Source organism: Pseudopipra pipra, chromosome 2, assembly GCF_036250125.1.
Source record: "Pseudopipra pipra isolate bDixPip1 chromosome 2, bDixPip1.hap1, whole genome shotgun sequence".
Taxonomy (NCBI): Eukaryota; Metazoa; Chordata; class Aves; order Passeriformes; family Pipridae; genus Pseudopipra; species Pseudopipra pipra.
The window spans coordinates 101,009,893-101,298,250 of record NC_087550.1 but is presented as its reverse complement, the minus strand read 5'-3'; the positions used below and the strand labels follow the sequence as shown (position 1 = coordinate 101,298,250).

Sequence of the window (288,358 nt, the reverse complement as noted above, 5' to 3'; positions counted from 1 at the left end):
ACATAATCTGATCAGTGGATGTTTAGGATTGTGCGGAGACAGCATTGATGGAAGTGTTCTAGGAGACACAGGTGGTGGCGGTAGATGACCCATGATTCAGATCCATACAAGAGAGTAGACAGCACTATGGCTCTGTAAACACTGATCTTTGTACTTTTCTTCAGGTGTTTATTTCACCAAACTCTTTCATGAAGCTTTCCGAAAGCACTATATGCCTTTGCTAACCTGTTGTCTATCTCTCCGTCAATCTTACCATCTGAGGAGATGAGGCTGCCTAGGTAATTAAACTGCTGGACTGATTTGAGCTCTGATTGTCCAATGGTGATATGGGGATGATGGAGGACTTCCTGAGGTGCTGGCTGATAGAGAACTTCTGTCTTTTTTAAGCTGACTTCCAGCCCAAAGAGCTCAGCAGCGTCTGCAAAGCAGGATGTTAAACGCTGCAGAGCTACTTCTGTGTGGGCAACAAGGGCGGTGTTATCAGTATAAAGCAGCTCCTGGACAAGATGGTTTAAGATCTTGGTGTGTGCCTTCAGTCACCTTAGGTTGAACAGACTTCCATCAGTACGGTATCGAATGTAGATACCATCCTGATCATCGAGGTCTGCCGTGGCCCTTTGGAGCATCATGCTGAAAAAGACTGTGAATAGGGTTGGTGTGAGAACGCAGCCTTGTTTCACACCAGAGGAGTTGGACTAGATCACATTTAAAAGTCCCTTTCAACTCAAATTATTCTATGATTCTGTGAGAAGATAGAAATTGTCCAGCATAGATAAAAAATATTTTTATTTAGTTCCACAACTAATTTATTAAGGATCAGCTTTAGCACTGCAAGCTTTTAATATATGCAGTCTTCCCATATGTACAAAAAAAATATAGTGTTCCTAAACTGCATTTGCAAATATTTGCTTGCACATGCACAACTTTCTGGACTAATCACCATCACACTTCCTCAGAGCTAGGCTAGAAGCTTTTGTTTGAAATGTTGATGTAGTGAAGGTGAGAAAACTTATGAACTGCCTGGTAATAATGTACTGGACTATACCAATCCCAAGTTTTGTTAACAACTCACTGAAATCAATGGATTGTTGCAGTTCTTTTTTTGCCTTTAGCAAAACTCCAGCTATAGCTGAGTGAGAGGTTTCTGACTTTGCAATGTGGTGATTCCATTTCAGTGGTCATAGCAAATTAAAAATATTTTTATGAATTTTATTTAAAGGATAAAATCAATAATGAATCAGACTCTTGGCCTCTTCAGTGAATTTTCAGGATTATTTTGGAGGATTATTACATCGGCAGGAGTACTTAGCAAATCTATCAAAAATATGCACAAAGCTTTGTCACCACAATTAATTTTCTTAAGCAGATGCCAGATTTATGCTCTTATAGCCATATCCAGATGTCTAAATTTGGAAACAAAAGCTCTTTGTATCCTGCAAAAGGAAAGGGGGGGTAAGAAGTGCCTTTTTTGTCTTTTTCTTTTAAGTTGTAAAGTCAAGGCAGCCTGCTACCATCAGAAGAGATTGATTTCACCAGTAAAGTACACATATTTCTACTATTCAGAATTGTAGGATTCAAGTCCCCCTTTTAGCAACCAGTGAGTGAGTGGGCAGGTATCCTCTACATGGATCATGAGGTACCCCTATTTAAAAGAAATAAATAGCAGATGATAGCAGATGATAGGCATTTCTCTATGGCCTAGAAGGAGCTCTCCAGTTACTTTTCCATCTCCATCAAACTAGAACTTTTTTTAGGCTTACCACTAAACCTGTGATTTAGGGCTCATGGAAAAGTTTGGGAAGCAAGTATTCTATAATGTCATCAGATTAAATGTATTTACATGCCTTTTAGACAGACACTCTGCATCAGTAACAGCTTTTTTTAACTTACTAAAGATCAGAAAAGTCTAAGGAGATAAGAGCTAAAATTTCTGAAACATTCAACTAGTTGCATTCAAATGAAAAAGAAAAATAGTCCTTGTAGAAGGGAAACAAAAGCTATTTATATCTTTAAGATAAATGTATTTTCTTTCAACAATGTGGAAAAGCAGCATAGGTTAATGATGCTTGCAATTATGTAAAATATTTCTATAACACGTAATATTTGGAACTTATTATCTGAGTGAGAGAAAATTCAACTTTTTTCTCCAACAGTAAAGCTAACATATTCTTATCCAGACTGTCAGTGGTAACTTGAAGCCCTTTAGCTCACAGTTCTTTTATGATATTTCGAAGTCTATTGCAGCACTGCTAATTGTGTTTGGAAACATTGATTTTAGGAAAGAGATGGAGTGTACCACATTAGAAAGCATTTGAGTCTTGGCAAAAATATATTGCATATACAGGAAAGGAAGTAAAGATTGACTTGTGCTTGTACCCCATGGGGACAGCATAAACACTTGTTAATTACAGAGGAAGCTAACCACCAAGGTAGCTGGGGACACAAATTCATACTTCCGAACAAAGAAAACTAAACATTCACTTACAGACCCCCAGTGGAGAAAGGGCTGTGCAGATCTCTCTGCATTAAATGAGCTATCTCCCCAGGGCAAACAAACATAGACAGTAGCCCAGAGCCACTTGGAAATACCTGAATGAAAAAGGCTGACAGAGGGGAAAAGTGTAACCTTGTCTTCTCATGGCTGGCATCTCAACACCATGGTGGGGCCACACTGCCACTTCCTGGCTCTGGCAGCAGGCTCATGAGGTGCCAAGTTTCCCTGCAGCCCTTGTATCTCTTACTGTCCTCTCCAGTAAGAGGATAGTCATATGGAACTTGGGTGGGCAAGGAAAGCTTTTCAATAAGCTTTAGCCCATGGTCACAGTAGGTAACTCATTCAGTGATGCTTACCCACTGTGTACAGTGCAAAGGCCGTTGCCCCCATGTCAGCCAGGCTACTCCTTTTGGGCAGCTTGTGCTTCCAGACCTTCTTCACCCGTGAAAAGTCCTGGGGCCATTGCAAGCCCCACGGGCTATGTCCAGAGCATAGCCTTGAGCACCCACCTCATTACATTGTTAGCATGCTCGTGTGCTGTCAGAGGTTTAGCCTGCCTGCCACTCAGAGCAAGCATACAAACAACCTTCATAGGACCAAGGACCCAGCAGAGCTCATACCCACGCTGCACCCAGTAAACCACACAGATGAGGCCACTGTATCTCGTAGGACAGCAGGGTTTAGCACATGACCACATGTGGCCATTGGTCCCTGAGGCAGAAAAAGGCCCAGGGTCACCCTGCTTGCTACAACAGGCACAAGAGACGTAGCAGGCAGAATTTGAGCTCCACTTCATGAAAAGGAGCAATAGCAATAGCTTGACCTCCACCCTTGCTCATTACTTTAAAGCTGCTGAAAAAAACCCCAAAAAGTAGGCATGAATCCGTCCAAGTAAAGCAATAAAAAATGAAATCATCATTTCCAGTGCTGTCCTCTGTATGCAGTTTTTTTTCCACAGGATTTTTTCTTGTAGCAGAAAACTCATAAGAATACAAAACAGCTTGTCTGATAGCTGCTGAAATGCTGCTTTTAGTGGTAACCTATACGGCTATGTTAGAGGCAGTAGATGGGAGAGACTCTGCTATGCCTCTTTGATCATAATTGGAATATAAATAATTGTTTGCTCTACTCAGATACATTCTACATGCTGGACATAAATTAAGATCAAAAAAATAGTATGCTTTGAATGTATGAGGAACAAATGCTCAGCTGGTACTTCTATAACAGTAAAAGAAGGGATTGAAATCAAACTCTGTGACAAATTATTCTGTGTTGTTGTACAAGCTCAGTGAAAATAAGGGAAGAGGTACAGCTCTCAGGCTTAATCCACAGATGTCTTTGTATGGTTATTTGTTTTCTTATTTGTGTTATTCACAAAGGATTGTAGTGCATAAGATTAGTGCAGCTAGACAAAGCAAAGCCTTGCTGCATTAGCACATGACTTAGTGTGCTATCTGGGCTGAAACTGGAGTGAGTCTGATGAACTGAGTGAGTGAAAACCCATTGTACTGGCTTACAGTGAGGCTGGTATGGTGGAATCGGTAAACCCCACAATGCATTACCTTGACATCACACGAGGAAAACTAGATCAGTGAAATTAACATGCTCTAGTGTTTGTGTTTAGAATAAGCCAGGCTGAGCAGCTGAGTTTAGGCAACAAGAGATGTATTCCTCAGTTCCCCAATTTTATAAAAAAAAAAAAATTAATCTGTATACCAATTGTTGAAAAGGGCGTGGGAGGGAGAGGAGTACAGACAGGAGAGAGAGCAAAAGTGAATGAGGGAAATAAAGAAAGGGCAAAGACTAAAGAAAGTTTTTCAGAGCCTCATGGAGAGGATGCAAAGGTTTATTCTCAGTCCAGTTGATGAATGATACCTTGAAAGGGAAATGTAACAGGAGAGGAAAGATTATGAGTCAAAATGCAAGGGCACTGTTAATAATTCATTTCATCGCCCTGCATCTTGTTTTCAAAATTGTGAACTTTTGTCTTAAGCTTCACCTTGGCAAAATAAAGAAAACTGATTCCTTTTATCCATAAGCCTCATCTGTTAAAAAAACCAGCTCTGAATGAGACAACAAGTGAAAAGGTTCCCCATTCTTTTGAGCAGTGAGTTGAGCAGAATGAATAGGCAAACTCACAGAGGGCCTTTCATACAGCAAGCATTAGGAAAGCCTAGAAAATTGGGGCACACATTTCATACTCCTCTACAAAGGCCTGTTTTGGTCTGGGAACACTGACAGCCATACTGCCAAGATAAATCCTTTTTGGCAGATGAAAGCTAACACAGACCCAAAGAGCTGCATAATGTCTATGAACCCCGGAATTAAACACTCTCAATATCCATCAGAAACAGAATTCTGAACTACAGCCAGATAAATCTGAGCAAATCCCAGTTAACTGAAAATATCTGCAGGAAAAAAAAGGCTACAAATCACCCATCCAGTTTGTTTCAACTATCACCAGTATCATACCAGTTTCCCACCATTATTTCTTGTGCGAACATTACCTTTCAAACCACAATTGACTGCTTGCTAAGGGCACAGAGCATGCTTCTTAATAAAAGAATTCTATATAAATAAGTAACGAGGTGTAAGTGAAGGAAGAATTGTGATGTGCTCTACTGACATTAAGGAGAAGCTTGTATGGACAGTATCACCTTTTCAGTACAGCATATCTGAAGTATCCAGTAAGATTCTCAAATGAACTTGATGTATAGGGTTTACTGAAAAGGTGTTGATAGTAAGGGGTGGGGAGAAAAAAACAGGAGCTGCACCTGTGTCCCAGACAGCTGCAAGATGGACCCAGACACAGCTGAGCCAAACAGAAATACTAATGGGGTCTCTGTGATAACATGTTTAAGAAAGGGTAAAAAATTACGCACAGCAGCTGTGAGAATGAGGACTGAATAAAAATGGGGCAGAAAGAACTTCAAAGACATTAAGGTTGGGGAGAAGATGCTCCAGGGAACCCCCTGTAGCCTATGGAGATGACCACAATGAAGCAGATTGTCACCCTGCAGCTCATAGAGGTTGACAGTGGAGTAGACATGCACCTGCAGCCCACAGAGGACCCAACACCAGAGCAAGTGAACGCGCTCTGAAGGAAGCTGCAGCCTGTGGAGACCCCATACTGGAGCAGGTTTTCTGGCAAGACCTGAGGTCCGTGTGGGAGCTCACACTTGAGCAGTCTATTTCTGAAGGACTGCACTCCATGGAAAGGACCCACTCTGGAGCAGTTCATGAATGGAGCAGCAGAATACCACGAAGGGGAAGGAGTGGCAGAGATAAGGTGCTACCAACTGACTACAGCCTCCCATTCCCCTGCACTGCTATGAGGGGAAGGAGGCAGAAGAATTGGAACTAAAGCAGTGAAGTTGAGACTGGGAAGATGCGTGAGGAAGGGTTTTCAGTTTTATTTTTGTTTCTCATTATTCTACTCACTGTCCATTTTTAGCTGTCAATAAATTAAACTAAACTTCCCCAAGTCTAGTCTGTTTTGTTGTGACAGTAATTGGTAAGTGATTTCCCTGTCCTTACTGAAATCCATGAGCTTTTTCATCTTAATTTGTCTCCTGTCCTGCTGAGGAGGGGAAGTGAGAGAGTTGCTGGGTGGGTATCTCACAGCCAGCCAGGGTTGAATTCTACCACATATTTCTAATCAAAGAACAGATAAGAAAAATAGAGATTTTTGAAAAATATTGACTAAGTCATAATTTAAAATCTGCTACCAGTAGGGAAAACTGCATGACTTGTATTACAATACAACGGTGACTTGGTTCTCCTAGTTCATTCTGACTGTGCTCTTTAGACAGGCCAGTAGAGTCATTCATTCTTTGGGATATCGCACAGGGAAATGAGTTTGGGATTAGATTAAGGACCCACCAGAAGTCACTGCTGTTGCACAAAAATAAAACTAAAAATTTATTCTCTTGATTCTAGAAATGACTTAATGGTAAAACTTCAGAAATTGCAGCTGGGGGCAATTTCCCTTCTCCATTACAGCAATCATGAGAGTGCTACAAAAGCTGGGAGCTTTGCCCAGAGGAAGGACTTTGCTTTCAAGTGAACTTCATAGGTTCAGGGAATTTGAACTGAGTATAACATTTGATGCATTAATTGCAGCACTTGTCAAATGTAACATTTTTAGTGCATGATGATGTCTTCATTAATCATGATGATAGTATGTGTATGAAAGCCAAAACAGAGAGAAAAGCTGAAGAGACCAAATTGCAATTACTTCAAACACCCCACAGGAGGGAAGAACTGCAGCTTTAGGGCCATGTCCTAATTTTAGATGTGCTTTTTGAGTTCCCACTACCATTGTCTTTGGCAAGAATGCTTCCAAAGTTACATTGTTCACCTCTGCCTACTTATTCATACTTGGTAGCAATACAGACAGCAATTGAGTTAAAATTAATTTGAGTTTTTAAACAGAAGAGAGCCTGTCTTTTCTTCCTACGGCAGAAATATGATTAAGTTTTTCTATTTCTCTTTGTCCTACAAACAGGAGATATCCATAAATTATAGCAGCATAAAGGCTTGGCCTTTTCACATCCTGATAAAGCAGCTGTTTGAAGAATGTTTTTCATTTCTTCAGTCCATTGAAGATATGCTCTGCTTTTCCCAATGGGTTCTTTGACTCTTCAAACTCACTCTTTCAGTTTAGTTGCTTACCTAATATGACATTGATGTTTTCATTTATCTCATTTGTGGTAAGTGAAAGGTCTTGTCAATAGGGATTTGGTGCATCTTAAAGTTTCAGTAAGAATTCTTTTCCTTTTAATGAAATAATTTCCTAATACTCAGTCTTTTTAGAGTGTCACGTTGAGCTGACAAGAAATTGTTTCTTTTCAAGGTTCCAGAGACTTTTCCCAAGGTAGCTACAACTCAATCAACATAGAAAATGGTCTTACAAAATGTTTTTGTAATTTCAAAGGCCTAGAGGTCTCAGTAGTTCCTTGCTATGATGTGAAGAGGTGTCTCAGAACCTATAGCTGGAGTGTGCCAGATTTAATTATAAAAGAACTCAATGCAGGTCAGAAAAAGGTTAGCTTGTTCCAATATGCTTTGTATGAAGTATAGCAGCAGAAACATTACATCTTCAAAATGCTTGAGAAGGAAGTTGTCTGCAGGAAGTAAGCAGGAACTGTGTTACTTACAGAATGACAGATGCTGTTGTAGGACCGGGGAGGTGATTAGCCTGTGTGTTCAGCATCATCATGGGAAGGGTCACCAACTGGTGCTCTTTGGCAGTCCCGTGGGAGGGAACACCTGCATGGAAGGTACTGATGAGTTACTGGAAGCAATGGAGCTCTGTGCATGATCACCTTGGGCACAGATGCAATGATTTGTGACTTTCCGGAGAAGGACCAAGTCATCTCCATCTACACTTAACAGATGGGCTGCCCCAAGGCAAAGATCAGGGGGGATCAAAGAGCCAGGAAAACCAGGGTGCTCTGATGAGCACCCCAGGTAAAGGGTGGCTTCCTCCCATACCTCAAATTTTCTTGTCGTGTCATGCACTATGACCCTAAATACATTGTCAACAAACAGTGTCAGTGTAGCTGAAAAGGTTTACTAAAAGATTTGATAATCTATTTAAGATTATATTCTCACAGAAAACACCTGGTTTTCATCCTTCTTCAAAATACTTTGTTGTACTTTACTGAATAATAAGGTGTGGAAGAGCACTTGCCTCAATTGCACAGGCATCAAATTGAGGCATAGGAAGACCTAACCACCTCAAACAGAGGTATCTATTTAGGATCTTACATACTTCATGTGCCAATGCTCTGATGTATGTCCTATTCTTCCAGCCACACTGGAACCATTTCCCTGTATATGAGCAGAAGCAGTTTTGCCTCTGTTCTTTGTAGGAATTTAATTCTAGAGCCAGACACAAAAGAGACTGAGAAGCCTAGGGGATAATTAATTTGTATAACTTTATGGCCCTAACAAGATGCTTCATCAGGCATAAGTTATTGCAGCATGCAATTCTAGACTTCATTTACAGAGTATGAATGTAGTGATGATTTTAGCACGTTTTACCAGTCCAGCTCTCATTCAGGACTCCTCTTCTGCTAGGAAAAACTCTTAGGGAGAAAAATTTTCAGCATCTTATGACATAAATTATGTTTCTCCTGGAAGCAAAAGGAGAAGAAAATTAAAATATTTTGACATTTTTGTAACTACATAGTCATCAACAAAATAAAGTAAACTCAGACTATGGGACTCAAGAGGGGAAATAATCTTGGGTCTGAAAATCAGATGTGAAAAAAATGCAGGAAATAATTCAGCAGTACCTTTGAACGCTTGGTGTTATATGTCAGAAGCTGATAACCCACCATATCCCAAACAGTACTAGAAACTACTGGGAAGGTTGGTGACTTTGTTCTCATGAGCTCTGAGTTCTCATCACAGAAAGGAAACGTGAGTCTCAAAATGAGAATGTTTGAGACACCTACTTTTTTTCTGAGGGATGATGAGGAAGCTGAAAAGTGAGGGGTGGTATTTCTTTCTTATTTTTGTTGTTGGTAGTGGTGATGGTGATGATAGTGGGTTTGTTGTTTGTATTTTTTTACTGGGGAAAAAGATAAAAATTGTTCTGGCACCTGTGAGGCAGCAGTTAGACAAAAATGATAGACCAAATCAGCATTTTTTGTCCCCATTTTTTTTAAGATGAAACAGAAACTATCAGATCTTTACTGTGATATAAACACATGCCTCTTAACTGATCTGACAGATGGTACTACCTCAGCATAGTAGCTAAACTGGCTCTGCTCATACAAATAGTCAGACATGGCAAATGGTCTTTTGCATTCTTACGCACACACAGACTGCTTCTTCTTTGATAAACTCATATGCTAAAATAAAATATATGTCAGTTTGCTGTCTGGATTTTCCATCTAATTAAATTTGGAAATAATGGCAAGTTCTTTTCCACTAAAGATAACCCAAATACCTTCATCCGCTCTATGCAACAGCTCACAGAACTAGACCAGATTATTTCTGAGAGATGTTTGTTCATGTTCTGAGAAAATGGCTTGGTGACACATTCAGCAAATTGAAATACTTTGTACATGTTGGTACAGAGTCAGTGAGGAGAACAGGAACAATCTGTTTCACTATGTCCCTACATTCTCATTAGTGGCCAGATGCTTCCCAGAGATGTAACCAGGCGGTTCTAATTGAAACTAACAGGGACTGCCTGTATCCAGGGGTAGGTGATCTTCCATTTAAGGAACAGTAGACCAAGGGAGAAGGAGCCATATCTGAGTTTATCAAGCCTTGTGTGGGAAGAGTCCTAGTCCAAGTCCTGTTAATTCAAAGGCACAGAATTAGACAGAGTTGCCTAATTAGTTCTGGCTTTGCTTGAATGCTAGGAATGTCTCAAAGAGATACATGTGCTCCTTATGCATATGTCCCCAAAATGGTTGGCTGCTTTCATCAATATTTGATCAAACCAAACCAAACAACAAACAAACAAACAAACAAACAAACCCATCAAATCGGGAAAAAAGTTACATCCCATCTGTTTGGGTGCAGAGCAGGCAATGTTGCTACTTTTCATGTGTATTCTTACCCCTTTCCATCTAAGATGCAAAAATAAAAGAGAAAGGAAGAAAAGAAAGAGAGGCATTTGTGTGGAGTCACCATTGGGCAAGATTGGCTCCCTGAGCATCCCAATAGTTTCAGCTCAGTCTTTTTTCAAGCAGTGAAATTTTCTCACTCCTCTTTTAACACTTTCTGCAATCTCTTAAGACTTATGCAGCAGAGGTAGGATTTAATAAAACAAATCCACTCACTCATTTGTCTTTCACAGAGGGATTATTTCCCAGGTATTTCCCTCTTTCTTGCCACAGGCTTTCCTGCTCCCAGATGTGACACCATGGTTACCTGCCCTTTCCCTAAGACTGCATGGCTTTCTGAGGTCACTTGACTTGTATGTTCAGATGATTTTTGGCTATTTTCCCTGACAACGTGAAGTATCTTTTTTCAGTAGAGATCAATAAATAACAGACCCACTTGAAGATCTGCATGGATACTTAATCTTTCCTAAAAAGCCACCCTCCTCCTTTTAAGTACTTTAAGCTAACCTGAAAATAGATGGATAATCAAAACCTAGCAGTATTTTTATTTCTCGGTCCTGTAAAATGCTGCTTTGTGATCGTCCTGGAGTCAAGACAGAAGTTCTAATTAGGTTTTGCTCTGTGAGAGAACATAGGAGGCCAAGAAAAGTTAAAAGGAAGAGGGCAAGCCCTGAATAGCAGGCAGATTCAGACCATCTGGTTAGCAGGAGTCACTACTCCGTGCAGATAAAATCTTTTGAATACTGATATGGCAAAAGTGCTTACAAGCTGCAAGGCATCACTTCCTACTTTTGAAGAACCATGGGGTTATCCATTATATCAAGATGCAGCCTAAGGAATGGCCACTAAAGAAATTAGAGGGAAAACAAAAGAACTGGAATACCCCTCTAGAAATCACACTAGGAATGTAAATGTCAGAGGTGATGTTTGTTCAACATGATTCTTCCAGACAATATATGTTTATGGTAAGCATTCTCAAGATAATGTTTCTATTTTATTTCTTTGTATCAAGTCATTTAGCAAACATTTCTGTGTTCTCTGTAAAGCCATTTGTTACACTAGCCATAAATGTTTGAATGTGGTATGCTCTGTGATGTTTTACTTCCTTCAGTACTTTACAACATCTACATCTGATTCTGTCTAATTTTTCTGGGAAACAAGAAAAATATTTAAAAGTTCTGTTTCTATGATACAAGATAGAATTATTTGTAAAGAAATACACAAGCAGCTGCAGGGAATATATTTCAATAAACCTGTTGCACAACAACCAGAGGCTACCATCGGAAGCAGAGCACTGGGTAGTGGAGAACTTGGACTGCCCAGCCATAGTAAGGTATCTCCTTAAAGCCTTTTCAAAACATGGCAGGAATATAAACCTCAGCATGACAGCAGGAAGGTGAGGAGGAATTTAAAAGAAGGAGATGACTCATCTTGATGTCTTTGGAATTATAATAAATGTAATCTGTCTTCCAAACCTGAATACAATAGTCAGCTTATAAAACCTAGAGGCCTTTTGTGAATGTGAGATCTGTCGGCCATCAGATACAGCTCTCAACAGATGATGCCAAATGAAATCCAACATGTCATTTCCTAAAGGAATGAGAAATAATGCCATCTTTTGCAAACTAATATAAAGCAATACACTGGAAAAAATACCAAAGAGGCAGGGAGATGGTGTCCTTCGCTACAAGTTCTAGAAAAATCTCATGTACTATGCAGGATGAAAAACCTATTTCTGATAGCTCGTCTTTATTAAATACATTCACATCTTGTCTCCAGACTTTCCTCCCAAAGGCCTGGCACTACATCTCTTAATCATGAGTATGGGGTAGCAAAATTCCTGGAGTAATATAACGCAAGCAGCCCTTTTTTAGTGGGATGACTCATCGCTAACAAATGTATTTCAGGCAAACTGCTACAATCAAATATCAGTTCTCACTGGAGGTGAGAGAAAATAAGAAGAGAGAATACAGCCACGTGTTTTATGTGAATATGTCCATATTCCAACAACGCCGTTATTTTACATTACTGAAAGGGTGCCTGGGCTCAGCAGGTTATGAAGTGCATCCCTTCCTTTGCTTGTGGCTGTACATCAGAGGAAAAACAATGCTATATTTCTTCTGTTTGAATAGAAGTTCTTAGAGTGACCAGGTAGCTCTCTGTTCAGTGTGAAACTAGGTGCTTTGCTGCAATGTCAAGAGTCTAAGTATTAATGCTGCCACAAGCACTAGTAGCTTCATTGGACTTTATTTATAATAGCAAAAAATTCAGTGTAAGGGAGCATTGAACACAAAAATAGATGGAGATAATTTACCTTAGTACAAAGAGGAAGAGAAAAGGGAGGCATGGGTGTGAAGAGCAGTTCCCTCTGGCAGGTTCAGAACATGCCCCTGCTGTAAGACACTACAGCTCTAAAGCACCTGGGAGGTAACCAGACTTCTCTCTTCCTGCTTGCCAGGTCTGCATCCTTGAAACTGTTCCAATGGGGATCTTCTGAGCCAGAAAAACACTCATTAAGGACTGTTTCACAAATTTAAAAGACCAGGAGATTAAACAAATGCATTTTAGTTAAAATGTTGAAGCTATTTTGATAAGAAATGCTACTAAAATAGTCCATAGAGTTGTCACAGACTGAGAAGCGATTAACATACTTGTCCTAAAAGAAAGGTAAGCTTTCAGTAATTCCCTGTTTATTATTATAGCTGAGTGCCACTTGTACTGGAATTAAAAGTGCACTCATTCTTCCTCATCAACTGATCTAAGTGCTATAAAAATTATATGGATATGTGGTTGGTATCACTGTTCCAGATTTGGGAGTATTTGAACATGGCAGATTTGATAAGCATAATTCTGGAGAAATATGTAACAAAAAGTGAATGAAAACAAAACAAAAAAACAGTTTTTCTTGAAACTGACAAGTTTCACTCACTTGTTTTAGTTGCCCTTGGGATTAACTCGTAGCTCTCATTGTCACCCAAGTATGTCAGCTACATAGAGGGCACACAGCTGGAGGGAAAAGTGAGTGCAATTCTCACCAGTGCTCACTAAGGGAAGGGATCACACTTTACAAGCACACTGTAAAGATGAAAGGTCATTCAAACTTTTAAGTCTGAGGTCTTTAATATGAGCTGGGTAGTATGTGAGTCAGATCAATATTCACTGCAGCTGCCTCTCATTCTCCCATCATCAATTCACTCAACCTCTTAATGCTGAAGGAAGAAAGACAAATGTTTTGATGCAATCTTCTCCAGCAAGGGATTTGGGAAAAAGGCTTTGAGCTCTATTATTAAGAAAAAAAAAAAGAAAAAAAATTCAGAAGGAGCTCCAATTCTTCTAAAGAAGAAATTGGATAATACCAGTGAATATGTACTGCAAGGGACTGAGTGTTCAAGAATTCTGCAGCAGTGGGAAGGAGAAAAAAGATAACAAGGAAGGAAGCAGAGTCTGGGGAGGCACAAAGGTATTAGAGGCCATTTATCTCTGGCATCACTCAGCCAGAGTTCTTACAGCCCTTCTGTGTGGGGGCTCCTCCAAACTCCTTCAACTCTTTCTCAACAAGTGCTTCACCTCCACCCCACATGATGCAATACCTCAAATCATGCCAGACACATCCTCAGTTTCATACTGAAAAAATATCCCTCCAATACACTGCAACACAGACTTCAGACTATATTTCAGACATTTTGAAGTCAATCACCTCCCCAGGCACAAAAGGCAAATTATATCTCAGGTGCACTATCTGTGCCCCAAAGGAAACCCAGGGTAGGTATGATTACAGACAGTTCATTCCATTAGGGAAAAACTCCAAGCCATATGAATGTAAGGCAGTTTATGCCACATGGCACTGGCATCAGGAATAGCTCTTTGCCTCCTTTATTTATCAGCATTAATAGAACCACTGAGCTCCCCTCCCTGTCCCCAGGGTTCATTGCCTTCTGGAGAGGTCCTGCCCTTCACATGCTGGACCCAGAGCAGGTATGAAAGCTTTCCCCAGTGAAGAAGTAGAGCTAAAACCGTAGCAACGTAAACTCCAGCCAAACAACCAGGACTGACTCAGAGGGGCTGACTCGGAAAGAGAAGAGAGGTAGCTTCTATAATTCCCTTATCTGTGATCAAAGCTGAGCTGGAGGTAATCTCATCCCCTTCAGTAGAACTATTAGAAACGGTCTTGGCCCTTCAGCTGGTTCCTAAACTGCCTCCAGCAAGTTGGCACCTCTCTATTGGATATGCCCCTTTCCTTCTCCCTGCACCATCTTCTTGCCAGACACTCACTATCAGACAAGTGCAGGAACACATCTCTGCTCAGTACCAGAGTCAAGCAGTAGGATGCAGTTAGTGCCTCTGCACATTAGGACATTGTGCCCTGTGAGCATTTGAAGCTTTTTTATATCTCAAGAAAGACTAACGGGAAGGGGGTGCAAAGATGGAGCAAACAAGGTCCAAAAGGAGGACAAATTTGGAGGATAAAAAAAAAGATAAAAAGATGAAGAAAAAGAAAGATTTGTCCCACATTGGTGCTCAGAAAAGGATGCTTACCTTAAAATTTGCCTTTCAGCTACACCTGCTAAGGTGCACTCCCTGAACAAGGACTACACATTACATCCTTCCTGTAATCTCATGTGCTTACCAAACAGGGAAACACGTCTAAGCCCTGATGCACATGGTGCTCTAAGGCCTTCATCCAAAACTATTCCTCTGAACATAGATAGACAGAATTCCCTGTGACTAAAGCCCTGGTTTTTGAGGCTGGTTCTAGCGTAAGTTTATTAGAAAAAAATAGAGTCTGCATTAATTTAATCATGGAGACTTAAACTGCTTGATATTCATCTTGTCTAAAAAAATACAAGACAATAAAGGGAGGCAGAAACCAAAGTGCAAATCAAAACCTAAACTGGACAAGCACAGGGTTAGGTAACAAAGATGTTCTGCATTATAATAAACACTTCAAATTACAAGAAATTCCCACTTGTTGATTTGAAAACCAGTGTATGTATTTTTAATAACAGCATCAGTTGCTGACAATAAAACACAAAAGATTGGTTGATTAATTTTGCTCTGTTTTAGTTGACTATGGAGAATTAAAAGGTATGGTACATGCTTGTTGTCTACTGACTGCATGACCTATAAAGTGAATTCCTCCGTGTGTAGAGTCTGTAGAGACGTAATAACTGAAAGAAAAACTTATTGTTGGCAGCATGCATTAAACTCCAAGATTTTGAAGAGTCTAGAAAAGAAATGTTGCCTTGTGCAACTGATGGTATGAAGTTGTTATTGCTTTACTCATCTATAACTATCACATAGAGTCCAGGAACATTAGAGAGGTGTATCTCTGACAGAGTCACAGCACTCCAGTTGTAACAAATAATGGAACTGATTTTGGCACTACATACCTACCTCCACTTGTGATTTTCAGTGACTGGCATTGCTAAACTATTCCCCATAAAATTTCATATTTTCCCAAGCTAAGTGAGTGGAGACTTTTGTGTCAAGGATTTTCCTGACTGTGAAGGCACTTGCATCTTCTCTTATAAAGGACATGCAAGTGCCTTCTGAATGCATGTTCAGTGTGCTATTGCCATGCTTTTCTGAGACAAATCAATTCACCTTCCTTTCCCTACTCCTGTATAGGGTATCATTTCTAGCTGCAATGTGAGCTTGTAAACTCACCACACTACTTTATATAGAAGGCAGGAGGGCAGTTTTACAGACAGGTTCTTTCTTAGGGTTAAAAGGTTATGAGTTGGCTTTCCGTTTTTTCAGATGAAGGGTTAGAGGAAGGGATGAGTGAATTGCTTTAGAGTTCAGTGTTAGATAGCTGAAAACAGGTTTATATGACTGAAAAATAAACTCACCCCCTCTCCTCCCCTCCCCTCCCCTCCTTTCCTCTTCTCTCCTCTCCTCCTTTCCTTTCCCTCATACAAGATTTGCATTATCTCTTCACATAAAGAGTATATTACAGTATGTGACCCTGTAGCTTCATATTTGGGGCACCAAACAGATACTAAACATTGAGAAATATTATTGCAAATGATTGTTCTGTTCTTTTTTACAAATTCCTTGCAAGTTCTTCAGTGTTCCCATTCAAGAAGTAAGAGAGCTTCATTGCTAGCACGTCATGTAGGAAACAGCCCTCAATTTCAAACAAATACATCATGGGTTAAGCAGAACAGTTGCACCAGCATGATATTCATAGCATCCAATGCCATATAACTATCTGTCTTACAGAAGAAACTACAGCCCGGTGTTTTAAATGCTAGGCTTTGTTTTGTGAAGGGGCTTTTTGCAGTTATTTAAGCAGAAACTCAAGATACCTGACAAATGATACTAACCATCTGGCTTTTAGATCCACTGATTTCCCAAAAGACTGCTAGGAAAGTAACTTAACTACATCTCATGTTTCAAAATACGCAGAGCAGGACATCTGCCGTGCCTCTTTTGTATCTGACATTGCAGCCATGTACATAAGAAGTTCATGGAGCTTGTAATAACAAGAGTAATAATGAGACTTCAGTAGGCCATGTTTTGTTGCTTGAATTTTGGTGTAAAAAATCATTATAGAACAAGAAAGTTCTCTTTCATTAACTACTTTGTTGTGCTTCTCCAAAGTTGACTTTATTAAACTAATCCAATAATATACAACCGAAACACCTCAGCTTTATAATTACCAAGTTACTAGTAATAAAATGGGTATGAAGGATTTGTAATCAAACTATTGACTGAACAGGGTTCTGAAGAAGTTACATGAATATTATTTTTGTTAACATTACTTGGGAATTTTGCAGCTGAACTGAAATGGGTATGGACTTATTTAACAAAATGTCTAAAAGCATTAGGGTCATATAAAGGGGCATATAAAGCCTAAGAATGGAATTTTACACTTGTGGATACACTGGTGGAAAACATGATAGCATGAATCAATAAAAATAGACTAGGTTTCACCTGCACGACAGCCTGACTGATTGTCTACCTAAAGATGAAGGCTTGAGTAATTATTGTTTTAAGCTTGTTTTAAGTTGCAGGCATGAATTGGAAAAATTTAAACCTATTTCTGTACTTCAGAAAGGAATAGAATAGTTAGCCATGTTCCTCAGCCCTTCAGAGCCCTTCAGTGTAGGACAAGGGAAGTCCCCTGGCTAAGACTTATTTTAGTGCTGTGCTAGGGGACTTTTACACAAAAGCTCAAGGTGAAAATAGAAAACAATGCCTTTAAAGGCTAGAAAATCACTAACACAGAGTAACATGCTTTCTCTCATATATATTATTGCACTGAGATTACTGAAACAAACAGTCTCTAGCTCAAAGAAGTCAGAAAGGTCAGACAGACCACAACTACAGCTGAGCTGATCTTCTTAACTAGTCTATACACCTTGCTCAAAAGTTCCTTATTCACAAAAATTGTCATTGCAGAGAAAAACACTTTACTGACACTGATGTCAGAGTGCAGCAAGAACATGGTATGTCTGAGAAAGGGTTAGTAGGACTGGGCTTCAAGGAAGTTGCACTGGCTGTGTTCCTATTGCCAACCAAAAAAAAAAGTTGAGGAGCAATCCCTGGCACCAAGACCAAGGGGCAGTGTCAAGCTCATAGCCACACTGCCAACACCTACATAAATTTGGTCTTAGAAAGAGACAGCTGGAGAGGTCCAAAGCAGAGCTAGAGTGAGAGGTAACAGTCACAGAGGGATACATCACTGAGGGTCACTCCTTTTGCCACTGTAATTTAACTGTATGGTCATAGCCATCACCATAATATTCCGTAGTGCAATATCTGGCTAAACAATATGTGTTATTTGTTTTACAGGCCTTGAAGATGGCCCTTTAGACAACCAGTTCACAAGCTGTAATGTACATCACACATCATTATCCCTCTTCAAAGAGAGGAGACTTCACTTATTACTGAAGTCTGATCTGAAAGCTTTTTTTCTTCTTAAGTCTGATGTTCCCGTCCAACCGAATGTTACATGGTACTTATGAAGTGATGACATAAATTAATAATACCGTTCTGCCCAGGCCATAATCTGACTCCCAGCACACCATTTCCCCAGATACTGTTATGTAAAAGCATTTTGTTATTTATAGTTAGGCAACTTCATCCACTTCTACCATTTGAATTAAGAATGGTCTAAATAATTAGACCATTACTGTTCCCCTAATGATCTAATCTGTTTCAAGTGTAAACACAAGAGAAAGAAAGCAGGTCAGTCTTGCTTTCATTGATTTTTAATGAAAAAAACATTAAATATCCCCTAACCTAGTTTGTCCTTTCCTTTTTGAGATCAATAAGAAATCAGTAATAGCTTTGCTTTTAGCAAACAGGGATTGTGTTCATTAAAACATTTTGCTGCTCAAACCTTGATCTTACTGAATACATTAAGAAGTAGGTCACTTGACAGGTCTTTTCTTTTTCCTTTTAATTGAAATCAATGAAGCTGACCCTGGCAGGTAAAACTAATTAGATCATTAAAGAAGTAGCAATATTTTTAATTATGAGATATCTTCTATTGAACTTGGAGTCCTTTTTAAAGGAAATGAGTTTGAAGCCAATATATGGGAGAAGTTGTTCCTGAGGAAATTTCTATGAACTTTGAGGAAGGACTTGAAATTCAGCCTTTCATAGTCATTAACATTGCAAGAAAGCTGAATATGACTCTAGCACATCTCCACTCATGTAAGCAAAGGCAAATCCACAAACACAAGCAGATATTCCACCTTCTGTATTTGGGGATTAAACCTCTTGTGACTGAAGTTAACAGTGTCACATCTCTGGACTGGGCAATCTGTCAGCTCTGGTGTCCTTGAAAATGTCTTCTCAGGTCCCATGAAAAAAGCTCAACTTCTGCATGACCTTTAGATTGAGTGAATCAACAGGTACTGTACAAAGCTGACCATCGTAGTGGCAATGTCTTGTTTTATATGCCAACAAAAACAGTCCAACCAATACTTGCCCATCAATAAAAATTGTGTCAGTCACCTGAATAATCATTTAGATATGGAGAAGATAATCACGTATATGAAAATTGTAACTAGGAGGTTAGTTCCCAGATCTTGAGGCAATACATTAAAATCTCTCAGATCATGAGACACTAGAAAAAATTCAGCCATAAAAAAAAACTACCTCCATGTCCTCAGGAAAATTTTCTGAGATAAGTGACATTATCCTTATTCAGAAAACTTTTAAGCAGTTCTGTACAACAACTGAAATGAACTGTGATGTTACCTTATATCGCTGAATAACTGCAATAGCTTTCTGTCCATTTTGATGCCCTGACGGAATAAATGCATATAACTCAATTCAATTTTATGCATAAAATGTAAGTGATCAACATCATCTAACACGTTATTGAAAGTGAAGGGATTTTCACTATTTTTGAAAAGAGTCTGTAATTACACACTCAGTTATGCAAAATTAGCTCATCTTTCAGGAGAGTGGTTATTAGTGGAATGAAAAGCATCATGCTAAGTAAACAGCTATAATAACATTGGCACAAAACCCAAACACATTTCAAAAATAAATAGTTATATAAAAAAAATAAAATAAAGGTAGCTTATGGCTAATTTTGGAAGTATATTCCTGTTATTAATTACAAAACAAATAGTTGCAATGTAGATAAAGCAAAGGAAAACACATACAGAGACAAAAGGCAGGAATGTGTTCAATATAAATATATTATTAAAAATAACTCAGAAGAAAAACTGTAGAAAATCAGTAATAAGGTATTTATTATGAAAAGGTTGCAAATATAGGGTACATATTTTCTGTATTGAGTGAAAGAACTGTATTGAAGAAGAGCATGTCTCTCAAGGACCTATTTTCCTAGAGCAACGTAATTAATATGGGGTTTAACAGCAGAATTCAGGCATCTGAATGCAGATACTGAGTGACACAAAACCAAAGGCTGGGTAATATAGAATAGGACCTCTGAGAGTCCATCACTTTTCTGGAGTGGCCTCTAGGTGCCAGTTGGGGTCCCCAAAGGCATTTCAAATGGCACCTTACACCTGTGTGTGGGCAAATGAAACCAGTGCTGAAAGGTGTGAACACTTTGGGTGAAATTTGGCTTGGAGTGTGTGGTTTCTAAATATGAACTGGGTGTCTAAGCTCCCGTTTCAGTCCACGGTGACTGAATCAATCAAGGTAACTGGGGGGCTCAAGAGTAGTTCACCTCTCCCTAAAGCAGACACCTGCATCTGGATAGCTGAGTGTCTCCCAGACTGCACAGACTGTACTTGCCATATAAATTAGTGGATAGTGTGAAAAAAAAGCGATTGCATGTAAGGATTTGAAACTCTCTACTGCACTGGAAGTTTGTTACCTGATATTGTTGTCAAGTTTGTTTAGGAAAGCAAGATGTGGGGACCTGTATCTTTAAAAAGTTAGACCTAGCCCAGGTGGAAATATTTGCAGTATCCAGAAGCTCATTAGCTCTCATCAGAGCAACCCATCATGCCACAAAAGGACCCAAACATCCAGCTGAATCACAGCCCAAAGCTTTCTCTGAAGCTTCTCTGAAGCATCAATCCCAGATTGATGCTAGCATGGAACTAATTCAAAGCCTATGAAAGTACATCAGCGTTAGTAATCCAGGAGGAGAAAGGGAAATAAATCTCTAAATACTACACTTTAAATACCAGGCAGAGTTATAGCTCCCCATTAATATTTAACAAAAAGCATCAATAATAAATGCCTCTTCATTTCTACTCACATCTGAATCCGTAAAGTTTTATTTTGAAAAATTAAATCTACCTATTCCGTGAAGGTGGATTGCTCCCTGGTGATCAGCGAATGAACTTGGCAGGCAGTGGTCACCAGGGCACACCAGGGCTTGGAATGCTCTCTGATGTGTGAATCCTCTTATTTTGACAAGAAAGAAGTGCCTAAAATGTCAGAAGACATATTACATAGCATGTCTAAGTCTTTCCTAGGGATCAAGAATGAAATTCCCACTGAAGTCAGAGTTGTATGTGTATTTGACCATCCAGGGGTTGAATGTAGTCCAAGACTCTCCATAAGTTTTAACCAATGGTTATAAGAGACCATATGCTTCTTATGCTTCAGAGTATAAAAGTCAGTGCCTTAAACTTCTTCAAACTAGAGGTAGCTGCTATACATTTAACCTGAAGGCTGGTCCCCAGAAATAGAGCCATTCATTTCCATACAGCATTTCCTCCTGCATCTGACTTGCCTATCACTTTAGGTGATATCCTTGATATGCAAGCGCTTCAACATCTCTCTTAGGCTCCAAAGTGTGGGTTTAGGCAATTCTAGGATTTGAATTCTGAATGTATGAGGCTAATGTGATGCTCTTTATTCAGAAATATTCTCTGCTTTCAAAATTATTCAGAGTATATCACGCAGTTCAATTTCAGATTCCCAATTTTAAATACAAAAAAAGTATTTAGACTACAACGTTGCCTATTATTTGTATTAAAATTTAATATTTATTTAAGGAAGCCATAGAAGACAAAACAAGGTAAAAGGTTCTTTATTCTAACACAAGACATTCATTTTTCTGTTCTTCAAGATGTATTTTTGTTTTGTTTTTTTATTTAAGGAATAGTGGGAAACCAATTTCTCAGTCTATGCCAACAGGAAATTATATGTTCCAGTTTATGAGGTATCCCCAGCTTGTTTTTTGTTTATGTTACTGTGTCATGGTTTAGGAATGGTATTCTCTGGTTTAGTGCTCTCATTAAAACCATGCTCATTCACTCCTCACTCCTCTCTCTGCCTTCCCCTTCAGGAGAGGAGAATTGGAGGCACAAAAGGTGAAGATCACGGATTGAGATAAGAAGAATTTACTGGAAACAGCAATGAGATAAGACAACAAAACAAACAGCAACACTATTAATAACAACAGTGTACGAGAGAGAGGTTGGTGATTCACATGCAAAATGCTCAGAACCAGGGTTACCTAACCACTCCCTCAACCACCCTCACTCCACCTGAAGAAACCCTCCTCCTCAGAAGAGACTCCCTTCTCCCCACCCCCAGCACTGACCTGAGATGGCAGAGAATAACATCTGGGTCCTGGCCATGCCCCCTCCTGGCCACAATCATGGTGGCCAGGAGTGACATGGTGACAGGCACTGCAAGAAGTATTAAAACTCTGGAAATGACAATGAGAGTTCTGCAACTGCCTTTGTGCTGCAAGATCCTTACCTACCTCCTTCCCCAAGAATACTCATGTAACAACCTGTAATGAACCATTCTCCACTTCCTTTCAGCAAGCAGTTACTTTAAGATCTCTGTGATATGCAACATTATTAAAGACATTGCCTGAAAGCATGATCCTCATTAATCACCAACAGTTCTGATATGCCCAAAGAAAAAAAAAATATATCCAAAGACCTTTTTCACAGCTAGATAAAAGAACTACCTTGTCCTCTTATAGGCCAAAGTGCCTTTAATCTAACTAGAGAAACAGCAAAAAAATAGGAGTTGCATCTGAATCACTCCTTTTCACATGACCAGCTAATTTGGTTTTGACATAGAGATGATAAAAGACAAAGTTTTTATTCAATGTAATTAAAAAAGAAACTTTGTTCATATTTCAGCCTGCTGCAATATTGATCCTACAGGTTTGGGCGTGAAGATGCTAATATGCATTTCTAGGCATACATTTTTTGTTACTTCATATCAGTGTGTGTTGTACTGCAAAGCTACAGAGTCCTTTAATTTGTCAACTGAGTAAGATACATCATCTCTCAGATGTGCTCATGTATTTTTCGTCCTTACCAGTACCTCACGCTTTTACCATCGGCTTTACCTTTTGGTAAGCGCAGTAGAACCAGACACCCTGCCCATAATGATTACACACGTTAAATAAGCTCTGCCATGCACTGTGTATACACCCCATCTCCACTCTACTGCAGAGGATTTTGATATGTGAAGACTGATGCATTTTTTAACCTTAAACATGTGTTTCAGTCACCACAAAATCAGGTCAAAAGCCTTATTCTGAACTAGCACTAGAGTTCAGTGGTGTAGATAAGCACCCATTTCAGAAGAAATTTGAAGCCACCAACTTCATTCCAAATGTTCAACCAGGAAAATTATCAGATGGAAAGCAGTTCATGATGCCATTGAATATAACTTTGCTTACATTAAACAGCACCTCAGACTTTCACAGAATGACAGAATATTCTCAGTTGGAAAGGACCCACAAGGATCATCAAGTCCAACCCCTAGCCCTGCAGAGGACCATCCCCAAGAGTCACACCGGAGAGTCACCCTCTGACTGAGAGTATCGTCCAAATGCTTCTTGAACTCTGTCGTTCTTGGTGATGTGACCACTTCCCTGGAGAGTGTGTTCCAGTACTCAACCACCCACTGGGTAAAGAACCTTTTCCTAATATTCAAGCTAAACTTCCCCCGACACAACTTCAGGCCATTCCCTTGGGTCCTGTCACTGGTTACCATAGATAAGAGAACAGTGCCTGCCCCTCCTCTTCCCCAGACAAGGAACTTGTAGACTGCAGAGTCTGCATCCTGAAAAGGGTAGGAGACTTTTCCAGGCAAATTGACTCTCAGGTACCAGATTTGGCACAGCTGCTATGGCAAAAACAAACAGTAAAGCAGAGCACAAGAGTGACACATTTTCAGTTTTGTCACAAGTTGTACCTTTAAACACCTGGTAGGATTTCTGGACCTGCTACTCCCAGTTAAAAATTAAACCAATGGAAGCTGAGCCTGGCAGATTCCATCACTGTATTCCTTTGTTTCCATACTAGTTGCTGCAGTAGACTGGGACATTGTCTCACAGTCTCACCATCTTCTCCTGGCCTCACAAAAATGCTCACCAAAGACCCAGCTTCCCCAGTTCCTCCTGAAAGAAGGTTCATATAGTGCCCCAGTACTTGGGCATTCATATACAAGCAGACATGACTGAACCCTTGCTGTCTTCAAGTTTAACTGCATACACATGAAACTGTATTTCAACATTTGCCTCAGAGATACAGCATCAGTTCATTGACTAACTGAAGGGCACTTGCAATCTGAGACTGCCATAAAAACAGGCTGGTTTTGTATACATTTAGAGTCATGGCACACTGGCACTGGTGATGTTCTTAATAGAACAGAGCCTAGAGGAATAAAAATAAGTAGCTTTTGATTCTGAGAGATTTAATAGAAACAGACACGTCTGATTTGAAACATTCAAAGGTTGAAAATTTGTTTTGAAATCCTAGCCCCATGGAAATCTACATTTTCCATTAGCTTGAATAAAGTCTCTGTTTTGTTTCTAGAAGTCAGCTGCAGTTCTCCTTGGATCACCCAGAGGTATTTCCTCATCAGAGATGTCCACACTTCCTATGATACAACTAGCGCTTTATCCCTGGGCAAAACCAGGGCCCCTCTTTCTCCTTGTCCTGCATAGCCACTGTTGGTTGCTGTCAAAGGCAGAGTACAGGACTAGACAGCCCTTTTGTCTGAAAGAAATGTTCCTGTGTTCTTAGAAGACAAAAATGCTGCGTGTTATTTAACATGCCATTAACTCACAGGAATATTTATCTTGCATCAGCACAGATGGATTACCCTTGTCCAACTGACTTTAATCACACTACAAAGTCACAATCCATTTAATGGGTCTTTTCTGTTACTCTGCTTGTGGATGTTATCTTTTAAGCCTGCAGACATCTCCTGTGGTTCTTGATGCTACATTATGCTGAGCTGCTCTGATCTTTCACTGAAGATGGCTTGGGAACTTGTTCATCTTTCCAGACTTTTAGGACTGCATTAGTGGACCATTAGCTCTTGAGAGTGACTTAGCCAATGTAAATGGAAGTGGCATCTGAGCTTAACTGGACAGAATAATTAATCTAAATATGAAACAGCAGCAGGCTTAGATGAGAGGAGGTTAGCACCCAAAACTTAAAATTGCACTGGATGCTCATAAGGCACTAACAGTTCGAAAACATGGGAGTAGAAGGGAATCTGTTTTCTCCCCCAAACAGAAAATGTAGCACTGAAAGGAAATGCATGAGTGATGAAACCCTCAAACATCCCAGGCACCCACACCATCCAATCCTTTTCCTGCTCTGTCCTACCTAAAAAGTAATTTACTCTCTCCCATCATTTCTTCAGGAAGGCTGTTACAGAACCTCATTGCTTCTGATTTCCAGCCTACATTTATTCACAGCCCCTAAATACCTGGGAATTAAAATGTCAGTGATGAGAGTTGTGACTACTAGCACTTGGAAACAAAAGGTCTTTTACTGGTATCTGGGGATCCATTGTCAGATCCACATCATCATCTGTGAGCAAAACACAGATGGCACAACAGCATGGATGACAAAGTCAGTGACATACCTGGTGCCTGATTTCCAGAGACCTATGTCTGTCTCCTTATGTCCCAGGCTTCTGAGCAAGCTCAAGCCTCCAGACATGGGTGCCACAAGACCCTGAACCCATCCAAATGTGTTGTAGTGCCCAGCAGTGGGGCAAAGGGAGTGACCATGCTGAGTTTACACTCTCTAAAACTCAAAACACAACCTATCTTTTCTTCTCCAAAGCAAGAGGGCTCCCAGGAAAATAAAACCAGACTTGAGCCTAGCAGAGAGGCAGAGTTGCACTCACACTGGGACAAAGCCATGGGCTCCACAGGGACCTGGTGACACATTGGGGTGTAGCCCTGGGGGCATGAGACCTTCAAAGGCTGTTGAGTTTTCTACCTTTTCAGAAGGCACAAGGTGGTTTGTTCATTTCTTACCCTCTACACTTAATTCACCTGAATGGTCCTAACTGTTCAGTTTGGGAAAAAATTAAAAGCTCAAACCAAGCATTTACCTTATGCTGCCATTTGATGTGATATAATGTGACATATGGTGCCAGCTGCAGTCATAACCTATATCCTAAAATAACTTAATGTAATATGTCATGACATGAAATAATAGGAAATTATGCATGACAAATTAATACCTAAAAAAGCAGTAGCAGCTGGATGTGCAAACCCTTCTTCAACAGTTCTTATTGCATGCTTGTTGGAACAGTCTCCCATCTTAACATTAAGATACACTGCACACCAACTCCCTTTGCAGTACACCAAATCATGGCAAATCCCTTAGTTTTGCATCACAAATCCTTGGCTACTGGAGCTTTAACTTTTAAATTGGTAGGATGCAGTGTGAGCCTCTTACTGAGCATTTGCACAGTTCACCACATGTGGTTGACAGCAACAACGCACCAGCTTTGATTTTGGTTTGGACATTTCAAAGGCCATCATGCTCAGAGGCTCTGCTTGATTTCAAGGAGTTAGTGTGAAGAGTTGTCAATGCATTCCCTAGCCCAAGGCATGTTTCAGGAGTACTTGAAATGTCTGCACAGAAAGATTAGGTTCTGCTTAGCTTTTTTTTTTTCAGTCTGTTTAGACTTGGTATATGTAGGGTACTTTTTAGAAGTTGTAATGTTTTAAAGGGTATATAATACAAGTAAAGGATCTTTCATGACACTGACATTTCCCATCTCACACATTTCACCTGAGTCAGCTGGACAGCATGGAAGGCTGCAAAGAGCATAGGATTATGCTTACCATACAGTGAAACGTGCTGCTGTTAGATTTAGGGAGGAAGATAAAAAGCTTTATATGTGCAACAATCCAATAACCAATTCCATAAACAAACGGTTTTTTTCAAGCAAAAGAAACCTTTGTACAGTTGCAGAAGTGAACCCACTGTTTCAAACATTAATGGATCAACTGACTGCTAATGCAGTAGTGATAATGGACCATGTTGCAGCAAACTCTGTTCTTAAGGTATTTATTTTGGTTTATCAAAATGATAAACTATATGTATTTTTTTCTAGCTGAACCACCCCACATTAGTTGTTTAAACTTAAGAGGTCAAAAATGTGTTATTAATTACAAGCTACTATAATAAAGAACCATATTAGGTTGAGTTATTAATATAAATATGTGTAAATATATACATATTCTATTGAATAAATATGAAAGATAAAAAAATTTCTGCAGATGCATTGTGGAAATTTGTTTTTCAATCACATTTTTTTTCCATCATGTGTTTCAGATGATCTGGAGTGCAGTCATGTACTCTCTGTCATCAGAGGGCTTTGAAAGTTTCCTATCAATAATCACATTGGTTGACGAGAAGGAATGCATCCAGGCTTCAGAGTGATGTTTATTTCCCACAAGGCCTTTAATCTCCTTAATAAGAATTTGAATCTCTCTGATATTTAGAGAACCGGAAAAGTCATTTAACTTAGATTGCATTCATTTTTATTGACTACCTTAGCTTTCTCACATACTGATTATTTCCTAGCATTACTTTGTGGACTCACAGGTATTTTTCATACTGGCACTACAAACATTATAGTCTTATATAATTGTCCTATGTCTGCCATATTTGCATAAGAACCCTATGTCCAGAAGTGCCATCTGTTTGAGTTATGGGTAGGGAACTTGGTCTCTGGAGTTCAGGGCAATAAACATTCCCATGTGCTATGAAACACCAATATCCAAGTCAATACTGCTACGACACACCGTGACTTTAAACCATATATGCAAACATATGCATATATACACTTAGCAAGTTAACCTTGAAGAGGAAGGAGAAAAAGAAACTGCCATTTCATTCCACAGAATGAACAAGGTTTGTGGCAAACAGATCAGTCATTTTAAGCCTTCACACTCTAAGCATTTTTCTACATAAAAGCCTTTCTCTAAACAGGAAAATCATAGAACCTGCCCAATGCTTTTATGGAATTTTACCTGGAGTTTCAGGAACAGAACCACAGATTCTGGATATTTTTCTACAGCACTTAAGAGCGACTATGTTTATAAAATTGAGAACAGAACAAAACTTAATGACAATTAAACATAATAGCGGAGTTGAATAATGCTAGAAATAGAAAATTCTCAATCCACTGTTCATCATGTGACACTCAAACAGGCTTCATCCACCAAGGGTCAGGCCAAAATACTAAGAAATAAAATGTTATCTTAAACCATCTTCAGAGTTATGAAGACAAATTGGGAATTGGTGTCTTTGTCAAATACTTCAGAAAAATGCTATTAACTGATGTATTGAACTTTTGATTTCCTATCTTCAGGAATAATAAATAGTCTGTCACATTAGCATCTGCAATATCATTAGCATTAATAGCTACATTAATACACAAAGTAAGAAATTATTTTAAAAATGTGATGGATGCAAGTATAGTTTCTTAACAATAGCAACCTATATTTCCTATACAAAACCACGGCAATTCATCTGGAATGACTCATGTAATATTACTTCTACTCTTCAACCAGTATAGGATGCTGATTCAACCCCAACAATGCTTTTGCTTTCACAGAAATAAAATCCTCAGAGGCAATTTTCCAAAACAAATATTCTTAATCCTCCTTATAACGTGAAACGGAATGACAATAAAAGAACGTAAAAAGTTTGAAATGTATGGATTTAATTCTCAGTCTGTGGAAAATTTTGGTCTCTGCACTTTTTGCTTCATAAATATAAATGTTTGTGACAACCTTGGGAAATCAACTTTCCTTTGGGAATTATAGTTGACTTCTAGCCTACATGTCTTGACACAGATGCTAAATAAGGTTTTAAAATCATACAACAATTCAGCAAAAGTATAGCCTTTCTTTTTTGGTTACAAATTTAGAAATATTTGCATTGCATTTTCTGGTGGCTTCAAGCTTAGCTCTCAAAGAAAAAAAAATAAATTGGTTATGCTGCATCCAAAAGTAATCAGTTTTTAGCAACATGAAAGAGATACTGATAATAAAGTTTAAAGACATAATAGAATATTTTTGCAATTTTCAGAATTGTTGGACAACATGATCTGCAATGTATACAGATATAACTGGTCTAAAGCACAAACCCCATGGAACAAATAATTTCATGTTGAGAAAATAGCAAAAATTCCATTTGTAATATGTACACACAGGGCAGAAATGTCTTAGTTGCACTTTTGTTTGAGAAGGATCAATTAGAATAAAAACTAACCATGGAAAGGAACAGTGAAATACTGTTACTATCAAATATTAATCTGTCATGATGTTTAAGCAAGCAGTATACATAAACTATGATGGAAGAAAGGAGTGATTAACTGGAATAGTAAATTTATCCTTTTAACAGGGTAGAGAATCTCTGTGCGCATTCATTCAGTAACCTAGTAAGCTCTTTAGAGACATATTCTGTGAGTTCAAATAGTCAGAACCTCACAAGACTTCAAATTGTATGGTTGCTTCATTGAATTATAAACTAAAGAATACATAAAAACTTCTGCAACAAACCTACAATAAAAATAAAATGCAGGAACCTCTGTTTTTCCATTAGGTGGATACCTGGTGTCTCAATAACGCTGGAAGAACAGCAGTAGCTTAAGATACTCTTATTCTGTTTATTTGTCTTATTCTGGTTTTTTTTTCTCTAACTGGTGGGTATAAAAATCTGCACGGACCAGAGGGTGCTGGGTGGTTAACAGTTTTGGGTTTTTTCCATGCCTTTTACTTAGTGGTTTACATATTTTTCCACTTCTTTTGAATTATTTCCTATCATATTTAGAATTATTTCTTTATATAATTATTATATAATTAATCTAAAATATTTCACATATTCCTGTGAAGGTAAGTGCAAAAAATGTGCTTATAGAATTATGTCTAACACATTCAAGGAAAAAGAATGGAGGTAAGTATAGTGTAATCTTTCTGATAATAATCCTCTTATTCCCCAGACTCCTTGTGTTTGAGTAACCAAAGACAAGATTTTGAACAGCCTGTCACACACAAAATGTTACAATAGAGAATCAAAAGAGAGAGAATTTAATCGTTTTATTACCATGGAAAAACCTGCTGATGCTCCCAAAGAGGCTGTGCAATGAATGAGGAAACAATCATCAGAGGGTCATAGAAACATAGAATCATTAAGGTTGGAAAAGACCTCTAAGATCATTGAGTCCAACTGCTAACCCAGCACTGCCAAGTTACCACTAAACTACATGTTTTTCTACATGTTTTTCTAACACTTGCAGGGACAGTGATTCCACCATTTCCCTGGGCATCCTGTTCCAATGCTTGACCACCCTTTTCAGTGAAAAATTTTTTCCTAATATTCAATCTAAACCTCCCCTGGAGTATCCTTTTTATGTCCATCCTTTCCACTGTGCCAGAACACACCAGACTTGAACCTTGAAGACAACAGGGTTACCTCAGGAACAAATCATAGAATCATAGAATCAGGCGGGTTGGAAAGGACCTCTGAGATCATCAAGTCCAACCCTTGATCCACTACCACCACAGTTGCTAGACCATGGCACTAAGTGCCACATCCAGCCTCATCTTAAAAACCTCCAGGGACAGAGAATCCACCACTTCCCTGGGCAGCCCATTCCAATGGCTGATTACCCTCTCTGTAAAAAATTTCTTTCTAATATCTAACCTAAACCTCCCCTGGCGCAGCTTAAGGCCATGGTGACCTTTGTCTTCCAATAGTCACTGGTGTTGTATGAACATTGTTTGCATTTCTCTCAAAGCACGCTGCTGAACATGCTTTGAGTACTGTAACCTCCAAGACCTCAGTGAAACATTTTGGAAAGCTGTACTGCAACAGTGCAGGTCACGTTTGCAATGACCTACTCCATGTGCCCTTGGTAAGGCCACAGACGTGTCAGGTGATTGTGCTGAGATAGCCCTACACGGAAAGTAAGGCTTGATTCTCTTTTATGGGTGTTTGACTGCAGGATTAAAAACTATGTAGCTATAAAGTCACTACAGTTCTCCCTCCTGCAGAAGTGTATGCCCATGAGTATCTATGCTGACATGACAGGTTTCGTAGGAACTCGTGATTGTGCTGAGCTAACATGCTCTAAAAATAAGATGGGTTTATTATCTTGGATGCTGTACAAAAACTTTATAAAAATTTTAATTTCTAAATATTCTGAACTCTATGATTCCTGTAGTTTTTAGTGTCTCAGACCATATGCTTTTTTGCTAGGTATATCACTGTAGTGTGTATCTTTGTTCACAACTGCAGAGCATTGCTGGCTCACGTTCAGTAAGTGCATCACTAGATTCCAATACAGTTTTCCCTATCTTGCCTTTATTTGGTCCAGCATCTTGCTCTACCTTGCATTTGTTCCTACCAAAATATGGAACAATTTCTTTGAGGTTTAGAAGCATTGCAGTTTGTACACTCATCTTCCCCATATATTTTCCGAGACTTTTCCCTAGTTTCTCAAGGTAGCTTGGATTTCTAAATTCTATCCTTCTGTGTGATTTCTATACCTGCAAGGTAGGCTCTTATTCTTTCATTTGTAATGAAAATACTGAACAGCACCACACCATTGAAAAATCTTACCCTGCACAGTCCCCCCATGTGACAGTGAATGACCTATCAGCTTTCTCTCTCTGTCATGCTCTGCAGTTCTCTTTTCCCTTCACAGTGGTTTCAGCTAATTCAGATTTCCGTAGTTTCTTTGTGATACTATTAAGTGAACATGATATGGCAGCATCAGAGATCTTCCTAAAGTCATGATAATGTTCTGTTTACTGCTTATTGCCAACAACAAAGTTAAGCTGTCTGGCCTGCTCTTACGTTGTTTGAAGACAGACGTCATGTTTGTTCATCTGTCAGAGCTTGCCCAGCCTCCAGGAGCTCTCAGAAAAAGCTACTACGGATCTCTGGTTGCCTGAGCCAAATTTTCTGCTTCTGTGATCCTATTATCTTTTAATGAGATGTTGAGTGCTCTCCATGAAACAAAAGATGTTGCACATTTCCTGGCTTTAAACAATCTGTCCATAGTCAGACAAGAAGCAGTCAGCAGAGCTACAGACTATCCACCCTCACACCGAGAGAGGTCTCTTCTGTAACTTCCTAGATTAATGAATCATGCAGTTCACCACTTCATCTGCCAATTGGTAGTAGCCTTGCTACTTTGAACAGCCTAAAGCACACAACAGAAACCTCTGAAAACTTTAGATTTGGCAACGTTAGAGCTCAGACTGCAGTAACAGTCAACTTGTGCAGTTCACTTCTCAAGTTATTTGCAAGAATAAAACTTAGAAATTTTGAAATTTCCTGCTGAATGGCTATCTTGGGGAGAAACAAATCAGAAGAATTAAAAAAGCTTTTTCTTTTAATTTTTTTCTTCTCAATTGAGACAAATCATTATTCCAGGAAGCTATTTCTGTGGAGATACAGGCAGACCAGGAATTTTCCACCATAGACTGGGTAGCCTGGAAGTCCAAAGACACTGAAATCAGAAACTCTGACCCTAGAGCTTCCATGGTACTTCAAGGATGGTAGTTTTTCAGCTTTTCAGATTCTCATCTGCAAGTACTAAACCACCCACTTAAAATCCTAATCATGAACACTTTCTCAGCTACTGGATGACTTAAACTACCCTTTACATACAGTTAATGACAAAATATTGCAAAGAAAATTACTGAATGTTTCTCCTGTGACTTCCACTGCAATTCATTGCACTAGTCAAGAACAAGGTGTTTTGGTAGGTTTTTTTTCAGAGACAGCAATGGTCAAAACTTACATTAAAAAAAAAAAGACAAGACAATTTAGCTAGAATAAAATCAGTGGAGGAAGGAACGTGTCAATTAAAAAACATGATTACAAAAAGCACGTAAATTAATTTCAATAATTTCAATTATCCACTAATTTTTTGTGGTAGAGCATATTGTTTCAAATATGATTAAGATTATGCTTGCTTTGTGTGAGTCGCTTTGCTTAGCTATAGAAAATATGCAAACTACCATTCTATTTTGTTACAATTATAAAACATATTTTACATTATAATATCTTGATGTTATCTCAATAAAACAATTACATGGTTCTGAATAATTTTTCTCATTCTGTGGGAAGCTGATAGATGATATTTTTTGTCTGATTGTCAATTAAGATAAATTTGAAAAAGTCAAGATTTTCCACAAGCTAAATTCACAATCTTACCAGCTTCAAGGAGAGGAAAGGAGAAGAATGTGCAAGTCTGGGTATTTATAAAATAAGTATAAATGATGGTATTTCCATCCAGTTGAAAGGCTTATTTATTCAACACAGGTGAACCAAAACCATAAATATCACTCCAACTTTTGTTTACATTCTTTCAATAGCTATTTATATGGCTGGAGAGCAGCTGCTTACATGTGTATACACATTTCCTACCTATACTTCTTTTTATAATTTCCTATAAAGTTTGCAATTCCTGTATTATAAATATATTTTCCATGCTTTGTTCTACCTTTCATGCAAGTACATGACATCTGCAAACATACAGAGGCTTCCAGGTAAAAGCAACTACCCTGGTTTTAGACCTAGGGCTAAATTCTGGGCTTCTCTCTTCTATCCAAAAAAACAGCAGTATAGGTCTGTGAAAAGAGTAAACAATATTGTTCTGTTAATTTTAGGAGATCTTGAAGATCTAAAGTTCCACAGTTCATATAGAATATAAGATGGGACAAACTCAGTGTCATTATTACACGAGGGAGAATTTGAAAACTATGAAATAATCAGCTTGGCTTTAGCAATATTTCAATTTTTCAAAATAAGACAAATCACCACAATAGAATGAAATAGATCATCTAATATATAATTATAAGCACTGTTATTCAATACTGATATTTATTCCTTGGCTGTGGAAGATTAGAGCCTTCTCTCAAACACTTGTGATGGTAATTCCCCTTGTACAGAGAAATGGCCTCTTACAACATAACCTTAAGAGGAAAAGAAGGAAGGAATATATTTAAGCATCATCTTGAGATGAAACCAGGACACTACCCACATATGTATCCATACATTAACAGAGAAGCACTCCCCAGTTCTCACCATTTAGTGCAGCCTGACTGCTCAAAAAGTAAATAAATAAATATAACCTCTAAGTACAGTGGAGAGTCAATTGCTCAGATGTGTTAAAAATAGCCTCCTGGCATTTCTCTTGTCAGAGCAGATTTGTTTATAAGGACGTGAGACTCAAGCATGCAACGAAACACAATCTAGATAGTCCATTTATTTGTATAGGCAATTATTTGAACAGCCTGAATGAATGATACTAATATAGAGAGATTCCTGAAAGGACTGTTTCCAAGTGATCAGTGGATAAAAGGATACCTACTGTTACAGTACCCTTTAAAGAAGGTTAGAGGGACCTTAACCTTGGCAGGAAAATCAGGTACCAGTGGCACCCCTGAAGATAAAGAAGACTTATCTAAAAATAATTATACTTTACTAATTCCTTCCTTCACTCTTCTTCATGGAACAGGGTGTGCCATGTGATAGGATATCTCTAAATGACAGACAAAGAGAACAAAAAGCTGATGATAAAATTACCATAAATGAATTCTGGCTCTTCTCGCATATATTCCACCCAACTTACCAATAGTAATTAACAATGAAAATTAAGTAAATGAGATCATAGGCAATGTGTTTGCTGACTGCCTCTGTACAGTTAGAGGTATTAGAGGACCTAATGAGTGTCAGTGGACTTGAGTCTAGAGTTCTCTATATAAAAATTTTTATCAGGATTTCTATTTTGCTGAGGTCTCAACAATAAAACCAACAGCTGAATACTTTAAAGTCTGATTAAAAACTGAAACACTACAGCACTGTCAGTGTATCTATTCTGCTTTAATAACAGATGCTGATTTATGATTCTGATGATAAAGTAGAGCAAATACACAGTACCCTTCTTCTCCTGATAAGAATACAGAAATATCAATATGTGATTTTGTAAACAGATAACTTTTAAAGAGTTTTTACCTAGAGCTGGTAAACAATATCTGGCACCAAAAGCACAAAAAGAAATATATAGAAAGGCTTTTAAAAAAGAAAAGAAAACTCAGAAGAATATAAATACTTAATTAACATCAGTCCTCTCCATATTTGTGATGGCCATGAGCTAAAACAGATAGTCACATGTCTAATTAGTTATTTTCACACTCCTTTAACTAAATATTGGGTTTCAACAAATATGCACATTACTTGTGCTGCAATCTGCATCCTAATACAAGAGTCCCTGTGTTCAGGATAATATACACTATTCTCATCCATGTTAAATGCCTTCCAGTAGTTTCTACAAATAAGTATTCTTAATTCATGAGAGTGAAAATATTTGAAATTATAAACATTTGTCCCCAGTCCTCCTATGCAATATAAGTATTTCATTCTCACAAAAGTAAAGGCTACGTTCCCTTTCCCAGTATTCTGAATCCCTCGATTCAAGCAACATTTCAGCATATGGTTCAATGCACCCTTAACAGAGGGCAATACCTTAAGAACAGTAGTTCAGGCTAACATCTGCAGTTGTGCTCTGGTTACAGCTTCTTCAGACAGGAACCCACCACACGCACACATAGAGATCTCACATAGTTTCTGGATGCCAATTATTTCTTTGTCAGAAATAATCTAATTGGTAAATACCAAGTAGCAGAACAGTTGTTCAGATGGTAACTAGAGCAGTTGCCCCTATTGCAGACCCTTCTTCTATTGCCACCTTCAAGAAGGTCTCATGCTCAAGAAACCCTGTTCAGCTCTGACAGCTCATCTAGCACAGTGTGCTGTCTCTACCTACAATATTTTTCCTACCTGTATCCCTTCACAGCTGGATACTGCAAACATTTCCTAGGAAATCATGAACATGCCCTTTGCAGAGCATATGCAACAGACCAAAAGCTTTGGGAATATGTCTATTCCACCCTATAGATGGTCTATGCAGGCATACTGAACCTGTGCTTTAGGAACATGGGGATTTAAGCTCCAACAGCTCACACTTTACACCCAGAGGCTCTCTGATGTTCACTGCAAGTTTTAGCTTTACTGTCCTTACAGAGCACAGACATCCAACATGTGTGCTAAAGATGTGTCCAGAGCTTGCCAGATATATGCCAGTCTGGACATATATGCAAATTCTTCCAAATTCCTTCCTGAAAAAAAGGATAGGTCTTCAGTGTTCACAATGGGAGTGTTGACTCTGAGGCTTGCTGTGAGTTTTCCGTGGGTGTTTAAGAAAGAAACAAACACAAGTGTCTTTGGTTCATCCAGCTAGCCCCAGAGAGCCAAGGGGATGACCAGCTCATCCAATCTGGACAGGATCATACTCAAGAGGGACACAGGGACAGGGTAAAGTAAAACAGACCTCAGCATTTGTCAGTCCATGTCTGGGTCCACACTGAAATATGACTTCCCAGTTTCAACCCTCTAAACCGAAGTAGCCCTTCTAGAAAACAGAGAGGTTGCAGCTATTCACAGACAGAGCCAGGAGCAATAAAGACACTTGAAGACCCTGAGAAGCCTGTTTCCTCTGGTCAGTTTTAGGTTAAAACAGCTTCCCTGACTCCTCTAGAGAAGAGGATCACCGCACTGGGCCAGTAAGGTAATGTGCATCATGAGATGGTGACAGGAGATGAACTCTGCTGTCCAAGAGGCAGTTTTGTCCAAAAACAAGTTCTCTACTTTTCCAGTCTCAATATTCAAGGCAGAAAAAAAGCATCTAGAGGCAAGAGGCTATTCAGCTGGTCCCTGAGCAGAGACAAGATGCTCACTCACAGGGTGGTGGCAGGCTGAAAGCAAGAGGCAGCCACCTAAGCCACAGGCCATGCAGAAACCTACTATTAGCATTTAGATAGCTCTCAAGTGCTTTACAAATGTATTTTATCCCTAGTTAATCTCTCTTCAGCTCCATTTCCCCATGCTTATTCAACAAGTCAGTGGCTGAGCTGGAAAACTTATTTCTTGCCGGCTTCAGACTTTGCCAGGAACACAGGTGCTACTTTAGTAGCTCCCTGTAGATGCTCTTCATGCCTAGCGACAATAAACTGCAATTTTTTTTTTAAAGCAGCTTAATTTTAGGGAACTGTAAGTAACAGAAAAGGCAAGTGCAAAGTTCCTAGCTTCAATTTTAAGGCAGAAGTATAATCCATGCTCATCAGCATTTTCTCTTCCCTGCCATCAGTACCAGTTTATTACCTACTGCCCCTTCAGCTAAAGATGTAAGAGTTCAGCTTCGTTTACTCAGCCACCCTGAGGAATACATTTCTACCAGCAGTATTCAGATAAACCCTGTTCAAAACATATAAAATCAGTGGGGCTCCTTCATACTCCACCCAGACAGAATTTGGTTCAACTTCTTCCTTTCCTCTAGTGATTCTGATGCCCTTTTCACCAAGCAGTGTTATGCATAAGAAGTACTTGTCTGAAAGGCTCTGACATAACATGGGCATTTAGGCTGTGTCCTGCAGGGAAGAGCCACATAGTGTTTTTGACAATTTCCATAACAATTTGTGAGTGTTACATTTTCAGTCAACTTTGCCTCAAAATATCATTTTTGTAGGAACCATGGATGGTGAATCCAAAGAAGACAGAATTGTGATTTGGTCTGGGCAAAGTTTACATAGAGGGTGAAGGAAATGAACCCTATGTGCAGAGAGGAAAAGTATCAACATCTTCTGGATGGCTTTACAGCACTGCACTAGCAGGCACCAGAGCTGCACAGAGATTTACCTTAGGTAAAATGAAACTACCTGTCTAGCCTGAGAGAAATTCAAACACTGAGCAATAGGCAATCAGTAAGAAGGAATTTATATCTGCTGAAATGCTGTTGAAGTTACTATTTAAAACATTTCCTCTAGAATACAGCCTCTCTATAAGACAGTATAAAGACAGCTGAGGTGATATGATCTCACATAACTCCAGACATTAACATTAGTTAAACCTGGGGATCTTCATCATTTATTTTAGATACTTCCTTCACCTGAATTCCCCTTCAGCTGTCAAGGGGCAGTTTTTAACCTGGCACTAGCTTTTCAAACTAAACAAACACTGTTTTTCCTTCTGCAGTGAGGAGAAATCAGTCTTCAACCAACTGAGCTAATCCATTCTTTTTACCCTTTTTGCCATGGATGGAGTAAGAGGTAGCATGTTTCTGAGTCAAGAGTAGAAAAGAGTCGTGAAACAATGCAAGGAAGAAAAGAGGAAAGGGGAGAAAGCACCTGAGTGCAGAGAGGGAACCAATGCAGTTGAGGAAGCAAGAGGGAATTCAGAGAAACAGAACAGAAAGGACCAAAATAGGGTGGGAGGGTACAGTAATGAAAGTACAGAAGTAACAAGTACATGTTATTCATGAAATATGATTTTAAGAATATCTTGAGGAGTGCCAGAAAATGTTTTAAGATGGATGTTCACTGAGATGAGATGAGATCAAATTCAATTCTGTTACATTGAAGGCTATGAAAGACCAGGAGGACTACAAAAAAGACAAATTGTTTAAAGAGGGTATAGAGAATGTGGCAAAAAAATCCAAGAAAAATATGAGGAGAAATTTGCCTGAAGCTGACATCTGGTAGGCTAAGTCTCCCAAAATGGAAAGAGCTTGGCTTGAGCTTCATGGGGCTTTACTTCATGAAAAGAGTTTCACTTAGGCTTGTTAAATACCAATAAAGCACTAAATATTTTTTCAAAACAAAGAAAGTCTTGCTGTGGAAAGTATTTATATTTCTGTATTGTAGTTCTAACTTCTTCATGATTTTATATGTAGCTTAGTCTTTGGCAAATTGCATTAAAAAAATGTTGACAAGAACATTTTCATTGAATGAAAAAGATTTTAGATTTATTCAGAATGTAAAGGCATATATTCCAGCCTGTGTATCTATAGACTTAAATACAATGGCCTGGTTTTAAATTGTGCAAAATTCCTGTGTTTTCCATCAGATTCAGTGAGGACAATACAAAAGACAGAATAAAGATTAAATGAAAAATCGCCCTATGGGTTTGTCTCCCATGATATATAAGGCAGTCTGTACTGTGTTCTCCTTGTCTGCCAAATTTTGGCAGCTGTACAAAAGGTGTCTGCACTAACTAGGACAACGTCAAATGAAGGTGTTTTGGAAATTACTCCTGCGATTACTGCCCAGGCCTGTGCCCAGCAGCAGGGACTACAGGAGGGTGAGATACCCCCAAACAAGATACTGTAGTTACTCTAAACAGACTGTCTGTGCCAGGGAACATGCAGATCACAGGGAGATACCCAGCCTATTGCAGGATTTGGATAGGGACAGGGTGGTGTAGGCAGGGCTCTGCCTGAACGCACACAGAAACCTGGCTTTGATGGGTGGTCTGTGTCAGGTTCCACGTTGCTCAAGATACTTCACTGAATGCCTGTTTGTAGACCACAGAAGGACTGAACAGACCAGAAGAGCTGAGATGAGTTCCATCTGTTCAGCCCCTCAGTAACCTTTCTGTATGAAGGAAAGGAACCAGTGAAAGAGAAGGACAGGGATGCAAAGTGGGGGTGAGAAATGGCAGAGAGTAAAGGGTTGAAAAACTAAGAAAAAACTTCAGCCCAATGTTTACATTTGACAAAAAAGGTTGAAAGCTGAAGAGATGAAGTGGATCTGTTTCTGTCTCTCTAACACAATCCAGTACTGTGTACTGGATTCCTGCTTTTGACACCCCACTTCACCTTGCATTAGATATGGTTAATAATCCCAAACCACAGCTCTCCTGATCCCAAGTTTAACAACCCTCTGGGGTTAAATGGGGTTGGCACAGCTTGGTGAGACTGAGCTGGGCTGCTTGTTCAGTTTATGTCAGCTCTCTATCCTAAGGGTATTCTTCATCAGAGCATCTCATTTTCCATAAACTGTTCTTTTAAATGCCTGAGTGATCATTCGAAGTTGGTCAGATGACCAATCATGCGCAACAGCTACACGAAAAGTCCAGGGAACAGAGCACTCATTCTCTGGCATCTTTACAAATATAAAAAGGCATGGGCTTTTTCACAGCCAGGGTGGGTTTTTTACTTTCTAATCAAAGGTGGACTCTGTACAAGAGAAAATTGAAGCAAGTGCAATTCATCCAACAGACCTTGGACATTTCGCAGTGTGCACTTTTAATCTGATCCAATTTGGCTTGTTTCCTCCATCCATCATCAAAGGCACTTAAACATGTAGGTCAAGTTTACATTTCAGATACTGAAGGTTAATAGTCTCAAAAAGTCACTGCCCAAAATTTTACAGCTAATCAGGCTGCATAAACAGCCCTACAGAATAACTGCTGGTAATGGCCACAGCCCTTTCCAGACCTCCTTTTCTCCTGGAAACCCAAAGGAATCTGTCCCCCATCAGCTCTGCCCCCACGACAGTGATTCTCAGCAAATTACCAAAACCAGGCTTTACCCCTTTAGGAGCCACTCAGTGGAAACTAGGCTCAAGTTGCATTGTTTGGCTGCTGAGACATTGGATTAAAAGTGAAATTGTGGGAATAAATTAGTTGTGACAATTGACTGGGAAGATTAGATTCCCAGAGTCTGACTATAGAATTTGCAGACCATGAAAGTGATACCCTGATGAGGAGAGGAGGGACTTCTGGATCATTTATTGCTCCTTTCTCCTCCTAAGCAGAAACTCAGTCAAATTTCCTCAGCTTCCTACTGTTTTTCTAATCATTATAAATACTTTCTAGCAGTAACATTACCATTTTTTCTCCCTGAGACTTCATCTGGAAAGTGGAAATACATCCTGTTTTCTTCTTATCTCATTTGGAGACTGTTTTGCTGATTTTTCTGGAGCATTTTGTGCATCAGTTCAGCCTATGTGGGTTTGAATGAGTGGGCAGGGTCTAGAGAAAGGCTTTCAGGACACATATGTTTTTGCAGTTCCTTTGTCTGGCACTTGATGGAAATCTGGGGCCTTGACTGGGTGCACACACTGAGCGCAAAGGACAAGAGGAAATTTTCATGGAATTAAAACACATATACAGAGACTACCAAGACAATTGAAAATTAAAATTCCCCAGGATATGGTATTGGGAAGACTGTCAGAGTGAATACAGCTCTGAGGAGCAGCAAAGATTCTCTCCAAGGAGGAATCAGATAAAACAGTTTAGCATGAAAAGTATTCACAAAGGCATTCCTGATCACGACAGTCATTGCACAGGAGAGGGATCAAATCCATGCTATAACCAAAGTAAAAGCTGCAGAGGGAGCTCAGAAATTTCTCAGCATCGGGGTATCTTCCCTAAGGAGGAACTTTGCATAATCAGCCTTTGTAGAGGAGGTGGAGATGCTGCCCAAGACAGCATAAACAAATTCACCTGTGAGATGCTGTATAAATATTTGAAATGGAAGAAAAGCTTAACATAAGAAGTGTCTCAGCCATAAAGTAATATGCCTGGCTCCCCTGGCCAGGCACCAGGAGAGGTCACAGATCTGTAGTGAAATCAAAACAAGTGCCCATGCAGGAGAGACACCAATCAACGACCTGTGAGAGATGAAAAGACATCCAAAACCCATCTTCACTAAATCACAGACCCCACAGTGAGACGATGAACACCTCAGAAGGATAGCCTTTCTGATGGGGACTGTTCTGTTGGAAACAGAGAACCCATATAGGAGAGAGACTTAGGAAACGAGTCATATGGGAAAAACCCTGTCCCCTAGGGGAGTCCTTGCAGGAGAGAGGCCTAGTTGAACAAAAAGATGATTTCTTCTTTGCTCCTACACCAGGAACAAGGTGTTTGAGTTCACATGTAAGTACCTGAGGAAGCTTCCTGAGCACTTTCCAGTTGGAGAGACAGGGACTGAGGAAATGAGAGAAGGATGAGGAGCAAGATGGGCACTGAAAAGTGTTGTGACACCAGTGAAAAGGAGGCAGGTGTCTCGAATCTGTGTTTCAGTTCATCCTAGATGACTGTTGGAATAAGGAGCCCAAGAGAAAGTCAGTTGTCAGTAATATGGAAGCATGTTGGAGAGTGCATCCAGTTTGGCCAGTGGTTGGATCAGGAAGAGAGGGGGTGAGCAGGGAAGTGCAGGCTGTTTTACAGAGGTGGGACAACACTGCCTTACTAATACAAGGAATTTAAAATGCTACATTCCTATTTTTTCTCAACATCTTCTCATATCCTGCTCCTAGGAAATTCCAAAAATTGCTTCTTTGGAAACTGCATGTCTTGTATGCAGTACATTTTCATTTTCAGAGGACGCATTTAAATACTCTCTGTCCTGTGCTAGGGCAAAGGGTTAATATCACTCCAGCCCTTGTGAAACCTGGTTGCTGTTCATATTGCAATGAATTAAGTTTAATTAAAGAAAAATAATTAATAAATAATCAAAATTAATTAATGCAATCTGGCCCATGATAGACATTTTATATTGAGGTTCAAGTCATCAGAACTACCTACAGCACACAGTTTTGAAAACCTGATAAAACTTTCCCTGACTGGAGCAGTCTACAGAAGTAGGGTGACTCCCAGAAGAGGGGTGCATGGCTCCACCAGGCACTTGCACACTGGTCGTGGGTGCTGACCCAAGCAGTGCAGGCAACCTGATCATAGCTGTAGCATTTGCACAATGAGGTATAAAGGGGAAAAAGCATTTCTGAGCTTACTATGGCTCAGAAAGATGGAAACGTGGGTTTCTCTGGCAGTCTGTGAGGAATGGGAATTTGTTCTGCCACTTGAGACTTTCAGAGTACTAAGAAGAAAATGTCACATCAGTCTGAGAAGTCCCCTGGACCATTTTTTTTTTTTAAATACAAAAAATCAAAGCCAGATCCTGGGTAGCAGGAGCCAGAGAGTCTCAGTAGTGTCCACCACAAGCGTGGCCAATTCAGGGAGGAAAATATTTCTGTAAAAATCATTGAATGAGGCACAAACACATATCAAGTCATGGAACGCATTGTGTTGATGATGTTAAAGGTCAAAGGGAAGAAGAAGATGGTTACAGGAAATGAAATCTGATTTACCAACATGTTTCATTTCAGCTTCCTTTGGTTTCAAAATATTCCCACCTACAGTTCAAATCCATGTATGTATATGTATATAATTTCTGTTCGAGCTGAAATTATATACCAGAAAGGTACAATCAAGCATTTCACAGGTAAATATAGTTCTATTATGCAAAGGGACAGTTTTCTGTCTCCTCACAAGAAAAGAACATCCTTGTGCTTCAAAAACAAAGGTAGATGGGTTTTGATTAAAAAAATCTACAGCACTCTATCTTCTGCTATCACAGAAGACTTCCACTCATGTTCCAAAACAGTGCTGATGGTGTACCCCTTATCTTCAGAGGTAATCAGTCGCATCTTGTGTCTGATATAAAGAAAACCATATGTTGTTTCCAGCTGGTCATTCTGCCTTAGAATAACTGATACACTTATTATTAAAAACAAAACAAGCCAAAAAAACCCCAACCCTTCCTCTCCCCAAAAAAACCCCACAAAACAAAATCCACAACCAGAAAAAGCTATTAAATTCAATCACTGTGCATTTCCCATCAAAGGCTCCACAAATCCTGCAGAATAACTCCCACTCCTCTGCAGCTCTGTGCATTCAGCATGTGAAGGATTCAGAAGCACTGTACGAGTCAGCTACCTGGCACTCTGTTGGCTACAACAGCCTGAAGGAAGAAGCATTTTGTTTCAGGTTTCCCGGAATTTAAACCTACAAGTAGTCATGAAGGGTATACATTGAAACAGACTGCAGGGCTTCCTTTTTTATTTTGGCCTTGCTTGTAGACTGAAGGATTTGTTTGTCATAACTTTAAATGCTTAAAGGAAGAAATCAGGACTGCCCTTCAGACTGGTGATCTCCGGCAAACTGAGGGGGGCAGCTCTGCCTTCAAGGTAAATAACCTGGTCCTGCTCTTCCAAAGACATTTAGAAATTATGGTTTTACCAATTCTATGGGCAAAGATGATACCTAATACTGAATTTTTGGTAAATTTACAAAACTAGAGGAATACCATTTATAAATTCAAACCCATATTCAAACTCAATTTCACTGATGAGAATATTCTGAGTTTATGAGACACAGATTTCATTTTTATCAACATTGATCCTTCATGATCCATGTCATCCCCTTATCTGTGCCACAGTATACTAATGTTCATAAAAACTTCCAAGGTTAATAAACATACTATTTTTTTTAATTTTGTACACTTTTTACCGATTTATGTTCACCAGTCAAGTGTAACTGGAATCTGCTTCTATTAAGAATCTTTCTTTCATTTTAGTTTTACATGGACATAAGATATAAATGACTTTCTACATCAAAGGGAAATTCAACACACACTTCTGACTTCTGACTTGAGATTTTTGTCCGCACAAGTACCATTTATCCCTGAAAGTTTTATACATATATTTCACCCTCATAAAAATGTCAAAACAGCATAAGTCCCCAGCTTTAGAATTGCAATAACACCCAAAATGATGGTGTCATCCACCTCCTCTCTGGTCATCCTGTTTCAGTGCCTCACCACCTTCACAGTAATGAATTTCTTCCTAATATCTAATCTAAACATACCCTGGTTCAGTTTAAAGCCATTACTCTTTGTTCTATCACTACATGCCCTGCTAAAAAGTCCCTCTCCATCCTGCTAAAAAGTCCCTCTTCATCTCTTTTGTAGCCCCCCTTTAGGTACTGGAAGGTGCTCTCAGGTCTCCCTGGAGTCTTCTCTTCTCTAGACTGAACAGGCGGCCCCAGCTCTCTCAGCCCGTCTGTAAGGAGAGGTGCCCCGGAGATTTTTCAGCCCTCAACCATCTTCAGGGCCATCACACAGGTTCATGTCTTGCCTAAGCTGTGGAGTCCACAGCTGGGTGCAGTACTCCTTGTGTTCAGACATATCTCTACTCGTCCTAGAGATACAGGTCTTGTCAGCATGCAAAGTGAAGACTTTCCAGCAAGCAATTACCCTAAAAATGTATTTAGTAGGAACTTTTAGTTTTATTGTCTTCAAAGATGGGGAAATTTCCTTCTCTGAGGCTGTTTTCTTCTTTGTAAGCTTATTAATTCTAGATGTGTCTGATTTTACCAGAAGTGTACCACTACCTTATTACAAATTAGTCCAAAACTCATGCCAAATTAAATGTTGACATGTGTTTTCTTTCCTTCCAAAAAGATAAGACAGTTGAAAAATTATTTTTTACCCATATCTAAACAAAATACATTTACAAAACAAATACAGAATGCTTGACATGGGTCTTTAGACAGAAAGCCCACTATTGTAAACAACTCTAAAGGCTCTCAAGCATTTTACTTTTCACATAATCCAAAGAAAACATTTTGTGGTTTGGGTTTTTTTTCGCCTGATTTTCCACTGCATCTATTTAAACTTTATGAAAATTTATGCTACCAAAAAAAGAAAAAAATTAACAATACAAGTTAGGCAATTATATCATCAATGTGCCTGCTGTCTGAAGTGCAGTACTAAAAGCATTACTCATTACAAAAACCTATTCTGAAAGCATTTACCAGCTCTGAGTGAACCACAGAAAGCTTCTGCTCTTCAGCAATTAGAAAAATAAGCCTATAAAAAGAACATGAACCTTAAGGCCTAAGGCAGCATATTAAAACAGAAACATTTATACACATACAAGTAGTCATAAAAATTAGATAGGCTTGTTTCCAAATCTGTAGAAGCAGACACCTTTCTGTCAGGAGGTTGTGGTTTAAGATGCAGAGAAATCGATGTACTTAAAGCTGCAAGTTTTACAGTTTTTAATGGGATACTGAGGCCTAAGTGCTACCTGTATCTCAAGAAACAATATCGCATTCTTGAAATTAGGATCAGACAAATATTTTATGCACCTAAGAGGAGTGTGTTGTTCCAGCAGTGGTCTACTTATGGCACGCAGCAAGAAAAACATTTTTCTTTGTAAAATAAACCCATCAATTTTGCCTGCTAATAGCAAATTAATTACTAAAACCCTGTGAATTTCAAGTCCCTCCTCTGAGTCCTTCTCTCTGAGCCTGCACACTGAGTGCAGGCTGGTCTGCTACCATGAGAAGTAAACCCTTTATGCTTTATAATGGGAAATCAAAAAGGGATTTCAAGAAAGAGGGGGGGGGAAATGTTAGAAATGTGAAAAATTACCCTTTCCCTGCAGAAATTGATCTCAGTCATCTCCAGAGACTTTCCACATGCTCCAAAGCAACAAACAGACTCATACTTCTTTCCTCTTCCTGGTATTAATGTGAATTTAAATCTTTAAAGTTTTACCTTTCCAGTAGCTGTTTTTTAAACTTGATATATCCAGGTGGGGGTAAAACAATGTCTACTCCACTTGCCAGAGACAAAAATCCTCTGGACTCCTGACTTTAAGAAAATGAATATAGAAGAAAGAGATGAAATATTGCATTTACTGTACTTATGACTCTTTAAAGGACACTTGGGTTTTAAAATATATGTTCCAGTACTCTACTGAAAGAAATTTATACTTATTGTATGCCAGAAATACACACAACATTATATTATGTCAGTTTAAGTATAAAGGAGGTTTATGCCATATACTGGGACAAAATAAGCATTATTTAGATGATAAAATTGACTGTGTTTCTTATTGTTGTATTTTTTAAAATATATTTTATAAAACATTTTATCCTTTACATTATAATTGACTTTCATTTTCCATTTTAAAGAATTCTCTTTCCTTGTAATGGAGAACATGATAATGTGAAGAATAGATCATCCTTCTTCTCATAGGCCTTCTTTAAAGCATACAGACATTTGAAGAATGTACTTTGCTCTTTCTCAATAAATCTGTCCTTGTTATCGTGACACAACTTACTTAAGAGTTAACAGAGAGTTACTGTATACAGGGAAGATGGTTAATCTGACAGCAGCTATGTCAAGAAAGAAAATGGGCACTCTTTTGCTAAAGCACCAGATGGTTTCTTTTCCTCATTACAAACCTGCGTGCATTCTAGCAAGGCGTGTCAAATCAATAGCAACAGTTGTTTTGACTAAGTCTTATTAGGAGCGCATTCGTATGGAATCTCCTTTTGTATTTGCTCTCAGTTTTAAACTTCAAGGCCATGAAGAATTGGCAAAGCAATAGCACTGTCCTGCTTTTGTTAATTAAAATAAAGTAGAGAAATGTGACTGGATTATGTCAACGTACATAAAAAGTTAATCAAAGTGCAATTAGAAATACCATAGACTTCTTCCAAAATATATATTTTTACCAAAAGCAAGCTTTTTAACATTATAAGGCAAGTTTTATTTCTTCAGCATCTCCTAACTACATTTTTACAGGCAGATCATTTTAAAGAGGGCCTTATCATTTCTGTTATACAACATTCATTGCACCTATGGTAACAATAAACAAATAGAGTTGGGGGTTAACATTGCTTACTGTTGTCAACATTTTACAAACAGATCTCTACTTAAAGTGTCCTGTACTATTTGTTAGTAATCATTAAAATAGTCAACTTTACCTCCTGTATCAAGTGAACATTCACCTTTTTGGTCACATCAGTTTAAAAAGTCATGTTGGTATTTTAATAATTATATTGCATTCCCGCATCAAATGTTGCAACATACACACAAAGCACTTGTCACGTGGTTTAGTACTATAATAATGTTATTATTATTGTTACTGTCAGTGTTGCTAACAATAATTCCAGTATCAATATGAATTTATTCTTTATACTGGCATCATTTCAAATCAACCACCCATGGCCACCTATGCTAAAATTCACAGTTTCAGAAAGCTCCTCTTTCAGATCATGAAAAAGCAAGGCTTTTATTATAGCTCCCAGCAAATTTTTTTCATTTAACATTCTAACTAAGGACCTGTGTTTCAACAGCTACAGGTCACTTGAAGATTGTTATACCTCCTTATCAGCCTTTCTGACCTCTTACTTGCTTGTTGTTTCTGCGCAAAAAAAAATATGTGGGCCTCTTTTCCAAATATCTGGGAGCAACAGGCAGCAGTTACCTACACACTCCATAAACACAAACAAAAGAATTAACATCTATCACTGATTGCCACGAACTTCACCTGCCTGAAACTAATGCTGGCATCTGTTTTCCTGCCCTTCACTCAGTCCCTACAGACTCGTTATATATATTGATATCACAGTTATGGACATTTGTATATATAGTCATACATATATGTATGCATATGTGTATTTATGTATTTGAGAGAGCACATGTTCCTTTACCTGTTCCTTAGCTTCAGAACACCCTCACTGGACATATCCCATACACAAATGAGTTTTCTGGGTTTGGAGCTCATGTAGCAGCAAGCTAAGGAGAGAGGGAAACAAGACACATCTGAATCCAAATACAATTAAGGAAATTTCATAATGTCTATACATCACATCTACCAAGGAGCAAAGGTGTGATTAGGTTTAATCAAGAGCTCGCTTCGTTAGACCTATCTTTTTTTAAATGCTCTAATTAGCTGCAAGGGGGGTGCAGGCTTTGATAAGGCTCTGAATGATTTATATGCCCTTTCCATACACATCCTTTGTATTTTAATTTAATTCAGTTTCAGAGAGACACCTGGACATCACTCTCTGCTGTGCCCTCTGGCAGCCCCATTCCCAGGGTGAGCACGCAGCAGACATTAAGCATGGAGGAGATCTGAAGCATTCCTGATCAGACAGGAAAGATATGAGAGAGAGGCTGTTCAACAAAAACATGCTGGGCATATAAAACTTCACTATTTAATAGGATTACTGTGTGGAAACACCCCACTCCTATCTCTCAGGTTCACAGTAGCTGCAAAAAAATGGCAATAGCAAGTACTATGTTGGAGTTACAGCCAGAGTGAAAGAATAACGAATAAGTGTGGTGTTAAACTTAAATCTGGCTCCCAGCTGGAGTTTTGCTGTAGTCTGCCAAGCACAACAGGGAAGAAGGCAACAAGGACACTAGTCTGGAGATCAGAGTGGAGGTGTCTGTAAAGAACAAAGGATATCCAAATAGTATTGTTGGCTGCAGTCAGGCAGCATTTGGAGAGAGGAAACTCACAGGAGTAGAAGAGAAAGAAAATGAAGGTGGTAGAGGAATAGAACAAAATGGTACAAAACAAAGATAATGAGAAAAAGGCAGAGTTGTAGTGTCCTTCAGCATTTAATGATGAGAAATCATTGACTGAGATTATAACTATTGATCAACAGGCAAAAAGAATTACAGAAAAAAGGAGAGACAATGCTGTTGAGCGGGGCCAGATATCCCAAGACAGGGGATTAAGGAGACTAAGAGAGTTTTGCAGACCTTTGGGACAAATATCACTGTAATGAAACACTACACTCTCTGCAGCATGACCCATAGCTATGTCTGACCAAATAGGCATGGATCACTTTATGAACTGGGTCAGAGAGTTGGTGGGAAAAGCAGGAAGAGAGGGGAAAAATTCTTCACTCATAATAGTTTTTAGAGAGAGGCATAAGGGGATGTTGCCTCTTGCACCACCTCATCTTGACCTGGACTGACTTGCCATGGGGAAAAGAAGACATGAATTTAAAAAGCCTGTAGGAATAGTAATCAGTGAGTATGAAACTAAGGACAGGGATGCTAAGCCCCACATAACACAATGAGAAGTAAAAAATATAGTTCCTGTAGAATAGTTGGCATAGAGAAAGGAGACCGTAGCCTTAAAACCATAGATTTTCCCTCAGAATAGTTTTCCTGAACTACTATGGTGTTTATATCAACTTCCACTGGGAAAATCCTCATGTTTTTTCACAAGCCTTTCACAAGTACTTGCCTCCCTTCTAGGCTTCTAATGCTTAAACATATTTAATTTATTAGCAAAATTAGTTTCAATTGCTTCAAAGTAATGAGCAAAGAAACAGTCTCTTTCTTTATCTAGCTCATTACTAGATAAATCACTGCTGCAGACACCAGCTACTGAAAGATGCAGAGAACATGTGCATGTCATGTCCTTTCATGCATCTTATCTGGTTCAGTTCAGTAGGGCAGACTTCATGCTCTATACCCACTCAAGAATACTTTTTCCCATGTCCATAGGATTCTACCAGAAGAAAGGAACCCTCTGGGAAAAATTAGGCTTCTTTGGGGAGTGGTAAGCAAAGTTACATCTTTGTGCAGAATACTGTCAACACAGAGATTTCCTCAGAAGGATTTTTCTACAGTAAGTTCCCAATAAACCCTTTCAAAGACACCAGCCTTGGGAGCAGCCAGACACATCCATCTTAAGTGATTGCCATGGACATCACACCTCAGCATATCCTCAGCCTTATTTAGATTGAGCTGGTACATACTAAATAAGGAGCCAAATCACTGGGATGTTGGCTCTCTTAGAGGTTTTTCCCAAGCCTTTCCCTATAATAAAGCTCCAAGGACTGACTTGCTCTGATGCAGAATGATACAGGTTTCCAGAAGTTCAATCAAACTGAAATTCTCCATGGTCTTGACCTATAATAAAAGCTTCCCAGCAAGGTACTGGGTAATTATATTTTCCTAGCCATGCTGGGTAGTGCTCCTTACTCTTGATTCATAAATTATTAGTGCCTCCTTGTTTTTCCTGATGCCTCCTTCAGTGGAGTATTCAGATCTGTGGTGTCAAGTAACTCACAGCTGGCTGTTCCTGACTTATACAGGCATAAGAACTTGCTCTTCAAAAGCACCATGCAAACCAAAGACACTGAGAAGAGGTTTGTTTCTGTTTTAGACTTCCCAAAAATATCAGTGAGGTCTTTCCTTTATAGTCTCTGGTCATAACCAGAAAAAGAGAAGCATTCAAATTGAAATTGAAAGCATGCAGTCTGCCTGGTTTTCAATTTCTCTTCTTTCTGGAAATCACTAGATATGTATAGTTCCATAACTACTACATTGTGAAAAGTTGTGTTCAACAAAAATATTGCAGTTGCCTGCTATAATTTAAAAAAAATATATAAAAAGTTCAATCTGCTCTGTCAGCTGGGTCCACTTCATATGAGAGCCTCATTTTCTTTTTAGTTGTTGACTCCAGGATTGGCTATCATAGATGCTCTCTTTTCATGTTCTTTGAAGTCCTCTTCACATATATTAATCTCAAGAGAAGGATGTTCAAAACAGAAATGCAGTAAGAAAGTAAAAAAGCAAGAAGCTTTCAGCATCATCTGATGGAAATGAAATTATTGTGAAGATTCACCTGTTCAGTAAACTATCTCTGCAGCATCTGCGCTTTCTAGTCAATGACAAAACTGATCTTAATATAAGCCAGGCCAATAAGCCACATGAATTACACCATGCTGTTTTGTATCTAGACCTAGAACTGCCGTATGCCATCATCAAGGAGACAGAGCACATGAAGTCACCACAGAAAACAAGTTCAGAAACTAGAATATAATTAGACTAATCTCTGCCATTTCATGAACAGATTGGCCTGGCTTTTAGAATCTCTGTTTCGAAGAGAATACTGATAATCAACAGAATCTTGTCTTTTGAGATCAAACAGTCTACTCTGCATTTTTCGGTGTATGCTGTAACATTAATAAATCACCATATTATGTGATATGTCAGACAACATGCCACTAAGACAAACTCAGGTTGTTCATTTCTTCTATCTGCTTCTCGTTGTAACCTTGTGGACCCCTGGCAGAATAAGGCCTACATTTGTGAGGGACTTTGTTGAGAGGAACAAAGACATCATCACTGTCTGGAGAATGATGTCTTCCCTTTCCTGTTTGAAACATTCAGCTGGAAAACGCTCTGTCACCTTCCCTGTGTAGATAAGATCTTCTACAAGAGTGTTGGGAAAAATGCTATAATTTTATCTGCTTGCATCCCGGCACTTTCATCAGCACATCTTATTCTGAAACATGTCAGTCTCCCAGTTCAAGGGACTTACCAGATTCAATCTTGAGTTTTTCAATATCTGACATTACAGGCATCTTATTACATCAGGATACAGCTCTTATTCAGAAAAAAATCAAGTTATTTTGTTTATTGAGAAACTAAAAAAAAAAAAAATATTGACTGTGTTCCTGAACAGTTGCTGGTGATAAAAATATCAAGAAATATAGCTAAGATATCATTATCTGCAAGCTGGTTTCATGGGCTTGGGTAATTTATTCAGGATTTTTAATCTTGGGAGATATCAATCTTATAGCTATGCTAATAAAAATCACAATGGATACTTGAAAAATACTAGGATCACATCTGTTTCTTTTAGTCATGCCCAAACAGTTGCAAGTTTAATTAAAGATATCGCTCTAAATTTGCCACTAATCCCATATAAACACATAATCATTTCTTTCCCTCCAGTCAGTAGAAACCATATAGCAAATCCTTCTATGTTTATTCCAAATTTTCTTTCTAGACTAAGCCACTAAACTATCATAATCTCTGCTCTTTAGAGCATTTTATTCTTGGTTCTTGGGTACTTCTTTAAAGGAATCATGTTTGCTAGTTTTTAGCTTTCCTTTTGCCATTCCTCTTTGCAGCTGTTGTGGATTTATTCTCCGGTATATTCCAAAAGGCCCCATCACCAGCACATCAGATACATTTGGTCTGCAAGCACCTGAGACAGACAGCACCAGCCAAATGGCCCAGGAGGCCAGATGATATAATTCTTAAGGGAGCAATATCAAAACCACATACAGCAGGAAAGCATCAATCAACTGATTTGACTGACTGTAATGTTGGGTTTGGTGATTTGCCTTGAAGAAAGTTGCCTGGCATCTTTCTCTGAAAAGTAGCGGAACTCTACTTTTGTTTCCCTGAATACAGGACTAGATCACTGTAATTCAAACTTGTATTACCAGTGGGATATGTAGCAAACACTGATTTTCAGACATGTAGTTCACTCTGCAAAAATGCAAATGATCAAAAGCCGTGAGTGCAGGCTATGTCTTGCATTGTTTTACCTCAGAGTTTTGCTAGATCATGTTTCTACTGTTTTACAGATCGTACTATGAGTACTGAGAGACAAACAAAGTCACTGTTTTGAAAAACTTTCTTCTAGTCAGAAAATAGAATGGGCTTTAACCACATCGTGTACAGTGACTACCACACTGTACTGCGAAATCACCAGTCCATCCATCAAATGCCAGATTCAGTTAAAGATTTCAGCTCCTAACTATCCACTGCCAAACTCGATTAGGAAGCTGGGAGCTTGCATGTCTTATCAAAAGTACAGGATGAACAAAAAAAGTCACAGTGCAAATGAAAACTGAGCGTGCCAGAATTCTATCCTCTTAGTGATACAGCCTCCCAGCTTGAAGGGATTATAATAAAAAAATAGAGATACTTGAAATGTTTGCATATACTCCTCAGTTTATGCATACTTGTTCTGGAACTGTAGTTGAGAATTTTTTCATACCATTGTTGTAAGATTTTCTAAGCACAAAATCCCAGAGAATACAAAGGTTCTTTTCTGTATATAGGTGTGCAAGCCCTACTTACTGGGATGACCAATGGTATTTTATTAGTTCCTTATGTTGCCTCGGTAATTTTTTGTCTAGTGCCTCTTCTTCTATACTTGGATCATAAGGCTCTTTTGAGCAAGGACTATTTTATGCATGTCTTTAAAGCATCAAGCACAATGACATCTTGGTCCTTTGCTTCATTTATGGTGTAAATAACAATCTGGATTTTAGATCTTGAATGAAAGAGGGTTTCAATCTTTTTAAAGATCTATTTAAATATTGTTATTTCTGTAAGCCCAGAAGCATAACCAAATAGAAGAAAAAAAAAAAAAAAGGAAATAAAAAGGTTGACAATGCTTTCTGCAGAAGCCTAGAAAGATTAAAGGAGAAACAGCTGCCTCATATTACCATTAATTATGTATCTGTCTACCAGGAGGTGCTTTGTCATAACAGAAATCAAAGTGGACTCAGGACAAATGACCAAACTATGATGCTCTTTTAGGCTGGAGTTATGAAAGCTGTTAAAGGCAACTGGAAATGGCCATATTATCTAAAGTTAGTAACAAAGCTGAACAAAGAATTTCAAAAGAATCAAAACAACATTAAGGTGGGCAGATTTTTCACACAGAAGAATGATATTATTTTTGAGCCATCTGCCAAAGCAAACTCAAAGACTTCTAAACCCATGTTGTAGGGTGTGGAAATACCATTGGATGCTTTATATTGGCTTGATGTAAGGCTAACTGGGTTAGTTCATTGTCTCATAGAGTCACTGGCTCTGTTATCTTGCAAATCTAAAAGAGAGAAGCTGTAAACTTTTAAAGTAAGGGTAAAGCAATGAGAAAAGCAATACATTTTCTGTTCTCTGATAATACCAGCATGATCTTTGATTTTACTTTGGACAGTAAAGTGACTCCAAGTCCCCAAAGCACCCCAGTAAGTTATTTCCGTCGATCCACAAAACATAATCACAAAGTTTTACTTTGCACATATTCTGTGTTCCTCTGAATCTTGAAACTATTTATATTATTCTAAGATGGAAATAAATTTCTCAACACCTAAGCATCGAACTCCAGTCAAACTCTTGCTGATAGGAGAAGAAACAAACAAAAAATAAAACTAACAAAAAACCCCACACCTACACCTCAAAAGGCAGATCTTGCTAGAGTTGATGATGACTCCCTTTGCCCTGGTGCACTCTGCTCCAGTTAAAGGCAAATTGGCAGCCACTGGCATAGAAATGAGTTGTTGAAGGTAAGACACTGCCACCTGGTCCACCAGGAGGGGTGAGGGTGGAGAGAAGGTGACCTTTTCCTGCAGCAGAAGAAGCAGAAAGCCCTGGTTCCCTAGCCTCTCCTCCAGGATCTCTGACTGATCGCATCCTTTCCCTCCCCAGGACACCAAGGTGTGCAGTCAGGTAAGCAGTGTGAGATGCCTGAAAGGGGGCTGAAGAGGCAGCAGGGCCCCACATGAGGTAGAGGATATATTCTGCTGCCTGACAGGTCTCAGGGGAAGTGGAAGCCCCATATCCCAGGGGGAAATAGGAGGAGGAGGAAAGAAACTTCAGACTCCTGTCCCCAACTCTGCTCTCCAAATTCCCATTCTTTCTCCAAGCCTCCCAAACTCTCTACGGCTCTCTTCAGCCTAAGTCATCCATACACTTTTTTCATGTACTCAGAGTTATCTAAACCTGTCCTATTCCCTCTTTTTTCTTCCCTTTACCTACCTGGAGCCCTCTTTGCAGATACCGAGCTTTCCATGCAGAGCTGAATGTATTTAGCCAACTCTGGCTGTAACTACAATTCAGATGAGGGCTGTACAATCTTTTTGTCATTTCCCTATTATGTGGTGGAGAGGACCTCTGCTGAAGGAGTTTTCAGAGCATCCCTCTGTTCACAATTCACTCTACTCTGATCTTTGGCTAGTCATTTTAATGAAACCTAGTGGAGAGGAAAGGGGAGAAATGGCAACTGTCCCACTGATTCTATTAAATACATTGCATTTAAGCCCTTCCATGGCCCCAAGGCTGTTAGCTCAAGACTCGATCCTTATCATTGCTCGTGTTCCCTGCAATGACCATGCTCACACTGGCTTTGTCTGAGCTGCAGCTAGGAGTCAGAAAGTGCCTGGAGCAGGTGCCTTGGAGCTCAGGAGCAGGTGCCACATGGTCACTGTCAGCTCAATCCTGACCTTATACACAGCAGGAGGTCAGAGACTTTATCACTAAAATGGTGCTTGAAAAAACATTTTTTAGACCTTGACCACCACAGGTAGACACTTGCCTACCCAAGGCCACAACATATTCACTTGGATGGATTAACTTTGGTGGGATTGAATTGGATTGGACTGGATTGGGAGCAAAAGATACAGTGCCCCACTATGCAGTGCCACTAAAATCTGCTTTTCTGCTTTTAATCTATAAGTCTAACTTCCTTTGTCCTTTAATCACTTCCAATAAACCTCAGTGATACTTTTCTTTAGTCTCTTCATTATGTTTTTCTTATAAGATAAATGGATGTCATGGATTTATATCTGCTATCAGACAGGGCTATGCCCTGATTTATTAGTGAAGACAAAATTATGCAATAACAGGTACTTTAAATATGATATAAAAAGTTTCCTTTCTCACTGTTTAAAGATTGAATTTTTTTTTTTTTTTTTGGTAAACAATGATTTTCACTAAGCCCAAATGAAGTGAATTAGTCACAGGAAGCCTATGAAGAGTCTGGAGAACTTGAGAAAGATCTCTTGTTAAATTATAAACCCATTTACTCTGTTTTTGTTTGTGAGAATAAGTGAATGTATTATATGGATTTCTAAAGACTTTAAATCAGCTAAATCCCTGATATTGTCAAACGTGATTCTTGGCTGTCCTGCACAGGATCAGGACTTGGACTTGATGTTCCTGATGAGTCCCTTCCAACTCACCATACTCTATGATACTATGATTTGGAATTTACTCTGTGATCTAACTTCATCATTTTCTTTTGAGCATGACTCCTTCCTAATCCTCTGCTCTGCCTTCTGTGTCTGTTTCTGTTTTCTCCCTTCTTCTTCTTCATCGGAGGCATAATGTTGTTTTCCACAGCATGACTCAAAATCTGAAGCCAAAATTTGTGTTTGTTTTTTGTTTCCCCGCTCCAAGCTCTTCATTCTACAACTGGCTGTTTGTTCAAATACATAGCATCATAGAATCAAAGATCTTAAACTTTTCCTTGTCTTGTTATATATTTTTCACTCTCCAGTGCACCATCAAGGAGATTCATATCTTTGCTTTTCTCTTGCAAGCTGTATGGTACCTCATTCTCAAGCTCAACATCGCTGTCAGAAGCTCTCTTTGCTTCCTGTGGCACTCCACTACTGCTATGGCCAAGAGCAGAAGCACTACAAGACGAGATCCAAGTCCATGGGGCTGAGAGTAGTTTCTGAAGGTTCTAAACATCAGTCTCATAATGAAAGTAAGATATATGATCTCATAAAAAAATAGGTAAATATCTAAAGCTAAAATTTGATGTTTAGTTCCGTCTCTGAAAAGCAATATTTCTTCCTGGTAAAATCAGAAGGCTGTTGAAAACACTTTCTGTTACCTGCTAGTGAACTCATAGAGCAAGGTGTAGATTTAAAAGCCTTTCAGGTCTCAAATGAACCCAGGAAAAATTAAGCACGTGGCCTCTTTCATCACAGCATTGTTATTTAGACCCTTGTTTCTCCTGTGGGAATGTAGCAAACTGAAACTGAGCTCATGCTTGTCTTTTAATGATTTCATTGGGCTTTTTGATATGAAGCTTTTCCTTTGGAAATATCAAGAGCATGCTGTACTGTGGCTGGAGAATATGCAGGCTCCTCTATTGTTGAATGTTTTCTAAATGTATGACCAAATAAGGATGAAACTCCTATCAAAATTTTCACAGGCCCAAAATGCTTCTGTGGCTCCAGCTGGGAGTAAGGATACAGGCAGAAATGTTTGCTCTTACTTTGTAGTTTCTGGATCAGAATACAGAAAGATATTAAGTTTGCCCAAGAAACAGTGGGTGTTAAATTTTATCAGTTTTCACAGATAATTTTAGACTTGAAACAGTAACCAAGAAAGCAAAACTTGAACATTTGGGTTGATTCAACAGAGAATAAATTAAATTCATTGTTTATAAAAAATGTCTGTGATGCAGGGAAATATGTAATCCTTTGAAAAAGAAATTAATAGAGAAATAAAAATCAGAATGAAATCCAAGAAAACCTTAAAGCTGTGACTATTTGTAAGCACATTAAGATGCTCATTGGAATATTGAGCCCATAAGAGGTTTTTTGTCTTTAAGGAAAAGTAAGTTATCAAGTATGTTATCTGTGTGTGTATGTACATATATATATAATACATATATAGGTGTATGAATACATAAGTTGCTTTTAACAGGATGTTCAGAGAGCTATTATATATGGATTTTTTACTAAGATGGAAGAAAATGCTTAAACTCTTTTTGTAAATTTAGTGCTTGCTTTTCATCCTAGAAGAGGTCCCCTAAAACATTAGGAGCAAAAGCTAATGCCTCCATGTGACTCTTAAAAACAGCATAGTAATACGAGCATCTGGAGAAAAAAAATTACTTGAACAAAGTAAATAGGCCAGATATTTCAGGAGCTAACAAAAATGAGAAAAAAACCACCCACAGTATGAGATGAATTTCTTCTTCAGGACTGGATTTTTAAGTTCATGCTGCTCTAATGGTACAAAGAACATTTGGACCCAAAAGCTATGCTTAGATTGCTGAATGCAGCTTGCCTGAAGCTGCTCCCTTACACTGAGCCCAAGTGGCATGGAACAGCCTGTATCCATACTATTAAACTCTCTTACACTATAAAATAGGGTGGCTGCAGCTACACCACACTTGGGAACGGTCCCTGGCCTAGGCTAGCTTCTGGACTGTGCCTGAAAATCATTTGGGAGAGCACTACTTGGCCAAAAGCAAGCCAAGGGGCATTTCAATAATTTAACAATATAAATAATCAAGTCCAGTGATGTGCCCTGGCACTGCTTAATTTATTAGAGCAGACACAGCTGACACAGCCAGCAGCTGATCCCTTAATAGCACAGAGAAAGAACAGATGGCCTTGGACTGCTCTCCTCTCCAAGCAGGGGTGCCGGTAGCGTGCCACAGCATATGCAGGGCTGCACCAGGGGCCAGAGGAAACCCGCTCCATGCAGAGCGAGCCAGGGCTCATGCTGGTAGCAAAGCTGCTGCTTTCCAGCACCGTTGCCTCCCTCCCCTGTGGGGCCATGCAGGAAAACAAGCTACCTTTTGCTTGGTCCCAAGTTCATGGAGGGCTGGAAGATTCTTCAGTAGGCTGCTGGGTCACTGGAGGAGGGTTGGCAGTGGTCCTCTACATGCAGTGGCCAGAGTCTATGCCCAGGGGTCAGAGGCAAAGCTCTCCATGCGTGTAGACATGCCCTGCTGTGCTGCTGGGGCTTACTCACTCCAGCATAAACAAAAGCTTTGATATCTGGCTTTTGATTTACAGAAAGGTATGAATCCTTTGCTGCTGAGAAACATAGTTCAGCCCAGGCTTGGGAGATGTGCCCCTTGCCAGGGAGCAGTGGGCAGCCAGGAGAGAACAGCCCCCAGGCAGTGGGATCCAAGGGATTTTGTACATTGACCACATTTCCAGGTGTCAAAGGCTTGCCGAGGAGCAGGGACCTTTCTGTACTGCAATAGAAACTAGAAGCAGGCTTACAGGAGGGACTGCACTGTGTACTGCAATTTACATTTCTTAGTGGTGGCTTGTTTTGCTCCTGAGTAGTAGTGTAAGTATCTGTGGTGTGCATTTTTCAAAAATTATCTACTTTTTAGTAGAGTAGTTTTGTTACTGGACTATTCTTATCGTTAATTTTAAATGAATGTTTGGAAAGATGGTAATTACTTTTTGTAGGTCACTGGATAAAACCTGACTTTGTCTTCAAGAGTCTTGTTTAAAGAATTGTAATGAACTAATCCACAAACATTTAAATGACATAAAAATTTAAAAAAAAAAAATGCAAGGCAGTCATGCATAGACTAGCTCCCAATGTGAGATTCAAGATTCAAATATTTTGTTTCTGTCCCTATGTTTTTGTCTGGAAGGAAAATAGGCAGCCCTGAGGAATTCAACAACTATTCCTCATTTGCCTCACAGCACTCTTGCTGTTAAGCCTCCGTGGATGAGGCACATGTCATGGTCCTCAACTCTTTGTCAACTGTCTGGTTAAGGTTGACACTCCAAACTCCTGGTCATCACTGAGGGCTGACCCTCATCACTAGGGTCCAGCCTCACATCTATCACAGCCTAGATAGTTCCACTCAATCTTCCTGCTAGAAGAGTCTGCCCTCCAACAGTCCCCATTGGCAGCCATCAGCTGAGATAGGAAGCATGAATGCCATGCTAAAGCATGGACATGTCCTCAGAAGCTTGTCTCGAGACAGTCTTTATCTTGCATCCATGAATGGTGGGAGAAAGATTTTGTCTGGACTTTTTCCTCATTCTCATTCATTTGCATTCACATATTTTGGCTGTTTAGGTTATAGCTTACCCTTCAGAGATCACCATACATCTACAGAAGGATTAAAAGGTTTCAGTGAGGAGGGACAACCTGACACTATGGCATGTGGTATGAGGCCTGAGGATCCACCTGGAGCCAGCATATGGAAAGTGTTTCTGAAATCAGTAACACAGGCATGACCTTAGATAATCTGTCTGCAAAATGTGAGGCTGGTCTCAGGCTGCTGACATCTGCAGACAAGTTGGCTTGCCTCAGCTGAAACAACTAGAAAATGAAACAATGCCAATGACACTTAGTGAATGAGCAACTAATTTTTTGGATCTAAGGTGCATTCAAGCCTGTGGGAGCTATAAAGGCACTGTGAACGCAGGTGTCGGTGTCCTGAGCACTGTGTGTGGAGCCTCCACAGCAAAAAACAGTGGGGTTGTTTCACCTCCCTGATGCCCCAGCCACTGGAATGGATCATCACTAAAGTAAGCCAATTGGAAAGAAGCAGAAGACCAGGCATCCAAGTGCTCAAGCCATTCTCTGGAGTTTCAGGGCAATTTCCTGGGACAGCTCCTAGGGATTTGCTAGGCGGGACACCTGCACTGACTTGAGGCAAGAGCACTGCTCTCACCCCAGCAGCTGGTTCTCAGTTTGGGACTGTGTTCCTGAAAGTGCACCAGGAAACCTCTGTCAGTTACATGGGACCACACTACCTTTTTAACCAAGCTCATTGATCACCCCAGCAGAAACACGTTACTGTAATTGCTGAAAATCTCATACCACTAAGCCTCCTGTTTACATGTGCGAGTGTCTTATAAACTGTGAAATGGGAAAAGCTAAACTCTATGAATTTCCTCTCTGCTAACCCAGTTTGCTTTTAGCAATGGTAGAAAATAAAATTATGAAAGAATAACAATATTTTTTGAGACTGGTAACATAAACAGTCTCTTGCTCCAAATGAACCTGAAAAGTGTAGCCACTGTTTTTTCATTTTTTCCTCCATACAGATAGAAATCATTCTGTTCCTGCTCTACTCAGAATTAAAAATCCTGGCAGTCCTAGTAACTGAAAGTCCAAAGCAGGCCGTAGAAAGGTCTGAGAAACATCTGAAAAGCCCGGAGCAGAGTTTAAAAGAGAAGCATTCTTCTTCATCCTTGACTACTATCTTCTTGTTGCTGAGTAAGGAGGCAAGTCTTCTAACTCTCAATATGATATCTCTGTACATTAACTAGTTAGAAAAAAGACTAAATTCAAAACTAAATTACTCAAATAGAAATTCAGGACCTAATTTACTGTAATATTAGGCCCCTGGCTCCTATTCTCTTCAGTTCATAAATGCAGATTGGCTAGAGGGACTGCAAAACACAAAGCAATAACATAAAATAAACTATTAAAGCAAAGGACACCGTGTTCCTTTGATTCTCACACACACCCACACACATACACCCACACACACTCAAAAGCTCCTTGGGAGTAAGAATTCTGAAATGTGAGAAGTCCAATACACAACAAGGCTGTAAAATAGACTTATTACTTTTTTATGTACATGCCCTCTGTCATTAAGCAGCTTTTCTTGAAAAAAGGCCATGACATCTACATGTCTTTTTTGCTGCTGGAGAGGTAATTGCTTTTTCAATAGAAGTCCTTTCGAGCCTCTTGCTATACACTGAGTGGCACACCGGACAAGTAATTTTGTGTTCCTGCAACAGTAAATTAGAAAGGCAGCAGACCAGCAGAGTAACCACAAGACAATCCTTCTCTTACCTTCTAATTATTGCACAGAAAGCACAAAAAACAGTACGATGTCCGTCTATTGATTCCACAGTGGAATGTATCTTACCCCAAACTCCTCTGCAACAGTTCATGTCCACATTGCTTTTAAAAGAATTGCAAATCTCTAGAAAGTTAAATGAGACAGTTGCTAAGGTTTGATTTTACAGTGAAGCCTTTAAAAATTAGACTGCTTTTCCATTTGGAAATATTTTCTTGATTATGTCAGAGGCTTAGTTTGCCCTTTTGAGTGTTTCTACCCTAACCATCCCTCCATTCAGGTATGCAAATCCAGTTGTGAGTCCCATTCACCAAACCCTCAACTCAAATTGGTAAAGTTACTCCTGGATAGCACCTGCCTTCTCATAGCACGTTCCAATGACAATATGCCCATGTAAATGGAGAATTATCTGCACCAGCAAAAAATGGCTTTTACCAGTATAATTATTCTTTCAATTTTTAATTTATTTTTAAATAAAAACTTAACTGTCTAGAAGCCACCGTGAATGTATTCTCACTTTTCTCTTTAAAGTGTCTGATATTTTTGGACAACTCTCCTGCCAGCCCACCTTTGCGAGCTTGTGTCTATGTTACCTTCAAAGAGAGAGGGCAGATCATCCCAGCTATACCATATGCATAAAAATAAAGACATGATTTTGTACATGGGAAGCAAAACAATGATTTTGGGACCTGAAAGGCTTGTACAGTTCCAAATAGGAAGGAAAGGATTGCAGTGCTCTTACTGAAAGGCAGGGGAAAAAGGGGTTAAGGAAGTCTGGAGCTGTCACCTCCATACTGGATGTTACAGTGCAGAACTGGATTCAGTGCTGAGCTCAGATTGCAACACTCCCCACATTTCACAGAAGATTCTTTACAGTGCTGAGAGAAAGACTGCTGAGAAGGCCAGCTGAGCTGGTTTTGACTGAGGTGATTTTCTTTACAGTGGCTGGTATGGGGCTCTGTTTTGGATTTTTGTTGAGCACAGTGTTGATAATACAGAGATGTTTTTGCTGAGCAGCGCTTACAGAGAGCCAAAGCCTTGTTTGCTTTTCATACTGCCATGATGGCAAGGAAGTTGGGGGTGCATGGAAAGCTCGGAGGAGGCATAGACAGGACAGGTGACCCAAACTGACCAAAGGGATATTCCAGACCATATGACATCATGCTCAGTATATAAAGTAGGTGGAGGAAGGGGGGGTGTTTGGAGTGATGGTGTTTGTCTTCCCAAGTTACTGTTACACGTGATGGGCCCCTGCTCTCCTGGAGATGGCTGAACACCTGCCCAACCATGGGAAGCAGGTAATCAATTCCTTGGTTTGCTTTGCTTGTGTGCATGGCTTTTGCTTTCCCTATTAAACTGTCTTTATCTCAATACACAAGTTTTCCAGCTTTTACCCATCCAATTCTCTCCCTGATCACACTGGTGGGGGAGTGAGCCAGCGGCTGCGGGGGGCTCAGTTGCTGGCTGGGGCTAAACTACAACATCAGCTAACACCAGTTTTATTCAAAAGCATGTGACTTTTCCCAAGGATTCTCCAACGCCTGGCTAAAACTGACTCAACCTTCTGAAGAAGGGAAAAGGAGTAAAAGTAGGTTTATAATTGCGTACTCCAGTTTACTTTCCTTTCTTGTCCACATCCTCCTTCCCAAAAGTGTCAAGCACACGAGAATGGATCCTTTTGAAGAAGGCAGTTTATCTTCACAACAACAATGACAGTCATAAGCGTGTAAAATGGAAAGCAAAAGGTTAATATTGAAAGCATGCAAATAAACCATTTCCAAATGCACAATTTTACAGCACAGGCAAAGAGAAGTTTCTACGGAATAAATCAAAACAATGACAATGGAAAAAGGAACATGCTGAAACCCATACTTTGGTACTTAGATAAAATACGTAAAAAATTTAAAGCAAGCTTTGCAAGCAATTCAGTGACTGGTTGTTCAGATTCCATGACTTTTCATAAATAAAATGACAAATATGTAAGGTAAACATCTCGATGCAGCATGTCAGTTTCCCCATCTCCAAATCCAAGTCCAAAACAAATTACTTCCCTTCTGTGCTTGGACTCAAAATTAGAAATAAGTAGAGCTGGTTCACTTTGTGCTCAAGGGATTGACTTTCAATTGGCTTGCTGAGTTAGGAAGTAGCAATAAGCTTCCTGTTTGTAGAATATAATCTTAAATTTGGCACTTGCTCTCCCTGCAGTCCTCTGGCACAATGGCATCTATTCAGACTGCCTGCTTTAGTTGCTGAACACGAGTTCTGAACATCTCAAAACTGGATTCCTGGCCACAGCAGGCATCATTAATAAGATAACTCAGAGTACCCAGCTTAGGGCTACTTAGCCTGTGGAAAGAGCTAGGCCTGAAAGAAGGCTCCTGAAGAGTCATTCAAAGCACTAAAGAAGATGCCAACTTCCCCCTGCAGCCTGGAAGACCCTTAACAATGAAGAAATAATCCTGAAATTTTCATTAGGTGTACTAGTGTGTAGCTGAATAGACAATTGTGTGAAGAAGAGGAGAAGGTACACTTCCAGCAGGTGTTTCTCTGAAAGTTTTGCATTAAATGTTTGTGACTGCATGCATTCAAAATGACAAGCCCTCTCCTGTGGACACAACATCACCAGTGTGTGACTGTTTGATCTTCGATCTTGTGTTGTCCTGGGGAGTGGAGCCCTTGCTCAAGATGAGCAGCCCCAAAAACAGAGTCAATGGGGAACTGAGCCCATTGCCCTCTGCCCAGAGATGTTCCATTTGTTGCCTCCCTAGAGGTCATCTAGCAGAGCCCATCTTCATGCACTCACCACAGCAGCACAGCTCATTTTCCTGAGCAATTCATTAGGTGAGTGAAGTAGACTATATTACAGCCACCCCCTGCAAGTTAGGAGCTGATGCACTGCTGGCAACACAGCGATACTTTGTTTTGATACATCCTATAACATATATGTGTCTACATCCATATATATATGCCATAAAATATGAATATACACATTCTATATATCTATAAAATTTATAAAATGTAGATGAAACATTATGTCATACATGTTACAAACAATTGCATTCATTATAAATATTTATATATTCTATATAAATAATATATATAAAATGAGATCTTATTCAGAAAAATTATAATTCAAAGTTTCTTTCAGACTTTCTGTGTCACATTTGTTAGAGCATCTGCCACTGTCAGAAACCTTGATCTTGTCCTCCAGAATGGGATCAATAAATATAATGATGGGGTTTGACAAAATATAATGCTGCAGTGAAAATCTCATCAAAAGCTGGAATGATATAAAGCAATCAGTTAAACTGAACCTCTACTTCCTCTGCTTCAATTTTTAAGCATGAATAAAAGTAACATTAATGTAGAACAACCATAATTTTTGCAGCATCTGCAATCTTGTCTTTCTAGTTTTTGATTGAATTTGTTTCATTTTGTGACTTGGTTTTCCCAGTACTGCTTTCTGATTCAATGCAACATACTGGCATTGTACATTAAAAATGTGTAAAATGTACAAATAAATTTCATTCATAGTTACAGCAAGTTGCATTAAAGCTAAGCTGCTCTGACAAATAATAGCCCGTAAATATCAAGGTGAATTGTAGTCTGTTAGTATAGGCAAATATAAAACAATTTAGCTGGAATCAGTGGATGTTCCAAGTTTATATCATCACAACCAAGTACAGAACATGAATTAGCACCTAACACTATTAAGTAAGCTTTAGCAATATTCTGCCCATTTGATGAAGTCACAAACATTTTTCAGGTTGTTGGCAGCATGACAGAAAGAAAAGACTATGAGACTTACAGCCCTTTTCTTGAAGAGTAAATTATGTGAAATGTGACATTATATTCTCTGTCCTGTGTCAGTCCTCTTATATTCACTCACTGCATCTTTTCTAGAGCTTATCTTCTTCATATTTCTATCTTCCCCTGTGTATGGGGTTTGTGTGGCCAGGTTTTTGTATCAGGGGGGCTACAGGGGTGGTTTCTGCCAGAAGCTTCCCCCATGTCCTGCAGAGCCAATGCTAGCTGGCTCCAGGACAGACCTGCCACTGCCAAGGCTGAGCCAACCAGGAATGGTAGTAATGTCTCTGTGATAACATATTTAAGAAGGAGGAAAAAGTTGTTGGGCAGAAGAAAGCAGCAGCAAGAGAAGAGCAGAGTGAGAACATGTGAACAACAATGTAGACACCAAGGTCAGTGGAGAAGGAGGGGCAGGAGGTGCTCCAGGCACCAGAGCCGAGGTTCCCCTGCAGCCCTTGGTGCAGACCATGGTGAGTCAGCTGTCCCCTGCAGCCCATGGAGGACCACCAGGGTGCAGAGACCCACCTACAGCCTGTGGAGGAGACCCAACCTGAGCAGAGGGATGCCCAAAGGAGGCTGTGACCCCATGGGAGGCCTATGAGGGAGCAGAGTCCAGCCAGGGACTTGCAGACCTGTGGGGAGAGCAGTCCACACTGGAGCAGCTTTTCCTCATAGGACTTTTGGCCCTGTGAGAGACCCACGCTGGAGCACCTCACCACGCTGAGGTGCCTGAAGGATCTCATGGAAAAACGACCCACATTCCAGCAGTTTGTGAAGAACCATTGCCTGTGGGATGGACTCAGGCCGGAGAGGTCCATCAAGGACTGTCTCCCGTGGGAGGGACCCCATGGGAGCAGGGGAAGGACTCCTCTCCCTGAGCAGCAGCAGAAACAACAACTGACTGTAACCCCCATTCCTCATCTCCCTGAACCGCTGGGTGGGAGGAGGTAGAACTTAGAAGGAGAGAGAGGTGGGGGAAGGTGTTTTTAAGATTTATTTTACTTCTCATTCTTCTGCTCTGATTCTGTTAGTAATAAATTTAATTAATATCCCCATTTTGAGTCTGTTTTGCCCCTGACAGTGATTGGTGAGTGATCTCTCCCAGTCCTTATCTCAACTCATGAACCTTTGGTTATATTTTCTGTCCTCTGTCCAGTTGCAGAGGGGAGTGAGAGAGAGATGTTAGCCAGGGTCAATCTACTACACCATGAAATAGAACTTTCTTCCCTTGTGAAGCTTTTTTTTTCAGAAAAAATATCAAAACATCTGTGTCAGTATCAAAGTTGTTTTCTAGGATTTTATGGTCTTTGGCCACAGGTTATGCTCTCTCCCAGGATGCTACTTGCTTGGCCCCAGCCTCATTAGCAAGTAAAAAAACCCCAAATGCCCTCATGGCATATGTCTGGTTGTCAAGCATAGACATACCACAGATCTGGCCATAATCATTTGTGGACTCAATGTCTTCTAGGCACCATAAATAAAATTCCCTGTATCATGGACAATAACCAGAGGTCACAAAGAAAAACTGAAATGACAAAATTTGGCTGTGCACCTGCTTAGCCAAAGCAAGCTATTGCTTTGCCCTCAAAAACTGGCAAATTATCTGCAGAGAGAAGGCTGTAACTTATAAAATCATGCCATTCAAATTACAAATGTGGTAAATAGTAAAAATTGTATCTGAACATTAAGTCATAAATGTAAGATGATTGGCATTTGCTATTTTTTCCTGCATCATTTATATGGCATCACTGATGTCCAAAACAGTGTGCAATAGCTGAGCTGAGGTAAGGTGAAGAACTGGTCATTACAGAGTCAGTTAAAATGCATGGCTCATACACTCATAAGATACAAAATATTTTGAGTTGTATTCTGGCTGTAGGTTCACTGATTGTCCTCTTCAGCCATGGCCAGCTGAGCCATGAATCACCCCATTGCTGGGGACAACATCCTCATTGGTACATACCTTGTTCCAAGAGATGTACACCCCAGTGTCAGTATCTTGTGCCTGTGATCTCTGCTTCCTCACAAGTCACCACCAAGTCCTCCAATTCCTCCACATCATGGCTGTCCCTCCCATCAAAGTTTTTAATAGGTTTATCACACAAAAACCTTGCCTAGACTAATATCAATCTTCAATACCACAGAGGTCTGAAATTTGATTGTTGTGGGAATTCCTCTGGCTTTGCGGCATTTAAATTCTCAGCCACAATCCCGTGTTAATGTAGAAGTTATTGTGTCTAGAATAGGTTTGTGCCTTCCCAGAGCAACATTAGATTAGAGCTTAACACTTCAGTATCACTCAGCTTCTTGTCGCACGGCTTTTTTTGCAAAATTAAGTCCGGCTTTATCTAGTACATACTAATGAGTCCAAGCTTCTTCTGTTTACATGTTGGGAGTTTCCTAAGGCTAATGTTACAGGTTGGAAAGTCCATTGTGTATTCTGTTCCAAGAAAAGAATAAAAAAAGCAGAGTGGAAAATTAAATCCTTAAGTTAAAAGACAAAACTAAGAAAATTCCCCAGGCCTCCGAACAAGTGCTTGCTTATTCAGACCTCGTATGTTGCCACCAGACTACACACTGATAAAACCAATTTTGGACTATTTAGGCTTGAGCAAAAATTCTGTGAGTTTAGGGAGTCAGTTTAGGGAAAATCACTGGCATAATGACAGCTCCAGCAATAAGCAAATTCAATTAAATCATTACAGAAACATAAGCACTGATGGAATTTTCACAGCTTTAATGAGGCCAGTATAGAGTTCAGGACCCTCTGTGAAAAGTGTGTTTAACGATGATGGGCTGGGCCATCGAGTGCCATTATTTTTTAAAGTCCTAAAAGGGAGCTTGTCTTGGACTGTGGATGAGTCTAATCAGCATTAAAAAATGTTAGCCTAAATAAAAGATATGTCTCTGCCTTTTTCAGCCCCCCCTTTACTAGCACCAGAAAAGAAAGAGAAAATACAAGTTTTGCAGCATTCTTATATACCGAGGACTAGGCAACTATTGGTGAATGAAGAGCAGAGTTCAACTATATTCATGGGTAATGACAATACTTTAAGGGATGTGGGGAAAGAATTATTTTCTTATATCAACAATTGCTAAGGAAGTTGTCAAAGTAGAAGGAGAACAGGTGAACTAGGATTAGGGTGTATTAGAGAAAGAGCCATGTATATGGGAAAAGAAGCAAGGTAGGAAGCTCCTGAGTTTAGAAGTAAAGTATGACCAAATAAATCCAACATGTAACTGATGATGAGTTTAACGTGGATAGCTGAATATCAGAAAGACTATGCCTATTCTTGTAAATCAAACAGATAATTTCAGATTTAACACTGCTAGTCTCCATTATTTACATCATTAAATTGTTAGTGATCCCCAGTATAGTTGAAAAGCACTTCAACTAACACTACTCAGAAGTTTCCAGTCGTGGTTCAAAAGTCATCATGGATAATCCATCGGCATGTGGCAGCTTGTATGAGAGAGGAGGATGGCTTATCAGTGTGGATGCAGGGTGTCCCATGTCATGCAGCAACAGCACCAAGCAGCACTCCCGGGCAGTTTCCATGAGTTGATGTAGATACAGCTCTGTTACTCCAGTTATAGCAGTTGTACTCATTTCTGCTCCTGAAGAAAGACAGCAAGAACTGATGAATTTCTGCCCCAAGCCACTTCTTGAGAGGGCAGGATACCGGTATTTATTGCAGTGTTGAGTTCTGGGTGTATGGTCAGAGCTTTTAGAAGAAATTAAATCCAAACCAGAAAAAATGTCAGCTGAACGTGTCATGAGATTATTTAATTTATTTCATTTGGTTGACTTGGATTTCAGAACAGCCCTTGAAAATACTAAGTATTTTGGACTCCATATGAAGTCCTCAAGTCAAAATTTTATTAAGATAAAATTGAATTCCCTCTTTAGAGAGTAGACAAAATGAAATCCAACACCAAGAAAGAGAGAGAATAACCTACTTCAGTACTCATGGGAGAAGTGAAATGCTATTAAAAAAAGGCACAGTGGGTAAACATAGCTCCACATTCTCTCTCAGATTGCATTTTAGAAATATTTTATTAGGGTTAATACTACCTTAGAGTTGTATTGCAGATCTGGAGAGAAAACACTCCTCAGCTTTCAAAGAATTGTGCTCTGCAACCTTCAGAGGATCTTTTTTGATTTTCGAACTTTCAGTGTCTCCTACTGCTCTTCCACATCCAGACAGGACCCTTGGTTGAGTGTATATTAAACAGATCTGTTTTCCTGCCACATAAATACTATTCCACTGAAATTTCCCATGATAAATAAGCCTTTCTTTGGCTGTTTAAAATTCATCATGTAATAGTGTTTGTGGAAAGGTGACAAATAAAATGAAGGACAAAAAAAAGAAATGGAGAAAAATGCTTCAGGTAAACTTTCCCATCACCTTCTTCTTACTGTAATTATCACCACAAAGCATAGCAAAAAAATGGTCCAGAGCAAAATGATTTATCTAATGTGATAAAATAAAAAAGGTCTGATTCTGATTTTCTGATATAACCAGTATTAGTAAGAAGTCAGCTCCTCAGTATTCTACACCTTTCTGATAAAATGACAACACAAGATACAAAAGACTGGGGACTTACGCATTTGGGAACATTACTTTATTTCCTCCCAGACCCTCATCCGCCTGTTTTCAATGTTCCCACTTCCAAGGAAGCGCTAAGCTGTGCTGTTTTCATCAGTCCCTGTTCTCAAATGTCTCCGTGCTGCAGGGGACAGTTTGCAGTCAAGGCATTTTGCTCAGGAGGATGCTGTATATTGTGCTGACTATGGCCTCTGCTCCCTCTTTAAAGAGCAGAAAGAAACATCTGTAGATAAGCCCTATTTTCTGAGGAGAGAGAAGTTATAGAAGTTATTACTAAGAGAAGCAAGGCAAGAATAGAGAAAAAAGTAGGATAGGTCCAGGAGGGAACATAGGAGAAAAACAAGCCCTGAGTTGCTGTGCTTTTTATAGATGTAGAGGGATTGCCTTTTAAATGTTGATGTTTGCCAAAGTAAATCAAATATTTATTAAGGAAATCGCCTGCTTGGGTGGAAAACAGGAGCTCTTCAGAACGAATGCTGTGTTTACCTGGAGCAAATAGAGATTATTTTTTTTAAATAATCACTCACTATAAACAAAAGTAAGAACCAGACTTTGACACAGCACAGTCAGAGCAATTACTCTGCACTGTAACATTTGGAAATAACCCAGATGTTCCAACATTTGATATCTAATGTAGCTCAGATTCCCACTTGCACTTCTAAATAAGCTGAAGCCACCACTATAGGTAATGCCAGTAAAACAGGTTGTGTCGCACAATATTCTGATGGGGGATGATTTCTGCTTTGTCTTTCTGCTCTGCAGCAGATTATCTTGCAAGCGTTTACTGCAATGCCTGATTATACCTGATGGAAATATATAAAAAAAAACCAGAATGTTCTTGCCAGGAGCTGTAATCATTTAATCTGATTGCTATGGGTTTTTTCAATCCATGAAAAGGACTCATGCAACTTTAGTCTGAATGCCTTTACTGGGGAGGGAAAAAGAAAAAAAAGGAAAAATAAAAAGAATACAACAACAACAACAAAACCCGAAACCACCCACAAAAATTTCTGTGACAGAAATTCCCAGTGTTTGCTTTGTTCTGCCCCAGTAACATCTCTGTTGCAGACAGCTCTTTAGAAAGCAGAAGGCAGAATCCAGAGAAAATCAAATGATAACTGCATCAATGTCTTTTTCTCTTTACCCAGACTGGAAGCTGTTCCCACAGATATTTTGTGAGAATTTTCCCTCCAGCTAGTTAGGTGCAGAATCACCTTGGGGTTTTAATCTATTTATGAGAGTCCCCAAGTTTGACACACACTGATGCACTACCCAGAAAAGGCTTGGGTTGAGAGTATTTAAACAGTAGCTATTTATCACACAGTTTTCAAGCACTTGAACAACAGGTGAAATGTAATAAGGCTTTAAAAAAGAAAGATTTTTATACAGCTGTCCTTCTCTGATGTCATCATTTCTTGTAGTTTCCAGTGCAGCTTATTTGTTATGTTTTGGAGCATGATCATGAAAGCTCTGCTGTTAATGGTCAAAGAAACAGCTGTGAACAAATGGAATATTTTATGACCATTCTTGTTGCAGGGTGATATAACGATTTATGTAAATGACCATCAGAGCTGAAAATTTTCTCTTTTCAATGTGAGTTGACAGATGCTTTGTCTTTGACCTATAATAGCCTACATAAGGACTGGGTGTTTTCAAAAAGCACAAAAAGATATTAGTGAGATGGCCAGTTTAAGGAAATTAAACCACTGAAATTCAGTTTTTGTCAAAATGTGTATCCAAAAAGATTTGATAAAACTAGAATGCCATTAATTCTACAGCTATAGCAAGAGCATTAAATAGGTGACAACCATATTTCCAAAGTTATGTAACATTTACATTAGAGTCCATTCCTCTTTTTTTGCATTAGCTTGTCTACCCTCCTGCCTCCACCTCCTTTATAAATATAATTACTTTTATTCAGCCTTATGCTTCTTCCACTCCAAACTGCAGGCTTGCTCCCAGCCCTTTGAAATGTAGCAACTATCACCTCTTTTTTTCCAAACAAATCCTTACAGTGCAAGTTATGCCAACCTTGTCCATCCCAACTCTCTGCATTCCAGTCAGCAGAAGCTCCCAGCACTTTGCCTCACCCAGGTCTCAATATCTTCTCACTTGTTAGCCAGCTCCCTCTACATCTACCCAGACCACTCAAAAAATCACTCTTTTCCAGATATCACTGGGATTTATCCCTTCCTGCTTCCATTTCTGGTGTACCCTACCAGCTACACAAACATCCCCCAAGAGAACTGTGCACCTCTGCCACCACCACCATACACTTGTACTGCCCCCCACCACCCCACTCTCGCCTGACTCGAATGTTTTAAATAGAAGTGGTATTCTCAATGATTTTAAAATGTTTCATGATTTAATATACTTTATATTATTATTTTCCAAGCTCTGTCATCAAAATTCCTGAAGTGGAAGAGGGAGAAAATGTTGACAGAAAAACTTCTGGCTGTGCACCAGCATGATCCTGCTGGATTTGTGCTTCTTCTATTTTTCTTGTTTAATGAAGTTGATGGAATGTGGCCCAGTTGCATACACACGAAAACTGTATCTCATTAGTTGATAATCCGCACAAATGTGTCAGATACTATAACTTGTATTAATGTGCTAAGGAAAGACCTCTCCAGTCATTACAAGATAATGAAGACATTGTGATCTCAGTTAAATCTATTGTAGGAAGATATAATGAGCCAAAATTCTAAACTAAAAAATTTGAAGGCTATGTGTCTTGAGAGTTTGAAAAATGTAATGCCTTATGAGCAATGCCCAGACAATGTAACACAATTAATTTTGAATAGTATTTAGATGCCAAGCAAAGGCAGAGTGCCCTACTTCAAAATGAAAAATACAAAATTACAGATTTCTGTAAAATCTAGAGCAATGAGAATAGTAATGAGATGAGAGGAAAGGAGTGAAAGCAAAAGAAATTAATCTCTTAGATCCTTGTGATACAAAGCTCTTCGTGAAGTTTTTCTTGTTTTACCTGCATTATTCTTGGACAAGAATTCTGTGAAGATGTTAGCATAACACGTACAGAACTTTTGTACCTAGAAAAGTGTGCTGTAATAAAGACTATAAGAAGACCATGCCTACAGGGAAGTCTGAGTAGCACCCTAAAAGTCTTCTGCTTTCGAAACTCACCTTTGTGATCTCCATATCCTAACCACAGGAGATGTTCTAGCAGAAGCACTGTCTCAATTGGAACAGCCTCACACAAGAAGACATGACTTTCCCTTGGCCACTTTCACATCCCACTATTTCCAGAAACAATGATCCCTTTCAGAGCAAGAAAAAGTGCTTTGAAAGCCCTTCCAGGCTGGATTGACGACCAAGGAGAGCATTACCCCTGCTCTACATGGTGAGTGTTGTATGATCGTAACAAACCCGTCCTCACTGCAGCTGCGCTGGTCTTTTGTAACAGAGTGAAAGTGTGTCAAAATTACAATCTTTCTTCCAGTCGAGTGATCAGAGGTACCCTTAGGCTACACAACCCCTGAAACCCCTGGATACAAAGGTAATGAAAGTATGTAGTGTAGGCTGTATTCTGTTAACAACCCACAGGCTGGAACTAGGCTGGTGTATCAAAAATTATTTATGTCCATCAAGCAACTGTGTGTGGTAGGACAAACTGTTCTGAGAGTCACCTCACACTCAAATAACTCAGACTTGGCACACAGCACCACCAGTTCCTGTCTCCTACAAATATGCTGTCATATTGCTGCATTTTCCTTTTGTAATGCTCACACTTGCAAGTAAACATCCTGCTCCTCTTGCTTTCCCCTGACCAATCCTCAATGCCGGCTCATCCATACACCTTCAGAAGCAATGAGAGTGTTTCCACTGAGGTCAATGGCATAAGCTCAGAGTAACTGCAGCTGCAAAGGTGTTACCTTACCTGAAGAGTAATGCAGTACTGCTAAGATTCTGTGGTAACTATCACTATCTTAGCTGTGGACAGCTTGGCCTCCATATTGTTCACAATAATAATAGGTCATGGCTGTTCTGGAAAAAGATAAAACCTAGAAATACTGTTGCATTAGTTCACAAAAGTATTTTATGAACACCTAGCTCCATTAAACCAATAGTAATAAAATAAGCCTTTATAATTCTGTACAAACTAATCCAGAAGGATTCTGAGAAGGATTTTCACTGTTTGTAGGAATAGTATTCCTAGGAATTCCTGTTCCTAGGAATAGTATTATAAATAAAAGTAAAAAATCTTTACTAAGGAGTTTCACAATGCCCCCATAAACCTGTAAAATAACAATGCAATCGCACAAGCACTTTTTTTTTTCCCAAGTGTATCACAATGCTGATGTGTTGAGTGGAATTATGTTCTCAGGAATAAACCCTGGAACCACGTCTGGGTCTATCCACTTATGTCATATTGTATCCATTACAGCAGCATTTGAACACCTTCCAACTACTTATAGTACAAATAACAATCTCTCTCCCCTCTTCCACAATAGGGTTATGTTCATATTCATAGCTGGCTTGCGTATCTGGTGTCTGTATAGTGTGTATCACAGCTTGTCCAGTGTCTCTGGGCACAACATACAGTAACTATAACAAGAAATAACAGAAGTGAACCAAGAGCTGTTTTTTCTGGTAAGATTGTGTGTTTATACAAGCCTGGGAAATTGAATGGGGAAATATTGCATTTGCTTTTGAAAGCAAGTATTATTTATCACACCAGCATGTTTCTCATTTTGTAGAGGCAGATTATCATCTCTACTGCTGAAGATTTCTTGTCACACTGGTTCAATCTCATGTGCATCTCCTTCCTTGTAAGATAAACCCTCCATGAAATACTGGTAGTGAGATTTTGATTTTCACAGTCATTTAATAAAAAGCACTTCATTATTCATTCTATAAGAGTCTCTCTGGAAATAGCAAGCTTTCTTTTAACAGGGAAATGCTTCAGCTGTAAATCATAGGATGTCAAACTCTGCAGATAAAACTTGCAAAGAACTTTTTAATTAAGAGAATGGATGAACAATTCATAATTAATTATTTGGGAATTAATGCCACCTCAATTTATCATCAAACATTTGCAAAGGCAATACATGCACTTGTATGCCTTTTACTTGTATGCCTTTATGGTCACTACTGAATGCTGACCCAATCCACTACAATATGACAGATATAGTCAGGTCATTAGTCCTTCATTGACTTATCTGCAAAAATTGTATGAAGGATGATGTGAGTAATCATTTAAATGCTCAGCTTCTTTGGGGATAAAAGAACCAGGAATTTCAAACTTTGTGCCTATTAATCACTTCTGTGTAACTGGCTGTAAGTTGTTATGCAATGATTTGTGGAATCTCTTTATGTACAATTTGAAAATAGTTCAAATTATGAATTCCCTGTGTTTAATTTGTGAAGACCAAAATTTCACTTCATATACAGAGTTTGCCTTCCCTCACCATTGGTTGCTTTATTTCCTCATTTTTTATTTTATACTGAAATTCTCAAGGATAGTCATTCACAGCTAATAGCTGAGCAGGGATGCCATCTCTCTGCCAGCACATGTCACATAACCTGTTATGGAGACATTCAGCAACTATTCACCGCAAACTTTCTCATTCATATAACCACACCTGCGGCATCTTAGGAGCATTAACAAGATCCTTCCTTTGCCATGGTCACCTAGTGTATGTACCATCACATACATCTGCACCATTATTTCAGGAGTATTTTGGGCACTCCAAGCCCAAGGACAGTTCCAGAGGATGGAGAAAACTGGAGTAAGCATATACGTGGAGACATTCTGATTCTGATTTCTTGTGAAAGGTAACAAAGAATTACCATTTCCTAGAAGAGTTGCGACTTGCATCTCCACACAGTCAGAGCTCTGAGAAAGAGTGAGCAACAGTGTGTGAGAGACAGCAAGGGGTCATTTTTGCTCCTGGCTAGTTCAGGCTTCTAGACATTAAAAACCTGTTTCTGAAAAAGATGAAGTTTTTCAAAGAGATGGAGGAAACAATACCAGAATTACTCAAGTGGTAGAAAGCTTAAAAGTACACAGGATCAACAGAAGCCAGCCCAGCAGTGTGACATGTACCCAACTTCTTTAAAAAGCTTGGTTCAAAGTTTACATTTTTTCATCCATCAGGATTCTCAGAATTCAGTTGGGACTTCAAGCCAGAATGTCTCAGCCAAATGCAACCCTAACAATGAGACCCAGAAATAGCAATTAATGAATTCTCAAAAAAAAATACATTTGCTTTCAATGTTAAAGAACCAGTTGCTGCACAAAGACATGTAATTTAGATTCACCAAAACATTTTGAGAGTTTTCAACACTGTTCTATATCAATGTTAGCCATACCTGAGGTTCTCACGCAACTTTTATTCAGATTGAGAATAGAAAGATTAAGTGAAGCCTTCAGGATTTGTGGGAATCTGCATCTCACAACTCAACAGTATCTACATGCTGCATGCAGGCCACTCCTTTGGGCTTGCATGCAGCTAGAGTGTCCTCTTTTTTCCAGTGTGGGAAATTTTGGTGAAGGAAGTCTGAAGGATATACACATTTGCCTGCAGTTTCTGGCCTGTTGTATGTGAGGAGGTTCCTGAGGTTGTGTTGTCTATGCATAATTGAACTCAACAGCACTGGCTCTAGAACTGGATAGGGCTGCTGGAGATGTGGTGTAGAACAAATCTCATATCTCCAAGCTGCCCTGTTGTTCCTATACAATTGTTCCAAGCAAATCAGCGGCATCCCCATAAACAGTAGATCCAACCTTTCTCAATAGCAGAGGTCTTTCTGTGTTTTCACAACACAATGTATAAACACATACTTCTGACATTTCCAAGACTCAGATTTCAGCTCTCCTGCCCAGAAGCAGAAATCAGCTTCCCATAGATCACCAACAGTCAGAGTGAGAGCTGAGAATATAGTGAAGGCAAGATCAACACAACTCACCTTCCTCAGACCACACACAAGCTTTCTTGAGGGAAGTTGTTTCCCTTCTTATGGCCTCATTCCTAGGGAGACCCCCACTATGGCGGGTCCTCAGGTACTTCTGCACAAGAACAAACTATTCTGAAAGAGCAACAGCAAATGTTTCAATGTAAACAACAACCTAGGAGAGCATTCTAACTGAAATAACATAATGAAGGTAATTATACAGAGGAGCTGGGTCCAAGTCATGATTACAAAAATGAAATAAAACAAACTAAAGATGCTCAAAATACCTAATAATCTACCTATTTTTTTCATTAGTCATTCCTACTGCAATAAACATGCTATTTGTTCTCCTAAATTGGTTTCTTCCTCTAAGCTGGCCAAAATATTTGTGTCTAGAGTACTGCAGTATCTCTGCCTAAGCCAGCAGAATGGCTTGCCAAATAATATCTGTGGACACATACAAAAGCTGGAATGAAAAACAAAATTTGATGCTGGCCTATAAACAGGAGTCAGGCTTTCAAGGTCAGCTAGAGGTAAGTGGTTTGTTTGTTCTCATGGGGGTAAGTATTAAGCCTGTGAGGCTTAGAAGGGAATTAAGCCCAGATGTTTCATTTTCTAAGGAAGTGATGTACTCAGCAAGCTATTCTATAATCAGCAGGGGCACATTCATCATGACTTTTCATTGCCACCTAAAAGAGAGAGATGGTGTCCTTTTTCTTCGGGAACAGCTGCAGATAAAGTTGTCTCCATGCTGCAGTTTCTTCACCTTGTTCTCACCTACCGCTAAATACACAGCAGAAGTACCTAAGCTTGTATCTATGTTTGGTCTAAGGTCAATGGGGCCAGCCAGAGAGCTTAGCTGAGATGCTACATAGGACTTTGTCTCCTGGAGATGCAGATCTTCAATGACTATACAGGATGGACAGGCACTTCAGCTGGAAACTTGATAGGAAAGTTGATAGAATAAATGCAGATACCGGTATAAAGGTTTTTCAGGTAACTCTCTGGGGCACCCAATTGCCTCTCTGAGTTGAACAGAAAACCACAGACATGGCTTTCAGCTTTGGATCCCATCTTGTGGATTAAGGACTTAAAAGTCATAAACCTATGTCTTTTACTACATGTCTTTTTTTTTTTCCTCTCCTCCCTGTTAGTTAATACCTCTGTCACATTTAGGTGTCACAGATCTAATGTTGATCCCTAAGGAACTACCCTGGAGAACCTCAGAAACCCTGATACTAAAGAGCCACATGTAGCTCCTCAGCTGCAGGAGACTTACAAGAAGTTCAGATGTCACTCTCACATTTAAGCTGCAGCTCTCAGGGCCGTGCTGGTCCCAAAGCCAGTGGGTCATTTCAATGCCTGGCTGATAGAAGAAGCTGCTGAGACTGACTTTGCTGGTTTGCAGTCCGACTGCACCTAACTTAAGAGCCATTGCCATCTCCTGCCCTTGTGTCCGGAATATTCTGTAGTGGCATAACAGGCATCTTGTCATTCTCAGTCCTGTGGACACTGAGCAACGCATTTGCAGCATCAGGCAGCTTCCCCTTATTTGAAACAGGTTAACATGAGTACACACCGAATTATATTCTTCACTACTTCTCAGTGCACTCCCAGTCTCAGTTCAAAGCACCTGTGACTAAAGCCTTTCATAGTAACAGAGGCTATAGATAACACGGAGTAAGCCTTTTGGCTCGTGAAAGACCTCCTGTAGCAGGGAAATCGGTCAGCAAGGCTGTTGTCAGTCTCAGGATCTAGGTGTAGCTATGTGTAGAATTACTACCACCCATTGTACTGAGCACAGCCATCTACAATTATGGATATTCCAAAGATCATGGAAACACCATCACTGAGGCAATCTGCAATAACAACTCAAAGTGGCTCACAAACAAGCAGCCAGCATTAATAGCTGTGGACACAACAGGTAGGTACAAGAAATAATAGAAGAAAGACAGAAGTAGAGGAAAGATGGAGGGCAATGCTAGCAAACCAAACACCTACAAGGCCTGACAAGGTATGTAGCTGAGGGATTTTAACTGATCTCAAAGTGTTATTTAGCTCTTCTGTGACTAACCTCTGGTCAATCAAAACCTGACTTTTAAGTTTATGCAGAAGTTAACACATACACAATGATGAACAAACCTGATTCCAAACCACAGGATTTCCACAAAGTCTTTCCACGCATAGATGCCTATATTTTCTTGGAATCCGCATACCCATACCTCTCAGGCAGTTCATGATATTTCAAAGATCAATAGAAGAAATAAATAGTGAACAAAGAAAACCAATAAAAAAACTATAAATTCTTTTAGGATGCCAGTTGTATCCCTAATATACCTTGTTTTTCAAAGCAGAGGGGAAAAAAAAAAAACAAGAAACCCCTGACCAATGCTTTATTAAAATGATGAATGTTATTTAGTCATTACTGATCCTAAATAATTTGCAAATTCTTACAGCACTAACATACAATTGAGTGGATTAAATATTAGTTTGGGGCATTAACTTGGATATCATGAGTTTTGTGGACTAAATTCTAATAATTAGGGGGGCTGGTATTTCAGTATGTCTATGTGCGCATTCCATATGCATTTGGGAATCTTTTGAGAGTTAGTAATGTTACAAAAACTGAAGGAGAAAGGGAATAATGAAGGCAGGCAGAGGGCCAGTTTAAGCCACATACAGTTTGATTCAACACACTGTCTTGGGGCCACATTCAGATATGAGGAGCTCATCTCAGCCACACACTTACTTTGTAGGCAGTAGCATTTAGGCCAGGAGAATTGCTGATGGGGTGGAAGCTACTCACCCTAGACAGAACAAGCACAGGATTTAGGAAGAGATCTGGTCGCATCCCTCACTGCTGTTGTTACTTCCATTTGACTACACAACCCTTACCTGATCTGATCAAGGCACAGAGTCTCTCCTTGGGCAAAGGAATCATATGGCCACATATTCTGATGTCTTTACAGTCTTCAATCTTACCATAATCTCTTCACATGTTACCTACTGACTGCCTGCATTTAAAGTGCATCTGATGTTACTAATGAGTTTTCTCAATTAAAAATAATTGATGACAAATGTGAAACAATTCAATTTTTTTCTATATAAGAGAAACATCTGTATTTTCTAGTTAAAAACTCTAAATGTTGTTGCTGTACAATAATGCCAAAATTAACAAGGATACATAAAATAAATCCAATTACTAAAGACCAACAGAATGAAATTCAAAGACAAGATGAAAATGTATCATTATAATGTTTTATTGTGTGTATATACTACACACAATTACCACATAACATTCTAATCTAAATCATCATAAACTTCTATGCCACATGTTTCAGTGTTAAGTGTCCAGGAATGGAAATTTAAGAATTAGCTGAATGTTCAGTTTTCTTTTGCTTTTCAGACTCTGGAAATCTGCATGGTTCGAGATCCTTTTGTTTGCTTTCAAGAGAAAGGGAGAATTTGTGCCATCTGAAAGGTGAGAGGAGACAGTATATTTTAGCAAGCCAGAGGTACATGAGTCAGAGCTATTTGGCAGATCTTTTACTCCTTCAGAGCAACCAGTTTAGACTCCCCCTGCACTGCTGTTTTAGGCGGAAGGTTCTGCATTACCACTTACAATGCTGCCATCTATTGACGTCCGTGGGCTTTTATCTCTTATAATCTATTTTCCCTCAGCAACTTCTTGTACTTTTATTGTTTTTCGCGATGGGATTTATCTGGCTAAACATACACAACTGCAATAAAAGCACCTTGTGAGAATTGCCTCAGGCTTCCTCAAAAATCAGTGGAAGAAAAAAGCACTTCTGGGGTGTGATTCATTTCTACCCAAAGTAGATAACCAACATCTATCAGATGAACAGCACCCAAAAAGCACTACTGTGCTTTGCCCGTGGCTATAATGGTATCTGAAGAGTGACTAACTCAGGTGTAGAGATCACTGTCAGACTGTAAGTAAGCACATAAAGACAGCAAAAGAAATGCTACCCCCTTACCTGGTGATGAAAGTTTTCAGAGATGCTGCTGATTTTTAATTCATTAACTTGTATTCATGTTCAATGTGGCCACAGGTGCTACAGAAGAGACATGCTATCTATCTACATCTAACTTTGAATAAGAGTAATGTCATTTGGTGTAGAACTCCAGCTCCACTTCTTATTTTTTTTGGCAGTAAAATCGTCTTTAAGATATTTCTACCTGTCCCCCAACTCTGCCTCTGGTAGCCTGTACCTCAGAAAGCTAGAGGTGATTAAGAGAAGTCTCACACGTAGTTTCACACACACAAACACATGCACACACTCCCTCCCTTCCACACTCCCTGCCCCAAAAGGGATATCAATCTTCTCCTGTAAATTTTATGAATTGTAGATTCAAATTATACAAGAGCTAGACTGAAGTAGGATCTGTTTTAATCCAAACATGCAACTTGCACCACGGCTGGAAATCTGCTAGAACTAATGCATAATATGATTTTGTCTTAATAAAGGACAAGAAGAGTCAATAACTGCAACACTTTGGCCAGTCAATAATTAGACCACAGTTCTAAAGGTGACTTTTCTTGGATTATATTTTGGATTATATTTAACTCAGTAGAGAACCATTCCAATAACACAGTCTTCACAAAATAATGGTCTACATACAAATTCTCATAAGTTTAAAGTTTAGCAAAAGTACATTTGTGTGTAGCAGATGCATACTTTTTGAACAGCAGTACAAGAAAAATAGGTTACTACCTACTTTCCAACTTCCTATCATTGCCCCCCTGTTCTGGAAGCTTCCACCTCTTCGTATCTGATGCCCAGAATGCTGTTTTCAGCTCATACAAGCAGTAAAGTGCATTGCAGATTTAAACTTTCTACATTTTTTTACAGAACTCCAGTCATTTAACTCATTGCTTCTTAAAGAATAAGTTAATTGAATTAATTGGCTAATTAGTGAACCAGAGTGGCTGACATGCTTTCTAAGATGTCCAGACTTGACAACTTCATATGCTGCTTCTCATGAAGAAATTTCCCTACTCTAATAGCTGGTCTAGTCTAACATTTCACTCTCTTGCCAGGAAACATTTGCAAGCAAATAATGTCCTTATTTTCAGCCTATTGGAGCAACATTGAAAGCTGTAGAGAACACAGTCATGGGAGAAAGTAGTTCCAAAGGGACATGCTGCATTATGGGACACCATTGATAAAACTGATCAGTCAAACCAAAGCTCCCCTGTCATGCATCTGGCACTCAACCTGCAAAAGAAGATCTCATGTTGGAATAAACAGGAGCTACACTTCCCTCACCAGCATTAGCTTTGAGAAATAAATTGCAGGGGTATTCACTCCATTCCAGACCCAGATTACATTTTTCATGTGTCATGGGTGTAGAAGAAAAGTATTTACTAATCAAAAATTAATGTGAGACCTTCTCTACTGTTGGGTTGTGTGTGGGCTTGCATAAGGGTGTTGTCTTTAAAAGCAAATTTTTATGCCAGGTTGCTCCTTCTCCTCTGATAAGGTAGACTTTAAACTCATTAATTATCTACGTGGATTTCCAAGGAAAACACAGCTCTTGGAGAAGCAGATATTTTGTGGAGCGAAAGATTCAGAAGTGATCAAGTGAAAGTGATCAGGTGAAACACAGAGAAAGAAATCAGTCTTCAGCAGGCAGGAAGTTCTAATCTAACTGTTCAAAAAATGTATATAATCAGAGGTTTATTTAATGTAATATTCATTTATATCTTGTAAGATAGATAACTTTTTTTTGTCGTTCCAGACAATAACTGTGCAACCACAAATATACGTAAGTAAGGCAGGTAGCAGGGAATAAGTAGGAAGCAGTGAATGAAGAGAATGTGTATTTTATAAGTAAGACTATCCTAAAATAATAGTCTTTCAAACTGAAATATTACAGAATAAGAACAGTATGATTCCATTTGCAAAATCTACATAGCGTTACTTGAAATCTTTGCTTGTGACTGATAAGGTTAATAAAACCAACACATGTGCCAAGTCTTTGTGCAGTGTGCCTTGATGCCTTTCTCCCACACAAAGTACAGCAGTTCAGCAATAATTCATGCCTTCATTTTAATATATATGTAACATAAGAATCACTTCATTGAGTCTAACCACAGGCCATGATCATGTGTTACAGTACATCCATGAGTTGTCTAGACAAGAGCACAAATGATGGGGTGGCATGGTCTGGTGAGAGTATTGTGCTATTCAGTACAGTAGAGCTGAGGGGTTTATTGACCATGAAGAAACACACAATAACATTATGGTATCTATGAGAGAACTGAGTTTGTTCAGCCTGGAAAAGAGCAGGCTTAGGGGTGACCTAATTGCAGCTTCCAGTATCTAAAGGGAACATATAGGAAAGATGGGGCAAGATTATTTACAAGAGCATGTAGTGACACAACAAAGGAGAATGGCTTCAAACTGACAGGGTAGGTTTAGACTAGATAATAGAGAAAAATTCTTTACTGTGAGTGCAGTGAGGCACTGGAACAGGTTGCTCAGAGAAGTTGTGGATGCCCCATCCCTAGAAGTGTTCAAGGCATGAAAATACTAGCACAGTACAGAACCTGAACAGAAAATTTAGAAATTAATTAGGGAAACAAATAATAACCAAAGGGTGAAGTATAACAGTGCCACGCCACCACCACCACAGCATATCCAGGTTTTGAGTAACACTTCAGCTTGTGGAGCACTCTACGTGCTCTGGGACTAGAGGCAGTAATGAGGGATTGGGGGGGGCGGGGGGGGGGCGGGCAGCAGTAGCTCACAGCTTGTCCAGAGGAGGGCAACGAAGCTGGTGAAGGGTCTGGAGCACAGATCCTATGAAGAGCAGCTGAGGGGGTTGGGGTTGTTTAGCATGGAGAAAAGGAGGCTCGGGGATGACCTTATTGGTCTCTACAACTGCTTGAAAGGAGGGTGTAGCCAGGTGAGGGTTGGCCTCTTCTCCCAGGCAACTATGACAGGACAAGAGGCCATGGTCTTAAACTGTGCCAGGGGAGATTCAGGTTGGACATTAGGAAGAATTTCTTCACAAAAAGAGTGATGAATGGACTGCCCAGGGAGGCAGTGAAATCACCATCCCTGCAGGTGTTTAAGGAAAGACTGGACGTGGCACTTGGTCTAGTTGACATGACGATGTTCGGTCATAGGTTGGACTCGATGATCTCGAGAGAGGTTTTTCCCAACCTAATTTATTCCGCGATCCTATGATTCTGTGAGCTCACAGCGCCACCTCCGTGAGGGGAAGGCGGACCCACGGGGCATGTCTCTCCCCTCAGAGGCGGCTGCGGGTCCCGGCGGCGCCTCCCCGCGCACCACGAGATGGCGCCGCGGGGCCGGGGAGCGGCCGGGCGGAAGCGGCGGGGGAAGCTGCGCTCGGCCCCGCCGGAACGGAGGGAGGGAGGGAACGCTGGAGCCGGCCCTGCTCGGTTCCATTCGCCCGCCAGAGCTTCAGGCTGCCCGGGTGGGTGCGGGGATGGCGGAGGGTGGCGGCGGGAGCGAGAGAGCCAAGGGCTCCGTGGGGAGGTGTGAGAGCCCGGGCGCCTGGCGGGGCGGAGCGGCGGTGGTTGTGGCACCAGGCGGTGGTTGTGGCACCAGGCGGTGGTTGTGGCACCAGGCGGTGGTTGTGGCACCAAGCGGTCGTTGTGGCACCTGTACGGGCGCGGGGCTTTTCCGTTCCTTTTCTCTGCAGCATGTCGGCCCCGGTCCCGGGGCGGCGGTGAGGAAGCTCGGGCGAGAGCGGTGCTCTGTGCGCTGGGGCCGGGGCACAAGGCCTATGTTCCTGTTCCATACTTCTCGGGTATAATTGTTTGCCCTGTTTGCAGAGGCGAGAGCTGCCCATCGCTTCTGTGAGCCTTAGAGTCACTGGCCAGAGTCTGGTCACGGCACGTGTGCCACCAGGAAATGAACTATGTAGTGGCGAGGTTTCATTCTTCCCCTTGTTTATAGCTAAACTGACCGGCCATACACGAAACATAAGTTTACTGGGGCTACTGATAGTTGTACAGCTTTTAGCACTTTGCTTTTAACCTCTGACTTTTGGCCCAAATAGCTTTCGGGTTTATGTCCTGGACCTCAGAGAATAAAGACCCTCTTTTGGGTAGCCACAGATGATTACACTGTCTTAGCCTCTGCTCGGGCCAAAAGAGCCATAATAAATAAGCTAAAGCTTGAAAACATTACTTTGCCTTATGTGTGATTTGTATCCCTTCCATCCACAGCAATTGCTGCTGTTGTTGTAAGGAGACTCGTGTGAACATCATAGTGATAGGTGGGTCTTCACAGCGCTCCTGTTGGGATGAGAAGCAGCTGTAACTCTGCTGTAAGTGCTGGACAAGTCTTGTATTTACTGCCATTCCCAAACAAGAATGCAGTGTATAGTGTTGAGAATTTCTGCCCCTTCTTTTTTAAGGGATATAACTTTTGCTGCCAACTGTCTCAGCAATCACAGGCTTATATTTCTCCATGGCTGTAACTAGGGCGCTTCAGTATTAAAGTTAACGTCACAGACTAGCAATGCACAGTATTAATCTGAAGCACGGGATGTCAAACTGCTTTTCAGACATTTCCCTCTTCTGTTGGTAATTTTACACCAAGAATAAGCATCAGAAGTATAAAATTAAATAAGTGTTTATGGGAGGATGCACACACTTGCTGAAATCAGGAGAAATGTACCTGGAAAAGTAATTCCTGTATGCATATTCTAGTGTCACGTTTTACTGTGCATCTCTTAACTAACCTAACCATTACCAGAAGCTGGATGCTGAGTTAGGGACAGCTCTGGCCTGACTGAAGACGCCTCACAGCAGGGACAAAAGCAGCAGTGGGCTGAGGGGGTGGTCAGCTCTCTGTTGTTTGGGGCATTTCTGATTCAAACATAGTTGGTGGTTTCAGGAAAGCTTTCTGTAAATGTGTTTTTTGGAACCTGCTGAATTTAATGACATAACACCATGCAACAGGTTAATTAATTAATCTTTTGTTGATCAGTGTTTTGAATAGTTGAACCCTCGCCGATCTCACACTGAGCTGTGAGTTGTCCCTGTCACCTCCAGCGTGGCCACCGTGTGGCAGCGCTGGATCCAGCACACTGCTAGTCCCAGAGTGGTCCCAGAGTGTGACTTATTTACTAAGTTATAAACTCCAGTGTGTCGTAGTTGTGTCTCACGATATGACAGACATGGTCTCAATTTCTGTTGACTCCAAAGAAATTAAATGCTGTCATTGCTTTGATCAGATTTGTTTATTTTCACTGATGCTCACTTGCCTCAAGCTGGCAAGGGGACAGGCGTGTTTTGATGAAAGGGAGTACATCCCTGGTTAATTATCAATGGAGAAATACTTTAAAAATGTGCAAAGGAAGTAAATAATAGTAATAAAAAATTTCCATCATTAAGGAGCGGCATAGGCAAACAAATCTCCTCATTTTAAATTTTACAGTTGCTGGTGAATTTCATATGTTCAATTGCTTCAATATTTTATTTTTAAAAGTGTAAGTTATAGAAGTAGACTATCACATTTGTTTTCTGCTGCTTGTCATGTTTCTGATTTTATATAGTTTGTTTTGGAAGAGTAATTCAGCTGAAAATAAAGCAAACTCATTTTTTAATTTAGTGTCCAGGCTTGCAGCATTGTTTTTCTCTGATTTATATTTGTAGCCTAATGTTTCATAAATTATTTAGGAAAATAATTAAAGTTTCTGTATTTGGCAAAACAGGTTTTTCTTATTTGGTAAACTAATAAAGCTGGATACTTTTACCAGGGTTTTTCCCCTCCTTCCCTTTCAGAAAGCATATGTACATGTTGTGTATTAATAATAGAGTATCAGACTTCACCACTTACTGCTATAATTAAACTCGAACCTGATTTTTGTTTATGCTGAAGCTAGTTCAAAGAATTTTTTGTCATGTAGGAATTAGAGTGAACATGAAAGTTAAACATGTCCTTTTTCTGAAGTGGAAAATGAAAGAATCGGCTGCATGGGCTTAGGTTTCTAAGTATGAGAAAAAGACATTATGGCAACCTTTACAGCATCCAGATGTGCGTGGGAAAGAGACAAAAAGTATATGTGTACATCATGAGAGAGTGGAGATAAAAGTTTTGAAGAGGACTGTTGTTAGAAGGGGATGTTTGAAATGCACAGAGATGGCACAGGGATCTTTTATGCATGTGTGGATTTCAAGTCTTACAGGTAATCAAAGTGTTTTGCAGTGACCTCAGTGCTAGGTTTCCTTCTTCCTCCAAGCAGGCAGGAGAGAATAAAGTGAATTCACCTGCTTTGGTTGCCTGAATCAGAGTGCCTGGATCTTCAGCCTTTGCTGGCATGAGTTGTCCCATCAATTGCAATGGGACTGCTCATGTATGTAGAGCTTCTTGTAGTTAGGTTGGTGTTACCAGGGATTTGTGAGTTTGAGCTTAATGTGGGCTTTGGAAAGGACAGAAATTTGCCTTTGTGATCGCCACATGATTTGCATTTTGTTTGGATAAAGCCCATCCCACTGTCCTTTCACACAGTTTGACTGTGTGAGGCAAAAAGCTGCTCTTTAATCAGTATTGTTACATATGAGGCAGAATGCAACTGGTGTATGTACTGTACTCATATGCATTTTGAAAAATCATACTTTTATGCTTTTATAAATCTACAGCAGTTTTAAGTGCTGTCTTGGCAGTATTCCAGTGTTTCTGGGAAGAGTATTTGACCATTTCTTAGCCGTAGCAATAGGTACTTTAATATACTGAGTTTCTTTTACCTTTCACTGGCACTCACCTACCAAAGTTCAAGTTGGGGTGAGAGTATCAGGAGAAATATGTGGATGAAACAGCTAATGTCTTAATGTAATAAAATAATTGCCAAATAGGGAGGGGATCCAGAATATTTCTCATTGATTCCTACTGGTAAATCACAGTGAAAATGTTGGTAATTAAAAATCTCGCCTGGTGGTTGTAGATGTTATGTTCTCCCTCTTTCCTCCCTTTTTCCTTCTTTTTTGTCCCCTTCATCTGGTTGCCCCTCTCCTTTTAGCCTTTTCCTCCCATTTAAAAAATGTGGCTGCAATCTGAATTGACTTGTGTTTTCTTTATGGGAGGCAGGATCAGAGGCTGAAAAAGAAAAAAGTGAAATAGGGGAGTGTATGAAGTTTATAAGTGCACCACAGGCTTAAGCAGAAATCTATTGCTTGAGTGTGGTCAAGATGGATTGAAACATTTAATGGCAATTGCTTCTTTTGTACAAGCCCCTGTGCAGACACCGCGAAAAAGGGAGAACGGCGTGTTTCCTTGAAGTGTATAATTTTTGTTTGGTATTAATTTGGAAAATAAAGGTTGTAGAAGCATGAAGTATGGGAGAAAAATAGAAAAGAAAAAGATAATGGGAAAAGTGATCAGTCGCGGCATTTTAGGCTGCATTGTGTGGAAGGCTCCCTTTTACCTTCCTTACTGTAATGGGTAATTTTAAGAAATGGGATTTTTACTGATGTTAATCAAAATATATAAATGAGAGACTTCAACTAGCCACAACAGAGAAGGTATGTTTAATAGTTGTAGGCCATAGTACTCAAATACAACAAACTATATTCAGTGCCTGTGGCAATCTTAATACATATATTACGAATTAAAAAGCTACTGTTTTCTTTTCTAGTTCAACTTGATCATCACCAGAACAAACTCTACAGGAGATGGTAAGAGGTCTTTATGGGTTTCTGTGTTACAGCTTAGTCACATTTAAATACAAAATGCATACAAGCACTTATTGAACTGTGAATGCAGACGTGTAAAAATTAGATGTGAAAGTAGCTAAATTGCTTTGAAAATAGAATTCAGATTACAACAATGAGTGATTTGTGTACTCCTGGGAAGACTCCAGAGACATAACAGGAAAATAACAGAGGACTCTGATCATTTGCCTTAGATTTATAGCTTTTGTTTCCTTGAGGAAATCTCTTATTTCCATTTATTCCACAGCTGAAAAAGCACAGACACAGAACTGAGTTAGACTAAAAGTGTTCCTTTCCCTTTTCCACCCCAATGTGAAACATCTCTGTAATTTCTTTTTTAACAGATGTATTTTTAAAATTCAGATGTAAGAGGGATTTTCAAGGGTCGCTTCCAACAAAAAAAACCCACAAAAAGTAGTTGGACAAGCACCAGGATCACAGTTCTGTCTACATGAACTGGCTTTTTGTCTTTCTTTCCCCTAAATTAACAACTGGAACTAGTCAGCTAGACAAATCAACCAGCTGGATTCCAGAGCTTGCAGTAAGGTCATCAATGCCCTTTTTAGAAACATTGTAAAAGAACTGGAGAAGATTTTTGAGCTTTAAAAGAATGTACTGTCTTCTTTGGAGATACACAGAATGTAGGAGATACCTGCTTTTGTCAAGCTTTATGGTGTTTCAAAACTGGATTTTAAAGTATTTTAATATTTAAGGTATAAAATAGACAAAATGTTTTAAAAATAACCTGTGAATGTGTTAGATTTGATAACAGGACATTCTCATCTGTCTGCTGAAGGATGAGGAGTCAGTGTGACATTCTTAAGCAAAGGGAAACAGTAATTAAAACATAGTTCATCCTAGCTTTTAGATAATTGGATGATTAAGAATGAAGAAATTCCATATGGAAGGCAGATGCTTTTCTTGTACCCACTCATTGGGAATAAATAATCTAAACTTCATGGTCCGGTAGCTGTGTAATGTTAGACCAAGAGGAGACTAACAATGAAGTTTCAGCTCCGTGAATTCTTACTTTTCAGGAAAGATAAGTTGTATGCACTTTTAAATTATGTATCTGAGCTCCATAGCCCTTCACAAATAGGTTGTAGTTTTTGATCAAAATATCTTAAGGAACGTAAGTTTGTTGTGGTGGGTTTTCTCTATGTAGTCTGTTAGCTGAAGGTATTTTGTTTCTGAGAGCACTTAGCAATGACCTTAAAAAGAGATAGCATTTATAGATCTCTTTTGGGATAATGGACTCAATTTTGCAGAAATGTGGCAGCATGGGAGTTACAATTATTATTCCAAACTCATTTGCATTATTACCTGAGAAGCAGAAAGTGAAAACAAATGTAAGTAAGCTAAGTTAACCTTTCTTGATAGTGTTAGCATTAAACGGAAAGTATTTCTTGGGTTTGTTTTTTCTGTTTTGCTTTGGGATTTTTTTCCCAAGGAATCATTCTTTAAGACTATAGAATGGTGCCGATCAAGAGAACAGACTTAAAGATTTTTGTCTTGTATGTCCTTTAAAAAAAAAAACTTAATAAAGGACTGTAAATGTCACATTCATCTTTGAAAACCTCAGTTAATCTTGCCATAGTTTTGAGTGTTTGCCAAAATATGACTTAATTAAAATTTTCCAATTTGAAGTACAGGCTTTCCATTTTAGCCCAGATATAAGATTTTCTATGGAAATTAGGATGTGGGGGGAAGGAAAAAAAAAGATTTGCTGTTTAGTTTACTTTATGGTCTTTTAAGATCCTTTATTATTACACTTTTTGAGAGCAGGATGAGAAGGGAGATGAAATGGGTTGTATGAAGGGAGCTTAAGGCTAGAGGAACTGTGGGGCTTTGTAGTTGCTGGTGAGGTGAAATCTGAACAGCGTAAAACTGGTTTTTTTCAGGAAAACTAAGATTTACTGGAAGACAGGAGAAGGTGTGTTACAGTATGTTTCATTCTATAGAGCTGTTTTTCTCCCTGCTTTATCAGTGACACTTTATTACCTCTTTTCATGTTTTGATTGCTGATGAGCACAAAAGGGAGATTTGCTGGCAGCTTGCATTTGGCCAAATACAGTCTTGTTTTTGATCGAGGCCATGATGGATATATGAACTTGTCTGAATTGCCATTTGACCTTTTCTGAGAAACTTTGGCAGGCAGAGGCAGGAAGTATGTTACTGGATAAAATGAATGCCTTTGTTTAATATGGAGGAATTTTAATCTCTTGTGTTTTCTGTCTGCGGATTTGGAAATCAGGTGTGGGTTGTAATACCTACACCTTGGAATGATTCAGTTCTTACAACTCACGCGAGTGGCTAAGGAATTGTGGAATATATGCACACAGCACATTCCCTAAAAAGAACTGATTCCCACTGTAGTAGCACGAACACTTGGAAAATACCTTCTGGATACTACAACTCCTCTATTGCTAGTTCTTCACTGGTAGTTATGTTGATGCAAAAACAAAGTCTTGTAGGAGTAATGAAGTGTAGGAAGTAATGCATGTGCACTGTGTTGTCATTTTTCAAGTGTGCATGTTTTATCATAGGTAAAGGATTACTAGTGGTTAAAAGGCAGAATTGTGCTTGCATTTACAGTGTTTCTCCCTTAATTATTGTTTTTCTCTCTCTCTCTTTGTTTGTGGCTCTTTATTAAAAAAATAAAAGGGGGAGTTCATTTTTTTTTTTGTCTTTCCCTCTCCCCCATGTTTTGGCCACAGGAAGACACCGAGCCGTGGTATTCTCAGAAGGTGTACACGAGATACTGGAAGCACTATAACTTAGCCATGCGCTGGATGCGGAGGCACCAGAAAGCCTACAGGAAAGCCATGGAGTCCTTTTATCACCTACCATGGCATCCTCCTGCAGCCTCTCCAAGTAGCCTCTACTCAGACTGGGATGGGAATGATCTCCCACATACCCGAAACTATTCTTCCAGCTGTCGACCACATGGCGTAGCTCTGTATGGTGGGGGAGCTCAGCAGTGCTCAGGTGCTCACCGAGGGAGGGAGGATGCTGAAGAAGTCTCTGAAATGGAGGAGGATGCTGAAAGGGACTCCGAAATGGAAGAAGGCTCCGAGTCTGAAGGGGAGATAGAATATGACTTGAGTAACATGGAGATCACAGAGGAGCTTCGCCAGTTTTTTGCAGAGACAGAGAGGCACCGGGAAGAGCTGCGTAAGTCCATACTTGTTCTGTGTTTTCTGGTATTTGATGGCCATAGCACCAAGTGCTGGATGGTTTCAATTTTTACAGGTTTTGCAAGAATTCTCAGAAATAGGCACTGCAAGTGAGGAAGCCAAGCAGAATGAAGCAGGCAAAACTGATGGCTGCGCTTCAGTACCATTTATTAGAAATAAATCTGTGAAAATGCTTGAAAGTTTTTTGGTGAGGGAGAGAGAGAGAAAATTGTGACTGCAAAGAAGAGAATAACGCATTTGTTCAGAGGACAGTATTAATCTTCAGCGCTGAAGAAAAAAACCAGTGTTTTTACGGTTAAATCTAGTTAGCATGCTGTATTTCTGAGAGGGGAACCCACAGGAAATGCTTTATTACATCACTGAACCCTAGAGTAAGCCTCAGTGTATTTTATAATGTGGAGCAGCCATTTTGCTTGTTATTCTTTGGCTAACCTGACAGTAAAATTTCGTGACCCTTTTCTTCTCCCCCTGCATCCTCTTCATTCTGTACTGTACCACAAGTTTCTCTTTGTTTCGCATCTTGATCTGGACCCAGGTCCTTTAGGAGGGATTGTAAGCCAAAGACTTAAGATTTTTCTCAGGTCTTGATCCTCAGAGGTATTGGTCATCTCGTTTCTGTGAAATCCTTAAAAGAAATAAAGGATTATGCTGTACTTCATTGACACTTTACTCATATACAGATGTTGCAGGCAAATTTATCATGCTCTTTTAAGAAAGCAGAATGATGAAAATAACTCTTCGCACATGATTCCGGTAGTAAATGCCCAGAATGAATGCTTAATAGAGCTTTCTCTGAAAGAGAAAATGTTCTAGAAAGGTATAATAAAGGCAGTGATTGGGAGGGAAAGACAGAAATGGTTTTATTTTAAGTTCTTTGATTAGAAGGTATCCAGTGAGCTGAAACAATTCAGCCTAACTTCATACTTCTCATCAGTATGATGCACAGTTGATATAGTTAGCAGAGGAAGGTGAGTTAAGGAGCTCCGTTGTAGTGCCTGACATGAATCCCTTTCTCATCATGCTTTTGCAGAATCAACTTGGTGTTCTCTGGGTAAATGTTCCTTTGATGAGGTACATGATGCTTTAAGATGCTGGGCTGCTTCTGGAAATGCAGAACATTTTCTTTGGATTTATTTTGATTGTTATGGTTAGTGGTGTTTAAAGGTATGCGAGTGATTAAAGTGGTATACTGGGAACTGGGAGATCTGGGCTCAGAGATGTTCTCTGTTCCAAATATCCTGTATGACCTTGGTATAGCTATTTAATCTCTTCCTGACCCCTTGCTGGCTGCTCTTGCTAAAAATATGATTTAGTTCTTTGTGATGAGCAGGTGAATTGGGAAGAGGTTTGTGACTCAGAATACAGATTTTACTGCTTTTCCTTCCACCACAGTGGTACTTGGAGCCGTTTGGAAGGATTAGGTCTCTGCTGGGTGCTACGTAGCAACCTACTTCTGCATAAGTGTAACTGCATTCACTTCAGTGTCACTGTTGCAGATCTTCGTGCAAATGTAAGTGGGCTCTGGTCTTCAGCTACTGCATGCCTCAGTTTCTTTAGTAGCTTCCCTGACAAAATGAGGATAGTACTAAGTAATTGTCTATAATTCCTCAAAGCAGGAAAAAGTAAACAAGTACTTGATTTAATTGCAATTTAGAAGTGCCACAGAAGTCTTAGGTGAATGGTGCTATCTAAATGCTAATTTTGTGAGTAATTAAAAATACATTATAATCTTGCTCAGAAATAATTTTTTCGTGCATCGTAAGGGAAAAGGAAAATAGAATAAATTTTTTATTCTGTTGAAGTTTCTCAAAGAAAAACATAAGCACCAAGGAGCAGGGGAAAGTCATTGTTTCCCTGATGGTGTGGAAGTGAGCTTGTATGGAGTCGAAGGCAATACTACTGTACTTTAAGAGGTAGTTTTACTAATTTTCCTGGTTGCTGTTTATGAACAAAATTAAATGTAGAAGTTCATTAAGCTGTGATCCATAATGATGCTATCATGTTATATCTTTCATATTGTGCAGAAGAACAGTTGTCATTCTGTATTGATGCTTGAGAAGGTGGAGATAATGCATCCACAAAAGAAATCCATGGTTATTTCAGTATTTTCTCCTTAATGCTTTTTCCTTTTAATCCCAAACTGCATGTCCTGGGCTGCCTCCTCTACCTGAGGAGCAGATTTGTAGAGAAACTTGGGCACTGTAAACCTCAGTAGTGCCTGAAATTTAGGCCTCCATGTCTGAAAGAGGCATTTGTGATGGTGAGGTAAGAGTTTTACATATTCTTTGAAGAGAATGGAAATGTTTGAGTATGTCAAAGTGGAATACCAACAGAGATCTTGATGATCAGTTGAAGTGTAAGCCAGCCCTTAGGGAACATTAAGGGGAAGGCTGTGCCTCATGTTTTCTTCCTCTGGCATAAATAAAGGGCTCCAGGTGGAATTCATAGCCTTTGACCCCTGCTCCTTGATATTCACTTGAGAAAAGACACCCAGCTTGCTCTTCCATTAAAAGAAGAGTTTGCAAGAGTTTGATACATGTTTATCTGCAACTTACATGGGAAAAAAGCAGCAATGGGACAAATAGAAGATGGAATTTGGCACATAAGGAAGGGGATACTAATCTTTGTGAAGGATAAGTTCTGTTAGTCTGGCGTTTTTCAAGCCCTGCAAAAATTAGGAAATACTACACAGCATTAATGCAGGTGTTTTGGACACGCATAGTGAGAGTCCAGATTTTCCAAGTAAGATATAGTTGGTTCCCACACATGATCCACATCTCGTCAGCATGTAAAAGGATAATCAAATAGACTAAAATGAATACTAGCTGATGTCAGACTCTTCACTTACAATGCCTGATCTAGGGCCTGCTGGAAGTGAATGTGATCACAGACATCAGAGGATAAGATCTTGCAAACTTTAACTGTAAAAAACTTAAATAAGCCTGAGATGTAGGTGGCAATGAGATGACTCGAAGATCTTGGAGGTGTTTTCCAACCTTAGTGATTGTATGATTCTCTGGTTCTATGAAAGACCTTTGTACCTGGATAGTGACATACAAGCCTTAATGCTAACTGCAAAGAGAAAAGTTTCAGAGATAAGAAAGCGATTGTGTCAGACTAGCCAAAGAAGAAAACTTCAGGTGCATTTCATTTTTTAGTAACTGCCGCAGACTTGAAGAACAAGCAGATTCCTTACTGCAGTAAGCAATTGTTTTGTTTTCACAGTGGGCATTTGCAGTGATTGGCTGACTTGCAAAGTAAGGGCTTTGGCAAACTTGCTGCATGATTTAACACTTCTGCAGTGATATAGTTCACAAGCAACCTCTTTTAAAACAATCTCTTCTTTTTTGCCTTGAATTCATGTCAAATTCTTACTAGTTTTTATATTCATGTCATGTGTTGCAGTCAAGTTACATGTTCCTGGAATGCCCAGAAGTAATTGCGAACATAGTTTTGCTGAGGCTATATGAACGCAGACATACTAATGCACCACAAACTTATCTAGATATATGGTACATTTAGTTAAAATCCCTTACAGACAATTTTAATTCCTTTCCTCTTCGGTTGTGTCTTCATACAGAATCATAATTATACAGAATCATAATAGTGATTTTCTCTTTTTAGAGGATTTTCTTGTCAGGCTAGTCTGTTGTTCTGGTTCTTCATGTAACTGGGGATCCTAATAGACTATGCTCCTTGGGGGTATTTTTAGTTGCGTTTAAAAGTCTTCCCTCTGGCTGTCGGAGAGCATGAAGTTGTTATCCTGGGTTACCATACCTGTCAAACCTAGGCAGGGTACCAAATTCTCCAAGCATCCAGGATGTAAAGGACAGAATGCAGTAAGTTGCCTTTTATATTTGCAAGAATTGAAAGGGCAGAAACCAAGAAAGGAAGATTCACAAGCCTAACAATTCTGTAAAATGTCTAATTGCACATATTTATTACACTTTTAAATTTAGCTTTTGAAACGTAGTTTGTCCTTATGTAGTTTTTCTTTGTTCCCTTTTACATAAAAGAGAAAACACTGTAGTTGGGTGAGTACAGCACTGCGAGTACATTGAGAACCATTCTGTAGTAGTTAACAGGAAACGAGACAGTGTCCTTTATTTAAAAACAAAGAAAAGGAAGGGAAAGTACCATCATGTCAGTTCATTACTGAAGGATAATAGTCTGTCATTTGTTAATGCTCTGAATAGTTTTTTCCATTAAAGCTTCTTTTTGTATTGCCCACACATACCCTCCAGCTTCTCCCAAAAATATCGTTGTCTCAACTTAAAATTTTCATGCTAAATGGAAAACTTTTCTTTAAAAAATGAAAGGAAGTGGTGGATGAAGATGTTTCTTTCAAAACTGCAATTTGTAGGTTTTTTTTCCCTCAAGTTTCTTTTTCTCTGAAAGATCATAGTTGCCACTGCCTCTTTTGTGAAGAGGGAGTAATGGAATTTTCTGTGTTTTGAAATTTGTTTGAATTGTACCAGATTCGTGAAGCTCTTGGTTTTGTTTAAGGCCTGCATGCAGCTTTGGAAAAAAGACTTTGATTCAAGGAGTTTGCAAGTATGTTTTCCTTCTTTCCTTTGCTTTTGGTAAATATTTTTGTCCTGTTTTGTCTTTTTCTCCATCAGACTGTAGCTCAAATTCTTGAACTACAAATTCCTGGTCTCCATCATTTCTGTTTCTTCCTCCCTGCCCTAAGCTGTCCAAGCATTATGGATGGTGAACTTACAAATATCTGATCAACTTCCTTGACTTTATCAGCCTTGGCTGACAAACTTTTTGACTGCCAAAAAGCTTTGTTTGGCATGAACTTTCACCACAATCTTTAGAAGTTGAGTTGCTGAAGCTTCTGAGAAATGCCTGTGAAATAAGAGCGCTCTCTGCAATGTGTGTGGGTGCTTGAGATGCTTTTGAAACATGTTTTTATGCGAGCTGAAGAAGAAATGTGAAAATCACTCCTTTTGTACCACACTCTGATCTTGATGATTGAACCTTTTACTGTGTAGCAGCAGAATCTTGTCAAGTGCACACACTGTGTCCAGTGTAGAGGCTGTGTTATTTGGTACTGGCAGCCAAGAGCTGAGAAAGTGCCTCCTTACTAGAGAAACAAGGAACAGTCCCACAGTTTTCACTGCTTTAATATTAAAAACCTGTCAGTACTTGCAAAATTAAAGGGTCTGAATTGCAGTTGGAGAGCAACAGTTGGGCACAGTTTTATATCCATTTCATGATAGACAGTGTTTTCTTTGTAATAAGAGTATCAATTTGGGAACGCAGCCATTCTTAAAATATATGATAGTCAAGAAAATGTCCTTGGATCTTATGCTAGGGACAGCATTTGAGCTTAGGAGAATGTATAATTGCTGTGTGACCCTGTGTCTTTCCTATCAAGCCAACACATTTGCAGCAAGTGGACGTTATGCTGGACAGGTGTACTTGCTGCTGCAGGAAGCAATGGAAAAGAGACACTATAAAGCTTGAGGAAACTGCGCTTTTGGTGTCACTGGACCAAGTGCAGTGACACGTGGATATCCTCTGCTGTGTGATCTGGAGAGTTGCGTGGCAGTTTATATATATATACCTGGAAATTATATGTAAAGTCTTTCTTATTTTTATGTGCCTCAGGCTGAGACTGACAGTGTTGGCGACCAGTACAAGGCCAGGCTTCTTGTTTTGCTGCTAAGGGATGCCGCACGTTTCAGCTCCTAGTAGGTGGCATCTGGGGATGTTGTGGACTAATCTCTCGTGTGCAGTGTGGAACATTGGGTGGAGCCTGGGCCTGGAATGCCACTTCCCTATCTGCCAATGGCTGTATTGGTCTCAGTTCTCCCTAAGCATGCTGTGGAGTACTGGTATTTGAGTTACAGCAGGTTAATGCTAGGAGTGTGGGAAAATAAGCTCATGTGGTTCAGTATAACTGTAGTGTAGACATTGCTTTAAGAGGAATGCCAAGATGTCAAATGCCTTTACTTCCTCTTACATTTAAAGGAAATGAAGAATGCTGTCCTAATATGTATGTATTACACTTCAGGAGTTTGTGTCTGAAATTGTCACCCTTTGTCAGTCTGCTGTGTTCCTGTTATTATAGTGAGATGGTACATATGTTAGGTGACTTCTCGAGAGGTTCAATTTATTCATCTTTATAAGGGATTTTGAGTACCTCAGCAGGAAGTAAGCAAAAACCTCAAGTGGTAGAAGGATGAACAATATGATCTGAGAGAATTGTTCTTTACAGACTTTAACATGTTATTCCTGTGCCCAGAACGCTTCTTGTTGACATCTTTGCTGAACAAATAAAGGATTGGAGCTACCCTGTCTCCCAGAGGGCTATTATCCCGAAGTTTTTCATAAGGCAATAAGAGAAGTCTGGTAAACTTGAATTGTTGCTGTTCTTGCTAAATCAGTGCTGTGGTAAAATTCCTTCTGGCTGGACTTGTCTTGAAGATATGGGAATAAGATGTGCAGAACAGAGACAGGTCATTGCTCCTCTCAGCTGCTGTCCCCCTCACCATCCATGTGCTAGAGCTGCTTTTGATAACTGTTTCTTCATAGTTGCTGGTCACAGAAGGATCTCCTGGAAATAGGTCAGTAGCTTGCTCTGATGCATTAGCTATTGGAACTTTCTGTTTACAAAGAAAATAACATGCAGTAATTCAGTTTTAGATGAGATAAGCAGAGTGTCAGTGCCTGTTTTGTGTCCGTGGGGCTTCCAGGGTTTGAGGGTATTGCTGTGACATACCTGGCCCCTGCAAAGTTTTGGCAAAGAACCAACAGGTGGGCCCCAGGACTGAGAGGCCACGTGTGGAAGAATGAATCCGTCCCCAGTCTTATTGTAAAAGCAAAAATAGCTTTCAGAATGCTGTTTTGGAGGATTGCTTCATATGGGAACAGTTTAGTGTGGGAAGATGCAGACACTACTTACACTCGGAACTGGTCCTGGTAATTTTTTGAAGGCAGGTCTGCCTGCTTGCTTATTCCATTAGCATCTGCAGCTGCTCTGAGTGGCTCCTCTAGTCTCCCCTTCATTCTTTGTCCCTGCAGGGGAGCCTGTGAAAGCAGCTGCAGCTGCTGTGGAAAAAGAGCAGGTGAGACCATGCTGACAGACACAGCTCTAGAGAAAAGTGGCATAAAAGCATCTCTGTGCTAATCGCTTGACTAGGGCAGTCTATCTTCACAGTTTATGCACTTTTCCTTTTTCCCTAAATTTCTCAATTACTGGTTCCATCCGGGTGCCACATGCAGAATTTCTGGATCTCTAAATGATTTTACTTAGGAGAGAGCTCTGTCTCAGTTTTCTGCTAATAAATCCGAATTCATCTGCCTTTAATGTGATACGTTCAGCCTCATAAGTGAACAGTGACAGTGTGGGCTATGAATTAATACAACCTATTTTGGTATCTACCTGGGGGAACTGTTGCTGTAGAAAGAGTGTTTGAAGTTTCAGGGTGTTCAGTACTGGAGTAATTGAGAAAAGCAAATGTCAGAGACCAAGGTAGAAATGGATGTAATGATGATGTCTGCTTTCTGTGCTCATTATCTATGAAATCTGCTCAGAAGCTACAACAGAGCATGGCAGCAAAATACCTCAAGCATTACACATTTTTGGTCTCTCTGTTATAAAGCAAACCTCTTGTACAGATTTGCTTGGAGACATATAATTTACACCTGCTGATTTTAATGGAGTGTTGTTAATTCCAAAACTTCAGAGGCACTGTTTGGTTTTCAGCTTCTCTTACTGTGCCTTAGTTTTATCAGAAGCATCCAGATGGAATTCACATCCCTCATCATTAGGGAAGAGTGGGTGCTGTGATGGCAGAAACTGAGAGTCTGGAGACTTCCATCTGCCTGGGTCTTTTCAAAACTCAGTTCTCATGCTCAAAATCAAGTGAGAGAGACAGGCAGAGGCTGTTACACCACCCATCTGAGACTTGAGTGGCCTGTACAGGTTTCCCTCATGGCCTTGGATGTGCCACCTGGGGCTAGATCCACAAAGCTTTCAACATATGTGGAATTTTAGAAACTAATATCCAAAGTAATAATCTTTCTCTTCCAACCGTGCCTTCCAGGAAGAAGGAAGCTAGTCATTTATACCCAAAGGTATACCCATTTATACCCAAAGGATGATGCATCTTAAACCCAAAGATTTGAGGGAACATTGTCCCTCTTGTCTTCTCAGGGCCTGAGTTGAGCCCCTATGGCACCTTGTGATGTGATCTACTGTGAAGCCTGTTCCAAGGAATCTAAAGCACCTCCTGCTCTATGAATTTGTGTCCATTTTCTTTTTATTTGGAGGTGTGATACAGGAGTAATAGCACTTCCCTGTCACTCAGGAAAATAGAGAAGGTTGACATGGCAACATACCAAGAAACAGTTGTGCTGTGGCCCTATGAAGTACTCAGTTCATCAGTGTTACAACTGGTGCTGGCCTCCAAAGTACCCAAAGCTGTTTATGTGGATATTGGAATTTCCCCCTGATATTTTGAAGGACATGTGTCTTAAGTTGCTCTGGTACACTGAAATCATGGAGGTAATGTAAAGTGAAGGCTAAATCTTAAATGAATATTTGTACTGAAATAAATAACACGGGTGTTACACTGTTGAGTGTTATTGTTCACATTAACTGGGTAAGAATCTCTTAGGTTTAATTTCATTTGTAGTTGCTGAAGTGCTTGTTGCTCTGAAAGTCAGCTCTGTATTCAGAGAAATTGGAGGAACTTTGCCAAGGAATGTAGGTCTCCAAAGAACATGCTGGGCCTCAGCATTTTATGGTTGTTCAAATACTAACAAACCAATGCTGCTGTTCTTTCATTTCGCACAAGCCTTGCAGAGCACCTTCATTTCTCTGCAATTTCTGATGTGGTTGCCGAGCAGAGGGTTGGAGAACTCGCTTTAAAATTCATCAGTTGTCATTTCATTGGGATTTTTGGCTGCTGGTATGATGGGAAGGAGGCTGAAAAATGTTGAAGAGTCCAGACTTTGAAGACTGCATCGTGTGACATGTTGATGGAGGAAGTGTTGAGGTGGTAGATCACAGAGCAGCTGGCTGGCTTTGGAGGAGTGCAGGAAGAAGTATCTGCCTTTTTCTGATCTCTCAGTTTCTCCCTAGGTAATGCTGGTGGTTCGTAGGGAATTGCATTCCCTGCTTTTGTGTTCTTCTCTTGGCCTTAGGTACTGACCTCTGTCCTGAACAGACTGTCAGGCTAGATGGGCTTTTAGTCTGATGGCTCTCCTTGTATAAAGTCTTCTCTTCATCAAGTCACTGAAATACTTGCTTCGTGTGTGAATTATCCCACTGAAGTGACAGGAGAGGTGGAGCTCCTGAGTGCTAAGAAGTACAACTTAACTTTCTAAAGGGTGAGATGCTAGCTGCCTCTTTGAAAGCAGACAGTGCTGACTTCTGCTCCAGCACCCAACCCTGGAATTTCTTCTGAAGTCGAACATTTTCCATTTGCAGAAGGTAAAATAGACGGACATCTGCAGATTTCCTCTGGCATATTTTCCCAAGGTTTTTTGTTGTGTTTTTAACACTGGGCATAGCAGTTACCCTCATGTATTTAAGTATATTTCATTTAATTTACTAGAGTGCTGAAATGAGCAATGAGAAATGGAAAAGGTCATAGTTTCCAAAGCTGCCCCTCAGCCCTTTCTTTCACGAGTTGTGATATGCTTAACTCATTCCTTTAGGTTTGACCCTCTTTCCAGATATCTCTTTCCAAATGCAGCACACACACAGTTTACTGGCAGCATGGAGAAAATGCGTATTTACTTGCTGAAATTAATTTTCTCTGGATCAGACCTTGTTATTTAATTCTGCATGTCTGTGGTAATATTAAATTATGGATGTGCCAGTTAACTGAAAGGTCAGTTCATAGTCTACTTCCTTCCGAAAAATCAGCAACGTGGCTACAGGTTGCTCTCCAAAAAAATGTTTTTCAAATGTTTTTGATAACATAGCTTCGTCATATCAGACAATAAACCAAACTTCACTTCAGCACTGTAGTCTGTGGCTGTAGTCAAGAAAGAAATTTCTGTGTGAAGTTCAAATGTGTGAGTTTCATTTAGAAGACTAACACAGGCTGCTTCCTTTTTATTTTCCTGAGAACACCAAACTCAGTATAATTTAGCTGTCTAGCGCTCTGTGCATCGTGAAACACGTTCTTCCAAGTGCATATGCTTAATTTCTATTCAAGGTACCCATAAAAAATTATTGTGAAACTCATGTTTCTTCAGCATTCTGGTTTGCTTTTAAAGAAGCACTTTTAAATTTGAACATTTCCTTGTTCCAGCTCCTCTGACTGTGCCATACATATATGTGTAGATATAGTTATATATAGATTTAAGTAATCCTTCTGTTTACTCTAGCAGTGTTGTCTTTGTCTGGCATCAGCATTGTTGCCATCAGTGACAGATTGGAGTTGTTTTGGGGGATGGGAGTGCAGAGTCAGCTGGTCTGTATTTAGTCTTATTGCTGTAGACTTGATCCTTACTAGAGGCATCTGCCAGTGCCTGATCCTGTACTAATTTCTAAGCAGTGATCGGTCAGCAACTTCCCAGCAGTTTAATTCTGTCAGATGGCACCAGTGCAGTCTGAACACCTTGGTGCCTCTGGTGTGATACAGACTCTGATTACGCTGGGCTCACCTGTGTGTTTTCTATCCTAGATGAGCGAATGCCTGATTAGGAATTACATTAAGAGCATTCAAATTTCTAGAGCAGGCTTTCACTTGAGGATCCACTGGACTAGCTTCGTGTTCATAGGGTTTAATTGTTTCAGTTCATTTTCTGGTTGGGATAAGAATATCCCTTTTTAAGGGTTTCATTGTGAAGGTAAGAGAAGAAAATAAAAGAAAGGTGATTTGATGTTTAGCTGGGCAGTAACCATTGTAGCCTAGTGCGAGTGTAAACATGGACATGAGGGCTTATATTGTTTCCCTGTAGGATTGTTGGCAGTTTGTTTTGGAGACCACACAACAATCCTTCTCAGTTTTTAATCCTATTTCTAAAACAAAAATCGGCCTCTTTATTCTCCTGTTAGCTGTAAAACTTGCCAGTTACTTAACCCAAATAACAAAATAATATGAGGTAATTAATTCTTTAAAACATTCAGGTAAGACGGATTAATTACAGTGTGGCATGTGCTTAATTAACTTGAGAATGATACATACCACTCAGCAGCAAACCTGAAAATGGAACACCTTGGTTCTAAACTTCCTTCCTTCCTTCCTTTCTGTTCATTTTTATTTCAAAGGTAATTTTCTTGGTAAGTAATTTTGTCCTGTTTCTACAGAGCTGTCCTCTTCAAAATGTGTAGAAAAGTTGGGTTACAGTGAAAGAGAAGGTATCGGAGTACTTCAGATTTGTAAAATCTGTTTGCTGTCTGCTTAGGCAGCCTTTTGCAACTGAGTTTGTCTGAGGGAGTGCAGTCTCTCACCTGAGACTATTTCCTGCTCTTACGAATAGGTTTCAGTTGGGCTGTGCTTCAATCTCGGTGCCAAAGCCAGGTTAAGCAATTTTTCTTCTTAGACATTCGATCCTGCTCTAGTGTTGCCAGGACACTGAACTGTACCAGAACTAAATATAACTTGTTGGGATTGGATTTGGGGTTTTCTGGGGTGTTTTTTTTGTTTGGTTGGTTAGTTGGTTTTTGTTTGGGTTTGATTGTTTGTTTGTTTGGGGGGTTGGGTTGGTGGGTTTTTTTTAGGATTCATTGTGTGGCCCCTTACACAGTTGTAACGTCATCCTTGTAACGTCAGCCTGGGAGCTGGAGCATGCAGTTAAGGGAGAAGGAGAGGAGCAGAAATTGCATAAGCTGGTTTTGTAGCTGAGGAAAGGAAAATGTCCACGGAACCATGGTTTCAAACTGCCACAAGCTTGCCAAGGAATCACATCTGCTCTTACTTCAAAGCCTGCAACAGAAATTTTTTTTTTTCTTGAGCATACTGCATTGCTTGTAGATACATGTGGTGAAATATTCAGTTTCTTTTAACTTATTCCCTCCTCAACTAGCAGATGGAAATTTTGTCAGTGTAGATACTTGGGGCTTTAATACCTTCAGCATCTTTGTGGTGGTTGTGACTCTGTTGAAAGCTTAACATTACAGGCAATTACTCGCACTGGAAATAATTTTTATTCCAAATCAGTGTTTTCGAGCCAGGTACAGCATTTGATTTTTCTGTGTAGATGAGACTGCTGGCATAGCAAGATATGGCCTAACTGTCTTTGGAGATCAGACTTCTGTTAAAAATGGGAAAGGGAAAGTTACATGGTGTCATGGGGAATCCTTTCATCAATTTTTTGCAAGCACAAAGTTTTAAATTTAAGAATAAGTTTAAATGGAAATCTGTTTTCCCCAAGCCAACTTATACCTAGAATGAGGCTGTTCATTCTGCTATAAAATCATCATTTTCTTTTTTCAGTATGTTTCCACAGTTTCTGTAAGTTACTTAGTATTCCAAGGTAACCCTCCAGTAAGCAACACCGTGCTGTTTTCAGCAACCAAGAATATTTTATCTTTACAGATGTGGAGGTGAGTCACAATTGTTTGTATCTCGCAGGCTCCCACTGTTGGAAACTCTTGTCCTGCAAATCTTTGCACTTGACAAAGAGTAGTACTTGAGATGTCAACCCTCTGGAAATCCAGAGCTCTGTAGAGCTCTGCAGAAATTAAACTCCTTGAATATCCTGTTTACAAGTCCTCAGATTTAAATCCTTGTTTTGTTGGAATTCCTTTAGGCAAAGATTTTGTTTTTCCCCATGCTGTCCCTGCTTCCTGTAAGTATGGGCACAATAAAAGGGTCTGATTCTATCACCTCTGGAAAACTCTTATGTAGGTTTGTGGTAAAGGTATTTAGCTTTTCTAGGAAGATGAAGGAGCTGGCATTTTGCGAGAATCCTGTGTGGGCAGAACACTTAACACAGCAGATAGGCTCGTGGGAAGTGGCATTCAAAGAGAGAACTAGGAGTTTTTAATCAGTAGAAATGGGTAGTGGTTTTAACTCTGTTAGTGTGGGCTGCTAGAGATCAACTCAGGTAGCATTTAAGATGAAAAGCTCAGAAAGTGCACACACAGCAGTAACAGAAAATAATTCATCACTTGAAGTAAGCAAACAGATGTGTGAAGGGGGCATAGGTCAGTCTGAAATCATGGAGAAGAAAAAACACATCGGGACTGAGTAAAGTGCAGTATTTCCTTGAAGAATCATGAGCCAACTAAGCAAGAAACTGAAAGTCAGTAAAGGCATATGACACTTAGGAGGAGCAAGTCTCTTACTGTAGCTACCATTGTGTGGGGCAGCACATGGCACACTGCAGGGTGTGAGAACTGAGGGACCTGTGGGGAAGGCTGGCTGTAGAAGAAACGTGTTCAGATTGCATATGGTCACTGGCTACAGTCAGCTAGGGGTTGGATGCATAAATATTGAGAGCTAAAAATGGTACGAGGAACTGCACAATGCTGGGTACGAATCTTTCATTAAAAATCCGACATAGATAATTACCCTCCCTACTTCTGTGTCCTTTTAATGTTGCAAAGTCTCTCCATGGAGACATTTTTCTGAATCAGGGAATTTATTTGGATTTTGTTTTTGAGGTTGTTTTTTCCTTGTTTTGTTTTGGTTTTTTTCTTTTAATAAGAAAAGGATAAATTCCGGAGAGGAAATTTTTTTTATTACTGCTTAAGCTTGTCAAAGGATATTACAAAGAAAGAAAAGTTAAGTGGATCAAACTTACAGCAAGTGTGTGACAATTGCATTTTTATAAAAAAGGAGAAATAAGACATCTGAGTTGCTAAGGGCTTGTGGGGAAAATAGCTTATATCTTGAAGGGCTTAGGTCATTGTCTTGCTGAAAGTATATAAGGTCATTTGTGTGCATATGAAGGCCCAAATGCAGCGAATAGTTAATATACTAGTTACTGTTCATCCTGCTTCTGGCAGACCCTGGGGATAGAGGTAGTTGTCTGTATTTGTTCACTTTGATTTTCAGCTCGTACACACCAGATTGAAAGTCTTCCATAAAAGGTGGGGAAAGTGGCGGAGGGGAAACAATAATCCAAAACTTTCTTTCAAAAGGCCTGGAATCACTGAGCATGCAGTATGGGTTAGGAGATATGCTTGTTTTGGCTGGGGTAGAGTTAACTTTCTTCACAATGGCTGGTATGGGGCTGTGTTTTGGATTTGTGCTAAACACAGGGCTGATAATGTAGAGATGTTCTTGTTATTGCTGAGCATGGCTTACACAGAGACCAGGCCTCTTCTGCTTTCTGTGCTGCCACACTGGCAAGGAAGTTGGGGGTGCATGGGAGGTTGGGAGAAAACACAACCAGGACAGGTGACTTGAACTGACCAGCGGAATATTCCAGACCATATGACATCATACTCAGTATATAAACCTGGGGGGAAGAAGGAGAAAGGAGGGGATGTTTGGAGTGATGGCATTTGTCTTCCCAAGTCACTCTCACATGTGATGGTGCCCTGCTGTCCTGGAGATGGCTGAACAGCTGCCCAAACATGGGAAACAGTGAATTAATTCCTTGGGTTAGCTTTGCTTGTGTGCATGGCTTTTGCTTTCCCTATCAAACTGTGTTTATCTCTACTCATGAGTTTTCCAGCTTTTACCCATCTAATTCTCCCTCTGATCCTGCTGGTGGAGGAATGAGGCTGTGTGGGGCTTGGTGGCTGGCTGGGGCTAAACCACGATAGATCTCGACTTTTTTTCTTCATGGTTAAAAAATTATATTTACTGTGTTTGGTAAAAAGTGTCCCAACTGGTTTTGGCCAGGTAATGATGACTTCCCAGCAGAGCTGGACTTGGTAGGAATAAGTTAATTTTGAAAAGAGATTCGAGAGAGAAAGAGCATCTTTGAAAAGAAATGGAACTGACCAACTGGGAAAACGTCAGCAGTGCTTTTCCTTTGTGCAGGAACCAATTACCACTGCAGCTGCTTGCCTGCCTTGTGACCATTTGCAAAATACTGTTCCATGATTGGGGGAAGCTTGCCAGTAGTTGAAGCTGAATGCTGTAAAAGAAAGCATGTTTATTTTAGTCTGTGTGAACTGGAAGGAGGAACTACTTAGAACTGTGTAAAAATTACTTGTTTCATGTCTATAACTTGGCAGCACAATGACTTGTGAATGTGGAATGTGAAACTGATCTGAGGATGAGCTGGGGACTTCATTGCTGCAGGCTGAGAATTCGTGTTTGAATAAACCTTGCTACCTACTTCATGGATGAGTATTTGGTCCTTGCTTCAGAGAAATTCTGGTTGCCTCAGTGGGCTCAGGGCTATAGACAGTTTATAATTTTGGTTTTTTCCATTGCCTGTTGTCATCTTTTCGATGAAGAGGTAATTGCATATTTAGCTCAAGTTGCACTGCTTTGTATTGTTTTTAAAATAAACTCTAAGGTAATGGAAAGAACCCAGACTGCTGCAAATTAGAGAAGTTCTACTTTCCAGCCCCTGCCCCACCAAAGAAAGTTTAGTGTTCATCTCAACAGGACAATGCTTTCTCTGCTGTTATCTATTCCTTGTATCTGTGTTTGACTGAAAATACTGCTTTTGGAAAAGCAGCATTTGGTTTCATTACTTCTTTCTCTGATTGTCTTTGAGTGCAAATAGTGCTGCCAACTGTGAGGTGGTCAGACACTGGGACGGGTTGCCCGGAGAAGTTTTGGATGCCCCATCCCTGGAAGTGCTCAAGGCCAGGTTGGATGAGGCTGTTAGCAACCTAGTCTAATGGCAAGTGTCCCTTCCTATGGCAGGAACTATATGGAACTATGTGATCTTTAAGGTTCCTTCCAACCCAGGCCATTCTATGATTCTTTCTGTGACTGTGGATTTTGTCACAGTAGTGTCTCTCCTCAAATAGCGGATTTGAAACTGCAACATGTTCCACACAGCTGCAGTAGTATTACCAGCAACAGCTGTCATGTTCTATGCTCAAATTCAGCCTTTGGTGCAAAAACTATGGGTCCCTGTAGCCAGTTTCTGTCCCAGGCCTCTGCCTGGACTCTGTAGACCTGATTTATGTGTCTGCAAGTGTAATGCAATCACTCTGGGACTTTTTTTAACCAGTAGCTGTGGAATAGCAGAAGTCAGGTTAGAAAGTTAAAGGCAGTACATCTGATTAGTGTAAAGTAAAACATGTGCTCCAGATGTCCAACAGGTAATTTTGAGAACGGAATTTAAATTGGTATTATTATTTTGATTGTTACTAGTAGGATCTGCAGATTTATGAACTGCTCAGTGCTACAAAATGGAGATTGATGTGCCCTAAACTGTAATCCACTCATCCATCATAAAGCTTCTGCTACAAACCTATTTAATTACCAAACAGAAGAATTCATTATCTATCTCCAGAGAAATTGATTTTTCTTAATAATAAAGCATTAGTGTGTGCAATGAGCTATCAGAGAGCATTCTATGGGAAGCAAGCGAGGAAGCAGCTGTCTCTAGCATGCAGCTGTGGAACTAAAGAATAAAGAATTTCCATGGGCAATACAGAAGTACAAGGAATTATCTTTGTGGCCCAAGAGAGTTAACAAATACGAGTTCAGTTCATTACCTTGCCAGAGTTTTGCTGTGGAGAAACATTGGTGTCCCGGGAAGTGGGTTTCGATGGGACACAAGTGACCTGTGTAGTCACCGCCTGGGTGCTATACCTTGTCCTCAAGAGTGCTGAGCTCTCTGCAGACAGTGTTAGCTCCTCCTTTAATTCAGACCTTCTGGTTAAAATGGCCTGACACCAAATAAATCTGACTCTTCCAAAAGCACATATGGACTCTAATGTATGTTTCCATGTGAATTCTGGCAGTGCAGCCAGTTCAGGGTGTGCCCTTAAAGGAAAGTCACAGAAACGGCTTTCTGGAACAGATTGCTAATAACTCCTCAAAGCCTTCTGTCCTTTGTCGACCAGCACAAAACTGTGAATGGTGTTTCAGATGACAGGACAAAAGCTTTCTATGTCCCTGTCAGACAAACAGATCCCAAAATTGAAGTTTCTGATTATATTCTTTAAAATATCTATTTTATGTGAATGAGGTATAGGAGATAATTCCTTTAGGAAGGCTGACAGGCAGTTGGCTGCTATATATACTGTACTTTCCAGTATAAAAATAAACTGCAGATGTTTGACACAGATCTGTCAGGATACTTAACTTTGGGTTGGGGTTTGCAGATGTCATGTGCGTTGTGGAAGCTAAATCTTCGCCTTAAGGGGAAAGAGGGAAGAGGTACATGGCAGCAAACACTGAGAAGCATGTCCTGTGTGTGTCTAATGCATTCTGACCTGTGGACGCTGTCCTTTTTGCTATTTAAAAAACCCAACTGCTGTCATTAGTAGTGAACTGTGTCACTTATGCAGTTTTGAGGACAGTCCTTTGTTACTGGTAGGCAAAGAAGTTCAGCTGCCAGGTGATTTTCTACATCTTGTAAAAATGTCCCGATAAGAGGGGAGTTTTGTATAGAACTACACTGTTTTAACTGTACAGAGCATTGTTTGTTTCATCAAAGCAGCACCCAGGAAGTGGAGGTAAGTTTGGACATGCAAAATCAAGTTCTCAGTTGGGCTTACCAAAGAGAATTTTTGTTGACAGATTGGTCCAAATGTTTTGCCTCTGTAAATTGTTTTAAATCCTCTTTAAAAGACCTGGGGCAAGGATTTATGTTGTGGTGTTTCGTTTGTCTTCAAAGCAACAGAGTAAGGCTGCCAGCTGTGAACTTCGAAAGCCTTGAGAAATGGATGAGGTTGGATAGTTTACTAAACACAGTGCCTACAGCTGTGCTCATTGAATGCACTTAATGGCAGACATGACAGACCGATTTGTTAATTTTCATAGAGTAGTAACTGATTACATTTTCTCTTGGCTATGATTCAGCTAAAGTTGCATTGTCCTGTGCATTATTTCCTTTCTCAGCTACTAAGTCATTACTTTGGAAGCAACTCTCCTGTTTGTTTGGGGTTTTTTTGGTTGGGGGACTGGGTTGGGATTTTTTTGGTTGAGTTGTTTCTGTGTTTTTTTGGGAGAGGGATTGTGTTTTGGTTTTTGGTTGTTTGGGTTTTTTTTCTTTTTTCAGGGCATGTGTATGTTGGGAAGAAATGAAGCAGTGCTAATTTTTGCTTACTAGTACTAATACAGAAGTTTGCTACAATTTTAGGATTCAATTCCAGGGTCTTCTTCCTTTCTTCCCACTTCTTCCAGCCTGCCTTTATTATGATATTTAGTAGGAATGTGTCTTTATGCAAAATGAGCGCAGCTGCACCCTAGAATGTGTGAATTTTGGCCTTTTAAGACCCAGCAAAAATATGAATATGTCATATTTTTAAAATCTAAACTGAAGCATGATTGGCTGATAGCTGATGGCTGTTAGTAATTTACATCTCTTATGGTTTGTTTGTCTAGGGAGACAGCAGCAGCTGGAAGCTGAGGACCCGTACGTGGAGGCTGATCAAGACCTTCACAGGAGGACAGAGCGTTCTGTGGAGCCGCCGACGGAAAGGCCTGGGGAGAGGCGAATGGCAGAAATGAAAAAACTGTATGGTGCTGATGCTGCCAAAATCCAGGCAATGGAGGCTGCCATGCAGCTTATCTTTGATAGGAACTGTGACAAAAAGCAGCCCAAATACTGGCCCATTATTCCCCTTAAGCTGTGAGTACCTGGACTGTGCTCTGACATGACACACAACTGTGCCTCAGTCAGGTTGTGCTGCTGAAAGAACAAACTGCCAGTTTGGGTTTTGGGTGGGCTTTGGGGCAGAATCTGGCAAGGACAGCATGTGTGTCTTTGGCCTTTGTTTCTTTTACACTGTCAGCAATACTCACTGTCTGTTCAACCCACATACAGTTGTCAAGTAGTAATAGGAGGGATGGGAATATCAAGCCTGTCTTAAGTCATGTGTTTACTTGTTTGATACCTGCCTGCCTTGACCATGCTTGCAAGAAACAACGATATCTATACTCAGTGAACTGGGAAAACTTAAAATTATGCAAATTAGAAAAAGACCATAGGAATTGTCTGCTCTTACTGTTTAGGAACTTGAGTGATCCCATTTTTTAGTCTTAACACAATAGCATTTGGATCCTGTTTCACATAGCACAGCTTGAAGTGTTATGTCTGCTAATCTTGGATTTTTTTTGAGAACCAGGAGCCCACTGGCCAAGATACAACTTATCAAGTTACTGTAGCCCAGACGTTTGAATTCTTTTTCAAAGGTTTATAATAACGCAGGAAGTTTTTCTTCCAGACTGATACTTGTCTGACAGAAGTTTGACTCCAAAGCAACATTATATGGAAAAATGTTTTAATGAAGGGGGTGGGAGGGTGGGACAGAAACCTGATATGGTCCTGTCTGTTAGAGGTCTTTTGAGCAGAAGAGAAACTTAAGAGGACACAACATTATAGGGGACAGTGCATGCAGTGATTTTTGCTATTCTAATAAAAAGCATCTGGCAGGTTTCAAGCTTTACAGAAGGCTTATTATTTTGATAGACTGCATCTGAACAATGTATATGGAGGTATGAAAGACAGGTAGCCCTGCAGGCTATGTCTGTTTTACGTGCAGCTTTCCAATGCTCACCTGCACACAACATGCACAAGACTTAAACACAAGCAGGTGGATGTGCCTCTGTGTGTACTCATCCGTCTGCACAGGCTGTTTGGTTCCATTTCTGTCGCTCTCTACTTTTGGTCAGTTGTGTTTGCTCCACTAGTAGCTAACAAGGTGGAGTGAGGCACACAAGTGGTCTGTGTAAGAGAGGCAGAACTGGCCCCTCAAAAACAATGACTCCTTAAAAAATGGTGCCGTGAATACTTCCAAGGACTCTCGGTGAAGCACTGCTGCTACATCTCATTGTGTGCTGAGGGGCTGTAGTTTGTCTCACAGCGTTTCCATGCCAGGGCCAAAGAACCTTCTGCTCATTTAATAGTGACATATTCATCTGTCTTTCTGGCAGCAGAGGAAGGTCACAACTAAAATTCTGGCTTCAGTTTATTCCCAGTGTATCCAGAGTATCTCTGAGGCACGTGTAGTTCGTAATGCACACCAGCAGTTGCTGTGCCCTCTGCAGCAGCCAGCTGCAACAAAGCAAGTCTGCAATGCAGTTTGAAATATCTTTGCTTTTACTAGTAGTTACTATGTATTTTCCAAGCAGCATTTCCATGTCAGTTGTACCTCTTTCACTTTGGTTGTGACAAGATGAAGTTAAATTGAACACTGATGTTAAAAAGCCCCCAGTCTCCAGGACTTATTACTGGTGTGATTAGTCTGAAAAACTTCAGTGAGACAGGAGAGGGAAAAGGGTTATTAACTGTCATGCATTTGTCTTCACTCTTGTTTTTGGTGGGTTTTGTCAAAAATTTGGTGTTTTGTTTGGGTTTCCTTTCATTGACCAAATAAATTTTCTTCATAACACTTTGTAATTTACTTTTTTTTTGTATAAACAAACTTCCATACTTAGGACACTTCAATTCTCATATGCTAAAGCTTTCTTTTAGCTGCTACATTGTTTAAGGAAGATTGAACTTAGAGCAAGAACAGTTTTAGCATATGGAGAAGCGCAAGGGGTGTTGACAGGAGTTTTCACAGGAGTGCCAGTCAGTACCACAAATGTATGGTATTGCACAAAATGAACAGGAAGGTTGCTGCATCCGCTGGGGGAAAACCCTGTCCCAGATTAACATACATAAATCTCTCTGTTCCTATTTGAAGTGTTTCCAGTGTGGTGATGGTATTTTCTCTGTGCAGTTCAGTTCAGAAAATAAAGGAAGAATGGGTAGGACTGTTCTTGCTTTTCAACACAAGTTCTAGTTCTCACTGTGGTTTATTTTGCACCTAGCTGGTTCTTCTAGCAGAAGCAGAAATTCTGGTCTCCAAAAGTATTTGTAGAGACCTCATACAAGACAACATTGAATTCCTTTCCTACTTCATATAAAATATAAAAGAAATTTCCTTGCCTTTGGTTCTTTTACCTATTTCTAAGAGGGTTTAATATACTTCATGAGGTTAAAAGTAGAAAGAACTGGATGAAGTGTTCCCTAGGAACTATGTACTAAGGCCTGAAACGGAGGAACACACTACTGCAGACTTAAGAGTTGCTGCCAAATGATGTCATTTCAGGGGATGGGCTGTTGCTGGTATTTGGCCAGATGTCCCATTTTGCTGATAATTCAGCAAAATTTGGAAATTCTTTATTGCAGTTCTTTTACTCTGTTTCCCATGTCATTTTAAATTTTTAAGAAATGTCTCACATAAAAAGGTGTGATCATGGAAGAAATGCAACGGCAACTCAAAAACACCAGTGCAGTCATCTGTAACATTCACCTTTCATGCCCATATGTATTGTGCTGCAGTCCTCAATCATGGGAACATGTGCACTTTTTTCCCCCAAAGACACAATGTTATGCCACCCACTTACTTGACTAGAATGCAACTGTGATGCTGCAGACGTGATTCTTGTCCACAGCATTGCACCTTTGCTTTCAGTTGTGCCAACTGCTCGTATAGTCCTGCCTGAAGGGAATTCTTCGCTTGCTGGTGGTGCTGTTTCTCATGAGCTTTTCCCAGCTCCAGCAGATGGAATTACAGCCTGAAGTCACAACTTGTCATACAGTTAGTCTTAATTTCAGAGACTGGTTTCCTCATTTGTTACGTGCAAATCTGCAAATCAGCCTTATTTTCGGGAAAAGAGTTTGTGATTGGCTGAAGACACTTCAAAGATTGGAGAAAAATGTTATAGGTCTTCTCAACTGAAAGCATTCTTAAAAGAAATAAAAAAAAAAACTTTCAGAACTGGCACAGTATAAATTTAACATACAAATGAAGCAATGACTTCTGTGTTTCCTACCAAAAGAAAAACTGCTTACTTTTATGCATTGGTGACATTGTCAAGTGCTCTTGTTCTTCTAGAATTATTTCCCCATAAAGCAGCTGACAGTTCAGTATGCCTGTGTGTACAGGCAGCCTGAAAAGAGATTCAACCATTTTGATGAGAGTAACTTTTCTCATTCAACATAATGGGTAAGTATTCATACCTTTTGACAGTGGTCTTGTTAATGACTTGTACTTGGAAGAAGCTTTAATAAACAATAACCTAAATTTCTGTAACAGCCTTTGTGAAGGATAAACACTCACATAATCCACATGGATTTGTTCCCTCGTGTCTTTTTCCCTTTGTAAAAGCTCCTTGCTCACTCATTACATGAAATACATTGCAAATATTTGTATCTTCATCTCTTGTTACATTAATAACGATCCAACTCTGAATAGAAACTGAGAAAAGCAGGACACTGATTCAGCTGCTTAAATTTCGAGTTTCAAATGTGATTTTTGGCATAATGGTCTGAACACTTTGGCTGAAAGAACTACAGAGGGGCCAAGATTATTGCCCAAAATGTGAAATACAGTCTGTCAAAAGGAAACATCCAGAACTCTGTTTTCCTTGTGGTTTCTTTAAAGTTTAAGCTCCTGGGAAATACGCTATTTGATAAATAATACATTCAGGCTGTGACAAAATTCTGTTTTCATGTTTGTGTGCTAATTAATTAACTGTCTACCCTGTCTAACCTCTTGTCTCCTGTGCTCCTATCTGGATAGTCCAAAGGAAAGAAACTCATATGGGCTCTTTCCTAGGTGTAATAGCAGCCTGTGAGGGAGTCTCAGCTGCTCCTGAAGGGTGGTTGTAGCCAGAGTGTGTTCAAGGCTTCACATCTCTTCATATATTCTCACAGCTGGAGTTGCTAAGGTGGTACATAGACATGAATAGATGGTGTCATTACCATCTGGGCATTGTCTTGGTGACCTGGCTATTCATTCATTCATGGCTGAGCTTCGCAAACGAAGATTTGGGAAGGGCTCTACCCACGTTTGTTACAAGTGCGTTGGTGGCTAAAAAGGCCAATATGAGATAGGCATGTCCGGTTGCAAAAGACACAGCAGAAAAACTCCTTAGGTGATATATTCTGCAAGGCACGATTCTTTCTGCATTGTGTTTTTTCCTCAAGAGTGATCCTGCGTGCTTTCTCAAAAGCATCAGCAGTGTTATAGATGGTGTGTTTCCAGACCTCCCGATTGGAGGCCAGAGTAGACCAGTTATGTTGATCAGTATGGCCAAGGGTGAGATGTTGTTTCAGGAAGTCCTTGTATGACCTGGCTATAGTAGCAGAAGAATTGCTTGGGCTCAGTCTGTTCTTTGGAGCACACAGACATCAGCCTCAACTTAATTTCAACAGGGCAGGAGTGGCACAAAAGTCTTGCTTGGCCAAAAGTGGAGAAAGCTTGCTCATCTTGAGCTTGCAGAGTGTAAATGAGATTCTCCGAGCATAGATTCTGTTACACAGTCACAGAAGGGTTTTTTTCCCCCTTTAATCATGAATCTTCATCTTTTAAGAAAGCAAACAAGCAAAGTAAGAACATACATGGTTTTTGAAAAGCAAATACTTTTCAGTCTAATGATGCCAATATCACTGGTTCCCTAAACTAAATTGAGATCTTTTGCCTACAAAGCCTTTTGAAAAGCTAGAATGTACATAACTGCTATGCACATGACTTTACAGCCATCCCAAAGACATACCTTTGTGGGGAAGAAGGGATGAGAAAAATGGAAATGATGGATAGGGATTTTTTCCAAATAGAGTTGGAAGTGGTCCTCCTTAACTTCTAGACTTTGTTTTAATAAAAGCAACAGTTTTTCAACTTAATGAAGATGTGAGGCAAAAGTCTATGAGGGGCTGTTAAAAATGAAGTTGCATCACTGTCTTGGGATGTCCCTAAGCTGCACCTTACTGGAAGTTAGGAAAGAGTGACAAAATACTGCTTTATTCATGGAGTTTTCATATATTGTCCCCTAGACAACTGCCAATGGGTCATGCCATAGGAAGATAACTAGATTTCTGATCTGTTTATAGAGATATTTAGAATCTTTCCACATGCTTATACTGAAGATCAAGATTGAAATACCAGGCTTGAGTTCCAGCTTTCGGCCATCTCATGCATCCTTTATTTCTAGATACAGAAATTGCTCCTATGACTCAACTCCACCAAAGTTTACTGTCATTGAGGTCCAGAGGATTCAGGTTGGAAGAGACCTACAGCTGCGCTGTTTAATGTAACCCAGTTTATTTGTTACTTGGACCAAGATTCAGTCAGCCCTTTTGGTCTAAACTTGTACAAGCATCCAGCAAGAAAAAGTCTGTGCCTTGAATTTAATTAGTTCTGATTCTCACATAGCTGTCTTAGTCCCATCCTTTGCACTGGACAGGAAAAGATCCAAGTCATCATGTCTAGTTTCTGCTACCTCTGGCAACCACATCATCTAATACATTGCAGAAACTAATTAGGAAATTCCATTTCCTGTCACCTCTACTTCTGCTAGTTAAGACTGCAGGGCCTACTTCTCACTTGCAAAACATAATAAAATATCAGGAATGCCACGAGTTAAATTGTCCTTTGTCAGAGAGCTCCAAAAAATGTAAATGCGGGTACAGATTATGTATCTTGGGCTTTTTTTGTGTTAATTACAACTATGTAATATCCTCCCCCTGGACAGAAGGAGTGGAGTTACTGTTGTGACAGAAATAAATGCTTGAAGTATGTTTTTACTTAAGCAATAACTCATCAAAGGCCACACTTCTGATCTGTAGCATATTCCTTGAAGTGGCTGAATAATAGCTGAAGGCTCCCATTCCACTGTCCTTTCATGAAAAATGCTGAGGTTGACCTAAAACTTATCCAGTTGTGCTGCAATGCATTTGAAACACACAAGTTTGATGAGTTGCTCCAAACAGAATAATTCTTACATGACTGCACCATATAAATCTGAATATAAATCTGGACTGTAAAGCAAGAGCAATCAAAAAAATAGACATTACATTATTGCATCTGGGAAGATAGTTTAATTGTCATTACTTTTTATCAATTTTCTGTATATCTGTTGATGAATTTAGAATTTCCAGTAATGCCAGACCACACTGCACTAGAGAGAAGAAAGTATTTGTTGAGCAAAACACGATGTTTTCATTTGTACTGCTCTGCCACAGAGCTGTGTCTCAGCAATGCCACAGTTGGTTTGTGTTCCTGTTTTAGTGTCACTGCCCTGCCCTGTTTTCAGGGGCACACAGGAAGTCCTTCCTTGGCACCTCCTCTGAGAAGCCCTGTAGCTGAGCAGCACTCCTGACAGCTGTTTTTATAATTTTATACTGGCCTTGTGGTCCTTGTAATCTTTTTCTGCTGGCTGTTGAACTCTGAACATGCAAACTGTTCTGCCTGCTCTGAAAGCCTTGATGCTGAGCATGTGATACGTGTGACATGACAGTTCCATGACAACAGAACATGATCTTATAAATGCCAGATGATGAATTCATTTCAGGGACACACCAGAAAGAATATCTGCACTGTGCTGTAGAAAGTCCTTACTCCAGAACTACTCTAGAGAAAATGACAGACAAAATTAAGTGTTCAGTTTTCCCTCCTTTGCTTTTTCTGTTGAGCAGATCCCTCTTCAGGTCACCTACAGCTCCAGTGTGACAGCATAAACATGTACCTCCAGCATGCAAAAGTGCTTCTATGGATAACTTCTAATGAGATTAGGTATTTACCTTTCCCAAGTGTGTTTTACTATGCAGACCTGCTTTAGAAAGATGTCCTGTACTTTCCCTGTCACCAGCAGTTAAATCTTGTTTGGAAGGAGAAAAAGAGTTTCCTTATTGTCTCTTCCCTTCAATAGCTGTTTTAGTCTAGCGGTGTTACTTGCATTATTCAAGTCTAGCAAGATGAAATCTGTTTCTGTGGCATGGCTATGGCTAAAGCTTTTTTGTGGTAGGTACATTGATGATAATGAGCTGCACTAGTTACTTTGTGGAAACTGTCATTCCTGGCACAGCCTGCAGTGCCATGGTCCCCATCAGCAGGACAAAATTGGTCACTTCAATCCAAGAAGATACTAGGTTCTACTGGAATAAAACATATCAACTGTTTATATTGTTGAAATTTTTTAAACACCTTACTACAAATCAATAATTAAACAATTTTGTTTTGCTATTTTCACTTCCTTCATGCCAGGCTTATGAAAGCCTGAATTTATGTAAAACCACTATAATGCTAGTTCCCAAATCTTCGTTCGCGAAGCCCAGCCATGAATTGAATAATCCTAGAAAACATTCAGCAGAATCTCAAGTACAGTACAGATTATTTTTTACCTAGTAGGGTGCCCAAAATTATTATAATAATTGTAAAGAAAAAAAACTTGTGTTTGTTGGGTTTTCCAACATTATTTCTTGTTTCTAGAATTTAAATTTGAGGTTTTCTTTTTTAATATGCTTCTTAGTCAGGCAACCTTTAAAATCTCAAATGGCTCAGCAGCCTCAATTTCAAGGCCTGAAATAACATTTGAATGTATACTAAATGTAGGAAAAACACCTACACTGCCTCTCCCACCAGTGCCATCCCCACGAAGCTACTTGGAATTAAATGGTTATGCACTGTTATGCATTTCTCTGGCCACATATGGAATACTTTAGATGTCCATGGATCCAGCTGAGCAGTTTTATGGGTTTCTCTTTACCTCAGTCTTTTTCAGCATACCTATGCCCTTTTCTTGCTCCTTCATCTTCTTTTTCACAAAGGCTCCTTCCTAACTTGTATCCAGCAAATACTCTTCTGCAGCCTGATGATGCTCTCTCAGCTCCTACCCTCCTGTCTGCCTCTCACCTGTAGGGCAAAAAATGTTGCCTGGACGCTCAGTAGCCAGCAGAGCAAACAAGAACTAATCTGGATGACCAGATTTTTCTGGTCAGTGCCTCTGGCACCGTAAACACTGAAAGCAGAAAGTGCCAAGACCTTTCCTACAGCATTGTCCCTGACCCGTCAGTGAATGAGGGGAGATCATTCTCTCCTCTTTTCCTACCTAAGAGACAAAATTTCCTTACTGCTGTGCAAGTGGTGGGAATTGTGTCAGTGCCAGTTCATTTCTCCCCGCTCCAGTCAATCACCCAAAGCCTTTCTAAAGTTGCAGTGCAGTGAACCACCACAATCCTGTTGAACACCAGAGGAAGTTTTTGTAAGACTTTCCCCTAGTGGGAGAAACAATTGCTGGATACAGTGCCTGGACTTCACAATCCATCTGTTTAATTTATAGTGTGTCTCAACTGTACATCTCTGTCAACTCCACCTCCAATGGCAAGGCATAACTGTAACTTGGGAGTTCAGCCATTTGGAACACCAACTAGACAACCGTGATCTATTCCCACCCAGTAGATGAGGATGTTGCTAAGGCAGTTTCTTGATGTAAGAATGATTTTATCTCTTTTTCTCTCTTTTCAACCCTCTTGGCCAGCTGGCATTCCATTTTCTACTTTTCCAGCAGGCATTGGTTCAGCTTGGCGTGATCCTTCAGAGTGGGAGCAGTAGCCCATTTAGAGCTTAAAACACATAAAGACTAACTGGCTGCAACCCCAGAGAACAACCTTGCAAGAGGCTGATGAGGGCACTTAGCCAGACCATCTCCAAAACACTATTGTTAAAAGAACCTGATATGCATGTTAAGTAAACATCAAATATGCAAAATCCAGCACGCATAACATGCAGCTAATAGCATAAGGTAGTGGACTCTATCTCCAAATAAATAATAGCACCCTCATACCCACAAGCAGTTTCAATATTTTCTGTTCACTTTCATTGCCCTCTGGATGGGTCATATCTATAATATAATAAAACTCCCACAGGCTCCAGCAGGACTCGGATTTAGTGTTAAACCCTGGCTAAAATGAGGGGAAGAAATTTCTCTAACGTGCAAACAGGCAAGAACTCTAGAATAAATGTGATCCAGGAAGTGATTATATAAAGGCATTGATAATTTCATTTGCATATAAAATAATAACAACAAGAACGGAAGCTAAATTAGCCCATATATACAGAAACCCTGGGTGTTCAGGATTGGCTATTCATTATTCTCTTGTCATATAAAGCAATTCAGTCTGCAGCTGCATTTCTCTTACAAATCCAATTCAATCAAGAGAACAGAAACATCATTAGCAAACCCACTGATTTATCCACCAGTAAAGTGCTGATACAGGCTTCTGTTCCTGCTGCTAATAAATTTTCTGCATAGAAGTGTTTGCTCTCTCTAGGGATCTCCCATTATTCTAATGGCTACAGATTTCTAACTTTACCACTGGAATTTTTAAACCTGAAAGTCTATAATAGTAGGGTTCAAAACCTGTGGGAGTCATAGAAAAAAACTACACAAGCCATGTATCCAGTTGCCTCAGAGATGTGGCTAGATGTAACTGCAGGTGAAGCAGCACCTGGTGCCTTAGAAAACTGCTGTAGTAAGACCTTTTTTTTAATTTTCTGAAATACAGCCATTGTCTCCTGTTTTGCTCATCACTTCCTCTCCCTATTTCCCTCAGTGGGTTTGCCTGCAGAGCCTTGCCTCTTTCTCTGTACCTTCCCCTGGCTCCTGCTTGGTTTGGTGCCTTAATTGCAAGCCTGCCAGGCTCATTTACCTCTGCCTCAAACCTCTCTTCTGTAGAACTGCAGGAAATGCTCTGAAAACCCCTGGTAGGTGTTGTCTCCTGTTCTTCCTGCGAGTCTTCTACCACTGGGGTTCTGGGTGGTCGCCTCCAAGCTCATCACAGCACCATCTCATTGATGCTTTCATATGCATGAGCTCTTACACTGTTTCAAGTGCTGAGCATGTGCTTCTGTGTCCTTTTCAGAGTGGACTTCAAACAGGGAAAGCCCACGGGGTGTTAAATGACATTGTCTTTTGGGAAGAATTCCCCAAGCTGCAGTTTCCATAAGTTCTTTAACATCCTTGGGTCATTTTGTCTGCCAGGTTCATGTGACATTTGGTTCGCCTGTGGCCTTTTCATCTTTTAAACACAAAGAAGCTGTTTCCTTGGAATATGGAGGGCAGAATTAATGTTCTAGGCTATCTGGCAGTTGAGAAACACATTCAGTCACATTTTTTTTAAAAAAGTACATAAAGTAAGAATCCAGATCCACCTATGACAATAGAATGTGTTTAATATAGCTTTAATAAAAAGTTTTATTACATTCCTCACTTGGTATGGTATTATTTTTCTATTTGCTGAACAAGATATCCAGGATAATGAGAATCAGATAACAAGTCTTAAAAAAGAGTTCTTTATTTAAAAAATACAGGCTCTCCTATCTATCTTATATATGCTATAAATAAAAGATAAAATTATTACCAATATAATACACTTGACAGTTTCATTTGCTTACTTTTTCATCTCTCCTAACTGGAGAATGCTTATGTATGGATGAGTAGTGTGTTCTGCTTTTATATTTTTAATCACATACTCATATATTTGCAAAAAATTTGCTGTCTGGACTGAAAACAGGAGGAAAATGCTCATGTTTAGAATAGCTGTTTGGATTTTTATAAGGAAAAAACCACCATGTTTATTAGTCTAGGGAATGAGAAGTTTAATATTCTAAACTCAATATTTAATATCAAAACGTCATCTCATTGTTATTTTTCAAGTTCCTCAGTTGCATTTATCCTGGTGGGGCTTGCCAGGAGGGCTCTCACTCTGACCAGAGTGGTTTGTGCTGTTTTACCCCTGAGTTTCACATTTCTAGTGGGTCTAATATGTTTGGCTTTCTGTGAAGTCAGAAGGAGGCAAAGCGTTTCCATGATGTCAGCAGATCCGAAACCACACCTTCCTTCCAAAACCACACCTTATGAAGCTGATGGAGGATATTGTGCATTATTCCTATTTCCATTACCTGCCAGTGAAAAACCTGCAGGGTTTTGCCAGCTCCTGTAGCTCCCACAGCCCAAGACACCCATCTTCTGCAGCCTGTTGGCACTGTGGGCATGCCAAGCACATTATGCCATTGCTGGGTCACTGAGTCATTCCCATCTTTTCTCCAACATATTACATTTTTGTCACAAACCACAACTTTGGGTATAGCCATTTGCCAGAACTGGACTGTGCAAAGCAGGAAGAGCAGTACAGAAGCAATAAAACATAGTGTGTGGGGGGAAGAAAAATCCCCACACAAAACCCCAAACAGCATTTTGTAACATGTATTAGTAGAAATCTAAAGCTGAGTAGCCTATTAGGAGTAAATTTAACTCAGCTTTGTGATACTGTTTAAGGCACCATTCATGTTTACAGACCAGCATTAAAACCTGTAATAAGTTATGAGCTTGTGCCTATAGACACAATAAAAAAAAAAAAAAGAGAACTAAAATGAAATCAGCTGGCTATTACTCAGCCTCCACTGCCCAACTAGATCAGGAAAAGTGTTAAAATGACTCCTGCAATTTTTCTTCACAGCTCTTTCAGTTTAATTTTCAGTTTGCAAAAAAAGGCACCTGAGAATGTTCTTAAACGCTCTCTGTGCCTGCCATCAAAGGAGTTTTCTACTTCAGAAAAAGAGAGCGAGCCTTGTCTCAAAATGTACTTTTGCCAGGAATTCTGTCCTGATTAGGCTGCCTTGGAGCACTTTCTTGGGTGGGTGCCATACTGAAGTTATTGGATGGCAGCCATGTGTTCAACATTCTTAAAATAAAGTCTATTCCCTTAATTTGCAGTGCAACAGAAAACTGAGGTTAAGTCTATTGATGCCACTGGAGAGTGGGGCTAACATACATGTGTATGCAATTATTTTCAGGATATTGCAGTGAATACATATATGCTCACACAGAAGTTACATACCCAAGGAACATAAGTACTCAACTTCAGAGCATTTTTCCCCTGCCTGGTTTCTTCATTCACAAATTATTCCACATTCAAATCTCCCCACTGGTACTGATGAAAATGTTGGATAATCCATACATTTGACTCAGCCCCTCCTAAAGACTCTAGGCTGGCCTCTCCAGCCCACATGATCCTACTCCACAACAGGAACTTAGCAAAGCACTTCAGAAAAGGTTTATATCCAAGCCTTCTAGACTGAACTCATCTATGACCAATCTCAAGTGCATTTTTGAGCCTAAATGTTTTAGAATGAGGCAACTGGAAGAATGCCTTCATAGGATTATTGTATCGTGATTCACACAGCAACAGATAAGACTTTTCTCTCTCACTTGGAGAAAGAGTTGTCAGCATTTCTCATTTACATTTCACAGATTCCTCAGGGAGGATGAAATGAGATGGGCTGCAGGTGGAAGGAAAGGTTGTATCCACTTGTGGTTTTTCTGTACAGCAGTAATCTGTTTTTCAGATATGTTAATTTACTCTTTCACTCATGAGCTTTCTGCTCTAGATAATGCTTTACTGAGACCACTCATGCTCTTCAGACCTCATACTATCTCCTACATGGTTGCCTACCAGGGGTGGGTTATCTGTGTGGCATGCAGAGAGAGAAAGGCACAGAAGCAAGAGTGTGTATCCAGAATAAAAAGAGCTAATATTGTAATCTTCCCTCTGGTGGCCCCCAGACATGGACGCTCACAGAATATCCATGCACGTAACTACAAAATACTGTGCTTAGGGTAACGTCCCTCATGCAAGGAAAGTGAAAGATGGTTCTTTAGTTGCCAGAGGTCCCAATAAACATATTAATCCTTCATTTCCAATGATGGCTCCTAAAATTTTTTGTACCTGTAAAATCACAAAACAACATTGTTTATTCTACAAGTGATTTGGGGTATATGAATACAGAGATGAGTCTATCTTTTAACACTGAAGATGTTTTTAGTACTCCATAATTAACACCAAAATGGTAATCACTAATTTTCAGATAAAATTAACTATGCTGCATTGGGAAAAAATATGCATTCTGTTGAATATATAATTATATATTTTCTAAAGCAAACACAGCTTATATTTACATATTGAGAAACAGTTGTTGGAAATGTGACCTACTTGGTAATAAGAAACAGTTTTCATTTTGAAGACTGTTTATTTCTTACAGTATCATACCTGACTGTTAAATTCTAGGAGGAGTATCTAAATGCTGGCTAAATTGCATCAAATCACTTCTCATTTTTTTATCTTTTACTTTCTTTCTTTTCCCTCAGACTACACAGTACCAATGATCTGAACAGTTTTGTTCAGCATTTTGCTAGATGAGCTTTACAAACAGCTCTCTGCACTGAGCGCTAAGAAAGGGTTTTGGTGGCAGCAGTTGGAGTCTAAAGTGGATCAGCCTCACATAACAGGTACAAACAACCCAGGAGAGCATGAGTCATTGCCCTTAGTCTACACCGAGATGCTGAGAGGTGACCAAAAAGGTCAGCTCTTCTTTACATACATATGAGAGTGTAAAGTGATTCAGTTGTCACCTTACTTCTCTTTAAAATCCGTGACCTCTGTAACAGCACTTTGAACAGAAGATCACATGGGAGAGAAAAGTCCCAGTAGGCCTTAACTGTACATGGAATCATAGAAGCTCAACCTAGAGAGGACAAATGAACCCCCCTTGAGAAAGGCCACAGAGAGCACTCACTGCAACTAAACCCAGTTTTTATCACTTCTGATTTCCTTAAATGTTAACATTCAAAAGGAAGCTGTTTTATGAGTCCCTGATTGTATAATCTTTTGGAAATTTGCAGAATTTTTTCAAAAGCATAGGAGTGGCACCCTATACATTCACTCTAATTCTCTGGAAAGTGGCAATGACTGCTATCCACTGACACTGCCTGTGTAGTAGTCAGAAGAGGTAGTATCATGATTAACCACTAGCTTCACTATTAGCAGGGGGAGCCATGGGAAGGGGCCTCGCATACAGCCAAAGTGGGACTTGAGAACCCACTGAAGCATGCAACCCATTAGAACATCTTTTTGTTAAACCACTGTCTTTAATGCAACTGAATGTTTAGTCAAAGCTAAAACATTAAGTGGAAATGTACTGCCTTTGATTCTGTTTTTAGTTGAGAAGGTTTCATACCCAAGGCAATCTGTCTAGTTAGACAGCCTGAGGAAGGCCGGTAGGAGTGGAAAACAGGAGAAGCAAAGAGGCGGCAGCAGCAGCTATCACACCGCTCTGTCCACAAAGAAAATAGGGACTCATTTTAGAGATAGGATGTTCTGCACTGGAGAAGTGAAGAAACAGATGGAGCCTGGTAAATTAAAACAAAAAAAATTAATTATGTGCAATGAACTTTCCCTTGCTTTCAAAATCTGTTTCACCTGTCACTTCTGGAAATGGTCAAATATGGTAAAATACAGCATTTCAGACTGATGCCACACCCTCAGTTAAAACTAGTGAGACCATCCCATGCCATCTTACCTCTTCCTGACTGATCTTGAGATTGCAGTTAAATTTTCTTCTGCACATTAGGTGGCCTCTTTAAAACATCTCCAAAGATGAACACACTGCTCCAGACTAGGTCAGGAGATACTCCAAGCGTATTGCTGCAGGGAATGAAGGTGCCTTTTGAAGTACCTGGTATTATCACATTAGTATTAGAGTATCACTACATCTAGAGAAATGTTTGTAGGTTGTTACCTAATCTATGGAAAAGGTTTTGAGCACCCAGTGTAGACAAGGACATTAATCAATAAAGAATTCTAACCCTTGCTTTTTCTTTTATAGTTCAAATCTGCAATGACACCAGGTCATTTTATAATCCCGTGATGCCAGCATTGTCTGGATCAGTCTGGCTTCCAGTGTAATTTACAGCAGGCCTTTAGCCCTACCTTACAGCTACAAGTGTAGCACCCAAGGAACCATTCAGCTACAGAGAGTCAGCTACAGAAATGCTGCACACTCCAGCCTTTCTTCTCTTCATTGTGTACTAGATACAAGAGCAAGAACATGGACCAGAATCCAGCTGTAATTTCAAACTAGGGAAATACCTGTTTCTACAGACATCTTGGTTCTGAAATGAAATCCATTAGTTTCTATTCCTAGTAGAAATTTCAGCCAGGTTTTCTATTCCTGCCTTCTTGACACCAATTGAGTATTGTAATGTAATTTTGCTTAAGGAACCAAAAACTTCCAACATCAGTCTGGTCAGTTCCTTTCTTCACTTGTCAGCATCTCTGTGAGTGGAAATCCCCACTGACTGCTGAGCCATAACCAATACTTGGACAGCTGTTCTTTTGCTTTACTCTTTGGACAGAAAAATGACCAACATTTCTGAGTATGATAGAAAGGGAGTCCTTCCTTTCACTGCATATGTGTTAAAATGCATAACTTCTTCCACACTACCATAGGAATGTCTACCTCATAATTGTAAACCCAATCTGGACAGCACAGTTCAACTTCCCTTGAGGAACTAGTCCCATGGATTTCAATGATGCAAATTTACCTATAAGTGCAAGCACAGTCCGAATCAGGGATATTTTTCAACAGATTCTGATATTAATCAAGCAGTATGCTGCAAGAGCTTCACAGAATAAATTTAACTAAAGAGTATATTTTTAAAAAGAAAATATTTTGTACCATCACCAGCACATAGTGCTGCACACAATGGGATGCTCTTACCATTTACCTGCCATTCCCACCATATTTCAGAGCTATTTAGTGCCACTCTAGTTAAGGGTCATGTGCTATTTCCATAATTAATCTAATTTTTCAAAGGTGCATATCTCATCTACTTTAATTCCCACTAGGGTCTGGAAGCAGCTTGCTAGTGATCAGCTTTGCTATCATTTTTTTTCCCTTATCTTTACAAAATGGCTTACTGCATCAATCCACTTATTACCTCTTAGAGAAGAGGCATTTAGTCCCTGATCCTGCAGTGCTTGTGTGGTGTTGGACCTGTAGTCCTTACCGGAAAAACAGATGTGTTCCTTAATCAATGCAAAAGCCTCTGATCATTTTAGCCTGACAGACTGGGATTTTTATTGTAATGGAAAAGAAACCACACATTAACATTGCAACTTTTTATGTGAGCAGAGACACACATTACTTTAGGAGCAGGAGCCTGAAACTATAGGCAAAGTTCAAACTAATTTCCTTGAAAATTAGGGTTCACACTTCTGTCACTCCTTTGCTTTTGCATTTTATTAATATGTTCTTAAGCAATCGATCTCATTTAAAGTGAATAATATAGTTACATAATTGAATAGATCAATTTATTAATGATCATGGGAGAAGATGAAATATATCCTTATACTTCACATAAATAACAGAAAATTAGGGTGCTATTGTTGTCACAAAGACAAAAGATGTGCATGCCAAATACCCAATTAATGTAAATCAGCACAATCGGATTGATATTAGTCACTGTAGATGCACTTACTCTGACTGAAGCACTGGCCTTTGCATCTGAAGCAATCAAACTGTTCTAGTGGTAAAAGTCCGACTTAGGAAAGCAACTAAACTGAAAAAGCTGACTTCGCCACACTCTTCCATATTCATCCTCTGTGTCTGTGAATGTTCACTCCTGTGTGACACTTACCTCCAGCATGTCTAGGTATGGGCTGGGGATTACTGGTTATCTCCGATGGTAGAAGCCATCCATATGCCCCCTAACCACCCAGCCTGTTACTTCGGGGTCCCATTTACTGTTTCTTTCCAAAAGCTGATACGCAGCGCTTAATTCCTCACAGTGCTTGACGAGATGACAAAGTCACTGCAAGCACTGTTATGTGGCTGAAACGTCGTTTAAGTGGCAGCTCCCGCAGTGCTGTGTGACGCTGAAAAAGCGGCATGAGTCGGTTCAGAGGGGGGTGTGGAGGTAAGAATCACATTGCTGAGCACGGATACAGATAACAGTGAAATAATGTTATGTTTGGGCACAGTGCCCTTGCCCTTGTCACAGATAAACATTAAGAGGCAGTTGCCTCTCAAGGTCAAGGGTGTCCTCAGCTCAAGGTTTCCGAGGAGAGAGGGTGAGGGGTCCTGCCTGGCCCCGGCTGCTTATCCCTGGCAGCCGCCTGAGGACTCGTAATGACACACTGGAGGAAAGCAGTATGAAACTGACGTGAACATATGTCACTTCTCGTTTCGGGGACCCCCGGCTCCGGCCGGGACTCCGGATCCGCAGCCCCCGAGTTTCCCCGGCGGCCGCCGGGCGGCGCTGCCCCCCGTGCCCCGCGGGGCCGGGCCGGGCCGGTCGGGCCGGGCGCCCCCCGGGCGGCGCAGGCAGGCGGGGCCGGGCCCGCCCCTCCCGCCCCGCCGCAGCCGCCGGAGGCGAGCGGAGCCCGCCAGTGTGTGCGAGCTGCGCTGCCGCCGCTGCCCTGCGCCGCCCGTCCCACCCCGGCACAGCCCGGCTCACCCCGGCACAGCCCAGCCCGGCGAGGCACGGCAGAGCGAGCCCCTGCCCTGCTCCCCCCGCACCGCCCGGGCGACCAGAGCCAGCCATGGGTAAGCCAGCCGGGCTGCGGGGGAGCCGCCGCCGCGGGGCCGCAGGGGGAGCCGCGGCTGCGGGCGGGGAGGGAGCGGGGGCAGGTGCGGGGCAGCCCCGGGGGTAGCGGCGGCAGCAGCTCCAGCCTGTTGAGCGCCCCGGCAGCGCCGGGGGGTGGAGGGGAGCGGCCGCCTCTCCGGCCCCCTCGCTCCGCGCCGCTGCCGCGGGAACTCGGGACCGGGAGCGGGGAAGGGCGCGGGAACCTCCTGTCTAGCGGGGCAACGGGACCTCGCTCGCCGGCTGCAGAGCGCTCCCTTCCTCTGAAAATAAATCTGTGTTAACACGAGATCGCGGAGCTGTGATTTCTCCAGGCGGCTGTGCGCAGCCGGCCGGAGCGCGTCCCTTGCCGCGGTCCCGCAGAAGCCGAGGGGGTGCAGGGGCGGGAGCGGCCCCAGGTCTCCCCGCGGGTCCCGGCCCCGCCGCTCAGCGCTGGGACCGACTCGGTGTCGGACCGGCTGCCTCTCGGGGTAAGGCGGGGCGAGGGGAGCTGCTCAGCCCCTCTGAGCCAAACCCGCGACCCTAGATCAGTTTTTGCAGGGCGATGAAGTGTGGTTGGGAGAGGAGGAATAACCTCGGGGGACAGGAGGGAGAGCCGACCTGCCTTCTGGAGGTGGGCAGCGTTGAGTACGCCCGTGTGCTAGGCGTGATGCGTTTCGGTGTGAGCATTAGGGAATCCTGCGGGCTATTGGAATAACGTGGTGTGCGTTTCCCTCTTGCAGCTTGGGGTCTGCGTGGTGGAGGGATCTGGGTGTGGATGAAAAGTGGCAGATTCTGTTCCCAAACCTATGGGAGGGGGTAGCGCTTGTATGAGTGTGTTAACAGGAGTAGAAACGGGGCCCTAGGGAGGGAAAGAAAGATTCGTAGTGCACATGGGTCACTCGGTAGTAAGCATTCACCTTGAGCATCCGCATCCTTTTAGCGTGAGCCTTTTAGTGTGGGCTGCTTCTGCGAGCTCTCCTTCAACCAACAATATATCCAAATTAATTAAGTAATAATGAAAGTTATGAGGTTTGAGAAAAAAAAAAAAAAAGACAGAAAAATGCAGCTGTATCTTTGGTTTAGTTTGCCAGTGGCGTGTTACTGCTTAGAGGTTGCAGCTGCTAAAGCAGAGCTATCAGTGCATGCCCGAGTGTTAATATGCACATACTGATGCTGGCACTGTCTCTGGTTTTAATTAAGAAGAAAAAAAATTAATTACTCATCCAAAGCAAAAGGAAGCTGACAGAATTCCTATGGTTGCTACTTTGTTAAATTAATTCGCATCACCTAATTCCTTAATTTCTGAATGCTTATTAACTGGTTTGTTCCCTAGCTTAGTGAAGATCAGACTCCTGTAGTATTACCATCTCTTAACTAAGTTTTTTTAACTTTCAACACGCTTTTCAGTGTATGCTAAACTACTGATTCCTGTGGCCTCTGCAACTCTGATGGGTGAAACAAACCAAACAGCTGTAGCAAATCAGCATCAAAAAGCTTATTTTTTGCAGGCATATTCTGATACTCACTTTTTAGACTATGCTTTTCCTATGTGAACTTTTGGTATTAAGTGGAACTGCAGAGTGAAGAGCCTCTCCGCTGTCTAGACCTTACTATTCTTCTCTTACCTTACACTTTCACTTTACTGCCATAGGTTAATGTCCAATAAATCTTGGAATGGGGATGGAAGAGGGAAAGAGAGAAAGGAATGTTTTTTAGTGCCTTATTAAGAGAAGTGTATTGATTTTTAAGATAACACATGTAAAATTGTTCATAAATGTCTTTGCTGCTAAGTGTATGAAATTGATTTTTCTTCAGTAAATTAAGTTGCTAGCAGTTTGAAATCAAAAAGTTGTTTTAAATCTTTGTCAGTGATTCATGTTGAGGAGAAGCACATTTTTATTTTAATCCTAAAATGTTATACAAACACCAAAGTTAGTCTTGCAGGCTGTGGGTCTGCAACAGTGTATGAAATATATCGTTTATGTCTGTATAGAATGTGTTGTCCTGAATGTAGCAGTTGGGGAAAAGAGGAGTGAAGAGAAGAAAACATTTCTTGAACATTTTGCTCATAATGGTGATGATAACAAAAAACTCCAAGGTCTGTTGACTTCTTTGCTTAGAAGCATTGTTGGATGACCAAACTGTGCCTGACTGGGCAATGGCAGTGTGGTCAGTCTGGAGAGGGGACTTAGGGCACAAATTTCAGATTAAATACTTCAAAAAGAAGTCACAAAAAGAAGCCTTTGTCAGCTGGGAATACAGTCCCCTATGAATACAAAGTTTTGTTTCTGTCATTGCATAACTGTTGCCTTGGCATTAGGTAGGCTGAGGCTGATGTGATTGTCTCACCAGGACTTGTTTGGAGCCCCAGTGCTGTTGTTGAGCTTCCTGATCTGATGGCAAGAATGTGTTTGACTGGTTCTCATTAGGGCCATTTGATTGTCGTTGCTTGCACAAAAATTTTATGTAGAACTGGCTTAGTAAAGGTGATTTTTTTTTCTTCATTTTTAGAGGCTGAGAGCCCACCACTGTCGTTGATGTTCATTGGGGTTTTAGCTCCCTCAATACTTCTGAAAGTCTGTCTTCAACACCACTTAGGGTTTGTGTCACCTGGAGGGAGAGTCATCAGTAATAACCCGTGCAGTGCTTTGTGCATCTCCTCTCAGAAGTCCTACCTGTGGCCATCTTGCATGTAGAAGATGGGGAGTGGGGCTGTTACTTGACAAAATGAACAAAAATGCAAACAATTTTTGTTCATAAGTGTTTGAAAAGCATGATACAGTGTAATTTCTTGGCAACTGTGTGTTCTCATAATTTTACACTTTTTCTTCTTTGTACTCCCCAAACTGTTGCTTTCAAATAAGAAAAGTGTTTGGAGCAGAGTGGGTACATGTATTATGTTTTGTTTGTTGGTTTGTTAAGAAAGAGATACTGAGGAGAACACTGCAAACAGGGGATGAAATTAATGCCTGTTAGACTGCTGCCTTGTGGAGTCTGCAAACCCAGGAGTTCTCAGGGACATCACACTGTGCTGTGCTGGGGCCATCCCCTGTCCTTCACACCTTCTTCAGCACATCCAGCTCCCTCATCAGTTGTTCCTACATCCCTGTAGCTCTTCTCTGCATCCCGGAGGGGACCATCCCTTTCTTGTAGGCAGTAACCTCAGGAGTTCCACCTCAGGGGCTTCTACCACCCATAGAAATGGTCCTTGCTTTCACGTGAAACTTGTCTGAAGTAGGTTCAAATATGCCATAAACCAGGCTTTCTTCTTAAAAACAGCTGGGAGCAAATTCTGAAAGAGAATCAGTCCTCATTCTTTCCATTCAGCTATACACTTCATTCAGGCAGGAGCTGGAGTCTTTTGTGTCTAACATTAATAGTAAAATCTGATTAGCTTTGGTCATTAAGAGTGGCTGGGTTTCAATTGCCAAGTGTTGTAGTCCATATTTTCTTAAATCATACACCTCTTAAATGTAATTAACCTCATTCTTATTAAACTTAATATTAGTTTCTCTTTTTTTATCTTCTCTTAAAACCTGTGAAATGCAAAATTTTATACTGCTGCCCTTCCTCTATCTTCACTTAAGGCACTTAATTTTGCCTTCTCACTATAATCCTTCTTGTCTGAGAAGGAGGCGGAGGAGAAAATGTTGTGCATTTCTGATATTCTTAGTATCCTAAACAATCTGTGCTTTCACCATATTTACAGGTTCTCCCTCTTACCCTCTTTCTAAACATGAGATTCTGTAATAGAGGAAGTCTGCTGCCTTGTGTGTGAATTCTGTGTCTGATAGATCTTGAATTGTTACATTTCAGAAAAATATCCTGGATTATAGATTACATCCCTGGGAGGTCTGAACTGTGTCAGTGCCTGATTACCTGTCTTTTTCAGAGTGTTTATAGAGTTTTTTAATCCAATTGAAGTCTGGAGGTGTCTTTCAATGTTTAAAGGACCTTATTTTTCTCAAATCAGTACCTTTTTTTCAAGTTTGCTTCCCTGTGTTATAATATGAAGTTGTCATGTTTCAAGCATAGGGTTTTTTATGCACTATTTTTCTATAACCTTTGTTTTTCAAGATTAATGCTTTCTGATCATAGAATGTTTTGATTTGGAAGGGACCTTTAAAGATCAATTAGTCCAACCCTTCTGCCGTGAGCAGGGACACCTTTTCACCTGCTCGAGGCCCCATCCAGCCTGACCTTGAACACTTCCAGGGAAGGAGCATCCAGGGATGGGGCATCTGCAACTTCTCTGAAAAATATTTACTAATATCTAAAGTCATTACTCTAAAAAATAAGCCCAGTGTCTATTTCAGGATAAGGTTAAAAAAAAATTGACAGTAAACTCGGTGAAGCCCACTCCTTGGTATCTCTTTTTCTCCTCACGCAGCGGCATTGTGTTGTCCGTGAGTGGGTGCACGTTCTCGTAGTGAGGATTTTCTTTTCCCCGAGATACACAGCTGTTACAGCCAGATACAGAATCATTGCACGTATTGTATTTCCACTGATGGTTTTTGGATAAATATCTGTTGTTATCTTTTTAGAAGTGTGAGAGCATTGTATCCAGTGAAATTTCACTGAGGTAAAGTATTTGCTGAGGGAGCTGCTGTGGGTTGTTGCGTTACCACATTCTCCATGATGACTGCTCTTCCCATGGAAACTGATGGATTTCTCTTCTGTTTGACCTCCCCCATGTGCATCCTGGCTGTGTCTGCCCTTTGCCTTTCCTCAGACATGCACACACCTGGTCCCTGTTAATGCATCCCCAGCACCTGCCCAGGCAGCACATCACCTTGCTCCTCTGTGCAGCACCTCAGCTGTTCTCACTGAGGTTCCAATAGCCTGCACAGAACCATGGGAACTGCCTTCCTGTGAGTTACCCAAACCCACCGGCAAAAAAATCTAACCCTTCAAGGCACCATGGTGTTAATGTTGTGGAAAATGTGTGAATATGCTTATTTGTGCACTTTTAACATAGGTGCTTTTTATCCTGGAGTGTGGGGCTAAGGCTCCTCCTCATGAAGCAAATGGCATCTCGCCGGGGTTCCAGTTGGGTGAGGTGTGTGGTGACACACTTGGGAGGTGGTTCTCCAGGGTTCGCTGAAGTGTGCTTGTGGCTGGATTGGTTTGAAGGAAATCAAAATTCTTTCTGTTGTCCTGGCTGGTTCCTTAAAATATCTTCAGGTATGAGTGCCTCTGGGTTTGAGCTGGTGTGAGCAAATGTAAGGAGAGAGAGTTTATTTTCCATGTGGGACATCAAAGATGGTTGTATTAAAGTAATGGATCTCAGCTGAGCCTGTAAGGCTCTGAACAGATGCAAAATCCTGTGCTGGGAGCATTACTGGGTCAATACCCACTGTAGTCAAAAGGCAAAACAGAGCCACGTCCATCTTGTAAGGTGGCTTATTCCAGGTCACGTGCAATGTAGCCTGTGGCCAAGGGGAAGCAAACTTGGTTTGACAGTACCCAGTGAGGAATCCACACCTCCTGATCCCCTCTCGACCTTTCTTCTGCAGGCAGCAATGAACCTCAGACAGCTTGGATGCAGGGATGGCTTTGCCAGTCAAAATCCTGTCACCCCTCCCCTGTAAACACACTGAGCATCAGTAGAGATGTCACCATTCAGTGCAACAAATAGGTAGCATCCTATGCACCACTTAGTTCTCAGCTGTTTGTTACTTTCTGTTGCTGCTCTGTCTTGGTGCTTTGGCAGTCTTCCTCTCCATAATTATTTGTCTCTTGGGTTTTAGGCTCAAAAGCTTGCACAGGGAGTTGTGGCTTGGGAAACATTTATGAGCAACACAAAGAACTGTGAGAATTCAGCATCTTTTGTTCTCCCTGGTTTTGGAGCTGTTTGACTAGCAGTAATTTCAAAATGTGAATGGAGCTTATGTTTCATTAACAGAAAGATGTGCCAGATACAGAGCTATCAAGAGCTATAAACCTCAGAGCCTTGCTCCACGTTGGTTGTGGGTGTGTTTGTTTTATGCTTTGATAATTGTGTACATGTGACATTTGGAAATTTTAGCCAATGTACAGCCAATGACTTTCAGGAATGTGTTTGTACTTTAATGTTTGGGATTGTTTTTTTGTCTGAGAGGAAGATGTTGAAAAGGACTGTGGTTCAAAGATAGCTGCGACCTGGATCATGAATAAGACTGGACTTCTTGAAGTTATGAACTGATTTGAAATATTCAAAGTAAGATACGTCCTTCATAATTTTTGGTGTGTTTTGAGGTTTTTTTAATGTTTATTAGGTGCATAGAGCAATCATTGCATATTGCAACCTAAAACTCATTTGTGTATACATTCCTTCAATGCCAGTGGAAATATAAGAACTGCCCTGGTGTAAACCATATGTAAATCAGAGAGTTGGATTGCACTGAGGACAAACAGCATTAGGAAAAAAAAAAAAGGGAAACGTATGCAGTTAATGGCTTGGGACTAAGGAAGCAGTTGGCTTGCCTTCCAGATGCTGGTCTGTGGATTGACAGATAGAAAGGACACCTTGTTTTAACAATGCAACTGGTTGGGGGATCCAAAAGGTGGAATAAATGATGAGAGTCCAGCCAGAGGAGGATTACATTTTGAGTAGCACACTGGTTTTCTCAATTTTGGAAACATACCTTTGGGCTTCTTGGTTGTTTTGCTGAGCTGGAGCTGTGGAGCCTGCCACTGATGGCTGACTGAGGGAGGAGTCTGACTCCCTCGTGCTGCCAGCAAGGCAGAGCTAACTGACACTCTCCAGTGTCCGGTTTTACCTTTTGGTCTATATTTTTGTCAGCTTGCATGTGAGCAAGTTCATCAAGGCTTTTCAGTCCTAATGCTGAGTGTGCATCAGAATCTGTGAAGTTGCTGGGTGCAGGTGAGCTTGCAGTCACCTGCTGACACCTTTTGGGAGCTTGCTTGGGAGGCTGGCTGCTGTTGGGTCTTAGTTATCTCTTCAAGAGTGATTTTCTTTTGGTTTATATCTGTTTTGCTTTCTGATGGGACACAAGTATTTTAAGACAGTGCTTTCATCACCTTAAGACTTCTTTTTAAAGCATCTTAAGTTCTAGGTTCTGGACAGCGCTGTCAGGATTTGCTGGAATGAAGTCCTGGGCACACACTATGCCGACAAACACCATGCAAGTTGGAACTAGTGCAGAGCACTGACTGGATCTTCAATACTTTTTTGTAACTTCTATACTAAAGTAATTTTAATTTTCTTGTTCATTGTGTTTTCTGTATATTATGTTTGTAGATTTATTTTTTGGTTTTGTTTTTTTCTAAGGAATAACTTTTGGAAGGTTTTAAGTGATTGCTGTTTGTGTGTAAACTTACACTTTTGTTACCAAAACTGTGTTGACATAAGTGTCATGCACTTTCCCAAACAAAAGCGTAAAATGAGTTATTGTATTTGTTAAGCATACAGCTGAAAATAAGTTTGCCACATGGAACTTCCCTTGTGGGAAATTAAATGCTTTTCTTGAGCTGTGTAGGCATGTATTACCAAAAAAAAAAAAGTCATGAGGAAAGAGAGATGACTAGTGGGAGTATTTGGAGTTGAGAACTTTTGGTGCAAGCACAGGGATCTGCTCCAGCACATCCGTCAAGAATCCATGACTTGCAAGGTGTAACAAACAAGAACACTTCATGTAACATCTGCTTAGGCTCTGTGATGGGCGCTGGTACAAAAGCCTTGAAATATCTGAGATATTTGTCATGCCGTGTCAGGGGAATGTAACAGAATACAGCACATCGTTTATTACTGCCTGCCCCAGCCAGTAAAGTTATTAGGTACTAAAGCTGATAACAGTTACATTGAGCCAAAATTTTACGTAAGCGACCGCAAGGAATGCAATGTAGAGGGGGCTTTGTTCTATATGGCTGATGTAGCCTGTGTTAGCAATTATTTCCCGCGTGCAGTGGGAAATACTTCATAGACGTTTCTCCCATTCTCTGCTGAAATTGAAATGGTGATTTCTCATGCTTGGTAATTGTCTGATGAAAGTCACCCAATTAAGATAATGTCTGGAAACTTAAAGAAATAATGATGTGGAATGAAAAATAGCCAGTTAAGTTATTTTACTGGGTTTAGTCTGCAATTTTTAGTCTCTCCCTTTAAATTATTTTTAAACAATTTGAAAATACCTATTTTTCTCCTCAAACTTTATCTGTGAGAAACATATAATAGATATTTAATCTTTAACCTCCTCCTGAAATTCTTTGAGGTTTTTCATTTTATCTGCCACTGATATGCTTGCAACACCATGTTTGAGAAATTGTTGTAATCTACCACATACTGAAGTCCTCTTACTCCTCAGTGGAAACTTAAGGGAAACAAAAAAGAACAGTGAAGGAGTAAAACAAACTCTTAAAAGCACTAATTTAAAATAGCCAAGGCGGACTGAAGGTAGGTATTTGGGGAGTGGGTGGAACTGAAATAAAAGACAAATATGGTGGCAGCACGAGACTCAAGACTCAAATGATTTTTGCCTTAAACAGTCTGCAGATTTCATTAAAGTTATTTTATCTTCCTGTAAAACTTTGCTTCTGGATTTTCTTAGGTTTCCTATGGCTGTTGTCATAAAATCTGCTGAATGTTTTTCCCATTACGGTCAGCTCCCCAGCGTGCCCAACATGGTTTAGGCTCTTTTTATCATCCTCGAAGAGAGGAAATTTCTGCACATCATGGTCAAACCTTGTCCTTTCCTCCCTCTAGGCTGTTTTCTACCAGATTTTGTGGGTAGGCTGTGTGTGTGGGTAGATAGTTCCCTGCCTACCTTATTCCTTTTGGTATTTGATCCTCCACTGAAGACTTTCTTCCTGAAGTGGCAGCCAGAAGCGCGTGCTGGTTTTGCATGCATGTGATTCACTCGTGGTAGATGAGCACAGTTGTGACTGTGACTTATACTTCCAAGTAAGTGATGTACCTCTCCTAGAGATACAAAACAGAGAAGACATTAGAAGAAATATCTTTAAAATAAACAGAAAGTCAGGAGGCACTCTCTTAAAGCAAAATTAAGTGCTTTACTGGAGGGAAGTTGGAGTGTTGGATTTCTATTTCAGCGGTAACGAAAGGGCACAGCACACGTGGAATATTAAATGCTGTTGCCAAGGCTAACGGGAATGTCCCAGCTGCTGTTAAAACCTGACATATAACTGTGTTAATTACTGCACACTGAGTCTCCTTTTCTGTTCTTATAATAACATACAAAGAAAAAAGTTCAGGAAAATACCAGTGTAGTTACAGTCAGTGCTAGCTACTTCCACCCCTTACAAAAATGCATTTAGTTGATGAATCTATTTTGTTTCATGTTTGATGTTAGATAGCATAGGTATTTTTTGGCTGTAGAGATACCTGCCAAATTGGTTAGTATGATGGCTGTAGGATGGCAATTTACTTTCTGAAGATTACCTACCCTCTTAGAAAAAATTATGTTCAAAGGGGTTATTTGGCACAGAGTTGTTAGGGTTTAACTGAGGGATGAGAATGGAAACAATACCAGAGTTTCTGTTAAAAAAAAAAAAAAGAAACAAAGAAAAAAAAGAAAGTTACCAGCTACTTATAAATGTGGTATCTTTGTTCATTAGTTACTTCTTTGGCATGCCAAAGGGGTCCCTGTGTAGGACTCCTGAAAAGAGACTTATGTGGACTTCATAAGGAGACACAGAAGGGGAGAAGCAGTTTTCCAGCCAAAATGTGAGTTCCCAAAGAATTCCTTCCTCTTTCTCATCATAGAAGGCAGGTTTATTGATTCAGAAAATGCCATCATGCTTGCTTAAATTCTCATCTACTGTAATCCTTCCTAAAATACTTGATCCTTAACCCTTTGTTTTTTAGGGAAGAGAACGGTAAGATTAGTAGGAGGGAAGCATGCCTTTTTCCTTCCATACGTGTTCACGAGCGTGACTGCTGTGCCCACTTTCCACATGGTCAGTAGTCTGTCTTCTGCATGTGTGAAACGTCCCTTATGTTAGCTCCTGTACCTTGTAAATAAAGTGTTTTCTATTGCCTTACTCAGAAAATATGTCAGGCATTTCATTGCATATGCTTCATTGCTCCAACATTTGCGCTTTGCATTTGCATGTGGTTATTAGATCTCTGTGGGGAGAGATCTCTTCTCCTCACCCAAGTTTAAACATAGGAGAAAAATCAAAGAATCATAGAATCTTTTGGATTGAACAGTAACTTAGAGATTATCCAGTGCCAACTCCCTTGCTGTGGGCAGAGACACCTTCCAGTAGACCAGGTTGCTCAGAGCCCCATCCAGCCTGGCCTTGAATGCCCCCAGAGATGGGGCATCCACATCTCTGGGCAACCTTTCTAGTGTCTCACCACCCTCACAGTAAAGAATTTCCTCCTAGTATCTAATCTAAAGCTGTCCTCTTTCAGTTTAAAGCATTACCCCTTGTCCTATCACTACACTCACTGATAGAGTCCCTCCCCATCTTGTCTGTAGGCCCCTTTAGGTACTGGGAGGTGCTACGAGGTCTCCCCAGAGCCTACTCTTCTCCAAGCTGAACAACCCCAACTCTCTCAGCCTGTCTGCATAGGCGAGGTGCTCCAGCCCTCTGATCATCTGCACTCACTCCAGCAGGTCCATGTCCTTATTATGCTGAGGACCCCAGGGCTGGATTTAATACTCCAGGTGAGGTCTCACCAGAGCAGAGTAGAGGGGCAGGATCAGCTCTTGACCTGCTGGCCACACTGTTTTTGATGCAGCCCAGAGTACAATGGGCTTTCTGGGCTGCAAATGCACATTGGTTCATACCCAGTTTTTCACTCAACACACCCACATCCTTCTCAGCAGGGCTGCTCTCAATCCACTCATTGCCTGGCCCTGTATGCATGGTTGGGATTGCCTCAAGTGCAGGGCCTTATACTTGGCCTTGTTCAGCTTGCATTTATTTGCCATTTTCACATTATTTTCTTGTATCAGGCTAAATCACTGGCATGACAGCAGTATCCCAAAATGGAATTGATCCTGAGCTGCTGCATGTGGTCCCAGAGACATTCAGGCTTTTGCTTTTTTGTGACTTCCGTAGTCACAAGTGGACTTGCAGCAGGAACCTTCACTCTTCAGTGGCAGACAGGGATGAAGCTGTGGTGCTTAAAGCCTTCAGGCTTGGCAGCTGCTGTGGGTCCTGCTTTGTCCTGAGGGAGATGGCTGGAAAGAGCACCCCAGTGATAGCCTGCATCCCAGGCTTCCCACAGCACTTAAGACATACCGTGACAGTGTTTCCTGCTAGGAGATACTGGCAATTAATTTAAAATCCTTCCCCTAGGTCATCATGACTTTTAAGGAGCTTTTGCACTTACTGTCTCAGAAACTGCCTTTCTTACTTGAGCATGACCTGCCAAGGCAGCTGTGTTTCTCTTAAGCATTGAAATTAATGATACAAAACATGAAGCTTGAGAGAAGGAGATCAGGATTACAGTTCTTCTTAGCTGTGTACTCACTGTCACCAACCCTTCTGTGGGAGACTAGCATGATCAGGGCTTTTTGTGGCTGCTGGACAAAGTGTGAGGCCTGGCTTGGGCATCTGTGATCCTTTCTGCAAGGGCTTTTCAGGATGGTGCTCGTAGGGCCTCTCTGTGCATAGCATGAAACAAGGCAAGCTTTATTTTATGTGCTGGTGCCTGTTTTTGTTGTTTATTTGGGTTTTTTATGGAATGCAAAGGAAAAAGCTTTTTTCAGATGTAACAGCAACGTTGCATAAAAGGATCTTCCTTGTGTTTGTGCTGCTGCTGACATACACTTTGGCTAAGTTAAGCCCTGTGGAGTAGGTGGCTTTGAATCAGAGGATAATCACAATGCCCCTGTATGTGCTATAGCACAAGCTGTGCAGTGTGGAAATCTGGTAGTGTTCTGTCTGGACTGTGTAGGTTCTTTCCTATCAGGGTGCATATAGTAACCTAAACTTACCTCTTAACGTAACCTTAAATGGGCTATCAACTCTCAATCACACATTGGCATGCAGACTTTTTCATTTTCACTTTTGCTTGGGAATTCCATCTTCTGCTGTCTCCTGCATGTGGGCTTACCTGTATTTGCATGGTAGGAGTTTGTACAAGGAAATACCTTCCCAGATATTAGCCCCAGCAGTTGTGCCCCTGTGGAGGCACATGGAAGAGGCAGGGCAGCAGTTGCCAGCAAACATCACCACCATCCTTTGTTTCCCTCATAGCTATGGTGACCCTGGATGTGAGACCAGGAATGTATGCACTGGAGATGATTTAAGGAAATGTGCAGCACTGCATACTAATTAATTTGGGTCATGGTACTCATAGGATAAGCACAGCAGCTTCCTGCCTCCCAAGTGGTTGCTGCAATTCTGATTTGAACCCTTTTGCTTTATGCCAAGAAAAAACTTCACAGTAATTAAAATTAACCTGACCTGCTTTAGAGGAACCTGGTTTGAATTAGGACATGATTATTAACTCTAGCAGTATTTGGCTTTGCTAAATCTTTCCCTTTCTTTCCATGTTGTTCACTCCCTGCCACTCCATCAGCTCAATAACTTCTGCTGGAGTAGTATTTATTTATAGGAGACCCCTCATCTCTGTAGAGAAGACTAAGACATGGTAACACATACCACAAGCCTTGGTGGGACACTGTCAAGGGTGTGGTGTCTGCTGCAGAGCTTGATGGCTGACAGGGTATTGTGTTGTCCCATCTCCAGAAAGCCAGGACTATGGGAGTAGAAAATGGGGAGTGAAAAGGTAACTTTATTGTGTGCGTAGCTGACCTGAATGCTGTTGTTCTCATGGGCATCTAAAATAGTTAAAATAATCAGACTGCTTGGAGTTTACAGAATTAAATCCAAGTCCTTTGGGTTTTAAGGGCATTGCCTTTTGTATCCATGTGTGGGAAATTCAAGAAAAAGCAAGAGTGCAACAGAGTTTTAATCTCAAACCATGGAAGCTCTGTTGGTTTGAAGGCTCAAAGTCCCCTGCTTGTGGTTTTCTTTCACATGAACTAGATGATGTGCCCGTTTTATTCTTTATATTAGATGACACCATTGAAAAGTATCTTCAAGCCCTCTTTGTGGGGTGGGTGATCTGTGAACATGAGTTTTCATCAAAAAATGCAGTAAAGCTTTTTTTGAAAGGAAACGTTTTGCATCAGGTCACCAGTTTGAAACAGAGTGCCAGTTTCAAAGTCAACAAAGTAGCACAGTGACAACTGTGCTACTTGTTTTCCAAGGCAATTTTCAGGCAGGAGGCATTGGAAGCTGCTAAAGTGTTTTCACAAATTCTTCTGTGGTATAGTGCCTGGAGGCTTTGATGCCCCTGCCTTGTTCTGCTGTGCCACACAGTGGTGTGGTAAGACCCCTCCATGTCTGTGATCCCTAGTGATGGAGTGAATATGCTTTTTTCACTGTTGTTTGTTTTTACAGTGTTTAAAAAGTTGATGCTGCCAGAAGAACAAAAAACAGTAGGTTTTTGTTTTTTTTTTTAACCCAGACAAGCAGGATACTTGTACTAGAAAGGTCTTTCTGTCAAGAAATTGAAACATCCTTTGTGGAAAAAAAATATTTGAAATGCACATTGTGGTATGCTGCCTCTTTTTTCCTCTGAAAGAATTGTCTCTGCAATGAAATGAAAGTGATCTTTAGTTTGAAGGCTCATATTGGACATTCCCTCACCTTGGGAACAATTGGAAAGCAAAGAAAATGTAGGAGTTGTACAGAGAGACTGTGTTTTGGGGTCTGATTTTCCCTGATTCTTCCTCTGAAGTTCTAATTTATCTTTGGAAAGCATGAGAAACTTGAGGTCACTAAACATAATTTTCTTTTCTCCTGTAAAATGATTAAGCATTGATAATCTCTAAACATGATAGTCCCTTCTCCCTTTTTGAAGAATCACATTTTTGCAAGATATCATTAACCTCCACTATCAGTGAGATGTCTCATGCTCTTTAGCGAGGGTATCTCTGCTGTCTCCTCGATTTCTGTGCAGGAGGTAGATCAGCATCTTTCAGAGAGATTCAGGCATCTAATTCTTAAGCACTGCAAAATCTTTGCTCTTGGTTCCTGCTCCTATCCAGCCACTGTCTTTTGTAGTCCTTGAATGGTGAAAAAAAAAAATCACAAGACCTGCTGTTATTGTGGAGACTTTTGCTTGCTGTTGGTTTTCTGAGCATTTAGTGGCTGGTAGTTCAAATTTTCCCTCTTCAGTGGTGATGAATGGAAATCTACTTTCTGGGAGGTTTTTTCTGTTTCATAATAAAAGATGCAGTATTTCATGCATGCTTCAGAACTGCGACTTGAGCTGGGCACCAGATCTTGATAAGCTTGGTGATGGTATTGCAAGAGGTAGTTCTAGTGTAGGTAGCAGGCCTCTCTTCTTGCATGACTAGTACCTTTGCTCTCGCTTTGGGGAAAAAAAGGCTAAATATGCACCACACTACCTGTCCCTGCTTTTTACGCTCTTCTCTTTTGTACAGGGATTACTGTTTCAGGTCTACAGGAAAGCACAAAGCCTAGGCAAACTCTGAGCCTATAACACCTATAAAAGGCCTGTGTTTTAAGGAAGCATGTCTGAAACTGAAACAAAACAGGGATCGGGTTTTTTGGTAGGTGGTACCTATTTTGGTAAAACTGATGTGTCTGAAGGAAAAGTGTTGTCACATAACATAGGGACAGTACTTTTTAAACTATCAGAATACTCTGTGTTTCTTTCTCCATCTTTTCTATGTAGTGAAACAAAATCTTGCTATAAATTTATTGTCTACATTTGAGTGATGTCATATGTATATGTGATACTTGCATGCATTCCCTATTCAATCACTAAAGAGGCTCCATAAATGTTTAGTTTAAAACCAATAAATTTGAGGGTGGGGGAATGGAGATTTTCACGGTATGTCATTAAGGAAATGTTGCAAAACTGACGTAAGGGTCATTTTTTTACTCTGCAAGCTCTGCATGTTTCAGGCAAACTTTGCCATAATGGAGCAGTTAGAAAGCGGTGGTTAGTAGGTCAGACAGGCCCAGGGGGCTAAATTGGGTTTTGTTCAGCTAAATGCTAGTGCTTTTTAATCAACGCTGAATTTTGCGTGCAACACTCACTTCCTTCCCCAAAGCCATAACAAAAAAAAGAGGGTGTTCAATTGGGTTATGCACAACATCTGTCCTTTACTAAATCAGTTAGGGAGTTACCACAGCAAGGGAAGAGAAGCTGCCTATAGCTACTGTTAGAGCATCTTTTTGCCGCTGTGGCTTTGGTGGTCTGGTCCAAGCAACTGTTGATGAAGTTCTGTGGGCAGTCCTCAAACTCCCTTTAGAAGGAAAAGGAGAATTTCCTTTTATGTTTTGTGCAGCATTTTTACAACAAGCGCAAACTTCCAACACAGCAGTGTCATGAAAATTGGAAGTGCAATTAATTTACAGTGCTATGAAATAATTGCTTAGATTTCTTTTCTCCCTGTACAGCTTCCTTAGGTGTTAGGCTGTTTCACATTAAGGAATTGTTTTTTTCAAATCTCTCTGCTGCCACCTGTTCAGTCTCCAGTAAATGTAATTAGTGTGATGGTAAAATGACAGAGGCTTTGGCCTCTCTTGTCTAGAGGTTTTATATGTTCTCTATCATAGACTGTGTGTTAATTGGGCTATCCTGATAAGTTTCAATTTTCCTTGATATGGGCCTTTTTTGACAAAAGGCTCCGTGAAGGCCAATTTCATTTTTTAAAAAGTCCATTGCAGTAAAAAAGCTTCAGTGAACATATAATACAGGATCTTTGGTTTGAAGTTTTTAAGTTCAGCTGAACTTCTTCAAATTAATGGGAGTTTATTATGTTCATCACCCAAAGCAGACTGAGTCTGTGCTATATTTAAAGTCAAAATTTAATCACAATTTACTGGATACTTACTGGTGTCTGCCATAAAGGAACCTAAGAGGAAAAAAATGGTAGTTTTCTTTTTTGAAGTTCTGAAGTAATTCACTCTCTTCCATGAGAAGAAATACAAGGGTCTAGTTTGACGAGACCCACAAGGATCATCATAGCCCAACTCCTGGCCCTGTACAGGACCATCCCCAAGACTCACATCATGTGCCTGAGAATATTGTCCAAATACTTCTTGGACTCTGTCAGGCTTGGTGCTGTGAGCACTTCCCTGGGAAGCCTGTTCCAGCACCCAGCCACTCTTTGGGTGAGGAATCTTTTTCTAATATCCAACCTAAACTTCCCCTGACACAACTTCCAGCCATTCCCTGGTGTCCTGTCACTGGTCACCACAGAGAAAAGATCAGTGCCTGATATGGAGTGTTGTTTAAAGCATAACTTGGAATAATTTTTATTTGGCTGAAAAATTGCATTAAAGACCCAATGAAATACTTCCTTAGCTTCATCTCTCAGATAAGTAATTACAGAAATATGCATTGGTATTTGATAATCCAGGAAACAACTTTTGATTATAATGAGATCCACAAAGCGTATTTCATGCTATGAGCGCGGTCTTGGAAATGTGGTTGAAGAGCACCACCGTGGAAATGAAGTATGATGCAACTTGGATACAAATGATTAAGCTTATGTAGAGAAATGATTCATCAGAGCATGGCTACTGGCCTGTAACAGATGTTTCAGGCTAGCAATGGGGCAACATGCATACAAACTTTGGCTTGGAACGCTTTTTCTTTCCAGAACCACAAAACACTTTCTTTTTGCAAGTCTGTTAACAGTTACCACTGCTTTCCATCTAGCACTTAAATACATTGTAATAAGTAAAATCTTGGTCTGCGGTGGAGATTGTATTTATAATTTCAAAATTTTTGCTGTTTCATAGTTGCAAAATGCATTCATTAAAACCAGGGCTTCTGACAGAGTCATAAATATGGTGGGAAGTGCTGAATTGATAGCCAGGTCTTCAGGAGAACAGGCTTTTCTGAGTTGCGTTTTTTGGTCTTTTGTAAAAATGCAGAGACACCCCCAAATGCCAGTTAATTTTTCAATAAAGAAGTGCTAGCAATTACTTTTACTGCAGCCTTTCTGGATAATAATTCTTATGTAGATAGCTCCCCTTATATGTGCATTTAATGGCATCAACTAATTCTAGAATACAAACATTATTTCAAAACTGCATTATATTTTGAATAAACTGTCATCTCTGAAATACTGAAACTCCTTTAGACATAAGCGTACATAAACCTACATGTAGCAGCTAGGTGGCAGAAACTGTGCCTTTTTAAAATAAAGTGGCACTATAAATGCAACAGTGTTGCTTTGTAGTGACTCTTCAGTGTCTTTTAAAGAATTTCCTGATACCTTTGTATTGCCACAGTGTATCCTTTGAGAAGACAAAAGGAAGCAACATCCTTTGGTTTTATTGATGGCATCTTTAGGTGTCTGAATGGTCAGAAATAGATTCTTCTTTTGCATGTCTACCATCTGTGTGGTTATAAAAGAAAAACAGCTAAGAGATGTCACCTTGTGCTTTTACCAATGACTTTCTTAGTGTCTGCTGTCAAGTCATTTACCTGTTATACCTTGTAAACTATATTATGTACACCGGTTAAACATTATAGTGGAACAATTAGGGGGGGAAATGGGGGAGGGGAGTGGGGAAGGGAGATTTTTTCAATTTTGACATATTCTACTGTTTCAAAAAGTAAATCAACCTCAAATGGAAATGCAGCTGGTAAAAAATACTATGCCCTGATAGGATATTCTCTAAACTCAGTACATTACTGCAATTCCATGTAGGGGTTGTTCAGTCCTTTGCTGGGAACTGCTTACCAGCAGAAGTGGTCAGACATTTTAGTGGATTGCTTTAAATTCTTTGACCTTCCAACCTTTTTATGTAGGATCTAACTGACAGCCACTGTGGTTGGGATAGGAAGTCAGAGAAAACTTAAGCTCAACTCTGCACAGATGTCTGAACTTTGAGACAGGGCCATCGTTAACACTGGCAGCTATTAGACTGAAGCAATAAAATGGTTAGGGTGAAACCCTTGCTTTCCTGCGTAAAAAACTCCGTAGGGTTCTTCAGTTGTACGGTCATAATGTGATACAAAGAACAGTCAAGTGCTTTGAGTTAGAAAACAAGGCAAAAACCCCTCCAACAGTCTATAAGCAATGACTGCCCAGCCTGCTGGGTTTTCCCTCTGCATAAAACGTTGGCCCAGCAATGTGTGAAGGGGTCATACAATCTGTGAGCTACCTGTGCTGTGTCAACAGCACAAAAAGTACTTTTGTGTGCACCATCTTATCAAAGTTACACAAGTTAGCTTGTTTTAAGAGTGCAGTAGAGTTACCGAGGAGGAACCAAGGTATTTTGTGTGACAGGTTGGGAAATAAATGCCTTGTTACAAAATGAGGTGTTTAAGAAAGTGCTTGAGGATGCAGAACTCATGCCCTCTCTAACTGAACACTGTGTGCAACAGCTCTCTTAACTCTTGAATTTCCAAAATGCTTGATTTCTTAACGGTCAGGTTGGTGGGGATTTGGAACATAAGAGCTGTAAGATAGTTCATTTGTTGTGATGTTTAAACTTCATTAAATGTTAAACTAAATAGAATTATATAACTTTAGTAGATTCAGAAGACAACATACAAGTTTTCCTAATACCTGAAATTGTCAAGAGCAGGGTGTCCTAAACGGTAGTGAGAGGGAACAGTGTATCTTACATGTATTGAACACTGAGGAACACAAGTCTTATGTAGCAGTTGAACAATTTTTATAGTCACTGTAAAGTCCTTTCAGTCTTTTTAATTGCTTTTTAATGTCAGTTTTGGACATCAACATTATTGAGAGAGCATTGTTTTTGACTACAGAGAGTGCTGTCTGATTAAAATGTTCTTGAGAATCTTCCCAAGTGCTTTTTTTACAGGAACAAGCACATTGACTTAGCAAAATGCTAAGCTGTTCATTAAGGCAATATGCTGTAGCTGCCAAGCTCATGTGATTTACATGAATTTGTAGTTGTATCTGTACCTGTTTCTTGTTTGTATGACTTTGAACAAATGAGCTGAATTCTTTTTTAGCACACTTCTCTTTCATTTGTTTATGTATTCTAGATGCTTAATGGGTAATTACTATCTTCAGAATGCTTCAGTGCCTAAATGGAGGCTGATGCTGAAGGGGTTTCTCTGGAAAACATGTGATTTAAGAGTTGCAGGTTTGAATCACACTTGTTCTTAGTATTATCAACTACTGTGTGTTTTCACTCTCCAGAAGAGTGATATCTGAAAAGGCTCATAAATCCTGACACCTTGGTTTCTTTTGTTGCAATTATCAAGCAGAAGATTGGAAAGCAAAATGGGTGGTGTCTGAGGAAAGAGACATTGCCTTGCCTTTCAGAAACCAATGGCATATTTTTCCTGCAATTTAGTTTCCTTCTAGCACTCTCTGGCATGTTGTCTTTCCTCCCTGCCTTTCCATCTATGCTAGTCTAACTATGAAAGACTTACAGCTTTTTATCATTTAAGAGGAGACAAAAAAAAAACCTCTACAAAACAAACCCCAAAAACTAAACAAGAAAAAAAAACCTGGAGAAGTCCATTGCCACATTTTGATTTGAAACTCTCTGGATCTTCAGAAATATGAAGCATGTCCCAGCTGCCAAACAGCCTGTTGTTGCTTTGTGTATTTACATGAGAAGGCTGAGCTGCATGGTCATCCAGTTGACAGAGGGACCTCTGCCTCTGCTATGTATCTGAGAAAGAGCTGGCTGACAGGGTTTAGGGTTTTGAAAAGAGTAACTGCATTTCCTGGGGTTTGTATGCTTGGTGGCTCTTGAATGGAGAAGCTCTTCTACTCTTTCCTGGTCCTGCAGTCCCTTTCTCTTTGTCTGCCCATCCTTAAAGATGAATTTTTCCTTGTGCTCTGCAAGTGAAGTTAGCTGTACTCTGTTAGTGGTCATTCAAAGGATGGGAGAGACCCCGCAGCTGGAGCAGGGAAGAGGTGCATCTGCTGTGAGCCCCTGTGAGACTCTAGTCCCTGTTCAGCTGGTGGCCGAGTGACCTGGGTTGAAAAGGAGAGGGAGGGGGATTGCAGTAGAGTTGGGAAAGGATGCATATGGGGGAAAAGTGGAAAGTCATGGGAAAAGAAGCACTTCCTGCATATGAGGTTATAAAAGAAAAAGTTGTCTAAACAGGAAGTGAGTTAAAATTTGTGCTTGAGACTCTGTCAGTTAAATCTTGATTTATCTCTTCATACAAATTCTGTATGTAGTTTAATATATTACTACTGCTATGGATGTCATTATATGCATTTTATTTTGGATATGTAATGCTAGTGACGAAATGTGGCATAAATCATCTGGAATTTAGACTTGTGCCTATTTCACAATTTAGTACTTCTTTCCACTGTTAAATTATTACAAGTTACGGTCTCTTGGGGCAAATTGGGCTACATGGCAAATTGTGGGATAGAAAGTGTGTGTGACTATTGTTCATTGCAATTTTAAGTGTGGCTAATTTCTCTTTGTCTTCCTCCCTCTCTTATTTTATAAACTGATCTCAGTCTTAGTTTCAGAGCCACTGATTTACTTGTATGAGCAGTCTCTCAGCTGAACACCCCCTCCTCCAGCCTCAGGTAATGATTTATCATGAAATAAATACAGAATTCACAGTCTGGTTCAAAAGAATTTGGGAAGCTGTGTCAATGCTTTACATTTCTCAAGGACACAGGGTATGGTATTTTCAGGTCAGATTCTTATATCCCTTCTTAATCAACAGTTTTCATTACAAAAAAGTCCAAGTCCAAACACTGAATGTAACAGATCTGATAAAAGCAGCAGAATTTTACTCTTTTTAGCTTTTACCATGTCCGCTGTGAACTTCAATAATGTTTTTTCATGATGTTTGTGAGATAATCCCTTTCTTTTCTGCTTGATTTGTTTCTAACAACTCTGAAGGCCAATGAATATGGTATTTTCTGGAATAAAGTGTGCGTTTGGAGGCTGGGGGGAGTGTCAAGCTGGTTTTTGTCCTTTTGTTTTGAACTCCTCTTCCATAGAAGACACGGTGTCCTACAGACAGATAGAACAATGCTATATTCCATTTTAGCATCGAATCACAAGCAGGGTCTTTGGAATTAAATTTGGCGAATTGCCTGGATATGTTCAGTTTTTAACAAGTACTGCTTTGTGCATTAGCACCCTACGCTTCCTCCCTCCCTCCCCCTGATGCTGCCACTGAAGAGAGAAGGAGAAACAAAAAAAAACCAAAACAGAATAAAAGCATCTGTTAGAGTGAAAATAAGGAAGAAAGAAGGGATGAAAAGGGCAGAAAAGATGTATGCCAGAACAGCTGTCAAATTTGTCAAAAGAGCTGGAGAGCTGGACATTTTGTATTAGTCACACTCCGAGTATCTGATTACCTATGTATAATATTTTTTTTTTAACATTAGGAGTAATGTAGATGCAACACAACTTTTAGTACAGAATGCAGCCTCAATTTCCATCAGAATGTTTGAATGCTCATTTACCAGGACCCTGTTCCAAGGCATGAGCATGTTAAATATTTGACGCTAACATGTTCAGGCTCTAGAGAGTAAGTCATGTGAGGAGTGACTGAGGGCACTGGGTTGTTTAGCCTGGAGAAAAGGAGGCTTGGGGGAGACCTTGTCACTCTCTACAACTATCTGAAAGGTTTTAGCCAGGTGGCGATTGGCCTCTTCTCCCTGGCAGCTAGTGATGAGTTGAGAGGACATCAGCTCAAGCTTGCCAGGGGAGGTTCAGATTGGACATCAGGAAGAATTCCTTCCTGGAAAGAGCTGTTAGGTGCTGGAACAAACTACCCAGGGAGGTGGTGGAGTCACTGTCCCTGGAGGTGTTAAAGAAATGACTGGACATGGCACTTAGGGCTGTGGTCTAGTTGACAGGTTGGTGATAAGTCAAAGGTTGGACTCCATGATCTCAAAATTCTTTTACAACCTAAATGAATTTAGGTTGTGATTCTTTTTTTAAGTATGCAATTGGACATAGGCTGTGGTGAGCTATGTAGATTATATTGAGCATAGTAGATAAGTCAGGCTGTAACAGGCTTTAAAACAGTATTCTATTAAATGTTATTGTTTGTGCTGCTTTTCTTTTTTTTTTTTTTTTAATTTCTCAAAGGATAAGTGGAAGTGTCAAGCTCAAAAGATTTATTTTCCTTGAAAGAGATTGTGAAATTATGTACCTCATGACCTGAAAGACCTGTGAAGAAAAGTACTGTCCTACTGTTGGTAAGCTTGTTGTTAACTTACTGACAAAATGGTAGGTGAAGACCTCCTTCCCACCCCCTGGTCCCCTGTTTTAGTTTGGTCAGGCAGGGTGATTGATTGCAAATCACCATTTTCACTCAGCTGAAAAATGTTTGTCTGCTACATTTAATGCAATGCGTTATATCAGCCTATCTACAAAGCAAATTTCTCATTTAAATGAGAATATATTCCTAAAATTAACTGCCTTGCAGTGGCTGCACCCAATACTGTGCTCCAAAGAGGAAGGAATCATGAACAAGTGTGAGAGCTGTGAAGCTGAACAGAATTCCTGTAATTCTTCTGAACTGCAGGCAAAATTATTTCACAGTGAAAATTGTACCAGAGGAATGTGTAAGCTCAAATATTTTAAATTTAGAGACGAAAGGGAAATCCATAGTCAAATAAATGGCCATAACAGATGGCGGGTGTTTTCTGCATTTGCATTTTATTTTTGACCCAGGGATGAGGTTCTGAAGCAAATCTCATTTTTCATTATGCACTGTGCTTTGATTCAAATCTCAGAGCAGTCCTGGAGTCCATGACTTGGTTTCCTTTGGGATGGTAATGGACAGAAACGTGCCCTCCAGGAGGGCACCTGGAAAGTTTCCAGCACTGAGGGTTGCTCAGTTCATAGGATCAAGCTAGAGCTGGTTTGAAGTCACCTCCTCTGCTGTGGAAGTGCATGTTTTGTGGGTACTGAGACCCCAGGAGCAACTGTTTGCCTTGCAAGTCTGCTGTTATTGCTTTGCAAATTTATTTTCCAATTGGATTTCCAGTGACCACTTAAAACATGTTGGCTGAGCTATAGATAGTTTTTGTGGTAAATTTGCACGTTGTTTTGTAATGCATACAATTTGCAGATCTATTTTAAGAAGATACATAAGTTTTTGAGTTTATTAAAAGATGGAGGATAAATTATAAATCAGTTTAAAGTCACCCTTTGAATGAATAGCCCATCCTTTAATGCACTCCAACATCTTTTCAGTATTTATCAGTTGACTAAAGCAAGGTTAAATAAAACTGTATACCAAACCTGCCTTAAAAAGGGACACACAGGTGTAGCTACTAAGTAGAAACAGTTGCTTCTGGTCACTCTTGACCACGTGTATGCTGTATTTTAAACCTGCATGTGACCTTGCACATGGTGCCAGAGATCCACATTTGTTTGGACACAAGTCTTTGTGAGAAGGTACAGGTTTGAGGGGAGCTGGAGAGGTGGGGAGCCCTCCAGTGGAGGTAGGGGATCAGGAGAGCTCGTGCTTGTCCACACCCTCATGCATCTCTCCTTTCTGCAGTGGGGGTGGGCTGGGGGCATCCGGCCTCCCCGCTGCCTCTGGCAGCATCCTGAGGAATCCTGCCTACAGCAGGGTTGGTGAGCTTAGATGACTTGTACTTGTGCTGTCTAATGCAGTCTGGCAGTGCTCTGCTTTTGGCAGAATGGTGATCCACGTGAGAGGTGTGCAGGGCCAGCTCTGGGAAGCACTGCCTGGCCCATGGGCAAAGGAGGTGGCTAATGTTGTTTTTTCTCCCCAGTATGAATTACTTTCTCAACTTGAAGTGACCAGGCTAGCAAATAAATAAAATGAGCAGGAAAATGAGAGTTTGAAAAAAAAAGCTATTTTAGTAGTCTCTAATTCTGGGTGCTTAGCTAGTGACTTCTGCTAATCTGATTTGTCTTCCTTTGAAACCTGACAGAAAGCATAATCTGCTTGGGTATGTGCTACATACAATAATCAGGTAGGTGATAAATCAATGTAAACTTCAGCATAGGTTTTCAAAGATAGAGGTAGTTTTACTTATGAGGAAAACTAAGGAAAAACTAATTTTCTTTTATGGTATCTCCCTCCTCCCCCACCACAGCCCCCCAGCCATGCTTGGATAGCTGACCAGGGTTCAGAGTAATGTCTGTGCCAAGGAAATGATGCATGTGAGGCACAAAAATATCAGAAGGTAAAAAGCATGTCACAAGGGAGTGAAGTTATTGTGACTTATTTCACCTGGCTTTAACTATTTGATGGGTTTTTTAATATTTGTAGGGGTTTCTGTTGTTCTCCCTTTAAACTGTGTTTAGCTTTGACAGAGCAGACTTCAGGAACAAGTAAAACAATCAAGTGATGCTAAAATGGTGGTGTTGAACAGGCTGCAGCACAGCTTCTGAGCTTCTAAAGAGCTTATTCAGATAGAAGGGCCACCAAGTTGATTAGGGGGATGGAGCACCTCTCTTGTGAGGAAAGGCTGAGAGAACTGCGTTTGTTCAGCTTTGAAAAGAGAAGGCTTAGGGTTGACCTAATTGCAGCTTCCAGTATCTGAAGGAAGCCTATAAGGAAGATGGAGAGGGATTTTTTTACAAGGGCATGTAGTGACGGGACAAGGGGGAATGGCTTCAAACCAAAAGAGAGTAGGTTTAGATTAGACATGAAGAAGAAATTCCCTACTGTGAGGGTGATGAGGCACTGGAACAGGTTGCCCAGAGAAGTTGTGGATGCCCCATCCCTGGAAGTGTTTATGGCCAGGTTGGATGGAGCTCTGAGCACTGGTCTAGTGGAAGCTGTCCCTGTCTGTTTTAGGGGAGTTGAAACTATATGATCTTTAAGGTCCCTTTCAAACCAAGCCATTCTATGATGCTATGATATTTTTAGTCAAACTGGACATGTACCACAACTTGTTGCAGCTCAGTAGCTGAAATCTGCATCCCTTCCTGGGCCTGATGAGAGCTGTGGCTCTTCTGCACCAGGTCCAGGTCTACACGGAGTGGGGCTGTGCACATCTGTACATGCAGCTGGAGGTGGCCATGTCCAGCACAAGCAAGGAGTGTGGCTCATTAGGGTTGGTTCTGCAGTGTGAAACCGCTGTTCATAAGGTCCCAGTGTCCTTGCTGAACATGTTACTGTAGCGTGGAGGGTCATGTCATATTAGTTCTGGTTGGGGTGCATTGTGTGCTCCTGGAGCACAGGTTTTTGCTTAGTTTCACTAAACAGAAAGTCAGTTTGTGTGCTCTGAGACTACACCACAATGTGGGACAAGAGGAGTGGCAAGGGGGGATGACTGGGAGATGTGTGGAAGAAGTGCACTTGTCACTCCATCTAAATAGTAACTTTTTAGGGTTTTTTCCTCCCTAGCTGTTCAATCTGTGTGTTTTTGTAAGAGGTCAGTGCTGATTTTTCCTGTTGAATTTAGCATTAATGTTCCCTGGCTATTGAAAGGATTCCTGCGATGTCCCTAGCTTTTTGTTTGTTTAGTTTGGGCTGAAGCATATCACTTGGTTATGATTCACATGATACTGTCTGTCACTACTAAATTGCAGTGTTGCCCTTGTCAAAACTTGGCTCCAGCTGTTCACCAGAGCGGTGTGAATGGTGTTTGAGTGTGCACATCTGGTCGTTTTGGAACAGGTTTAGTACATTCTTTTCTGTGCTAGAGTTTAATTTGCAGCTGGAAAGCAGACCAGCACAGCACTAAATTACTTAGTTTCAGATAAATGCTTTCTTTGTGACTGCTTTGTGAAAATGATTTATGGGAATATTCTGTGTCCTGATATGTTTCTTCCCCTTCTTCTGCCACTTCCGTGAAGTCTGACATCCTACAACTTGTGTGCTAGTCTTTGCATCTGTTTGCTAAGTATATAATCATCACGTAAGCTGAAGATACAGTTTGTGTAATTAAACAATAAACTGAAATAAAAATTTAAATTGCATACCTTTTGGCAGTTGTAGAAATTGAGAAGAATGAAAAATTGAACTCTTGCGGATGAGTACCGGCAACTTCTCTGTCCTGCACTTGAGGAATGTTTTTGTAATCTCTCTCAGTACTCTTAAAATAAAGCTAGGAAAAGGAAATTTCACTGTCTGGGAGAGCTAGAAATTGATTCTGGGCAGGCAAAATTAGATTTTTTTCCTATGGAATTGCACTTGAATCTGTTTTGATTAGAAAGGCCATTTTCGAGAAGGGATGTGTGTGCATCTGGCATAGATCACATTGATGCTCAGATTCAGCAGAGTTCCATTTTTAAGACTTACAATAATAAACTTATTATTTATTGAGTGAAATATTAAAGTACTTATTTTCCCTTGCAGACTTAGATCATGATATTTTTTCTAAGTAATAAGGGAAGAAGGAGAAGTGGAGAGTGCCTTTTTGCCACAGTTGCATCTTTATCTCTGCTCAGTTTTTGACCTTGTCATTGGTATTGTCTTTGCCTCTTGCATCTCCTCTGAGTGAAGACGTTAAGGCTGTACCTGTTTAACCATTTGCAATTTCTAAAAGGATCAGTCTACTTTGTTTTTCATTAATAATTAATAAAAAATAATAATTTGTTTATATATCATGGTAAGAGAGAAGTATCATTTATTCATTAAATTTGAGCAAAGAACTTGGACTCTTATAGTTACCTGTATTATGGAGCTGTAAGCGTTCTGGGTTTTTTTAAGGTACAATGTCTTTTACAGTGAGTTGCTGGACTTTGTTTCCTTCTTTAATTCTCAGTTTACTGGTTGAAAATGCTTTTTGTCCTACCTTTCCCCAGCAATTTCCTACCTGCTTCATTGCTAGAACCAGCTGGTGAAGCTCTTTCCATGTAATTACCAGTTTGCTGCTTTAGCAGTTTTTGGGATAGCATTCACAAAAAAGGGGTGTTTCCAGGACCAGTCAAAATTGGTGCGAAGTGTTAGAGAGGCCATGGGAAGTATGTGTGATGATAACTTGCTATTTGTCACCTGACCTGAACTGTTGCACAGTATTGATGCTTCTTGCTTGGGATGCAGGAGGAGAACTTGCTGCAATTATCTATAGTCTTCTATAAAAACACTCTCCGTTTTATTCTGCTTTCTAAAATGACTTTGAGAAATACCTCATCCAGTTCTAGCAAAGAGGAAGCCATCTAACTGTTTGTTGATTGTACCATTTGGAAGATGGATAGTTGAAATGGAGACCCAGATGTGTTTGCTCTGTATCCTCATGAGCAAACCTGACCAGGCAGTATATGGTGGAAGCTACATGTTTGAATTCCTCTCTGGACACGTATCACTGTGCACAGGGATCTCTTGACAAGCTTTCTACTAGCGTGAAAGTTATTTCTGTTGTGCAGGCTTTTCCCCTTTACCTCAAAACAACATGTGCATTCACTATGATATTATGCACTCACTTATTTTCTCTCTTTGCCAACTTAATTTAGCTAAGTTAGCAGACTGCTAACTTAAAATCATTGAAGTGCACTTATTAAATAAATCACTCAAAAGTATTTTACTCTTAAAAAACTATAAATGATTACTACATGTTTTTCATTTGACGTATGTCAGTTTTGAAGCCTCCTGATTTTTGCAGACTCCTGCTGGGGAGGTGGTTTATGTGAAGAGAAGCACTTTCTGAGAAATTTCTGGGTGGTTTTTTGTTTGGTTGGTTGGTTTGGTTTTGAGCTGAAAGAATTCTACACCAATGTGGAAAGTCATGTTTTGTTTATTGGATGGGAAGCAGAATGCAGTTTGCTGTTTCTCAGATTGCTTTATGGAGCTGAGTTGGGGCTTGGATGGTTAAATTGTATTTCTTTACAGGAGACCATAACTCCTGTAAAATCAGTCAGAACACATATGTCTTTGGATTTTCCTTTCTGTAAGCCAGCGAAAATGCTTAGTGCACATTTATGCACAGGAACATATACACACATATAGATATAAAAACCCCCTCTTCTACCCGGTCAGAGTATTTATCTAGTATTGTAATCCTTCTGTCTTATCACAAAATACATATATTTGCTGGAATATTTTATGAAAATTCCTGTTGAACTTTTTAGGCATCTCTTACTGCTCATAAGTAAAAGTAAACTCTTCATGTCCAGCAAGTTTGGTTTTTATCCAAATGCTGTCTTGATTGATCTTGGTTGTTTTTACAGTGCAATTAGATTTATTTCTTTTCTCTGTTATGGTAGAAGACTTTTGACAAGAGTGGTGGCTCTTAGTGAGAGGTCAATGAGACTGAAGTTGTTGACCAAGTTCACTGTTGCAGAAAAGGAGGAGCACATCTTTTGGGGTACTTTTTTATGATCATTGCTTGTTCAGAGATTTGTTGGTGCTTCTCTGCTCTGTCAGTGTAAAACCCACTAAAATGCTCAAAGCAGATTAATAATGACTTGTTGCTCCTTGATCTGTCACTCCTTTGTAACTACTTTATATTGGATTGAGAGATCAGAGAGGGAATTCCAGCAGAAATCCAGTGAAATATTTAGCAGACTATGAGAAAGGAGTCAGTGGGAAGAAAGAAGGCTGGGGCGTTGAGGGGCAGGCCTGATCCCTGAATCATAGTGGAGGTGTGTAGAGAAAGTGAAGATAAATACTTCTCATATACGCACACCACAAGGACAGGGGGCAGTTGTCACTTGTTGCAATAAGAGAATTTTTTTATTGGACATAAAGATAAAAAACTGTAGTGAGAGTGGTTAAGTGCTGGAAGTCACTCAGAGAGGTTGTGGAAACTCTGACCTTGGATATTTCAAAACTCAACTGGGCAAAGCTTTGAATAACCTGGTCTAACTTTGAAACCATTCCTTTTATAAGCAAGAGGTCGGACTCGTTCACCTCCAGAGGTCCCTTCCAAATGACTCTGGCTTAATTTGCACAGTTCATAACGCACCTTTGTGGGATGTGTAAGGTTCTGGTTCTTCCCCCATTTCTCCTGCACCCCCTTCAGGGAAATACAGACACATAACTGTGGGAGAGAAATCCTTGGCATGAAAAAGACTGTGTTCTTATTATCAGAGTTACTTGAGAAGATCCTGACAGACAACTGGTCTTTCAAACTACTGCCAAACTTCACAGGGAAACTTAATTTATCTGTGATTTGTCATGACTCTCTAGGTGAAAAAGACACAAGTCAAATTTTAAATAGATATGAAATATCAGTGGGAACGTGTTCCTATAACTCTTAACAGCTGTATGTGACCTTGTAGTGTTATACATAACTTTTAGTAATGTCCTGCTGTGAGGTGAAGACTCTGCAATGAGGTTAAGTTTCAGCTTTTAATTAATGTATATTTGTCCTCTCCTCCACCCTTATCATCTACTCTTGTAGCCTATTACTATTTTTTGTAGATGGCCAACACCTTCTGAATACTTCATTAATGGAAGATTTAGTGTGAGTGCCTGTTGTTTAAGCGTTATTTAATGAGTCAGGCTGTTTTATGAGAATTCATGGTTGACTCCATAATCACTGCATAATGCAAGGACTAAGCAACCACAGATGGAAGATAGAAGTGGCATCAGACAACACAAGACTATTTTTCATTTTCACCTTGAAATAGGAAACATTTATTTTAAAAGGCTGATGAAATTTTAATAATTTCTCTATACATTAACTAGTCAAATTAATTGGTTCATCTGTTACTATCTCTGCTATATCTGGTAGTTTTTAAGCAAACTGTCATTGAAACTTACCATTGTTACGTGGCTAAGGTTATTGTATTTTAGGTTCATAGCTGGACTTTTCCTGAATGGAAAAATTGCTTCTAAGAAGCTGATGACCAAACAGAGCAGATACATATGTTGAATAGTTACATTTGTGGAGTGCAGCCAATACCAATGTATGGAAAGAACTGCATAAGTCTTAGAAGATACTGGAAAGATCTGGTCACTAATGAACTATAAAAGATTTTGAGAAATTCCTGGTCTTATTTTTAAATTTTCTATTGCTTTCTGTGACAGCTTTAAGGACAGAGATGCCAAAAATCTGTGGATAAAAGCTGTTATGCATTATCCAGAGCATTACGGTACCATTTATTTAACTACGTAGTTAAAAAAAGAAAAGCAACTTCTACAACATTTCATTTTAGAGGATTAATAAATACATGAAGAGGGAAGGAAAGAGCTTAGTTGTACTCTCCTTGAGTCAATAAAAACCCCAGCGTGATCAACCTTCTTTTACTGACCTAATGAGAAATAATTGTTATGCTTTCAAAATACTGATCTTTATGGCTGAACAACAAAATACCCTTTTCTTTCATGTACCATTCAGTAAAAGATAATTGGATAGCTGAAACTGGTGAACACCACCCCCCCAACTTTATTTCCAGTCACTCTTTGGATTGAAAAGGAAATCGTAATGTCCCAGCTCCTAAAAATCTGGGATGGGTCTTTGCTTTGCGCTCAAAGGTGGGAGGTGCTGTTCAAGTCATGTGATGGGCCGGGGTGAATTGTTGAGGCTGAGAGCTTCTCCTCCTCTCTTCAGGCCCTTTAAAAAGTCTTAGATTGCCATTCACCTCGTGAATGCATTTTCTCCAGTGGGTAATCTCCTGTCAGCTCTCTAATAGATACATGGCTATTGGTGAAAGTGCTTGTAAGACAGAAAAAGTAAATTAAATCTGGTAATCATGCCACTGTAAGAAAACACACTGATATCTTCATCCCCTTGGTTCTCTCTTGGTTCTGCTCCTTGCAGTATCTGTGGAATTCCAAGCACACCTTTGTGTCACCTGTTCTGACAAACCTCCAGGGACTGACACTGTGGGCATGTCTAGGTGACCTGTTCTGGGCCTTACACCTGGGGCAGGCATCTGTCTTTGTTTTTTTTCCATTATTCATCTTCCCTCAATCGCCACCTCCTCACAGTTTCCTAATAACCAGTCTAAATTTCTTTTTGTCATAATTTTAAACCAACTGTACTGTCTGTCCCTGGGGAATAGGGAGGATGTTGCTCTCTGATCCTCTTTTCAGAAACCTTTCAGATGTTCAAAATCTTTTGTCATGTTTCTTTCTTTTCATGATAGACTATTGATCTAATGGCAGATGGAGGTCTATCTGAGCCTAAAAAATAAAGATATCTGTGAACCTACGGGTGTGTTCAGTAGCAAATACGTACTATAAGCATATGGAAAAAAGCATATGTACGCTTTCTTCCTATTGCTCATTCTAACCTTGATTTACATGGTATTAATCTGTGATGCTGAGTTAGTGACCCATAATGTTCAATAACACATAACTAGGCAGTGAAGAATGACTTAGAAACAGCTGGGAGCAGTAGTTCACCACAGCTGATCATTATTCTTGTCTATCCGGTCCAAGCACTGCCTGTAGCTGAATTGGAAAGGTGGACTTGCTTTGCCATAGTTAGGTTTTGTGACTCTAATGTCCACCCAGTCCAGAACTGAGCACCTGTTTGTGCCTGGGTCAGTCTCCACAACATTTGCAGTGAAACACGCCCCTGCTTGAGCCAGAGGGGGGATTCTAATCTGGCCTTGCTTGAAGGTGCTGTTGTCATTTTTATGGACTGCAAAGGACAAAGAGGTGCCTTTCTGCTATTTGGGTTCGAAAGGTCCTGCTGGTTCCAGTAAGTGTCCCCATCCAAGATCCAGAAGTAGTCCTGGAGGCCCAGACTTGAGGTTTTGTTGGTTTTTCTTTTAAAAGTGTATTAACAGGGTGAACTGTGCAGTCTGCTTGCAGAAGTTCTAGCTGTTGCCTGAAAGTCTTCCTACTCAGGAAATAAAAAATGGCTTTTTGATTAAAGCTTTTGGATTAAGCAAGAGCTTAATCAGCTGGAGTTTATATTGGTGTGTATAAGCTCTGAAACAAGTCTTGGCTTGAGCTGGCCGGGTCACACTGCATTTGTTAGTCCAGTGGCAATTTATAACTGTTAAATTGAAGTAACCTTGTTTGGTGGTACAGACATGGCTTTTTGCATGTTTTTTGTGTATATTTTTCATTCAGTTTCTGAAAACGGAGTGGGTATAAGGATGGAGCTGTTGTATATGTAGGAATTTAAGGTGATGACAGAATTGGGGAAAAAACTGAGAGGAAAAACAGCTGGCCTGTATTAGTTTTCTCCTGGTAGAAATGGGATTTGACATCAGTAGATGAGTATTCTGAACTGCAAGAGGATGTAGTAGGGATGACAACCCCATCCTCTTCATAAAGATTCACTGGGATTTCTCCTTTCTGAATGCTGCAGCACTTTAGATGATGCCCAGGAAATACTGTCGTATTATTTACTGGTGTTTTTTTTCATTTGTGCTCTTCTGAGTGTAGTAATGAGCTTCAAAATGAAGAAGAGAGAAATTAAACCAAAACTGAATAATACATGAAGAACTTCTGATGGCTACCAGTGATGCAGCTTGCTTTGATGCCTTGTTCAAACACTGGTCAAGGCACAGCTGAAGCCCTGCTCCTGTCTCCAGTCTTTTCACCTTGCTGTGATTGAACTCACACACCTGCCTATGTGACTGAAAACCTGTTCAGTTGGGTTTGTGGTGGCCTCTACTGGTGTTCCTCTGCAAAGGAAAGAATCACAAGCTCAGCTGTTCTAGTTTGCTCCTTTGCAAACATAATAGTCCAGAAAATCTCTCCTTGTTAAGTGGAGTTACGGGAGGGCACTGAAAAAAGCCCTTCTAGCGCATCTGCTGTTGTGCCCCTTTGAATCAAGACCTACCATCAGGCGTACAGCTCTCAAAGCTGCATGTGTTCCTCTGCTGAGCATTATGGGTTTATTGCCTCCAAGAGCAGCTGTGACCTGGGAGAAACTTGTCTTGAGCCTCAAAGCATCTCCTGCCAGCTTTAGCACTGTGTTGCAGCTGCAGACTAGCTGGGGTGGGGCATCTGGGGGAGTTGGGGTGCTCTGCCCTGTGTGCTCCTTGGTGAGGCTTTCTTGCTTTGGATCGAGAGTATCTGCATTCTGGCTTAACCTGTTCCTGCCGTTCAAAATAATCCAGTACCACAGGTTGTTAAAGCTATTTAGAAGTCTTCCAGCTGTCATGGATAAAATAAAATGGATAAAATTAAAAGAGGCCTTGAGCATGTTTATCGCAGAGAGGATGCTTCAAACTGATGTAGGTACAAGGCTCTTCCCTGCTTCTGCTAGGCCAGAGAAAGCATCTCACCAGCTTTGCATGCCAGGGAGAGCATGGTGGGGAGAAGCTGGTGCCGGGTCAAGAAACATCATGGGGAGGAGTTGATGTCTAGATTGTCTCCATCCTTTTCAGCTGAAGAGCAAGACATTGCTCTGAATAGCAAAAGACCTTCTTGCTTCAGGTTTAAATGACTCTTCACATGCTTGTGAACATCAAACTTCTGTGTGTTTGTAAAGCCCTTTTGCCAGTAAGTTATGGGGGGGAGGGGGGATCTGTAAATGATTTGTCTATCACATGTGTTTGGCTTTTTCTAGGAATTAGGAAAGTTACCAAGCTCTGGGATGTTCTGGTCCCATCTGGCAGGTGTAACGCAAGGAATGTGTGGGCTCTGATCTTTCAGTTTGTTTTTTTTCCCCTTGAATGCCCTAAAGTTGAGCTCTTGAGCTGGTAGAGCAGAGGGTCAGAGCTTCTCAAATCGATCTGTCAACTGACCTGCTACACTTACCTAGCTCAGGGGGATGGTGGTCTGATGTGGAAAGTCAGGCTGTTGGAAAGTCATGGCCCAAAAGCATGACGTTTTTGAATGGTGTGCTTGGAGCTCATCAATTTTGCCTGTTGGGGAATTGTTAATGGTTACATATTTAGGCTTTTTATCAGAAAAAATGGAGGCTAGAAAATTTGGTGGTTTTTTTTTTTAAACAACTTATAGCTCAGGTTTAGCAGCTGAGAAGCTGAAGCCCTGTTAAAAGCACTGAATATCATGAGACTTGAAGTAAAATCATGAGATGGCAGTGTTGCTTCTAGCAGCTGATCTCTTTGGCAGTGCTTCATTTTCTAGGTCTCTGTGCAAATGCTTTTTGCTTGCTAAAAGCCTTGTATTGACAAATTACAGCCAAAGCTAAATGCATGATTATTTCCACTGTCTAACCTGTTTATCACTTCTCTGTTGCTTCTGCATTTGTCACTTGAATTTCTCACAGGCACAAATTAATGCACTTGTTTTCCTGGCAACGCATAGATTTTGAATATGGTTAAATATGCTTAAATTAATCTGACATCTGGAGATGTGGGTAGTGAGAACCCGTTTCCATGTTACCAGCTAACTTTAGCCTCGTAGCCGAGGAGACTATCTAACTATCTGTGTGGGGTGGCAGGAGGGAGCTCATAAAAGAGTCCTTTGGAGACTGCAGTTGGTGTCGGCCAAGCTCTGCAATGCTGGCCTTCAAGAGCATCTGAAGGGACTGGCTTCTTGACTCATGTGCTTCAATTTAATCCAACCCATTTTGACCACAAGAGCGTTGTTGGCCTGAGAGCAACCAGGGAGCTTTCCCTTACAAGTTCAAGTGATCCTTCAACTCCTTCTGGCTGCATCTGTGCTTAGCTTTTAGCCTGAGTCTATTCAGGCATGCTTTGAAGGAAGGCATCACCAGTAGTTGCGGGAGTACCCTTGATCTGGAGCAAATATGCTACATCACACTAATGCAGGCAGTGCTTTATAAGCTTGTGTTTAAGAGTTTGAAATTTAAATGTTTAAGACTCTGTCTCCTTGGGCTTGCCAGGTACATCAAAACTCAGCTAACACTTGCCACCAGAAGAGGCTTCTGTGAGTCAGTGTCATATGCTGCTTGCTTATTGTAGTCTGGTGGCACTGTAATAACACTGCAGTGCTTCCATATTGAGCTTAAAAAAAGGTCTCAGCTTTTGCAGCCCTTTGAACAGGATCCAATCCCTAGTAAGATCTTTTCACATGGATCAAAGGGTAACTACACCCTTTAGGTACTTGGGGTTTTTTCCCCCTGGTCTTTCCTTCTTACCCCAAATTCTTCCTTCAGTTTGTATAGTCAAGGGGTAACGTTCTGTTGCGTTCAGACAGAATAATGGCTGCTCTTGCTACACTTGAATAATGTTGATGTCCTTTGAGCAGTGGGAGACAGAAGCATTTCCTGGCTGGACAGTAAACCAAACTGGTGCAGGGATAAGCTTTTAAACAGCTTGCATGCTGTGTGAGCAGCCTTCTCCATGGACTACAAGAGTGGGAAATTAACTTCAGTATGTGGATTTTTTTATATGGAAATCAATAGTCTTTATGCGAATGTGTTTGAGAGAATAAGACCTAAGGTTTGTTGTTGGCTCTTGACTATGGCTAAGCATGGTGGTAGCAGCTACTTCAGAGCTGCAGAAAACTCAGGTAGCTTGACTTTGCATGATACTGTGGTGGTGGCCTCTTGGTTCTCTGTAGTGCTATAGTGCTGTGGAAGCAATGAAACATGGCCTAACAGTGTGAACTCAGGACGAACAAGTACAAAAATGGTGGGTTAAAATAGGGCAATGAAATGTAAAAATATTCTTCCCTAGAAAGGGCCTTCACGCCATTTAGAAAGGAAAAAAAAGATGTACCTACATTCTTCTGCCAGGATCCCCAGCGCACACTGGCTTGGCTTCAGTAATTTTTAATAGAACTCAACTTCAAGCGCTTCCAAATGAGCAAATAGGAAATGAATTAACTTAAAGAAGGGCTTGAAGGACTCAAAGGACTGTGTCCTTTGGAGGACACCGATAACAAAAGAAAAATTCATTATAGAAATTAATGAGTTGCAGATAGGTTCCTGTGTCTTGTTTGGAGGCTTTTTTGTATTGCTGAAATTTGTGCACTGCTGCTGATCAAGTTTTGCAGGATCTGTCACAGTGAGGGTTCATTCTGGAAGGCTGTAATTTACAGGTAGGAAAGGATTCAGGATTTCAAGGAAAATTTTGGTGCTGAGTTCTAACTACCCCCTAGCAGCTTTAATATATCAATTCCAAATCCTCAGTGAGTATAAGGGGAAAGAGATGCAAAAAATGGCCAGACTCACACGATCTTTTTAACATCTGCTTTTGTCATTGTCTGAGTCAGAATACCAGGCTATTGCTCTGACACAGCTGGGCATCATTACTTATGTTTTTAAACAACATGAAATTCCTCTTCCCTTGTTCCCACAAACATCATACTACAGATATTTTTTTCTCTGTGTATACATATGGACATGTTTATTTCCTAGGGGATGCATGCACTCTCATATGGCTTATCTTCCCATGCTATTATTTCAAGATGAGTTGATGGCTGCAAAAGATAATTCCCCAAACAGGAAGATATCAGGTCTAGCTTCTTTTAAAGCTTATCTCTGGCACAATGCTCATTAGATGAGGGGAGGTTTCTTATTGTGTAATGTGGGATTGAGGAACCTGAAGGGGACAGCAGAAAGTTTTGTTGCTCCACCTGATTTTTTCAGTTAGGTGTTTGCATCAGGCTGCATGGATACAATCTGCACTGCAGACTCCATATAATCTCCATTAAAACTTTCTGAGTTAACTCATATAGAGTACCTTCAATGACAGGTTTGTTAAAACTTTGTCACCTTGTTCTCAGAAAAGTCAAGTGAGGAATTTCATCTTGATTTTCTTAAGTGGATTAGCCCTGGCATAGCCAGGATGCTACTCAGTCTTCAAGGTGCCTTCAAGGTTGCAGTGTCATAATGGCTTTAGCAATATTGCACTCAAAATGTGCCTGCTAACAATTTTCAGCACTAATGATAAACAAAATGAAGTGAATTCATGTAGAAAAACTTTACAGGGAGTTTAATCTTCTATCACAGTGTAGAAATGTTTAGCTGATGTGTAACTTTTTGTACCTTAAGGGTTATGGAATTTGTTTTGGTTGTTTTTTTGGCAAACATCCTGTTTCAGAATCTGTTGCAACTGGTTGACAGTCAATGTGTCTAGTTCAGTGGGTTTTGGAACCAAAATTCTAGTTGAAGGCTTTAAAGAGCTGAGACTCAACAATACTAAGGTGGGTCCTGTAATAAGTTACATCATTTATGGACAAATAGGGGAGAGAGGGTGTAAAATTCTGTCTTCGGGACAGATGATTGAGAGCCTGACTTGGGTTCTCCTCATGGGTTTGTGTTGCATTGAACTTAGGTGTCAGTTGCCTCAAAGCTGAGGACGGATAACATTTGTTTTGCTGATGAAAAGAAGTTTTGAATAGATGTTGCTTTAGATGTGCAGCTTTCACAAGCAGAGTAGTACAGTGTCTGTCAGACTGTTTCAGGTAACAGTTGATAGTGCTGTAGAGCATAGATTAAACAAAGTTTACACCTGACTTTGAAAATTGTTAAAATTGGTGCTGTTGTCATGCAAATATTGGCTGTTGCAAGCGTGCTTTGGGATTACAGCATTATGATTCAGAAGTGCCATTGTATCTCCTCCAGTGCTGTTTATCCATCTGTGCTGACAGTTTTCTCCTGACTCTGCACAGGGATGAAAGGGAAAGAGACAAGTCTAGATCTGATGATAGGCTCTATCATTCTTGTATACTTCAAAGGCTATTGCTTGTTCTCATCACCTCCTGCACTATTTATGTTGTATGTAAATCATCTGATCCACGTTGTGCTCCTAATAATTCTCAAGCTGTTTGCCAGAGTTGCTCATCACTGTCCTTGCTGCTATGGAAACAAATTTTTCCCAGTTTCATAGGAAGAATATTTTCTGTTTCTGACAGATTTGGTTATGATGCATCAGAAATTGAGAGTCCAGGCATCATTCTTTATAACCAGGTGCTCTTGAAATAGTTTTTGGAGGCTGCTTAACATTTGTTGTTTGTTTTGTTTGGAAAATCAAGTGAAAGAAAGGGGGGATGGGTATTCAATCATATTTGCTGCATTCTGTTAAGGGAAGTGCTGCCCAAAATCTTGCTGCAACACATCATTTTAAAAAATGAATGACTGCCATTGTCTTTCCCTTGCCCTTTGCATCTTCATGACAGTATGACTAGTGTGTTCTCATTGACTTTTTCTCTGCCAACATTGAGCGGTCGCTACTTATTTGAGCCACATTTGACCTTTGCATCCTGGTGAACAAGAAGTGATGAGTGGAAAAAACAACCCTTCTCCTAATTGCAGTATCCTATGCATACACTAGTGGGATTTATGGTGGTACAATGCCAGCTTTTGACTGCTCTTAGCTAATCTGCTGCTGGACAGTTGCTAAAAGCTCAAAAATTGATTAAATAGTTTTTCCTTTTTTATGCATGTGAACAATGCATGTTTTTTATGCATGTGAGCCTTTTTTATGCATGGTGAAGGGCCTTGAGGGGAAGCCATAAGAGAAGCAGCTGAGATCACTTGGTTTGTTCAGCCCAGAGAAGAGGATACTGAGGGGAGACCTCATTACAGTCTGCAACTTCCTTGTGAGGAGAAGAAGAGGGTCAGGCACTGATCTCCTCTCTGTGTGGTGACCAGGGGCAGGACACCAGGAAATGGCCTGAAGTTGTGTCAGGGGAGGTTTAGGATGGATATTAGAAAAAGATTCTTCACCCAGAGGGTGGGCACTGGAACAGGCTCCCCAGGGAAGTGGTCACAGCACCAAGCCTGACAGAGTTCAAAAAGGATTTGGACAACTCTCTCACGCACATAGTGTGAGTCTTGGGGATGTTCCTGTGCAGGGCTAAGAGTTGGACTCTGATGATCCTTGTGGGTCCCTTCTAAGAATGTACCGTGCAACAAGGTATTCTGACCATCTGGATATGAATTCTTACTCAAGCAATTCTGTTGATTTTTTTTTTTGTGCCTTGTGCCTTTTTTTTGCACACACTTTTGGTGGTTCATAGTGGTGCCACGGGCATGTAGAAAGAGCTCCCTGTCTGGAAAAGTCATGCTTAGCTAAAACACCCCTTTTCCTATCAGGCTGACCATGATCTCAAGCATCTGATTAAAGTCTCAGATTTTTGTAAAATGTACCCTGATTTCACTATTGCTTTATCCTTTTAGTCAAGGAGTATTCCCTCCCATCTGTTTTTTTTTTTGTTCAGCTCCTGCAACTTGTCTATATAGCATAGGATTCAGTCTAGGATGACAGCAGTCTGCTTTCTTTGTTTCTGACATTCCTATCACAGCAGGAGACTTCTCCCTAATTGAGTCTTGTAGGTTCTAATGCAGTAATACCTTTGCTGATCGTGACAGCTCACAGGATATGGCTGCTTCTCAGCAGAACAAGAATACCCTCACACAGCAGAACTGCAGGGTGGGCAAGATAACCTCAGCAGGTCGGTTGCAGTTTTGCATTTCACTGGGTGGAGCAAACTTGCATCAAAATGGCTGTGGATTCTCCTTCTTGGTACCTTGAGTTGATTTTTATCCTGCTGTTATTGAGTATCTATGCTCTGGGTTCTGCCCGTCAGCAAACTTTAGCAGTGTTTGATTTCAGATTTAGTGGGGACCCACTGCTGACAGAATGAGGAAAAGGAGAGGGAACATAGGAAATCGGGATTGTTTTGACTTATTTGGCTCCCAGATCATTGAGTGACAACTGAAATAGGTAGAGGAGAATGAGCTCCATCACTCCTACTCTGTCTCCCCCTTTCAATAGTTTGGACCTTGGGAGATACATTATTTTAAGCATATCTAAATTAATTCCTCAATTTTTCATCCTTAAATTTTGTAGGAAATGTGTCAGAAAGAAGCTCCTGTTGTTTGTTTGTTTGTTTGTTTTGATATTGAGGGTTTTAATGTAAAGAGATTTCTAATGAAAACAGAAAATTTGCAAGCAAATCATTAAATTACATACTAGCTAATGACCTGTGCCTATCTCATACTCCAGCAGTCCTGGTGGTAAACCTTGATACAGGACATGGAAATGAAAATTAACTCTTTGTGGTCTTTGTGATTTCCAGCCAATGAAAATTGACAGTGGAACAAGAGAAAAGAAAGCTATCAGAGATACCCTTTTGTCTAACAGTATAAGCAAGCAAGAGTGTCCAGTGCCCTGCCAGGAGGATTTCATTGGGTGGTGTGTGCTGCTGTTCTCAGCCGTCACGTTTTGAGGCAGATCAGGTGCAGGGCTCTACAGACGTTTCGGAGCACAAAGCAGTTGGGGGTGAGTGGGTGAAACACTGACTGACTTGTGTTGGCAGATGGGAATTCAGGGATTCATTAGTCATGCTGTAGTATCTTGTTTTGCAGTATCTTGTTGTGTCGTGATGATATGAGAGAAGAGAGTTGCCTTTCTTTAGCTGAAGAAGGCTTTTAAATACTGCAGGCTGAAAACCCCTGTGCTTAAAAGATGTCTTCTACAGCATTTGATCATTGAGATAGTTGTCTTGCAGATCAGAGGGACATATATGATGGGGTTAGCATTATCAGGCTCCATTGATTATGGAAAGTGGGCTGCTGGACCTTATTTTGGAATGAGAAGAGAATGGTTCGAAGAGATGCTGTCCATAGGTAGAAAGACCTTTTTTAGCTGCAGCATAGTCATACAGTACTATAGTTCTCATCTGACAAAATTAGGGTCTGTTCCAATAAAAATCAGTCAACTGGAAGATAAATAATCTTCTTTTTCTAACCGTCCTACTTAACTGTACCTTTGTGATACCCAGATGTGGGTTCTACATCTATCTTTGCTTGCTCTTTTCCCAGGAGGCTGTAGTGTGCCTACTTAAAAGAAGCTTTGCCTTGTCATTCTTCAGTGATTCACTTTTTTGGGTGGAAATTAGGTCTAGACCTGTGCTATCTGTCAAAGAAGTATAGGATATGAGGTATGCTGTCCTGGTCACATCATTTTAATTTTAGATCACAGGAGGGAGGAGGAAGACAAACAAGTCTTTCCAGCCACCTACATCTTCAGGATTGAAGTCACAAATGTCTAAAAGGGTGTAAGTAGAAATGATTGGCAATGAAATCATCCATGTAAGTTAATAGATGGGTAAATATACGATGAAGAGAAAGATGCCATAAAATTAATAGTTGAAGAGACATGAATATTTGTAACCTCACTAATGTCTATGGCAAAATGAAGTACTCTGGAATAAATTAGAATAACAATGAGGGGAGTAAGCTTATGAACAGTTTGGAGTATATTCTGTCAGAACTGGGCAACATTTCTTAATCACTCAGATCTCAGATACATACTTCTGCCTGAGGAAACACGACCAAGCCTTGTGAAACATTCCATCCAAGAGGAAACCAAATTAATGGGCCATTTTGCAGTGCTTGCTTGATACAGAAAAATGCAAAATTCCTCCTCACAGTGAGATCATTTTAAAGGGACTAAGTACTGGCAGCCCCTGGACGAGAGACTTCTAAGCTCGTTTTCACCCCTTCTCCTACTGAAGTCTAAGTAAATAGAAAGGTTTAAAATAGATGTTCCTCAGTGTAGTAAATGCAGTTTCACCAAAGCTTTTCACCAAGTCTTCCCTTGGCTGCCTTTTAAGACATTAAATGTTGTGCTTTTCCCATGGTCTCTTCTGTCCTTGTTGCTCTGCAAGCATTGGAAATTTTTCATGTTAGCAGTCAGCAATTACTCTTTGGGTTGCAGTGCTGGGCACAAATACCCTTCTGGCTCTTACAAGAAGGGTCATAAATTGCCCTGTTTTAGATAGTTCAGGTAAGCACAATATTTGGAGGTGATCTCAGACTGTGTTGTTCTTGAATTAGGGGAATTGGCCTTTCTTTTCATTTCTTCATTAGCTGTGAGTGTCCAACACATGCCACTGACTGCAGAGCCTTTCCAGGAATGGTGCCTTCAGAGTGTTTAAATACAAATCAAGGGGCCACATTTGTGTATCTCTTAAGGGGCTGCTTCTGCACAAATATGACCAGGGTCCTTGCAATGCTGAGGAGAACTAGCCTGATAAAAACTGAAGCCTCATCTTTGAGTAGCTTCTGAATATAAGTGCAGTGAAGGAGCAGCTTTTTTACATGTGGGGCGGGGGGAGAAGAGCTGAAGAGTTCGGTATTTCCAAAATGTTCTAACCATACTGTCAGTGTTGCTTAGCAGCAGAGAGTTTAAAATAGCGGTATTACTCAACAGTGTGAGCCACATTTGCACATGGTAATGTTCTGTGTCCTGTATTGACTTGCTGCATTATAAAAGTGCTAAGTTAATGTAAAGAAAGTGAAGATAGCTCACCTCCTCCTCTCTTAACTTGATGAACAAATGGCTGAACAGTGACATGTCTTCCTTATGGTTTCAACCAGTAGATGTCCAGTAAGACATGCCATGATGTTTCAGTCCCCATAGGTGTGCACATGCACATGTAAAAGCCTTTCACACTCCCATTTGCCTCTGAACAAGTTTAGCTCTTGAGCCAGCAGCCTGTGCTGGTGCCAGCTAAGGTTGTGCTGTTAATGCAGCATCAGTTGGCTTGGGGGACACTGGTAATGAACAGCAGAGACAGAAGCAAGTGCAAAAAACACTCAGTGATCTCCCAGCAGCCTAACTTCTTGGTCCCTGTTAGTGCACATTCCCACCACTTGTCTGCCTCCTGGGCAGTTTGTCTTCTTAAGTGATGCTGAGGGTACCTGAGGTGGAGGTATCACTTACCAATTGTCTGTGGGAGTCCCAGCCTCTGCTGGAGGAAGTCAAAGGACTTGCAGCTCTGCAGCTGTAGTTGTTGTTGTCTCCAGAAGAGTGGAATTATAGTGATGAAGGCAATAGATTATGCTGGCCTAAGTGAAAAGCTTGATTCAGGTATCAAGGAGTTAAAGAGTTTTGTCCTCTACAGGATTGGCTAAGGGTGGATGGTGGTTAAGTTGTATGGTAGCTACCGAAAGATCTTATTTGCTGATGTAAAGATGGGCAGCTCAGTGTATTACACAGTCTTCCTGCTTTGAAGAGCTTCAATATTGCTTTAGAGGTATAGAAATTATCCCTTGGCATTGCTAATGATCTTCCTAAAAAACATGACTACATGTTGTTGTGTCAGTATAGGACCATATTTTAAAGACTTGAAGTGAGTTAAAATAGCAACTGGATCTGTCTTTAGTGATTTGTATGCCGTACCATGGAAATAAAATGTTTACCAGATGTGGATGTTTAAATGCTGACCTTAAAATAAGGCAAATATGTTTCTTAAGCGGATCTCCCTGTTTTTTTCAGTATTTAAAACCATGGCCCACTTCTTCAGTGAATGCTTGTAAATAACCCATCTTAAATTGCACCGTTAGAACATCATCTAAATTTACAGTTATTTTATTCATGCTTTGCTTGAAGTATCGGCAACTTTTATGACTTTTATATACATTGCCTCAGCACACAGTATATGAACAGTGGAGGAGTATGACCATTAAGTGTTAATCTAAGACTGGGAGTTGTGAGAGTAAAGTACTTCCTTCAGCCACTTGCAGTTTGCAGGGTAATGTTTCAAAAAGAAATGTGGTAGTGCTTGTGACAAATAGCACAATATAAGTTATGATAATTTATATTGATTTAAAATGCTGTTTTAAAGTTTTTGAGGAGGAGAGCTGAGCTCAGTTAACGCTTTTGGGTTGGGGGTAGCAATGGATTTAATTCTTCCATGACTTACCGCTGTAGAGGCTAAAGATACAAGAGGCAAGGATGCTGAAAAAAAAATGATTATGCCACTATTGCTTGTAAAGAATGATTTTCAGTTGTTAAAAGAAAACAAAACAGTCATCCCATTTTAGTCAGAAAAAGGACACCTGATGTGCCAACGGCTGACACATTTTTTTTCCCCAGAATGATTATGAAAGACATGAAGGTCATATGAGAGACCTTGAATTTCCCTGCACACATGCTTTGTACTTCAGAGCAGTGAATCTCTTGAGATGTCAGTTGCTAAGAAAAATATGCTTCTGTTTCCAATTAGGCAAGCAGGGTCTTGCGAAACCATGTCTGCAACCTCTTGAAGCTTTGTTTCAAAGTCCCTGCCGGTGGAGGGGCATTCATGGGAGCCCAAATTGCAAATTCTTCAGGTGCTTAGGAGATGGTGCAAGTAATTTATACACTACTGGCTTTTCACAATTGGGCCATATGTTACCCAGCTGATGTACAGTGTCACATGCAGACTGAGGATGTCACTGTCCTGTGCTGGCTGTTTAGCCTCTGAGCTGGCAAAGCCTTTTAGAGAATGTGATTCAAGGGTAGTGCTTAAGGATACACTACAAAGAGGAGAGAGCTTTTTCAACTGGGATCCCTGTCAGTTAATTACTCTAAACAGATTCTTGACTGGAGGAGAGGAAAAGTGGGAAATGGGAAAGAACTCCGTCCAACTGAATTCCTCATAGATATTATTTACCACTTCTAGTTTGTCCCTGAACAAATAATTTCTCCATATCTCTGTACATGTGGATGCATGTGTGCTATAATCAGGTCTTGAAAAGTTTATCCTGTATTTCAGAAGTATCTTGTTCTTGTGATTTCTAGTAACACGGCTTATCTATGACCTGTTTCCTGGATGGTTTCCAACAAACAAAGATGTATTTAGTTAGAGGAAAGCAGATGAATGAAAATTAGCTGGCCACATACACAATATGGTCCTTTATATGACTGCCTGCCCTTGCTGACACACAGAGATGAGCAGGGCTTCTTTTCTTTGTTGTAGATAGAGATCTTGCTAGAGGTTGAAGTTTTTCATAGGTTTGCAAAATGAGCTCTTACTAGCCTTACAGGACTCACATGGGCTTCAGCAGGGCTTGGATTTGGTCCTTTGACAGCATTTTTTCTGTATATGTGCTCAAAATGTGTGTTTTCTCAAGGCTTGCATGTTGCCTTAGATTATCAGTTTGTTTCTTGGAGATCTGGTGAATCCATACAGGAGGAAGGATGAGATTCCAGTTCTTTTCTGTCACCTTCCTTAACTATCCTACAGGTGGGTTATCTTCATCCTTTTTTGTGTCCCCAAGTCAATTGCTGTGTAAAGGAGGAAAAAAGTTCCATGTTCAAACTACTGCTGGCATGAGCCCAGGTTTGCCATGAGTGTCTCACATTAGGCTCTGAGGCCAGGCCAAGCAGAGTGATACATTTCCGGGTTCTCTTTGGCTTTAGAAACTTGTTTTACATCTGGAGACAATGCTTCCATGAATCGCTTATTCCCTTTGGGCAGAGGCAGATGTGGGCCCTGCACACAGGCCACGTACCGGCACCCGGATGTTTGTGCTCAGCTGCTCCTTTGAGAGCTCCTGGCGCCCACAGGATATGCAGGGGCAGAGCTGGGGGAACAGCACCCCTCCCTCTTAGACATGGGGTGATGGGCACTTCAGGGCAGGCAGCTGAGCAGGTGCCTCTTCTCTAGTGGAACCCCAGAAGGTACATTTGTCTGCATCGTCTAGCTCTAGGCGTTCCTAGGTGTATTTCTCTGGTCCAGCAGATAAATGCTGCATAGTGAATGTAGTGGTGTTTCTATTTGTGATTAAGTATTGCATAAACCACTGCATAAATTACAGTGCTGATGTATATGCACGTGCCTGACCTAGCTGTCCAAGATCTGTTCTTGCGCTTTTGCACCTTGCCAATTCAAGATCTAAATAATGAAAAACAGAGCTCAGCTGCATAGTTATGACTTCACTTCCCTGAAGTTTGTTGCTTTCCCATGTTAGGCCTAGTTTCACTCTCTTTGCCAGCCCTGCAGGTAGCCATCAGCTGTGGGGAGCTCTTATGCATGTCATCTCCTGTTCTGGGACGAGTTAGCCTTTTTCTGTTCCTGACTTTCCTTGTTGTTTTGAAGGGAGTTTTTTTCTTAAAATTTTTCCTACAGCCAAATGAACAATGTGGTTGCCTGTTTTTGTTTAATCCTAGGGCTTCTGTTTTCCAAACATGCATTGTCTTTACTCTGTTTTGCTACCCTGGAACAGCAGTTGCTGCTACCTGAAAAGGCTTTGAGCCCTAAGTGTTTCGTAAGTGTGTGCTGTCTACATGTAATTGAGGGGCAGGCCAGAACATGGCAACATGGGCTTTTTTTCTGTTCTGTCCCTGGCTGCCTGGTAGATGCTCATGTTTGAAGTATCCGTCTTGGTCTTCCTTGTTGAAGGAGAGCTTGGGATGTCACTCCTGGTGCAGCTTCTTCTCCTCCAGGGTGAGCATTCTCCTGACAGCACTTGTATGCAAACCAATATGGATTGGTAGGAAAAGCTAAACCTGACACAGAGATGGGATTAGCACCTAACTGCTGACTGAGGTGTACTGTTTAGTGCTAGGTTTCTTAAGCTTATGTCTAGAAATTGCTCCAGGAGTTGGTACTTGCAGAACTCAAGCCACTGCAAAGTCCACTTAGAATTTGGTGGATATTTTTGGTTCTATCTGCATATTTCCTGGTGGTCTTTCCTCTGCAGTTTAGATGTCTCAGAGCTGCCAACGCTTAGTGGTGTGTAAGAGCTGCAGGATGGGAGGGTGTGAGCAATGCAGTCCTAGATATCTCCTTGCTGCTTCCTGCCTCCTCCAGCCTATCTCTGTTGCTGTGGCAACTCTGAGCACCTACAGGCATGGAGCATTTGTTGCCTATCCTTGCCTTCATGCTTCATGCTTCTTGTATTTCTGTGCCTCTCAATTTGTCACATGTTTTAGGACTTGGGGTTCCTTTTGATTAAGGCTAGAGACTGCTAACTTTTTAGGAGGGCACTTGTCTAAGACAAGATGTCATAGATCACTTTTCGTCACGGTGTATGTAGTGTTGCGTTTGTGTTTGATTAAAATTCTTCAGGCATCTTTTCTGAGTAAAGTGAAGCACGTGGTCATGCAGTGTCCCAGTCACATGGTAACAAAGGAGTCCATTACAACATTTCATTAGAAGTCTGTGTATATCACAGTTGTTTTCATTTCCAACAAGAAACCTGCGAACAACCCAAGGGAAAGTCAAATATGTGTATGGTGCTGTCCAGCTATCTGCAGCTGTCTGGAAAGTGTTTTTGCAATCCTCATCCTCTGTTTCATTATTTTCTTGTGCTCTTTTTAATTATAGGACTTTTTTTTTTTCCATTTTATCAATTATTAAAAAATTTGAGAATTATATAGAATGTATTTTGCTCTCACTTTCTTCAATTTAATACTTTATCTTCCACTAATTAAGCTCTTTATCATGAGCAATTACTGTCATCTTATACAAACAATTGCCAAAAGGTTATCTTCCTTTAATAAGAGCACAAGAAATTGTTCTAGGGGTTACGGACCCTGTGGAGGTTTGCCAGTAAATCTTCTGCATAAAATATTTGTAGTCATTGTAATTGCATACTGTACTTTATGCTACTGCAGAATCACATTCTTCCCTTGAGTTCATCATGCCTAAGTCTTAGGGCTTTTATGGTGCTTATGTGTTTAATGTGAACTTGCTTCTGCAGCCAGAAAGTAGATTTAAATTATGGAGGAAAGAAAATGGCAAATATTTTGCTTATCTTTATTACTGTGCTATAAACAGTAATAACACAAATGCAGATATAGACCAGTGGAGGGGAGAGTGTCATGCCTGAAGGGCTGTGTCAACCCCTGTTGCTGGACATGCCTGTAGAGAAAGTGCAGGTAAGAATGAGGGGCATCAAGTCAGACTCATCAGAGTAGACTTGGTTTGATGGGGGATGCAGTGAAAGTGTGGTGTTTCACCCTTCATTTCAGATTAATTGTCTTCATACAGCTTAGGTTTGCATCTCTTTCCATCTGACTTGACTTGTGATTAATAACAATACAAGTTAGAGAGAATCTAATTTGGGCATGTCTTCCTGTGCTACCTCTGCACCTCTGACGGTGATGTGTGCTGGAGAAAAACGTATGGAAACTCTACAGGTCACTGTGAATACTTCCAGTCATCCCCATTCCCAGTTTACAGAATCACAGAATATGCTGAGTTGGAAGGGACCCACAAGGATCATCAGAGTCCAACTCTTAGCCCTGCACAGGAACATCCCCAAGACTCATGTGCCTGAGAGTATCGTCTAAATGCTTTTTGAACTCTGTCAGGCTTGGTGCTGTGACCACTTCCCCGGGGAGCCTGTTCCAGTGCCCAACCACCAAGGGTGAAGAACCGTTTTCTAATATCCAACCTAAACTTCCCCTGACATAACCTGAGGCCATTCCCTGGTGTCCTGTCACTGGCCACCACAGAGAAGAGATCAGTGCCTGCCCCTCCTCTTCTCTTCACTAGGAAGCTGTAGAATGCAATGAGGTCTCCCCTCAGTCTCCTCCTCTCCAGGCTGAACAAACTAAGTGATCTCCTTATGCGGCTTCCCCTCAAGACCCTTCACCATCTTCATTGCCCTCTTTTGGACACTCTCTAAAAGCTTAATATCTTTCCTATATTGTGGTGCCCAAAACTGCACACAATATTCAAGGTGAGGCCTCCCCAGTGAAGAGCAGAGCAGGACAATTCCTTCTCTCGACCAGCTGGTGATGCTTTGCCTGATGCCCCCCAGGACATGGTTGGCCCTCCTGGCTGCCAGGGCACTGCTGACTCACATTGAACTTGCTGTTGACCCTGACTCCCAGGTCCCTTTCCATGGCACTGCTTTCCAGCATCTCATTCCCCAGTCTGCACAAACTATCTGGGGTTGCCCCATCCCAGGTGCAGAATCCAACACTTTCCCTTGTTCAACTTCATTTGGTTGATAGTATTGTTCTAGCCAGGAGTCCTGCAAAAACAAACACTGAGTATTAGAATAGAAACAGAGCTTTTTTGGTTTTTATGGTCTTTTAACTTTAATGGAATGCCCTCTTGATAATTAAGATCAAATGAAGTCTCTCGAATAGGATCATTAGTTCGATGTTGACCTCAAAAGGTTTAGGACAGTGATATCTTTTATTAGCAAACTGATATCCAAACTTTGCCAATTGTACATCCATCTATAGAAAAGGCCCTGCTGGTTATTGGACTTGTAACATTTAGTTGTGTTTGTAGACACATGTATCATAGCTCTGTATGTTCTGTTTTGATTTATTGCAGCAATAATGTGTCTGATATATTGTATCTGAACAAAAAAATAATGGTGCTGTGGCAGCAGAGGCAGTATCTTTGTAAGGGACAGTAACTTCAGACCAAACCCCACACCAGAAGAGGCTTTGGCTACAGAAGGCCAAATTTACAAATATTAAAATCCCTACCCAGTTAAATTCAGAAAACTTGTCAAGAGGCATGAGCTTGCTCCTGGGTCCCAGCCTGGCTGCCAGCCTGCATGCATCACTCATCTTCTGCAGAGCCTTCCTGACTAGCTCAACGTATCAAAATCCAGCCAGAATGAACCAACTGCAGCTGTCAGCCTCATACAGCAGCTGTATGTCTTTCATTGTGTAATATGTTGAGTTCCAGCAGCAAGGCAGTGCTGGGAGTAGAGATGTGCAGTGGTGGGGTGTAGAGGGCCCCTGCAGTGCACCTTGCATAGCAGGTCCATTCTGCAGCTGATCTATCCAACCCTTTGGTCCTTTTGTCCATCACCTTAGCTTTTCCCCAGCTTTCCTTCACAGGTAATCTTTTGCTGGTGTGGATAGGATGTCTTTTGACTCTTATGTGGATTGAGATTTTAGTAGGCAAACTGCATTCAGGAGTGTTGTCCATCCCTTGATCCAACTCATGTTATTTAGTATATCAGGAGCTCTCATGTCACACTTACTTAAAATATAGCATTTGAAATTGCCTGAAGTGATCAGTTCTAGTGCTTATCTAAAGATACAAAATTAAAATAAAATCTAAATTTAAGGTTTCTAGTATATTGCTTTAATATAAAAATAATATTTTCTCACCTCAATTGCAGACTTTCGAGTCCAGTTCTTCAATGTCTCAGCAGGCCCCCAAGTCTGCTATACAACATGCAAAATGAAGCCACCAGCTACTCTGAAGCCAAAACTGGCCATTATAAAACCTCTGTAAGCTGGCTGCTAGTCTCAGAGTTCATTATGAGGGGAGGTCATTCTTCCTTTCTTCCTTGGAGCAATGAATGTAGCTTTTGAGTACATTTTAAAAGTTTCATTTAATCACAGTGTGGATGAATTGTTTCAGCCGTGATCGCCTGATGGGAAACTAACTTTCTTCTTCCTGGAAGAAAAAATACTGTGTTGATTCTTGCAGCAGCTTTTAGAACTACAGGATGTGATTTCCCTTTTTTTTTTTTTTCCGAAAGACTTGAAGATTTTGGCACTAACAAAGGAAATTTTTCTCTCTCTCTTCTCTGCTTTTTATTTTTTCAGTCAGTTTTCTTTTGAAATTGGTCAATATGCAGAATAAGGTCTTTAATGGGCTCTTTCTGTACATCCTCTCAAAGTGTTTTTTCCCTAAATGTATTCAGCTCCTCCATAAAAACCATGTGATTGCAAAATGCTTTGAAGAGTGTATCAGTTTCGTATTTGGCTAAAATGTTTTAAATAGTGGAAAGAAAACAAGTATATTCTTATTTTTTGTCATGGATAATCTTTCATTCCCTAATAGATGGGTTTGGAGAAGATGCCAGACTTACCTAGGAGGTACATACTATTAGGATGAGAAACCATGTCCTCAGGCTGGAACACCAGAATTGCCAGTGAGATCCAAGGAAATCTTTTCTTCTTCCTTTGAGGATGGTTAAGGATTTGAAGACATTGCCCAAGGAGGCTGAAGACGCTCCACCCTTAGAGATTACTCAGTGCAGAACTGGGCAAAGCTATGAGTAGTCAGCTGACCCTGCTTTGGCCTGGGCATTGAACCAGAAACCCTCCCAAACCTAGATTACGCTGTGATTCTGTGAAATTTATCTTCATTGTCTATGCAACATCTATAGGGTTGGATGAATTTATTGTTCTATTATATGATATTTTCTGTATGATTGCTGACAACTGCAGAGAAATGGAGAGGGAATGGTCTTGGTAGAAGTGAGAAATCTACAGCAGCACCTAGTTGGGGAGCAGCTACAGTCAGGAGTCCACTGCAGCAGGGTGCTGCATGTTCAGGATATTATCCTGCAGCCATGAAATGATGGTGAGAGTGTGTATGTTACTCCTCGGCAACTGCCTGAGGATTGTCATGTTGTAAGTAGCTGTGAAGAGGTATGCCCAGCTTTGATTTTCATTGCGTGCATAAAAATGTGTTGGTGAATGAAAATAGTAAGCTTAAAGTACTGTATAGCTTTACTTTCCTAGTATAGACCCTTTGCCAGGACTGGTTTAGAAGAATCCAGTCTCATAGCACTAGTGCATGAATGCTAAGAAAAACAAATAGCAGTTCTAACACCTGTCTTTTCCCAGCAAAACTCCAGGATTTTTTCCAAGTAAGTATATGTTTCAAAACATGTTTAAATGTTAAATTTTTGCATGACTTAAATGAAACACATAAAGTATCAGGGATACTCAGTTCTAATCCTCTGTAATCCTTTTGATTACTTTGTGGTTTTTGGAAAAACTGTTGATTGCCTCTTGCCAGAGAGATTCAAGATGAGCAAAGAGGCATGGTAATATGTGTTACTTCCCAACCCAATAGATCTGAAAAGGAAAATCCTTGGCATTAATTACATTTAAATGTTTCAGCAGAAAACCATTGTGATCTCCAGAAAACGTTGTACTCTCTACTCTAGATGTTTCCTTTCTTGCTATTTGGAAGTAAGTCATTAATTCAGGTTATCTTAGTTTTTAACATGGATATATCATTGCTATCCTGTTGCAGGTCCATAGAAATTCTGAGCCTTCATCATCAAAGAAATTCTAAAACAATTAGGTGAGTGGTCTAGGCTGGAAGGAGATAGGTAAGATAATTTAATTTCCAATCACATTCTTCATATTGGTAAGGAAGAGTACAGGAAGCACTAGACAGGGTTCACTGGAAGTCAAAGTGTTTGTCAGATAGATTTGAATAATCATTTTTTTTTCTGAAAACAGCCAAATAGTGTTGAGATGTATCTTCAACACTACACAAAGTTGCAAAAACCATTTAAAATGGTCACACTGCTGAGCTGAGATGAAAATCTTTGTAGCTGTTAGCTGTGACTCAAAAAGCAATACCTGGATTTTTTTTCATCTCTCCTATCACCCTTAGAAGTGGAAAAGTAATTCCTTTAATGCTAGCTGTCCCTGGAGTACTTAAGCCAACAAGTCTAATTAAGGGTGACTGTTACATTCTTATTAACGAATAAGAAATAAGAAAAACATAAGAAAATTTTGGTAGCACTGTTTAAACAATAAAAAATGCTATTGTGAATAAATTATACACGATGTAAAGTGTCTTCATAAAAATCCAGTGGGCTTCAAGTAGAAGTTGAGGAGGAGGGTGCAGTACATGGATAGGGGAGAAAGATGTTCTGGTTTTTAATTAATTCAACCAACTGTAGGTGATGAAGATAGAGTATTGATATGGCTGAAAAAGAGATTGTATCTAGAAACCAAATGTAGGTCACAATCCAAGCGGGGAACAAATTCCAGTTTGAGAGGCACATACAGTTTGTGATGGATAATGAAATATGAGCCCTCAGCGTAGAGGGCTGAAGGGATGCAGCTGATCCCCGGTTACCAGGAGTGATGAAGATTCAGTACTGTGTGAAAGAGTTGGATTCACAAGAGTTGCAAGGAGAACAGTAAGTCTAGAAAAGCTGTGAGGGAGTGAGGTTTTGCTTTGATCCAAGAGATGGTTAAGATGTTGCCAGGTCAAACTCTTGTGGGAGAATACTTCTGCCAGTGGACAGAGAATTGATTCCTAAGGAAATGGCATAACAAGTTCCAATGTCTGGAAGCTGGAACACAAAATGCATGCTACTAATAAGTAATACTCTTTATTATTCTGATGATTCATCTATGAAAGAACTAAGCCATAGATTTAGTAGGTTCCTCATATGGCTTTTAAAACATCAGGTTAGCTGTATTTCCCCAGAAGAAATGGTATAGCCTTGCCTATGAGGCAAAGGTAGAAGACAATGAGATGACAGAGGGAGTCTTGTGGGCTATAATACTCTGTAAGCTTTGTGAACTGGAATAAGTCTGTCAGGAACTGGAGTGAGGCCATCAGGTTTTTTTCAGATAGGCTGCTGAACAGCTGTCAGACACTAGCTGCCAGATAACATAAAGAATGTGTCCTGCGTTGCCAAAATGTCTAAGTGGTTTTGGCACTGGGAGGAAATGTGGGCTTGCTTCATAGTCTTTTCACCACAGGAATGCATGATGCACATTATAATATGTTCTATCAGAGCATTTTGTAGGGCGTCAGAGGAAACAAAAGAAAATACAGATCAGTGCCCGGTGGAAGAGGGCAAGGACCAGATCTTGGAGGCTTTTACATGGAGTTAAGTGTCACTCTTCAGAAAAGTTTTAGAAGCAACTTACAAAATCATGTAATATTTTCTGTTGACAGTTCTGACTTGTTTGAAGCTGTATGCATCACTGCTTGAGAGGAGCTTCTGCTGGACTCACAAAAATTAGAGATGGGAAATGTGTCTGCTTTTGTATTTCTGTTGTCCAGCAAGCCTTATTTCTCTCTGTTTAGACTGTGCCAGTTTAGAGCTAGTGCCCTTTCACAAGTGTCAGAGCTGAATGTTATGCTGTATACCCAAATGGATGCTGACCTCCTGCTGATTTAGGTGTCCCCTTTTCCCAAACCCAGCTTCCTGGGGGCTTTACTCCTCTCACAGCAGGTGCACATGGTTTGAGATGCAAAATGTAGACCATGCAAATATTGAGAGGGAAACTGAAATTTCTTGTACTCCAAATCTTTTTATTTTCTTCACTGCTCTGGAGTTACCTTTTACTGCAGTCAGTCTTGTCCCCCTACATGTCTTGTGGCATGGCCTACTATAGAACTGCATTACCAAGTGTTTGGCTGGTTCAGTGATTTGTCTCCTGCCCATTAGGACAGACTGAGATCTCCAGGTGCTGGATTTTTCTCTAGAGCTTTCCACGTGAATATCAACTATGTTTAGTGATTCTTCATTACCAACTTGTCATCACTCTTTGCAACTTTCTTATGAGAAAGGGATAGAAATGACAAAGATGTCAAACATACCTTAAATTCCTCAGTTTGTAGAAATCATGGTGCAGTCTATAGAAATAAAAATAGATAAAAATAAGGAATCCTAGATTGGACAGAGACCACTGAGTGCTGTCTTGATCCAGCTTGAAGGTACCTCATCTGGAGAGAGGCATGAAGAAGATACCAATACTTGTCAGCAGTGATCAACTGGCAGCCATTCCTAACTTCACAAGCTGATAGTGAAGAATTATATTAAAGTAGTGACTACTAAGTAAATTCTAATGAATTGGAAATCGGGAAATGAGGATGGATAAATATACTACATAAGCACAGCATTATTCAGACAGCATAGATGTTTAAAATATAACTTCTCTGCTAGTACTGTGAATCTGCTGGAAGTCAGTCTTAAAAAATAATCCATTGCAATGAAACTCAGCGAAGAAGTTATAATTAGTTATCTCTCATAATAATCAGATATATGTAATTCGTGACTATTCAGCTCTATGAGAGACTTGTATCTCTAGGAAAAACATTCAGGAAAGCTGCCAGGGTTCACATGAAAGAGGGGATCAATGCACTTTCAAGTCAGTTTATTTGCTCAACCAAAAATAAGCATATGCAAACATTGTAGGGTTCAAGGGGAAACCAGTGAACCAGCTAGCTTCCAAATGAAGGATCTTACTGCCCATGCGTTTCCACAGAAAAGCACCTCTTAGCCATCCCTGTATTTTGAAGAGCCACTATTGTTGGGTACTTTATTCTGTAATTGATGTATAATCAAGAACTACTAAGAGCAATTAGAAAGTTCTTTTAAAGTAATTCAGGAATAGTTCAGTGCCATCAAAGAAGAGGAATTGAACTGGATGCTATCCCTCAAATGCCTTTTTGTTGTTGTCAAATCCTCACTTCTTTCTGTAAAATACCTGCTTTACTGAAGACTCCCCATGTTTCACACTCCAGGTCCTCCCCCCCACTAACTCCAGGCTGTGTCTGTAGGTCAGATCTTTATCCTGATAAAGTGACAGTTTGCACCTCATCTGGTCCTGGGCAGTTCTCACAAGCTTCTTGAATTTGCTATGCTTTTCTGCAAACAGTGCTGTATTGCAAACTTCTGCATGTTGCTGTGAGTGATGAAGGAAGAGAGCACAGCTTAAAGTTCTCCTTTGCACGAGGGTTGACAGAGAAACCCCAGTGAGGTTCTCATGTGCTCTGGTTACTTCTGAATAGCAACCCCATCTGGGGCTATGTATATGCCTCATGCTGTTTAGTGCTGCTGTGTGAGAAAATGAAGCAATGAGGCAAAATCTGAGCAAAAATTTACCACGTTTTACCAAAAATGTCTTTTACATAGCAACTTTTCTGAGTTTTCAACCTTAATTAATCCTCTTCCTTGATTATTCACTTTAAAAATGAGTGAAGTCCAAAAATTTGCAAAGTCTACTTAGGTATGTAGAGCCATGAGATATATTTACATATGGAATGATTATTTCCATGAACTTTCCGTGAGTTTTGTGACTAGCTCTCTGAGCCTGGCAGCATGACTGAATTCCTGGCATCATAACACCTTGCTGGGCTGTCATGGTGCTTTTGGAGAATATCTTAGGTATCACATGCCAGAGGGAGAGAGGGGAGCACCCATCTTCTACTTGTAGTAAGAACTAGAGAGAGGGAGAAGAAACCCATTGGCAAGTTCAGGTGTGTTTACACTGCTGTACCTGCATTTATAAATTTATGTGGTCACAGGCAAAGGTGTTGCTCCTCCTCATGAGATAAGGCAATTCACAAAGAGAGGAAGTTTCTGCACCACAAGGGCATTCCTGCCAGAGGACAGATTTTTGTATCAGATACATTGAACAGGCTGAAATTATATCTAATTAATGACTGTGTAAGCTGGCCTTGTGCTAGAAAGCCATATGTTCATTTGTGTAGACACGGTGGAGACAGGCAAACAGCATCTGCAGCGATTACAGATCTGCCCCAGAGCTGCTTACTCACTGCAAAGCACTTGATGAGGGAGGCAATGCCGATGCCAACCACCTGAAGTAGCACTGATGCTCACTGATAATACATGAACAGATACAATAATATGTGAATTATCATGGCACATTGCTGCCTGAAATGTTTTGTCACTATGGGATGGGGTCCTCAGCCTGTTGACTGGTTGGGGGTACCTCATCTGTAGAAGGGCTGAGTTGTCAGATAAGTGCTTGGATGCTGAAGGCAACCTGTGTGTGCAGCACTAGCATGGCAGATAATGTATAAGCAAGTGTTTCTTTTTAAAGAGAGAAGGGAAGCAGACATGGGTGGGAATGGCTCACCTATGTGGAGTTACAACTGAGAGCTTTTCTCCAGCTCATGGGAGTAAAGTGACTTTCATCACCAGGTCCACTAACCCTGAAAAAATGTGCCATAGCTAGCAGAAACATGTATGTGCATATGCCTCTTTTAGGTATATTTCTTGTCAAAGAGGGAAAGGAAGGTGTGTTTTAAATGTGGGCAAATAGTAGCTCAGTATAAAATCTCTTCTAGAAATCTCTCTCAGCCTTTGAGAAGGTACTGAGAGTGCTTTTTAGTTGCTTTTCTTTTCTTCTTGAGGACTTTCAAGAATGTTTTAAGGAGCAAATAGGAGACTTGGGGAAGGACCAGAGCAAAGAAAATAATTTTGCTGTTATTAATTTTGATAAGGTGAGTAGTGACCATTTACCTTTCACCAGAGTTGCATTTTTTTCAGGGGGAAGGTGATGCCTTGGATTACATAGGCAGTCTGAAAAAATTCTATTGAGCTAGAGGAGAAAAGGCATTTCTTTATCCTTGAGGTGTTTTATAGTTGTCCTCTGGGATGAAGACTAAATCAAACAAGCTAATTTTGGAAAACTAAGAAGTCCCATCATCTTTTCCTCTGGCATTTTTGCCATTTCAGACAGCTCTGTCTTTCTAATACCATTTTTCTTCTGACTCTTACTCTGCCAGAGACCAGTATCCTTGGTGTATGGCTTCCAGTGCTCTTCTGCATGTGAGAAAGAAACGTTAGCCAAGGGAAGAGTCAGAGAAGGGGTATTGTTCAGCTTTGTGGCCACATACATCCTCCCTCTCTCTGAAGAGGAGCCCTTAAATCCTTCAAAAGTGAATATGAATAATGAAGTGCGTTAGAAGATGGGAAATTTTGTAGTTACTTACAGTGATCTGGTACCACTTTAACATCTACCTGTACACCATCAGTGGGCAGGTGGGCTTTTCTAATCAATTGCAGGAGAAATTGGAGAAATTTTAGTTGTCTCAGTATCTCTGTGGGTTTAGTCCTTAATTATCCTTTTGTACCATTCTGCTGAAGCATGTTTGTTAATCACTCCAGAGTACTTTAGCTTCTTTCAATATATTGAATTCCACTTGGATGCTTTTAAAAGTGTTTGCGTAGCATATGCCTTTCTTAGCAGTATGGGAAATGTCCACAGTCTGAAACAAAAGTGCAGTGTTCCAAACTCAACATCCATGTTGTTATTCCGTAAATTAGTACGTACTGTGCTGTTACGTAAGTTTGTCTTGTGTCAGAATAATAAAAGCTGAGTGTGCTAAAAGACTGATAAGCCTGCCATGAAGAATTACATTTTTCAAGTTCTTCTGCCTTAAAATAACACCTGTTGCTTTACCAACGTGCTGGTAGTATAGCATGTCTTGAGAACTAGTATAAAAAAAGAAAAAATTAAAAAAAAAAGCCATTTTTTCAGGCCGTTCAGGTCTGAGCCTTGGCAGCCTTGAATTTAGTATTGTCTCTGAGCCACTCTTATACAAAAGGACTACGAGAAAGCACAGCTGTTCTGTATTTTTGAATATTAAAAATGGACAAAGTCACTTTTCAGTAATACTGCAGTAGCCTCAAGGACCGAATGCAAAAAACAAGTGCTCCTTCTGTTGGCAGGTGGGAAGTTCAATCCCTTAAAATGCAAAATAAAAAAAATAATAAAATAGATGGTTGTGCAGATCCTGAGGGTAGCCTGCAATGAGGGCGAAGGGACAAGTACCCCACAGCTGCTGGTGGAAATCACTGCTGGCAGTGTGTGCGCATAAACCAACAGCGCACTTCCAGCAGCCCTTAAATAAATGGCGGGGGGGAGAGGGGAAGTTCACCCCTGATACCGCGGCTCTGCACAATGACCGCCTTTCTGGGTGCCGGGGTCACAGCTGCTGTCTGGAGATTACGTACAGAAGCACTCTTCTTCTCAGGAGAATGAGGTTTCCTGGAGGATTAAGCAGAGGCTGAAAGCAGGAGGAGTTATTTGGGAGGGAGACAAAAGAAAGCGAGCCCTTGGCTGTGACAGGCGACGGGGGCGGAATATAGGGAGTGAGAAGACAGTGGTTGCTGCTTGGATGGGAGAGTCTCCAGTTTGGGATCCTGAAGTGGTCCAGTTGTTGGGTGAAACCCACTGTGGGTTTGGCACGACCTTACCTGCTTTCAGGACCCAAAGCGCTGCTTTTCCAGCAGTGGGAGGTGGATTGAGTCTGACAGGGCTCTGCCACCTCCTGCATCTCAACTAAAGTAATTTCTTTACTCACAATCCAAAGTCCCCTTCAAAAATAGTGATCAATACAGTAATCTGAAAACCCATGTAAAGGTACATTTTCACTCCCTATCTGCTCAGAAAGCTATGCTTTTTTGCATTTTCCTCTGTCACAAACATGATGTCTCCATGCCTTCTGAATCTGCTACTTTTGTGCTTCTTCTTAGCTTTCTTTTTCTTTTTTTTTTCTCCTTTTTTCTCTCTTATCCTGCTATTTCACCTCTTGGGTGCAGACATTCCCAGGCAAGTATCCAGAATATCCTTCTACCCACGTATCATGTGCCAGCACCTCTGTTTTGTGTAGGAAGGTCTTCTATATTTGAAGCCAGGGCCATCTGCCTCAATGCTAAAAAAAAAACCAAACAAACAAAAAAACCCCCAATCAGATTTCTTTCAGTTTGTGCAAGGGCAGTGGCCACAGTTCTTCTGTAAAACTTCAAAAGGAAAAATGCAACCCATTCTGTATTAATAATATTTGAAACTTCTATTTATCTGTTCTAAAGTTGAGTCTTATTTCACCTACTGGATCAAGTTTCCCACATATCCCATATGTCGACAACTTCTTTTTAGTGGCTTCAGAATCCACTAGTGCTTTTTATAATCTGAAACAAATGCATGCTGCACATAATGTAGGAAAGGAGAGGTGGAGGCAGAGGAGGCTGACAATGCATGCATTCAAACCATGAGAAAATGCAAGTGGGAAAAATATGACTGTGTTGGTAGAGCTTGTCAAAGGAGGTTTAAGGCATATCATGTATTAGCAAATCATAGCTATTTTGAAGGCAAAAGAATGAAACTTCTTAAAAGGAGCAGAATTCCAGAAGGATGCTAAGGAGTAAGTATTGGGTGCCAGTGTTTAAATGTAATGTCATAGTTGCTAGTTATTGACCCTGCTGCATGGATATTTCCTAAGTGCAGTATGAGTCATAACCAAATCACTTTTTAAACTCATTTCCATTTGCCTTTCACTCCATAAAATCCTCTCTAAAAAGGAGCATTGTCAAATAAATTGGTAGGAATTAAAATACTGCTATTGCAGCTGAAAGTGGTTCATGCTTTTGATGTTGCATCTAGGCACAAACATAAATAAACAGGAAATCATACAAAAGCTATTGAGGGGAGAAATTCAGTGTGAGGTAGAAATGCAACCTGTGCTGCTCACTTCAGGCCCTGGTTGATACTTTCAATAAGAGCAAAATGCTGAAGAATGCTCCCCTTGCAAGGAGGAACTGAAGCAACTTCTATTTTTTTTGAAGTACAAGTCTATAATATGAATAGTACTGATGACTGCCCACATCTGGTGAATTGGATTAGAATCTAATTAGCATGTAGAGTTTAGAAAACTTTTTTAAAGTTTCAAAAATAATATGTGAAAGAAAGAAATAGCTTAGCTAAAAATTCAGAGAAGTATTACTGAAATGTTCCTTTGGGGATAACTTGAAAGTAGCTTTCCTTCTTCTTAAAGATGTAGCACGCATGAATGGTAACCTATTTTACTTGTTAACATTTTCTGTTGAGATAATTTGGTATGTTTAAAGGTATCTGTTGTATCTAATTGACCCCTGTAGCTTCAAGTCCATCTGGAAATCTAGGCACATACTGTGAAAGATCAATAAAGCGATTTTAGTGTTTGTAAAAGCAGTTTTTCTGGCCTAGTTTATGCATTAAAAAAGATAATACACCTGTCCTACATTTGTGAAATATCTCAACAAACACAAAAGGATAGTATATTCTGTTTATGTACTTCGTTTTTCAACACTGTGTTGTAATAGCGTGTTTCCAAGAAACTTTCCCCTCTAATCTCATTCACTTACATATACATCAACTATTCTGTATAGCAGAGAGGTTAAATTCAGGCTGAAATGTGGTCAAAAGCAGAAATGGAGGCAGAAACTCCTTCTATAATTCTTACTGTAGAGAAATTCTTTCCCCATGTCTCTAATCTTAGGGTTTACATCAGCACTGAGAAGTCTTTTTGAAGAGAAAAAGATGATTTGTGAAATAGAAATTACAAATATTTTGAGATGCAAACAGCTGCTTTTTTGTCTTCCCGCTCCATTGCAGTTCTGACTATCTGCTCGGGTTTAGGTGTGCAATTTTGTTTTTTCTGTGGGACTGCACAGGGCTGATTTGCAGAGCATATTCATAACAGTGCTTCAACTTGTAGGGGTGGAAAGTGGAGACCACTCTGTATTGTTAGTATGCATTTTGTGTCACAAAGGAAAAATCTCAAGCAGTATTTGTGAGAATGGACCAGCATGACTAGCACTATGTCAAATGATTCAAAACTGTTGAAAATTTACATTTCACTTCTGTAGGGCATCTCACATACTTAGTTGCTACATCTTGGATTAGTTGGGAATTTTGTTTATTTGTTTATTTATTTATTTTCTTTGCTCTGTTTAGAAGAGAGATGAAATTTTGTCAACCTCTGTAGTGATGTTACATTGCAGATAGAGCACAGGTAGAAGGGAAGGAGGAATGTGTCTTTTAGAGGGAGAAGGGTTTGTATGTTTTTAAGCATGCAAGCCCTTGAGTGTTTCTGGGCTTGTTAGCTTCAGTGGAGTATTTCTATGAGGAAGCCTCTCTGTAGCAGAACACAGGATATTTCTCCCCAGTTTGGGATGAGCTTGTGCAGCATGTCTGAGACCATGAAGGATCGTCATGGGAAATTTCAGTGCTCTAGAATGATAGGCTCTGTCCATGCAGAGCAAAAAATTTAGACTAGCAAATTTCTACCATAGCCTGAGAAGACTGAAAATCACCTCTGCCTTGATTCCTGGAGCCAGGTTCCCCAAGTCAGGGCAATATTTAGAAAGTAGTAAAAATAGTAATGATCAGTTTTGTTAGATTGAGTTAAAAGGACAAGAAAGGAAACATGAGGGGCTTGTCCTGCTTCATAGCACATCAATCTGTTGTTCGAGTGTGAGTAGTTTTGGGGTTTGTTTTTTCATGAGATTAATTTAGAAGGCCAGAAACTATTTCTGCCTACAGGAGCAGCCATAGTATGTCCTGAATGTTTTCTGTGGCTTCCTTTTCTCACTGAAAGCTGAAGCGTGAAGCATATTCCGAGATAATTCTGTGCTGTGCACTTGCACTAAAGAAAACAGCAGTAAGTGGGATACTGGAAAAGTTAATAACGCTTACTCAATGTGGAGGTGAGAAGGTAGTTTTGTTTCAGCAAGGTAAGTGATTCATGATGCCAAAATGAATGTAAATGAGGATGGTTTATTTTAACTTACATATCATACATACCTGTTGAGGTCTAAGATGAAGCTAGTGAACCTTCAGTAAGCATACTGTCAGAGTTCAATACCCTGTAGTGATCCAAGCTGTAAAAGCCCTCCTCATCACATGAGAACACAGAGCGCTCTTTCTGGGGCCCTTTGAAAGGAAGAGTGGTGCCATTGTTGGTGGGGTGCTGCCCTGTGCCAGAACGCCACAGCGGATGGCGGCATGTGCTGTGAATTCATCATTGGTCTGAATCCAGTGAATCTGAAGAATAACTGAAATTTGAGATTATTTCCTCGATTGGTTGGTGCTGTGGTCAGGTCCCTTTGGGGCAACGGCAAGATGAAAGGCACTGCTTTACCCTGCTCTGAGTTCTTTCACTTACTTTCTTCTTCACACCCCAGGCATCCTGATGAGAAATTCTGCAGATGAGACATAGTATCTCCAAATAAATGGAGGGCTTTTTTTTCTCAGCTTTCTCTTTTCTTGGTTTAAATTCAAAGTTATGAGACTATTTCACCTGAAGTTTCTGTTGATAGATCCCATCACTAAGAAGCCTACAATCTCATTGCTGAGTTTATTGGACCTTTTTAGTGGGCATATCTCTTACCACTTGTGGTGGGTTGACCCTGTTTGGACACCAGATGCCCATCAAAGCCACTCTGTCCCTCCCTTCCACAGCTGGGCAGTGCAGAGAAAATATAATGAAAGTCTCATGGGTTGAGATAAAGATAGCTAGAGATCACTCACCAGTTAGCATCATGGGCAAAACAGGTTTGACTTAGGGAAATTAATTTATTTTATTACCAATCAAATCAGAGTAGGGGAATGGGGAGTAAAACCAGATCTTAAACCATCTACCCCCCCTACCTTTTTCCCAGGCAGAACTTTACTCAGGATTCTCTACCTCCTCCCTTAAGTGGCACAGGTAGGCAGGAATGGGGGCTGTGGTCAGTCTCTGCCACTCCTTCCTCCTCAGGGGGAGGACCCCTCACGCTCTTTTCCTGCTTTGGCACAGGACCCCTCCCAGAGGTCACAGTCCTCCCTGAACTTTTGCAGTGTGAGTCCTTCCCACAGACTGCAGTTCCTCACAAACTGCTCCAGTGTGTGTCCCTCATGAGATTGCAAGTCCCGCCAGGAACCTGCTCCAGTATGGGCTCCTCTCTCCATGGGTCCACAGGACTTTGTCCAATGTAGGTTTCCCATGGGGTCACTGTCTTCTTTGGGTGTCCACCTGCTCCAATGTGGGGTTCTCCATGGGCTGCACAGGGACATCCTGCCTCACTATGTTCTTCCCCATGGGCTGCAGGGGATTCATAGCTCTGGCACCTGGAGCACCTCCTGCCCATCCTTATTTACTGGCCTTTGTGTCTGCAGGACTGTTTCATGTATTCTCACTTCTGTCTCCAGCTGCAGGTTGCTGTACAGATTTTTTCCCCCTGCTAAATGGATTATCCCTGAAGCGTCACTGTCACCGATGGCCTTGGCCTCGGTCAATGGTGGGTCCATCTTGGATCTGACTGGCATTGGCTCTATTGGAAATGGGAGAAGCTTCTGGCATCTTCTCACTGAAGCGACCTCTGTAGCCACCCCACTACCAAAATCTTGCCAAGTAAACCCAATATGCCGCTTTTTTGTGACCTCTATGTCAATGGAGCTGAGATCTATTTTATTTCATTTTCTCTGTCAGGTTGTTGCAGCATTTGATTAAACAACACTTCCAAAGAACTTAGCTCAGAAGGAGTGCTTGCAAAGTGAAGTACTCATTCAAGTATGAGTGAGAAAACCAGTCTTCATTTTGGTCTTAAATTTCTCTTTTCTCATACCTAGACTGCTTTATTACTCTCACCCATCTGTTAATGATCTAATGAAGGCCTCTGAAAGGCCTAGTAAGTCCTTCCTCCTTTTGCTTTGACATGAGACCTTTCTGTGGTAACATGTGGAGGTCATATCTACTATTTTGATACCAAGTTGTGAAGTGCCTCAGAGCATGGGAAAATGCATGTTTAAAGGCAGTTTACAGGCAGAGGTAGAGAAATACTGCCAAATAATGCATAGTACTCTCCAGTCAGATTTCTTTAGCCCCACTGAATGAATATATTGTTAAAGCAAACCTGGAGACTATGAGAAAGTTTTCCTGGGGATCAAATTGTCTCATTGCTGGCAGAACTGGTACATCAGAGGAGAGTGTGACCCACTAACAGACAGACCCTTGGGCTGTAGGTGCTTGATACTGCAGAGGACATTTTGGTAAAGAGGATGTGAGAGCATCTGCCAGAGGGAGGAGAATGTCTATGGTTAGACCTCAGTCACTGCTGCGTGGTTGCCATGTGGACACTGAAATGCATCAGCACCAAGAGCTCTGTCATTCTGGTGGAAATCAGTAAGTGAAATCAGTAATTGAAATGCCTCTCCTGCCAGGTAATGCAGATCCTCAAGGGCTGGCACCCTGCAGGAGGGAGCATGATGCTGTGTGGACTGCTTGGCACGTGGCAGGGTAAAACTGGATGGCTGAGACCAAAGTGCTCGTGCACAGCAGGGACTGTTGAGTATCTTGAGCATTGCTCCTAAAGAAGTCAAGGAGTAGAGATGGATCGTCATCCTCAGGAAAATTTCCTGAGGCAGAACGGAAGAATCTGAACAAAGCAGACATTTCTCCTACAAGACTCCTGCAGGCTGCAACCCAGGCTTTTTTTTCTGAAGAGTTTTTATATCCACCTTACTTGCAAGCTGCCTGCCTAGGATCTCATTGGCATTCTGCTTTTCTGCTGTAATCTCATGTTGTTAAGGAGCGTGATTTTTGTTCTTAGCTGTGCCACATATAGAAGATTACATAAATACTTTGGAAATCTTGGGAGAGGGAAGACAAAGAAGAAGAAGAAGAAAAACCAAACCTAAACCACCAAACCCTTCCTCTGAGAAGCACGTGTAGTCTTCCTCTCAGAGAAAATTCTGTTTAATGTAGGAGGAAGGCAGACATGCCTCTTTACCAGGAAAGCCACAAACTGGCTTTCTAATGGTCCAACTGTGTTAATGAGCAATTACAGACCAGCACACTGATCTGAGATAGATTTATTCTTCTAGCAGCTGTTACCTAAAGATGTTTTGATGGAGGAGTGCTTTTTCCTGCTTTTGTGTCTGTGTTGAACTCACATAATTTCCATCTCCTGCCCTCCTTTCCCTGATAAACAGTTATTCACTTTCTAATTTGAAGCTATTTCATGAAGGTTGTACTTCTGAGGTTCAGCTCTCCTGTTCATAACCCTCAAGTTAAACCAAAAGATAATCCCAGAATGGGGGGACGGCTTTCTTTGCTCCTCCTTACAGCACAGTGGTTTGATTTCTCACTTTGATATTTTCAACAGTGTGCCCCTGGCACAGTAGTAAAATTGAGCTGTGGATACAGGACCCTTTCTCTTGGGTTGCTGTGAACGTATTCGAGTTCTGAAATTCTCAATGACAGGGTCCACGCAGGTGCTGAGTGCAGTCAGACGAGCTCACTGGGGGGTGGACCCTGAACTGCAGTTCAGTGGAAGCACTGCACAGCACCGTGTTGCTCTTTGCAATACCGAAAGATTGGCTTTTTCTTTTAAAGTCTGAACCCGATCAAATAATAAGATTTTTATCAGTCGCGCTTCCTTCTTTCAGAAAGAGTGAAAATTTGTTAAATATGCTTGTAACTCGGGAGAGAGGGAATAAAACTTCAAACAGTGCTGCTAAAAACAGCCTGGGCTGCTTTTGTTTGGACTTGCAAACCGCAGCAGCTTAATGCCTCCATTGTATGCAGGGGGAAATATGCTAATTCGAAGCACATTTCCCATCAGAAGCCCTTTCAGGCCTGTCATCGTTGAGATATGAAGGATGATAAAAGCGGGGAGAAGGGGGAGGCCCGTATTCTGGGAGCGCGGCTGCTGGTTATTGTGCACGGGGAGCGGGGCTGAATAGGGCTGACGAGCCCGGTCACCCGTGAAGCCCCAAGGCCGTGCGGGTTCCCATGGGCGGCCCTGGCCCCGCTGGGACCCCCGCCAGTGCCATTAGGGCAGGGGTCCTGGAGAGCGCTCCCCAGGCAGCCGGGACAGGGGTGGTGGGGCTGCTGGCAAGGTTTGCAGCGCTGGCCACCATCACCCATCCTGCAGCTCTGTAAACCAGTATTTCTTTCTGGCTAACACGGACAGCTACTTTCTGTTCACTTTAAGTGCAGTTTAAGCTGAAATAACAGATTTTTCGTGACAAGGCCTCCATCGATTCCTTTCCAAGTTGCTGATGTGTGCAGGGCAGTGGTGCTCTCTGGCTGCGCAGTACTGAGCTCCCTCAGTAAAGAGTTGCCTTCAACTCGGGGAAATGGGGGCTGCCGCAACTGGGGTGATTTTTTTCTTCTCGGTTATGCAACAGAAGGGAGTCTGTGAAATGCTACTTAGTCTGTTACCACATTTGTATGATTGTATTTGAGGTTGAAATAAATGGATTCATCAGTGTTTCGTATGTATTGAAAAAATCCCTAAACACTAGTCTTTACTGAATGATATAGATAAAAACCTAGAATTTGATTTTTTCCTTCTCTCTTAAAGTTATGAAAAGGTCTTTAAATGGTGGAGTTTGTCACAGAAGCCTGACACTGTTGGTCCAGAGCTTGGGAGTTGCTCAGTTTATCCAGGACTACATTTTCTGTTTTCTTTTAAACAGATGCTAGTGTTGTTTTATTGTAGAGAATTTGGGATTAAGTGAACTCGAGTTCTGATAATGTTGCTATGATATTTACTTGGAAACTGCCTGAAATGGCAATGAAAATTTAGTTATAGTTGGTTGTTTGTCTCTATAAACCTGCAGTGTACTAATGGCAAATTACACTAAGAAAATGGGCTTTTGATTGCATTTGCAATCTGGTGATGTTCTCTCTGCATTAGAAGTATGTGCAACCCTTGAACACACAATTAGTTTCTGAGGACCATAGCTGGAATTAAGTGCTTAGAAATACTTTTAAAGCTGTGGGTGGTCTTCAGTTTCTTCCCTGTACTAATGAACTTGTGAACAGGCAAATTGGGCTGGTTGATTTTGGCTTGACATGAGAAGCTGTGGTCTTTTTCTGCAACCTGTGGGCAAGTCTGATCTGCAATGAGAAGTGCTCTGTCCCAAGTTGAGCAACATGCATCTGGTCACTTCCAAGACAGTCAACCCATACTTGACATAGTAAAGTTTTTTTGATACAGAGACACAGTTCCTCTTACAGACAAAGGAAAGAACCTTAGCCAGAGCTCGGGGTGTTTTCTTGCCTTATGCTTTTCTCGTTCTCATCTCCCAGTATATCCATCCCTTCTCCCTTTCCTTGATTCCTTGGCTTCTTTCTTTTCCTCCCCAAATGGTGCAGAAAGGTAGAGCAGATGATTGTACTTCAGGAATCGGTGGTGGTGATAGATGTGTCTGTACTACTACTGAGATCAAAAAAGCCTGGTACCATTTTGCATAACAAATGTGAGGGTCTCCAGAGTAAAGTAACTACAATGCTTACTGTTTACACTTGGGAAGCTCTGAGTGCAAGAGAAATTGTTACAAATGTACTGAAACCCAGAGTGCAGAAATAAAATGGGATGGGAATGATACAAGGAATAGATGAAGTAGATGCTAAATGAATTTCACTCTGATTCATGACAAAGTGCAGAAATGATGCCTTTCAGCTGTTTAAAACAAGTGAATGTCATGTTTGGAAAGAAACGGAGAAATGGGGATGTAACTAGGCAATGTTGGGGTGGGATCACTCAAAAGAGAGTCTGGGTGGTTTTCAGGCAGCAGGACTGGAGGCCATTTCAGAGGCTGGGATCCTGCTTCTTCTGGAGAAGCTGCTCTGTCTGCATTGACTGCAGCAGGGGCCTGTCATTGTGCAAGCCCTCCTTTGTGCCAAGCCTCAAAACCTGCCGGGCCACAGAATGGCTCTTCCCGTGAAACGACTGAAAGGCTCCAAGCTTGAGACACTTAGAAAATTAGGCGAGACAAAGTGTTGGAAATGTATACTCTAGGGAATAATCCTGCCCTGGCAAGGGATTTTACTTGACAGCCTATCTGGGAATCCACGCTGAAAGCTGCTACTTTGTCCTTAACTCACCCTATAGCACTTTTGTCTCGGAGCTCACTTTGTATGCAGGATCACCCATTGCTGAGGTTCGGCAAAAATCGAGGCGTGACATGATCCAGACGGAGCTCCAACCACACTCGTTGTTAGCAGGTTAAGTCATTCCCTGTTTATAAAGGTAGAGGGTGGGTTTTTCTCTTAATTTCGCTGAACTCCCTGAGTGCACACTTAACTTTTTATGGGTGCAAGTGAAAGACCCGTTAAACATTTCAGCTGCCGTTGTTTGTTGTTCATCGGCGGTGTTCTCAAAGGCTTTGCAGAGCGCAGAAAGAACAGCTACTTTATACATGACTGGGATCCCAATTGCTGCAGCTAGAGAGGATTGGAAAAGCTAGGCCGGGCAAAGTTGCCTGGCACATATTTAGTCGATGAGTTAATTGGACACCCTCAAAGTGGGACTTGTTAATGTCCTGCTGGTTTCCTAATGAGGATATCTACTCTTGCAAAGAATACAATGATTAATTGGGGACCCTTTCATTAGTGTCTTAACTGAGGATTTCATGACTAGTGTCTTGTGTGTGAACAGAAACTATACTTGCAATTCAACTGGCAGTCCAGCTCTGCATGACAGGACCGGTCCAGGATCTTTCCCAAAGTATAGTTTAATTACACTGGAATGGGAATTTTCTGTGTCAGGGAAACAACTGTAATTGTGGTGACTTACAAGGTGCTGAAACTTCAAACAATGAATTTCAGTACCTCATACCAATCATTATTTTGATGTTTTCTTTTACATCAACATTTTGACTGTCAAATTAGGTGGGCTTTTCAAAATGTCGACACACTCAATAATCCACGAGTGGGGGCTGAGCCTTGGACTGGTGGGGCGAGCCTTTCACCCGGGGATGCTGAGGTGAGTGGCTAACGGTGCCTAAGAAACAGTGCTCCTGCCACACAGTTTAGCTCTGCTGCAGACTCCAGTCTGATGTTGGCTGACTTGGTTCCTGGCCCTGAAATCTTGAGCTGGAGGACTCTGTAGCCCTGGGATGGTTGTGCATTCACTATTAAACTGAATGCTATTGCGTGACTCTGTAAATTAGTTTGCATTCCTCACAGTGGTACCAATGATGCTTGTATGCTTTTCTGCTCAATAAAAATATGTATGTAATCGTTTACATCTTCATATACATATGAAAACACACACGTGTTTTTTGCATATGTGTACACACACAGATCTACATGATTTATGCATAAAATCCTTCATGACATTCATGAGGATTCTCCATCCCTGACTCTCCCCATGTGTACCCCCAGTGTGGGGTACCCAGTGAGAGGTACCTTTTTATAATCAGTGCTCCTTGGTTTCTTTTTGGGAAGCTATAGCGTTTTGTACTTCTTTATATTTCCCTGCTTTTTTCCATGCTTTGTGAAAAGACTGGACTGAGGCCAAGACTGAAGAACAAAACGAGCACTGAATAGATGAGAGATTGTAGGTGGGATCCTGAAGTCTATGTGAAGAGTGGGAGGGTAATTTTGAAAATCAGAACTGGATGTAAAGTTAACACAGGATTGCCTGGTTAAATCTCATTTTGTGGAGCAAAAGGATAAGTTTGGGTCAAGGCTGAACTCAGAGAAAAAAATTCAACATGTAACCTCCCAATACCAGTCCTGTGTCAAATTCTCATGTTTTTGGAGATGAAGCAGCTGTATTAGCAGGAGTATATTATGATACCTTTGCTGCCTTCCAAATTGCTGGCAGAAATAGCTCTTCTACAAGTACAAGAGGCACTTCTACTTGAGTGCCAGCAAGTGTGACATAAATATCTAGGATGCTATTTCAGTATGTCCAAGTATTCAGAAGCTGTAGTTATTCTTCTGAGATGGCACTAGGCTTTGGCAGTAGTATTGGAGAAGAGGGTTCAAGCAAAGCTAAAGATGTTGGATTGTCTTCAAGGTGCAGAATTAAGGGAACAAAGGCAAAAGACTTGAGCATATTATTATCCTGATGCACTGCAAGGCAGAGAATCTCCCCTCAGTTGTGAGGGACAGAGGGAGCAAAGAAAGGTGGTTATGTGTGTCAATATCAAGAACCTAGTCCTTAAAAGTATGGAGGAGCATTTGAAGTACTGTTGAAAGGTTTCATAAATTAGTCATGTAAGTGAGATATTGCTACTGATGAAGAGAAAAAAATATGCAAGATAGGGTAACTCAAACCTTGTTTTGTTGCCTAATTGTAAAGTTAAAGCATTTGAAACTTGCCATGTAGTATACTTATAGAAAACTGTACATACTGCCAGAAAATTGTTGAGCTGGAGTAGAAGCTGAAGACAGCCATTGGAGCTGGAAGTCTGAACACTACCTGCTTAATGAAAGCTCCTTCTGGGGGAGATGCTAGGAAGCCTTTGCTTTGATTTTCTGTATTTTCATGCTATTTCAACTGTAGAGTTCTAGTTTGGGCTCCAGTTTGTCACTATATTTCTTTCTGGCTTGCCAAAAGCATGGTGCTACTCCAGGCAGCCTCACCAGAAGGGGGTGCAAGAGGTGATGCTGCTTCCAGCTTAGGTTCAAGTGTAGCCTGTTTTGTTTTCATTTTTATTGCCTTTCCTCAGATGTCTTTGGCATGGTTGAGATTTCTATATTTTGTCTGTCAGAGTTACGAATTGTTTTCCCAAGGTTTTTTTTTTTTTTAAATACAAGTTTCTTACACCCAGGAAAATGTTACAAAGGCCATTACTTAGATTAGATAAATAAAATCTAGGGGTTTTTTCCTGTGCTGTTGACCACCTTTCATGAGCAGAAATGGAGCTTAAATTGCTTAAGAACACAACAACTTTTGCTTTGGTTTTGACTTTGATTACACCTCTTTAGGTTTTTTTTCTTTGGTAGCCTTCACATCTCTGCCATCTGAGTCATCTTTGAGACTAGGACTTGATGAGACCTAACTGCTGGAAAAGCTGTACAGAGCCATCTATTCACTTTCTAAGGGATTTTTTTCCCCTTCCTTTATGTTCCAACTAAAGGTTAGCCATCCGTGTATGTTTTGGATCTGGACTGTTTATTGCCTTTGATTCTCATTGGTGGCTGTGAGTGCAGTGGACTAAAGCAATGGTCCAGATGGAAACAAACAGGCTGGACAGAGAAATGTATGCAGCCCAACTACTGAACAACATCTACTTTGCCTGCCTGCTTGCTGCCAGGCATTTAGCTTGGCAGCAGTTATTGCCATCTTCATGTGGCTTTATTAAGGGGGCCATAGAACTGGTTAACGTTTGCTTACCCTTCTGGGTGTAGGTGCTTTGGTTAACTCAGTGATTTTCTTTGGTTGCAGAGATAACCACTATCCATGCTCAAGCCTTTACTTTTGCTCTTTCTTATGGAAATCTGAGATTTAAACCCCTAAGTGCAGTGCTTTTTAGTAGTCTGTATTTTATATCGTGTAAAAGTGCAGGGGTTTTACACTGTTATTTGTTAATTAATTTGGATTTTGTTTTTCTAGTAATTTAGTATGTCTGAAAGAACAGACTTCAATGTTTTTTTCTTAAAAGTACTTGCCAGGAATATGACTTCTCTGCAACTAAAAGCTTGTTGTCATGCTTTGATTTTATCCACGTGGAAAATTTACCTGCATTTGCATAGGCATTTGGATTGGGTTTTCTATGCAAGTCTTTGGTAACTGGTCTAAAGCTGGTTTGAACACAACTGATTACATTGCACCAAGTGGCTTCATGTGTATTTGTTCTTTCTCCTGAATATTTTTTCCATATTTTCTAAAAAAAAAAAAAAAAGTATTCTGCAAGTTGTCTGTAAAATTAGCTGTTTGGACTATGTTTCGGTCTTGTTTGAGGGACGGTCTATGTATTTAACTTCTGGGTCTTGAATCTCATAGACAAATCTCAAATTGCTCTTCAACTATATGAGAACACTCTTTATTACAGCTCTGTGAAGCCTTTGTAGAAATTGCAAGTGTGTATTCATCTCCTGAAAGCTTGTGAAGAATTTGCTGTAGCTTATGGTAGAGCTTCTCAGCCTTCAGGAATGTAAACTAGATTCAATGACATTAAAGATAGATGTTCAAAAGGAACTGGCACATGAACAGAACTGGGTTTTTAATATCTTTTTTAACTTCTACAATTGTGCTATTTTAACTGACTGAGCACAATGATTAAATAATGGGAATTTATTTTTTTTTTAAACCTAGATAAAATAGATTTCAGCCTCTTTTTTTTAAACTCTTTTGCACGGAATGTGACTTGGTCTGCAGTGCCTTCACATACTTTCCTTCGCTGCTATTCATCCTTGGGTTTGGTAGTAGGCTCAGAGCTGTAGTTTAGCAGCAGAAACTGTTGCTGCTAAGCCCCCCTCTTCATTTTCCCTTTTATTTTGGTCTGCAAATAAAATACTGGGCCGAACTCCTGAAACATAACTAAATGTAACTAGCTGCCATGCCTGGTTGCTGGTTATCTAAATCAGCCTGGTTTGTACAGCAGGTTTTTGCTGAATGTCAGTCTTTAAAATTTTTTTTTTAATACCTGCCTTTGTGGATTAGTCTTTGGCTGTATTGTCATAGGCATGAACTTGATGTCTCCCAGTCTCATCAGATATTATGAAAAGGATGCATCTGATTAAGGAAGGGAACATTGGATGAGACAACTTACTGGCTGAGATTAATGCTCGAAGCACAAGATCAGCACTCATATTAGCACTGGAGGAAATAGCATATAGTTTGTTTTATTTGCTCTGTTTATCAATGATGGGGCAGAAGCTTGAAAATTAAGGAATTACTTAGGATACTAAGTGGTTAAAACCTATCATACATTGCAGCAATCTGGAAAATAGAAAGAAGGGAGGGGGAGAACTTTACGCTCATGCCTCACTTGAAGCTTTTAAAGGATGATTTAGTAGGTAGAATTAATGCTTTTGAATAGTTGGGTTTGATGGTTTTTGAAGTCTTCAGTTCAAGCTCTTGTGAAGTTGATTCTGGTATTGTGCACTGGTTTCTTCATTGCTTGTTTGGGGAAGAGGTTATCCTGGGAGACAGTAAAGAGTCTCCCAGCTTGCTAGGTTTTGGATTCTTAACCATCAGCTCTGAAGTCCTGAGCCTGCCTAACAAATTCTGCTTGCAAACAGGAAAGTGTGCAGCTGTTTGAAGGAGTAGGTCTCACAGATATAGCGTGGAGGGGTTTGTTTGTGGGTTCCATCCAGGGATAATCTGTAACCAAAGGTTCTGTCTAATGTATTTTCTGTTTAAAAAAGGAAATTCCAGATTATGTTTATATTTTCTGTGTATTTATCCTGATAAGTGCATTGATATTATACTACTTGAATTAAGTTATGAACAGGCTTTTGTAACTTTTGGTAGTCAGAAGAGATGTTTCAACCTTTTAAAGTTTTAGACCTTCCAGTCTAAGTAAGCAACGATCATTAAGAATCAGAGATCTAGATTGTGACAGCAGTGAGCAGAAGTACCAACTGCACAATGAAAAGTTCCAAGAAGTTCCATTTTAATGTCAGAAGCAATCAACTGCTTTGACCAATGACTAAAATTTGTGTGACTTTCAGGAAGTAGGGTGTGTTTGGCATGGATTTTCAATCCTACTGGTGTAAAATGGGGAAAAAAGCACTCTTTGTAGAATATTTTCTTTGTATATTCAGCATCCCAAATGTAAAGAAGATGTTTTCCTTTCTTGACTGTGGGATTTGAACAATTTTTAGTAATGGCTAAAAGAATGTAGCTAACATGTCACCTGCTTTTTCACCTTTTGGCTGATTCCTTCAGGGAATGTGTTTGCAGTGCATGATCTTGCTGGGGAAGGATTTCAATATGTGTGTGGGCATTGGAGAAGACTGGAGAAATATGCCATGTACCTGGGTTGAGGTCTCTTCTGGGGCTGCTGATTTGATTACCTTCAGGAACCTATTGCCTCACATTGGTTCCTGAGGATATTTCATCTCCTCTACAGATTAGCCTCATCCTGTTTATATAAAGGTCTTCTGAGGTGGGAACTTCAACTGCAGACTTTTCCTGGACTTCAGGGAAGCATTTTAGGCAAATACTTGACATCAAGTTTAATACTGTGATACACAACCTTAGGATAAGTCCAAGACCTCTTGGCAGCTGGGCTGGAGCCTGAACTCTGAGCAGTAATGTTCAAAGCAAAGTAACAGCTATGGTGACTGTGGTGAGAGAAGAGATTTTATGCACTAATTTCTTGAAAGAGAAGGGAACTTTCTCTAAATGTTTGGTGTGAGGTTTTTTGTGCTTTTCGCTAGACATCTGTAGAAATAAAAATGCACAGCAAAATTGTGGGTATAATAGCTTCAACTAGAAGAGGCTGAATTGCAACTACAAATCTTTGGACTGCTTCCCTCTTCCCACTTTTCTCGTTGAATCTGTTATAGGGGACATTCAGTGTGTAGGTTTTAACATCCTCAGGGTTTGCTGAGTCCGCTAGGTGTCTTTGCAAGCTGCAGAATTGGCTGCAGTGACTGGACCACAAGGACTATTGCTCCATGGTTGCTCCATCATCCTATGCACAAAAAGGAGTGCCTTTGGGCACATCTGCCCTGTGCAGTGTGTTGCACTGTGGGGCATTGAAACAAGTAAAGCGATAGGCAAGGTTAATTAGCCTCAGCACAGTACAGCCTTAAATGTGTCAGTTGTCTTGGGGTTTGGGAGGGGAATAATACCCCTATGTGGTTTTGTCCTGCTCTGTGGCACCCCAGCACGGGCCCCTCAGAGCAGGCTGGAGACACCTAGTCACCTCATGCAATGCAATGTTGACATGTCTTGGGTTTGTTGCTCCTAGAGCCAGGCTAGTACAGATTGTTAGATCATGCTACAGTCTGTCTGAATTAAGGGGAGCAATCAAACGTGCTGAACAGCAGCTCTGTGCTCACTTCCAAGCATGGCTTTAGGTCTCTAGTGGCAGACCTCCTTTTAAAACCCAAGCTGTGTTTTCTTAAACATTTTATCCTTTTAAGTATTGCACGTGCATTTTGGGTTACTTGAACTCGCTTCCTTTCTGCTTGGTTGGATTTTCTTTTGCTTCTTTTTTCCCATTGCGCTTGCTAGTCAGAGAAAGAATTTAGATTTTCCATGTACATACATATATGCCCACTTTTGCTTTTATGCTTCTCTCACACAGTCTTTTGCCGTGGGTGAGCGGAACTTAGTCGGCAAAGAAAGCAAACAGAGAGAACAGACCCATCACCCCCCGCCCCTTGAAAGAGCAGAGGGCATGTGGAATAAATCAAAATGCGAAGCATAATAACAAGGTCCCATGGGAAAAGGAGCCTTGTGATTGTGTGCCGGCGTGCACTTCTCTTAGAGACGGCGGCCGGGGGGCTCACCCCACAACGGCCAGGGGGCTCCTTTCTTTCTCTCTTGCATCTCCCCTCCCGATGTCACCAATTCATTCACCGCCCAGAGAATTGATTAGCGTTTGTTGGGAGCCTTGGGAGACGGGGAAAGAGGGGGAGAGCAGAGGGCAGGAGGAAGGGGGCGCAAGCGGGTGATGCTGGTCCCCACGGTGTGGCGAGGCGAAGCACAGTTGGGCGCAGGATGGCTATTTTATAGCTGGGGACCGTGGTGACGTATAGCTGAGCGCTCGCTGGCACAGCTCCTCGTGGACCAGTCAGCGGAGCGAAATTGAAGCTGACAAGACTTTTCTGGCATTTTGGAAAGGACTGTAATCTACTGTAGGGGAGAACAGAGCCGCTCAATCACCGCCGCTGTAAATAGGAGACGGAAGGGAGTGAGAAAGGAGGCGAAGAGAAAAAGTGCTTGCTGGGGGGGGAGGGGGGGGCGGCATTTTTGGTGGATGGTATGAAGCCAGCCATGGAAACTGCAGCGGAGGAAAATGCAGAACAAAGCCAAGAGAAAAAAGGTACCCAGGGGTCTAACAATAGCCTGTTTAAATCTTTTCATTCAGGGGGCTTAAAGAGGTTTAGGCTAGTTTTGTCACTTTTTCAAATAGCTCTTAAACAATCATTACTGCATCTTCGGGCTTTCAGCCGTCCTTTCCTGCATGGCTTGACAACAAATTAATAGAGCAGCAATCTTTCTGTCTGCGTCTGTATTTGCTCTGAATCTGTCCTAACCCTACCTGAAATGATGCTTGCAAAAGAAGTCTTGTTATTGCTGCATCTTTGAGGGATTTTGGTAAATTTGGTTTACAGAAGTAGCGTGTGCCTGTGTGTTTGCATGTTGTTTTCAGAGCCATAATCTGGTGTTTTCATCGAGACTAGCCATGTAGCAAGGCTTTGCAATGCAATGTGGGAGACCTAGGTTATAACAACATATAATAAATTATAATGTCACACAACCTTCATGTAGTGAGCTTGATGCCAAATGGTACTCTTATTTTTAAATTCCTTTTCTATGGTGTCATCTGGCAAATTTCACTTTTGTAGAGATCTGTCTGTACTATGATAATGGGGAACAATGCAATGAGTTTTTCAACATTAGATTTCAGGATGTGTTAATCACTGAGAATTGCTGCTTAATAGAGAGAACAATTCTATAGTAGTGGTTCTGTGGTAGGGAGATGGCAGCCCAGAAAGAGAGGTGCTTCATCCATGCCAGCCTTACAGGTGATTCTGTTTGGTCTGGTGTGCTGAACTTCAGAGGGTAAATTCAACTAGCAAAGGCTGTTTTGTTTCTGTGTCATGTAATTTATGTCAAATATGTGTTCCTCTTCAATGTAGCAGACTACTGTACAGATCATAGCAGTACTTTTTTTTGCTAAGTGATACAGCAGTAATAAAATTATTTAAATTTCCACTGCCTTTTTACATGAATCGTAGTATACTTTTTAACCTGTCGTGTATAATTTATAAGCAATCTGAGTGTCTCCTCTGGGTATCTCATAGGCTTAGGCAGCTGATACACAACTAATACATTTCTCCAACCAGAATTCTTTCATTGACTGTTAAACAGTTCAGATATGAACATGATAAATCGTGGTGCTGTCCAGTGCCAGATTTTGTTTTCCTACTTTGAATTTGGTTCCTGCTACATGCTTCCTATAATTCAAAACGAGCTTCAGTTTCAAGTAAATGAAATTTGTCAAGTGATTAGATATAGTACTACATAATCCCTTAGGGATTTCACAAAAGGAGGTCCACTGATGAGAGATTAAACTCTGAAAGCCATTAATGTATGGGGACAATAACCCACCTCACTGCAGATTTTGAGTAATTAATGTACAAAATGGCCTGAATAGCTTGACTGTAAAACCACCTTGAACTGATAGATCATTCTTTAAAAATGACAGCAATTTTTTGTTCTCATTGATGATCTTCCTTTAAACTAATGGAACTCATGTTATAATAAACACCAAAGAAAATTATCTGTATGCATTAGCAGCTGTGCAAAACAAAATGTGTTGCTGAGTGTGTTTATGATGAGTTTATGGTTTCCCTTTTGTTTTGGTAAGGGTGAAAGCACAACAAGTAGAACAGTAAATATGCTACGAAGTCAAGGTGGTTGATCTGTTTTTTTCATCGGATGCAAGCAGGGGAGCCTCCTCTCCTAACGTTACTACCATTTCCTAGTTTTTTCTGTGATAATTTTATACTTTGGGTTCGTTATATAGGTATGTGTATGTAGCACTCCTAGGCTTTGTTCTTGCCAATTCTCTGATTTCTTAAAGCAACACATGGTCTCTCACATTATGCTCTGTATTTCTATTCATTTAAATTCCCAATATGTTTCACAGCAAATTAAAATGCAGAAATCTGAAACACTCGTACTCCTAGTTTCTATAGAAAAATAAATAGCCCAAAATCCCTGCAAAGTTGCTGCCATGAAGTGGTCAGGTAGGAGGTATATTTGGTTTTGAGAGGCAGATTTTCCAAAGTGCTAAGTCTATTGAGCCTGTTTGGGTTTTTGATAGGTTCAGTGGGCATCAGGTACCTCTGAAATGACAAGATTTTTCTAAAGGGCTCTTTCACCAGCAGCTCCCATGAAGCAAAATGAGCTTTTTCTCTATGTAAAGAAACTTGCAGGAAAATGTTGCTGCTTCATTTTGGGTATCAAACAGAAGCTGACCACTTCAAAAATATGTCCATTTACTCTCTGGACTGGATCTCTTACTTGTTATGCCTTACACGCTTGCCAGGCTTGCAACATTTGCATCTTACTCCAGGATCCCACCGGGATTTAGTATAATGGCCATCCTTTTTGAAATGCCCTAGATCCAGTGATTGCAAGGCAGCTGCCACAGACTGAAGTGCTGTCACAGAGTCTTTTAACTCGTCCTTCCAGAAACAAATTGCTAAGCCTAAGGAGGTAAATCAACACCTGAAGGTGTTTGGGAGATACTGCTATTGCTAAGACTGAGCAAGGGAAGATGCTGAGCATTCTGCTTTGGGTATTCAAGTTCACACTCATTATGCTTTACCCTGCCAAGTTCTGGGGAAAATATCTGCATTGAACTAATAGCAAATTTTACTTTTAAGCTAAGAGGGTTTTTTTTCTCTTTATCGGAATTTTAAACTGCAGGTTTCCAGGTTTTGGTTTTAATGCAAGGACCTTCTCAGTGATGTACTGCAATTTTGTGGAATAAATACTTGGAGGAAGTTGGGCTGAGATTACATGCTGTCTGTATACAGGGCTCCCCGTGCTTGGGGGAACAGTGGAGAGCAATGCTGCCAGAGCTCTTGGGGTGTGCAGCAAGGTCTGTTTTGAGTTTGAGAGCTTAATACAGTCATATCTGAGCATATCTGGTGTCACATAGGTACTGGTTTGTGTTTCCCATCTCTGTAGCAAATATGAATGGCTTGCTGTTTTGGATTGCAGTGTAGTTGAACCAATTTACACCAGCTAATGTAATTTATGAATAATTGCTGATTGATAAATTAAAATGATTGGTCTTATTTAGATTTTTAAAGTTTGCTAAATTGTATATGAGTTCTAGTTCTATATTTTAATAATTATTTTCATGAATCCCTTGCCTGATTCAGGCTGCTGAATACTACCCAGCTGATGGATTCACTGTTTATCTGACATTTGTTTCTCTGCACCCAGATGAGTGGCTGCTGCCCCAGTTTTTTTAATTGGAAATGGAACAACCCCCATGTTGATGGAGATAAGAAATAAGTCAGCTTTATGCTGTGTATCAGCAGCCCTTATCAGAGGAGAACACCATGAAAGCTGAAGCAAAATGTTTAACAGATACTTTGCAGGCTGCAGGACAGATTGGATTCATTTTAAAGATGAAGGTTTACAAATTATTACAAATGACAGGATTTATCTTGCAGGCATTAAATTAAATCAAAACGTGAGGACTGGGCAGGCAGATTTACTGAGGTAGAATAAATAAGAAAAACGAAATGCCGTTTTGCATCAGCAGTGAAGGATATAGATCCTGATACACATTAACAGAGACAAGAAGTTTCCCTCTTCATTTAACTATGAGAAATATTACAAAGTTGCAAAATTCAAAAAAAAAAAGAAAAAAAAAAGAAAAAGAAAAAGATAAAGATAAAGAATAAAATAAAATAACCCCCAACTGTGGATGACCATGGTGAATTCACCAATTACACATGGGATGGAAGAAAGTCATTATACTAGGGTGTATTTCCTTATATAAATACATATGATGTTCAAATTGCCTATGCTGTGCTGAGGAATAACGAAGACCAGTTTGAGCAGCTGTACCAAAGGTTCCTTTTAATTGGCTCTTCCCTCCTAATGTGCTCTCGATGAAAGGAGACCTCATGCTCAGTAATGGCTGTGAGCTTTATTATTTTCATGGTATATGAAGCAACGTTTCCTCTTTTAAGCTCTAAATAGACAAGTATATGCTAGTCAAAAATAGAAAGAAAATACTTCTCTTACACTATTTCTCACATCTGTACAGTTGTGTTTAAATGAAGCTGTAAAGTGGAACATGAGAAAGGAATGAAGTTGTGCAGTTTATTTCACTTTTAGTGAGGTTGTTTTACACAGTGATCTTATGACATTTTGATGCATCACAGATAAAGGTATTTTTCATTACAGCAAATTGAAAAAAAAAGTCTTTTATATATATGTTATGATCACTAACCAAAATTTCAAACATATCCCCTTAATGTTAGGTTTACACAGTGATATCAGAGCTGTCAAGCCATTCAAAGATTCTTAGTATGATGTATATTTTTCCCCCTTTTAAGCAGTTTATTGGTGTTTCAGATCCACTGAAATAACTGCTCTAAGGATAAGTCTCTGAAGAATACAACTGTAGGAAGAGAGGTCCAGCCCAGGGAGAATCTGGGACACGCGATATTCTGGGGATAATAATTTGGTAGGCTTAGTGATTTAGGTTTTAATGAATAGGATTTGGTTTCTAAATAGGAGGGGGTTGAAAAAACACTCGGAGAATGTACTCATACTGGTCTGAATGACCTCATGAAAGCAGAAAACCTAGACATATGTGCCATGGGATATGGTAACGGGGGTGGGGGAAACCCAGATGGCACTGTACGTGCACAATGGATTCTGCAGCAAGAGCAAAGGGACTAAAGAGGGGAGTAAAGAGGGGTAGAGGAGTGCCCTTCAGTCACTCTGGTGCTTTCCCATTTTCTGGCCAGCCTTGCTCCTAATGCAGTATCCATCACCAGACCATAAACAACCAAACGACAGCCATCTCCTTGCTCCTATGCACTGCTTCTTCAGCTGAGACAGACAAATGTCAAAACTGTTTGTTTCCTCTAAAACCATATGATAAAGGCAGCAAGCATGAGGATGTTGGGCACTGGGAATTTTATTACAGGCATGCAAGATGATTCATCCCAATGAATATTGAGCACCACAGCTGCCATCCGTGTGCCTTTGTGGTGTGACATGGAAATGTTGTCAGTTCTGTGGCTGCTGTGTCTGTGCAGGATTGATACAGCCTGGATCTGACAGGAGGCCTATGGCCACAGGAGCTTGGCTGTGCATGGAGGGTGCTGTAGCCTAACCAGGGAATGCAATTAGTGCAGTTAGTTCCTCATAAAGCAAAAGAAGCCATTTAAACCTGCTTCCCTTTCTAACTATTCAGGGTGCGGAGTTAAATTCCAGCTGATGCTGACTGTGTGCAGTAGTTGTTATGCGACTGAAGCCTATGGGGCTTTTGACCTGCTGGTGGTTTTACATGAGTGGGACTGAGTGGGTCCCAGCAAAGTCACCAAGAGATATTCTTCAGCTTCAGAGGTCGTGCCAGGCATGCAGTAAGGCTACCAAACAGCCATTGCTAAGTGGCTCTTTGCAGAGCAGTGGAAAAAATGAGATTCCCTGTGGAATTTGAACTGCCTCCTAATGAAAGGAGCCCTGTTACTGAAAAACCAGAAATTGCTAATTAAAAAACCCAACTCCACAGAATATTTGCATTTACAGAAATGATGCTACAAATTTTGCATACCGTCTCTATGTTTCAGGGTTTGATGTTTATACCGCAGCAGACAGGTGACTTCACCAGTGCTCCCCCCAGGCTAAGGGAGAAAGGCAGCTGCCTGCTCTGCTGCTCTGAGCAAGTGCTTTTTGTAGCTACTGCGGGAGAAATTTCTAACTGTGGGTTCAAGCGTGGTAGGATAAAATACTCTTGCTGCCAAGGGCTTGGTTGAGATACTGCTGCAGTGCAAATGAAGAAATCTTTTCTTCCTGTAAGTCTTTGCAGCTGTTTTTTTAATTTTATTTTATTTTTAATCTGAATTTGTTACCAATTTCCAGTAAATAGCTTCAAAAAAGCAGGGAGCAGACATTTGGGAGGCAGAGGAGAGGAGGTATGCAGTACGAGCAAAGAATTCTGTTGTTTTTCATTTTGTATCCTATTCAATTATTATGACATTCCTTGTGATCTCACAAGCAGGATTGTTCCTCTGTAAGCAGAAGGAGATTATATCATCCTGAGTGTGCGCTGTCATTTTGGAGCAATACTTCCAACATATTTTGAGTTTTGTTATGCTCATAAGATGTGGAATTTTTCCTTCCTAAAAGAAAGGGTAAGCCATAAAAGACAGGATAATGTCTTTTATGGAAGATTTACTAGCTGATACCTGCTTGCTGGTTTGTGTGTCAGATGCAGAGAGGGGAGAATTACCAAGCCACGGAGTATCCTTTACAGAGCCTTTGATACTAAGTTTACATCCAAAACCCGAAAGACTGTGTTAGTATTGGGTGTTCATATCCTGATAAAGGAGACAAATTCTTGTTTCAAATCTCTAGATCCAACATTTGGATTCAAGGCCAAGATTTTTTCTCTTCTTGACGTATGCAAATGTAGCTGTGCCAAACTCCTCTTTGCACGAGCATCAAAACCACATGAGAGAGGGACCAAGTACAAGACTTTCCAAGCCCCTCACAGGCTAGAAATTCATGGGTTTTCTACTCCCCCTCCCCTTGAAATTCATCTCTAATCTAGTCTAGAGTAGATGGGGTTTTCATCACCACAACCTTCACTTCCTCCACGTGCCCAAACGCTACCGAATTGGATTTAATTTGGACAAAAATGATGGTTGCTTTCTCAATTAGCCACTGTGGAGGGGGGCTCTGGGACATTTTAAATAAACATCTGTCAGTGTCACCCTGACAGCTTTGACAAGACCATACCGGTGCCAGTGTAGGTTCAAAAGTGGTTTGATGTTTTACCAGTGGCCTCTGTCGGGGGGCTCAGAAACCCTGTGCCAATGAGTGTGCAATGAGTGTGTGAGGTGAGGTGAGGTGTGCTACTATATGTGGGATCTTGTTGCTGAGCTTCATGTGTCCTCTGAAAAGATAAGGAGAAGCATGACTGCTTTTCTTCATCATAGACCTGGAACAAGTCTGTTTTAAAATGCTCGGTCCAGATTTTTGGATGTAAGCAGAACCTAAGTGAAATAAAGCTCACAGAGTTTTATTTTTTTAAGAAAGTAGTGGAGCAAACCTTTGTGTTTTCCCTACCTTTACAGAAAGCAATAAGCTTTTTCTTTGACAGAATTATAGTATTTTTAGAAAAAACAGGTAAAGTGGTTTTCTGTGACTCCTCCTTCCTTTACTTGTGGAGCAGAGCTTTTTGCCATGGACAAAGAGAGGGAGATCTGAGAGTGGGTGGGGGTAAGGAACAGAGTCCTTCCTTATGTGTTTTTAACTCAAAGCCTAGGCGGAGTTTTAGCTATTCAACCTTTCTTAACACGTCTGTGAGCATTTCCCTGTTGATTGTCCCTCCTAATCCCTCTCTTGGTCTATAAGGTTATGTTCTTTCAGTTCTGAAACTATAGCATATTTTTCTGGGCTCTTGTTTTTAAAGTTAAATGACTGAAAGTACTGAACTAAAGCTTGCTGGTGACACTGACTTTTTACCACCTAAAATTGGCAGTGATCACCAGACCAGAAATGGAAATTGGCAGGTACCACTGGATGTACAGGAGTTCAAGGCCACACCGGTACCATCATGTGCCAGCATTGAGAGGCAATATTAGTCCTTTGGGGATTCAAGGTAAATAAAGGGCTGGGTAAAAGGGAAATGAAGAGTTCAGAAATGGTAGTAGCATAAACTTAATGCTTTGCACTAGTCCTAACAATTTAAGATAAACGTTCTTCTATTTTTCTTATTTTGTTTGTTAAGGCTGTAAGGACTCTACTTCTTTTGTATGAATACTTGACTAAATATAAATTTCATTGTTAATGCTTGAAAGCCAATAATGTGTGGTGAGGGACAGCTTCCTTTTAATTGTGCTGCCCAATTGCTTCAAAACTGTTTACAGGTGAGATGTCATAGTAGGGAGGTTTATGCTGATGAATCTATCAGACTCATCAGCCACCAAGGCAGAAATTACACTAAAGCACATCTGACTTACCAGTCTCCTGCAATATGCTTCCTAGACAATATTCCATGGTTTTGTTTGCATTTTCCCCTTGCTGGAAGCACTAAGTGCCTATGTCAGTTTAAAGGAGGATTTCAACTGAGGCTTTAAAAAAAGGTTTGGTGATTCCACTTGCCTGTCCTTTTGATATCTGGCTTGAGACCTCAAAAAGATCCTATTTTGTTTTCCTGAAGCTTGATTTTAAGAGTCTGGGGGGAAATTTAGTTTCGAAGCATCTCAGAAAGGCACCTAAAATCAAGCTTGTGATTGATTGCATTGGAAAATTCCAGTCTGACTGAGTGTTAGCACAGTGAGGGATATGTATGCTCAGAGATAGCATTTGCAGCTAGCTCTATCCAGCAATCCTCTTCCCTTTATGGAGCTGATTGACTGAAGCTTGCTTGACAGCTTGTTTGCTGGAGATGCCTGCCTCCGCATCAGAGACTTTAATAGCAATTGCAGGGAAATATTCACCAAAGCTTGCTGCCTCATCCTTCCCCTTTCCATTATATTTTCACACTTTTATTCTTTAGGATTCAAATGTTTATGTATTTCAAATGTCTTCTCCCCCCCAAAAATACCTAAGTTGCTGAGTATGATCTCCATCTTCAATATCAATATTCATTTGGACCATATCTTATGAAAAATTACCTGGGTGACAAGACTTGGGGCTGCCAGAAGATCTTCCCAAACTTCAGATCAGTGCACATGGGATATTTTAAACATGGAAAAAATGCTTCAGGAAGGAGCAATAGATTATGAGTGCTGCCTTCTTGGGCTGTGGAAGACATGGAAGGAGCAGGCTGGATGCCTGGTTATCAGTCTTGTGCTCCTTCAGCTGTCCCCAGTGATGAGACATGTCCTTATGTGCTGGCACAGATGAGCCAGGACATGTAGATGCACAACCTTCTGTTCCAGCAGCTGGGAGTCTGGCACCTAAAATGATGCTAGAAACCCTTGTTTAGGCAACTGAACCCTATTCAGTCTGCCTTGGGAATCTTTCTGAACTAACATGCAGGTAAATGTGGTGGCTGTCATGGAGGAGTTGAAGATGAATGGGTTCTTGTTGATGGAGTGAAAAAAACCAGACCAATAAAGCCCAGAAATGTGAGTTCAAGGGAAGGTGCTTTAAATGGCTGCACTTAAAGAAATTAAAAAGCTTTTAGGCAGCAATGAAGCAGCTCTGAACAGGTCTTCAGTAAAACCAACCTTCCAGTGATGGGTTAACTGCTGTGAAAATATTGGTTTTTGCTCCTTTTCCTTAAACTGGAGGGAAAATGTCCTCTCAGTCTCAACACAAGTCCCTGCTATAGCATGCCTTCCTTCAGTACTGACCTGCAGCTCCCCACTGCTGGGGAGCCTTGGCTGCTGTGCTGAGATAACCTCTCTGTTTCTTTGACAAGCCATATTATTTCTGGGATGCCTTTGCAGTATGGATATTTCTGCTTTCCTCCTCTGTCAGTGTCCAGATGGACACTCTTGAGAGCACCTCTGGCAGTTCTCATGGCATCCACCTCTTCTCCCAGGGTCTCCATGTACAATATGATCTCCCTTCCACAATTTCAGCTTGAGTCCAGCACTTGAGCAGCAAGAGAAGAGTCAGTGTGGGAGATTCACTGCAGTGCTGGATCCAAGATATCCCCAGAACACCTGCAAGCTTAATGAGCCTTTCAAAACGCCTAAAACAATTTTTCCCCAGGAAGCAGAGTACCATCTTATTCTTTAGAAAGAGAAACTTTGCAATAGTTGTTTAACATGAGCTTAGCTGTAGGCACTCTTCCAGGCTGGGTGGGCGTTGTTTGCTTTATAGGAATCTTTTTATTTTTTTCAAAAATTTGCTTTCCCCAGCAGCTGGGAGGTGTTTCATCTGCTTTGTGAGAGCATAAGGGCATGTGAATGTGGAGTATCTCTCTGAAACAGCCTGCTCCCTTACCAAAGCAAGCTTAAATTTTGGAAATAGTGTGATGAAGACTCAGCTGGGGAAGTATCTGCATGAAAGTTGTTGCAGGGCAACGGACTTCTGCAGTTATGGTTCTGGTTTCTTACTGCTCCTCTTGTTCCATAGCTGTGTAAACCCACAGTGGGGTAAACGTCTGGGAAGACCTTTGCATCTTCAGTTATCTATTAAATTGAAAATTTACCTTTTGAATTCTTAGATTTGTCAGGCTGGAATACATACACACACAGTTTTAGTTCATAGCTCTAGGGAGAGAGAGGTTGTGTTTCTGTTTGCTTCTTTGTAGCTAGGGAGGAGTCAACTGGGGAAGCAGTCGGTAGCGGTGGCTGAAATCCAGTGTGGCAAAAGTCTTGCTCTCCTGCTGAGTGCTGAAGGCTGATGGAGAGTGAGGTGAGTTACAGCTGGCAGAAAGGTGAAGCTAAGAGTCTCAGCTCCAGTCTTCCAGGTAAGATATTCACCTTTGATTAAAGTCAGCTTTAAAAATCATGTCATCTAAGTTACAGCTTGAATCAAGGAAATCGAAACGTCCTTACAGATTTTCTCAGAACTGCAGAAGTCGCCCATGGGACTGAAATGCTTACGTACTCTTGTGCTTCCCCCACTGAGCTTGCTTAGACCTTCAGACGTTTGAATATCTTTAGCAGTCTGCCTATCAGTTCATCTCCTTTGCCTCTCTACCTCTAGTTTGTCCAAAATTACCACTTGGGCTGGCAGCTATTGAAGCAGCAGTTCTTACATGTTGAGCCTACTGAGCGTTTCTCCAAAAAGACAAAAATAGGTGAAGCAAAGGGAAGGAAGCAAGGACAAGGGCAGAAAGGAAGAAAGGTGTTCAGGCATGTTGACATGAGCAGTGAGTTGTTGATATGTCAGCTGAGAGTTACAGCCACAGTTTGGACCAGCAACTGGCCTTGCTGGTGCAATGTGTTTGAACTTTGAGCTCTGCATGTCAATGAGCACTTCCACATGCTCAGGCTGTGCTGCAGTCTCAAGGGTCATTTTGGATAATAAACCACTAGAACAAGTCTCCGGGAGGAATTATGCCAAAGCTTTTATCAATAATGCTTGATCTGTCCCTTATGTGAGAAGTCTCTTTAAATCACCAGCTTAACTTTTTGTTCTGCAGAAGTAGCTAGAGCTAAAAAATATTCCTTCTGAAGAATTCCCATGGAAACCTGTTTAAAGTAAGGCCTTTTCCAAAGTATAAATTAGGTATTTTTCTTCTGCTGTGGTTTCCACTGTTTCATAGACCAAAAATAAAACAGAGAAGACATGAATTGAAATAAACAAAGTTCTGCCTGACCTTTGTCCAAGAGCGGTAAAGGTGGACAAGAGCAATACTCTTGTCCCACTGTCCTATGGGGCAGTGACGTTCTTCCCGTCTAGGTCTGACTCTGTGCTCTCACACAGTAAACACCTGGGATGGACACTTGAAATATGTATGGATGTAGTGATTCCTATTTTGTAGATTTCACTGTCTGAGAAAGATAACTTCAAAACACCTGCGAGCTTATTAGCCTGCCAGAGGCTGGGGATGATATGGATGGGGAGTGTGTGTATTTCACTAAATTTGAAGAAGGTAAACTAGATAAGACCTGTAAAAACACATTCAGATCATGTGTCCGTGCATGAAGTGGGTTTGGTTCTGTAGTGTGAATGTAAATTTTTTTATATAAGAAGTGCCGATTTGGAAAGAAGGGATTTGGAAAAAAAAAAAAAGGTTATGATTACTGCTGTCTGTTTTTACAGTCTTCTCTGCATCATTTAACAGCATTCAGAAGAAACAAATCTTGCCTGGGTAAAAACAGTCTTTTCTCCAACTTGAATGTCATGCTTTCTTTAGCGAAGGGAAAAAAATTTAGCTTTTGCTGTGTGTGAACACATATAACCTCTGCAAGGTTGTTTGATTTGTTTGGGCTTCTTTGTTTGTTTGTGGGGTTTTTTGTTAATCGTGGTAGCAAAAATGTGCTTCATTTTAAACCTGTGCTTATTGTACTTTTGGTGACATATTCAGGAGCCACTTATTTTCATTATGTATACAATACCACAGAGATACTTGGTGCTCTGTGGATTTGAAAAGGGGTTTGCTAATGGTGCTTCCAGGCTGTGAGATGCTTGTTCTTAGTGTGCACCAGTTCTCCTGCTTTCTCTGTGTTGGTTTCCAGCACAGGAGGTGTGAACAAGGACTTTTAGTTCTCTGCTAAACAAAACTATGGAAGCATCTGACTGCTAACAGAGAATAAATGCCTTCTCAGAAGTGGGGAACTGGCTGTATGACAGTTCTGAAACCAAGTATCTTGTATCCGTATCAAGAATATCTGGAGAAGATGCAATTAATGCTGATAACCTCCAGGAAGGAGCTACTTTTTCTTCAAGTAGCTCTTAAAGAGTAGAGATTCGGATGAGATTTACTGGATGGATCAGACTACCCTAGATCTCACTGCTTTTCACCTGAATGAAGCACCTTGTGCTAGCCACTGTGAAGGATAGCAGATGGGGTCTTGCTGCATTTCAGGTCAGATCCTTTGTGACAGCCCTGAGGACTGTTCTCCAAAGGTTGTGTCTCCTCCATCACAGGTACTGTGCTGGCTAGGATGAAGTATTTATTAATGAACAACCATGGAAGAGGGGGATGCAATTGCAGTGAGGAGTGTATCAATCTGGCTAGACTAAAGTGCACTTGCGTTAAGTTTTCTGGCTCTCATGAGTTAATTTTCAGTATAAATCAATTTCACAACTTCTAATTTGGGTAGTACAAAAAGGCAAAATTAGGAAATATTGAACTTGAAAGGAGGTTTTCTGTGGGACAGCTTTAAGAAGTTTGAGGGAGGAGAAGAAAGGATTTTTTTCTGTTTGGGCTCATCATTTATTTAGTCTGTTTAATGTTAATCCAAAAGTGTGGTGAGTGAGCATTTATTTTAAGTAGTAACAGTGTGTTTAACTTTGTGTCATGTTTTATAAATCAGCAAAATTTAAGATGAATAGGAATGGGTAAAGACAGAGCTTCATCAAAGACTTCCTGATCATTTAACACAGAGCCTTTTTATTTTAGTGCCCTTATTAAACCATGGAGAGAAATTTGACACATGCTTTAAACTTACCCTTGTAAGATTAAGTGTTTTATCTTATTGTATTGTTGCCACTGACTCCTAGCTGCAGGTGTGCATGACAGATGTGGGAAGTAAAGTTATCTTACTGCCAGGTACTGGCCTAGTCTCATACAGAGAAGAAAGAGGTAAATTCTGATTTTGCTTCTGAGGTATTATTTTATTCTCACATCCCTCACAGCTTCTCCTGTAACTGTCAGTCACACTGTAAGGTAGGAAAATGTACATCCTAGCATACATAAGCCATTTACTGTGGAAATTTAAAAAAAAAAGACAAGTAGGTGACAGACAGTAAAATTGGTATTTGCTTTTATGGACATAAAGTTCATTTTCTGACAAAAATCCATGTGGTTTAGGACTCTGATGGTATTATTCACACTTGGTATTGGGTAATCTTCAGCACTGGGGAAGCAGGAAGTGAATGTCAAGTACTGAGTTCTCTTACATTTATTTGAGAATTAGGAGTAATGCTACCAACACTAGGCTCCCCTGGACGTGTAATAGTAAGCCTGATTTACATGTGATGGCTGCATTTAAGATGTTATCTAATGCTTTTTCTTTCCTTGGATTTCTTGCAATCTTCTTTTTGTTAAAACAATTTCTCCCCCTGTGCTCCCTGGACTGTGGTGCTGAAGCCAACCAATTGTGGTCCTGTGGTGGAACATGATGTGTTATTTCTACCATGTATTAACTGGACAGGTGTCTAACATGCCACAATTTCTAAAAATGCATTACACAATTACAGGAAGTAACTTATGAGGAAAAAATGGTGCCCATTGCTTTATCTTTCAGAATACCAGAACAGATTTATGGGAGGGGGAGCAACTAAACTTTTAAGGAAAAGAGAGTGGAAACTAACTCAGAAAACAACCACAGGACACTGGAGGTTTAGGTACCTGAAACTGAGAGCTTTTCAAACCTCCTTTTAGGTTTTCTTTGTTCCTTGTTTTTTAATTCCATAGTGACCTTGACTATGGACTATGGGCTCAATGATTAGTGCCTGAGATACATCATGGCACGAGTTCAACCTGATAGGGGTTTGGGACATTAAGGGAGAGGCTCTGTCCAGGAGGTGTGGACACTCTTCCTTTACATCATGTTTTCCATGCTATGCTTTGAGGGACAGCTCTGTGAACATCTATCTGTCTCAGCTTTTCAAGTCTGGGCTTCAAAGAACTGATGTGTTAACTTCTAGAGCAAGCCCTAGGAATACTCTAGAAGGCTACCTGATCCCATTGTCTTTTGTCATTTCCAAACAACAGATCCGACCTTAGTAGGATGAGTTACAGTCTGAGAATTGCCTCTTCATTTTATTTTTATTTTAAGACCTCCTTCCATTAATTCACTATTACCTTGCTATTCTGAGTTTAAATCTTAAAGCTGTACTTAAAGTAACAAAGAAGGTTTAGCCAAACAGTCACCATTCGGCATGGGAATTTGAATGGCTAAGCCCCTGCATATATGCAATAGCGTGTACACTGCTGGGTAGATTGTATAATTGTTCTTCATACATTAAGCAACCAATTGCCGATTTATGTACATATGTAGGTTCATCCTTTACCAATTTCCTGTGACTGATAGCTTCCAGGAGATTAAAAGAATAGCTGGTTCCTGTTTCTTTCTCTTCTCTTTATTTTTGTCCTGTAGCAAGAATATTTGTGCGTGTGTGTGTGTGTTTAATAGCATTCATTCCCTAGAGAATAATCTCAGTCTTTGTTTTAGCTGGCCTCCTTCTGAGAGTGTGTTAAATCTGTAGCCAAGATCACAGGCAGCTCTGGGCAAATCATTGGGCTGTTATTAACCTGCCTCCATGGCAACTGCTGCACACCAGCCCGAGGACAAAAAATGTTTTTATTCTGCTGAGTTGCACAAAAGGTTCTAGTGATGCCTTGCACAAAATGGTCATTGAAAAGGGAGATGCAGTGATGTGTGTTTGTGCTCTACAGTTTCATATTTAAATCATTTTACACTGTTACATTGGGAGTGGATATACAGCTGAAAAGTTCAGCATTTTGGCCATATGGAGAGTAAAAACTAGCAGAAAATCGGAACAAAACTTATTTTAATACAACTTAACTTTTGTCAGCTTGAGTTCACAGGCCTTCAGCCTACAGTTGTCATCAGTGTGTTAGCAAATTATTTTGTAAACGTGAACTAGGCAAACATCATCATGGGTTTCCAGTTGTATTGTATGAAGATAGTCACTGACTTGGGGTTACAGAGAGAGATCATAAAGCAGGTTTCCTGGAAAGCTTTCATTTTTTTCAGAACTCCTCTGATTTGCTTCAATGCTTGTTAGGGAAGCTTGGTAAGTGTATATTAGTTCTTGATGAGCTTCAAATTGTAGCTGGTTTTGAAAGCGGCTCTTGGCAGTACTGTTTAAGGCTTATGTTAAAACAAAAATTATAACATCAGTTATATTGCTTAGGCTAGGCATGGATTTATTCTGCTCATAGAGAGTGTTCACGGTGGGATCTGGGGGAAGGTCTGGCAGCCCCAGCATTGTGATGAGGTTGTGTCCTGAAGTTAGTTACCCTCTGGCAGGAGGCTGTGCAGCTCTGCTGTCAATTTGGGTGCAGAATGACTAGGTATGGATGGCTGCTGTCTCTTGGAAATGTGCTCATTTGGGATGCTTCATGCACTTGCGAGCTGGCTGCATGCTATTTCCAGGTGTACCGAAGTCCCTCTGCTTCCTGCTTTAGTCTCGGGGTGAAGGTGAGTAGTTCCTGGATGTCCACATTTGGGCAGTTTTCTCTGTCTTGCTCAAAATAATGTGGTTGCTTTGGGCACCTCTTAGGGCATCCCTTGGCCATGACCTGCACTGATAAAATGAGGGCCACCCGAATACTGTGATGCCTTTTCACCTGGACTTTAGAGGAAGACAAAGAGTATGGCCAGCAAGATGCTCTGTGCAGCTTGCCAGTGGCTGTGAGGTGAGAGGGGGTCTGCCACTGTTGGCTTATGTTCGAGGGTCTGTGGATTAGTGGCAGATACTGTCATGTGTTTGGGTAAGGGATCCAACAAACTCCCCAGGGCAAATGTTCTGCCAGTGGCCTGGAAAGCCATCTGTGCAGTGTGGGGTATTGGGAGGACAAGTACCTAGTTAGGGAGTGTTAAATGTCAGTCCTGGGTCTACACCAGTTTTTAGTTTTGTCAAGCAGGCTGCTCCCATTATCTGAAACCAGCAGCTTTTCTTTTGGATCTTGTCAGTCCCTTGGTTTCACTTCCAGCTGTTTTTATTTCCTGTCTTTGATGGGATCCTTCTACATAGCACTCTTGGGATCAGCATGATTTAGGTGATCAATCTCCTCCACACTGAGCAATGATCTGGCATTTAGTCACCTTCTGCTTTAGGAGTGCAGCCCAAAAGGTACTTTGTTTTGTGCTGGGCTGTGGCCACATGTGTTTTGAGCATTGTCTGCTGGGTTGGAGCGTGGTTACTCTTGGATAATCCTTCATGGCTAATCCTGCACCAGGTGCTAGCATCTCTTGGATTAACTCTGGGAGGCTTGGGCCTGACCCAGGAGCAGATGCTGCGGAGGCGAGCCAGCCTCACGTGTATGACTGCTGTTGCGTGTGGCTTCTGAGCTGCACTCAGGCAGATTCCCCAAAGCTCTGCAAGGTCTGGGATCTGAATTCAGCTTTGGACTTCTGTGATAAAATGAGACCCAGAGATGATTTCCTCTGATAGCACGCATTTGGATTTTGTTTGCCCCTTCACTGCTGAGCTGCAGTGTTTGTTCATTCGGCAGTATTTTTGTCATGAAGATAGTTCTGACTGAATGGACTACAGCTGTGGTCTAGACTATAAAAGCTTCCCAGGCTTGTTTCTATACAATTAAATCTTGTCTGCAGTTAGTGAAGTGGTGTTTCATAAGTCATTTCGATAGTGATAACTGCTTAAACCTGACTATAGCACTTGCTAGTGACTCTCTAAAAGAAGAGTTTCTCACTTATGAAATGGGAAAGCTTTCAATTGTTGGATGCATATTATTCACGGAAGTGCTTCATGGAGGTGCCTGCTCTGCAACTCATTCGTTAATGGGAAAGGGATTGGGATAAAAATAAACTTGCCTCATGTGGTGGCTGGAGACTTGCTGATCTTTGTAAAGAATTTTTTGGGTGGGAAGGTGTGATGTGATGTACTCGTTCACCAGCTGTTTCCTTGCCTTCAAATGCTTTGTCCCTTTAGCACATTGCCATAGAAGCAGCGGGCTCTTCCTGCGACATGCAATGCTGGTCACTCCATTAAGTGTTGTCTTAATGGCTTGTGTTTTGTGCAGTTGTATGAAATGCACATTAATGGAGACAGCTTAATGCCATCACCCTGAAGTAATGAATTGGTATGGATTGCCATTACCATTATAGCGCAGTTAAAAGCTGTGCTTGTTTCCGATTTACATTCCCCAGCTTTGTAAGCAGATGGGTTTTCAGGCCACGCAGTTGGAAGGAACCTGGCAATTCAGCTGCAACCTCCTTATTACAGGGTTCATACAAACAGCAGTTCTGGGGGGTATTTTGTTAACTCAGACTGCTTAAATGATGCATTTCAGTTGATTATGCTACTGCAAACTGTATTCAGGGATCACTGTAAATCCAGTGTATCCTATAAAGATGGAAATATATTGTAATATGGCTTCATACAGCTGCCCTCAATAAAAATTTTTATTCTTTGGTCTCCATTCAATTTTTCTGTTGTTGAAGTATTTGTATCCCTATAACCTGATATTGATTTATACAAAAAGATAATTTGGGAGTCATGGGAGAGTGTAGGGTAGTTAAGTTCTGCAGACCTAAATATGTTCCTCTTCCAATGAAAGTGCAAACTCTCTTACTTTTCCAAAAGGCTTCATTGTCTTGAGTATTTGGTTCTCCGACTCCTAGAATGTTGCCAGCATAGCTGGTGCTCCTGCCGTTAGTAATGCTGAAATGTGGTGAGCTCTGTATGAGCAGCTGAATTGCAATGGATCACTTTAGACAGTGATTTTTTTTCTTTTTCCATTTCATAGGCTGTCTCATCGATCTCCTCTTGATTCTGTAAAGAGAGGAGCACTCAGCCCACTTTCTGGGCTTTGAGTCCATACCAACAGATCTGTAGGTCACTGCGTTAGAGGGTGATGCTGTCTTGTACCACCTATAGATTTTTTGCTTAGCATGTCAATGCCTGGGCCTTTTAATCCCTGTGGCTTTTACCAAGTGGAGGACAAATATTCTTTTCCTCATAATTTGCTTTTTGCTCATGACGTTTCTTTTGCTTTCTCTCTTCTGCTTAGGTTGCTTTGAATGTTGCATTAAGTGCCTAGGAGGAGTGCCATATGCTTCGCTCGTGGCAACCATTCTCTGCTTCTCGGGGGTAGCGTTGTTTTGTGGCTGTGGCCACGTGGCGCTCACGGGAACCGTGTCTATCCTCGAGCAGCACTTCTCCACGACTGCCAGTGACCATGCTTTGCTGAGTGAAGTGTAAGTATGCCTCCTATTTCCATTATTCATCATAACACCCTCATGCTAAATGAGTAGAGATGGATTCAGACTTCTGCCTCCATTCCTGAGTATTTGTTTGCTTGTTTTCCTAGCAGCTCTTGGTAGTTTATTGGTGTTCACATACAAAGAACCGAAGTGTGTATCCTGCTAAACCAGTTTATATGGGGATCAGTACTATTTAATATCTTCATTAATATCATAAACTGTGGAACTGAGTGCACCCTCAGCAGATTTGCAGATGACACCAAGCTGAGTGGTGCAGTTTGTTCACCTGAAACAAAGGATGCCATCCAGAGGGACCCTGAGAGCCTTGAGAAGTGGGACTGTGTGGACCTCACGATGTCCACCAAGGCAAAGTGCAAGGTCCTGCACATGGGTCAGAGCAATGTCCAGTACCACTGCATGCTGACAGATGAAGGGATTGAGAACAACCTGACAAGAAGGACTTGGGGGTGCTGGTGGATGAAACCCTGGACATGAGCTGGCAATGTGCACTTGCAGCCCAGAAAGCCAATTGTATTCTGGGCTGCATCAAAAACAGTGTGACCAACAGGGTGAGGGATGTGATTCTGCTCCTCCACTCCACCCTGGTGAGACCCCACCTGGAATACTGTGTCCGGCTCAGGGGTCCTCAGCACAGGAAAGACATGGACCTGTTGGAGTGAGTCCAGAAGAGGCCACAAAGATGATCAGAGGGCTGGAGCACCTCTCCTATGAAGACAGGCTTAGAGAGTTGGGGCTGCTCAGCCTGGAAAAGAGAAGGCTCTGGGGAGACCTTGTACCAGCCTTCCAATACCTAAAAGGACCAACAAGAAAGCTGGAGAGGGACTTTTTTACCAGAGGCTGTTGTGACAAAACAAGGGGTAACGATTTTAATCTGAGAGTAGATTTAGTGTTTGTTGATGACATAAAGTTGGAAGGAATGACAGGAATAGTCGGGAAGCATGGTTCTGTCCATCCTCTCTCAGAAGAAGCTGGACTGGTATATGCGAAAAAACTGGAAAGGTCTGCAAACACAGCCTTTGGACATAATCACTGGTGAAATATTTGGGTCTTTTATGCTCCTGAAGCTTCCCCATGAGGCCAGAGGAAGGTCTGGAGTGCAGCATCAGGGCCTGTGCTCAGCACTCAGCCATGCATGTCTGCGAGAGGGGGCTCCTGTGGTGAGCACCGTGGGTGTGGCACATGTTGGGGTGCACGGGCATCAAGCAAGGCACCTTTACTTTGCTTACCTGCCCCAAAGACTCAGCTTTTAGGATATCTGAAGATTTTAGTGTCAGGGTCCAACAAAGTACACTTAATTCTCCTTATTTTCTTTTTAATTTCTGTTGTCACTGACTCCCTTTATATGCTTGCAAGCATAGAGCTCCCAGTTTGCTGCGTGCCCTCCTATCACTGGTGTCAGTCCCACAGCACCTTTTCAGGGCTTCCCCCTCCAGAAGACCCTCTGTGCTCAGACAGGCTCTGGGACTGCTCCCAGCTGGGGTCCCCCATCCCAGCACTGCCCACACTCAGTCCTTGGCTGTGGCTGGGCAGTGTGTCCCCAGCTCCAGTGCATGAGCCACAAGGACCCTGCACTTATCCACAACTTTTAGTGAGAAACTGTAAGCAGCTGTTCTTCAGTAACTGAATAATAAAACACCCTGTGCTTGTATCAGTCTTCATTTGAGCAAAAGAGAAGAAATTGCAAAAGCAGCAGTAACAGGCAGCAAGTTTTACATTTTGGGGAACAAAGTTTCTTGTCAAGTCAGCATCAGCAGCGGGGGAAATGCATGTTTCCTACCAAAGCAGCTCAGGGCTCAGGTTCTGTGGAGCCAAGGAGGCACGGCAGGCAGAAGAGATGTTAGAAAGGGGCAAATAATTGAAGCCTACAGAGACATAAAATAAATGAAAAATACGTTAGTGGGACACCCTTTGGAAAAGACTTTTTTAACCACTTTTCCTACTACTAATTTCTGGTAACATGCATTGAGTCTCTCCTAGACCCTTAATGATGCTGAAATGAATTCTTCTGTACTCTATTAAATCCTGAATTAATTTTTTCATGCTTTACAGCACAGGTGCAACAGCTTTATCCTGTTACTTTTAATCAGTTTGGAAAACAAGTATATCACTTCCCACATAAAATTTTAAATGAGCAATATCCTATTTTTATACAAGGATAACATTTAACTATATAAATGGTGGTAATCAATTTTCTTTAAGCTAAAACATGCATATGCTCTTTGGAGATCTGTGCTAGCAGCTACTTAATGGAGAGTGGCAAGAATTGAAAAAAAAAATCTGAGGAAAACATATTTATCCTTAGAAAACTGGTAGTGTGGATGCATAAAATTAACCTCTTTGTTCTGTGAATAGCTTCATCCAAAATAACCCTCCCAACAATCAAATTACTTTTAAGAAGTTCTGGGGAAGTTGTACTAATAACAAAGTATCACTTTTGGAGACCAGAAGTGTTGTATGGAAGATCTGGCATTCTAATCCTTCAAAACAATTGGCTTCAGATACTAAATCTGATTGATAATATTTAGAAGTTATTCTTTCCATTTACCTATTCTGTCATTGCAGATGGTAGATTTTTAAGGAATCAAGAACTTTCTCAAATAATATCTGAGGGAGGTGCTTAAACTATGTGCCCTGAGATCTTTTTTCTCTGGGTGGTTCCAGAGTACCTAAAATGGAAGCATTTCCTACATAATTCTTTAATTTTTAAAAAAAATTATTTACATTATGGGGAGCTCAATGCTGTTGTGACTCAAGGCACTAAAACTACCTGCTCACTTGGAAGTACCCTTCTAGGCTGTAGAGCAACCATTCCTTCTCAGGAGAAGTCACTGCTCACTGCATACTCACTGAGTTTTGTATCAGACAAATATTGCTGAATTTAGAAATTTTTGCAAACATACATTAACTGGATTTTACAAGTGAAAATAAGGAATTTCAGGGACTGCTTCCTTTCCCTAATCCTGAAAAATCACCATGGAGCCTGGTAGTTCAGTCAGGAGTTCAGCTCCAGGTTTTGCCCATTTCAAAGCCCTGCATTGTCCCTGTCAGACATTCCCAAGTTAGGTGTCAGGATCAGTAACAGGAAAAAGAAAACCTCCATAGTAGAGGTGTGAAACTGCAGTTTTAACCTGGTGAGTAATATTAGTCAGTATAAGGACTGCAGCACAAGCAGGGGATGCTCAGGTGGATGCAAGACTAATGCACATCCGTATTGCTTACCTGGAAAGTGGGGCAGTCATACCAGTGCTCTCCTGCAGCCTGCTTGCTTAAAATGCTAAGGAGCCTTGAACTTTGTTTCAAGAAAAAGAGTTCTCTTTAATTTAGTAGCACTTGGGAGGACTGACTTTGTTTTTATAGGACTGAAATCTAATTATATCTTTTTTTTCTCTTCCATTGTAGAATACAGCTAATGCAGTATGTAATTTATGGCATTGCATCATTTTTCTTCTTGTATGGAATAATCCTTTTGGCAGAGGGTTTTTATACAACAAGTGCTGTGAAGGAGCTGCATGGAGAGTTCAAAACGACAGCCTGTGGCCGCTGCATCAGTGGAATGGTGAGTAGCATCAGAACTGAGAACAGCAGTCTTTGCTGGCTAAAACCTGTTGGGCTTGGTTTGACTCCTGTGGTTTTGAACAACAATGTATTGCTGCCTTCTTTGTTTAATTCATTTTGGGTGGTCAGGGTCAATCCCTGGTCTTGGTCCCACTTTGAAGTTCAGGAGTGCTTGGTCAAATTGAAATTCTGCAGGTGGACTGTTGGGGTGCTGCTGTGGCCTCCCCTGTCATAAAGGTGAACCCACGAGTCTGAACTAAACTGAGGGAGACCATTAATTTTAAAACACTCAATGTGAGCCAAAATTAATTTTGTGCTTTTAAATATGTAACATTAGTGATGCTTAAAGGCAGAATGTTAAATGGCTGTGGTTTGCAGAGCTATTTAAATATCAAACTGTAATGCCTCTGACTTCCATAGTTAATTTTGCTTGAGTGTCTGGATCGTTCAAACGAACAGTAATGAATGAATGAAGCTTCACAACATCTTTGCACTTGAGTCAAGTATTGATTTGCAGATGGCAAAAGGCATACAGATAGAATAGTGAGCCTTTTTCACAAAGCTGAAACATTTAAAGCCTTAAAGTTACAAGCCTTATTCCCTTCAGTATACTTCTGTATTAGAACAAAATTGTAAGCAAAGTTTAACTAAAAATAAAACTTCAAATTCTCACCCACATTGTCCCCTAGGGCACACTCTGCAAGAACAGCCATAACTATGTTTCTGAGACAGGATTTCAAAGCTATTACTGAAAATCTGAATTCAAAGCTCATAGTTTTGGAGGAAGCTAAGCAGTATGACAGATCGCCCACGGGAAAGTGTGGGTGAAAAGAGAAGAGGCTTTTGATGTGATCGTTGCATTTTAATATACAGTCTATATCCTGTACTTAAAAAATATATACTTTCAGCTGGTTAAATACAAAAGAGATGCATGTTTATTTTCACGAGAGTTAGCAATTTTCCACTGTGCTGTTGGGTACTTACTGAATTTTCCAACAGCTAATAAAAATAAGGCACCTAATAATTTTCCAGTTAAGCAGCTATTTGCTCACTCTTTTTCTAGCAAGTGTGGTCTTCACCAAGGAGCAAAATTAGATCTAAAGCAGTGCTTTTCAAAGACCCAAAATAAAGTAGAAACATACACATGCGTGCATCTCATCAGTGCAGACAGTTGCTTATGCAACTGAGTGGTTGCAGGCACATGATTGTCAGCTGGTTATACAAATACCAGCATGGCACGTGGAAATATGAAAGAAAATTGTTTTCATGTTTGCCCATGTTTGTCCAGACAGTGCAGGAGAGAATTTACCAGCTCAGTAATGGCTTGGAGCTCTTGTAAGACATATTAATGTTTGGCAGGGACAGGAAAAGTGCCTGTATACTGCTGTGTAAAACTCTAGGATTAGAACAAGGTTTGCAAGGAGATATAATATTTAACAGACTAGTCAATGCAGCTGGGTACAGGCAACAAGGTTTTGGACATGCAGTGATGTTTTCTTTTGCCTCTTTCATTAAGAGCTCCTCTACTTCTTCCTTTGTTACATTACCGAGTGAGGCAGTCCCATCTTGCATAAGGTTATTACAGAAGACAGACTTCCAGCTTCCCTAAATTATTTGTGTTGGCTCTGGTAACACAGAATAGCCATTTCCCACAGTTATCACTTTAAATGTGAGAATGAGTGTATTTTTTTCTGGCTATTTCTTAGGAGTTAAAGGCTTTGTGCACTTCCTCTTGTGCACACTTCCACATACATGTATGCAAACTCATGTTTTATGTATAGTGTGTCTATAGAAATCCTTTAACCTGGTCCACTTAGTCCTTCCCAAAATCCAAAGAGAGTATCCTTAATTTGCACATAAAGCATAAAGGTCTGGTATGTGGCAGTATCTAATAGGAGAAGAGGTATTTTAGTTGAGTTGTATATAAAGTCTAGCTAGGGTTTTATGGGCCATGGTTTTGCAAGCACTTCCACCTCCTCACACACCACCTTTGTTGACTGAAACCTAACCAGTTGCTCAGCTTTTGCTCTAATGCTTGGGGGATTATTCAGTGCATGTGGCAAAAAAACCTATGATGCAAACTTCCACCACTGCAACATTAGTTCAGTCTTGTGGTTCTGGGTCAGACTGACACAACCTCCCCCCGAGAGCCTTTCCCATCCTTGCTGTAGCACACAAGTTTTAAGTAAGATAGGAGGGCACCAGTGATTTACTGGAAGTAAAGCCTTTCCAATCCACCTACAGTTAAGAGAGAACAGCTACAGCCAATGGTGAAAGGAGAACACAGAAGACGTAACAGCATTTCCCCGCTTTCCAAGTAGGATCCAAATCCTGGTCTCTCCAGGAGGAGGGAGATAGCAACTGGTGCCAGAGCTACTGTTTCACCATAAAACTCAGAAGAGGAGGGAAAAGGGAAGGGGCCCATTGGGAGGGGGAAGCTGGAGACTTCCAAAGCAATCAGTTCCCCACCTTATAATCTTACAAAAGAAAATGCACAGAATATTTTTTTTTAAAAAAGAACAAACCCAAACCAGCAAATTTCACTGGACGAACCCATGATTCTCTAAGGGAAGTAACTAATTTGCTTCTTGGCAATGTGTATGATATCAATTGAATCCTTCTAATCTGCTGTTAATGGTCATGGTATGTTTGCAAACATAGGTATTTTTAAATGTTATATTCCAAATTGATTTCAATAAATCAGAGAGTATGGGAGAGCTCTGTGAACATCAACTTACTGTGTTGTTTTGATTTGCAAGTTGCACAGAAATGCTAGTGTGTTATAGTTAATTAAAAAAAAACCTTAAATTGATTTTTGTTGGAATTTTATTGGTTTTAGCCTACAAACAGCATCCTTGCTTAGCAGAGAATCTTGAGAAATCAGTGGGCTGCTCTTTCATCTGTTTTCTCAAGCAGGCTGATTAAAAAGGAAATGTCTGAATTACTTTCTTAGTAGCACTTAAACTACCAAAGTAACTGTAAACAACGAGAATACTGATTTTTTGTGCTTGGAAATCAAATGTTTTCTTACCTGCATTCTGCAAGTGTGCTTAAAGATTATTTTGAAGCATTTTTAAGGAAAATTAAAATAGTCTTTTCAAAGAATAAATGCAAAGTGTTTGTATTTTCTCTGCCCAGTTTGTTTTCCTCACCTATGTGCTTGGAGTGGCCTGGCTCGGGGTCTTTGGCTTCTCTGCTGTGCCTGTCTTTATGTTCTATAACATATGGTCAACTTGTGAAGTCATCAAGTCTCTTCAGACAAATGTGACGGTTCCAGGGGACCAGATCTGCGTGGATATCAGGCAATACGGTACTCATTTTAATCCTGATTAAGTGCTTCATCTTTCTCCTTGGTCTGCCTTCAGTAGTTTTGTCTCAGCCTTATCAGATGAATCAAATGCAAAAGCATCTTCTATCTCTGAATGCAGTATTACTTTTCTAATTAATTCACATTACTCTGCTCTCTCTCCAGATGCAATCAATTTAACTGAACTGGCAAGTCATTTATCTAAAATGATTTTGTAGCAGTTTCCAATACTATAGTATTAGGTTTGAAAATAGATCAGCCTCAAAATAAACTGCTTGGAAACAGTGCTGAGAAATAGATAACCAGATTGTGGTTTTTGAACCCACATACATATATTCTTTCCTTTCAGAAAGTTGTTTTACATTTAAAGATGAAGTTAACACCTGAACGTTGCTCTAACGATTACTTTCAGTTAAAACCCCAAAAACCTGCAATTAAAAGTCTGCCTTAACTAATAATAAATTAATACTGCTTTCTGATGACACGCAGAAATCTGAGGGAACTGGGACAATAGCTTAAAATAGGGTCAGGCTTTTCAAGTTGTTCATTCCTTAAGGTGAATTTTTCCTGAAGTTAATCTTTTCAGCTTTCCTTGTGCAGAAGTTCTTTTGTCACCATTACTTTTGGCTTGATTTTAGCTAGCATTTTCTATGAATGTTTCTTTCTTTGGACTAAGTCATTCAAAGCTGAGAAAACGGATTCAGAGTTGAGAAAGTAAGAAAGCTTGGTTTTGCTCTCCTGTCCAGGTAAGTCCAGTAGAAGAAAAGATATACTAATTTTAAAAGCAAGAAGTACTCAAATTGGTTAAATGTTTGCATCCTGTTTTAGCTGCTGACAGAAAGAGGCTAGGAAGACATTTCCTTCAGCAGCAAAGCCTAGGAATGAAGGGAGATGTGCTCCTCCACTTTCCTGCTCCTTCTGGTTGTGTGGTAGCTGTATTAGTGCAGTATAGGGCTGCGTCATTGCTCTGATCAGTAAAATCATCTGGGTTTCAATGCATGATGGGAGAGAGCAGCTCCTTAACAGGCAACTTATTACTGTCACTGAACTGTCCTCACATTTTTGGATGGAAATGGTAGCTAAAAGGCTTCAATTATATATTGCAGATACAGAAAAGCTGACTTTAAAGTAAATCCTGTAAAATCTTTTTGAAATTATTCGGTGACCTGCTGCCTACGGAGTTGCTAATTCCAACCAGCTGGGTTGAAATGTGAAGTTGTATGGGGAGACAAACTGGTTTTCTCCTAATTCAAATGGGTTTTGCTTAAGCTTCACATCTGTTACAGGCCTAAAAGTTCGGGTTATTTCAGATCTGCTAGATCCTGTTGACTTTTCAGACTTTCAGTTGTGTAAGAAAAGTAATTGGGAGTAAATGAGGTGCATCAAACTGAATTCTCTTGTAGCAGTGTTCACTTGATACTTTTTACCTATTGGAACTAAACCAGAAAAAAATCCCATAATTCTTCCCTCTAGCTCCAAATTCACACTCTTCCACAGTAGTTACTTGCTCAAGTAGAATTTAATCTAGTAAGTGCTATCCTGAAAAGTGCCAAGTACCTCTGAGATGCAGATTCTCTCCTTGGTGCTGAGTGGGGGAGTAGGCAGCATGCAACTGGACCCAAAGTGCAAAAACCCAACCGTTTGGCTGCCATATGGGAAAACCACATCTGAGAACATGCCTTGGCAGCAAGCCTTGGTGTGAGGAGAAAGCATAACTTGAGGGAGTTGTTTTAATTCCTCCTGCCAACTCAAAGCTGTACTGGTCAATGCGCAGATGCCCAGAATGGGAACACAACTGGCAAGTGGGTGGAAGAGATGAGAGAGGAACAGAAAGTGTGTGTTGATTGCTAAAATTAGTGGTTTCTTTTGCTGTGGTATTTCAGGTATCATCCCTTGGAATGCTGTACCTGGCAAAGCCTGTGGCCCAATTTTAGAGAACATCTGCAACACGAACGAGGTACAGAAATGTAACCTGTGTACAGCTTTTGCCTACAAGTTACTTGGGCATCATGTAATAAATAACTTGATGAAAGTTTTTGGAGAGAACTCATATATTAGTATAAAGAATTGTTTTAAACACAACACTGAAATAATTGTTATGTCATCCATAAAAATGAAAATTATTTCAGAACATTTTTATTTTCTAAAGCTTTGCTACCTTGCTACAAAGATGGGTTTATTATCATTATTCTCTAGAACACTTGAAATGCATTTTATACTATCCCAATGAATTACCTCAATGTTTTTAATATGTCTTTTCTTCAGTTCTACATGTCTTATCACCTGTTCATTGTGGCTTGTGCTGGAGCTGGTGCCACTGTCATAGCACTGGTGGGTAGTATTTTTTGGTTTTATTATGTAAAATGTTCATTTCAGGCTTAAGATGCTTTAAGATTGAATTTTGTGCATATTAAAAATAGTGATACTAGACATTAAGGAGGGTGAGCTGCTATGGTTCGGTCATTATAAGTCAGCAGGTCCCAAACTTTTGCTTTAAGAAGTCATCTTAACCCACCTCCCACATACTTAGAAAAAAATTATTTGCATGTCCTTTGAAAATCCTACTTCTATCCACTATTTCTTCTTTTATGTCCATTATTTATTTTCATTTTTGTAGTTTATTTGATCAGCCACTTGTAACCTCTTGGTTTTTTTTGTCTGGACCCAGGCAGATTGACTAGTCCAAGCCTGCAATGCCAGTTACAGGTAGCAGTTGGGAAAAGGGATGTTAACAAGATGACTTGCTTCCTATGTCTAACGCTTCTTTTAGCGGCCAGCTTCTAACCTTGTGCCAGCCAAACCCAGGTGTAACACGCACAATTTGTTGACAGAATAGCCTAGGGTCTGTTTTGGGTTATCCTCCCCAGATAAATGGCAGGTTATTTATCTTGCATCTTCACCCTGGAAGAAGCTCAGAACAACGTCTGTTGTAAAAGTATCAACAGTTGCCCAAGTGGGCTTGAGCCGTCACCTTGTTGTATCTTACTCTCCTGTATTTTGTTCTCTTCCACCAGCTGATCTACATGATGGCTACTACATATAACTATGCTGTTTTGAAGTTTAAGAGTCGGGAAGATTGCTGCACTAAATTCTAAATTGTATAAGCCCAGTAAAGAGCTGCATTGCGTAGCTTGAAATACCACTGACACCCTAGGCTAAAAGTCTAGCTTTCTGAATTTTGTTACAGTAATTGTAAATAGCTTCAGTAAGCATCGTTTAGCTTATCAGATTAATAAAATGACTTCTTGTATATGAACTATGATGTGGACGAGATCTGGCTATTTTTTTTATGTTGAGAGGATTCAGTTACTGTAGGGGTGTTTATAAAGCATCCTTCTGAAAAGGGGATGTTTTCATTTCAAGTCTCCACTTGCTTTCTAACAGTCATCTCAAACAAATACTGGAAACAGTTCAGGGTCAGAATTATTAATTTATTCTTTAGCATGAAAGCCAAATACAAATACCCCCAAGCATACAATATATATAATGCAAAAGCAAAGGAATAATAAAGTAGTGCCAGTCTTTTTTGGCAGAGACCAGGTATTATGAATTAATATGCTTGTAGTTCCAAGTGATTCCATGGATGATGAAGTCAATTTTTTTCTCTTACTCCAAGTAATTGTCAAATCATGCTCTTTCTAGAAGAAAATATATCCTTGTCTTAGCTCTGCGTAAAACAATCACATTCTTTCTTTTGGACCCTGAACTAGTAAGAAATGGTATATAAATCGCTTCTGTTCTTGTGTGACTGCACTTTAGTAACTGATTTCTCAGTAGCCAGATCTCAAAAATGTAAGTATGACTGCACGGGAAGCAAAACCATGCATAGATCACAAGGAACTTTTTACACTGTTGGGGGAAAAAAAAAAAGAGAAGTGAATCAGTGTTTTCAAATGTAGATGTTTTTGCATGAAGTATGGGGAAAAAGAAGTTGGCAAGAGACAAATGCACAAACTAGAAAAAAATCTACACAATAATTAAAAAAAGAGAACCGTTTGTTATGTAAAACTCTTCACCTGAGGTTGGACAATGGAAGTTTAAAATGTAGCTATAAAAATACAGGATTAAGACTTCTTAACCCGGAGATTGCATGCTTTTGCTTAGTTTTGGACTCATACTTTGATGTTTAATTTTTCAGTGTGTTAATGTAGCCTTGTTGGCGTAAATAAAACGGTTCACAGTTTCAGGTTTTTTCCATGGGGAGGGTGGAATTCTCATCTGCTTGTTGGGGGGAAAGAGATACCAGGCTCCGGCCTTGGATATGCATAAACACCACAACTTTAGAAAGCAGTTCTTCTGAGCACCTCATAGGTTACTGATTACGTATATTGCCACGTACAAAACTGTTTTCCTGCTTCCCCCCATTCTGCATTTTAATTGATACGTACGACTCTGTAGCTCTTTTTAATATTGTTATACTAACTTTCTCTGAATTGTGAATAACCAACTGAATTATTAGCATGCCAAATTCTAGAGATCTTTGAAAATAGCCTCTGTGCTTGTTTTAATAACAGAATGCTTATTAACGTAGAATAACTTGGTTTTTTGGTTGTTATTTTAAAAAGCGTCTATTAATCTAACTACCAGCTTGCTTTGCCTCTTGACATGCTCACTCGCCATCATGCTCACCCTTCTCTTCCAGATCCACTTCCTCATGATACTGTCTTCTAACTGGGCCTACTTAAAGGATGCAAGCAAAATGCAGGCCTACCAAGATATCAAAGCAAAAGAAGAGCAGGAGCTTCAGGATATCCAGTCTCGGTCAAAAGAGCAACTCAATTCTTACACATAAATGTTTGCCACAGTAATTCAGCAGAAGAGTTCTGTAGCTCTGACAAATCAGCAAATAGCTGCTCTGCAGTACAGATGTGTGTCTACCAAACAAAATTAGAGAGAAGTGCAAAAGCTTCACATTCCAGCTCCTGGAACACTTTAATAGGGAAATCTTCCCATGGGTAATCTTCCATCCTTTCATACAGAGAATGGAGGGTTTATTCCAGGCATTTTAAAAGGCAACACTTTACAAAAAGCGACCAAATGATTCTTCTTTGAGACTTTTGGTGTTTAACATTTGACTTGTTCTACAGCATCATGTCCTGCACCAAACCGTGGCAGGTGCTCCAAACCAGCAGGCAGGAGATCTGTGCAGACCTCAGGCACAGGCACGTGCACGGTGTGTGATTGAGTGTCTCCCAAACAAACCTGGAGCCACCTGGCATTCCTGGCGTAGGCTTCTGCTTACGTGAGGCGCAGCTACAGCATCTCCCAAGTTGCAAGGAGGCTGTCTTGGAACGTGGGCCACAGGAGCAGCACTCCACCCTGGTGCCACACTTGTCCATGATGAAGCCGTCACGTCCCTGTGCTTACCTGAGTGTCGAGCAGATGTCCCAAGTTTTAATCTTTTTATTAACTATTTAATGGAATGTAGACCCCTGGATCTGGATAATGATCCCCTTCTTTGAAAATAAATGTCAGCTTTGCCTTAATATTTATTTTCTATAAATGTCTTAGCATTTATATAGTGGCAGGAGACCATTATCCTACATTTTAAATAAGTGAAAAGTGTTACCTTATTAAAATGACACTGATTTGACTATTCCAAATGAGTGGATGAGAAAGTTTGCAGAGTTTTACACAAACAATAAAAATTACAGCCATAAAAAATAATACAGGATGTCCACCTTTTTCTATCTTGGTGCTTAGCAAATTTATAGTCAGTGCTTATGTGTTTTCCTTTTTACAAATTAATTAGCACACTAAGAAAACGTGGTGTTCAGAAAAAAAAAGAAAAACAAACAAACTGGTGCCATTTTAAAGTCATTACCCATAGAAGTCTGCCTTCTAATTAATGGTTTTTTTCAGAAGCATTCAGTGATATCTTGAGTATTAGTGATGGTATATTTGGTGTTTGTTCTATATGATATATATATATATATATAAATGTTGGGGGGGGAAGAAAAAATACATCATTCATTTGAAAAAATTAAATATTCAAGTCATACCCCTGCTAAGCTGATGTGTGGTTTGATAGTTCTAACTGTTTGCTGAATATACATCAAAGGAAGCACAAATTCCTTCAAATCAGTACTATGAGAAAAGGTATTTTTTGGGGGTATTAACTTCAACTATAATTTTTTTGTTAAATATTGAAGTCTAATTTGACAGTTTCAAAAAAGGGGCAAAGTTGATTGATGTAGAGCAAATATGACAAAATAGCCTAGTGTATGTTCTTACCTGTTGCATGAAGGAGACATTTCTACAGCAATGCAGGTGATGTTCTAGCCCAGTGTTTGCATAAGGGTAATAATGGAGGCAGTGTCTTAAAGCCTAATTCTTTTCTAATTCAGTGTAGCTATTACTGGGAGTTTTTGAAGTTTTGTTTAAGTAGTCTAATATTTTTATGTAAAGAGCATTAAATTTTGCTATGTATAAATTTTTGTAACCTAACAGTGAATCAATATTTTCTATCAGTGCCAAGGGCTTCCTGTAGTTACATCCAAGTGTTAAAATAAATATTTGTAGATAATAGACAACACTTGTGTATGCTTATTTGAAAACAGACCTACAGCTACTCCATGGCAGTGCATCTCTAGGCTTTTTGTCTCTATCCGAAGTGAAACACGTTGTGTTCCCTAGTTCCCCGCTCCCTCCTGCAGGGAAGGGGATGCCCTGTAGGTGCACGCTGCAGTGTGGTGAGGCAGCCAGTGTGTCTAGCATGAAGTAGTGGTAGTTGTTCCAGGCCAGCATAATGCAACAAGCACTACCCGTCCCGTTCCCGACACCGAACAGGAGGAGTCTCTCAGAAATTTTGTGAAGGCCAACGTGGCTGCAACAGCAAATTAAGCAGCATGTAAAATTAAGACTAGCCACCATCTCACAGTTTAGCTTCATTTCAAAAAGCAAAGTTTGTATCTGTCACGGTTTTGGTACATTGTGTTTCAACATCCAGTGAATTCAAGACAGAGCTTTGTTTTTTGCCCCTAAATTCTGTCAAACTTGGCTTCATGTTCTTGTAGTTAGATCAAGATGAGCAGCCTCAAATGCAGTGCAAGTTGTAATATATGCTGCCACCCAAAATTACTTCATTGATAAAAACTACTGTATTTTATACTGTAAATAAAGTTTAATGATCTTGCCTATAATCTACCTACAAAATACAAAGCTTAAATAAAGATGAGTTAAATAGCATTTTTATTTTAATCTCTCCGTTCTGGGCTGGTTAATACCAACAAGGTGATACATGAGATGGGCTGCTTTTGGAAGTGGTTGCTGCCCCTGCCACAGCAGTAGAATGGGCACGTTAGTTTGAGTCTGTCACACTCGACACTCTGAAACTGTGCAAGCCCAGTGTCTCCACGGGACACCTTTAAAAGCAGGTGATGATGTCAATGTTTTGTTACCTGCACACAGTTACTTTCACCCACACATTGCACCATTTGGAGGAGAAGGGGTTGGGAGGTGGGGGTTGTCAAAGTTTCCAGGAATTCAGTGCCAAAACAAATCTACCCAAACATCCTGATCAGTTTCTGTTCTCTGCTTTGTCCTTTCTCTAACCCCACCCAAGGGCTTCCTCCTGGATTAGTGGCACATCAGGACTCGCTATTTGAAGTCAATGACTGAAGTGATGAGACGGCTCAAAATCAGCTTTATTAATTTATAATTACACAGCCTGCAATGTTAGTGCTTAACATTTATTACAACTTTTTACAGGCAGAAAGCTGCTTCAACAACATCTTTCTTATCATAATAATTAAAATTAAAAAATCAGTAGCTATTGTTCACCAGAAGCTTTCATCCATGTCTCCATGAGAAATGTCTGCAACGCTGTATTGATTATAGAGAGAGAAGGTGGTATGAGTCCAAAGTAGTTCTTGTCTTAAATCTTAAATATTAATACTCATTTTAAAAAGAGAATAAAGAGACTGCCTCTGCTGCAATTCTCTTGATGTTTCAGGGAACTAATGGCAATAAGACAGACCTTAAGGGTGAGGATTTGGGCCTTCATTAACTGAAAGCCATTACCTATCTCTCAAAAAGCAGAACTATCTATCTGCTGCTTCTGTAGTGCTTACCCAGTGAAAACAACACTAGTGGTGCCATCACAGGAGCACCAGGGTAGGGTCTGCTTTGTTCAACAGCACTTTAAAGGCACACAAAATACTGAATCATTACTACGGTTATGGTGAGCCTTTAGGGTTTTAGTTTTTTTAACTGCTCCACCTTTTTTGCTTATTTTCAATTCTACGTCTTCAAATAAACTGAAAGACTTGATAGGAGGTTGTTTGATTTTTTTCCCTTTCGAGCAACTAAAACCTACATACCCTTATTTAGCAACGCCCAGAGAAAACCAGAGGAAGTGCCCGGGCTGTCGTAACTCAGTGCAGGCAGGCAGATCTTTGAAAAAACCATGTTAAAAGTCCATGATGCTACTGATAAATCAAACCTAGAGTCAGTGCTAGTAACAGACTATGGGTAAGGTGCAGCACAGACAAACCTTCACACATGGGGTCATCACCCAAGAGGAATCCCTCATCAACTCACTGTGAAGGAATTTGGATGCTGCTCAGTTGCAGACAAAAAGTTGTAACTGCCACAGCTACTGAAACAGATCACTGAATGCAGCTCCTAGATGCAAGTTAAGCACCACATAGTGCTTAACTTGCATGTATAAGAATTGGAAGGATCTTCAATTTTCCAATATATTTGTTCTTGATTGCTAATTTATTTTGCTTTTTAAGGAGGCAAATGTCTCTTAAGTGTAATTCATATTGTAACTATTTATTAATTTGGAGTAATAATAATTAGTATTATTATGTAGTAATAGCAATTAATATTTAGGATTAATATGTAGTAGTAGAAATTATTAATACATGAGTCTCACCTGTCATCCTTTTCACTAGATAGAAGTCCCTCTGAATGTGATACTTCTCCTATTTCTTCTTTTTTTGAATCCTGGCAACCAAGAGAAAAAACACACTTTCTATAACTGGTTCTTAAGTCAAAATGTAAGTGACTCTATTGATAGTATCTGTATTTTTAAAACACCTACCCTATGTCTACAAATACTACATTGAATCTAGAATAGTAACACTTTGGAAATTCAGATTGGATCATGTGTGAACAAAGCATCCTTCATTTCTTTCACTGAAGTAATGTCCACTCATACCTCTTCTTTAATGTCAAATGTTCCATTTGGCCAGAATAAATCCTATTAGTTGTGTTAGTGGAACACAAACTGACCTGTGTAGATTCAAACTGTATTTAAACACAAACTAAAAATTGAGGACATTTAAGTTGTAGAATCATAGAATATGCCGAGTTGAAAGGGACCCACAAGGATTATTGAGTCCAACTCCTGGCCCTACACAGGACCATCCCCAAGAGTCACACCATGTCCCTGAGAGTATCATCCAAACGCTTCTTGAACTCTGTCAGGTTTGGTGCTGTGACCACTTCCCTGGGAAGCCTGTTCCACTGCCCAACCATCTTCTGGGTGAAGAACCTTTTTCTAATATCCATCCTAAACCTCCCCTGACACAACTTCAGGCCATTCCCTCGCGTTCTGTCACTGGTCACCACAGAGAAGAGATCAGTGCCTGCCCCTCCCTCTTCCCCTCACAAGGAAGTTGTGACTGCAATGAGGTCTCCTCTCAGACTCCTCCAGGCTGAACAGACCAAATGACCTCAGCCACTTCTCATACAGCTTCCCCTCAAGGCCCTTCACCATCTTCACTGCCCTCCTTTGGACACTCTCTAACAGCTTAATACCTTTCTTATATTGTGGTGCCCAAACCTGCACACAATATTCAAGGTGAGGCCTCCCCAGTGCAGGGCAGAGCGGGACAATCCCCTCCCTCGACCGGCTGGCGATGCTTTGCCTGATGCCCCCCAGGACATGGTTGGCCTTCCTATTGTCCTAGTACCTAAAAAAAACAAACTAACAAACCCCCTGCCCAGAGGACACCAGCAACCCTTACAGAAGAAAGTTTTCAGTGTTTTTTCTTTTGGATCATCACACTTTCTCCAATACAAAACCAAACACTCTGCTCTGCAAGTTGTTACATAAAGTTTCTAAATGAAGAAAAAAACTAAAATGCGAGTATTGTTTTCGTTCTAAGCATGCCTAGCAAGACACAAATTCAGTCAATAATATTTTTGGGACCATGTTTTGATGATAATCACCTTGTTTGAGAGATCCTGCTCTCTGCTTTGCTGAATTATTCTCATGTATTTTTCTAATGGATTTGAAAGAGGATCCTTTACATGATCTTCAGCACCAGAATTGCTATTCACAGATTTTACTCCCTCCTTATCTTCTTTTTCTTCATCTATTGTCATCGAGTCCTGGATATACTTAAAGACACAAAAAAGTAAGATTAAATACTGATCAGAAAAATACCTTTATACCTTAATGCCTGCACTATGTGCAGGATTTCATGTTAACCTCAGTAGAACACATCTGTCTAAACAGCATTAAACTTATCACATGCCGTTCAAGATGAAATGTTAAGCTATTGCTTCCATTCAAAAAGTGATATTCAGGAAATCCCACTCTAACCCTGTCTGGATGTCCGAGATGCTGTGGGGCCTGAGGCTGTGATGTGTGACAACTGCGTGTGAACTGAAGATGATGAGCAGGCACAGACATGCAAGTTTCCTGAAGGGCCTCATTTGCTGGTGCCAAGGGTTGTGTGAGCATGTCTTATCAGTACCAACCACTGCACTGAATCAAATTAACCAATTTAAGGCTGAGGAGAGGAAGATTAAATGGTCGGGAGCAAAAAATAAGTTTTACACAGGACCTAGAAATCCAGAACACTATTTAAACACAAGTTAATAAACACTATTTAAACAAGGAGTAATAAGCAGATGGACATTAACATGTTCTGGTGGTGTCCCACCTGCACTGGTCCAGACCAGAAAGACAGTGAATGTATAGCTTGTTCCAATTGCCTGGTGACAGTGGACTTCCAAGTTTTGCCATAAAACTGTAGTTTCCAGTTACATGAAGCATGGAAGGAAAAGCATCTATTTCCAGTGAAAAAGTTACTTGGCATAAGGAGACATTCTAGTGAGACTCTAGTTGATCATACAGGTACATAAAATAACTTAGCCTCTGATACTTCCACTTCATAGAATAAAATCTATTTTTAAACAAGTGGCACACACAGCAATCCTAAAATGCAGGGCACTACAAAGCTCCATTACTTATTAAGTTACCATCTCTTTGTTAAGCTTTTCCACTTCTTGCTCGCTTTCCAAAGCTTCCTGTTGTTCTCTCTCTCTCCTTTCTTCTCTTGCTTTCCTTTCTTCTAAGTTTTCCTCAACTTCTCTGTTCTGTTCTTCAATCTGTCTTTGATCCAGCATCTCTGTGAAAAATTATTTCCACATCTGTCATTTGATTTATGTAGTTCAGTAATTGCTACAAGAGCATACAAATAAGTACCAGGCTCCTGTATAACATTAATAGTAAATGAAAAACAACTGGATATACTGTTTATACATACATCAAAATTATTCTTGGGTATTGGGTAATGTTTTTTCCCCTGTAAACATTTTCAGCCTGATACTTTCAGCCTTAACTCACTAAGAGTTAAGCAGTAGAACCGAAGTAGAGGCGAGAGAGTTGACAAGTCTATGACACTTCTCATTCCTCTCATGGGCATTCTCATTAAACCTTTGTTATCCCAAAGTCCATTTTACTATATTCTTCCATCTCTGCAATGTGGTTGGATACAATTCTTTATACTTATAAAGCAAAGTACTTAAAACCCCTTTGAAATTTACTGCGGGACACACTGCTGATGTGACCAGTGTATTTAAAGAGCAGTCTACATAGAACAGCATCAGATAGTAACAAGAGGGGCAAACTTAAGTACTGGGAATCATGAGATGCTAGAAAGGTCTTCTCTAAATAAAAATAATCATAATGCTTCCATGTAGAACAATTAGAAAAGCAGTATGACTGAAATCATCCTCATCTACCCAAAGAATTAAAACAGCCTTGTGATAATAGTTCACCAACAAAGTCAAGAAAAAAGAAAAAAAATCCAGACAAGCAGTACATAAAATACTTTAAAACAAAACATTTCATGTCTTATTTCTATCAAGAGCAGAAATTTCTATCAGGAGCAGAAATTATATGTAATAGTTATCCTAAAGAAAAAAAAAATTCAAATCACCTCTGCAGAAGCTGGACGGGGGGGTGGGACAGGTGGCAAAATATTAAAATGAAATTTATCTAAAACTAGGGTGAAAAAAAGTCATCCTCATACAGAACAGCAAAAGAAAACACTCCTTCCTCTTTAGTATAACATTAGCACTTTTTGGAAAATTTTTCAATCACACCAGCATACACACCTACAGAGTGTTAAATATTTGGCTTTTTGATTACACATTTGACATATAAAAAACATATTTTATTTTCTGTCTGAGCTGAGAACTCACTTAAATCCTGAAGTGAAGTGGTTGTTGCTGGCACAGGAGCTGTGACACAGTTTCCATTAACGATGTCCCCAGATGGAAGCAACACATCACTTTCACACTCCTCTGGCACGTCCCCCTGATCTGGAGATGAAATTTGAACAATGGCTTCATTATTTTGTAATTGCAAAAGTGGAGCACAGTAATGGACACAAAGTGTGGGAATGGCTGAATTAGAACACATAAATATCAGCACTAATTGAGCATTTTCCCCTTCAGCTTGACCATCTCCCTAAAGATTAAGAATTATCATAGGCATGATACAGAATTGTTAGTTTTGAAATTAGTTATTGCAACACATCTGTTTATAAAGTCAAAACAGAAGAAATATGCAACACAAACCCAAAATGCTTTAATTTCTTTTCATAATCAAGATACAGGTCACAGAAAAATTACTTAGCTCATCCTTTCTATGGATATAAGAACAATCTTTAATTACTGATCACACACTCTTTATTGTGAAGCTTGCCTTCTTCAGTGCACAGGATGGATGCTAACTCATATATTCTACATCACGCTGTCTTCTCCCTGTGCAAAGTGGCTCTGAATTCACAAAACCACAATTACTGTCCTTTCTCTGTGATCACTGCTATGATACTCAACTACTTCTTACTTAATTGCAAAACATGCAGACTGCTACTATCTCAATTTTATGGGAAAAAGAAAAAAAAGAGATTAAAAAAAAGTTACATGTGGCCATTTTCTCTAGGTAGCCAACCTGAAATACACAGGACCATTCTCCCAAGCATTTAGTATAACACAGCACAGAAACCTTCTATATCTCCATAGGTTTGGGGTAAAGTTTAGAAAACATCAATATTCCATCCTTCAAATACTATCGATGTCTCAAGCATTTTTCTTTTCTGCATTATAATAAAACTGAAATATTTTGCACAAAGAAAAACGAGACAACCAAACTGATGGGCCTCTCTCTCAGAATGGTTTGAATTTCTGTAAATTACAATTCTTTTAAAGGAACTATAGATGAAAGCATCACAGAAAAATTCTGCCAACCTGTCAGTCTAGCTAATTTAGTAGAGCGTTTTCAGCTTCTTACAGAAGCAATGAAGTCCTACCAGCTTCAACCATGAAAATAAATTCTATATTTTTTTCTGTTTTTTTTGGTAAGACCAAAATAATGGGCTATCACACTCGAACGAAAATGTATTCTGTTTAAATTATAAAGCTATCAATAACAACAGTATTTCCATATGAGGCACCAGTAAGCGTCAAGGTACGTAATATTTAAATAGTCAAAAAATTCCTTTCACAAGTAGGTCCCTGTAAAATATTATATCTAACTTCTAAATGTCTGCTAACCACATAAACAAACAAAAAGACCCAAATCAAAACCAATGTAGTACAAAACATCTTTAAATTATCCTTCGGCAAAGGAAAAAAAAAGGTAAGTTTCTTTGTACACTTTCACTCCCTTATGTAAGGGTGGACAGTGAGAAATGACTGTTCCCTTAAGATGAGCACATCATTTAAAAGCAATTTCTACCAACAGAATCTGCCAATCTTTTCTTGCTAGAGCTCACTCACAGTAGGGCTAAAAGATCTCCATATTTTCTGACATCTCCTTCACTTCATCGTTTTTAATACTCTTATCTTTTTCCTTCATTATATATTTTTCTGTATTTAATTCTTTGATTTTACATTCTTATCCCACCTCTCCCTGCAAGTCCTCCTGAGTTACCTCCTCCCCTCTTTAGCCAGTCTGATTTCCTCCTACATACTGAGATTGTCTTTTGATGCAGTCGGACCCAACTACAGTACTATTGATTGAAAATCATCAGCATATGTGAACTCTCAGAACTACTGACTACCACACATCACTAAATGCTACAGCAGTACCTGACTTGTGTACAGCATCTACTCAGTCCTAATTGCCAACAAAATGCCAGTCTCTTATCATATGTAATAAAATAGAAGTGAAATATGTAATGTATTCCCCAAAGCCTCTCATACAAAATTGAACAAATAAATCTAAATCTAATTAAAATGTGAGATGAGTAGAAATCATTAATGGCTATGGGCTTGGTTCACATTCAACTAATGCACTTAAATCTTATAAAAAGGAAATTAAATGAGATAAAAAAAATATAACTGAGTACTGAATAAAGCTTCACAGAGAAATGTACAGATGAGGCATCAGCTTCTGCTACTTACTATCACTAACGAAACACTATCAGCACATTTGCTGTTGAAATAAACATTATCTTTTTTGGTTGGTTCATTTTAAAATACTGAAAGTCGTGTTCTCACAGGTCCAGGAGAGCAAGCAAGGGCATCACTCCACTTTCCATATGACCTAACCACAACCAAAAGAATAAACCAGTCTGGGACCAAGGAAAACACACCAGTTAGAATGACTGGTTTCAAAGAAAATATCCCTAACTCTCCCATAGAGCAATCACTACCTCTTCACCAATTATGAGTTTAATCATACCACACACTGCCACATCTCCACCAGTCTCAAGACGTCACAGACCTAACAAAATCTGGAAATGGGAAACATGTTTAGGTTGCTGTTTGCATCTTTCTCATTGATGACTTCATTCACTTCAAACCCACAGTTTCTGGGAGATCAAGCTGCTCAGGCCAAACATTAGGATGCCACTCAAATGCAGAAAAACTAGGAAATAAAGCCAGTAACTGTGCTTCTGTTTCTCTCTCCGTATGCAAATGGCTATAAAGTGCATTAAGTTTTATTATCCTCCTCTTTCTAAAGTACCTTAGTTACATCAAAGATTTTTGAAAACTGACTCTACATCATATAGAGACAAGGAAACATTTTATAGCATGCAATCCATAGAGAGGAGAAATGCAAATAAATAAAATGCTGACCTCATAGAAAAAAAGGATAAAATTCAGGTTTCAGTAATTGAACCACATGTTCCAAAACTTCTCAGAGATGCTGATTAATGACAGCATAATTGTGAGAGCTCTTCACATATTTACACACAGTGTAAACTAAATTCTAATTCATAACACTATTTTAAGCCTCAGTTACTGAAGGAAAAGTTAAGAGCATATCCAATGGCTGCTGAAACATCTTCAGAATCACAATCTAGTAATACTTTTTTTGATATTGGTTTGTGGTGAACGATCCTTGGAGTTCTACTTTATGCAGTAAATATAATAAAGCCTCAATGTAGTTGATATACTAGTACACTTTTCTGTTTAAAAAAAAATAAAATAATCATACACAATTTTAAAACATTCTAAAACAACTGTCCAACCTACAGCATTAAGCAGAACAAGGTTATGAAAGATTTCTGAACAAAAAGAATGTTACAAATTTCACAACCAATTCGACTTCAGTGTCTAGTTATTACTACATATCATTATCTAAAAATGCAAAAATGAAGAAAATTAATCCTTTGTCATCTAAAATAATTGTTTTTCTTATTTCCAAAATCAGTCAGAAATTTTTCTCTCCAACTACAGTCTTAAAACTATGAAGACAATTGTCCTAAAGCTGTTAAGCCTCAAGGTGTTAAACAAACTGTCTGAAATGCACTAAAACTTACCTTCAAGAGAATAAATGTGTTCTTCAAGGTCCTCGTACGTTAGTTTCTTAGGTTTGTGGATATCACTGAGATCTTGTTTATCTGTTTGTTGACTCTGAAGTCTGAAAGAATAAGGAAGAACATAAATAACTTAATAAATATAAATGCTGAACTTTGAAAAAAAATAGCAATCTGAGATTTACTCACATGCTAAGCAACAGACTAAACCAAACCTAAAATCCATGCAACTGAAACGCTGGAACTTTCTGACTCAGGGTATTGAACTCCATTCTCTAACTTTTACCAAAAGTCAACTCCATCTCTCTGATAGCCATCTCCCTGCAGCCTTTCCCCAAGGCCTTTATATGACATCAAGTCATTACATTAAACCAAAATATACTATCAAAAGGAGTACAAATGAGTAAGAAAAAAACAACAAAAAAGGAGAAATACAATGAACTGTGACACTTAGTCAACTGAAATTAAGAAATTTGCCTTTTTAAGCTCTGTGTTACAGTTTAATTCCCATTTTGGTATCATCTGAACAGATGTGTTTGAAATGTATTAGGATTAGATGTCTGGCAAAACATAGACACAGGGGTGAAAAAATCTGGGTGCTATGAAAAATGGGGTTAGTGCCCTCATTCTAAATCCCCGTTTATCTCATCAGAAAGATAATATGAAAGAACAATGTCTCCCACGTGACCCTGCCACTAAAGTCTGACCAGAACCAGAATGGCAAAAGGAGTGCAGGTCACTAATGAAATTCAGCAGCAGCGCTTCATAAAGGAGCTTACTTCACACCAGCTGGTGCTCTTCATCACAGCCTAAATATATTTGTGCTTACAATTTCTAAGAAATTCAGGTCTTCCACAGGGCAAAAGTGGAGAACAAACAAAACATACCCCCATAATGAGATTTGTTCATTAAAAAAATGTAAATCTGGGCCCAAACAAATAAATTTGTATTGTCAGAAAGATAGTTTAGTGTCAGTGGGGAAAAACACCCTGTAAATTAAATAGGACAGGGTAAATGGAAGTTCAAGTTTTTGGAAGTCTGTTTCATGTTTTGAGTCTTTCCTTCCCAGAAATGGTTAAGTGTTAAATAATTCTTAAGGATGCAAGTTTCAAGGACATGCATGCCACTTTCTTCAGTACTGTGTCCTGCAACACTACTAGAAAGACAGAGAACCCCCTGCCTCAGTAACAACCCTCAATCAGTTTCTTTAGGCCTAAACAAACAAACAAACAAAAATTTAGACAATAATCTGCCTTATCACTCTAGTCTTCCTGTCTGTGTTTATTGGCTTTCTTCATACCACTCATATCTTGGAACGTAAATAAACAAGGAGCTTCTGTGGTCACAGAAGCAATTGTTCTTCCTCACTGACATAGGTCTGACTTCTAACGGCTTACTGGTGTTACAGGATATTTTCTTTTCAAAGAAGTTCCCATTGCCACTTAAAATCTACACGTCATAAACTAATCCCACAGTACACATCAATAATGTGGTATTTGCCTAATAATGAGAGTAAATAACTGGAAAAGCCCACACAAGCATTTCTCAAATATTTCACGTAACAGAAAACAGTCCAAGGCACAAGACATTAAAAAAAATATGCAACAAAAGAATGTTGAATTTAAGAAAGTCTTGGGAAAGCAGCAAGTCCAAGATAACTACTGAGACCTTACACCCTTGCTTTGTCATAAGAAACCCAAGAAAACAACTGCAACCCACAGCTGCCTGCCCAGACCTGGGTCTGTTCTCTGCAAAACAACCTGCTCATACTGTTCACTCTTCAAGTAGGATGGACTCTACAACCTCCTTCAAAGTATCGTCCCTCACAGGATTAGAGCATTTTCCCATATCACCTTCACAAGCAGGTTAACATTCAACCTTCACTTTTTAAGGTCTGTCACAGAAATAAAGGAAATCTCTGACATATGATAGAAGAGGTGAATGAGTAGGGAAAGGAGAGACAGCCTTAAAGGAACACTTAGGAAAGTAACCTCACAGTCCCTAAAAATCCCAACAGCTCATTTTCAAGGCCAAGAACATACAGGCTCTCCAAAAATTCTAACCACATAAGAGAGCCTCTCTACATTAAATGGATCTCGAGGCCTTGATAACAACAAAATAAGAAAGCCCTTCGAATGCCTCCTACAGCTGCCCCACGACAAGCTGTCTTTCTTCACTCATCAAATCAGGAATGATGGCTAGCAAGTTAAGGCCAATTCCATGGTCTCTTCTTAGGAAAAAAACATTACAAGTTAAATACTTCTAATAGAAGCTTTTTATGAAAATACATATTCAGGATTCTCAATTTTGGAGAGTGGAGGCAACAGTGGCCATTAAGAATAGAACTTTACATATGGAAACAGGAGAAACAGAGAAAAAAGACAAGTCATTTTTATGCAAATCTTTAATTTTGTCAAGTTATTTATTTACCTAAATAAGATTTAAAAAAAAAGAAAACAACAAAGAAAAAGAGAAAAGTTGTGCTACCCATCCCATTCTCACATGCAAAGGAGACTGGAGGATCCTATTTTGAAAAGAGGCACGTGAACAAGGTCTTCAGAGAGAAAAAAAAGTAATAAAGTTAGCATTACAGCTCATTAATAAATGAAATGAGAATGTACAATTGCCTTCATTTAAATTCCCAAACAGGCAGCAGAAATTCAAATGCTTCAATCAGCAAAAGCTCATCAGTCAGGTCACAGATGTGAAAAATAGACACAATTAAAGAGATATTGCTTCGCTCAAAGCAAACCAAAGCTTGTTTTTTTATAACTAAGTTCCTCTGGAGGTATGATATTCAAAAATGGAAATCCTTATCCACCTTTAAAAAAGTTTTCACTTATAAAATTAATGGCTTGCTTGATTTGTAAAAGCAGCTATCACTGTGAACAGTTAGATAAACACTTCTTTAAATAGCAGGTTAAAAATGTTGCTTTGTAAACAATGTTACCTGATTTTCTGGGCATGACTGGATGGTGAGGAAGGAACAGACTCAGAAGATGAAAGCAGATATGGCTTTGAAATAGGAGAAAGCACTTGGTCAACACTCCGCTGTGAAGAGGTAAGGGATGAGCTCTTGATGTCTGCAAAATAAAAATCCCACAATTTATATTAGTTATTTGTCCTACCACTTCTCAGACAAGGCTGATTGTACAACACATGCATTACTGAATTGCGCAGGTACGACTACTCAAGGGCAACTAACAACCAGATCTCAACATGAACTTTCTTGTACTGGTTATTTCTCTTCTTCCTTTACCTCTCCTGTGTGGGAATTTTCCTCCACAACCCTTCTCCATCATCATCATATTGTTACTCCTCACAAAGTCGATCATTCTCATCACCCCATAGTATGACCATGTTCACCACAAACTGAAGCCCAACAGCAAATAACTTCTCCTATGCTGGGCACTAGAGGAAGCACTCACAGTCCTGGATTTCAAGCTGTGCTTACTAACCAGCAAAAGACAATGCTTGAGGTCTTCCAAAGGCTATTCTTCATTATCAAATTTAACCTACAGGTTTCACTTTCTACAGATTGGTGAAAGTGGGCGACAAAGAAAAGAAGAAAATACTTTAAGATTCTATCCTTTTATCAACAGCTGTGAAGTTATTGCAGAAAGAAACAGATAGTATGACTAGAAGTCTTGAGTTTTCTAAGAAACCAAGGTAAAAAATAAAACTGCATTAAGAAGGCTTTTAATAAAACTTGCGAAGCCCAGCACTTCGGTTAAGTTTTGCTTTGCAATTCTAATTTTCCTTTCCTGTGTAGCTGCACAGGTCTTTCATTACTAAACTACAATCTACTAATTTTCCCACAAGATATGGTATTCACTAAATAAGCAGGAACTGTTGTTTTTCTTCTCTTTATTGATCAAAGAGTCAGTGTTTATTTGGTTCAAGGGATAGATGAAAAGCCACTATTAACACTTCCACACCTGAAGTTCTTTCAGGTGGTCATATAGAAGTGCTACCTGTTCATGGTGCACATCACATTGCAAAAGTCAAGATGCTTCAGACAACAGTTGCCTGTGGATTTTTATCTCCAGGCAGCCCCTAGGCCCACACAACACAGTTGAACACCCTCTAAGGAAGATGCACACTAATAGAATGACACTAATAGCAGACACATTGTACTCATGTACTGGCAGTACCTGTTTGTGGTGGGAACCCCTCAGCTCACCCACGTCCAATCTTCTTTATAAAATAACTTGTCAAATTTTCACATGCAGAACAAATGGACAAGAACAGCACATAGTACTTACCACATGCACCTCCCTGCCATAATACATCCTGTATGTTAGGACACAGGTGACACACAAGTCACCTCATACAGTAACTTACTACAACCTACTACTATTTACAAATTATCTAGGATTGACCTTACTGAATTTCTACTAAAAGACAAATAGCTGAGATCTTTGGCTCACAGCATGCTGTCTGCAAGACTCTGATCAACCTTGCCCTTTTTCATCAGAAGGTATAAAGCTTGGTCAAGTAACGATCAAGGTGAAAAGCACTGATCACGTAATAGGAAGCATGGGTCAGTTGGAAATCCAAACTTCTTTCTCAGTAACTGTTTCCTGGTCCGTGTTACTGCCTGTTAGAGACAGTAAGCATGAGAAAATAGAAAAGGATCCTGCCCTATTTCTAGTTGCTTTTAAAGAAATGGGCTTACTCCTTCCCAGCAGAAAGTCAAAGCTGAAATATGTCCAATGTGGGCTTGGGAAGGAAAACAGTCAAATGCATGAGCTAATTTAAAGGAAGAGAAAAAAAACGCGTAATCCTTCCACTGGCAGTTAATTTAGTAAAACAGCTGTTAGATCTGCCAACTGCAAGTATTGTAGAGGAGGACAAGCTTCTTGCTTTTATTCTCCAAAGATAGGTGCTGACAGCTGAGCTGCACTTAACCTCACTTAAAGCAAAAACAAATCTCAGACTCACATGCATGGTATCTTTTACCTCTTTAAATTTACCCTCAGTTGTTCAGACTGGTTATTTTCAACAGCACTGCAAAGCTCCACAGAAGGTGTCCAGAATGACTTACAGTTTTCTAGCAAAACCACATCTGGTGTTTCAGCCATCTCTAGCATAAAAAGATAACATATATACCAGTATAAAAGCACTCAGAAGACTCTTGAAAGAGAGGTGACATACCAGTGGGGAAGCAATCTAACTGGAAGCAGACAAATCAAGCTAACGGCACGTTACCACTGAAGCTCCTGTGCTTACTGGGGCACATACCAGCTGCAGCCTGGTTTCCTACACTACATACCACTCAATTTCTGTAACTCCTAAATCAGGTAATGCACTCTTATCCATCTCCAGAGCCAGTCAGTCTTGTGCATTAATAAAAGAACTGATTCACTGGAAAAAAAGAGATCTGCCATCCTGTAACTAGCCATGAAAAAGTACAAAGACAGGAAGGATTGCTAAGGTTATGCACACAACTCTAGCTTTAACATTTCCCAATTTTTCAACAAAACCCTCGTGTTATGAACAATTTTGTGTGTGTGTAGTATTAAACAAGTAGTCTGAGGATATTTTATATAGAAGTTGACAGAGAGAACTTAAAACATGAAAGACTGCTTTGGAAGTTTAACTTTCAAATACGTTTTCAGTAACAGAGCATGATACTCTACATGCAGAAACACAGGGACAGCCACAATCAATCAGAGTGTTTGTAACCTGTTTTTAACAGTGCCTGTTAATAACAAACTAAACTAAAATTGGAAAGGAGAATACCCACCCAAACTTTCCTCAATTGAGACTTTTTTGGATCCTCCTGACAGAGAAGTTTTGTTTCTGCATCTGCAGTTGTTGCCACAAGAGCAATAAATTACACAACTTACGGTATGAAAAAGCACTTCATTCTTTCCTTTCAATGTCATGGGATTCTGGGGTCTGTGAAGCAGTAATTAATCGATCCCTTTTCACCTTTTCCACATCACTCATTGTTTTCCAGATTTCCCACAGTCTACCTCAGCCAACTCTCTTCCAAATGAAGCTGCCCTTGTATTTAACCTTCCTTTACGGAGAAGATGATCATTATCTTTTTTTTTTTTTTTGTTACTATCTCTTCTTTTTCATCCTATTAAATCCACTTTGAGCTAGGGTTACAAGAATTGCATCACTCAAGGAGCAGAAATACTGCAGATTTGAAACAACATAATTTTCTAAAAAAATTAAATTTCTTCTCTATTTTGCTTGCTTTTCTGTATATGGTCTTAAAAAAAAAGGAAAAAAGAGACTAAGTAATTATTAGACACTGTGAAATTAATAGAAAATTAAAATTTTTCAACCATGACTAAACCCTTCCCCCTTACAATTGCTCAGGAATATTTGATAAAGATGTCACAGCAAAAACAACAAACAAAAGCAAATCTGGACCTTTCAGACTGCAAAGCTCAATTTAAGAGAAGCCAAAGCAGTCTTCTGCTGCACACATTAACCAGAACAGTTAAATGAAAAGTTAGAAATACAAAAGGGATACCATTAATGTTGCAAAGTAGTTATACTTCATAGCAACCATTGAATGAAACTCTGCATATCATAAGGTTACACCTGTAGTGCATTATATGGCATAGTCTTCTCTTGAGAGCCACTTAAGACATGTTTAACTTCCCTCAACATATTTCTCCAGTATTTGTTTCCAGGAATAAGCAGTATTCCAAGCAGCTAGTGTATTTTGTCTCTTGCAAAACGACAACTCCTGACTTCTGCATCTTCGCAAATAATAAACAAGGGAAAGACTAACACTGCAAAATCTTTCTCTTCCCATAGAGCAAGAGGAACAGTAAATAAAACTCCACTACTGCACCACATTAACAATCATGACTTACCATCTGGAATTTTCTTGTTACTGAGATCTCTCATGGATTTGGAAATGGGAGTAGAAGAAAGGCGTCTTGACGATGATGCTCCTCTCTGTGGTGGTGTTAAGGGATTTTTAAAGATATCAGCCTGCCCAGTTCTTTTGATGTGTTCTTCACCTCTTGGACTGCTCAGAAGGGAATGCGGGAAACTGGGATTATCCTCTACAAGTTCATGCTGGGTAGTCAAAGGGAGTCCACTAAGAGCATGCTGTAGAATTAAAGGAGACTCCGTCTTTCTTGGTGTTCTGCTTGCAGCTGCATTCTGTATGACTCTGTGTTGGTAATTCCTGTAAGCTTCTTCCAAGTACTCTGCCTCTTTTGACAGCTCTTTAACTCTAGCCCAGGTCTGCGCGATGTACTCCAGGTCAGAATCCGGGGAAGCACTGCGTGGCTGTAACTGCTGGCTGTCTCTTGGCACAGCATTTACCTGCATCACATCAGTCATAACACGATTCTTCAGGAAGGCACTATCCACGTAAATATCATGGGGTACAGCTCTGTCACTGGTGAAGTCAAGGACAGAGCGATCGACAAGCGAAGGTTTTGGGTTCCGATACACTTCATTTTCCAGAGCTAAATTATAGCAAGAGAAAGTGAGTGACACTAAAGAGAGAGAGGGAGACCCATAACAAAACAGAAATAGTAAAACGTGGCATTTAAATTCCATTTTGATCAAAATTATTTTAACATGGAATTGGCTTCTATTTTGAGAATTTAATGGGTTGATTAAATGTATTTTTAATGTGGCTACAAAGCTGCAAATTAACGCTACTATTTTTTATTATTTAATCCTTCCATGTAAAACTACCTTAAATACATACTCTACAATGTTATTATTTAAATTATGTTTAAATAAAGAAATAAACATGAAAACATCATCACTTTGGATATCTTATATCTAATCATGCTGTTAAAGGCTGAAGAACACAAGGCATGTCACAAGTCTTAACAGTTTCCTTCTATTTAGAACAAAAAAGAATTTTTGGAGAAAAACAACATAGCACACAGAAAATATTATAGGCTTGTTTTTCTTAAAGTACTAAAAAATTGTCATTTAAATTGCATGTTTTGGTGCTGTCTGCTTCCTGGCTTGCACTTGCATGCTTCAACAGGCCCAAAAGACCAATCTATAGGGCTGTTTCTTTCTCAGCAAAATTACAACCTTGATTTTTATTGTACATAAATGCTTCTTCAATGACTTCATTAACTCTGATGTAAATAAGTCCCTGCAGTACTTACAGTCATTTAATTAAAACATATATTTGCTATTTTGACACAAATAAATTTCCAATTCCAAATGGTACTGATACTTGTACCATAAATGAAAATGTACATATTGAGTTAGTGAATAATATAAAATATTGCATATACTGAATTAATATGAAACACATTATATATAATGTATAATCATTGCAGAATTCAATTCCATATTTTTACATTAAATATACATCCCAAAACTTTTACTTACAATACTTGATATTAGTAATTTGACAAAGGCATCTTTAGAACTACATTTCTTCAGCAGACTGAATTGCTTTATGCAAGTGCCTCTGTTTCTAATGCCCATACAAGATAAGTTAGGTAAAAGTTATTAGCCTTGACAAATTCTGTTAATGAGTCCGACTTAAATTTCTGAGGTATGTAATACAATTTCAAATTGATTATTCTTATTATGAACATTCAGGAATCAAAATGCATTAAAACACAACTCGCCTGCAGGAAAATGCTGTTTATGTTATCAACAAACATTATTGCCTTCATACTGAGGAAAAAACAGACAATAAAAATATGCAAATGTTCAGGGAGGAAACTTTTCCCTTCTTCCTGTATATTTTTTTCTGAAAGGAAGTTTTCATGAGTTTGCTTTTTAAACTGGGCTTTTAAATAGATTTTGATTTTAAACTTTAAATCTGCTCCCTGGTGGTATATTAGTTCTATGCAACTGCAGCTTTTTTAAGCTTCTGGAAATTCTTACACTTGTCCTTAAAGGACTGCTGTGGTTTAAGATACAAACCTGCCTGTGTTTGTTTCACTTGCAGTTTCAGTTCTTCAACCTGCATGTTCAGTTTTCTGACAGTAGCTTCGGACTCTAACAGTTGGGTCTCTAGCTGGGCACAACGCTCAACCTATAGGAGATCAAGAGAAAAACAAATCCTAGCATAATTAAAAAAAAAAAAAGAATAATTTCAACAGGCTGAATACTTGCTTTCTAAATGTTTTTCAGGTTCAGTCAAACCATTATCACATAATATCCTACTGAGAGTCAGTACTGACAACTTGTTGACTTGGAAAGATTTACTTTGGTTATGTTGGGTTGGTTTTATTTTTTGGTAGTTTTTTTGTGTGGTATGTCTTTTGTTTTCTTTAGAGCTGTTTACATAAAAATAATCACTGTACAAACAATCCTTCTAACTACATGCCAAACAGCCTGCACAGGCAGATGGATGAATGTGAAAAAGATGACAGGAAGAAGAAAGGATTCAAATAATTTAGAAACAATAATTTACCTTACTTTGTAGCTGCTTTTCCAAAATCTGCTTACGACTCTCAAATTCATCCAGCACCAGCTTCCTAGAGTGCTCCACTCTCCTCAGCTCCACTTGGCAGGCCAGGTACTCTGCTGAGGGCTGGGACAGCTCTACCCAGAAAGAGAAATACGAGACACTCAGACGAGTGTGCACTTTTCTACATGATACCCCTTGAAAACATAAAGATGATTTGTTTTTATGAACATAACAAGGCTTTGCCTGAATAAACTACTTGGGCATTTTTTTTCTTCCTTTTACAAAGGACTGAAATTTTTGTTGGCGTAGTCATACATCTCTACCCCCCTATAATCTCAAACATTAAAAATACTTGGTATTTATAACTGTAGTTAGGCAAGCACTTAATAATGCCATGTTCTTTTACCATGGTTAACCATACTAATGCTATGGTTAGAAATATTGCACTGCTTTTTTCAAAGGGTGAAAGGAATATCCTTCATATTATAACTACCACTTAATTCAGGATTTCTACCATACACACATATAAAAGAAAATAAACTTATGTCAAGGACTGTTTAATTTTATGCAAACATTAGCTTGGGTTTCATGCAAACTACAAGTAAACATAATACAGAGAAAGTATTTTAATGAAAATCTATTTCTAAACAAATAATTGTAGAGAAAGATAAACAAGAGAATTACTAAATCATTCACACTGACTGTCTCGGAGATGCTGGTTCTCACTGCGAGCCTCATCCAACTGTTGCCTAAGTAGTTTATTCTGCACTTGGAGCTCCAATTTCTCCTCCTTTAGCAAAGGATAGTCTGATAACTCTTTCAGTTTCTCTGTCAACAACTGATTCTGTTTATTTGCCAACAGAACCTGAGCCTTCACTGACTCCAAATCCAGCTGCAAATAAAAAACAGTTTAGAAGCTTATGAACCTCTGTACTACTTAACAATTATTTTTAGTTCATATTTTCTTTTTTATTAATGCACCTTAACTGCACCAATTAGAATACAGCTTCTTTAAATTCATATTTACAATTACCTCAAGCTCTTTCGTGCGTGATACAGCTTGCTTGAGTTCCTCTTTTTTCGAATTAACAGCAATGGCTTCTTCATGCAAAAGCATGGCTTTCTCTGCAGGGAGGATTACAAATGTTGAATTAAAATTAGCAGAGTATTACAGTAAAAAACTGTATCAGCAAAAAACAGTTTTAAGCTGCTAAGCCCAACATTCGATTTAATTCAAGACATAAAAATGACTGAATGTCATACACATTCCTTCAAAATTAAGTAAATCACACTGTGTGTATATATATATACATATGTATATACACTTCTAGAATGAAGTAAATTGAATTCATATGTGTGTGATATATCATTTCTTACAGAGGTACCTAAAAGTCTAAACATGTTATCTGTTCCAGCTCTCTTCCTCAAGCTCCACTTAAGCATCTCGTGCAAAATAAATGCAGAAACTGGCAACCATTCAAGGGTACGGTACCGGAGTTCAGTTAAAGAGTGTGAGGTAGTAGGACTTCAGAAGGAAAGGGAAACTGGAAAACCAGGAATGCCTTGCAGCCTCTGTGCAAAGCGGCAGCTTACGGTTCCCACTGTGTTCTGAACAGCAAGGAGTTGGTGACTTGTCACTGAATCCTACTACATCTTTTTAAAATCTGTTGTGATGGCTTTTCTGTCACTTATACCACTGTTACTGAACACTGTGACTGTTCAGTAACAATAGTGGTTTGATATTTGCTAGTAAAAGCTCTAGAGATAAACAGGTACTTTATCAATCTCAGACAGATGGTTACCTTTATTTTTTTTCTCATCTTCAGTAACTTTATTGGTTCTGGCTATGTATTCTTCTTTTAATTCAAGCTGATATCTAGAAGCAAAAAGAATTATGTATTCCCACAGTATGTGTGTACACACATGCCCAGGCACTTGTGTAAACTCCAGTCTTTCCCAAACTAAACTATAATCACACAATTATTATTGACAAAATTAACTATTGCAGGGCCACAAAAATGATTGGAAAGGGCCCTGCCAATCACCTCATTCAACCACCTGCTTGAAAAGCAAGACTACTGCCAACTCTACAGCAGGTCATCTGTGGCTCTTCCTAGCCAAGTCTTGAAAAACCTCAAAGGATGTGTGTTCCACCACCTCTCTGGATGATCTGTGCCAATGCTGCATTACTCTCCCATTAAAATTTTTTTCCCTATGTCCAAGCTAAATCTCCCCAGCCACAATTTATAGCCCTGCCATATGAACTCAGAGCTCACATTTGAGAATCCAGTAACTATCCTGCTGGTCTTTACTAGGCTGCCTCCAGTTTCATCACGACTTTTTTGAACTGGGGAGCCAAAACCTGGGCATGGTATTCCTAGAACAGCCTTCCCCAATACCTGAAGGAGCCAATAAAGTTCCCTGAGTCTGATGGCCATGCTGCTACTAATGTTACCATCATGCTGTTTGCCTGATTTGCCAGAGCACGTTGCTGGCTCATAATCAACCTGGCATTCACTGTAACTCATCCATCTCCTCTTCAGAAATGCAGCTCCTCAGTCAATTAATTTTCTCCATTTATACTACCTCATAGGGCTATTCTGCCTCAATTCTTTGAAACTATGTTCAAGCAGATGGTACCAAATAAAAGAGGGTGATCTATATGAGAGAATCTCTCTCCAAAAATGGGAAGGGGTGAAGAAGGTAAGAGCAAGCCTGTCTGTACAATGGACTAGTGTGTCTCTCACCCTGTTTCCAAGTAACATGTCACATCTCTTTCATGTTAATTTCCCCTTTGTGCCTCCTCCACATTCATAAAAAGGTCAGTTCTTTTAACTGTGGTCAAAGGAAGTCACTAATACTGCTTCAGATTCTCTTCTCTAAATGTATGACTAATATCACCTCTCTTTTCCAGATATTAATACAGAATTTAAACTACAACAATAATATAACCTAAAATCAAAAGAGAATTTTTTTCTACAGCAAGCTTTTTCTGAAGCTGACAGTACATTTTCTCTTACTAGCAAAGGGCTAAGCAATAATGTCAAGAATTCAAGCTCACTAAAACAAAAACATAAGTGTACATTTTCAAAGTTCTTGCTCTGTTACGCTTTTCAAAAGAAATCCTATACAATTTAATATTCTGTTTTCTAAGGAAGTAGCATGTGTTCTACTAGAGAAAAAAGAAAAATTTACTTTAAGAGTTCTGTCTTCAGCCTCTGGTCATATGTTTCCTCTATGTTCTTCACAGCAACCTCTCGACGCCGAAGTGCATCATCAATAGCTTTATTTTTCTCTTCCTGAAGTTTCTGAGTGCTGAAATATCCAAAAATATACAGACCAGTAATATAATATAATATAATATAATACAATATAATATAATATAATATAATATAATACAATATAATATAATATAATGACCAGTTATAAAGTCAAAACTTTTTGTTTTCTTTTCTACAACAACATTCATAGACATCAAAGAGTAATGTGCTTACTTGGAATACTGTAGCAAGTTGAAATTATCATCAGAATCTGTCATTGTAGTTCATTAAGAACAAGGACATGTGACACAAACTAAATTGCCCTATTTAAAATCCAGTACTAATCAATTACACAGCTCTTCTGGGTTAACCCTGGCTCAGTTTCCCACACCAGAAACACTTCAGAGGAGAGAGTGATGAGCAGGCTATTCTATCAGCACCCTCTGCTGGGTTGATAAAAAAAACCAAGTTTTTGTTAGCAGGATACTCGTTCTGCTCACAAACATTAAGTAGTATTGAAAATTTGACCAAAAATGGTTTAGTTATTTTTTTCATTTAACTAAAGAAAACTGATCTTATTAAGGACAAATAAAAAAACCCAACTCCAAAACATAGGACTAACAAGGCAAAATATCATATATGTGACTCATGAGCGTTAGGGTTACATACTGTGTTCTTTGTTTGGGGGTTTGTTTTCTTTCTTAATTTAAGCACTTCAAAGCAAACATCTGGTTCCTTGCCCCCAAAGCAATGCTGAAACATTTTGGTTGGATGAAGTGGAATAGAAAAAAAACCAAACCCAGCCTTTGTGTGGGGTATCCTGCTAATAGAGACAGTATACAACACTGCTCAAAATGTAAAATGTAACTGCTGGGATATATAATCTACTTCATAGTAGCAGAAACATCCTGAAGCACACTTTTCAGAAAAGGGACAACAGCATCATTTACATACATCCTTCAGCAACTTACAGTTCAAATGCCTCCATCCTTTCCTTCAGTTCTGCCTCCCTGGTTCTTACGGCTTCGATATCTTTCAGCAGACTTTGTCTCTGAGCATACACTTCCTTTGCTTCTATCTGAATCACAAAATATTATCCCTAGTTTTACTTCACATTTTATACGTGTATTCACTGTTTAACATATTCAATTTACAAAGGATCTCCTTCTGGAACTGATCTTACTCCCATAAATATTAATTATAGAGTAATAATTTGAAATAACATCCAGAATCAATCTTTTTGTATTCCCTTTCTACTTTTACTCTGAGTAAAAATGTTTTAAATGGAGTCACTATTGGCTACCTGTAAACACTTCTCCTTTAAGAAATAGCACTGATTAAAACTTATGTAAACGGAAAAATTACAGAATAAATATGTTCAAACACTTGACTTTTTAAAATAAAAAATAGTTTTGTATGTTTTCACAGGACATAATTGAAAAAACAAATACCAAACTCCCCGATGAAACATGATTTAAAACTGAAACTGAGTAAACCAACAGCCTTTCAGTTTTTGCAGTTTAACTTATAGAACTCAAACAAATTGTAAAAGGGATTCTGTAAGTGATGAACATGTTAATACCAAAAGTCACCTATCTTCCTATTAATAAAAATGGCTTTTCTCATCCGTAAGCACAAAAGACATTATTTCTCTCCAAAGAAGTAATAAATGTCTAAGAAGAAAATTATGATTTTGCCATACAGGTGCTTATATCAAGTTTGAAAGCTGTGTGCATTTGACAGTGCTGAAAGATTCAGCTGCTGCTCCTGGCACAAAAAAGAGAGCAGTTTCTCAAGCCACATTTCCAAGTTATCACAGTGAAGGCTTAAATGATCTGACATCTTTAACGTAAATATTCCTGGATTCTGCTAAAAGAATCCTTATGTATATGAAACATACAGTTCTCAGTGAGTTTAGAAGTTGACAAGAGAAATTAAATATTCATACACAATACTTGACAGCTATGTTGATCTAGTAATTTGTTGTGGGTTTTTTTTAATTATTGAATTAATTTCACACCCACAAAAGAAGACTGATAGCATAAAATAGATGGTTTTCTTGTAAGCTTCTAAGGAGATAACCATGAAATAAATTCATGGCATAGTGACAAATTGTTTAATAATATAATAATACAAAAATTTATTCAGAAACCTGTATGACTTCTTCGTTAACCAATACCACATGTTCTCAGGGGAAAAAAAACAAGACATAAGCAAAACCATAAAACCACCACAACAAAGCAAAAATATGGTTAGCAGTTGTGGATGACTGTTATTTGGATACGAAGGTCTACTGCAGACAGCAGGGGGGTAGCCAGGCAAACAGGCAACAGGAGAGCAAACAAACTATTCTCTCAAAGACTGAGTTAAGAGACTGAGATAAGCAATTGAGAACTACATACAAATTATTGTGTGCTGTAGTAACAGTTACTACCCTGGCAAAACACCAAGAATTAACAGCCCAAAGGAGTAACTCATCAACACAAAAGTTTTCAAAGAAACAAACGGAGATGCCAGCTTACAGTAAAGACAGTGGCTATTCAAAACATTCAACATATAAAGACAAACAGAAACGGTCTACCTGTACCCTACAGGCTATGTATTCCCTTTAGGTTTAAGTCCTTCTCAGCAGTTAAAAGAACTTAGATTTTAACTAAAAACTATGTTCAACTTTCCATGAAAAAAAAAAAATAAAATCAATGATCTGAATTCAGTAAAACTATTAAAACAGACTTTAAAGTCTTTACTACATTTAGATCCTTCAATCCCAGCTTCCAGAACTGTTCCTTTTCTAGCCACCTCTACTTTGGTATTTAACCATATTCATTCTTGCAGTTGCTAAATTAATTCTCCTATTTATGAGAACAAAAGTAAATTCAAAGTTTTCCCTAATAAGCCAAGTAAGATCTGAAGGTAAATCTCCCAAAGACAAAAGAACAGTTTCACCAACTCACTGAATCATTTTTAATAGATTAAGAAAAAAATACTTGGAACTTTACCTCTTGTTGCTTTTGAAGCCTCTCAATAGCATTCTTTTCACGAGAAATCAAGGCTTCAGACTTTGCTTGATGTGTCTTCTCTAACTCGTGACGCAGCTCAGAGATTTCTTTCTGGGTCTGCACTTTCTCCTCCATTTTAATTTTTGCTATTTCAACTTCTTTAAAGTGTTCCAGCTTTTACATAAAGGAGGAAAAGAGGGCTTAGAAGGACCATTTTAGAATCGACAAAGACAATCCTCTCTAAGACAATTCTAAATTTCACCTAGAAAATCTAGTTAGGAAATGATAATTTGATAAAAATTAATTACTGTGATAAAAGTATCTTAGCAGGACGTGCTACCTGCACATCTCACATAGTTTTCTTGTGTTCATCCAGCATCCCAAAGCAGATCTTACACAAAACTATTAGCTTTAGACAAGAGCAAAATAGAAACCTATGAAGAAAAACACACTGCAGATATGATATTCTGCTTGGAATTAAGGGAAGGTCACACTCTGTAATTCCTCTTCTGACACTGTCTCTATTCTTGCCCCTTTCCCAAAGAACCACTTTTGACTAGTGATTCAAGAAATGGTAGAAGCAGACAGATCCTGCATTGCTCAGCAACCACAGAAATTCATCTGGATGGCATAAAAAATGCAGAACATGTAACTCCACATAAAGAGAGATTCCACAATCAGGTTACAGTCCTGATTCACTGACTTCTAAGCACAACTGAAAATAAAAGTAAATGCACACAAACAGGAAGGTATGAATATTGCAACTGCACAGAAGAATTGTAGGGAATATGACTCCATACAGTGTGTGGAATACAATGTATGCAAGAACAAATGGGATTATAAAGAATTACAATAAAAATTTGGATGACAAGGGAAAGCAAGCACACAAGATAAGAAAATGTAAGGAAAAAATGAGCAAAAGAATACAAAGAGAATGACAGAAAAATTGTGAGACTGGAGAAAAGATTAAAGAGGGGAAAAAGCAATGTCTAATCTAGGAATTCGGGTCTGTGGGCATAAATTTTATGAAAAATTAAGAAACAGTGAGACAGTACAGCACCACTTGTATACAGACAAAGTCAATTAGAAATGTCTCACAGTAATTCACCTCACATTGTTAAGGAATTCAAGTAAAGTCAATTGAATTTAGAAGAGATTTATACCTGGTTAAGATTTCAATCTCCTTACAACTGGTTTGCTTAAACTGATACAAACTGAACAATACACAAATTATCATGTTTCACATGATAATTTGACACAGACAGAGACAGTTAGGGAATAAAGACTAAATGAAAAATGAAGGTAAAATACATTGGCAGTTTTAATTCTGCATCCTTCTACTTGTCTAGGTGAATAAATATGACTACATTGATTTCCTCAAACAGCTTATATGCAGCTGAGTGCCTTTAAAAGTGTGTCTAAGAATTCTGATTATTAGATTATATTTTTATATCCCAATAAACTACTGATCTTGACAGAAGCTAATGAAAAAAATTGTTTAAATGAACTACAGTTAATCTTTTCTATCTAAATAAACAGTTGATTTTGACAGAAATTTATGGAAAAGAAAAAGATGCATTTAAATGAATTGCAGTATATTCTTTCTGCTACATTTTTCAGACACAGGGATCATCGAAGGATTACATGATAAAATTCTAATTTTATTCCCAGAATGAAGGAAAACTCTCTAAAAGAGCTGTCTTCAATTAGAGGAAGAAAAAACCCCACAGAAATAATTAATAATACTGTCTGTTATGACTTTAGTGTTTCTGTGCAATGCTTTGAAATACTATGCAAATTCTCACCAGTATTAAACAGTAGCTATCTGCCAAGCTACAGAGCAGCAAATCACAGCTCTCAGTTGCTATGCATTATATTGAAATTCAAGCTTTAAAATCATAACTGGTAAGGAAAATAATTAACATGACTAAGTAGAGTAAACATTTCTCCATAAAACAAAATAATCAAAGAGCAAATAAAATTTACCAAATTAAAACAACCAAAGTAAATGTTTTGTTACAAATCAACATCAGAATAAAAAGCTTAACATTCTATGCACATATAACAAAAAAGGGGGATTGCAAATATATGTTATATCATCAAATTAACAACTGATATTTGATTAACTTAAACTTTTGTGCTTGCTGTAACTATTAGATCTTTAATTTCAGTTTACTTTGAGTATTAAACATTTGCAATGTGCAAAGTCAAAATTAACAAATGTCTCCCTCAAATTCATTGACCAGAGTTATACCTTTTGATGCATTTCTGCTTGAAGCTGCTTCTCTATTTCTTTTCTATATTCATGAAGTTTCACTTCTAAAGATTCGTATTTCTGATGCTGGGGATAAGAGTCTGCAAACTGCTCATCAATCAGCTGAAGCTTCTCAGCTATAAAAAAGGCAACATATCCACCATAATTTAAAAAAAGTCACCACAGTTATCTTACCAAAAACTGTAGGAACCTGTCTCTCTGCAGGATGTTCCTCAGCTTATCTAAGTAGTGCTATCCTAGAAACACTTGTGTGCTACAAAAGCAGAGGCAGAATGCCGTTGATCTGCTTTATGCCACACAACACATATCTAGGAGGAGGCACTTAGCTGTTTAGGCACTACTTGTGGTATTACATAGTCATTCTTCCTGTTTTCCATGGGTGGACTAGAATTTTTAGCTTTTTTGTAATAGTATATTAACGACAGCATTCATATTATAATTCGAGAACTCCCAATCTATGTGTAACTTGCACTGAAACACTCATAGAAGGAGAAGTAAGGCACGCATTTACAATTACATTTTCTAGAACATGTTTCAACACATAACATTTACAGTCCATCTGTCATAACTAAATGTGCAAGAAAACACCTGAGCAAAAAAAAAAAACCAAACAACAAAACTTAAAAAGACTCTTGCCTTTTTAAAGAAAATTTAGAAATTCCATGTACTAGTGATAGACATGATCTTCACTTATTATTACTTTAGGCTACTTTTGAATAAGTAATGAAAGCATACCATTCATACAATACATAAATCCATACCTTTTACCAATATGAAAGGATTTGGGGAGACTTGCTTGCACAGGCTGCACTTACCAAGAGATTCTCTATAAGGAGGCACTGAGGTTGTCTGAGTTTCTGTGTTATGAGTTTCCTTATTTAGATGATGCTCTGTAAGTCCGATTAAAATCTGCATAAGAAAACCTGGCAAGATCCAATAAATCAATTAGTTCTCATTTCATAACAAAACTGAATTTCAGCCTGTAATTAACAAAGTAATTTTCAATTTACAAGAAAAACCTACTTGATTTATAGAAAGAACAAGTATTTAAGTAAACTATTGTGGTTTTATTATAAGCATGATCCAGTCCACTTCATTCAGCAAAAGCTGTCCTTTTGCAACTTTTCCTCCCATCCATGTCTCTGTCTCTTTCACTCCTAATGTCAGTTGAGAGTGAAGATTATTACTACTTAATTATGAAGCTAATTTAGGTTATACAGTATAGCTAGGTTTCATCATGAAGACATAAGAATTATTTCTTTTTCAAAACAATGGAAAGTAAATTAAACCTGTAACTAGTTTTGAAGTACATTCTGCAAGCTAATACAGTATTATAAACAAAACCCAAAATCTGAGTTTGCCAAAGGGAGTGTGAAAAGCTTCCAAAGAGCATTATATTTAATACCTGATTACAGATTCTTCTCATGTTTCTAATGCTCAAGTCATTTATTTCATAAGTGAATGTTAACACCTAATCCACACAACAAATAGGAGTCAGATAATCCTGAAATATAACATTCATCACCCTAGTGTACTGCTAGCTTCAAAATCCAGATGAATCCATATTATTCCATACCAACATGCACTCAAGAAATCTGAATTTTTATTGCTCACATCTTAACAAAAATGAAGCTAACACAATTATCCTTGTCTGCATCATATACAAACATCTTGTACCTTTATTTTCCTTCTGGGTTCCTGAAGTCTGTAAGAAAGAAAAGAAGTTTTAGCCAGTCTATTTTCATCACCACTGTAATTTAAGTTTATTTTCAAAATCAAAATAACTTTACCAGTGATTTGTAAAGACTGGACTTTGGACTGATCCTCATTAAGTGAAGAAGGTCTTGCATAGTCCACAGCTTTGTGGAAAAGAAAGATCAGTGAGAAAAGGTTAACTGATTGAAAATAATTTCAAATATGTAAGAGGCCCTATTTTACAGTTGTACAATGTTTTCCATTGTAAGATCTATTTATTGTGTTGTAAAATCACGCAGAGGCTGCTGTTCTAGTACTACATTTATGTATCTCCCCTACTTAAGACATACAGCAGCCAGTAGGTAGCTTTATGATCAGCTGAAGCTCTGAAAAGAGATAGTTTTGTTTCCTCCCCACCCTAGATACATGCCCTTGCTACTTTCCTTGCCTCTTTTCTTCATTTATCATACAAGTCAGATGAGCTCACTGACCTAAATGACAACTAACTATTCACCAGGTCAAGAAATTAATTTTCAGTTAGAAACAACTTTACCCTATCACAGACTTACAGAGAAGAAACAAAGAAAATGCAAGGACTGCCCTTTTCAGCCACACTTTGTAGTTAGAACAGCTTTAACTGACCAGGAACCACAGTTTCAGGGCACTGAATGGCCAAACAAGCTTTTACCAGGATCAGTTCCCCAAACACTCTGCCACACAGCCAGACTGTGGCTACATCTTTTCCAGAACCTTATTGCCAGTTTAAAGTATTCGTGAAAATGGCCCTGAATAATGAAATGTTTTATGGAGATCATCAGAAGCTGTACTTGTGTTTGTACTTCCCTATCGCAAAGTTTTTTTCCGTTGTTGGAATACGGCAACCCCCAGGAAGTAAAGCTTAGACATCATGGAAGAGGCAAATTACTGAACTTACCTTCTTCTTCTCCAATCCACTTTCTGGAAAGAAAACTGAAAGCGAATACTCGTAGCCACATCTCTGTAGATGATCTGCCACCAGACTGTTGGAAGCTGTGATCAAAAGTGAACTGTCATCGCTTGGAACCGTCTGTGGCTGAAGTTCTCCGCTCAAAATTGGGTGCATCAGTTCATGGATGAGCTGGTTTCGGAGCTGCGTCTGATACAGAAAAAACACTGTATTCTCAGTTTACATGTTACTCAATGAGAGTTTTAATTTTTCAAAATCCAGGGTGAGTTTCATTTTACCTGTACAACCCACATAACAGAACAGGGCAGAGTAATTTTGGCAAAATCTGGAAGTGCACTTGGGACACCATGCCTTTCTTCAAAACACTCTTAACTGTGGATACAGTGATCCCTAACTTTCCCTCAAGATCTATGTAGGACTGAAAAGAAGTATTGTTCTCAGTCAAGAGCTCACACAAACACCACTCTCCTACCCCCCAGCTTAATTTTCCAGTCACTGCTTTCCTGTTTTCCTCCCCTCTGGTTTAAAGCCTGCCTGATGTGGCCTCAATTGCAGGTGTACCTGGAACCCTTACTAGTCCCCTTTCGAGTCTCATATCAAGAAGCTGTTGATGCCAGCACAAAGAGAGATGAGAAAATAAACAGAAAGTTCAATATCTTTAATATCAATTATTTTGTAGGAAAGTAAAAGGGTACTAATCAAACAAGCTTAGAGGCAATAATAATAATTAAATGGCATTTTTTCCTTACATATTACATATTCCTTTAACGCATTCTATGAGTTAAAACAGAGAAAAAAGTAACCTAAAATCAGAAAATCTCCCTCCTGTAAAAGGAGAAAATAATTTTCATTATATAGTTATACAAATTGTTTATAGCATACTAAAAGATCACGACAGAAACAGAGTTTTAAGCTTTCAAAAGCAGGTATGCAACCGTGACACAAAAAAGAATACATCAGTGGAGAGAGTGAGACATTTGTATTCGGCGTGGCTTTCACTGCTCTCAGTGTTAAGCAGTACAGCGGATCACAGGTAGCACACAAAGCACACCTTAAGTGTGTCCAGCACACCTCGGCTCTTAAAAGTCTGATACAGTCTTTTCCGGAGCTCCTCTTGGGACAGCGCCTCCCTTTCAACCGAAGCCATCCTGCCCTACAACACCGGGGGGGGGAGAAAAAGGGGCATTATTGACTCCCAGCTCGACCCACGGCCAGCGAAACGCCGAGCGCCGCCCCAGCCTCCCCCTCGGGCTTTCCCGGGGCAGCCTCCCCCTACCCGCAGGGAGCGGGGCCGGGGAGCACCACCCGGCTCGTCCCGGTACGGCCGGGCTGTGGCGCCGGTGGCGGCGCGGCCCCGGCGGCCGCGGTGCCGTCACGGAGGCGCCGGATGGGGCGGGCGGAGAGCGGCGCTTCCGGGCGGCCGCGGCAGCGGGGACGGGTCATCGCGGCGAGGGGTGAGCGGCGGGGCCGGGCCGGACCCTGCGGTCCTTCCCCTGGGGGGCGGCGGGACGGCTCATCCCTCCCGGGTAACTGCGGAGTGTCCGGGGATGGGGCCGCGGGACCGCCTCACGGCCGCCGTGTGCGAGGGAGGACGGCGACCCTTCCCCTTCCTGCTGCCTGTGAGCAGGGTCCGGGGAGAGACAGGCGAGGAGGTTCCTCGGAGGCGGTGCCCCGCGTTACTGCGTGGGATCGCCGCGTCCAGGTGGCTGAGGGGGCTGTCAGGGGGTAAATCATCAGTGAGCGGTGCAGGAGGCGTTTGTAGGTACCAGTAAATAGGGTCACTTCCAGGAGATGTTTAGCGCTCTAAGGATATTTTCCCCCCTCCCCCCAGAATCACAGAACGGGGAAGGTCGGAAGGGACCACAGTGGATCATCTGGTCCAGTCTCCCTGATCAGGCAGGGTCATCCCAGAGCATGTGGCACAGGTTTGCATCCACAGTATTCTTGAATATCTCCAGTGAGGAAGACCCCACAACCTCTCTGGGCAATCAGTGCACGGTCACCCACACAGTAAAGAAGTTCTTCCTAGTGTTCAGGTGGAACTTCCTGTGCATCAGCTTCTGCCTGTTGCCTCATGTCCTGGTAGTTGGCACTACTGGGTCCATCCTCTTGATATGCATACCTAAGTGTTTATCTCTCTTCAGCCTCTGGTAAATATGAACAGGAAGCATGTTGGCTAATTTTTAGGATCACTTCTACACGGACTAATATAGAGAGTCATCAGCATGTCTGGTTTTTTTTGGTAAGGAGTGCTGTTTTGAAGAATGTCTGGAAGTTTCTACTTCGTGATAGTTGGTCATCATGATAATCCCATATTTGAAATGGAGTTTCTGCCTCCTGGAAAAGTAGAGTCTAAGGTATGTTTTTTCCCCTGTGACATTCCTATGATGTAATTACAGTGCATTTAATTGTGTAGTTTTACAGTGTATTAGAAACACAACCGGCATGTTATTAGAAGTAGTATCTACTGTTTTCTGTTTGTTTGTTTGTTTTTTTTAACCAGAAACTTTGTCATAGGGAGTAGAACTCTGGAGTTCTCAAGTCTCTTAAAAATCCTTGTCAGATCATACTAGTTCTTCATAAAACACATCTTCCTTCCTCCTCTATAACATATTCTATATGTTATAGAATATATATCCTAGTTGTGCTTTGGTAATTTTTCTTAGTGTGTAGAGGTTTTATAATAGCTGTTCATTATTCAATGCTACTTAATTTTAAGGTATTTCTATACAGTAATAAGGTAAAGTAAGGAACATAAATTTGAAAGCTCCTTCATTTTTTATGCTATAAAATATTTTTTAACCATCTTCACTAGTCATACTTGCTTTTAAGTAAGAAAAGCTTAAAACTTGTATTGATAAATAAAGACTTTGAAAACATCAGAAATGTAAGACTACTCAATCAGTAGTGTTTCCAATGGGAAAAGAACAAATCTATACATAGTGATATTACATGAAAGAAAAAAACAGACTTCAGAATAAAAGTACGTGAATCTGTGAGCGTATCCAAAAGTGGAAGTGTGTACTGTCACTGATTTGAACTGCATGGCATAATCTGTATTTTGAGCTAGTGTCCCATAAAAGATCATAAATAAGGCTACTCAGACTAGACTTAGTTGGAGGGTGTGTCAGATTGTGGAAGAATTCATTTTCTGCATTCTGCTAATGGAAATAACTTGGCTCAGGTAAGCTTCTTGTCTGACTGAGCTTGGAGTACTAATTTTGGTCCTAAGAATCTAAACTTGATGTGCACTGAAGGAGAATGAGTAGACACTGATATGTTTTGGCAACTATTATGCCTGTTTCTGAGACATGCCACTGCAGTGAATTCAGTGGCACTGCACAGCCCCTTAAGGCAAGAGGTTTGCATAATGTACATGGTAAATCAGCAGAAGCTTTTGCCCCTTTAACTTTGCTACCTAGTCTCTTCCTCAGTATGGCTTAATGGAACTTGCAAAGCTGTTAATGGACTGATCCATACCTGATTTGTGGGAAAAACTGAGGTGACGATGGCAGTAACAGCATCCCTGTATTATGAGAAACAGTTCAAGACTACTTATTTTTCCAGTCTAATAAAAGCTTGCAGTATCATTTTGTTCTGTATCTCTTCTTGGCAGATGTCTTCTGGTGTTCTAGGTCTTTGCCTACACAGCTCTTTAGTGATAGGGCCAAACACTGATCACTCTCATGAAGGCCACTGATGTTTATTATAGGAAGAGATGCAATTTACTTCTGTAAGCACATATTTAATACTAGTTGCAGGATGTTTTTCTGCACTAGGTTTTAGGAAAAAGAAGACCTCCAAAACACTAAAACAATCCTGTTTCTAAGTAAATAACATGAAAAGAACAGAATCTTTAGGTGAAGTTATCAGTACACCTGTCCTCTGTACATCTCTGCTTTCCCCATCTGTCCCCCTGATTTTACACATTGTAATCTATTGTTCAGTTTCTGCCAAATTTGACAGAAACATTACAGTCCAAAAACTGCTACATTGGTGTAAATGTCGCAAAAATAGGTGTCTTGAAGGAAGAGAAAAATACATACCAGGGCCTCTTTTGTGGAATGAGTTAGCAGTGGGAGTTTACCCATTAAACTAAAGAATTCATGCTTGAATTCATTCCTGAGCGATAAATAAAGGCTTTATTGGTTCTGCTGCTCTCAAGACTGGTTTTGTGATGACCAATGTTTTTGCGATATTATGATGACCTTTTTTCTTCCTTGAATCATGACAATTTAATTACAGGATGGCACACGTGGCAGGAAAGCAGGGTATATGTATCTTTATGTAACTCGAGCACTGGTTGTTTAGCAACTTGAGCAAATTATTGTTTATATTTCACTCTTTTCACTGAATTACTAATCCTCTGTCTTCTGGGAATACATTAGGATGATCATCGTCATCTCAACCAGTTCATTGCCCATGCTGCTCTTGACCTAGTGGATGAGAACATGTGGCTTTCTAACAACATGTATCTGAAGACTGTGGACAAGTTTAACGAATGGTTTGTTTCTGCTTTTGTCACAGCTGGACATATCCTTTCCTATTCTCTTTCCTTATATTTCTATAGAAAAAGCCTTTTGCCAGAAAGACATAAAATGAGTTTGGAGCAGATTTTCACTGTTGTTGTTAGAGAGAGTCACCAGCTTCAGGAAGAACTGTGTTGGGAGGCACAGCAGCTGTTTCAAACTGGGAACAATTGGAAAGGTGGATTTTTACTTTTGGAGGAGCTGAAATAACCTAATGAAATGTGGAGCTCACATGGACTAGAGGAAAGAAGTATGAGAGGGTCTAAGCAAGCTTATATGATTCTCTGTTCCAATCCCTTTGATTGTGCTAGAGAGGAGAGGTGGGGATGAACATGCTTGGTGTCAATCACACCAGTCGTGAAAATGCAGTGTCAAAGCTTGATCTTATGTACAGGTAGTCCTGGCAGTGTTTGTGGAGAAACATTTGTTATACATAGCAAATAACATTGAATGTAATTTTAACCTTTGGTGTATATGGCAAAGGTTCAGAGAGTGTCATCCACATTCAGAAATATATACTTCTTTAAATGCTTCCTCCTATGAGTCACTGCTATTTCATGTACAGCTAAACATATATGCAGAATTAGGTGTAAATGCTTATCTCAGGATATGTTACATATCTCTTTTCTTCTTGAAAGTTCTATTTTCCTTAATTGCTGTACATATGAGATTTATAATGCTTCATGATGTAAGGCTAGAAGATGGAATTAAGAACTTCTTTAATGATGTATATGAGTTGTATATAAAGGTAAGAACCCAATTCTTATGGTCTTGCTGCAGTACTTTTAAGCGTGTTCTGCTGTACATGGTCAGGCACACGTGTTTTAGCATGTTTTCTCATGGAGGCCTGTATAATTGGAGAAGAACCTGCCCACATCAGCCAGAGTTGGTAACGTGACACAAAGGCTTTGTTTTGCATTAAACAGAGTAGATTTTTCTAAATTGTTATAAACTGTGCTCTTTCAGAATTTACTCTTCATTTTAGTCCAGTGGTTTTTTCACAGAATAGAATGGTTTGGGTTGGAAGGGACCTTAAAATTCATCTCGTTCCAACCCCCTGCCATGGCAGGGACACCCTTCCACAAGACCAGGTTGCTCAAAGCCCCACACAACCTGACCTTGAATGGTTCCAGGTATGGGGCATCCACAGCTTCTCTGGGTAATAGAGAAGTTGAGAGGCAACTTCTTTTGAGGCATTTTGGGGCAGTATTGTGTCATAAATGTGATAAAAAAGGAAAGGACTGTTCTACAAAGCCTGGCAGCAGTGCTTCGCTCTCAGAACACATAGCCCTGTTCTCACATCCCAGTGTATTTCCACTAGATGGGGTAATGGCAAAGTGTCATGGGAAGCATCACAATCTCAGCCTCCTGCAGGCACTCAGATGATGCTTATTTCCAAAAGAGAAATTTCAACTGGTGTTGTGATGCATTTGTTCTGAGGAGCTGGTTCTAGGGGATGGCTCTGCACATATATGGGGAGAATGCAAGGGCCTGGAAAGAAAGGACTGTTTAGGAGTTCTGTGGTCTTCGTGGCACTAAATAGGCCAAAAGCTAGTAGTAGATTTCACCTAAGTGACATTTTCCAGGGCTGTATTTGTGTTTATTGATAAGTTTTTCTCCTTTCCCCAGTTTGCAATGAATCCATTTTATGAACTCAATTCTCCTATTCGATCTACTGCCTTTGAAAGGAAAGTCCAGTTCCTTGGGAAGAAACACCTTTTAAGCTGAATAAATAAATTCGCTGAGTGAGTGTTTTTTCCATATTTTCCTGACTGTTTGAACTGTTATTCTTCTGGTTAGTTCCCTGCATGTTTGAGATTCATCTTCTGAAGACTGACAAATTGGGTGCTGAAGGAACTTTTTCTTTTTGATGGTACAGATAAGAACAGCCAAACTTCTCTGGTTAAAATATGTTATCTTAAGAAGTTTCCTTTTATGTGGTATGAAGAAGTTTTAAAATGTCAGAGGCTGCACAGGTACAAACTAAGACATTTGGGTGTCAACATGCGAAGTGTAAGCCTCTTACAAAGGGTAGGAGGAAATCAAATCTACATGCAAAAGATGTCTCCAGCTATCTGAATTAATATGAGTAAATGAGAATTCTTGACTGGAAAACATTGTGGTTAATTTTGTTATAAACTTTGCTACTTTCATTCCTTCGCTAGAAAACTTACTCTGCAGACTAACCAGACTAACCTTACACTTTGTGATAGTAAATCAGGTCTCTATTTATTAATGTGTAATTGTGTGTATATAAAGTGCTCAATAAAAATAAAACAGGATAGACATAAAAGCTGTCTCCAGTATTTCAAGAAGCTTTGAGAAAAAAATTTAAAGTTTAAAAGCTTATAATTTCCAATTTACCATATGTTTAGTGCATGTTTAGCTACAGTATTGCATCAATGAAATGAATGAAGTAGACCAGAACAGCCATGTCTGCCCTGACATTAATTCTAATTCACGCACAAAACCCCCCCAAACTAAATTTACATGTTTAAACACACTCCTTTCCATTATTTTTCAAGTGCTGAAAACTTTCTTTTTGCAAATATATTTAGAGTAGGATCTTTGAACCATGAAACTCCATTTGTTGAAGTTTCAGAAAGGCATTATTTGGCCTGTCTGGCTCCTATTTCATTGTAAAACATGTTAGGGACCCTTTTGCAAAACTTACCATCATTCCAAAATGGTAATTTTTAATATGACATATATGTACCTAATATTTTGTTTAGGTTTACAGTCCTTTAAGTATTCTGTTCCTTTTTGCAATAAATCTGTATAAGCTATCTTCTTGTACTTTTTTTTAAATGTCTGAAAAGTAATTTCCAAAGGAAGTGGCATGGTGTTCTAAGAAGTACATATTGCATAGTCTGTATAATTAAAGGGACTACATACGTGTGCTATAATTGTATAGTCAGTTATTATTTCTACACTTACTGCTACACTGTCACTGTAAAATATACCATGAGGAAAAAAAGAACATGATATAAAGATTGCAGTATTTACCTTAAATAAAACACAGAATGATGCACTATTTATGTGTGTTGAGTATACTTGAAGTGATTTAGAAGAAAACTAGGTAACCACAGTAACATTACCTGGTGGGGTGGCAGGTGAAGATGGGAATACTTGTCTTTGCAATGTTATTTCATACAAACTGTATTTTGGTAATATCATGTAATTTTATATAAGTTAACTTATTTTTATTTTTTTTTCTATATACATGAAGAGAAGCACACTTGAGGTAAAGCATTCTTGCTCATATGATAAGGAGCAGCTGTTGTTTTCTGCCTCCTCCCCAGTAGGTTCTTCCAGCTGGCTGTAAAAATACTAACAGTTAAGACTCACTGAAGAAGTACTTAAGTTAAATAATCACATACATAGCAGTAAAAAACGGCTTGTTAAGGATGGAGGATTAGTGCTAACAGTTTCCATCACTTACAGAAACTGTGCATTTTTTAATAACTTTATCCATTGCTGCAGTAGGACATTAAGTACAATGAAAGCATTTTTTTTCTTGCCTGATCTCTGGAGGCAGTTAGCCAAATGGTGCCTGTTCTTATGCCCTCGATGTATCTTTCCCTCTTTCTTCTGAATATAGAAATTGTAAATGGGAAATGCAGTCTCAGGTCCATCTAGGCTTTATGAAAACAGACTGTTACTGACCACAGGAATGGGAGAATTATGTCCTAACACTTCATTTATCATTATAGAGCTTGTGGCTGAGGAGCACTGTCTTGTGACAGAACTCTCCAGGGCCTTGGCCAGGTAGCTCCAAGTTCTCTGTGCATGGAGGAACACCTGTTTATGCTTTCTACAAGGTTCTATTACTGTTTAGGTAACCTGTCACATGACTTAAAGGAAGGTCCGTTCGAGGTACAGAGAGGCCGTTGGAGGAAGCAGCCTGGTTCTGGCAGCAGCCTTATGCTAAGCATTGATACAGTTTGCTGTGACATGAGCTGTCAGCTGCCCTGGCTAGTTTCTTCTGCCCCTTCCCATTCTGCTGTCTGTTCTAACAAGCATAGCTTTCAGCACTCCCACCAATCTGCCACAACACTATTTTTTGCTCCTCATTTTCAAGGACATCTGGAACTTTGCATACATGTTATGCAGTATGTTCTGTCACTCTACAGAACTCTAAATAACTGCTAACAGGACCCCATAATATTTGAAGTACATCAGCACTTGAAACAAAACAGTGAATTGAAATATAAGTCACAAATGCATACCTTACATCCAAATGGAATGATACTAAGCTTTTACAAAGTACAGAAATGAATGGTTGTTATTAAGCATTTTTTTTTTTGTACCTATAACTGCTTGTTATAAGACTTTTGCTTCTGTAAGTACTCAGTAGTCTTGCTGTGAGACCAATTCCTGACCTCAACATAATCCCTATACTGTATTATTTACTACAGCCACTTTCATGATTAGTGTACCATTGTGGTACAACAGCTCCCAGGGCATGAGTAATACACTTCTATGGGATTATGTTTTACTTAACTTTATTAAACCTAATTCTCAGATGGAGGCTTGGTAACCATGATGTTACATGGAAAGGGGACAGATGGGAAGACACAGATGGATGCCTTGGCACAAGAAAGACCACAATGGTTCTCATCATTCAAATAAAATTGCTAAAAGGAAAAAATTAGGGTTATCTAGTCATATACTCTAGTCACAGTATCTACAGCTCCTGTTTTGTTTCAACCTTAGTCTCTGCTAAAATGAATGTTAAAGGAAGCTTTAAGTAGTAAGGTAGTAGTTTTACAACAATTTCATGTCACTAGCTTAGTAGTCCTTAATGCAAGCAACCTTCATTTCTAAAGCTTTTTGCTCTCTCATTCTAAGATTAGGAACCATTTAGCTATGATTTTCTTCACAGATCTCTTGATTCATTGACTAGAAATTAAACATAACAGAAGTAGCAGTTCAACTTATATTTAGCTGCTCAGTGACTGAAGCTTAAAACAGTTCTGTTGCTGTATATGCAGGACTGCAAGAATGAATGAGCCTTAGAAATGCACAAAAGGTAAAAAGATGTCACTTTTAAGCAGGAGAAGCAGATCTACAGAGTAAAGTTGCCCTAGACAGGTTCAAGCAAGAATACAATGCATTCAGAAAAGTGTACTAAGAGTGACAAAGAGGGTTTGTTTTTGCAAGCTTTACTTCCAAATAAGTACACCTGGTACAGACTGATCAGATACTTCAAGAGAAAATGCTTGCTGGTATCGTATTCTCAATAAAGGCTTTTCTACTGGAACAAAAAAGTTGCTGTACAGAAAGCAGTTGTTTAATGAATAACGTGGCCTGTCCTACAGGCCTCAGACTTCCTTTTTCAGTCCACAAGATGTGTACCTGTGTGCCTGTCAGCAGTCAGATTACAGATGGAAGCAGTAGTGCACTATCAGTTTTGCTACTGCAAGGACAGTGGTTACTCTGAGGGCCAATACTGAACAATTTCTATAGAAGTATTCTACCACAGACTGCAACTGAAAGCCTCAAATTACCTTCTGTGGTTTTGTCTGCATGACTGCAAAAAAAGACTCCATTAAATACAGAATTTGCTCCTGTTCATCATTATGAAATGAGTTCAGTAATATAAAAGATATTATCTTAAATGTACAAGTCCATATCCTAAAACAGCAATTTAAATAAGGGTCAAATTCAGCTCAAATACTATCTATATAACTATTATATACTTGTATTAGGCTGAAAGCTGTCAAAATCTACTGTAAGTCAAGAGCTTCCTGAGTTCTCTACATATTGCCAATCCTTAGTTTCACAGTGCAGGTTATTACTGGTCAACACATTCATAGCTCAGGTTAACAGGAACAAGAGGTTTGGAACTTTAAGGCTGTACACTAAAAATTTTCCTAAAAAATGTCATAATGTGGATCCTTTCAAGTGCTGTTAAAGCTGACTGAATAAAGCATTTCTTTTTCAAAAAATGGTTGGTTATACTTTAGTTACTCAATTTTTCACCTTATTGATCAGAAACATGCTAGAATGGACTTAAGGCAAAGACACATTAGCTTTAAAAATCATCAGTATTTTGAATTAAACTGCTGGAAAAATTAGTGCAGCATTAGAAGAGTAAATGAAAAGAAAATGGACATTAAATATGTAGGAAATTTATTTCCTACTTAAAAACCTACATAAATTACAGCAACATTAGTTAATTAGAAGACCTAGAGGTAATTTATGTTAACTTATGATATTTAGAGATGAAGTACCACTCACAGCAAAAGGAATGTAGTGAGACTGAAGTTTAATATCTAGCATTGTTAAGAAACTGATGTCTAATGAAACAAAAGTGGAATGCTGATTTCATAAAAATATACACATATAAAAGTATCTTTGTGCCTGAATTCCAGAACAGTTTCTCCAAAGTAGTGCTTCCAGAACTTTCAAGTTTTAATTATATTCAAAGTATTTATCATTTGAATAAAGTTGGCAAATTACATTCTTATATTATGTTTTTACTTGACATCTTCCTAAACAGAAAGTGTCACTAATTCAGTAACAGGTCACTCATGAAGGGAGATTTTTTTTTTCTCCCCCATGAAAGCAGCAGAATATTACAATTTTAATATTAGAGTGAAACCCATTTGTTATTTTATCTACTACACCTTCCCCATTCGTTTATAGAGCAAGCTAGTCAACAGTAATTTGGCAAAAAGAAATTTAAGTCAACAACAAGATGAACTGGGTTTCGGTTTCCGATGAAGGTTTACTGTATCTGTTTGAATAAAGTGATCTGATCTATCTTCAGAGGCTAGAACTCTTCTAACAGCTTCTTCAAAGGCTGCTGCAACATTAGTGGCATCTTTTGCACTGGTTTCAAAATAGGGATGGTTGCCATTATTCCTGCACCAGTCTTGGGCTTCTTCTGTAGACACCTGCCTTTCATCAATATCAACTTTGTTACCCAGTATCACAAAAGGGAAACTTTCAGGCTCCTTGACATCTGCATAGTAAATGAATTCTTTCTTCCAGTTGCTTAAGTTTTGGAAGCTTTGAGAATCATCCACACTGAAGGTTAGCAGGCAACAGTCAGAACCTCTATAGAAAGGAGTCCGCAAGCTCCTAAATCGTTCCTGACCTGCTGTGTCCCATATCTGCATTGTAACAAAATGTCCATCGACTTCCAACTCTTTATTTAAGAATTCCACACCTATTGTATGAAACAGCTGTGCATCAAACTTGTTGGTGACATATCTGTTCATCAGCGAACTCTTCCCAACACCACCATCTCCCAGCAGTATTACTTTAAGGAGCGATGATTTTGCTGCCATTGTAACAGGAAAAGATCCTCCTGATTCCCTAGACCTGTAAAGATTAAGAAAATCATTAAAAAGGAAAGTCATAAGCAGCAAATTTTGCACACAGAAATATCTAGAATGTGTAAAAGTCCACCAACATCAAGTTTCATGTACAAAAGCAAAAGGATACACTAAAGAGGTAAAGTCTAGATACTCCAATAAGAATATCCTCTCAAAAATACCGTGTATAAGAGGTGTCTCTTCCACAGACTGCAATCTGCATGGCAGTCTAAGCAGTTCACTGCATGAATTACTGGTCTGTCACTTAAAACACTTAAAAGCCCCAAACTCTTCAAATCACCCCCCCTTTGTGCAGAAGAAGTATCACATCACATTTAACAAGTGCAATGATTCATTTATGTTCACTGAAAAAGATCCATGAAAAAAAGTGGAATGAGAAAACTTTATAGAGCACATGCCTTGAACTAATAACTTCAGTGCTGTACTTCATTAGCAAAGTTATTCTAAACCAACTCACTGGGAACACAGTTATCTATAGAACAAATGCAAATGCTGTAATTTTATTTTAAAAGTCATATGACTAGATATCAGTAGACAAACATTCAATATTTTATAGTTTACTCCTTGCACAACAGCACTGATGAACGGAATACTATTACAACTCCTACAAAAGCAAATTCACTGTTGCTATTTCAATGGTACTCAAGATGCCAGATACTGAGGTCAAGCCTACACTGACAGTTCAGTTAGTAGGTGTCAACTTCCCATAGTAAAAATGTCAAAAAGTCTGGAAGTGCTAGGGAATAATCTGGCTGCCAGCATAGGGATGGCAAACAATGAAGGCTTTTTAACTGTCACACTTAAAAAATAAATTTTAAAAAACACAAAACCTCTAGCATTAGTTTGCTCATCAGTGCTTTGTACCAGCCCAACCTTTGCCATCGCCGCCACAGTGTTTATCTAATACTGTAAAATGGTGTTTTAATTGCTTGGGGGTAAAGTTTCATTTTAACAAGTCCAAACTTAAGTTTCTGTATGAGGAGAACTGCTGTTTCTAAACTTGCCTGATAGTAAAAGAGCTCAAAGTATTCAGCCCAAACAGGCTTCTCTGAAAATAGCATCTATTTAAAATGGAAATGGGTCATAAGTTGCCTAGTCTGTCTCTTTCCTTTGAAGGAAGGAATGCGGTCTTGCTAGTTGTAATTAGTGTTACTGGCATATACATCACCCACAGAGTATGACTCTAGAATTAATACCTGACACAAGCTGGCATTAGAGTCATATGACTCTATGCCGCCTTACAATCAAGGCCTACATCGGGAGTGAGAAATTTCAGGAATTTTTTTATCAGTGACTTTCCATCTTTGAGTGTTTATTTGCTAGATACAACATACAGTAAGACAGAAGGAATACTTTGAAGCCTCAACACAAAGAAATTTCAAAATATAAGGACCTGGCTGCTTCCATTAAAGATCTGTTCAGAGCAAGTAATTTAATCAATTCATACTGTGTAATTAATAACAGTATTTATAAATCCTTAATTTTGTACAGATTTGTATCACAACAATGTTAAAACTGCATAGGAGCAACAAGTAGATTGTTCATTTACCCTTCAGAGAGCTAGGGGATAACTGCTATGGCTCAGGGTATGAACACATACATTTTAATGTACGTGAAAAGCCTTAGCAGAGTCACTGGACTACCTGCATATGAGTTACAGATTCTATGCTTAACTCTTGAAAATGGTCCTGTGTATTCATTTATCTCCCTCATTTCTACTGTTGGTTAATGAATAAGTTATCTAAGCTACACCATTAGATAGGAGCTGCTTCTTAATAAATAATGCTTTCATGAGAACAGAGGGTACTGAATGTTCTCCTGTTCTTCCACTCCAGTGTAGGGAACAAGTTATAATTTATTTTTTCTGTCCTACAGAAATCAGAAGTTCCCTAGATGACACAATCTGAATAAATAACTGGCCTAAGTAGTTCTGACTGGTACTAAGCACTTGTTTCTTTAGCTTCTGCATTTTAAACAATGGCAGTTATTATCACAGAATTGTCCATGAGGGCACATTTTAAACAAAATACAGGTAAGGAAAGTGTTAACAGTATCTAGTACTTTCATGCATCCAGAACCTGCAAAAGTTATTTTGCACAATTCCAGCTATGTGGGCCATTACAGTGAGGTGTAAGAGACTGATGACCATCAAATTAGTTTTACTGGGCAGACAATTACACACCAACCACAAACTATTAAAAGTGTCTTTTCAACTGGAACAAACTGGTCCTTTCACACAAAGGCTACAGAAAGAGTCTTCCCAGGACTAACCGAAACTAACTATCTCAACCGGATATTGCAGGACACCTTGCTTTTCAAAACATTCAGCTTCCAAATCAGAAACTGTCATGCTAGGCTAGCTTTTAAGTTTTTGTCAAGTTTTTAATACAAAATAATGGAATATATATTCAGTCATTTAAATAAGTGCTTACAAGCTGGACCTGAAGCAGCAAAGAAGCATGTTAAAAGTATTAAGAAGTATTTTTGTTTGGAAGCAGCAAAGTCTTTATACAATTATAGTTTTATTACTATGTAAGGGACTCATCTGCAGCCTCAGTGATTATGTGATTTAGAGTATCTGCTGAACCAGAGTGGTAGTTTCCAGCACAGTAGACTGCTGCATTTTTTCTCTGCTTACACATCTTTAGATAAGATTTTTAAAAAGCTCAATTTTTGTAATTGTTTATCAGTTCAACAAAGAAAACTATAAAATACTTAAGACACTTGGAGAATTAATGTTATTTATCCTATTACATACTTTGGACTTATCTGTATAATGTGATTTTCGAAAGTATTTTTGGAAGGGATGGTCAACATCTGATACCATGTTTCTGAAGATTTATTACCTTAATTGTTCAGTTTAAATCATCATTCACCATCTGAAAACAAAACGAAAGCTTAATTCCTAATGTGCACCTGATTGTACATCAGAAACTGCAAGACAGAATTACAGGTAACTATTTGTTCCAGTTATTTCTTACTGAGCTGCACAAATAGTTTAAAGTAAAAGTAGTCTCAACCTACTACACAGAGGAGTCTGTAACAAGAAGAATTTTCCCTCATGTTCCTCTGTCATTTCAATATTCAAAGAAAGTCAGAGCAAATAAATAAAAAGCATCCCCACTCAGGTTCATTTTGATAATGATTTCTGAATTGCTTCCACCTACTTAGGAGGACTCAAGCACTTAAATCACTGACTTCAATATTCCTGTTAAAAACAGGGACCATTTTCTACTAAATATAATTTCTAACATGATCATATGCCATAATACAAAAAGTAAATTAATTGTGCCTTTCAGGATGTCCCTTTTAAACAGTGAAATGAATTGCAAGTCAAACATTTCCATTATCAGTCCAAATATTTGCTGTCAAGACTAAAGACAACACGCTAAGCAACCTCAGAAAAATCAGTTTGCATTACAAAATCTGTGATTCTCAGTCCCTCAAAGCTTAGTGAAACACCACTGCCTTGTCTAGTCTATCCATCTAGACTGTCTTATTTCTTAGTCTACAGACCTGTCTTTTTTAACTACAGAAATAATTTCATAGATTAAGGAGGATCTGCTCACACCAGAGTACTGAAGGCTGAAGACAAATGATGAATTTAAGTTCTCTCTATGGAAAAAGTGTTTGCCAACACAGTAACTGCATTGTATCTATGATGTCAGCAAGCTACAACCCCACATAAACTATTAAGCAAATCAAGTCAATTGGACCTATTTATAATTTCACTTTCACCACACTGATAGCAGCCACCACAGCACACCATGAAAAAATCCAGTCAAACAGAAAAACACACATAGGAACTGATATCTCACCTCCACTCCCCCTTATTTCAATAAGACACCAAAAACTGGATCTGTTGAAATACCACCACTGACTTCCCTCAGCATTCTTGAGGAAATAGATGTAAAGGACACTTCTAATTTCCAGACTATTGTTTTTCCACTTGTATCTACTTTCTGCCTTGGAAACAGGCAATGAAATTTATTTCAATCAGCATTTTCATTCAATGGTCACTGATGAACCAACCATCTGCTGTACAAAAGCAAGACTAAACCCAAAGGTTTTCTTGAAGATATGCAGTACACTGTCCTTTAACTGGAGCTGTTAGAGAACACCTATTTGACTTGCAGAAGGATAAGGTAAGACAGAATCAAGTTTGTTCCAACTAATCATGTTTAATTACAGCCTAATACACTTTCGGCCAAGACTTATTGAAAAAAGGGGACACCTTTGATTTAAGAAAAAACCCACTGAAGTTACCAACAAGCAGAATTAGCAGTTCCACATAAGTTATGTCAGCAAACATTAACCCCATGTCATAACTTCCTATCCTCAAATTTACATATACAGTATATCCATTTCAGCTTTTCCATTTCAGCTTTGAAGCTTTTTCACAGTTTTATTTGCTAAGCCACCTTATTTTGTTAAACAGTGGCATCAGATATTAATAGTTTAAAAAGACATACCAACACTTCAAGTATTTTGACTGACAAAAACACTCAGCTTTCAATAGAAATGTAAATTCACTACCTCATTAGTCATTAATTGCTGCTCTGTAAAATATCTGAAAAGAAGTCCCAAGAACTATCAGAGTTGTGGCACAAGGGGCACAATCCAAAATGATGTTGTTTTCAACACTTACTATTTGTGGAGTTTTTACATCTCTAAACTTATTGCTTATAGCAGATCTGCAATTTTCCAAAAATCTGAAAAGAAAGGACAGAAGCAAATCTTCTCACTTTTCTCCCCTTAGCCAATCCTTGTTCTTATATCTAGGAGGCAGTGGTTTATGCCCTGGCCAATTAAGTGGCACAAAAATGGTTTTTTTAATGCATAAGAGGCCACAAGTCTGTTTGACCTTGAAAGAATTTTCTCTCAATTCAAAGGAAAACATCCAGATACAAAGTCAAGATGCTACATGCTTTGTACTTTTGAACATGTTACAAGCACAAACATTATTCAGCCTTCAAATTGACCCTCCCCTCCACAGGGCACTGATGTAACAGCTGCGGATCAGGAACACCCCTTTACTGACAGCCACCTGTCAGCTGCCTAGTTCTCCGGAAGCCTGGAAGCCCTTCAATCATTCAGCTCCACCTATCAAAGTCCTGATCTCTTTGCAAGTCTTCCTTCCTATGAAGACAGTCCATGTTTTCTTTCAGAGAGATGTTTAAGAATTTGCTAGCAGGTTATCTGAAAATTGCCTCTATTTTAAGCAGCCTAGACATGCTTTATCTAACACGAGAATATAACTAGAATTTATTCGTAATTTCTAATATGAACCCAACCCAAACTGAACTGATATACAGCTGTTGCCACTCATTTGGATACTGAAAAAGTTGTATTTAGCGGTTTCTTTATAAGCTTGTTTTTAACTCCTATGTAGTTCAGGACTGTAGTTCAAACAGTTGCCTGGCATGACTCAGGACTATGAATGAAGCAGCAGCCAAGGGGAGGAATCCTCCACTCCCCATAACCCTTGGATCATGAAATCATCCCAGTACCTACTGCCAGAATCACTTCTTTTATTATATCTAGCCACTAAGTCAATCAGCAAAACTTGTCAGGAGAAACACACTTACACCTCTGCCAGTTTAATCTTGCAGAGACCTGGCTTCAATTCCTACGTCATTCCCCAGGTTGAAGTAGAATGAGCAAACTATTATTTACTGGGATTTAATCAGAGCTGACATTTCTCAGCAGCTCACAGTTAAGCATCTTCCAACTTAAATATTCTATTACTTGCAGCCAACTTCAAAACACCCTTCAGTGCTGCTGCTCTTGGTCCAACATTTCTAACAATGCATCAGCTATTTGACATTCTCCTTGCAACCTACTTCTCTGTTACTTCTTCCACTCTTTCAATAACTTATCCAACAATTATTTCTGCTCATATGTGCTCATCTTATTCTCTTGCATTAGTATCCCTTTTCCTTCAAGGAATCTTAGTAATAGCAGCCTCTATTGGTCAGGCTACATTGTACATTCATATTCTTCCCAGTATAACTATGTGACGAAAGCCCATCCCTAAGGCATTAAGTGGGTTATACTGTACCAGGCCAACATACTGTCTGCTCTGTAGAGAACGAAAACAAAAACAAAACACCAAGGAGAATGAACATTATTTTTAAAAAAACAAACAAACAAACAAAAAACCAACCCTAAGGACTTCTTACAAACCTTTCTGCTGGGAAGGTTTTATTCATTGTGAAATGTTTATGTAAAATTCCAATCCTAAGGAGCTGAAAAATCTGTTTCTCATGATTTATTACTAGATTGACACAAAATAAAACAAAGCTTGAAATCTAAATATCTTATTTGACTCTCTGCACATATTTTTAACTTAAGGAAATGGAAGGTTGGTTTGAGCACTGAAAAGCAAAACAAGGACTACTAGAGTTTTGGGGTTTTTTACTACACACTGTCACTTTTTAACTTCACAGAAAAGGTGTTACTAAAATTAAGACAGTGAACAGAGCTCCATACAACCTGAAAGAAGACAGAGGAAAAGAAGGGTTCATTATAAATTTGATGTTGGTATGAAACACAGATATAGCTGTACAAGCCTTTGGTTAGGTTTCTCTGGAAATAAAAGTATTTTGGGTATGTCTGAGAAACAGCTCTCTCTCCAGTCTGCCATTACAGCTTGTTACCTGATAAGCTACTATAAAGTCATGGAAAAATAGAAAAAGAAAAATCATAAAGAGAAAAAAACCCACCTACACAAAAAAACCCCAGCCATGCAAAACAACCCTTGCTCTAAAAAAAGCAAGCACTGACAACTTCAGTGTTGCACAACAGTTTAAAAGTAAAGACAAATAAAACCCACATGCTTATTTAGTATAGCTGTAAATTATTGTGGACAAGAAGGAAAACAACATGTAGGACGGGAGGCTGCATAACAGCTAACTGCAGACAAGTGTTTTAATTCCTGACCAAAATTTAGCCAAGAAATCCCCTACTTGCCTATCCCACTCAAGTTAATAAAAATTAAGTGCTCTCTACGTAGCTCATTACATGTAACCTTGCTATAAAGGCCACTCACAGAGGTTCTTAGAACTAGTTTTTCTGCACTTTTCTGTTATCCACTCAATTGTTTTGCACAAGTCAGATGCAATACGGAATCACTTGCACTGCCCACTGACCACCCAGACGTAAACGATTCGCCCATCGTGCCCTATCTCTATTCCTACCCTCCCCAGTCATCCCCACACCTGAGCCCGCACAGCCACCTGCCACCACTGGAAACTCCACAGGCCCCGCAGAGGGGCTGGATCGAGCCTCTGGTTCAAAAAAGAAGAACTGAAACCCAAGGGAACCCCGAGCAGTTCTGTCCCTCTTCAGCACAGAACCACAGAATCGATTAGACTGGAAAACACCTCGAAGATCATCCAGCCTATGACCGAACACCACCATCTCAAGCAGATTATGGCACACCACTCAGTGCCACGTCCAGTCCTTCCTTAAACACCTCCAGGGTCGCTGGCCCCACCGCCCCCGTGGGAAGCCCATTCCAAGTACACAGCAGTGAGAAAAGGTGATCAAGAGAGCTCTAATATTTCTTCTTTTTCCGATCTGAAACGTGTTGAGGACACAGGTACGAAACCGAGCTTCACCCTGACAGATCAGAGATTCTTATCGGTGCTGAGGAAGCCCTGCCGGGCCGGAGCCGGCTGGGAACCGCCTACCAGGAGCCGCGTCCCAGAGGAGCCACCGCCTGTCCTGGAGTCACGGGATCCCAGATCACACCACATTCCCCGCCACCCGCACCGGCCCCGGGGAGCGCACGGCGCCCTCTCCCACCGCGGCCCCGGCCGGGGCTGCCCTCCCGCTCCCCAGGCGCGCCAGGGAGCCACGGGGAGCGCCCGGGAGCACGGATAGCGCCGGGGGAGCGAGCGGGGACCACGGCGGCGAGAGGAAGGAAAAGAACGCAACCTCACTGGGCTTCAGGCCGCGGGAAGGGGACTGCCGCCGCTCCCGGGCGCGCTGGGGAAGCCGATCCCTGCCTGCGGGAAGGGGCTGTTCCTGCTCCTGCCGCCGGTCCCGGGCCCGATCCCGCTCCCGGGCTGCGCCACCGCCGGGCGCTGGGCGAGGAGGGAACATGGCGGAGCGGGCAGGGGCGGGGCCACCATCACGTGATCCGCGCCGCGCGCGCACGGCCCCGCCCGCCGGCACAGAGGCCCCGCCCCCAGCTTGAGGCGTCTGCTCAGCCCGGCGCTGCGGGAGGCGGCAGTGGGAGAGGGAATGGGAAATGGGAATGGCTATGGCTGTGCCCACAGCCAGCGCACGGCACGGCTGGGCCTGTCGAGGGCCATACCTCTCATCGATCACTATCGTGTGACGTCTGAGAGCGGCCCACCGTTCTGCTGGAAACAGATAACACTTACTTGCTCCAGAACGCTCTGCATCATGAAACCCTAAAACGCCTAAAACCATTTGGAGGTCAGAGTTATTTATTAAAGGCAGTAGAATCATAGAATCAGCCGGCTTGGAAACCCGACCTCTAAGATCATCAAGTCCAACCCTTGTAGTCTCCCTGTGCTCCACATTAAGGACCCCAGGCAAGCAAACTCGGGACCGTAAGGCAGCTTCACTTTACAAGCAGAAACATTGAAAACTATACTTGCGTCAATGAAAGAATTAATCGAAATACAAAGCACACTATTTAAAAAGAGTAGCCAGGCACTTTTTTTTTTCCCTGTAGTAATTCAGAATAACAATGACTTGACTGTTTAAACAAGATCATGGGAAAAAAGGCTAAAGAAGCTGGTGATAGTATTTTCTGTGCTCTTACAACTCACCACGAGGATAGGGCAAAATATAATTAAAATTAAAAGAGCAGAAATTAAAGAGGTTCCCACATCATCAAGAGGAATAGGTGGTGACAGTACACCCATTAGCTCAAACAGTCATCACATGCTTCCGATCATAAGGGAGATGCAATCAGACTGGAATTGCCACTTGGCAGAGTCGTTTTGTTTTGGATCAGACCTACAACATGGCCCAAGGAGTGGAAAACAAGATCTCAGTGCCATCAAAAAGAGATGTCTCCTATTGACAGGAGCAGGATTATTAAAAGGCAGTTCATGCCAGAGGCAAATCTGATGACACGAGATCCATTCTTATTTAACAAAGCTGGACTTTGAAAATTTTCAAGTACTTTATTCCTGGGATCTGCTTTCATTCAGTACTAAAGTAAAACACAAGTAAGTGTTGGAGAGGTAGAAAAATGGACTCTTTAAATTAAGATAATTCTAAGACATAAAAGTTCTGATCAGTAATGGCATAATTTTGTGATTTTAAAAGAAAAAATTCTTCATTTAGAAGTGGAAGAAATAATTACTCTATTTTCACTTCATGCCTTGTGGGGTGAAGCTACCATGTTTTTGTTTTGAGACAACATTGGTTCTCAGACACTTGGATATACTTAAGGAAATTTAGAAGCACATTTTTAAGGTCATCTAGTCCAATCCCCCTGCAGTGAGCAGGGATATCTTTAACTAGGTCAGGTTGCTCAGAGCCCCATCCAGTCTGATCTTGAATGTTTCCAGGAATAGGGCACCTAGCAGCTCTCTGGGCAACCTGTTCCAGTGTTCCATCACCCTCATTGTAACAATCATATTCGTAGTCTGAATATAGTCAGTTTGTCCAGTCTGAATCTAGGCTCCTTTAGTTTAAAACTGTTACCTCTTGTCCTACTGCAACAGGCCCTGCTAAAATGTCTGTCCCCATGTTTATTATAAGCCCCTTTCAGGTCCTGGAAGGCTGCAATGGGGTCCCCATGGAACCTTCTCTTCTCCAGTCTGAACCACCCCAGCTGTCTCAGACTGTTCTCATAGGAGAGGTGCTCCAGCTCTCTATCTTGGAATCCCTCCTCTGGACTCGCTCCAACAGGCCAATGTCCTTCCTGTGCTGGAGACTCCAGAGCTGGATGCAGCACTGCAGGTGGGGTCTCATGAGACCAGAGTAGAGGGGCAGAATCACCTCCCTCGACCTGCTGATCATCCTGCTTTTGATTCTTTCTGGATTGCAAGGGCACATGGCTGAGTCATGTCCAGCCTCATCCACCAGCAACCCCAAGTCCTTCTTGTCAGGGGTGCTCTCCTTACGTTCTCCTCACAGCCTATATTGACACCGGGGGTTGCCTTGACCCAGGTCCAACACCTTGCACTTGTCCATATTGATCCTCACGAGGTTCATATGGACCCACTTCTTCAGCTTGTCCAGGTACCTCATTTTTTTCAAGTTCTAGGTAGAAAACAAAATTCTTGAATTTCTCAGATAAGATGTATTTTTATTTCTTTACCATGGGAACATAAAATAAAAAAGAACCATGGTGTAACTATGGCTATTATGCTTATGATTTTATAGGCATAATGGAGTATCACAGGGTTACACTCATGCTTAATACACACCCATGAGTGCTCGAGGATCAGGAACTAAGGCCCTTTTCCCTCATGTCCACGCTGTTACTATTATTCATGTATGTAACAAAACCAATAGTTGCTATAGAACAATCAAAAATCTGAGAACAAATAATGCCACTGATAGGGCTGGGCACATCAAGTATACCTGCCAGTTCTGAGGTTAGGTACAAGAAAATGCCCAGCTAGGATGTGATTTGAAATGTGTGCAACAAAATCATTCCCATTTTAAATTCTGCAGACAGTGTAGGGTCCCAGTGGTAGGTGCTGTGGGGTCTGCCCCTGCCTGAGGCTGCTCCCTGACCATTTCATTGCTGGTGAGCAGGGCTGGGGCAGTGCTGATGAGGGCAGCCACTTCAGGGTCCTGCTGCCAGCAAAAGCCACATTTTGGCTCAGACACTGAACAAGCCTGATGGCCCCGTTCCTGAACCCCACCTAGTGCCCCAACACCCATGCGACAGCACAAACTCCTCCCCACACCTGCCCAGTTCTCAACAGAGTTTTGGCAGATTATTGTCAACAGCCCTGCCCTGCTCTTCCTGTTTGAGTGCTGTGGGACAGTGACTCTTTTTACCGAAGTCACTGTCTCTCCATGCCTTGTCACCCTCCCTCCACTCCTGGCTCTCCTCCTCCTGAGCAGCAATTCGCCCTTGCTGCTCCCTCACATGCACCTTCCTCCGAAAGCTGCCTGTGCACCTTGAGGATTTTACAGAGGTGTATTCATGAAGCGGTGTTGTTCTGTCACATCATAGCCAAGGGCACAAAAAATATCCCAATGGCAAATAAAGGGCAATTTTTTTTGTGTGAGTATGGGAAGTTCTGTATCAGCAAAGCTCT

General features: G+C 40.1%; 5 protein-coding genes across 24 annotated transcripts; 3 read left to right on the top strand and 2 right to left on the bottom strand.

Moving 5' to 3' along the window:
- The first annotated feature begins 84,118 nt into the window (after positions 1 to 84,118).
- On the top strand, positions 84,119 to 112,078 carry GEMIN8 (gem nuclear organelle associated protein 8). 3 transcript variants are annotated; one of them, XM_064646653.1, is made up of 5 exons: positions 84,134 to 84,234; positions 84,992 to 85,041; positions 88,405 to 88,444; positions 91,198 to 91,654; positions 110,070 to 112,078. In XM_064646653.1, the coding sequence occupies exons 3-5, from the start codon at positions 88,442 to 88,444 to the stop codon at positions 110,318 to 110,320; spliced, it is 711 nt and encodes a 236-aa protein (XP_064502723.1). In that variant the 5' UTR covers positions 84,134 to 84,234; positions 84,992 to 85,041; positions 88,405 to 88,441; the 3' UTR covers positions 110,321 to 112,078. The 3 variants fall into 3 exon arrangements, with proteins under 3 accessions (XP_064502720.1, XP_064502723.1, XP_064502722.1); XM_064646652.1 differs by having other exon boundaries at positions 84,992 to 85,092; XM_064646650.1 differs by lacking the exon at positions 84,992 to 85,041 and having other exon boundaries at positions 84,119 to 84,234.
- A 15,616-nt stretch (positions 112,079 to 127,694) lies between these two features.
- On the top strand, positions 127,695 to 235,834 carry GPM6B (glycoprotein M6B). Of its 9 annotated transcripts, none has more exons than XM_064646638.1 (9): positions 203,026 to 203,318; positions 210,750 to 210,869; positions 221,571 to 221,757; positions 225,184 to 225,340; positions 228,478 to 228,649; positions 230,530 to 230,603; positions 230,912 to 230,977; positions 231,319 to 231,352; positions 233,289 to 233,388. In XM_064646638.1, the coding sequence occupies exons 1-8, from the start codon at positions 203,258 to 203,260 to the stop codon at positions 231,325 to 231,327; spliced, it is 846 nt and encodes a 281-aa protein (XP_064502708.1). In that variant the 5' UTR covers positions 203,026 to 203,257; the 3' UTR covers positions 231,328 to 231,352; positions 233,289 to 233,388. The 9 variants fall into 9 exon arrangements, with proteins under 9 accessions (XP_064502704.1, XP_064502709.1, XP_064502711.1 ...); XM_064646637.1 differs by having other exon boundaries at positions 231,315 to 231,352; XM_064646634.1 differs by lacking the exons at positions 203,026 to 203,318; positions 231,319 to 231,352 and adding an exon at positions 127,695 to 127,900 and having other exon boundaries at positions 233,289 to 235,834.
- A 440-nt stretch (positions 235,835 to 236,274) lies between these two features.
- Positions 236,275 to 266,659, bottom strand: OFD1 (OFD1 centriole and centriolar satellite protein). 5 transcript variants are annotated; one of them, XM_064646624.1, is made up of 23 exons: positions 266,493 to 266,659; positions 266,288 to 266,369; positions 265,205 to 265,405; positions 264,366 to 264,434; positions 264,253 to 264,280; positions 263,391 to 263,498; positions 262,555 to 262,691; positions 260,301 to 260,474; positions 258,273 to 258,379; positions 257,237 to 257,356; positions 255,844 to 255,917; positions 255,075 to 255,166; positions 254,744 to 254,933; positions 254,045 to 254,175; positions 253,552 to 253,663; positions 251,505 to 252,110; positions 247,613 to 247,745; positions 244,666 to 244,766; positions 241,094 to 241,213; positions 239,867 to 240,015; positions 238,829 to 238,999; positions 237,528 to 237,598; positions 236,275 to 236,470 (listed from the first exon to the last, which is right to left on the bottom strand). In XM_064646624.1, the coding sequence occupies exons 1-23, from the start codon at positions 266,657 to 266,659 to the stop codon at positions 236,425 to 236,427; spliced, it is 3,189 nt and encodes a 1,062-aa protein (XP_064502694.1). In that variant the 3' UTR covers positions 236,275 to 236,424. The 5 variants fall into 5 exon arrangements, with proteins under 5 accessions (XP_064502694.1, XP_064502696.1, XP_064502697.1 ...); XM_064646626.1 differs by having other exon boundaries at positions 266,268 to 266,369; positions 266,493 to 266,582; XM_064646627.1 differs by lacking the exon at positions 260,301 to 260,474.
- TRAPPC2 (trafficking protein particle complex subunit 2) lies at positions 266,594 to 272,779 on the top strand. Of its 3 annotated transcripts, none has more exons than XM_064646647.1 (5): positions 266,594 to 266,670; positions 267,464 to 267,573; positions 269,605 to 269,753; positions 270,412 to 270,493; positions 271,375 to 272,779. In XM_064646647.1, exons 2-5 carry the CDS (start codon positions 267,481 to 267,483, stop codon positions 271,471 to 271,473), a joined length of 423 nt encoding a protein of 140 aa, XP_064502717.1. In that variant the 5' UTR covers positions 266,594 to 266,670; positions 267,464 to 267,480; the 3' UTR covers positions 271,474 to 272,779. The 3 variants fall into 3 exon arrangements, with proteins under 3 accessions (XP_064502717.1, XP_064502718.1, XP_064502719.1); XM_064646648.1 differs by lacking the exon at positions 266,594 to 266,670 and adding an exon at positions 266,832 to 266,918; XM_064646649.1 differs by lacking the exon at positions 266,594 to 266,670 and adding an exon at positions 267,210 to 267,366.
- A 1,454-nt stretch (positions 272,780 to 274,233) lies between these two features.
- On the bottom strand, positions 274,234 to 285,221 carry RAB9A (RAB9A, member RAS oncogene family). 4 transcript variants are annotated; one of them, XM_064646644.1, is made up of 3 exons: positions 285,033 to 285,221; positions 279,938 to 279,970; positions 274,234 to 277,077 (listed from the first exon to the last, which is right to left on the bottom strand). In XM_064646644.1, exon 3 carries the CDS (start codon positions 277,041 to 277,043, stop codon positions 276,438 to 276,440), a length of 606 nt encoding a protein of 201 aa, XP_064502714.1. In that variant the 5' UTR covers positions 277,044 to 277,077; positions 279,938 to 279,970; positions 285,033 to 285,221; the 3' UTR covers positions 274,234 to 276,437. The 4 variants fall into 4 exon arrangements, with proteins under 4 accessions (XP_064502714.1, XP_064502712.1, XP_064502716.1 ...); XM_064646642.1 differs by lacking the exon at positions 279,938 to 279,970 and having other exon boundaries at positions 285,033 to 285,220; XM_064646646.1 differs by lacking the exon at positions 279,938 to 279,970 and having other exon boundaries at positions 285,038 to 285,219.
- Between the last annotated feature and the right edge of the window lie 3,137 nt (positions 285,222 to 288,358).

Excerpts from the sequence above, each read along its gene's own strand:
- RAB9A (XM_064646644.1), bottom strand. The coding sequence starts at position 277,043 with ATGGCAGCAAAATCATCGCTCCTTAAAGTAATACTGCTGGGAGATGGT.
- OFD1 (XM_064646624.1), bottom strand. The coding sequence starts at position 266,659 with ATGACCCGTCCCCGCTGCCGCGGCCGCCCGGAAGCGCCGCTCTCCGCC. Across the intron at positions 254,176-254,743 it reads GAACCAGCATCTCCGAGACA|AGCTGTCCCAGCCCTCAGCA; the intron begins GTCAGTGTGAAT and ends CTTTCTGGGTAG. Across the intron at positions 247,746-251,504 it reads TAACAAGAAAATTCCAGATG|ACATCAAGAGCTCATCCCTT; the intron begins GTAAGTCATGAT and ends TTTATTTTGCAG.
- TRAPPC2 (XM_064646647.1), top strand. The coding sequence starts at position 267,481 with ATGTCTGGAAGTTTCTACTTCGTGATAGTTGGTCATCATGATAATCCC. Across the intron at positions 267,574-269,604 it reads CTGGAAAAGTAGAGTCTAAG|GATGATCATCGTCATCTCAA; the intron begins GTATGTTTTTTC and ends GGAATACATTAG. Across the intron at positions 269,754-270,411 it reads TTTGTCACAGCTGGACATAT|GAGATTTATAATGCTTCATG; the intron begins CCTTTCCTATTC and ends TGCTGTACATAT.
- GEMIN8 (XM_064646650.1), top strand. Across the intron at positions 91,655-110,069 it reads GAGGCACCGGGAAGAGCTGC|GGAGACAGCAGCAGCTGGAA; the intron begins GTAAGTCCATAC and ends TTGTTTGTCTAG.
- GPM6B (XM_064646633.1), top strand. The coding sequence starts at position 203,258 with ATGAAGCCAGCCATGGAAACTGCAGCGGAGGAAAATGCAGAACAAAGC. Across the intron at positions 203,319-210,749 it reads ACAAAGCCAAGAGAAAAAAG|TGATCACCAGACCAGAAATG; the intron begins GTACCCAGGGGT and ends TAAAATTGGCAG. Across the intron at positions 230,978-233,288 it reads GTGCCACTGTCATAGCACTG|ATCCACTTCCTCATGATACT; the intron begins GTGGGTAGTATT and ends CTTCTCTTCCAG.